This window comes from Aedes albopictus, chromosome 2 (assembly GCF_035046485.1).
Source record: "Aedes albopictus strain Foshan chromosome 2, AalbF5, whole genome shotgun sequence".
Classification (NCBI taxonomy): Eukaryota; Metazoa; Arthropoda; class Insecta; order Diptera; family Culicidae; genus Aedes; species Aedes albopictus.
Window position 1 is genome coordinate 398,521,555 of NC_085137.1, and position 288,358 is coordinate 398,809,912.

General features: G+C 40.0%; 2 protein-coding genes and 1 pseudogene across 2 annotated transcripts; 2 read left to right on the forward strand and 1 right to left on the reverse strand.

Annotated features, from left to right (window-relative positions):
• Positions 1-12,597: 12,597 nt before the first annotated feature.
• On the forward strand, positions 12,598-176,585 carry LOC109405120 (mucin-5AC-like). The gene is made up of 2 exons (XM_029879374.2): positions 12,598-15,742; positions 174,580-176,585. The coding sequence occupies exons 1-2, from the start codon at positions 15,088-15,090 to the stop codon at positions 176,562-176,564; spliced, it is 2,640 nt and encodes an 879-aa protein (XP_029735234.2). The 5' UTR covers positions 12,598-15,087; the 3' UTR covers positions 176,565-176,585.
• Positions 64,348-65,830, forward strand: LOC109402001 (small ribosomal subunit protein uS2-like; annotated as a pseudogene).
• An 87,118-nt stretch (positions 176,586-263,703) lies between the features above and the next one.
• LOC134286834 (uncharacterized) lies at positions 263,704-267,872 on the reverse strand. Its single transcript, XM_062848520.1, has 2 exons — positions 263,936-267,872; positions 263,704-263,759 (listed from the first exon to the last, which is right to left on the reverse strand). The coding sequence occupies exons 1-2, from the start codon at positions 267,870-267,872 to the stop codon at positions 263,704-263,706; spliced, it is 3,993 nt and encodes a 1,330-aa protein (XP_062704504.1).
• Positions 267,873-288,358: the final 20,486 nt, after the last annotated feature.

The following is a 288,358-nucleotide window of genomic DNA, read 5'->3' on the forward strand; positions in this document are numbered from 1 at the left end:
TTCATGGAAATAACGGCAGAATTTCTTCGAAAACGCAAACTAAACTCCAACTCTTTCACAGGCTAGAAGAACTTATGGAAAACCGGAAGGGATGCTTACTCATACGAGCGAAAACGGAATCAAAACGTAACGGACTGTAGTGAGTATGTTTATTCGAAAAGCAATGTGAAACGTAACGGAACTGAACTAATTTCAAAACTTTAACTATTTTTTTTAGCAACTTCATTCATATTGGACGGGAAATTCGTAACGGAATGGAAAAAGAGCAAACATGGCCATGTAACTAAAAGCTCTTCTCATACCTGCGCAGGTTTTTGAAGTTGCGATGCTCGATGACGGGGTGGCGTAGCTCGACGACTCGACGATGGTGACTACCTCGATGTTCGACAATGGCGACAGCAGAATGGCGGCTGCCGACGAGTCCGTGCTGCGATTTGGCGCGCAGCGTCGACAAAGGGACCCGTGTGCGGTATGGCCGAACTACCGGTGCGGAGGGAGTGGCGGCTGGACGGAAGCTTCCGATTGTTGGACGAACGAGAGGGCTTCGGCGGATGCCGAGCGATTCCCGGGATGGTCTTTCTCCGGTCAATAAAGGAGCAAACAGAGCCCAGCGACACGGCTTCGCGTACTATGCTTCCAGCTATGACCGAGCGGGGAATGCCGCTACCTCTATCTTCCTGGATACGGACCAGGTTCGAGACGTGCAATTGGCGACACGCTGCTACGAACCGGCTCTCGTTGATTCCGGCCCACGGGGTATGACGTAAGAGGGCCTTACCGTCGGTGATTGGCGGCCGACGGGAATACTTCGCTACGGAGATGATTGAGCGACTTCACTCGCGCCTCCGTTTGACTGCCTTCTGAAAGGCGGGCCTTTGCTGGGCACACGGGTCGGAAACGATGACTCACGGACGAAACTGGCGGTTCAATCCGCCTACGAAACCCCGATTCGGCGAGGGATACCGCCGAACGACGACGAAAAAACCAGCCGTACGAAAAAAGCGCTAGGCGCTACACGTCCAACAGGAACTCATGTTGTTACTCTTAAGCACTTTTATTTTAATTATCAAAAAATTACCTTTTTTCGTAGTTCAATTCCTTCGAGAAATAAATCAATTGCAGAAATCGCGAATTTGTGGACCTCGGTCCTCTAAACACGAAAGAAATCACATAGAAATACGTTTAACATCACTTATAATCTTTTTAAACTAACTCACTACTTTTACCTTAGAAATTGGAGAATAACTTTCACCAAAAACTCAACTAGACTTCAATTCACTTTAAACTGACTAAAACTCAACTAAAACTCAACTCAAACTCAAATCAAACTTGGTAGATACTTCGAATTAAATTCGCGCACTTCTGTCTTCCAGCCGATCTTGTAGCGAAATGATCGATTTGAAGCAGTCGTTGCGCTAAGAAACTGTGCCGCTTTTCAAAAGTCCCACTATTGAATAAGATGACTATTATTAAAAATCGCGCCAACATTTTCTGCATGGCGATTTTCATGCATGGCGACAAATTTGCAGTATGACTGTAATTCGCCAGAAAGTAGATACGCGCAATTCGCATTATGCTATAAAAGTTCAAATCACGAAAGCTTTTACAAACGCTACGACATACATGAGCATAAATAACAGGCATGGACCAATTTTACGAACAAATAAAATATTTCTTTATCGTCAACATTAATACAACATAAATTTAAATTACTTCTATTCTATTTATTTTATTTATTCCATTAAATTTAATTAAAAAAAAAACGCAAAACGTTACAATGTGTCGTATGTATGGGTTTGGTTCATTTTTATATTTGGTAATTTCCGGTGGGATAGCCGGATCTGATTCCATGAGTCATGGACCATGACACTACTGGTTGTCCCAATTATGGTCTGAGAATATTTTATTGCTATTTATTCACCATTACCTAATCACCGCGATTTGATATATCGCATGAATGCTTCACTTTTACTTCTAACCACTTTCGAAGCCACAGCTGAACCCGCAACACTACCGGGAATCTAATGTGGTCTGACCCTATTTTTCCATCAGGTTGTCGATAAGTCGTGATCAGTCTTGTTAGAGATCACAGTCATTTGAACCTTTTCGTCGATATTCGGCCTCCTTTGTCTCCGACATTCGCAACACAAGCAATCAAACTACTGTTCGAAACAAAAATGTCAAACGAATGCACTTCACCACGATAGCGGCTTCGGGAGACGGTTCGGCTTTTGTTATTCCTGTCTTCTTCCATAATAAGAGGTATGTTGCCCATCTGTGTGCCGTATTCAATGCAACATGCAATAATAAACTAATATTAACATTCATAATCGGAATTTGCTGAAAATCTATGCGTAAAGCTAGAATTAGACACATGTCATCGTGTCAGATGACATTGATTTGATCCTTTCTTATGTTTATTGATCTTCGTTCTACTGCTCGTGTTGTGTGTAGGTAAGAGGTAACGATAGCGCACGAATGTAACAAAGCCGACTGACACCCGACTGCGGCAACGAAATGAAGGTAGTGAAAAGTGTCGAATGTTTACAAGACTGGTCGTGATTTGATGGGTTTGGTTAAATTTTACATTTTACTACCCGGATCTGATTCCGGGTAACTACCGGCTGAACCAAATATGGCCTAACATTATTTATTGTCTTGTCAACTGCTCATCGGTTAACCAAAAACGCTGCAAATTGAAGGTGTCACATGCAGGGTTTGACAATTTCGATGGGACTCTCAGAACCAATTCCGGAACACTATCAGTTGTCTTTAGTGGGACGTAAGGCTATTTTCTAGCTAACTGTTCATCAGGTTATCACAAAAGCCACGATTTGATGTGTCACATGCCTGGCTTTGGTTTACTTTTACATTTGGCCTCTTCCGGCCACTCAAAACCGATTCCGAAACACTTGCTGGCCGTTCATTAGGTAACATAAAAAGCCGCTATTGGATGTGACGCATGTACGGGTTTGTTTCTCTTTCAGATTTAACCACTTCGGCGGGAACCCCGGAACGGGTTCCGGAACACTACTGGTTCAGATATGGTCTGAGATGGTTTTCCTGCTCATTGTCCATCAGGTCATCGAAAATGCCGTGGTTTGATGTGTCGCATGTATGGGTTTGGTTCAATTGTATATTTGGCCACTTCCAGCGGGACGCCTAGAACCGGTTCCGGAACACTACCGGTTCATATATGGTCTGAGATGGTTTTCCTGCGCATTGTCCATCAGGTCATCGAAAATGCCGTGGTTTGGTGTGTCGCATGTATGGGTTTGGTTCAATTGTATTTTTGACCACTTCCAGTGGAACGCCTAGAACCGGTTCCGGAACACTACCGGTTCAGATATGGTCTGAGATGATTTTCCTGCTCATTGTCCATCAGGTCATCTAAAATGCCGTGGTTTGATGTGTCGCTTGCATGGGTTTGGTACAATTGTATATTTGGCCACTTCCAGCGGGACGCCCAGAACCGATTTGGGAACACTACCGGTTCAGATATGGTCTGAGACTATTTTCCTGCTTACCGCTCATCAAGTTATCGAAAATGCCGTGGTTTGATGTGTCTCATGCATGGGTTTGGTTCACTTTGATATTTGCCACTTCCGGCGGGACACCCGGAACCGGTTCCGGAACACTACCGGTTCAGATATGGTCTTAGACTATTTTTCTGCTTACCGCTCATCAGGTTATCGAAAATGCCGTGGTTTGATGTGTCGCATGCATAGGTTTGATGCATTTTCATATCTGGTCCCTTCCTGGGGTACCGTTCCGGAACACCTAAATGGCCATAACTCCGGAACGGCTGGAGCAATCCGAACCATTTTCAATAGGAAACAATGGGACCAGATTCCACGTCGAATAAACCGTCGGTCATTAAAATCGGTTGAAGTTTACTGCCAAAAAGTGATGTGAGTTTTTTTGTACACACACACACATACACACACACATACATACACACATACATACACACATACAGACATCACCTCAATTCGTCGAGCTGAGTTGATTGGTATATGTGACTCGACCCTCCAAGCCTCCTATCAAAAAGTCATTTTTGGAGTGAACATATAGCCTTTCCAGTACACTTGGTGTACGAGAAAGGCAAAAATTACTGACAGCCTTGCTTCGCGTAAATTTTAGTGGCGCCAAAATCCGTTGTTTTCATTCTTGATTTTATGACTCCAAGTCATGATTACAGGAATCAGATTAGCATAACTAAGCGTCATGATATTTTATTTAGGAAAACGAGAACAAAAACAAAATTTAATTAAAATTGTTTCAACAAAATAATATAGGGTAACTAACGTATTTTTGGCAGTTTTGTTCTCCTCGTCAATGGTTTTTTAGACCTATGAGGCTCAGTTTTTTTTTTCTTTTTATTCGTGAATTTTGACTTAGGCTAATTTTTCACATGTTCAGCTCAGAGTTGGCCTCAAATCCTTCCCAACCAAGCTGAGTTATACGCCCAAATTTCAGGCAGTTTGGCCCACAAAAACCCCCCTTGACGAAGAGAACAAACCTGCCGATAATACCCTTCGTCATCCTACTTATAGAAACAGTAAAAGCGCTTCACATTACGCTTTTCACAATCACGAATCCTGGAAATGATGAATGTTACTTATTCATGACCATAATGACCACCATTGAAGTCATGATAAAGATATCAAACCAGTTCGATATAGTAGAATAAGAATATAATAGAATACATTTAGGCGATGTACAAAGTGTAAGTGCAGCCGCCAATTGGAATCGCTCACGTAGTGCCCTACTGGACAAAAGAGCTGTATAAAAAAAAAGATATCGGTAAGTTCATGACTTTTTTGGTCATGAACCTAACAACGATTTGTTTTTCGTGAATCATCGCTTTCTTTACTAGGCAAACCACAGTAGTCGACTTCAACTCGGAGAATAACAGGAGCAGGAGTTGCTTATTCCATCGGTAGATCACCCGTCTTCTGTTAATAGACTCGTGGACGAGCTCTGAAGCAGGTCCCACATTCGTGCACTACCGTTCATGCTAAGTAGATTTCTTCAGGACAGCGGTCAAAATTTCTAATTCGTACAAATCATCAGCTGCGGTCCTCCGTGGAGCAGTCTATGATGACAGGTAATCATGATCAGCTACGTCAACCGATGTTTTCCGCTAATCGACGCAGGATAATGAAGTCTTTAACTATTCAACTTCTTCTGCAGGTTTGATTTCTAGTTCTGCAGTAGTTGTCAAAATGAAATGGCCAAGCAGTTGAAACGATTGGCGTGTTTGACTAGCATTGTTGACAGAAGTGTAATATTTCGCTGACTTTGAATGGTATGTCAAGTAGCAGTGTGGTAGGAAGTAGCCGATGTGGCGGAGAAGTGTTTTGGACAGGAGGCTTTAAGAATGCGATTGCGACTGATGCCCTTGAGACTGAGGGAGGACGATACTAGACTGTAACTGAGCATTCGAATTCACGTTCATGATTTTGCTGCGTTCATGAACAGTTTGCTTCGAAATGCCCGAATGCCAACCATTTCAAACAGGGTCCGAGTTTCCGAACTGCCCATTTCCTGTCGACCGCTCGAAGTGACGACACTGTGTATGCTGGCCACCATATTGCAAATCTGACAAACTCTTGCAGTTGACACTAGAGTGTGAACTGCTGAGCTTTGAACGGAGTTTTTGCCTTTCTCGTACACCAAAGTGTACTGAAGGGCTATATTTTCACTCAAAAAACGAATTTTCGATAAAAGGCTTGGAGGGTCAAGTCACATATACCAATCAACTCAGTTCGACGAATTGAGATGATATCTGTATGTATGTGTGTGAGTATGTATGTATGTTTGTGCGCAAAAAAAGTTTACTCACTTTTAAGGCACTTCCCATTGGATTCCCATCCCATCCGGTTTTCCGGATTATAGCTTGAATTGAACCGGTATTTTACCGGTTTGCTATTAAAAATGGTCCAGACCGATCAAGGCGTTTCGGAGTTATGGCCATTTCAGTGATCTGGACCAGCACCGGTAGAACTGGCCGTATATAAAACATAATCAAGCCCCATCATGCGACACATCAAACTGCGGCGATTTGTGTAACCTTTAGCATGGTTGACGAATTCTGTGCGGAAGTCAACACTGGAGACCGGAAATTTCATGATGTCGGCCCAAATTCAAGATGGCAGCCTAATTTTGAAGATGGCGGCTCCAAATTAAAGATAACGGCTGTTTAATAGAGTTTTTGGCTCTAAATCATGCAGTATGGGTGTATTTCGTACGGGGAACTCTGGAGTCCAAAAATGGCAATCAGAATACCCAAGATGGCGGTCTAGAATCCAAAATGGCGGCTCCTTATTCAAGATGACGGCTGTTTAAATGAGTTTTAGGCACCTGTTATTACTAAAACTAACTTCACTGGCTGGATAGTCACACCCACGGTTCACTCGCGGAATAATGCGTTTCGGACTGCGGTTTTAAAACATTCGATGTTTGCACTACTGGCGGTTTATTAATTAAACAAACACGGAACGTATATAATTTTATGCCGACGCGGTCGACGTACGGGAGAAGACTGACTAATCTACATCTGCTTGCTGATCAACAGCGCGATCGGTGGCACTCAAAAGCCGAGGATCGGGGACTACCTGCACGACCTACACTGCTATCGGTCTGCGGTGCGCAACAGAGAAGCTGTTTCTGCGGTACTCATGCTCTGCTCAATCTGACTCGGTTCGATCAGTGAGTCTTATGTCGGTCTAACTATAACTAATTAATACTGTACGTAACATCACCAAAACCATGCATTATGAGTATATTCGGTATGGAGAAGATGTCCGGAATCCAAAATTGTCTACCAGAGTATCCAAGATGGCGGTCTAAAATACAAGATGGCGGCTCCAAATTCAATATGGCGGCTATTTAATGGAGTTTTAGGGCATAAAACCATGCAATTTGGGTATATTAGGTACGGGGAAGTCTGGGTTCAAGATGGCGGTTCAGAATCCAAAATGGCGGCTCCAAATTCAAAATGGCGGCTTCAAATTCATGATTGCTGCTATTTAAATGTGTTATAGGTGCCAAAACCTTGCATTATGGGTATACTGGTATATTGGTATGGAGAAGATGTCTGGCGACCAGAATATCTAACATGGCGGTCTAAAATCCAAGATATCGTCTCCAAAATCAAGGTGGTGGCTATTTAATGGAGTTTTAGGTCCCAAAATCATATATTGCATATGTGTATATTGGTATAGGGAAGATGTCTGGAGTCCAAAAATGACGAACAGAATATCCAAGATGACGGTCTAGAATCCAAGATGGCGGCTTCAAATTCAAGATGATGTCTGTTTAAAGGAGTTTTAGGCCCTGAAACCATGTAATATGGGTATATTTGGAATGGAGAAGATGTCCGGAATCCAAAAATGACAACCAGAATATCCAAAGTGACGGCCCAAAATCCAAGATGGCGGCTCATAATTTTAGAAGGTGGCAGTTTAATGGAATTTGAGGCCCCAAAACCATGCATTATGGGTATATTTGGTATGGGGAAGATGTTGGGAGTCGAAAAATTACGACTGCTGGTCTAAGATGACGTCTCATAATTCAATATGGTGACTGTTTAATGCAGTTTTGGACCCTAATATATGGTGTGGGGAAGTAGTGTTTAGTCCAAAAATGACGACCAGAATATCCAAGATTGCGAACTCAGATCCAAAATGGCGGCTCAAATTTCAAGATAGTGGCTTTTCTCAAGGGTTTGAGGCTCAAAAATTAAAAATCAAATAAACGATGAAGTGTAGAATTGGCTTAGATTAAAATACACAGGAATTAAAACTAAAAAACCCAGATTAATCCACCTAGTGGTGATAGTGCCTTTCTCGACGAATATGTACTCATGAACTGTTGGCGGGGAGAGGAACAGGGAATTCTGTCAGACACCGGGTTGTGAGCAGCACATCCAAGACGCAGCCAGGTTTGCGTTTTGTGCAGCTTTAAACTGCAAATAGTTATTTATTAATACATATATAAACCAAAAAAATCATTTTCTTACACATTCAGTGTTTCTACACAATATCACGGTTTTCTCCTCTCGCACAACAAGTTCAAGAACGTTACATATTATTTGTATGCTCTGAAGTACTAAATAGTTCACATATGAATTATTAGAAGATTCAATAGTGTTTTATAATCGCATAACTCACTATCATCTTATTCTAAGTAGAATATCAAATTCAATACATTTAAGTAGAGTAACAAATTAATTAGGCTTTAAGACACAATAGAGAATTAGGTTGCCATAGCTACTTCATACTCTCACTACATTTCGTCTACAATTAACCGCTGACAATCGTATGCAGGTGACAGCTCCCGTCATTGCTCCATCTTCTCTACCGCACGCCGTGCAGGCAGTGCTGCCAGCGGCAACATGAACTTTTCGTTGACGTTAGCCAAAATATTTCTGAATCCTGAAAACATTTTTCATAGAAAAGCAACAATTTTAATCCTTCAGCACGCGCGCTGTTGTAAAAAGTACAACACCACCACAAAACCTCGCTCGTCGTATACAACGCAAGCGCGGTGCAGTTTTGGTTGCTTTACATCAAGTTTCGAATCTTATTGATGAAACATATTCCGATGTTATGTTCAACAGAAAAACACAGCAGAAAAATATCAGACCCCTCAGTTGACTGCTTGACCACCTTAACCCTAGTCGTGTATTTGGGTCATTATGACCCCATTCCATCCACTACGGCAGCGGGGTGAGCGTCAGCTAATGCATGAAGAAGGTTAACTTTATTCACAATCACAGATAACTTTGTGATCTTCGCCAATGTTTATTTCAGTACACTTTAGGCTATATTTTATTATCATTGGTAACACGATTCATGTAAAATTTGACCTTCCTACGAGAAAAATGCAGAAAATGTAAATTTTTAATTCAAATTTCAATCGCAAGGAGAAGAGTGAGGGCTCAACCAGCCGCGACCAAATTGTGAGCAGTTATTTTAGAAGCATAAGGAGATTGAAGATTGAAAATCTGTATAAGGTGTTGATGCGATTAAATTATATAATTTCCATAAAACGTTGATCCATCCTACTATACATTTACACCGCAGGAATCTGAAATGGTGTGATTTGAAGAGATGGCTTTGGTCACGATTTTGTTCTCTTGCATATATGAAGACTTTGATCATTTCTTCACTTATAATCTTATCCAACGTGTACATGCTATCAAGAAAGCCACAATTTGATTTATCGCTTTTATTTTGTTCACTTTTATAATTCCGCTATTTGATGTGCAGCTTGCATGGGTTTTGTTAAATTTTACGTTTGACCACTTCCGGCGAGACACCTGGAACCGATTCCGGTTGTCTCAAATATGGTCTTAGACTATGTTTTTGTCAACTGTTCATCGGGTTACCTGAAAAGCCGAAAATTAATGTGATCTGAGGCTATTTTCTTGCTAACCGTTCGGCATTTTTTTTTTGAAAAAGCTGCGAATTTATGTATCGCATGCATGATTTTGGTTCACTTCTATTAAATCACTTCCAAAGGAACACCCTCAACCGATTCCGAAATACTATTACTAATTCTAGATGTGGCCTGAGACTAATTTCTTGTTGACCGTTCATCAGATTATCAATAACGCCGCTATGGTTTAGTTCCCTTCTATATTTCACCACTTCCGACGCGTTACTCGTCTCGTCACCAGTTCTGGAACACTACCGGTTTTTTCAAATATGGTCTGAGATTATTTGTGGGTCACCGTTTATCTTGTTACTGAATAAGTCATTGATATGTCGCATGTATTGGTTCTCTTCTACATTTGACCATTTCTGGCGGGACACCCGTTATCAGTTCCGTAACACACTGATATGGCTTGCGTCTATTTTGTTGCAACTGTTCATCATGTTACCTAAGAAGCCGTGATTTGAGGTATCGCATGCGATTGCGGAACACTACCGATAGTCGTTAAATAGTCTAAGCTTATTTGCTTGCTAAAGTTTATTAGGTTATAAAAAGCCATGGGTTTGGTTCAATTTAATATTTAGCCGCTTTCGGAGGGAAACCCGGAACTACTTTCGGCACAACTGAAGTCCATAATGTGCTAACTACGCTTACGCTAACTGAAGTCCATAATGTGGTCTTAGCCTACTTCCTCAATAACCGGTCATCAAGTTGTCGAAAAAGCCGTGATTTGATGTGCCGCATGCAAATTTTGTCAACTTTTATATACGGCCACTTCCGGCGGAACACCCGGAACCGGTTCTGAAACACTACCGGTTCAGATATGGTCTGAAACTGTTTTCTTGCTAACTGCTCATCAGGTTATCGAAAATGCCGCAGTTTGATGTGTCGCATGCATGGGTTTGGATCACTTTTATATTTGACCACTTCCAGCGGGACATCTGGAACCGGTTCCGATACACTACCGGTTCAGATATGGTCTGAGTCTTTTTTTATTCTAACTTTTCATTGGGTTATCAAAAAAGTCGCGCTTTGATATACATATAGCATGCATGGATTTGGTTCAATTTTATATTTGGCCACTTCCGGCGGGATATCCGGAACCGGTTCCGGAACACAACCGGTTCAGATATGGTCTGAGACTGTTTTCTTGCTAACTGTCCATCAGGTTATCGAAATTGCTGCAATTTGATTTGTCGCATGCATGGACTTGGTTCACTTTTATATTTGGCCACTTCCGGCGGGACACCCGGAACCGGTTCAGGAACACTACCGGTTCAGATATGGTCTTAGACTGTTTTCTTGCTAACTGTCCATCAGGTTATCGAAATTGCCGCAATTTGATGTGTCGTATGCATGGATTTGGTTCACTTTTATATATGGCCACTTCCGGCGGGACATCCGGAACCGGTTCCGGAACACAACCGGTTCAGATATGGTCTGAGACTGTTTTCTTGCTAACTGCTCATCAGGTTATCCAAAATGCCGCAGTTTGATGTGTCGCATGTATGTGTTTGTTACATTTTTATATATGGCCCCTTCCAAGGGTACTGGTCCGGAGCACGTAAATGGCCATAACTCCGGAACGGCTGGACCGATCCGAACCATTTTCAATAGGAAACAATGGGACCAGATTCCGCGTCGAATGAACCGTCGGTCATTAAAATCGGTTGAGGTTTACTGCCTAAAAGTGATGTGAGTTTTTTGTACACACACATACACACACACACATACACACACACACACACACACACACACACATACACACACACAGACATCACCTCAATTCGTCGAGCTGAGTTGATTGGTATATGTGACTTGACCCTCCGGGCCTTCTATCAAAAAGTCGTTTTTGGAGTGAACATATAGCCTTTCCAGTACACAAAAAAAATATGATCGGTATGATTTCTGGTGCCATGAAATGGATTTTTATTAAACGTATGAAAGTGCGAAATTCCTCAAGTTTTCACTTAAGTTTTGTTGAAATGGGATTTCGTTGGCACGAGAACGGCGTCATCACCGCTAGGTGGATTAATTAGGGTTGTTTTTATTCTATTGAATCCACTCCATGTAGAAGTAGACGAATGAATCGCGCAATGCTTTGCAGGAAGTCAAACATGGCGTCATATCGAGGGATGTTTTTGGACCCATTATGAGTCTCCCATTGGTGGAGCGTAGCGGTATCCAGAATCTGCGATAGCATGAGCACCAGAAAAATACACCAATTGTTGGTATTTTCCCCGAGCTTCTCCAACTGCTGTAGATTGACCTTCAACGTCGTTAGGTCGTCAGGTAAGACTCCGTTGTAATTACTGGAACTGAGAACAGCGTTTTCAAGTATTCATTATGTATTAGCTTATGGTTCTCATACTTTGCTTCAAAGATTACCCATGCAATTGGGTATGTTGCAGCGCTTACTTGAACTTGGTTGCAGTAGCGCGCCGTCTCCCAGATAAGCTCGCAAGTAATTAAACATGTCTATCAGCCCATATATCCGCAGTTGTAAAAGCAAGGGTATTCAACTACAAAGTGTGACGGGTTCGATTTCCGGATGATCCAGGAAGCTTCCGTAATGGACTTCCTTCGGCATAGAGTATGCAGGCACGAAGATACACACGATATACACATGCAAAATGGTCATTGGCAGATGAAGCTTTCAGTGAATATTTGTGGAAGCAGTGAAACTCTAAGCTAAGCAGGTTTCGTCCCAGTTGGATCATTACGCTACGAAAAAAAGGAGATGAAGATTTATTTATTCAGAATTATTCTATCAATCAATGATCATCAACACACAATGTCTTTGCCTTCTGGTGAAAACAGTAAGTTTCCAAGAAGCAATCAACAGTCTTCCCAGTCAAAGAATTCATCCGTCTTCCTTTTATCACCCCAACTCTGAGCATAAAATGATTGTTTCGCAGAAAAGAATCAGCTCAGCATCCATCGTCATCTCAAGAATGAACCTCCTTGAAGCATGTCGGTATGCACATTACGGAAGTATCTCCGGCATGAACCCCTGTCTAGTGTGGATGTTATCGTTCCACACTCATCACCTGCGGCAGCAGCGCATCCAGCCTCCAGTAGATCGGATTCTAGGTAGACCGTTGTTCACCCCAGAACAGTCAGTCAGTGTTGTGTTCACACACGGCTGCCACCGTCGTCATGCGCATTGTGTGTCCTCCACTGCTGAATCAATGTGGTGTGGTGGTGGCGGCCAAACAACAATAACGAACAGGCGAACGCCACCCTCGTCAACCCTCCGTCGGATTTCGGTCGGTCGGTCCTTCACTGTGTCGCTGCTGTTGGGGTGGTTTTTGCTGCAACCTGTGCGAGCATTTACCACCACTTGTTTGCTCGTCGTCGTCCTCCGTTGCGCGACTGTGTAAGGGAGTGGTAGCTGCTCGAATTTTTCCTTCGGGGGGTGTTGGGTGAGAGTCCTTTTCCCGATGGTGATGGGAGAGTGCGCGGGGTGGATGCAGATATGGTTGATGCGTTTTCTCCTAGGGGTGAGTGGCTGCTGGGTGGGAATGAGATGGCAGATGAAGGGTTCATCGAGGGTGGTTTGGCCGTCTGAACGTCATCCGATCGTCGTCACTATATGTTTTCTTTCCTCTGTGAGCGCTGTGTGCTTCCTGTTCCTCTACGTTCTCGATTTGGACCGTTTTTCCGTTCTTTCTCGTTGTAAATGCTCTTTTCCGACGCTAAGTGAGTGGGCAAAGTGTTGCGAAGTGGTGGAAAGTGAAGTTTTGTGGAGTTTGACGGTGGAAAGTCAAGAAAAGCGATTTTCCTGGGAAAGTGGGCGCATTTTCGCACTGCAATAGGAAAAATGGTTCTCCGTCCTGGGCTCGGCGTAGTGGTGGCACATTTGAGGGGTTTGTTTGTGTTGGTGTGGAAAATCGAGCAGTTCGAGTGAATGGTGAATGGAGACCTGTTCGAGCTACCAACAACTTGTTAGAGGGTTTTCGTTTTGAGAAGGATTCTACCGCACGGTGGTGTTGGTGCGGAAAACTCATCTGTAGGTGGTCGAGTGTTGAAATAGGCTATAGAGATTCGAGTTTGCAAGCATGGCCGCCGGGCCCGGTTCAGTGTTTTGTTCTATTCGGGAAGAAAACTGGTGAAAAATGGATCAAAGTTGATCCGAGAGGACCGATTGAGGTTCCTGAAGAAAAGGATTTATGTGTCGCTTGGAAGGATTGTGAAATCTGACTCCAGGTTGCCTTGAACGTCCCCCAGATACGAAGGATGAAGTGACTCATGAATTCTGAAGCTCGGTTTGTTCGTAGCTGTAAAGTGTTGTGTAATTTTGCCTTGTAACTATAGTAGGAAGCAGTTGGAAGAACAGGTCAATTGGTAGTGTGAGAGGTTGCTCTTACTGAAGGACACCTGCTGGATCCTCACCTGTTAGAGTTGGATCCCGGATAGCGGCGGCCAGTGCCATGTCAGAAACCGTCGTCTCGTCATCATCGTCGCCAGCTACCGCAGTCTCCGCAGTGAATTGGAAGGCGGACTGCAACCAACTTTCGGCTACTTGTTGCATCGAGTTGTAATTATTTCATACATACATTAGTGGATGACACTGACTGTCCGGCAAACTCTCTCGATGTGAACCGAAGCGAAAACACCTGTAATACTGTAGTAAATGAAAAGCAATTGAAGAAATCACGAAAATACAACGAAAGCAATACCCATCCTGTGAAAATGAAGAAAGATATAAAAGAGTAATCATCTATCATAGTATCTAGTGCAAGTAGTTTGGAAAGCAATTCTCCCCAGTTTTTACGCGTTACAATCGAAGATTATAGCAATAAATATTTTACACTCTGAACTTTAAAACTAGAAATAAATCAATACCGCTACAACTAAATCGAGTGGAAAGCGATATTCCCTTGTTCGTCCTGTGCAGAAAAGCAAAGTGTCTCCGAAGCACGTCGGAGGAAGTGGGGAACTCGCCCGAAACTACCCCATAACAACAAGTGTTTTACGATTGTTTTCCCTAAGCACATAAATATACACATTGACTCACCTATATTGGTCCCCTGTCGCCGTCCTGCGTCACCCTCCACAACACCTGTGACCACCACCACCACCCCCGACGGAAAACCACCACCCCCAGAAGCCGAGTCAGGAGCCGCAGTAGAACTCTCACCCACACAGCAGCGCAATACAAACATTGAAACACACCAAGGAAAAATCAACAACAACTCGAACCAGGAGACCCAGCTCGAGCTCGAGCGAAAGAGCACCAGGTCAAGCCGTCTCGCTTCGGTGCACATATGATCCACACCAAGACCAAGAGCAGCAGCACAGCCAGCAAGTGAATAGCGAATAGCTCCTCCACCCCTCGCGACTTGGTCGACGTGACGCGACGCAAGGATCCGTGAGCCCCATTAAAACATATTTCATAAATCCAACAAGTGTGTTGTTTTTCGGCGAGCGACCCCATCCCACTCCCCCCGAAAAAAAAAGAAGAAACAAACCTCCCCCGACTTTCCGGTTTTTCCTCTTTCTATCGATTTATTAGCCCTACACCTACGTGCGCTCGCGGCCAGGTAGCAACCACCTCACGCGGCCAGCACAAATAACATTATTGGGACGTCGAGGACGACGACGACGACGTGGATCAATCCAAACAGCGACCGACCCGTCATGCCTCGTTGCTACATCGTCAAGAAGCAAATAGCTGTCCCTCCGGCCCAACCACTACCACCACCACCGCCCCCAACACTATCCATTTCCACATCAGCAGCTGGCGGCGGTGGTGGGGTTATTCCCTACGGACGGCTCACTACTAATGGCCTTCCCGTCACCATCCACACCAACCACCACCAACCGCCGGTCTCCGGGCTGGGACTCGGACTCGGCAGCAACAGCAGCAACGCCAGTCAGATTACGATTATCGGGGGTGGGGGAACCGTCGGAACCAGTGCAACGGAAGTGGGTAATGTGATTGTGAAGCACACCAGCAACGGCGGCGCGGTGGTCCCAGGGGGAGTGATCTGTAGTCCCACTCCGGCGGCAGGACCCGGTAACAGCAGCAACACCGGAAATGTGATTATACTGAACAGCGTTAGTGTGATCAGCAGCAGCAACAGCAGCAGCGGAGTTGCGGGGCCACTGGGAAGTGTTATTAGTGGCCTTGGTCCAGCGGCCATCACTGGAGGAATCACCGGGAGTACGGCCACCGGTGGAGTGATACATCGAATAGTGGATGATACTGCGGGGCCTACGGGACCCACCAGCCCGACCGAGGCCTGCGTGGCGCCGATCTATTACACCAATTTGACGGGCGAGAATCAGAATGGTAAGTGGATTTAATTACTTGAAAGTGGGCGAACATGAAACAAAATGCTTTTACTTTGCAGCTGCATACCTATAAGTAATTAATGTTTACTTGCTTCAATGAGATGCAAACGACCATCCTTCTTGTAAGGAATCATAAACATTATAAAACTGATTTCATATTCTTTCGAAAGTAATACAACATAAAATTTGTACATTTCTTTCTTGTTTTATTCACCACTCACTGATTTCACGCTCGATTTTATCAGGTTTCGGAACACTTCAAAATCAACTGAGAGCTACTTACTTTTTTTTTTTTTTTTTTAATGCGACCCTCCACTCACCCCCACACCAAAAAGCTCGAGTGAGCCCCCTGGTAGTGGACGCATCTTTACTATTTTTTTTATGAAAAACAAAACTATATCAAAAAGTAATATAATTCAAGAAATATCTTATCTATAACTATAGCTTGAGCGAATGTGATAAACGAGGAACAACTACATTTGACTTGGGGATTTCCCAGTGGAACGATGTTCCTTTGAAGGGATCCCTTATAGCACAAAATTAATTAGTTGATACTTACCTGATACATGATTGGCTACAACTCACAGCGGTGAATCTAAACCGAATAAAATCGTCTCCAGTGATCTCGGTCCTGGGCCAATCGCTTCCTGTCGCCCTAAACGTCTAGGGTTCTTAGGCCCTCCTCAGCTGCAAAAAGCTAATGTGTGCGCGGCCTTCCACGGGGCTAGAAGAGGCCCGATATTGGATCCCGATGATGTCGATATCGTCGAAGGTGCATATGTGACCGCGCAACAATATTTAGTTCCGCTCCTGTCTGCTCCAGCTCTCCTTATCACTTTTGCCAGCGCTAAGTTGAACAGTTAGATCGAAAGAGTATCGCCCTGCTTCAGTCTGTTTAAGGTTACAAACGATTACGAAGTTTCATTCGCAATCAGTCTAATAAGCTTCGCCAGGAAACCGTCTTCAACTGTAATCTGTCATAAGGGCCTAAACGTAGACTCTTACTGGGAGGAGGGGTTTGGCCAGAATCTTTTCCCCATACATGTTTCGAAAATGTTGTATGAAAGTCTATGAGAGGGCTGAGGCCAAAAATGAGTCCACGTAGTTTATGGACAGCGCCTAACTCCTTTATCTTCACTGAGTAGTATTATAGTACAGATCCCTCATGAAAGCCCACCAGATATTCGACGACGAAGATCTGAGGAATCGGTCTCAGCCTATAAAACAGAATATCGGACAAAACTTTGTACGCTGAATTGAGAAGTGTAAATCATCTGTATGAAGCCATCCAACCAACTAACAGGCAGATCTACCCTTTCCCATATTTTCAATACAATACGGATTAAAAGTTGATACAACTGTTCACTACCGTGCCTGAGATACCCGGCCGGGAGTTCATCCTTCCCAGCAGCCTTGGTGTTTCTCAGTTTTCTGAAGGCTTGTCTAGCGTTGGAGGTTGCACAGTCGGTCCACTTCTATCTCTCGCTCCTCCATTCCCACCGTTCAATAATACCTAGCAGTGTTCTCTCTACCTGGCAGCCATTGTTTTATCTGTTAGCAAGTTTCCATCAAAGTCGTTGTCTTGACGGGAGAAGGCACTGTTTTTTTCGCACGCCGTTGACAGTTTCGTAAAACCTCCGCATATTATTCTGTTCCATAGTCTTCTCGGCTGATATGAACCTAAAATTTATGCTCTCGTTCTTTTTGCGGAAAACTTGTTTATCGATTTGTCTTGCTTCCCTATATCACCTCTCCAGCATCCGGCTTTTGGCAAAATTCTTCTTGTCCGTTACCCTCTTTTTTTCCTTCTAAACCATAGGGGGAAAATCTGCAAACAGACACCCTAACAACAAGGATAGGGTAGTCTTCTACTACAATAGTAAAAGCCAGGACTACTCTTTCCTCGGCCCACTTAACACATTCCTATGGTCACGATAGCATGCTGGCGCTTAGCCAGTTTCCCGAGTGGTCCTCACCACTCCCTTTATCCTCGGAAGGCGGGCAGGGTCAACCCCACCCGCGCCCAACTGCTTGGAAGACATCAAGAACAGATGCCCACGTGCAACCCCATCTGACCTGCCCGCAAAGGAAGGGTATCACTACCGTTTAGAAGGTTGCATACAGCAAGGTCTCCACCTGTCCCGGCCCTTACCGAGGACCCCTGTCCAACCGCGGGCTCGGATCCAACCCAGTAGACCAGCGCCACGACAGCACCGCTACCCGAGTAGAAGAAAAGAGCTCAATAATAGCATATTTTGATATGGAGATCAAAAAGTGATATGGGTTTGATTGACATAAGAGATAAAAGATCTAAAAATAAAATCAAAAATTTACTCCTGAAACATCATCATCACATCATATTAAGATTTTGTAAGATCTAACCAATAGCAGCGAGCTATTCGTTTGATCTTGAAATATCAAAATTTGATATTGTTCAGATGTTCCAGGAACATTTTTCAGATATTATTCTCAGATCTTTTATCTCTTATATCAATCAAACCAATATCATGTTTGAATCGTCAGTATTTTACCTCTACCAGAGTACCGGGACTTCCTCTCTGAGGCCACTCAATCGCTGTAAGGGTCGATCACGACCGCAGGGCATCGGTATGACCTACGAAGCCGACTCCGAACCCCTGGACCGCCTCTTGTACCGCATCTGAACTAGCCATTTTACGAATCCACGCACCACCTCCTCTGTAGCTCCCAGACGATATGGGTGATAGACGTTGAAACGGCGTTCCAGCCAAACTCATCCCTACACATCCTCTGGACCAAATTGTCCGGAGTTGTGTCCTCCCTGCATGTGGCAAGCATGCGGTCACGCATTGATTGTGCGAAAACGCGGGCACACGAACAAAACGTGTTCCGCCGTTTCCTCTAAACCATTGCACATTGGGCATTCGGGAGAATCTGCATACCCGAAACGGTGTAGATACTGTCGGAAACAACCATGACCTGTAAGGACCTGTGCCAGGTGGAATGTAACTTCCCCATGGCGCCTATTAATCCAACTATCTACCCTCGTTATCAACCTATGGGTCCACCTTCCTTTGGTGGAACTGCCCACGCGCGCTGCCATTTGACCATAGAAGTCATCCTGGCAGTCCTGCGTATGCCTCTTGTGCCGCGCATTTCGAAGCACTCCATGTCCTCACTTAAGAGGATGCCGATAGGCACCATACCAGTAATGACGCAGATAGCGTCGTGTGACATGATACGGTACGCGCTCGCAACCCTCAGGCACATAAGCCTGTAAGTACTTTCCAGCTTCCGTCGGAAGCATTTGGTACTTAGCGCGGTGCCCCACGCCGGGCCGCCATACCTTAGTATGGACGTAGCAACACTGGCCAGAAGCTTGCGCTTACTGGCGTACACCGCAGAGCTATTGGACATCATCCGGGACAGTGCCGCAATAGCTGTGCATAATCAACGTGACTACCGAAGGTAAGCTTATCGTCGATCATCATGCCCAAGTGTTTGACGAAGCGCTTCGACGGGATAGTGTACTCACCTACACTGATCACCACCTGCTGATCTGATTTTCGGTTGTTAACAACCGTCACCTCAGTCTTTTGGTGAGCCAGCTCCAGTTTCCTGGACCGATCGAGTGGCCGGTAGTCAACTTCACCTCCTCGATCGGTTCACCGTAGACTTCGAGCATAATGTCGTTGGCAAATCCGACAATCTTCACTCCCACTGGGTACTCTAACCTCAACACCTCGTCGTACATGATATTCCATAACCCAGGACCCAGGATGGAACCTGGTGGGACCGGTGTGTATAGGTGAAAGCACTTCCGACCCACCTCCGTGTCGTAGACTAGCAAGAGTGCATCGGCAATAGCAGACCAGCTGGCGCTATTAAACGCATTTCTTACATCCAGAGTCACTACCGCACAGAAATGAACCCCCTTTCTCTTAGGCTCGAGTTCTTTCTCGGCGGTTTTTGTAACCGACAAGATAGCGTCTACGGTGGACCTCCTCTCATCGAATCACCCGTTTCTAGGTCATCGATGAACAGTGCCTATCACATCCAACGCTGCCGTACTCATCGCTTTGTCGATAAGTACGACAGAATGTTGGGATTATCTGTTTTGTTGATCTCACTTATCCGGTCGTCGGCTACTACGAGATAGTGATCTGAGTCTATGTTGGGACCCCTAAAAGTCCTACATCAATGACATCCGAGAAGTGGTGACCATCTTTCAGCACATGGTCAATTTGGTTGAAAACTTCACCGTTTGGGTGTCTCCAGTACAGTCAATAGATGTACAGTCTGGTGAATAAAGATCCAATTCGATCGAAGCCAATTGAACTTGACATTTCAAGGGAGGAATATGAGAAGAGTATTGTATCAGTACAGATGATAAATTCGAGCTCTGACAACACGAAGTTTGTTTAAATCTTGAATTTTTCCTAGTGTTGGCAGTATATTATCCAGTTGCCAGTACTTAGGATTTTCAATTCGCCAGACTATATGTGGAGCCTTGTGGTCGTGCGGTTAGCGTCACCAAGCGTGTAACCGTACCATGCCATGGGGTGAGGGTTCGATTCCCGCTCCGAGTGATGACACTTTTCGCAAGAAATGTTTCTTCCTCGTATCCTCCGTATTACGAGCCCCAGTAATGTGTGTCGTGTCCGTTGTCTGTGTTAAGTTTCGTTCAGCCTGTACAGCCTCTGGCTGAAGACGGTGTCCGTGACTTTTTATTTATATATATAGTGACTGTAGCTTCCAGGTGTGCTTGAGAATATCCTTGCGTGCAAAGTAAATACTACTAATGGCCACCCCCTGGCAGTAGCAAAATTGACTTATCTCATGAAATTCAATATTTTCTCAAACTACATGTTCAGCGATGTTGAAAGACGCTTTCAAACTTTCCTTGCTGTAGCGGTATCGCACATTCAATAACCATTCCAATAAATGTTTCTTGCTGTTAAATATTTGCTAAAACCGATTTCGTCATCAAAAGTTCTATAAAATTTAAATTTTATGCATAAAAGTTAACTTTTTTGTAATTGTATTGCATATATCCTGAGAAAATTGCATACTTTCTTGCGTTTTCGTCGTATTTATTAACCCGGGAGAGGTCGCGTCGTGTACTGAGTACACGCACCATGAAAAATGCACGCTTTTGGTACATAGCGTGAGTGTGGCGGCGTTGCAGGTAGTCAAAGACGCGACTGCTCGAGGGTTAATCTTTAAACTTAAATAATTTTACATTTAGAAAACTTGTAGTAACTTTCGTAGTTTTTCGCAGTTGGAAAACATATTTTCAGTCTTGCAAAAGCAGTTCACTGGCTGAGCAATTTCGCCCCGAAATCAATTTTTTGAATTTTTATTTCAAATGATATTTTTTTCACAATAATACGATTTACAGGTAGAAGTTTCAACCTCGTTGACTGATGACATCCATGGTCGTACTTGTTTTGAAGCATTGAGTTTGATCATTTCGGTTAACCTTTTAAAATAAGACGGCAAAACTGTGAAAAGTGATCAATTTCACCCGAAATCACGGTAACTTTGTAAAGATTCCATTATCTTAGAATTGAGCATTTTCAGATGTTTCAGTGTAACGTTTCTGCTCTATACAAACAAAATCACAAAATTTGAAGTTCAAGATTAAAGGTAATTTGCACAGAGGGATTTTTTTTGGCCTTCCACGTAGCGAGGAAACTTGTTGTCCGAGTTGCTTAAGAACCCTTCTTTTATAGAACTATAAAGCTGAAATCTAATACTGTTTCAAACGGTAGGCTCGGTGTACCAGTTATGGCTATAGTACCTCAAATTCGCCATAGTTGATTTTCAACCTTTAATGATGCAAATCTACAAGAAAAAAAAACGTGAACAACAGATCACGATCACAAAAGATGGTTGCAATCATTCAAACTTCACAATTTGCTCAAATTATGATAGAAATAATTCATTTTCCTAAACTTTTCGGCTTCCTTGCACCCTATTTCGCCATAGTGTACCAATTATGGTAAACCCCGTAAGGAATGCATGTAAATAGTGCGAAGTGAAACTGAAATTAACAAATGTGTCCATAACTGGTACAGGGTTCCTATCATTGGCACAAGCCGTAATAAATACTAAAAGTTGTTTTGGCTCAGTTAGTTTATTTTTCCTGAAAAGTATGGAAACTACACAATCATTTGACATATTGGAAACATTCGTCGGTCTTCTTCTTATTTTTGTAGAAATAGTTTTCCTTAGGTAGTGCGATAACTGGTACAGGCACCCTAGTTGTTTTATAACTGTTATTTCTTGGAATCCATCTTTGTTATGAATGATCAAAAACAATTGTTGCCTCATTGCGTCACTAGTGGGGGCTGTCTATAAAGCATGTGTCCATTTTTCTGAACTTTGGACATCGCTGTTATGATTAGTCACTGTCGCGCTTATATCAGGAGCCGGAGGCAGACTATCCCCGTATTCTGATTTTTACTGAGTGGCATAATATTTTCCCTACTAACAAGTAATCCTTCCTGCAGCCTTTGGTGGAGACGTGCGGTAAATGCCAACTTTCACATAACTACGGTTGGTACTAATATTCCTTCTCTCTTCTAACTTGACTGGCTGACGCCGCTATTGTACCTTAAAGAGAACCTCGGAATCGTGCACAGTGAGAATAACTATGACCACTCCCAGTCATCCATTCAAATGATTCATTGTGAAACTGTCATTATTGGTTCGGGTCAATCACGGAATAGAAACCATAGTTTAAGCTAAGATAAGCTTAGGATAACTTTCCAGATTCATGCCACATGATCATTATGCAGCATTTGATGTGTCATCAGACAAATTCATTAAATTAAACGTGAAACAATTGTTTTTGGGGCTGTAGAAGTTACCAGGCGGTGTCACTTTTACTCACCTACAATTTCACTGAGGTTGTGCTCCTGAATGGAGTGAGTATCGCAACTGTTTAATGTTTAGTATTGTGTTGTTCCTTGCTGTCGATGCACCGCGAGTAACGTACGCGAATATTTGTGTATGTGCTCGAGAATAGTCGAATATGAGGCGACCACCTGACGTGGGTGATCGATTGTTTGCTTATCGTGTAAAGCGAGCAATAGCTAGACAAATTGTATATTTTGTGAAGTCATTTGTTGTAAACATTGAGCGATCACCCGACGTGGGTGTTCGATTGTTTGCTTTCTGCGTGAAGCGAACAATAGCGCGGCACTCTGATAGGCATTACAAATCAAAGATCATATTACTTATCAAAGTGAATCCTGACCCAACGATACCTCCCCTACTAACAAGAACTCCTTCCTGCAGCCTTTGGTGGAGACGTGCGGTAAACGCCAACTTTCACATAACAAAGGTTGCTACTAACATTCCTTCCCTCTCCCAACCTGACTGCAAGGACGTGGCCGGCGCCGTTATTGTACCTTTAAAGAGAGCCTCTGAAGCGTGCACAGTGAGAATTTTGACCAATCCCAGTCAATTATTCAGTTGATTCATTGTACAACTGTCATTGGTTCGGGTTAATCACGGAGTAGCAACCATAGATATGTGCAGTTAGTCTAAGCTAAGCTAAGCTAAGCCTACAATTTCACTGAGGTTGAATTCATTGAGCACTTTATAAATCAAGTCATTCGCCGAATCCACAATCCAACAACGAGAACGCTTTTCCCGCACCATTCCATGCCAATTCGAGATAAGTGACAATAACGAGCTTGCGATAAGCGCACTTGAATGGTTTAATTCAATCAACTTAACTTGCCCAAGCGGCGGTGGCGAACCGAAATGGGTACTCACTTACTTACTCACGGGGTGTTGTGTGGCTGTGGTGCGTTATCAAATTAATTTCCACGAACACGAGACGACGACGAATGGCTTGGCTACCTCCTGTACCTCCTTCTTCGTGACATTATCCAACTTCACCGCTAGCTCACGCACCGGAAATGCCAGTCAGTCAGTGGGTGGAAAAGAAAAAAATCCAGATTCTTAAGAACATTTCACCATTAAATTACTGTTCATTTATTAGGCTCCATCACTGTGCTGATGGTGAAAGCAGCAAATAATATTGTAGAAACTCCATTGTTTGTGATTAACCTTAAAGCAGATTTTGCACCTCAATAAGTGTAACTTAAAATAGATAGTGGCACGCCACCACACCCTGTTGATAGGAAAAACTATTTTGGTACTTTCTGTGCATGTTGCTGTTTTAAATGTGCAAATTTTACTATTGACTCAACTATACAGCGTGCTCCAGACTCTGATAGTTCGGGTAATGATTTTAGGAATATAGTCTTGAATATAAATCTTTAGACAGGTAAATAGAAACAATAAGGACAAGCCAGTTAGAGTCCAGAGATAGCCGCCACAATGGCCAACTTTTACACCTACTCACGATTTTGAGCGCACAATCTCATTAAACCTAGACCAGTGCCCCGTATCTTCTTATTTGAGACTTATGACAATTAATCAAGAACTAAAGTTTGCATCTTGAGATTTGTGCATTATATATTCTAGTGAAATGTTCAACTGGGATCCCAAGATGTTTGTCCTTAATTTGTGATGGTATATCAAGTTGCAATAACGACGTAGATAGAAAAAAAAACCATGAAGAATACATATCCTTATTCCTAAATGAGGACCATTTCACATTTAAGAATGACATCAACTTCTTTACGTCATCATATTTTCACTTCCACCACAATGGCTGGCATTCGCGTTTCCCGCCGCCGTTAATTAGTGCTCGTGTCACATTCAATTAACCGAATTTAGAATTGAACATGACGGTTTTATTAATTTTCTTACGTCCGTCTTCGCCCTGCTCCCCTATCGTCATCGATAGTCAGGATTTGTCAATAAAAAAAAAAGCTCTACGTTACACACGCAACACCTCGGATGAAGGTAAGCTGGCTGGTGGCATTTTAGTCTGGGTTGGGCGGCTTCAGCAGAGGTTAGAGCAACATGGGTGCATTTTTATCGTTTCAAAGTCATAAGCGGCAAAAAAGTGCCCGTCGCAAGACTCATTAGGTGGTGAATGGTAGGATTAGAAAAAAAAAAACGCTATGGCTGTGTAATGCTCGATAGAGTTAAGATTAAGCGCCAATGTCACAAACATTTTTCAACCACTACCGTTTTTTCTTCAAAAATATTCAAAAGAAAAGAAGAAAAATACATAAGTTTCTATAGTATTACTAATGTTTACTAAATGTACTAACTATTACTTGCATGCAATACATTCTTGTTGTATTACCGGCAGGCGGAATTGAACAAAATGAACGTGGCTAAACCAAAAACATCATAATCTTCTTATAGAGTTCCCCTTTCCCTGCTTAGCTATCAACTGTGCAACTCCCATTCACGGGGGGTCAAACTTCAATGAATAGGTCGTGAAAACAATGTATCTACATATAGAGCATTTCTAGCTCAACGCACGAATGCAATTTAAATGAAATGTTGTTAATGAAGATGCTTCCGTAATAGTTCGAAAGCGTATTGCATGTAGTTTGTTTTACAATATACTTATACCTCTTATGCTTCGTTTTATCCGCTATGCTAAGAATAGCGACCAAAGTAACATTTTTTTTATCAAACAGACTAGAAGAGGTACTTAGGACCCTCGTAAACCCAAAATGAAAGGTATCAGGTTTTATGTCGGTTTTAAAAACCCTTACCATCAAAATGTTACTTAGAGATCCAATTGATGAAATGCCTACTACTAAGCTTAGAGTTCCATGAGCGAGCACTGCCGCAGTTATTAACTGAGTGCTTTAGGGGCTATTGGTAGCAGGAGCTCCTCTCTGGAGCCGCCAAATGTTGGTTGCAGCAGCTCCTTTGTGGAGTCACCAAATGTTGTTGTCAGCACAATCTTCCAATTGGCAGCTCTTGCAGGTGTTGTGTTCCTCTTGCGGTTAGAGAATATCAAATACTTACTGAATCCAGCCGCACTCTTGTACACAGCTATAGCGATGATCAGGATGACGAAATCCACAGTCGTTTCAAGGTACCGTTGCGAAGGGATACGGTATAACATTCCGTGTGTGCCAACCAACAGACTAGACGGAACGCGTTACTTTTGAACACCGATACTACTCACTCAGTGTACCATAACCCGGGGTCAAATTGATCTCCCAGTCTGATCAATTTAGACCCGGAAATCAATTTGACCCCGGTTTACGGTACATAGGAGGCTCGAGGGTGAGAATAGTTAGAATCGTGTGTGATAGCATAAGGCTTTTCTAGCTTCATGCAAACGTTCTCGCATTCAGAACCTTAGCTTGCCAGAATGAGATAAAGTTTGATCGATCCAATGATTTTTGACTTCCAAGATTTTAAGTATCAACACTTTTGAAAGCTTCAATTATCCAACAATAATTGAAGCTTCAAGTGCTACAGACTGTTGAGGCATACCGAGAATGTGGATGGTCTCTCGAGTAATCAGTTTCGCTTCCGGAAAGGGAGCTCGACCGTAGGCACTATCTTGTCGGTTACAAAGACCGCCGAGATAGCTCTCTAGCGTGAAAGGGAGGGGGATTTGCTACGTTCAATAGTGCCAGTTTGTCGATGCGCTGCTATGTCTGGGGATACCAAGGTATTTGTACAAGATTTTCGGAAATTACTTCTAGAATCGAGTACTAGTTTACGACACAGAGGTGAGTTAGAAGTACTTTCATATAACCTCAGGAAAACCACATGTTGTCAAGTTGAATGATATCAAATAACACAACAATTTGCTTCCATCAAACACACCGTGCACCGTGGTGAGCGTCAGGTGAAAAGTGGATTTTATTCTTACCATCCTCCGTAACACGCCTCGCTAGAAGTACGGTCAAGCGGTTTAAATTCGGCCCAAAATCTTCATCATCCAAGCGGAAACCAGTTTGACCGGAGGGGCGTAACAACAAACGGCACGGATTTTTTTTTGCCGAGCTCGTCCAGTTGCGGTTATGGGCTGGTTGTTCCTTTCCGCCAGACTTGGCTAGAACACGACGACGAGTGATTTCAGATTGCCTTTGGGGCGCATCCTCGAAAAAAAAAAATGAAGCAAGAATATCCGAGTACCGAATGAACGGGAGTCAAGGTAAGTTGGTGGTGTTGCTGGCACGTTCTGTCGCGCCCGCGGAGGCGCAATCAAACCTTATTCTAATAAAAAGCATATCGTTGCTGCTGCTGTGCCCAAGCGGAAGGACCTAAGAAAGTTTCACCCTCGAGGGGGACGACTCAACAACGCAACGGGCCGACCAGCAGCGTGCCACCATCCACTACCACCGCCGCCATTGCGTTGCAGGAAAAGAACGGGGGCAGGGAAAGGTGAAAGGAAACGAATCTTTGTTAATTACACCTGAATAGCCGCAATTAGGGTGTTGATAAAGTTGATAAAGGTTCGCCCCACCTAACCGGGGGGCCAAACCGAACCCGGCTCAGCGTTATAACAAGCCAAAACGGAACGGTGGGCTGGGTGCTGTTATGTAGGGGATAGTGGGGTAAAAACACTTTCTTCACACATCACAACATTGATTTTTATGATTGCAGGCAGATACATTCGTGTCTAAAGAAATAAGCGATTGCAAACATACTTAGTTGTTAAGAAAACTCTCAATTGGCTTTTTAAACGATGTTGAGATAATTCCATATTCTGAATCTGCACGCCAAACTGAGCCGAAATACAAATTTTCATGAATTTCGGAGCCCGGCAACCTATTTAAAAATCAATTTGAAGTTTGTATGGGAGCGATTTGTCGAATCACCCCTCGTCGGGTTTTGTACTGGGCGGAGCTGTCAAGCAGTTGCCCAGCTGTCAAAAGGTGATTTGAATAAATCTTTTTGAAATTGATTTTAGGTATCAAAACAAAGTTCTATAATTCTGAAAAAAATCATAGAGGCTTAGAAAAAGGTGCTCTTTTGTTTAAAAATATAAAATCATTGAATTTTTCTAAATTTAAAAACCCAATTGGCTTCTTTAACGGTGTTGAGATAATTCGATATTCTGAATCTGCATGGCAAACTGAGCCGAAATCCAAATTTTCATAAATTTTGGAGTCCGGGAACCTATTTAAAAATCAATTTGAAGTTTGTATGGGAGCGATTTGTCGAATCACCCCTCGTCGCACTTTGTACTGGGCGGAGCTGTCAAACAGTTGCCCAGCTGTCAAAAGGTGATTCCAAAAAATCTTGAAATTGATTTTAGGTACCAAAACAAAGTGCTAAAAATCGGAAAAAAATCATAGTGATTCAGAACAAGGTGCTCTTTCGTATAAAATCATAAAATTAATACATTTTTCTTAATTTAAAAACCCAATTAATAACGGTAAAATCACGGGTCAAGCATAGAAGCATACTTCTTTTAATGGGGATATCTCAAGGAAAATAAGAAGATTAAAATGTTAAACCCAATTTACGATTCAAAATCTTCTAGATAAATCTGTAGATAGAGCATATTTTCTAAGAGCTTTTTTACGCAAGGCTATTTCATCTCGGGACCTTCGGCTTCACTTCTTTTTCGAAAGAAGAACTCAAAATATGTGAGTTTGTCAGGAGTGGGACTCAAACCCACGTCCTCGGTATTACGACAGAATCACTTACGTCAAAAAAATCATCTTTTCGGACGCAGAAATAGAAAAAAATCGCTCCACGAAGGCGCATTTTACACAATTTTCCCTTACATGTGCGTGATTTGGTCAACCTCCACGACGACTACTGGAGTTGGGAGTAGGAGGAGGAAATAGGGTGGAATCGTTTTTCGGCAGTTCTTTGTGGGTCACAGGAATAAACGCAGCCCAACGACGACGACGCATGGCTGGGGAGATGGCATTTTCCTGTCAGACACTACCGGAGCTTGAGGGACTACCGAATACTCTGGATTCGCTTGTGCGTGGAATGGACCGGACCGGAATCGAGATTTGCGGAACTGGATTTTTCCCGTGCGGTTGCTTGGGTTTGTTAATAAGGTAATTAAAAGTTGATCAGGAAAAGTGCTTTTGTAATGATTCGGAAGATGAGCTTGGTCTCCCGAGGGAGGGAAACCTGGAGTTGATTAAGAGGGCTCGCATACATGTGTAAGATGGGTACTCTGTTGCTCGGACACGAACTTTGATTCTCTTGTAATTGGTTTGATAAGCGGCGAACGGTTGCTGGGAGATTTTTCAAACTTGGTGTACTGAGGATGGACAGTTGAACTAAGCTAGAAGTGGATCAGTACGATTCCTGGTCCGACAGTTCAATAAATGTTTAGACTGGAATTGCAACTACACCTTAACATCTTAATGTGCCTATTGTTGGCTAAGTGAAAACTGTTCACCAAAACAATCATCATACCAAGCCTTATTATGTTTTTGTACGCTTCGTTTGATTGAAGTGATGTTCGTAAAAAATAAAAAATAAAAGCTTTTTACTCATACTTACTTGATAACGTATAGGGTTACTGCATGGAGAACTAAAACGTGTTTTTTGGGTTTATTTTACCCAAAAGTAGGTATATCGATTAAACGTTCTACTCAAAATAAGGTTAGTTATTTTCCCTTTCTCTCCCACCGATGATGTCAAAAACAAAGCGAGAGGCATCGACCCACCGGGAGTACTTTGGCCCAATAAGCCAATTTTTGATTAATGCCGTTTTTCTCTTAATTAGTAGAAAAAAAATTCACGTTTAGGTTGAATTTACCTACTCTTCAGTAGATTTTTTGGTGGAGTTAAAGGCAAATTACCTAGTGTGAATTTAATCTATTTACTCAAATTTGAATTATTGGGCCAAACTATCGGGTTGCGTCAAAAGAACTCAGATTGAAAAATAATTAGACCCGTAATTATATGTTTCGCAATTAGGGTGGCCATTTTGAAAATAGGGTGGTCCTAAAAAACGAAAATTTCCATTATTTTTTATTTTCAAACCGTCATAACCAACCGGCTGCGATGCGGCCATGTTTTTTAAGTCATCATCTGTTTCAGGTCAAACATTTGATTTAGGCGTAGTTTACGAATGATATTTTTTCGTTAACAAAAAAGTTCTTTGCATCCCCAATTGCGGCCTAATTTGAACACGTTTTTATTTATTGTAACATATTTCAGCTAAGAGAATTAGTTTTTTTCATGATTCTCCTAGTATTTTCGAAAATTTTCTTTTTTGTTGTGGAAAATATTACGCGCTTTTTAAGTGTTGGTCCAGAAAAGTGTACTGTTTACAAACTTTTGCTGTCAAAATGGGGTTCAACGCACAATGGGGGTCAGAGATGTTGGCTCGCTTTTTTACTGTGGGGTAGTATTAGGATGACAAGTGGCTGGTCATAACTTTTGCAGCAATAGACGACCGATTTACAATCTTTTTTCACGAATGAAAAAAAAATTAGTTCTAGACTTTATAAAAAAATATCGTAAAAAAAATTTAGTATTCTTTCATATGTTCAAATCGTCAAAATATCAGTTTATCATGTTTTTAACAATGTTGGACCACAACGACTATTTTTTTAACGAAAGCTTAACTATTTTTACTTAACATATCAAAAAATTAGGAATATTTTTTAAGCCGTTTTTGAGCTGCATTTTTTGGAAATTTGATGGCTTGTGCGTATGTACATACGGAATGAATTTCATTAATTATTTATTGTTTGTTAATTTAAACATATTTATATATAAACATATACATTGTTACCAGCAGTAACATTTGATTCAGTTTACCATATCGAGCGCGGGAAAATAGGGAACAATATTTGTATTAATTAGTTCGAACCAACGGTGTGTTTAAATACGGCGTTCGGTGGGTTGACATTCACAACGCAGAACAGGTGGATGAGCGACTATGATGACAGCGATTGCTAATATGAGTACCGCGCGTGGGCGGAAACAGGTAAACGCGTGGTGACCATGAGTGGGTGAGTGAGTGGGTGTCCGTATGAAGACGGGGAAGATACGGACGCCGAGCGAGAGAAGGCAGTTAGTGTGAGGCAGTTGAACGAAAGACACGTTTTGCGACCAACCAATTAGTGGCTAGTTTGCCAGTCAAAGTTTTTTTCCGATCGTGACACCGACGATCAGAGAGCCGCCTCGGAGTTCATACTCTCGCTTTTCCTGGACTTCGGAGAAACCGTAGGCGATCAAGCTCTCAACGAAGCCACAGAAGTTGTGACCGCCATTCCACTGTTACAAAGTGCGGCCACTTCATCAACAGACGGTAACCCGGCTGTCGCCGCTTCGCGACACGTTAACCCAGGCCCAGACTGCCATCGAGTGGGCCGCACTCCCGGCCTTCGGAACCATCTCGTCGAGCGCCTGCGGCGCGCTTGCCCACGAAGCCTTTTGAACGCGGACATTTTCCGTGACAGCCTCAGCCAGTACCCCTTGACCCTCGGCGTGCCGTCTGGTGATCCCAAACAGATTTTCCGCCATCCCGGCCGGTATTGTGGTCGATCTCGAGCTCCCTGGGTCGTTTTAGGAGCGGGCCATCACTGCCGTTGCCGTTTGCATCCGTCGCTCGTACCACGTGTCACCGAGTTCTACAGCAAACGCTCCCGATCACCGCAAGTATCTCCAGTAACCGCTTCGCTCACCCTCAGCGGCCGAAGAAGGGGTTTTCTGCCATTCCTGTAGGAGTTGCCGGCACCCCGGCCGGACTTGGGGCCGATTTCGGGACCCCGAAGCCCGGATCCCTTGCGACCGAACCCTTCCGTCGCCACCCTGCTCCCGCCAACTGAACCCTGCGCCGCCATCAAACCCACCGAACAATCCTTTCGGCATTGACGTAAGTTCTTTAATATATTTGTACCCACATTAAAGTTGTTAGTTCAGGTTCCTCGCGCCCGAAAACCTCCCCACGCCAGACGCCCTGAGACCTGGGACTAAAAGAGGTTTTGGAGTCCCACCCCGTAGACGGCCGCGGCTTAGACCAGCTGTCTGGGGCTTAAGCCGGTACTCTTCCAGAACCGAGCAGTCCCAGGGCCCAAAATTTGAGTCTTATACTGGCGCCCAACGTGAATATCCTAGTAGAGGATCTCAGGAGGGAAAATATATCCTCGGATATACTTTCCTTTTGTGCGTTGGGGGAGTTTTCAAGTAATTTTCAATTCCTTTAAAATAAAACCTCTCTGGTCGCATCGTTCAGCTGAAATCAGTGACAAATCCAATTTTTTCGCGGTGGTTAAAGTGCGCCACGTGGCAAAACCGATTAGTCTTTACTCTTTAACACGAGTGATAAAACAAATAGCTCATTTCCAATTGTCAGAAAATCATCACAGATAGCGTAGAATAGTTTCGGGTAAGTTCGCGATTTGAAAAGCCCGTAAAATTCTTTATTTTGTACAGCGAAAACACTTCACGTTCCACGTTTCTTAGGCATTTCATTAACAATGCCACGGTTGTCGGTTTCGGGTCCCGATTTCGGGACGCTCTACCGCAGCATGCGTGTAGACCACCTCGAGCCCGGTGAGCTCGATTACGAGCTACTTTTGCGAAATGTTGTAGTTGGCGACGACGAGTCGCGTGTGAAGCGTAGGCGCAGGCTGCGCCAGATTATGAAAGAAGAGAATGATGGACATGAGTTTATCATTCACTACGATTTAGACCCAGAAATGGACCTTAACGCGTGTAAGTTAATTTTTTCTCAACTCCTTCGAAAACTGTCGTCAGAGCCGCGAACTCAGGTAGAGGATTGCCGGTCCCGTTTGTTGCATTTGGGCCACCGCCTGGCGATTATTAAGAACCATGCAGTGGGTGAATTAAAATCCAGAAGCAGTGAGGAATTTGCGAAGGTGTTAAATTTGTTTTCGGAATACTTTTGGTCAGAACAAGAATTTTTCATGACGGGTGGAGAAGCGGGCTCAGAATCGGATGTTTTGTTAGATGAAGCGGCAGGAGGCGAGAATGTGCCAGCGCCAGCGTCGGCAACCGCGACTACGGCTACCGGGACTATACCGAAGAAATCGGACTCGTCACAATTCGTCTCAAAAACAGACTTTAACCAAGCGATGACTGACATTGGCAGTCTCATAAAAGCGTTAGCTTCTCAGGTGAGTGGATTGAAGGAAGAGATGCGCAAACAGCGCCCTCCTCCTCCAGTTCCACCAAGGCCGTCTTCGGCGCAACTAAATTCTTCAAACCCTTTTCGCAGTGATGATGTGCGTCCTAACCAATCTGGACCGGCTTCATCACAAAGTCAAAGACAAGTTGATGGGAGACAAGCACGCTGGACTACGATCCCCACTTCTTCGACCAGTGGCGGCATTTCATACCCTCCACCTGTGTCTCAGGGAGGAAATGGGAATGAGTCGTTCATACGCCGGATTGATGAATTCACATTTAGTCCGTTCGCTGTGGGTAACCACAACCAATCTCCAAATCCTCAAAACAATTTGCCTCCACGTCAACCAGTCGGTCCGACAGGTTCTTTCGTGCCAGCTGTTGCTCCGCTACGCAAAATGACTCCCGTTTCACAGTGGAAGGTCAGAAAATACTCAGGAAATGACCATGGACTAGGACTCAACGAGTTCTTGTCCCACATTGAACAACTCGCGCTTTCTGAACACGCGACTGAATTGGACCTGTTTGATTCGGCGGTGCACCTTTTTGAAGGTGCCGCTCTTAGTTGGTATACTTCGTGTAGAAATCAACGCTTGTTACAGAATTGGCCACAACTGGTACAGGAACTGCAAAACGAGTTCAGACACCCTGATCTCGACTCGGTTTTACGTACCAAGATCTACCAAACGCGCCAGCAGAAGGGGGAATCGTTTCAGCAGTATTATCTGCAAGTGAACAAGCTGTTCCAAGCAATGAGTCACCCCCTGGCCGATTCCGAAAAGCTAGAGGTTCTAAAAACCAATTTGAGGTATGATTGTCGCAAGGCACTGGTGGGTAAGAATGTTACCACACTTAGGGAGCTGTTGACGATCGGTAAAGATCTGGACGCCACAGATTTTTCCGCCTTTACCAAAGTTTTCGGGCCTCCTAAGAGGGAAACCTGTGCAATTGACTACAACAGTCGAAACGCTACGGGTAGCAAGACTTTTGTCAATCAAAATCGACAAAGAAGTTCACCAGCACTCCCGAAAAACTCAAAGCCCGAATCTAACAATTCTAAACCCGATTCTAAACCGGGGCCAACTTCAAAGCGCAACCCATTCGAAAAGGCAGGGAAGTCAGAAGGGTCACCGCCTGACCCAAAACCGGGGCCTAGTAAACCGAGTGCTCTCCTAAAATTGATTTCCAACTACTCTCCACCCGAGGAAGGGCAATGTTTCAACTGTCGAGAGTATCACAACCTCTCCGAATGCCCAATCCCCAGAAGAGTGTTTTGCAATCGGTGTGCGTTAATTGGTTTCACGACTAACAATTGCCCATACTGTTTAAAAAACGGGCTGGGGAAGCCCTAAAGTCGCTGGGCCCCCACGTAGCGCGATCGGGAGGAGCTCCAGAAACGTGGTTACCTGATCTCTATTACCTGCACAATCAGAGATCAGATGACGAAGAAGAGGAAGACGGTAGCTTACCCCAAATCCATAAAATAACCCTGAACAGTATAACTGATGATAGACCCCATGCACAACTAAAGATTTTCGATATTTCTGTCAATGCGCTCCTCGATTGCGGTAGCAACCTTACGTTTATCAACGCAGCTGTTTTCCAAAAGTTAAAGAACATACAGTTGAAGGAACCAGCTCAGGCGGTAGAACTTCGAACTGCGGACGGTTCCTCGTTAGAAATACTTGGCAAGGTCCACCTCCCATTTTCTTTCAATGGTAAGACAAGAGTGTTGCCCACCTTAGTAGCGCCTCGTCTTACTAAAGACTGTATTTGCGGGATGGATTTTTGGAGGCTGTTTCGGATTTATCCGGCCATTTCCACGATTACGCGAAACGGGACCGAAGGGGAGCCCATTTCGACAACCACTCCGCAGAGTTTGAGTGAAGCACAGCAGCAGCGACTGGAAAAATTGAAGCTGCAGTTCAAAACACCGGCTTTGAACACGCTCGACACAACGCCTCTTTGCGAACATGAAATCGTCCTTAAAGAGGAAAGCAAACTGTGTAAACCGATTCGCCTCTACCCATACCCCATAGCTCCCAAAATTCAAATGAGTTTGTTTGAGGAGATTGATCGATTACTCGAAATCGGGATAATCGAAGAGTCCAACTCCGATTGGTCACTTAACATAGTACCAATCCGAAAAGCCTCAGGGGCTATTCGGCTTTGTCTCGACGCTCGCAAGCTCAACGAGAGGACCGTGCGTGACGCCTATCCCCTTCCGCACCCTGGACGCATTCTCGGCCGCTTGCCTCGCGCCAATTACCTTTCGACCATTGATCTCACGGAGGCCTTTTTGCAGATTCCACTGGCCCGGGGATCAAGGAAGTATTGTGCGTTCAGCGTGCAAGGGAAGGGGATGTTCCAGTTCACCCGCCTTCCATTCGGTTTGATCAATAGTCCAGCCACGCTGGCCCGATTGATGAACCGAGTGTTAGGCCACGGTGTACTGGAACCGAATGTCTTCGTGTACTTAGATGACATCGTCATAGTCACGGAGACATTCGAGGAACACGTCCGGCTTCTCGAAGAGGTTGCGAGACGTCTGAGAGAGGCAAATCTCTCGATAAAACTTGAAAAGTCCCACTTTTGCCTGAGTGAAATCCCCTTCTTGGGTTATATACTTTCCTCTCAGGGTTTGAGAATCAACCCTGAGAAGATAAGGCCCATAGTAGAGTTTGAACGTCCCACGACAATCACCAAACTCCGCCGATTTCTCGGGATGTCAAATTACTATCGGAGGTTCATCCCCGAATATAGTAAGACGACCGCAGCCCTCTCAGAGCTTCTGAAGTCCGCTTCGAAGTCAGTGAGATGGACACCGGAGGCGGAGGAAGCATTTCAGGCAATAAAGGAGAAATTAATCACTTCTCCGGTGCTGTCAAGTCCCGACTTCGACCAGAACTTTATAATACACACCGACGCGAGTGATCTCGCCGTCGCCGGAGTGTTGACACAAAAGATCAATGACCAGGAGCGAGTGATCGAGTATTTTTCAAAAAAATTGACGACGCAAGAGCGCGCGTACCATGCCACCGAAAAGGAGGGGCTGGCCGCTCTACTATCAATAGAACACTTCCGAGGCTATATTGAAGGCAGCCCGTTCGTACTGGTCACTGACTCGTCCGCGTTGACTTTTATCATGCGTACGAAGTGGAAGACTTCTACGCGACTGAGTCGCTGGAGTCTTTCACTTCAAATGTACGACATGACGATTGTGCATCGGCGCGGCAAAGACAATGTCGTGCCCGATGCGCTTTCAAGAAGCGTTATGTCAATATCGGCCACTTCACCATCTTCGTGGTACACGGACCTGAAACTCTCTGTCCTAAACCGACCCGACGACTATCCCGATTTCCGAGTTGATGGAGAACAACTAAAGAAGTTTGTCTTCAACAATGATCTTTCCGATCACCGTTACGATTGGAAGGTAATTCCAAGCCCTGAATCGCGCACCGCAATATTTAAAGCATGTCACGACGATTTTATGCATGTCGGCGTGGAAAAAACCCTTGCTAAAATTCGTCAACATTACTACTGGCCCAAAATGGTGAGCCAAATACGAACCTACATTCAAAAGTGTGACGTTTGTAAAATGATCAAACCTCCAAACTCCTCTACGACACCTCCAATGGGTGACATGCGGACTCCGTCGCGACCGTGGCAAATTATCGCGATCGATTATATCGGGCCGTTACCGCGTTCTAAATCCGGCAACCAATACGTCCTGGTCGCGTTGGATCTGTTCTCGAAATGGGTACAATTACACCCATTCTCAAAAATTAGTTCAAAAACTCTTTGCACAGAGCTAACACGTCATTGGTTCCATAGGAACTCGGTTCCCGCGATACTGTTATCCGACAACGCGACTACTTTTACGTCGAAAGAGTTTAAAGCGATGCTAGATCGCTTCAAAATTAAACACTGGTTATCGTCTCGGCACCACTCTCAGGCCAACCCCGTAGAGCGGGTGAACCGGGCAATCAACACGTCTCTTCGGTCGTACGCGCGAGATAATCAACGCGAGTGGGATACGAGATTGTCCGAAATTGAAGTCGTCATAAACTCGACAGTTCACTCCTCTACGGGATTTACTCCGTTTCGTGTTGCGAGGGGAGAGGAAGTGGTTCTCGAGGGAGACGAACACAGCAACTACGAGAACGAGGACGAAACGTCGGTCGAAGCGCGCCTAGCACGGATCCGCGAAGAATCACCAAAAATGTTCCATCTAGTCCGTAGAAACCTCGAAAAAGCTCACACGGAAGCGTCGCGTACATATAATTTGCGGGTTCGTCAGCATGCGAAGCCGTTTGCGGTTGGTGATACCGTATACAAACGGAACACGAAATTATCAAATGCGCTAGAGTTTTATAATGCAAAGTTAGGCGCCCAGTTCCTACCTTGTAAAGTGGTCGCTAAGCATGGCTCGTCGTCGTATGAGCTCATCGATCAGGAGGGACGAAACATCGGCGTTTGGCCGGCGTGCTTGCTTAAGCCAGCGTAGTTCCATTTCAATAAACTGTTGCGTTCTGAGTCTCTGAATCTCAGAGCTGAAAAGTAATTAGATTTTATGATATTAGACCTTTAAATAACCTTGTCAAATTTCGACCTAAGTGGGTATCTCACCTTTAGCCTGAGAAAAGCATTTTGACCCATCCTGCTTTCCGCGGGGCATGGACGGGACCGGCACTTCCTATAGGCATCCTGAGTCACTTTGATCGGTAGATAATGGTTTTTTTGTTTAGTGAAATGGAGACGTCCAATAGTTCACACCTTTTTAAAGTCGCGCGCGCAAGTCGATCCTCTCTTGTTGAGGACTACCGGTAAACTGATCCTTTGGTTCACAGAAACGAAAAACGATTCTATAGGTCAGTAACCTTATTCACATCGTGAAACTGCACGAAAACCCGAACCTATTTGAAATAGGGGTAGACGCACAGCGTTTATGTATTTAGTCCAAACAATGCCCTGATAAAAGACGGGAAACACGAAATGTTATATTGTCTTTCTAGGAACTAGTGTTGGCGAATTAGGTCGAAAAGACCGATCTTTAGTTATGTAGCATCCGAACGTAGCGGTGAAAGATCCACCAGTTTAGTTCAAATTGTACCTTCCTACATTCAACATGTGGCTCGTCGGCGCGGCGCGGTATCATTCTCTCTGGCCCGGTTTGCGTAGTGCGTGTTGCGTGGAACGTTGAGTAGAATCCGTTGTTTGTTTAGATTAGGCTTCTTCGAACGAGCCCCAAACTGTTCGATGTTATTGTTTTGGTTGGATGACCGTTGGGGATTTTGAGTGTTATGGTAGTCCGATACGTACTCGTGATATGGAGAAAAGAACAATGCATGTTTTGTTTCGTCAGAGTTCTAGTATACGGGTGATATAATGAGTATTGTTATAATTTTGTTCACTGATTTCGGGAGAATGGTGTTTTGTTTATTATTAGTTAAGCGATAAATTTCTGATTTCTTTCAATATGTATGTATGTTGTAAATAGCTTTCTTTATCCGACCAGAGGGGGGATATGTTACCAGCAGTAACATTTGATTCAGTTTACCATATCGAGCGCGGGAAAATAGGGAACAATATTTGTATTAATTAGTTCGAACCAACGGTGTGTTTAAATACGGCGTTCGGTGGGTTGACATTCACAACGCAGAACAGGTGGATGAGCGACTATGATGACAGCGATTGCTAATATGAGTACCGCGCGTGGGCGGAAACAGGTAAACGCGTGGTGACCATGAGTGGGTGAGTGAGTGGGTGTCCGTATGAAGACGGGGAAGATACGGACGCCGAGCGAGAGAAGGCAGTTAGTGTGAGGCAGTTGAACGAAAGACACGTTTTGCGACCAACCAATTAGTGGCTAGTTTGCCAGTCAAAGTTTTTTTCCGATCGTGACACCGACGATCAGAGAGCCGCCTCGGAGTTCATACTCTCGCTTTTCCTGGACTTCGGAGAAACCGTAGGCGATCAAGCTCTCAACGAAGCCACAGAAGTTGTGACCGCCATTCCACTGTTACAAAGTGCGGCCACTTCATCAACAGACGGTAACCCGGCTGTCGCCGCTTCGCGACACGTTAACCCAGGCCCAGACTGCCATCGAGTGGGCCGCACTCCCGGCCTTCGGAACCATCTCGTCGAGCGCCTGCGGCGCGCTTGCCCACGAAGCCTTTTGAACGCGGACATTTTCCGTGACAGCCTCAGCCAGTACCCCTTGACCCTCGGCGTGCCGTCTGGTGATCCCAAACAGATTTTCCGCCATCCCGGCCGGTATTGTGGTCGATCTCGAGCTCCCTGGGTCGTTTTAGGAGCGGGCCATCACTGCCGTTGCCGTTTGCATCCGTCGCTCGTACCACGTGTCACCGAGTTCTACAGCAAACGCTCCCGATCACCGCAAGTATCTCCAGTAACCGCTTCGCTCACCCTCAGCGGCCGAAGAAGGGGTTTTCTGCCATTCCTGTAGGAGTTGCCGGCACCCCGGCCGGACTTGGGGCCGATTTCGGGACCCCGAAGCCCGGATCCCTTGCGACCGAACCCTTCCGTCGCCACCCTGCTCCCGCCAACTGAACCCTGCGCCGCCATCAAACCCACCGAACAATCCTTTCGGCATTGACGTAAGTTCTTTAATATATTTGTACCCACATTAAAGTTGTTAGTTCAGGTTCCTCGCGCCCGAAAACCTCCCCACGCCAGACGCCCTGAGACCTGGGACTAAAAGAGGTTTTGGAGTCCCACCCCGTAGACGGCCGCGGCTTAGACCAGCTGTCTGGGGCTTAAGCCGGTACTCTTCCAGAACCGAGCAGTCCCAGGGCCCAAAATTTGAGTCTTATAACATACATAAATATATTCAAATTAATATATATCTATATATATAAAAATGAATTTCTGTCTGTCTGTCTGTCTGTCTGACCGCTATGAAATCGGAAACTATTGGACCGATCGATGTGAAATTTTGTATGTGAGTACTGTCGGGGCCGGGGAAGGTTCTTAGCTTGGTGTGAGATCTCTCCGGTCTCGGAAACGGGGGGCTTCCATATAGGTAACTTTGCGGGGGACATCCCTATTGAGCTGAATGTCAAAAAACACAGTAGGCTGGCAGTACGACGTTTGCCGGGACAGCTAGTAAACAATTAATAATTAATAGAATAATAAGCTATTTTAAGGTGATGGAGGTTCATGGTCATTCCATACGTATATACGTACAAGACTTGAAATTTACAAAAAAAATGCAGCTCAAAAACGGCTTGAAGAACATTTCTATTTTTTTATACGTTAAGTAAAAAGAGTTAAGCTTTCCTTTAAAAAATATATAAAAAATATACTCGTTGTGGTCCAACATTGTAAAAAACATTAAAAAAACCCAGATTAATCCACCTAGTGGTGATAGTGCATTTCTCGTCGAATATGTACTCATGAGCTTTACGTCGACATAAGCCGATCCTGAGAAAACCTATACGCTTAATACAATTCATGTAAATTTTGACCTCCTTATGAACCAAATTGTGCACAGTAATTTTAGACGCAAAAGAAGATTGGAAAAACTTTATTCAGTGTTGATGCGATCAAATTATAATTTTCCCATCCTGCTTTATATTAACACCACAGGGATTTGAAATGGTGTGGTTTGATGAAATTACTTTGGTTACGATTTTATTCGCTTGTATATATATGAAGACTTTGACTATTTCTTCACTTTTAATCTTACCCAACGTTTACCAGGCTATCAAAAAAAGCCACGATTTTATTTATTGCTAACATTGGTTTTGTTCTCTTTGAAGTGCCGCATGCTTAGGTTTGGTTCAATTTTACGTTTGACCATTTCCGGCGGAACCGATTTCATGGCACTACTTGTTGTCCCAAATATTGTATGTGGCTATTTTCTTGTCAACTGGTTATCAGGCTTCTCAAAAAGCTGCGAATTGATGTGTTCAGTAGGGAGCATCCAGGCTCATGTGGCTCTTCAAGCAGCGGATCCTAAGCGGGCATCAGAAAGTTATCCTAACCAATACGTTTATTTCCTCACGTCTTTGGTTCATGGCGTCGTCAGTTCTCAGCATCTCTAATGCGGCAGTGGCAAAAATAACATCTCGTATCGGGAGTTTCATCTGGTCACGTTTTCCATGTCGTATAGCTTCCGGTGGAAGAAGGGGGGCTCAATCTACATCTCCCGATGCAAAAGTGTAAAGCCTTGCTGCTGAATCGGTTCCTGCAGTGCCAACAATACACTCCGTTTGCTGCATCGTTAATTCAACATATGGTCAACCCTCCAAACATCAACGGTATTCCAGCTTTGTATCCCCTATTGAAACAAGTTGCGAAGGAACTGCCATACCTTCCTGCAAACACGGTCAGGAACCCAGCTGCACCAGCAATACACGCCATCTTCCACAACTCGATAAAACCAAGAAAATCCAAATGTTCAATGGCCCAGAGTCTGGCGAAATATTCGAAGTAAAGCGTTGGAAACAGCGGAGAAATCCACCTACTATCTACTTGTCAACAGCGAAATTCCACATGGCGCCCTCTACTACAAGACAGTCCCTGTCGGCCTGTAGGCAAGACAGTCCAAAATGTAATCTGTGCCTCAACGCGGATGAAGTCCTTGAGCACAAACTGTCAACGTGTATTCGTGTGCATCATCTGTGAAACTATCTTCGTCCAAAATTGGAGATAATCTTGAATAGAAGAGTAACTTTCAAAAATTTTTCTATACCAGAATTCAAAAACACGGATTTGATTTCCCGAAACAAGGCTCTAAAAATGTTTATTGTCTATGTAAATTTTGTTTTGGATGTCAATTGTAATTTTACTGTAGAAGCTCTTGACTTTGTTTTATGTTGTAATTGTCCTCAAATGTAAAAAGAACTAAATAAATGTTGATGATTAACCTGGGCTTGTTAGGGGAATATCTGTAAATAAAAGAAAATCGGGTTAAGTACGGTTCCTTTGAATTCCACTAAGAATTTGCATCCTTTGACAGATACGTATTTCGACCTCAACTGTAAGGTCGTCTTCAGTGTCTTGTACTTGACTCGACTGAAGAGATCCATCGCATTCTACACGTCTCATACATCATAGGTAAAAATAATAGGTAGCTTAATCTAGGTAGTTTTTTTTTTTTTTTTTCTCCCGAGCATGCAAAAACTTATATCTATATTAACCTCCACCATAGAATAGGTAAAATTTCCCTCCACCACCGAATAGGTACATTTCCCACCAGCACAGGATAGGTAAACAAAGTTCATGTATCACAGGTACATTATGAGACGCACGCCATACGAGAGTGCTTAGGGGGTAATAATTTGAAAAGCCACGAACTTCCATTGCCTTGATCCTTATTCAACAGCGTGTTAGGTACCTGTTTGTATATCTCTAGACTCTCAGCAACGTTTTTAAATAAATGTGTTTATAAAAAAAATTAAGTACGTCACGCTGAAATTGGGAATTTTCGAAGCTCCCCTCCCCTCTTTGTACGGGTTTTTCCTATACTTAACCCGGGAGCGGTCGCGTCGTGTACTAAGTACACGCACCATGAAAAAAGCTCACTTGTAGTACAAAGCGTGTGCGTAGTGTCGCTGAGGGTGGCTGAACACGCGACTGCTCGAGGATTAAAATAGCTTGTCACACTTCAACAACCCCCTCTCCCCCTAGGATCGTGACGTACTTAATGGATGGCCTCATGCATGATTTTGGTTTACTTCTATATTTTACCATTTCCGGCGGGGCACTCGTTACCGGTTCTTCAACACTACCGGTTCTCCCGGTGCGTCTGAGACTTTTTGCTGACAAACTGTCAATTAGGTTATTGAAAAAGCCGTGATTTGGTGTGTCGCATGCATAGGTTCGGTTCACTTTTATATTTTACCACTTATGACGGGACACCCAAAATCGGTTCCCGGAAAGGACCTGTTGTCCCAACCAGTGTTGAAAAATTCATTTCGTCATATCTAAATTCAATCACCTACAGCTCATTTTGGAGGCTGAACCTGAGAATATGGTATATGAAAGACTTGTGCAGCTAGACCAGTTCTGCTAGAAAGTCACGAAAAAATCGCTATTTTTCGAATATTTAACGTAAATGTCACGGGCTTTCTTTGAAAAATGCCAAATGATATTCACGGTGAATATCATTTAGCATTTTTCAAAGGTGGTCCGTGACATTTACCTTAAATATTCGAAAAATATCGGTTTTTCCATGACTTTCTAGCAGAACTGGTCTAGCCGCACAAGTTTTTCATATACCATATTCTCAGGTTCAGCTTCTGAAATTAGCTGTAGGCGATTGAATTTAGATATGATGAAATGAAATTTTCAACACTGGTCCCAACACGTAGTCTGCGACTATTTTTTGCTAACCGTTCATCAGGTTATCGAAAAAGCCGCTGTTTGATGTGTCGCATGCATGGGTTTGGTTCACTATTATATTTGGGCACTTCCGGTGGGACATCCGGAACCAGTTCCGGAACACTACCGGTTCAGATATGGTCTGATACTGTTTTCCTGCTAACCGTTCATCAGGTTATCGGAAATGCCGCTGTTTGATGTGTCGCATGCATGGGTTTGGTTCTCTTTTATATTTGGCCACTTCCGTCGGGACCCCCCGGAACCGGTTCCGGAACACTACCGGTTCAGATATGGTCTGATACTGTTTTCCTGCTAACCGTTCATCAGGTTATCAGAAATGCCGCTGTTTGATGTGCCGCATGCATGGGTTCGGTTCTCTTTTATATTTGGCCACTTCCGTCGGGACCCCCCGGAACCGGTTCCGGAACACTACCGGTTCAGATATGGTCTGATACTGTTTTCTTGTTAACCTTTCATTAGGTTATCGGAAATGCTGCTGTTTGATGTGTCGCATACATGGGTTTGTTGCATTTTCATGTCTGGCCCCTCCCAAGGGTACCGGTCCGGAACACCTAAATGGCCATAACTCCGGAACGGCTGAACCGATCCGAACCATTTTCAATAGGAAACAATGGGACTATATGCCGCGTCGAATGAACCATCGGTCATTAAAATCGGTTGAGGTTTACTACCAAAAAGTGATGTGAGTTTTTTGTACACACACATACACACATACACACACACACAGACATCACCTCAATTCGTCGAGCTGAGTTGATTGGTATATGTGACTCGACCCTCCGGACCTTCTATCAAAAAGTCATTTTTGGAGTGAACATATAGCCTTTCCAGTACACTTAGTGTACGAGAAAGGCAAAACTGGAAAGGAAAAGTTCCGATTTATTTACATTTAGCTAGGCTGTGCATTAGGCCGTCCCTTATTTTGCAAAAATTAGAAATGTTATAAGTTCGTTTGTGGAAAATGATCGTTTTAGCTAAGAAATGATCGTGTCAAAATTTGAAGTCCGTATCTCAAGGCTAAGTGGTCCCTCAAGGGGCCTAAAGTTGTCAAAAATTGTATGGGACAAAAAAAACATGAAATTTTTTTCGACAAAAAAAATACGCTATTCTACTAAAACCGGTGATTTTAGGACCCAAAAGGGCCAAAAATGTGCTTAGATTTGCGATATCTCTACTCGTTTTCGAGTTATTGACAAAAAAACAACCGAAAAATCAGCAATTTTGACCATTTTTTTAGATTTCGAAGGAAACCTACCCTATTTTGTTCAATAACTCAAAAACGAGTAGAGATATCGCAATTCTAAGCACATTTTTGGCCATTTGGGGTCCTAAAATCACCGGTTTTAGTAGAATAGCATATTTTTATGTCGATAAAAATTTCATGTTTTTTTGGTCCCATACAATTTTTGACAACTTTAGGTCCCTTGAGGGACCACTTAGCCTTGAGATACGGACTTCAAATTTTGACACGATCATTTCTTAGCTAAAACGATCATTTTCCACTAACGAACTTATAACATTTCCAATTTTTGCAAAATAAGGGACGGCCTACTGTGCATGGATGAGCATTACTTCCAATTCCGTGGACAGTTCTACAAGCAGACCAAAGGTGCCCCCATGGGAAATCCCCTATCTCCATTTTTATGCGAGCTTATCATGGCAAATTAAGAAACCAAGCTAAGAAGCAAGGTTTACTTCCGGAGAAATGGTGGAGGTACGTCGACGATATTTGCAGTGTGATCAAACGGGAAGCTTTATCTAAGGTTCAAGAGGTCATCAACAATGTGCATAAGGATATCAGGTTCACTCACGAAGAAGAAAAGGAGGGAAAACTTCCACTTTTGAATCAATTAGTTAAGAGAAAAGACAGTTGATCGTTCGAATTCGAAATTTACAGGAAACCTACCAATACCATGCGTGTCATTCCCTATTCGTCGAATCACCCCTTCCAACAGAAGATGGCAGCTTTTTACCACATGGTTCACCGAATGCAGACTCTACCTCTAAGCGATGATGGGAAGAATAAGAAACTCACTGACATATTCGAAACAGCGAGAATCAACGAATACAAGGAGAGGACAATTCAGGCCATCATCGACCAAAAGGAGAGGTTGCAATATCGAGGTTCCCTAACAACTCTTACCCCTATTTCAGAATCTTTGAAGCGAGTATCAGTCCCCTTTGATCAACACATCACTAATAATTTACGTTCTAGGCTTAGAAATTTCGGGATCGATTTAGTATTTTCTAGCAGAAACAATCAGTTGAAGACTTCATTAGGCTCTACAAAGGACCCGGTTAACACCCTTAACAAGGCTGGTGTTTACAAAATCAGTTGCTCCCATTGTGATAAGGTCTAAGTTGGTCAAACAAAACGGTTTTTGGAGGTTAGATTCAGGGAACATATGGCGGAGGAAGAAAATGTGCAGATTACAACCAAAAGCAGCAAGCTAGTCGGTTGATCTTAAAATAACAAATTTTGCTATTGGTCAAAAGTCCCATGAACATTTTTTTTTGCTATTATTCTAGTAGTTTCTTATATCAATCAAACAGTTTGATCGTCAGTGTTTGATCTCTACACGGGTAGGGCAGTGGGTAGGGTAGAGGGTTAGGATAGACGTTAGGGCAACGGGTATGGTAGAGAATTCAAGTAGATGGTCGGGTAGACAGTAAGGTAGAGGGAAGGGTAGAGAATCTGAGTAGAGGATGGGATTAAGGGTAGAGTAGGGGATTAGGCTAGAGGGTAGGGTAGAGAGTAGGGTAGAGGATAAAGGTTAGGATTGACGGTAGGTTAGAGTGTTAGGATGAAAGATCAGGGTATAGGATAGGAACAGTAGAGGCTGGGTAAATGATATGGTAGCAGGTTAGGGTAGACGGTAGGATGGAGGATAGGGTAGAGGTAAGGGTAGATGGCAGGGTAGAGGGTGAGAGTAGAAGGTATGGCAGAGTGTAGGGTTATGATAGAGGGTTAGGATAGAGGGCAGGAAAGACGGTAAGGTAGAGAGTAGGATGAAGAAAGAAGATACAGTAAGATTAAATAAGATTTTCTCGAGATACCTTCAGGAATTCTTTCCGGAATTTCTTCAGGCATTCATAAGGGCACTCTTCTTGAGAATCGTCCCAGAATCCCTCCTGATGTTCCCTCTGGATTTCATGTAGGGATTGCTCCTGACGTCTGCTAAGGGGTTTCTGCAGAGATTGCTTTAGAAAATCCTAAAAGGATTGTTTTAGGTTTGTTTGGCATTTCTGCTCTGATTCCTTAACCTTTCAGGTCGCGTTCCTATTTGATCCTAAAACTGCACCGTTCTTGCGCTGTATATGTATATACAAGCATGAAAATATATAGATTTCTGCCGAGATTTCTCCACGCAATCATTTACTAGGATATTTTAGGCATTAGTGCAGAAATTCCTAATGGGGTTCCTTCAAAAATTCTTCCCGAGTATGTTTTAGGGATTTCATCAATAATTCTTTCCGGGATTTGACAGAAACTCCTGCTTAGCTTCCAGTCAGCATTCCTGCCATGATTCCTCTAAGGATTCCATCAGGTATTCTCTACAGGATTTCCTTCAGAAATAACTTCAAGGATTGCTTTAGGAAATCTTGAAAGGATTATTTCAAGAATTCTAGCCGGCATTCCTTTGAGGATTCCTCCTGCTTTTGTTTCACGGATTTTTAAAAGATTTTTGCTAAGATATTGTCGAAACTCTAATGGGAGATTCTCTCAAGGATTCCTGTCGAGCTTCCAGTCACGAGGATTTTTCCAGATACTTCTCCCAGAATTCTTGTAGGAAATCCTCTCGGAATTTCTGCCGAGATTGTTTCAAAAAATCTTCTGTGAAGCGTAATACTTTTGTAGATCCATTCCCACCATCAATTTATATATATTTATGTAGTTTATTAAGAATCTTTTATTTATTTCGACAGAGGAAGAAAGAGCATTAGAACAGAGCGCGAGTTTGAGCTAATGAGATTGCAAGAGTAAGAGAAAAATAGTGAAACAGAGAGAAATAGGCTTTTTGATACACTTGGATTTTTGTAGTGAATCATGATGTCTTCTGACAGTCATTTTTTTATTATTGTTGAATAGTTATCCTTACTTTCATTTATTATAGAGGCATTGTATGAATCAGAAGACAACGAGAGTATCAAAGTTGTGCTACAAATGAGCTTGAAAAAAATTAAATATTTTGCGTTAATCAAACATGTGCAAAATTTGGCGATGTTTTTCGTATTGTGTAATGCTTTATTCAGTTTAAATGAACATATTTAGTAAGCCCAAAATCATTTCACTGACTGATTATACTAGTTTACAGCATTTTTAATCTCGGAAGCTGATGATCAATAGAGTAGATGATAGAGTAGAATCATGCCCCGAGTTCGAAAACGCGAAGAAAAAATTTGTTTCAGCTTTCAATACAAGGCTGACGTTTTGAAATCGAATTTGGTCCTATTTTTAAGCAAAGTTGCTCCCATCATACATCTCGTTCTCCGTGCTCCGATTAAGCTGAAATCTTTAACTGTGACTTGCCAACATGCTATATTTGTAACGACCGTTGAGAAAGAATTTTAAAATTGTTTTTTTATTCTTACTCAAATAAATACAAGTCTTCATTATTGTGTGAAATTTTGCTAAAATTTAAAAAGATCGCCCCATGTACTCATCAATATCTCAACTTCCATCTATCTGATGCAAAACATGTGTTCAATTGATCGAATCATATTAATTAGCTGTTAAACCGTATCTCTTTATAAACTACTCAAAGCTAGCACTCCAAAGATCTTCATCTTATTATTAAAATAAAAAAAACGCTAATGTATTAGACATTGGTTACTTCTCTATGTAATCTACCATAACATTGAGGCATTCATAGTACTCAAATTTGCCTTTTCCACCGAAAATTTCCCGACACCCAACAAACCATGAATGCGTGGTGCAAGGTTAACAGCAATATGTTGCGCCCGCGGTCCTGCCTGCAACCCATTACACACCAATCAAACCGGACGTATTTGTTTCGTATGGCTACGTGTTTGATCAATAAATTTATAACAATTTCCCTCGTATTTATTTGTACGCCAGTTTATTTTTCTTCATTGCCCTGTTTGATTTGACTGCCTCACAACACTGTCCCCACCCACCTCCCACGGAGCTGCAACATATAAATTGTGTGAGCATACTATTTGCGAAAGCTGCTTGCTGCAGCAGTTTCGACCTCGTGCTGCAATCCGAAAAAAATGAACTTGCAGCTGACAGCTGCATTCGCGTTTGCCGAGGGCAATACCTGCTTCTGTTGCTGCTGCTGCTGCTGCTACTGATGATGATGATGATGATGAAGCCCAAACACTAGCACTCAAGCAATGCAGTTGCAGGATCGTAGCCCACGCCACGCCACAGAGCAAGCCTGGGAAGAGCAACAGTGAGTGGCAATAAACAGGCAATTGCTCCTGCCACGCTAAAAAGCTATCCGCGTGTGTTACTAGGGTGGGCCCAAAATAGGTCGAATCATTTTGCTATCACATTGCTCTTACCGAACGGCAATCCACGCACCAACGTGAACTTCTGCTAGTCAGTTCTTTTCGAAACATTCCGACATCGGTATGAACTTGCACGTACGCAGTCAGTGATGCATCATCAATGCCTCCCCATTCCCCACATTGATCTGCAGTCCGACGTGGCGCCATTTGCGCTTAAAAATTGATGTTCACCCATACCTAAGCCTTACATCAGCAGGTATCAGTAGGTCGGCACCAGAGGCACATTCTCCTCCATTTGGGAAATATGGGCAATCAAATTCCCACATTATGAAGATGCCTGTTGACCCCTAACAATTATCTCATTGGTTCGTTTTGTGAGTTGAGTTGTTCCGGTTAGAACTGAAGCAGCTAGTATGGGCGGTTATTCAAATTCAAGCTGAAGCTCAGATATTCCAGGGGATCAAGAAGTCTTCAAATTCCAGACTCGTCACTATTTTCATTCGAGGCCACCCTAGTGTGTCTCGTCGATTGCAGCGTGGGCGTCATTCTCCGCGCGTCTCTGCGGTAGTCCTGTGACTAGGTAGGTGGCGTGGCGTGAGATTGCCTGGAGGGCCCCAAAAAGGGTGAAATAAAAACAAATTTACTACTATAGGTACGACAAAGGAGCACGCTGGAAACTACCGAACCGTGACGGTTGTTGCTTTTTTTTTCTCCTCCCCGTGCGACGCTTATACCTCTCTACGACCTATTTTATGACCGTTTTTCCAATCAAACCACGGCGGCAATCGACTTGAGTAATTTGTCAAATTTTAATTAAACCGTCGCAACTTGGAGCTGAATGCATTTCAGATGACGCAAGGACGACGATGACGGGGTGCGCTGGTGGAAGCTCAGAGGATTTGACATGAGCCGGAATATATTGCCTTCCCTTGGCCCAGAGTGTCATCGTACATATTTGTCTCAATTATGAAGAGCTTGAATGTGTCTGTGTTTGTGAGTGTGCCATGGTGTACGCGCGCCCTCTTGCATCAGTTCCTTGCTCTTGTCATAAGCAAATTAACCCATCCTCCCATTCTGGTTGGCATCGGATGCGGGAGAAAATTGCATCGAAATGGGACCATTTCACTTATTGGCACCGGCATCATACATCGTCGTCGGTGACCGAAAAGGTTCCGTAGGTACTTTCAGTGCGAGGTGGTTTCGTTAGCAGAAGAAAATTCTTTTGAGATGGTGAACTAATTTAAAAATGAGAACATTTGCTACTCCTATGATTGACCACAACAACAGAGTTTGTCTCAATAATCTTGGATAATAATACTTGGATAATCTAACCTGAATTAGTCTATCTCCCATTAGAATCAAAAATATCAATCGCGGCACCCGACACATTTACATGATCGCTTACTTAGCAGGTTAATTTGAAAATCGACGAGTTAACCTCTATATCTCTTCGGTCACCTAAGGAAGAAGTTTTCGTTACTAGTTCAGGGTAAGTAGGGCAAAGAAATTGCAACAGAAATTCAAGTCTTTTCTTCATTGGGAGCACCCGCATACTCGCCGGCTAACTGAAGGACAGCGAATTCCCTAGACATCGTAGCTCTGCAGGACGAGTGTTGAACAGGCTCTATGATGCGAACGTTTACAGGTTATCATACCATCTATCATTCCGGTGGGAGCCTGAGATTTTTTTCCTCAGCGAACCATAACCACACACTTACCACCTTAGGCACCGGGAGGTGGCTGAGGTCCAGGTACACGAGTAGCTCAAGCGGAGCTTGGTGGGCGGGGGCTCAAGAGTGGGCCCTGCTGGGCCTCTTCAGAAACTACACACATCGGGATGCAACACTGTACAAGCGGCATGGCAACGCTTCCAAAATACCCAAGCCCAGGTAGAAACCCTATAAAAACTAGGGGCCAACCGAGCCAAGGGAAGGAGAACCCTTGGATCATTTTTGGGAAAAACAAGGTAAAGAGAAACGGGAAGGACAAGCCAGTCCGCAAGCGTGATAGGAGCGGTACGCTGATCTTCAGCAATGAGGGGCCAAAATCGTCTCTCACTGCTGGAAGCGGAGGTAAAAATCACAGGACACCAGGACTTGAGAGATGATGCTAGTGCTGAAGAAGAAGGTCGCCAAGAAGGGCACCTCCTACACAAGGTACGATTTCAAGAGGTACTGGGTGAGAAGTGCACGTGAGAGCCCTGTTGGTGGAGGCGACTCTCCAGTGTAAAAATCAGAACGAGATCACCGACGCAGAGGAGCTTGCAGCCGCCATCAAACAGCAGTGCAAGGTAGATGTACCAAGAGCATCGATCCGCGCGTGCGCTAAGGCCCGGTCGGCACGCAGATCGCCACGATCGAGCTCCCAGTAGGTGAAGTGAACAAGGCAATTACAGTCGACAAGATCAGAGTGGGCTGGTCAGTGTGTCGAGCCGCCAGAGGCGTGCTTCAAGTACTCCGAGCAAGAACACAAGTCATGGGCGTGTAAAGGCTTTGATAGGAGCAAATTCTGCAGCAAGTGCGGAGTAGAAAGCCACATCGTCAGGGAGTGCAACTCGGCACCAAAATGCCAGATTTGCACGGCGAATAAGGACCAAGTGATGGGCGGACCTGAATGTCCAGGCACGCGTGGAAATCGAAATATGTAGTACCTATTTAGACAATAGTGCAGTTTACACAGCTGAACCTGAACCACTACGAAGCCACACAACAGTTGCTGTGGCAGATAGTCTTTGAGTCAAGTACAGATATTATCCTACTATCGGACCCATTCCACATGCCTTCCGACAACGGGAACTGGGTAGCGGATATGGCCAAGCTAGTGGCAGCGATCTGTACAACTGGTCGATTTCCGATCCAAAAAATAACTTCCACGTCGAAGGAGGGCTTAGCAATAGCGAAGATCAACGGAGCGCATTAGTGCAGCTGTTATGCCCCCAGGTAGCTGATAAACTAGTTCAGGCCAAACATGTCTAAAGGTCCTATCTGCAGAAGAGAGGCTCTCATTGGTTTCCCTCTCTTTCATTAATATCTCAGCTGTTTATTTGAATTATGATTGTCTTCTTGCATTGAACGATGGTCAAAACAATCTTCTTTTGATTTGTACTGCAAAAATAGTTGAAAAGTGTACCATTACTTTGCAATAATGGGGTACGTTCGGTGTAGTACTAGATTTGTAGTAATGAGCTGAATTTTAGTTTGGTGAGAAGGTCAATTCTTCGTTTCTGTAATGAAATGGTGCAAAAAGCATGGGTATTATGATTCCTTGCCTAATTTGATGCTGTTTATGTTGCAATAAATGCAGAAAACAACAGCACTGATGCTCAAAGTTTTGCTCAAACAGCATCAAATTAGGAAAGGAATCATAATACCCACGTTTTTTGCACCATTTCATTGCAGAAACGGAGAATTAACCTTCTCACCATACTAAAATTCAGCTCATTACTACAAATCTAGTACTTCACCGATCTGTCCTATTGAAATAGAAAGTGAACAAAGAGAGCCTCTCAAATGCAGATAGGACCTATTGAAATGTTTGGCCTGAGTTCTCATGCTGGATTTTCTATCAAGCGCAGTAGTGGGATTGAGTCCGGTGGTCATCTGCAGAGACTTCAACATCTGTGTGGTAGCCGCTCGACTAACGCGAGAGGCTGGGCCCTACTCAAAGCTAAGGTTAGACTGAACGTGGATGTCGCGACAAAAAAACTTATGGAATGGTGCAGAATCCATCATCGATGTGACCTTCTGGAGCCTGGGTTTAATTCTAGCTCCGACTGGATGGTCAACGAAGAGCATATGCACACAGCGATCACCTGGCAATTCGATAAGGGCAGGAACACGGAGTATGACGGCCGCAGCCAAGGGCCATTGAGAGCCATCGGGGATGGCTAACCACGCGCTTTGACAAGCCGGCATTTGTGGAACGATTGCTCGTAGAGGGTAACACCGACGATCTAGCTATTGACGATCTATTCGGAACTCTGCGACGCCGCAATGCCAAGGCGATCTCTATCAAGGAATGGATGAAAACCGGAATACTGATGGTGTCCATAAACCGCAGAGCTCCGAGCATCCTGCCTCAGAGCTAGAAGGAAGATGCAAAAAGCTCGCACCGAACAAAGAAATAAAGACGCGTAAGCGAACGTGCTACGATAATTATAATCCCTGCCAGGTAGCCAACACGACCCCCTGATGCCTACAACAGAGTAGTCATGACCGAAACGGAGAGTGCCCGCTGAATACTTCCCCGAGATGTCCCCCAAGCCACGCCACGACACAAGACCATGGGCCCTCGTCCCCTACGGCCAAACTGGCCAAAGCGAGGTTGCCCCGGTGACGAACAACGAACCTATCATAAGAGCGAAATCGTTCAAGTTGAATAAGGCTCCGGGGAATCACAGAAACGACTGGTACGACGGCGAATGTGAACAGTTGAAAAACGAGAAGAATGCAGCACCGTACGAGAGCGAATGAGGCACGTTACAGACAGGCGCGGAACAGGCAGACTCAGTTTTGCTCATTATCACCATCACAACACGAAAAAGCCGCAACATCAACATTGCTCTTCTTCCTTCATCAACGCTACCGTCAGCTACAGTCGACCGTCTCTATGATGCTAACGAGCACATTCGAGACGAACGCATTGATACGGTGACTGCCGCCGCCACGCTCTTGTTTTTGCAAACCTCCTGAGCAGTCGAACGCTTCTACGCAGAGCTATGTCACTCACTGCTGGGTGACTCTCATCTGAAACGGTCAGGATCAAGGTCAATTTGTTAAGTAGGGTATGTGTGCCATCAGTAATCTCATGCTCCCATTTTCATCCTATTCGAAAACAAGCGATTACGGCACCGATTGACTCCGTTCTTTTTGTTTTCATGGGTGCTCACTTCTAACAAAAAAATACAAAAATAAGAAACAAAACAAACAGCGCTTCAATCCTTTGTTTTTTCGTGGGATGAAAATGGGAGTCACATGCTTAATAAGGGAACCAATCCCCTAGTATTGCTTGGCGCTATAAACACAAACACAGCACGCCCTATGAATATGAATGCAAGGCGTAGAACAAAAACTTGCTTCGGTGTTTTAGGGTTTATTCAAATATTACGTAACGCAAAATCTGACAATTTTAGACCCCCTCCCTCCCCCACGTAACACCTTTTGTATGGAACATTTTGGAATTTTGTATGAAGCGTAACACAGCTTTAGACCCCCTCCCTCCCCCCTTAGCGTTACGTAATATTTGAACGAACCCTTATCGTGTGGTTCGACAACAGGAGACGATCGCTGCTGTTGGATGTGGTTGACTCTGCATTGAAGGAAGGTTGGCTTGAGTGGCTTTTGCGTGAATCGATTATGTCTTGATGGACTGCGTTTGTCGTATGATGTAGCGAGTGTCGTTCGACATTAATCATCCTGAAACTGCACAACCCTGGGCAGAACTCAGTCTTCCGGATGAAGAAGTGCCAGCAGGAAGAACGAGATCACGAAGCGATGGAAGAGCTGTACCGCGTTAGGGACACACGAAAGTTCTACAGAGGCAGAGGCTTCGTGCCACAAGCCGACATGTGCCGAGATAATCACGGGAATATTCTCACGAGCGAGCGTGAGGTGATCGAGAGGTGGCAGTAGCGCGATTGTATGATAACATCGATCGAGAACAGCTATGGCAGATTATGCACGAATACGGATTCCTAGATAAACTGAAACGATTGATCAATGCGACGATGGATCGAGTCACGTGCGTAGTTCGAGTATTAGGGACACTCTCGAGTCCCTTTGACCCTCGCAGAGGGTTACGGCAAGGTGATGGTCTTTCATGCTTGCTGTTCAACATTCCTTTAAGGGGTGTAATTAAAAAAGCAAGGATAAACACGAGTGGAGCGATTTTCACAAAGTCCGTTCAGCTGCTTTATTTCGCTGATGATATCGATATTAATTGCTTGTAAATTTGAGACGATGGCGGAAACGTACATCCGACTAAAGAGTGAAGGCAGGCGAATCGGATTAGTCATTAATGTGTCGAAGACAAAGTACATGATGGTAAAGGGCTCCAGGGAGAAACAGGCTTGTTATTTGCTCTCACTTTGTGCACCGAGAGCGAAGTATGGCGATAAAAAAAATGAGTGATACGACAACACTTGCAAGTGCAAATTACGCGCACAAAGTGAAATGTCAAAACAAAAATGAGAAAGAGCGGCTCTCAAAATAGTTGGCCGCTTCTATCCGCGAGTCACTTTCATGTGCCACATTTTTGAGAAACTTTTTTTCGTCTCCACACAGTGTGGAACAGAAAGTCATGCGTGACGCCAAAGTATCTTGTTCGAGCCTCCTGTTGTTGCTAACTGCGGTGAAAAATGGAGAGCCAAAAGCGAAAAGCGGAAACCGAATTCAAGAATTGTTTTAAAAAATCAGAGGGGTGTGTGCAAGACACAACCGAATGACGTAAACTACGTAAAACAGTTTATTATGATTGATAACGGACTTCTGTTTGCTGTTTTGTCGAACAAATCATACAATTTGTTTAGACCAACTTCGAGGTTTGTGGTTTGGCTTGATCGGAAGCTACTTTAAGTTTGTAGAACTTTTGGCGGACAGCTCGGTAGGTGTATACTAGTATGGGACACGCTTGTATGGAAAAAATAAATCCTCGCTCCAGTCGACTTTTTAGATCCCATTTAGGTCCCATATGGTCTGTACAAAATTTCAGCGCAATCGGTGAAACTATAATTTAGCGCAAGCGGCTCAAAGTTTTCATATTATTTACTATGGGAAAAGTTACACTTTCAATCAAAAAATCCCAGAGGTCGCCCTTTGTCTCCTTAATTCAAATCGATCAACGTTTCTTGTAGAAAAATCATTTGTGAAACTTTTCTTCGAAGACCGCAAAACGATAGGATGCTTGTGGAAAAAGTTATTGATTTATTACCAATTAGTGATCCAACGAACGGCTTTTTGTTTTGTTTTATCAGCAGCACTGCTGTTGCCGTTGTTGCATGGGGTGGCGGGAGGCATCACCACCCCCAGAAACAGCAACAGCCAAGGCAGCAGCTACAGTGCTGCTAATAAAACAAAACAAAATGCCGTTCGTTGGATCACTAATCGGTAATAAATCAATAACTTTTTCCACAAGCATCCTATCGTTTTGCGGTCTTCGAAGAAAAGTTTCACAAATGATTTTTCTACAAGAAACGTTGATCGATTTGAATTAAGGAGACAAAGGGCGACCTCTGGGATTTTTGATTGAAAGTGTAACTTTTCCCATAGTAAATCCTATGAAAACTTTGAACCGCTTGCGCTAAATTATAGTTTCACCGATTGCGCTGAAATTTTGCACAGTTCATATGGGACCTAAATGGAATCAAAAAAGTCGACTGGAGCGAGAATTTGATGTTTGTCCCATACTAGTGTATACCATGGTTGTCTTCATTCGGTGATTTCTATTCTTCCTCCTCTTTGTTGTTTTATGAGCGATTACATTCTTAAACGTAACTCATTTCTGATTTCTATTAGCAAATTATTGAAATTTTGGGAAAAATGCATTCCTAACCTAAATTGTTCTTGAATATTAATTATTAGCCTTTTCCAGACGCCTACCCGTTTATATTACCGAATATTATAATATTTAGTAAATAATTGTATGTGATACACATTTTAAGAATTTTCGGCAAAAATTACTGGTAATTACAGATATTGAATATTTTGTAATTTTGTAATTGGTGAGATCTTATTCAAATTTGTCAACACTGGTTAACAATTTTCATTTTTAGGCAAACCAGCAAATTGTAGAAGAAATTTCACTCAGTTTTCTAATAAATTCCCATTTAATTTTAATCTTTTGCCGCCCGGGTTAGCTCCGATGAAGAATATTCTTCCCAGTTGACATGACCAACCGCTCGCTATAAGAGAAAATGCGAATGGGCCACCCCATTACTGCAACGTTTCTGGCGGTGCGTTTGCCGCGAGAATTCGGTTTTAACTCTAGCAGAAAATTCAGAATTATAGCCCTGAGAAGGGCTGTTTATATTTGATTTAGCAAAACCAAATCTGTTCAACAGTAAGGAGGGATTTCTTCCTTCGATGATGGTTCTGCATCCGATGATGAAAATTTTTCCGCGTGCTGCTGTACTCATCCACAACCGCACTGGGAGATTTCGAATGAGCCACCGCCGATGACCCGGCGTTAGCAAACTGAACTCCGCTTCCCGGCTATGCTTCTGCGTCGATGGGTCAAGCGGTTAAAATCTCTCCGATGAAAATTCCAAGTTGCTGTGTCATGCCTATCCGCTACCGCACTGGGGAAATGCGAATGAGCCACCATCGCCGGCGGTGCGTCTACTGCGCGCTCGGCAGCGGTTTCGCTGAAGTTGGTTTTAATATGTCAGCACTTACTTGTTTTCACTTTCTAGGATAATTCTGAATGAACTCTTATGCAGAAATTTAAAATTGTAGCCCTCACAAGAGCTGTTTAAATTTGATTTCGCAAAACCAAATCTGTTTCACTGTTGAAAATGCTTTGACATCCATGTGCACAACAGAACATGTGCTCTGTTGTGCACATGGATGTCAAAGCATTTTCAACAGTGTAATTTCCCACATGGCTTGGTCAGCCAAAGCAAAATCAAGAAATTGACAAATCTGTTTACTGTTGAGGATTTCTTCCTTCGCTGATGGCGCTGGATCCGATGATGAAAATTTTTCCGCGTGCTGCCGTACCCATCCGCAGCCGCACTGGGAGATTTCAAATGAGCCACCGTCGATGAAACCGGGCCTACTGTCCGGTGTGCTGGACAACCGTTCGACTCGGCGACCAAAGCAAACTGAGCTCCGCTTTCCGCCCGGCGATGCTTCTGCATCGATGGGTGAAAGAATAATGAACGAAGATGAGAAGAAGCAGTTTGCTTTTATGCTGCACAAAGGTATGGTTTCCCCTCTTGAACGTGATTGGTTAGATACGAGGGGAGTCAAAATCAATGATGCCATACAAATTTATCTGTAATCATTTATTTTTGCAGAATATTCAAAATAATTTAAAATTATAATTATTAGCCTTTTCCTGAACAGTAGACTTAGGATTAACCAATATTATAATATTTGAATATTTGAAATTCGAAAATTCTTATGGAAATTTGGCAACGCTGGTTAACAATTTTCATTTTCCAGTAAACCAGCAATTTTTTCTAAGTTGGGCAAATTTCTATTTGATGCGCGCATAAGTTTATACACAGTACATTGAATTTAGAACTGATTCGACATCAAGCGGTTAAATTCTTTCCGATGAAAATTCCCAGTTGCTGTGTCATGCCTATCCGCTACCGCACTGTGGAAATGTGCATGAGCCACCATCGCCGCTGCTACTCGGTTGCTGTTGGTGCGTCTAACGCGCACGGCAGCGCTTTCGCTGTAGTTGGTTTTAATATGTCGGCACTTACGTGTTTGCTTTCTAGGATAATTCTGAATGAACTCTTATGCAGAAATTTAAAATTTTAGCCCTCACAAGGGCTGTTTAAATTTGATTTCGCCACACCAAAATATAATCCACTTTCAGGAGGGATATTTGCCTCCGGCAAAGGTGTTGGATCCGATGTTGAAATTTCCATTCCGTTGCTGCCGGGCGCATCCGCTACCGTACTGGGAACAAGCGATTGAGCCACCACCGCCGGTGCTGCTTGGTTGCCGACGGCACGTCCAACGCGCTCGGCAGTGTGAAGCAGAATGGGAGAGCGAAAATGCTCTCTCCCGCTCCACCGCGGTCGACGCTCGGAAGAATACTAACTCAGACCGGCAGCGCTCTGCCGAGTGCCGAGTGCCGATGCGTTCCCATCGAGTAGTCGAAGAGGACTGATGGAAGATGAGAAGAAGCAGTAATCTTTTATACTGCCCGTTTCTTCCTCAAACTTGTGCTCGCACGTGATTGGCTGGATAAAAATAAAAACATGGGTTCACTATTTCCAAATTTTCAATAGTTTAAAATTGAAAATAGTAACTTTTGTGTGTTGTAGAAAATTGTTGTGCAGTTTTCCCATCGATTCGAGCTATAATCCGGAAAATCCATCGATTACTTTTTGAGTTATTAGCGTTTGAAATCTGATGCAATTTCGTGACGGTCGCAAAATTTTAGATTTTCATTTTGCACCCGGTGCCGTGGTACAGTACCGTACCTTCCCCTTAGACGTAGTTTACGTCAAAAATGATTATTCGAAGCGACACGGACAACACAGAGCGCGTAATTACTATGTGTTTGTTGTGCAATTCAGAAAAAACCTTTAAATGTGACAGTAAATTTAATTTGCGGCGGCACATTGTTAAACAACACAGAGCCAAAGCTGAAGAATTGGGATAACTCGATAACGCTCAAGAACTTGACGAAATCCCCGATGATGTGCCAAAAAAGAAAATTAAAATCGTGATTTATTTGGACCGTAATGTGTATATCACAAACATAGTGCAATGGCTGACGGAATGCAACATTCCGATGGATTTTTTTCCATCAATGCGTGCAAGCCATCCTGCACCCCCTGGAAGATGGACTTAAGCTGGGACATACCAACCGACACAATATTCTACGATATCTGGAAATTATCCACAACAAGTTGGCAGAGTTCATTTCTACCAGGCTGCGTGGAAAACTGTTTTGCATCAAGGCGGACACGGCCTCAAGGAAAAAGCGAAATGTGTTGGGCATTAACGCACAGTACATTCACCAAGGTGAAGTTGTAGTGCACAACCTCGCTATGCTGGAAACCATTGAGCGCAATACCGCCGAAAAAATCATGGAGGAAATACTGAGTGTCCTCGGCCGATTCAGCGTCGATATCAAGCAAATCTACGCCGTGACAACTGACAATGGAAGTAACTTTTTAAAAGCGACAAGACTCCTGCGCCTGAATCAGATCCAACAAGCTTCTAGTGACGACACCGCGGATTTGAACGATTTGAGTATGTTTGACAACGAAGATTCCGATGTAGAAGACGCCGTGGATGACTTGGACCATATTGTGAACGATGGACCAATTGTGTGAGTACGGTTTTAACCCTTCCATTCTTACAATTCGACCTTGTGTCTTTCATCTTTCTGTTCTTTCTGCCTTTTGTATTTTTACATTGTGTTTAAGATTCTGTAAATATTCACTTAACTTACTTTTTATAACCTGTTTTACTAATAGGTCGGATTTGGAACATGATGAAACCGAGGAACTATGGGATGACCACTTTTCCTTGGAAGACATGCAAGACGACTTGCCAGTTATCGAGGAGACTCATCAAACTGGGGTTAGGTGTGCCGCGCACACCGTGCAGCTCTCTGTATACGATGTCCTTAAATCCAAGACAATTTCAGCCTTTTTGTCAAAAACAAGAAGCCTCGTTAAAACTTTGCAACGCCAGCCGTACATAAGCTCGTTCAAGTTGGTCAAGGACGCGAAAATTCCCGTTCTCGATGGAGACACCCGTTGGGGATCATCCTACGTTATGGTGAAGTACCTGCATGATCAAAAAGATTTTATCATAAATCTTTTACCAGCTGAGCTAAAGAAAACTTTCAATCATATGTACTGGCGTCGCGTTGAAGATTTTTTGATTACCTCGAAACCAGTTTACATTCTGACCAAACGAGTTCAAGAAGAATCCCTGCTGTGTGGAACCTTCTACCTCTATTGGCAAGAATGTTGCCTTGAGCTCGCGGAATCGAAAAGCGCAATTGCACTGCAAGACCGTATGCATATGTGGTTCGACAATCCTGCGTTTCTGGCGGCTTTGTTCGTTGACCCTAGACTAAATGAATTCAACCCACCAGTTTTGACAAGCGAACAACGGGAGATGGCCATTGTAAGTTTATCCGCCCAATTATTTATTTTAAAACTTGTAGTAAAATTTTTATTTTTATTTTTTACATTTGTAGCACCATCTGTTGACTACATGGAAAGCTCTTCAATCCTTGCACAAACCACAAAATGACTCAACAGAAGCAGACCAAACTCCGTCATCATCCTCGTCATCCGTCAGTAGCTTAAGCCGCGTTCAGAAGCTGCTAAACGCCAGCAAATGCTCATCTTCATGTAGCAACATCGATATTGAAAAAAGGATTCGTCGGATTCATCTTGAAATGTCTCTGCCGTTAGATGCCGATGTGATTGACTGGTGGCAAAAACAATCTAAAAATGATAAGGACTTGTCACTGCTGGCATTAACGGTACTACAACTCCCGTGTACGCAAGTCACGGTTGAGCGCAATTTCAATGGACTTGGTCAAATATTGACCAGGTTCAGAGCAAAGACCAGTTCGAAATCATTGGAGCAATTACTCTTTGTGAAGGCCAACAAAGATTTACTCAAATCGATGTACTTGGATTACAATGTTTGAATTGTAATGGAATAAGATTCATACGTCATTTAAGTCGAAATGATTAACTGGAATGTTTGTCACTGTAACATTATTCACTACTCACTTTGTTATTCAACGAATATTATCGTAAGCAATATTGTTTAAAGTGTTAGGCTCTCAAGTATAATTAACGTAAAAGGCATCAGCCAGAATTATTCCTTCTGGAATCGCTTGTAAAAATCATATCTTAGCGATTATTGGCAAATTTGATGACTAATTATATTGTATTAAAATAGTTTAAATACCACAAAAAAGGTTGTCGAAAAGAGGTAGTTTTCGTTTATTTGTCACGGGGGCTAATCTCAATTAAAAGGATCAGCATCTATAAATTTCGTGGTGTGATCTGTTATTGGGGTCTAACTAAGATAAAACATTTTTGTTCTCAGAATTATTATAGATAATTGTTCAATTCATGAAGGTAGAAAGTTGGCTTATGCAATCATGCTAAATAAAATAATCCCAAATGAAAAGTCCTGTTTTACTTGTTTTGATGTAGCTAGCTCATATGTTTTCAGTTCTTCAAAAATATAATAATAGTCCACTGCCCCCACTCGCAAAACAGTCCCATATGAATAGAAAACCCAGCAAAGATGGGACTGTTTTGCGAGTGGCGGCAGTCTATGTTAGTGCTGAATCTATATAATCCTACTGGGCATTACAATTACTGTCACCAAACATTCAAAGGTTGCATGGATATCCAATGAAGAGTGTAATTAAATCGACTTGAATCTTCCATTAAATGCGATGGGTTATGGGATGTGGTACCATTGGCGCAGTGGTTCCAAATTGGGCACTTTGTGATATAACTCATCCGGTATAAAATTGACTGAATTATGGCGAAAGGTGCCTAAAATAGGGATATTGCCCAAATGGTCCCGCACCCTTCGTGGCAGGGCAATGGTAGCTTAATTACCACTTCATTGATGCACTAAATCCAAATCGATGAACCCTAGTCCCTTTATTGCTAGTCATTTTTTTCCTCAATCGATCAATCATAATTGACAGGCGTAGGGTAATTCATGTATTTTGGACAGGCTGATGACAACGTTGGAAAAATCGCCCCTTAGCTTCCTTAGAAAGCAATCGATTATTTCGCAAAGTTACTAATACGCTTATAATATGATTGTACTTTGCGTTCCTGGTGACAAAAACCTTAACGAAAGCATTTTAAGCTGAGAAAATCACAATTTCCAATCGCCTGTTAGAATTGCATTTTGGACACCGAATATATGTTTTGGACACCCTCAGGTATATATAATTTGGACAGGGCAATTATCTCAATGTTTAGCCATGAATACTGCTAAATCATGGAAGTAGCATAAATTAACAAATATTTTCTTACAAATAATCAAATTTCTTCGCTTAACAGGCATCTATTTTGATAACTATTACAGTTTTTGTTAAAATCGGGAAAATATCGCCAGACCCACAGAATACGCCTCCAAGCATGCAATCGCATAGCATCCCCTTGTAGTTCGGCAGATGACCAAAATATATTAACAGTAGAAACCATGCAATGTATTTTGGACACCACCTATTTTAAGCGTTCTAGATGAATGTTAAGATATTGACTGTCTAATGCTTCTTTATTGAACATTTTTCATTGCAAAAAGGCTTTTAAATTTCTTATAATTATTAATTCAACCATTTTCAGGTGAATATTGTATGTGACTATGAAGTATATGTCGTCCTGCATACCTGTGCATTTGAGGGGTTTAAGTGAAATAATTTAAATTTTCGAAAATTTTGAAGTAAATTCTTAATTGTTAAGCGTATTTTCAACGTAAGTCATCAGAATAGGGTCCATTTGATCCAATAACCGATATTGAGAAGTATCTACTTTTATTAGCTCTCCGCAATAAGGCATACATCGACGTGCATGTCCAAATTATATACATGTCCAAATTATATTTTTTACCCTAAGGCGATAAAGATCAGGTCGGCAGCTGTAAATGCTACTTCTGAGGAGTTTTATTTTCATCCTTGTTAGCGATCTACGCTGAATGGAGGTAGCTTCAAATGATTCGACGGCCCATACAAGCGGGTGTCATTTTTTGCTGTTGGTATTTGGCATCGTGGCTTCTTCCACTGGCATTGATCCGCATTTTCCGTAATCTTCTTCTTTTTCATGGTGCAACATATCTACGGGGGCAAATCCTGCTTCTGCTTGTCAGCTTCACAGTGTACGATGAGTACTTTGGTACTTTTGATTGAAAATCATTTTGCAACACCGACAGTCGTCAGCATGGTCTTGCTGGAAAACCGCGTCTTCGCTGGTTCCTCTACATTAGACCGGCCCAAAAACAAAAATGTCGAAAAATTCCACGGGGCACCCTCCAGAATCGTGCCTTTGGATGAGAAGAGCAATCTGTGAAAATTTCAGCTCAATCGGTTTAAAATTGAGCTGGCGCAAATGAGTTGAAGGTTTGTATGGGATTTTCAGTCCAAATATATGGGAAATTGGATGGCCTACAGTCTCTCACTCAGTACGCCGGTTCAACGAGTTCGATTTAGCTCAGAATTGAAAGAATGGTAGCTGATACCCTAAGGCACAATTTTGTAGAAGACCATATCATGATAAGACTTAATTTTACTTGCGGTTTCAGCTAACGAAAGCAGGATGAGGACATCTTCCCCTGTTTACTCTCGGTTGCTACATGCAGCACGTGTTTGCTGTTCGAAACTTGCGCTTTACATCATAGGCGGCTATGTTGTCCTTCATTTCAATTGCTCACGTACGTGTGCGGGTATCGAAACAATGAAGAATCACATAGCTGCCTATGATGTAGTGCGCAAGCTTCGACCGACAAACATGTGCTGCATGTAACAACCGAGAGTAAACAGGGGAAGATGTCCTCATCCTGCTTTCGTTAGCTGAAACCGCAAGTAAAATTAAGTCTTATCATGATATGGTCCTCTACAAAATTGTTCCTTAGGGTATCAACTAACATTCTTTCAATTCTGAGCTAAATCGAACTCGCTGAACCGGCGTACTGAGTGAGAGACTGTAGGCCATCCAATTTCCCATATATTTGGACTGAAAATCCCATACAAACCTTCAACTCATTTGCGCCAGCTCAGTTTTAAACCGATTGAGCTGAATCCTTCACAGATTGTTCTTCTCATCCAAAGGCACGATTCTAGAGGGTGCCCCGTGAATTTTTCCAACTTTTCTTTCTCGTCATACAAATGTGGGCCGGTCTACTCTACATGGGCCGACAAGTCTGTTCATATTCTTCGTAGTGCAATCTAGCATGCAAGGCTCCAACGCCATATGACTCCGAATATTCGTTGAGTTGGCTCAGTGAGCTTTGTATATACCATCGCATCACACACATGGTTTTCCACTGAATACAGTTGAGCGATCAGCATTCTGCAGATGAAATTCGATCTGAAATTGTGAGCAGAAGAAAATTAAATTTTCTAAAATTAAGGTGAGAGGGAGTAAAAATTCTATATTATCCATAAACTATCCATAAACTGATTCGTCCTTGGTCATTTGAGGGACTGTAGACTTTGTCTACATCAACCCGCTCTCTTCCACCAGTCTACACTGCTCCTACTCGCATAAGAGTCCCATATGAATAGGAAATCCAGTAGATATGGGACTGTTATACAGTTACCGCCTACCGTAATTTACAACAAGTACAAAGTAGGTGATTGTGTCTGTATGCAGTTTATGGATAGGCCTACTTGATTTCACTTTTCAATCTCAAAAACGAAAAAAAAAACTCAGGGCCTGTATTAATTACCTTTTGAATATCAGCACTGATTCGGCAAAAGTTGGGGTTCACTCGATATGACAATTTCGCTCATGCTTCTTCGAATACATAAAGATGTGCCACAGCTTCGTCACCGATCCGTTGACCGCTCACCAATCCGTCACCGAAGCGTCCTACTTCAACATTCCGGTCATTCGCTTCTGTAACACCGTTTCGCCGCTGCAGTTCGTCGACATTGCCATCCCGTACAACAACAAGACGCTGCACTCAACCGATCTGATGTCGTGGCTGTTGGCCCGGGAGGTGCGGCGTTTGCGCGGCAAGATCACCCACGACAAGTGGGACATCGTGCCCGATCTATTATTCTACAGCGATCCGGAGGAGGCAGAGAAGGAACAGGCCGCCCTGGAGTCTGCCCCGGTTGCCAAGGACCTCTATCCGAAGGAACCGATCGTTCTCGATGATTCCAACTGACCCGGCGCAGATTGTGCTCTGCCGGCTCCTGCTGCTGCCCCAGCTGATACAGGCCGATGACTGGATCGAAGATGAGACCCTGACCGCTGGATCGTGGGGAGGCGGCGGAAGTGTCGAAACATCTTTTACCATCACACTGCGGAAGGAAAATAAACAAGAAAAAAGAAAAAAGTTCCCGTCAAATTGTTTGGCAATATTATAGTCTACTGCGATGCGAAAAAAGACCATTCTTACATACCTGAGTTTATCGCGGTCCTGGTTCAACGGATTCAACATTCCGTTTACTATTTGGCAACGAGTGTACCTACTACGTGCAAGCGTCTTTGTCGTCCGGAAAGTACACACTGTGATCCAATTTTATTGTCGCTTCCAGTACAGAAATCACTTGCCAAGCCACGACTCCTTATCCGACCGTGGCGATATTTTATTTTCGCTTATGAATGCTGCTCACAAGCCAAAATGTTGAACAATTTCACTGCTGCAACGGCTCCCACCAAGCACTGTTTTGTTTACAAAAAAGAGCAACTTTTTTTCTTCTCTTTCATTTGTCACACCAATTCTCATAGCGCTCACAACTGGGAGCAACAGTTGACGGAGTGACAAATCAAAACATAAAAGAGAAGAACAAAACAGACAAGTTAAAAGTGCGGAGAGCGTTATTATTCTTCTCATATTTTGCTCTGAGGTGCATTCCATCCCTGGGGAGAAATCACCGCGCCCGCCATTCCGAATTTATATCGACGATGATGAAATCGAGGCGGTTGAAGAATTCGTTTTCTTGGGCTCACTAGTGACCGCCGACAACGACACCAGCAGAGAAATTCAGAGGCGCATTGTGGTAGGAAATCGTGCTTACTTTGGACTCCGCAGAACTCTACGATCGAATAAAGTTCACCGTAACATGAAGTTAACTATCTACAAAACGCTGATTAGAGCGGTCGTCCTCTATGGGCACGAAACATGGACCCTACGTGCAGAGGACCAACGCGCCCTTGGAGTTTTCGAACGGAAGGTGTTGCGTACCATCTACGGCGGAGTGCAGATGGAAGACGGGACTTGGAGAAGACGAATGAACCACGAGCTGCATCAGCTGCTGAGAGAACCAACCATCGTCCGTACCGCGAAAATCGGGAGGCTACGGTGGGCGGGTCACGTCATCAGGATGTCGGATAGCAACCCGACTAAAATGGTTCTCGAGAGTCATCCGACCGGTACAAGAAGACGTGGACCCTACGCAGAGTGCGGAACTTGAGACAAACAGCCATGGACCGAGTGGAATGGAGACGGATACTATGTATAGCAGAGGTCACCCCGGCCTTAGCCTGATCGGTAAGGTAAGTAAGGCTCCGGGTCCGGACGGTATTCCGACAGTAGCCATAAAGGCGGCCATCGCAGCTAGTCCTCCCTGACTTGTTCAGAATAGCTATGCAGATGGTATACGGCGAGTCAATAGAGGAAGTGGAGTTGACAGCAGCGCACGCTGGAGCTCGCACACCACAAAACGGTTACCACGGGCGGATGCACGAACAACTTCAAGCGCTCACTGAAGCAAGGAGTCATGATCGATGATAAGCTGAAATTTGGTAGCCACGTGGTACGAGACGGATCGCCAGAACATCGTCTATGTAGAAATGACAGAGAAAATGGGGTTCCTCCACCAAGGGTAGATGGACATACAGGCTTATACCGAGCATGTCTAAATGGGCGAGCTGGCCTCATGGCGAAGTGAACTTTCACTTCACGCTATTTATGTCGAGCTATGGGTGCTTCAGGTAAATTCGGGCATGCTAGTTTTCCAACATGACCCGGGTGCACAAACTGCGACGAGACACGCAGCACGTACTCTTCGAGTTCGAATATCCACGCTCCGTGGAGCAATGATCGAGTATGTATGCAAGAGTTATGCAGTAGAAATATCATTCCGGAAAACACTCTTGAAAATATGTTATCAAATATTATCCACGGTCTCCTGAATCGTACTTGAACTACACAGAAAATGACAGGGACAACAACAATTGTTCACTCGGAATTTATCAATCTATGTCATTACTCTCCAATTTCTACCAGCCTACATAATACCAAAATAATGGCTCATTCTTCTAAACCGGGTACCACACACTCCGAGAGTCATCCTAAAACCACCATAATGTAGAGCAGCATCAGGCGGCAAACTCGAGCAACCCGTTGCCACTGTTCCAATTTGGCTCGTCTCATCTTTACGGATTATATTTATAAATCGATGCTGATGTACATACTAATGCAGCAGGCCTCTTCTGCTCTCTGGCGGCAGCATATCCGAGGACCGAAAGCTCGCTCATAGGTGAATCTCCTCTTTGCGGAACCAAAATTGTTCCCCGCCAGTTGGCAGCTAGAACCTCCTGTTGGAAAAGTTTTGGGCTGTTAAACTTTTTGTCACGCCACAACCCGGCCGACCGACAGTTGTTTGCTACCCACCTTTCCAGAATCCGCAGGACCATGACGATGACGACGGCGACGAGGACGACCTACGGTTGAGTGGCTTGTTTGACCTTCTCGAGGGGTGGTCTGCTGGAACCGCAACGTGGAAATTGAGAGAAATGGTTAACTCGATTTATGGACCAACCCTAAGAGCTAAGCTGGGGGGGGCTTGAGGATTCGAACACAATGCATGATGTCATTTTGCGGACGATCGAGACCGGACCGAAACCGGAGGCTACCAAACTCGCAGCAGCAACAGTGTGCGACGGTACCTACAGTGCAGTGTGGTGGCACCCACTTTGGCTGAGATTCGAGAATGACTGCAACACGGTGGCATATTTCGGTTGCATATAAATGGCTATTTATAGCGACATGCCAGACTGGAAATAATCTAAAATTCATGCAGTTTTGGCTCGGAAAACGACCGGGTTGGAAGCCTTCGGTGGGAATGCCGAGCAAAAGGAGTGCGACTAGTACATGGGATAGCGCCATCTGAATCGAAACAAGAGTTTGGATAGTTTTACGCAGTTATCTTTGGACATTGCGGAACTCTGGTATCGGGAATCTGGTGGCCCATTTGAGTGTTCGATTGAAAGAATAGGTGATAGTTCAACGAAAGTGAAATGATTTCCTAAAATGACCATTATCTTGCCAAACGCTCTCTTAGGACATTTGAAAAATATGTCGTTGTCCTATTTTCCATTGACATCTTTTGTAAACTTTAAAATGTGCCCAGGCATTTTAAATAAAAGCCAATCCCGTTTATTCAAAGCTATCGATGCAGCTTTAGAGATAACGAAACACATGTCAGTATTATGGGGACTTTAATCAACGTAAAGCCGACTGACTCAAAAAAATTAACAAATTATTCTTCCAATCGTTGGTGAAAATGAAACATTGCAATTATTTTTCTTATAAAACTGCTGGTTTAGCTATCTTAATTTTCTATTCACAAATGTTCAGGAAGATTTCTGTGATACTGCTGCATGCCAACCTCTATGGAACCTCACACAACAATTGAATGCTCATTGTTTGTTCGTGAAAATTATAGACTCAACTAATGTGAGTATGAGGAAGTCTTAGAATACAGAATAAAGCAAAGTACGACAGCTTAAGACATAAACCAAATAGTATGAATTGGCAACTGTTGTTAAAGATTGAAGGATGTGTCGACAGGGTAAAAACACTAGACTTCGACCTAACCCCCCCCCCTACCCCCTATCCCGACACGTTGCATTTGAAGACTATAATTCGAACAAATATCAAATACGTAATTATCGTGGAATTGTCGATAAGGAGATCGTTCAACATAGCTCTGGTCCTCACAAGTTTCTACCTCATGCTTCCACGGGTCAAGCGATGACAAAGACCGCCAGCTAAGAGTTGTGTGCTTGGCTGGTAGTGCAGCCTAGGCACTGTTGTCCTTCTGACTTCAGCTAGATTGAGGAGTTACGACCCGAGCGTCTGTTTACCCTGGAGGTGCGGCTCAAACAGCGTGATCGACCCAGTCAGTGTTGGTTGGGACGTTAAACAGAACTGGCACGATGGCCCTCCGGCGAGACAGGAGTGTTGGCGTAGGCCCAATAAGCCACCCGTAAAAATCCCCATTGCGAATAACATAGGAGAAAATACGACTCGATACAATCGGCAAAGACCAACGCGACGAAATAAGGACTACGATTGGAAACTTGGAACATGGAATTGCAAGTCACTAGGTTTCGCAGGATGTGACAGGATAATCTAGGATAATCAAGATGCGACACTTGAAGATGGCTGGAGGGACATCCGATCCGCCATAGGTAGTACATGGGCTACAGCACTAGGCTTCGCGACTGCGAATCACAGAAACGACTGGTACGACGGCGAATGTGAACAGTTGAAAAACGAGAAGAATGCAGCATGGGCGAGAATGCTGCAACACCGCGGCGCGGAACAGGCAGAACTCAGTCTTCCGGATGAAGAAGCGCCAGCAGGAAGAACGAGATCGCGAAGCGATGGAAGAGCTGTACCGCGCTAAGGACACACGAAAGTTCTACGAGAAGCTGAACCGCTCGCGCAGAGGCTTTGTGCCACAAGCCGACATGTGCCGAGATAATTACGGGAATATTCTCACGAGCGAACGTGAGGTGGTCGACAGGTGGCGGCAGTATTACGATGAGCACCTCAATGGCGATGTTGCAAGTACCGAAGGTGGCATGGTAACAGATTTAGAAGTATGTGCACAGGACGAAAGACTTCCGGCCCCTGACCTTCAAGAGATTGAGGAGGAAGTTGGCCGGTTGAAAAACAACAAAGCCGCTGGAGCAGATCAACTACCAAGCGAGCTTCTAAAATAAGGTGGAGAAGCACTGGTGAGAGCACTACACTGGGTCATTACCAATATTTGGGAAGAGGAAGTATTACCGGAGGAATGGATGGAAGGTATCGTGTGTCCCATCTACAAAAAGGGCGACAAGTTGGATTGCGGGAACTACCGCGCGATCACACTACTGAGCGCTGCCTACAAGATACTCTCTCAAATTTTATGCCGCCGTCTATCATCGATTGCAAGAGAGCAGGCTTGACAGAAACTCCCTCGCGAGAAAATGAGGAAGCGATTTTGGCGATTTTCTGAGGAGTGAAAATAAAACTCAGAAATCACAACGCAAATCCTCAACAGTACCGAGCGCGAGCTTGCCGCGCAGCGAGGAGTTCGTCCAACACTCATAATTTCTTGTTGTGTTTCTCACGTCCACTCACACTCGAAAAGCTCTCGCGAGTTCCACTCCCATACAAAGAAAGACTCTCGAGGCGAAAATCGCACTCAAAAACCCGAAATAATCATCGACTCTTTTTTCGTTCCCCTCTTCCTCGCTCAGTTTTTATTGCCTCTCTGTTTGGGGTTCGTTCGCTCCCTCGCGACGAGGCAAAAGCAAAACACCGCTCTAGAGCATGTGGCAAAACTCTTTTGATTTCGAGGAGGATTATCAAGCCTGCAAGAGAGTTCGTGGGGCAATATCAGGCTGGATTTATGGGTGAACGCGCTACAACGGACCAGATGTTCGCCATCCGCCAGGTGTTGCAGAAATGCCGCAAATACAACGTGCCCACACATCACTTGTTCATCGATTTCAAATCGGCGTATGATACAATCGATCGAGAACAGCTATGGCAGATTATGCACGAATACGGATTCCCGGATAAACTGAAACGATTGATCAAGGCGACGATGGATCGAGTGATTTACGTAGTTCGAGTATCAGGGACCAGGGCCCTACATCGTCGAAACCAAAACATGACGCTGAAAGCGAGCGCCCATCAGCATCGGACGGACGACGACGACGGGAACATTCACAACAACATCCAAGCGCATCGCTTCATCCGTTCTTTTTGTCGCTTTCTTTGACGCAACGACGGCAGGCGGATCATTTTCACACCGACTGGGCTTCAATTGAAATTTTCAATTTGTTTAAAATGCATGTTTGCTTATTTTTTTTTATGGGAAATAGACTATTTCAGTAAATTATGCATAGCATACATTAACTTTGCACAGATTTTTCGGTTGTTACACTCATTAATTGAGTTATAACAGAGAAATTCATTCGATGTCGAACGAGCTTGCGTGAGCTTGTGAGTGCGAAACAAAGTGGCATCTGCGACGACGCAGCACCGTCGGTTCATCGGTGACGATGACAGTCGAACTGGGCGACGACGACGGCGTCTTGTTTCCATTGACGATTGAATACATTGTTTACAAACTTCATCTGAAAATTTCAATTGAAATTGAAAATGTAGGGCCCTGGTTATTAGGAAAGCGGGGATAAACACGAGTGGAACGATTTTCACGAAGTCCGTTCAGCTGCTTGGTTTCGCTGATGATATTGATATTATTGCTCGTAAATTTGAGACGATGCACTATGGGCCAGAAATCAAAATTTCGCGACAAAATTCAAAAAAGTTGTTTTTTTTTTTTAGATTAATCAATTTTTATATATGTATCATTGTTTAAGCTATGTTTGATTGTGTACCGCCTTTTTTTTATTTGTAACAAAATTGTATCGTTTTTTGTATGGAGAAACTTCTTATAAGCGAAAATTCTCGTTATCTTTAAATTGCAATTTTACAATGTTTACTCAATTGTACAGTTTGTTTGCCAATTTGTTCAAAAAGTAGAAGTATTCGACCGTATTCGACATGCAACCGATCTAGGAAGCTAGATGAGACTCTTCTTTTTCGGATGCTACCGGACTTTTTTGCAGGAATTTGCGGGAAACCAAGATATAAATCATTCGCAATTTTACAATGTTTTACGCTGTGTTTTAATAACCATCCACTCTTAGATAGACTTTTGCCATTACGATGCAATCTCTTTATAACTTGCAAAACAATACACATAGCAACATACTACTATTATTCTGGAAGGTTTCATTTCAGGTAAAACTGTGATTGTAGACGTTTAAATCAATATCACGCACTTACTCAAAGTGCAAAGTTTCGGTACATCAATTCGTGTGGTCAATTATGATTTTTAATAATCTCAATTTATGTATAGATATCATGTATGTATAGTTTTTGGTGAAAAATTGGCTGCTCAGGTGTTTTAGATTTCCGGCATTTGGCAGAATGCCACTTGGCCGAATTATGTCCAAAATAATTCAGAGACCTCTTTTCACATTCTAGCTGCCAATTTGATCATCATTAATTTTTCCTTCTTCCTTCCTCCAATCATTAACTGTTCTTTCTTATTTTACAATTCAAGGATTAGTTGGCGTTAAAACTGTCAATATTTTATCAGAGATTTTTCCTCCTTTTAATCAAAGGGGATTATTTTGAGTTATACTGACGTGGTGAACAGTGGCACGATCGTTTCTTCTTCAGCCAAACGGCACCCAGCCAATTGACGTTCGGCCAAATAGCGTTCGGCCAAGCGGCAATCAGCCAAATGACACTCGGCCAAATGACTTGGAGTCGGTATTTAAACAATAAATTGTGTTCGTTATTATGTACAAGTGGGATGGATATATTTGCGATTAGGGAAAAGATTAGATTTTCCTTATAATATTTAAAATGCCGTGTCGTTGATAGGCTCGATAGCTAAGTCGGTAAAGCACTTGTATAAGGGTCGTGACCGTGAGTTAAAATCTCACTTGAGCTATGGATTTGTTCCTAATTTCACTAATAATGTATCCATCTGTACATATGTATGTACGTTGAGTTTATTTAAAAATCTAATTTTGATTGATATGCCGAAACTTTGCACATTGAGTAAGTCTGTGGTCTTGATTTAAAAGCTTATAAATTATTATAAGTTATAATCACATTTATATTTGAAACAAACCCTTCCGGAATGAAAGTTGTTTGTTGCTTTGTATATTATTTCGCAAGCCATAAAGTCATAGCGTCGTAATGGCAAGAGTGGGTGATTATTAAAGCACAGCGTGAAATATTGTAAAATTTAAGCAAGCACTAAAACCACCCTAACTTGGCTTCCCGCAAATTCCCGCAAAAAAGTCCGGTAGCATTCGAAAAATAAGAGTATAAACTAGCATCCTAGACCGGTTGCATGTCGAATACGGTCGAATACTCTTACTTTTTTAACACATTGGCAAATAAAACGTAAAATTTGAGTAAATATTGTAAAATTTATTTTTAAACTTGAAAGCATCGCAATTTGTGCATCAAACATGCAACATATACTAAATTTACTTTTAGGAAATGTATGCGTTATATTTTTTATTCACATTTTTCACCACAAATTACATTTTTCTTAATATTGATTAAAATCGAGAATTTTCGCATATAAGAAGTTTCTTCATACAAAAAACGATACAATTTTCTTACAAATCGAAAAAAATCAATCGGTTTATATCAAACATAGTCCAAACAATCATACAAATATGAAAATTGATTGATCTTAGAAAAACAACTTTTTTGACTTTTGTCACGAAATTTTGAATTCTGGCCCATAGTGCGATGGCGGAAACGTACATCCGACTAAAGAGTGAAGCCAGACGAATCGGATTAGTCATTAATGTGTCGAAGACAAAGTACATGATGGCAAAGGGCTCTAGGGAGGGATCAGCGCGCCCGCCACCCCGAATTTATATCGACGGTGATTAAATCGAGGCGGTTGAAGAATTCGTGTACTTGGGCTCACTGGTGACCGCCGACAACGACACCAGCAGAGAAATTCAGAGGCGCATTGTGGTAGGAAATCGTGCTTACTTTGGACTCCGCAGAACTCTACGATCGAATAAAGTTCGCCGTAACACGATGTTAACCATCTACAAAACGCTGATTAGACCGGTCGTCCTCTATGGGCACGAAACATGGACCCTACGTGTAGAGGACCAACGCGCCCTTGGAGTTTTCGAACGGAAGGTGTTGCGTACCATCTACGGCGGAGTGCAGATGGAAGACGGGACTTGGAGAAGACGAATGAACCACGAGCTGCATCAGCTGCTGAGAGAACCAAACATCGTTCACACCGCGAAAATCGGGAGGCTACGATGGACGGGTCACGTCATCAGGATGTCGGATAGCAACCCGACTAAAATGGTTCTCGAGAGTCATCCGACCACTACAAGAAGACGTGGTGCGCAGCGAACTAGGTAGGTCAACCAAGTGGAGGACGAGTTGCGTACCCTACGCAGAGTTCGGAACTGGAGACAAACAGCCATGGACCGAGTGGAATGGAGACGGCTATCAAAATCGACGGTTTACCTACCATTGATTGCAACAGAAAGCAGCTCTACTAGAACAAAAATGTTTCCAATGAAAATGTATTTATTGAATTCCGTTCTCCATCTGTAATACAGTGAATACATTTTAATTACAAATATTAATGTTTTTGACGAGAAAACTGCTTTCGAAATATCAATGATGACGATGATATCATTGACGACCTGTTCATCCTTAAAAAGGCTTTTCAAATGAACTTAAAGAGCATTGTTTTCTTTTCCTCACATGTATGACAATGTATTAGCCATTTACGTTCAACACCCTAATCCATAACCTCAAATCCCTCAGATATATAGTTATGTACCACCACCCATTACAGAGAGCAGGATCCACACTAAGCTCGGTCAATTTAACCATAAATTACTCCGATATCGATGCCTTAATCATTGTCTGAAATAATGGGATCATAAAACTACTCAATTAAGATTAACCCATTCCCCGTCTCTCTGGTCCTTTGTCGTGTCCGGATGAAACACAAAGCTTTTTACAAGCACTTGTACATCCTGGATGGCAGCTGCAACGTGGCTTAGCTAGCTAGTAGCACAATCACCACCCGCCACGTCTAAGTCTAGGCTGGTGCTAGACTAGCAAGTAGCAGCAGCACGCAAAACGTTCAAATATCCCGCATCAGGTTCTAAGTAGGTATGCAAGCGTCGGCGGTGCTGGTGGCACTAGCACTGCAGACCCATCTTCGGTCGGTCGGTGGAGTTCCATTATGGAAGCAGCTCGTCAGCATCGATGATGTAGCATAAAGGTAACAATTAAACCGGATTCCGGGCCATCTCGCATCTCCATACCGGTCAGACGTTTGCCACTTGTCCATAATGCGTGCAGAGTAGGGTGCGACCCTTATTTCAAAATACATATGTCGAAAGTGAAAATTCCAGCGGGATTTCCTTGCTTAAAATTCATGAAGAAGTTCCAGGAGTTATTGTGAGAAGAGCTGAAGGTTTTTTCTTGCCTGTTGCACCCTATTGTGAGGGTGGCTCAACGACAGCGAAGCTCTGTCTACTCCGTCGTTGTGGGTATCTCTCGCCTAGCTTCCAAGCAGATTACCACCGGCACCTTAATCGTAACCATAAAGTGGTCCATCCAAATCGCTCGATGTGTTGGTCGGTCGGTCGATGGTGATGGTATGTACAGTAGTGCATGGAAAACGCGTGCTCCTACGCCTTCGCATTCAGACAAGGCGATACAGCGAATGGTCTCCAAGACGCAAGGTAAGGGAGGTGCTGCTGTCTATGGAAGACTCTGCCTTCTGGAAACAGCATGTTGCATCTCGGTGCTCGGTATTTTGTTCCTCCGTTGGTTTTCAACCGAGATTTGCTACTGTTGCAGCGCACGTACTACATACAAAGGATTGGATGCGAACAATGCACGTCTCTGGGTGCACGCAAAAAGTTTCCACTTCCACCCGACTGGGGCCACCACAGCAGATAGTACAGAAGGAAGTGCGTCCGAACATGGACCACTACACTAGGATAGGAGGAACATGGTTCGCAACAAACGTTTTGCCCCTTTGTGTACGGTTTCTTTTAATTGCTCGGTGTGTTGCACTTCTCACCACACAATCTTGCTGCGGAGTCAGCAAAAGGTTTCATCTGGTGCACAAGGCGCGATTGGCTGGGGTATTGAATGGAGGGGGTCCATTGGAGTGTCCGTACGTGGGAAAACGCTCCGGAGCTTTTATGCGATTAAATCATTAAGAGGATCTTCATGTTGCTTGTTACATCAATAGTGTCTAAATGTGTCTGCTCAAACTAGCTTGTTTTTGTTAAATTTGTATGAACCCGTTGTTAGTATAGAGATAGAAATGTCATATATGAAAGGTTAGTGTTGCTTTAAACAACTCAATGTTTTGTAAATCTACATTCAGCAAAGCTACACAGTAGATCAACAGCTTCAGTATGCTGCTGACTTGACTTGCTGTAGAATATTTCTCGATTTAACTATTTTTAACTATATTTATATTAGGTGTCTTACGTCCAGTGGATTGAAACTTTCAATGAAACAATATTATATTCCCCGGATAAGAATCTCCAGTGTTCATTAAACAATGAACAAAAATATGCATCGAAATTACCCGACAACGACCTTCTTTCCCTCTAAAGTGAAGCCCTTCCTCCAAACTTTTCCAACTCCCATATACAGACTACTCCAGTGGAACTCCGCGCGGCGATCCCCCGATAAACTCACGCACCACCCATCCCAAAAAAAAACGAAAGCATGAAAACTTGTTTTTGAATTTCTAATTGGAAAATTATTCTCCTAATATATTATTCATTTCGTGGAGTGAAAGCCAACAAGTTTCCGTACGATTTTTTTCCTCCGTCCTCTACTGGACGCTGAAACGCGACGACACTCAACAACCGTGGCTGCATTAGAACAGAACCTCTCATTTACTGCGCGCTTCGTTTGTTGCTGTCCGTTGCTTGGAATTTTGATGTTGCTGTTGTTGACGATGTGAGTTGCCTATCCACTTGTTTTGACCACACCACCACAGCGCGGACGGACATGGTGCGTGTATTCCGTGCATCAAGTGGAACCTGAAGACGATTCACCTATGGGCAGAAACAATTGTGACGTATTTGGAAAAAAAAAACTATAAGATTGAATAACAACTCAATCGCCTAATATTCGCCGACTATGTTTTGCTCGGCAGTGGCGGCGTCATCGGCGTCCATAAGGAATTGCAGCAAAAATCCTTAAAAGAATTCATGCAACCCCCAAAGGAACTGGAGGATGAATCTCCAAACGATGTTCACGAAGAATCCTCAAAGCAATCATCAAAAGAATGGCAGGAGAAATCATCGAAAGATATCCAGAAGAGTTCTCCGAAGGGTTTTGAAGTAGAATTTCCGAAGATTTGAAGGATGAATCCCCGAAGGATTTCTAAGAAAAATCTCCGAAGTGATCCCCGAAAGAATTCGAAAAGGAATTCGAAGAGAAATCCCCGAAGGTTTTCCAGGAGAAATCCCTGAAGGATTTTTAAGGGGATTCTCCGAAGGATTAGCGAGAAGAATACCCAAAGGCATTTCAAGATAAATTCCAGAAGCATTTAGAGGAAGAATCTCTGAAGGATTTTCAGAAGTGATCCCCGGAAAATTCCCATGTAGAATTTCCAGAGGATTTTCAGGAGGAAACTCTGAAGTATTTCTAGAAGGAATCCTTGAAGGGTTTCCTGGATAAATCTCAGAAAAGTTTCCAGGAGGAATCCCCGAATGAATTTCTGAAGAAATTCCTGGAGGACATCCTGGAGGATTACCTGAAAGAGATTCTGGAGGAATACTTGTAGGAACTTCGTGAGAGATTCTACAACCTGGAGTCATCCCTGAATGCTTCTGGAAAAATCTTCGTAAAAACTCCTGGAAAAATCCCTAAAGGAAGAAAAGACACGGACACGTTCAATACTTCCAGGGAGCTATTCGCTCTTTCAAGGAAGCACGACACTAGACAACGGACAAGCATGCGACTAAGTGCTTGGTGACACTAGCCGCACGACCACGAAGCCACACAAAAGGAATTTTTACGAAATCCTTGAAGGAACTCCTAGAGCAATCATAGATGGAACTGCTGGACTATTCCCTGGAGGAACTTCTTTAAGAAACTCTGAAAAAAAAATCTTGGTGAATCCCTGAATTCTCTTGGAGGTATCCTTGGATCCTGCTGTAAAAATCTCTGAAAGAAATCTGGCGAGATCTCGGAAGAAACTTTTGGAGGAATTCTAAGTGGAACCTTTGAAGAAACATCTGCACAAAACCCTGAAACTCCTGAAGGAAACCTTGAAGGAACTCATAGACTCTGAAGGAATTCCTCAAGGAACTTCAGAACGTATTCTTGGAGGAACTCCTAGAATAATCTCTAAAGAATCTCGTTGTAGGAATTCCTGACGGAACTTCTAGATCCCTCCCAGCTGTATCTTGGAAGCATCCCTGAATCCTCTTGTAAGAACATTTGATTTGACCTGTTCAAGTTCTGAGGGAACTCTTGATGGAATATCTAAGGGAACGTTTGAAGAAATCCCTGGATGAAACTTCTACAAGCATCCCCGAATTCTCCTGTAGGTACAGGAGATCCCTGAAGGAACTTCTGGAGCAAACCCTGAAAGAACTTCTATGCTTCAGAAACCCTCGAATGATTAATCCTTCGTGGAACATCTGTATGGAAACCTAAAGGAACTTGAAAAGAAACCCCCAAAAGAACTCCTGGAAAAATTTATGAAAAATCTGCATGAGGCATTTCGGAGGAATTACACGAAGAAGTCCCAAAGGAATTTCAGGAGCTTTCCAAGAAGGAAAACCAGGAGAAAATTCTGAGAGAATTCTCGGAAGAATCTTTGAAGAGGCTCCTGTGGAGGAATTCTAGAAGGAAGCTGTGTAGGAATTCCAAGAAGGACCCTTAAAAATCCAAGAGGGATCCTAGGAAGAACTCCTACAGGAACCCTTGATGGAACTCCCACACAGAAAAAAAAATGTAATTAAAATTCAGCGAGACATCAAGCACATAAAGGGAATGCTAGAGTTATTGCACTTTTACATGAGATATACTTTACCATCGTGTAAATTTCCGCCAACCATCGCGTAAACCATCATGGACTCTAACCGGTTACGCGACTTTTAGCGGAAATGTACACGAACGTAACGTAATTTTAAATGATATCTCATGTAAATATGCACTAACTCTAGCATTCTCTTTCGCTGAATTTTACATGAATATTTTTTTCTGTGCAGAGGCGTCCTTGAATTCTACAGGAACAATCTCTGAAGAAACTCCTGGAGCGATACCTGAAGGGACTCCTAGAAAGATCCCTAAAGGAACGCCAGAATAAATCTCTGATTGGAACTCTACAGCAGTTCCTGAAGGAACTCCAAGAGGAATCTGTGATGGAAATTCTGAACTATTCCCTGAAGCAATTCCTAGACTAATCTCTGAAGGACCTCGTATTAAGGATGATTCTGTGATGGATATTCTGGAGGCATCCTCGTTGGAATATGTGAGTGATCGTCTGGAAAAAAATCCTATGGACATCCCTGAATCTTTTTGGATAACCTCTGAGATATCTCTGAAAACCCTGAACAACTTCTGGAAAAAATCTCTAAAGGAGAAATCTCTGATTGGAATTTTAGTAGAATCTTTGAAGAAATTTTTGGGATTCGATGGTAGTTGCGACTGGAACTTGGTCTTGACCCTTATTTGCGGCTGTCTCAGTCATACAATTTATTGGACGTTACTAATTTATTTAACCCAACGTTTCGGGCCTTGGGTGTGACCTTTTTCAAGGGAAAAATGGTTTGGCGACTTCGTCTTTAAGGACGTTGCTGTTCTGCTTGTCGTGCGGTCATAGATTGTATGACGGAGAGCCGCAAAGAGTTAAGGATGAGTCTTTAACCTTTTGGAGCCGATTTTTTTCGCCGCTGTCAACGCAACCTCGCTGGTGTCGTACACGTTTGTTATGCTCGGTTTCATGACCCCTCCGGCTCCAAAGGGTTAAAGGAACTCCTGTAGGAGTCTCCAAAGAAACTCCTGGATTAATTCCTGAAGAAACTCCTTTAGAAAACCCTGAACATTTTCTGGAGGCATCATCGGATCCTTCCGGAAGAATCTCTGAAGATATTTCTGGAGAGATGTGATTGATGAAAAATCTAATGAAAAAACAATAGTTCCCAAGAGTTTCGCAATTGAATGGAAACCTTGAAATTCAGTCACCATTTCAAATATTCTGCCGACGGTGCCCATGTTGCCTGTAAATCAAACAAATTGACCGAATCTGTTGAAAATCAATCCCAGCTTTTCCGTGTGCCACCCTTTTGCGCAATGTTGAACAACTGGCACGACAGTTCATCATCATCTCTTTGCTCCCTTAGAGTTTCAAACAAAGTTGAGTGCTCGCCCGAAATCTTGGTTCCGGTTTGCAAACTGTCCATTGCTCCTTTCTCCCATTTTATAATATCGTTAGAAGCTGCTCTCGTCCACTTCTCAGAGCGGTCAATACTAAAAAAGGCTGCTCGGTGCGGTCAGTGTTAATCAAGGTCGATGAACGGGTATTCCATACAATAAAGATATGGCCCGTTGCTGACCGGCCGAGCATTGACGACATTTTCCTCAAACTCATGAGTTCTTTATCGCAGATGAAGAAAGATTACCAACAATTACATTTCTTAGACTGCATTTGGAATAATTATTGATCTTCAGTTTTACGTAAGGTACGCCGGGGCAAGTTAAAACGGATAGGGCAAGAAAAAACGCAAACTTTTGAAAGAGTTGTCTATACAATTTGAAAGTTTATGCTTTACCAAAAGATTGTTTGATTTGTGTTATAGCATTAGAATTGTTTATCACTGTTAGTTAACATCATGATAATCCGTTGTTTTATCTTACCTCACCCGTTTCAACTTGCCCCGGTGTACCTTATCGTGCATCCAATCGTTCTTTTCCTTTACCGGAGCTCATGTTGCTGGGCCTGATACTTACTCAACGCATACCTCAACGCCTTGATAGTGTGAGGTTCATTCAACCAATGATCTCTTAATCCTTCCTCCACTTGGACACAGGTCCTCCCTGGAGCCACCATAAGGTATTACTCGATGTTGATGGTGGGAGCGGGAGGAGGGATGCTCGAAGCAATATACTCATCTCGATTAATATACTCAGTCTACTAGCCAGCTGCCTGCTATTACATGATGGCACGAACGCTGTAATTCCTTCGATATCCGGCCAATTGCTGTATCCTGGGCATTCTTTCAGAAAAACCCTTCAGCAGATTTTTTTATCTGAATTAACAAGATTTTTTACCCTAGTTCATCTCGGGACCCACGGCAGTATTCGCCTTCCAATGGACGATCTCAAATTTATAATTCAGATTTATGTATGACGCAACTCAAGTGGGAATTCAAGTGCGGTTTTGATAAGGTTTCCAGTTGTTGAAGGATTGATTTGATTTGTACAGAATAGTTATGTGAATATTGAAAGGATTCTACTAGCAAATTAATGTAATATCTTAATAGATACATATTCAAGAATATCTCAATTCATATAATTTTTCATCAGCAATACGGAAAACAAAAATTACAGAATCGAATTAATAAGCCTTTCAGATTTTTTCCTAGCGAACTTAAAAAATAATTGAGGTTTCTAATGCACTTACAGTGTTCCTCAAACCTTCAGTCCAAGGAGTTTTTCTTAACAAATACTCAATCAATCATTATTTTACGAATTCATTTCAGTTTCTTTTAAAACAAAATCGTCCAACCACATTTGTGAAGATATTTTCATAAAATTCATGGAGGTTCCTTCTAAAAAAAAATACCAAGATGTATTTGAATCTCATAGCAGAACATCATCACAATTTACTCCAAGGATTACTTCAGGAGTTTTACTTATTTACTTATGTAAGATTTGTTCAGTTACATTTAAGAGAATCTTTTTAATTATACTCGAGATATCCTTTTCTAAATCCGGTGACAGTTCTTCCTAAAACTTCTTCATGCATATTTCTTAAAATTTCTCTAGGGATTCTACTAGAAGAGATTCCTCTTGGAATTCTGAAGGAAGAGTTTTTGGAAATTCCTCCAGGATTTGCCCAAGGAAATTACCAAAAAAAGGTTCCATCAATCATTCAAAGATTTGTGTTGAGAGTTACTCCGATGATTTCTCCATGATTTTTTCCTTGAGATTTATTCCGAAGTTACTTCGAAAATTGCAACAGAAATTTCCAACAAAAAATTTCTGATGATTAACTTGAGAATATCTGCAAAAAAAAATCCTTCACATGTTTCTGCAAGGATTCCTCCGAGAATTCTTTTTATAAGGGTTTCTGGGACTCTGGGAGTTTCTGCTATAATTCCACTAACGGTTCTTGTAACGATTTATTCTGAAAATTCATCAAATATTTGTCCAAGGATTTTACTAAAAAGTCTCTGAGGATGTGTCCAAGGATTTCTCTAGAAATTTATTCGAGGGATTTCCCCAGAAAATTCTCAAAAAGTCCTACATATTTTTTTTTGCGAAATGTATTCATCTTTCGGTTTTCGGAAATTCGGAAAGTACAGTACACCACGGCAAGATGAAACGCAAAGTTTTGAAATAGTTAGATTTCAATACAATTTGGAAATTTATCCTTGAATCAAAAACTATGTTTTATGGCAATCAAATTGTTTATCATCCTGAGAAAACATCATGTTAACCCGCTGTTTCATCTTACCTTACCCGTTTCAACTTGTCCCGGTGTACCTTACTTATAAAGGAGGAATTTTAAGAGGAATTCCCGAAAACCATTTAAAAGATGAATGCATTTATGGAAGCTTCTTCGCAAAAAATAGGTAGGACTTCTTGAGAATTTTCTGGAAAATCCCTTCAGAAGTTTTTCTGAGGACATATATTTGGAAATTTCTCGGAGAATTCGTCCATGAACTCTAAAATAATGGCCAAAATGTCCATTAAAAGTTCCTGCGCAGGTATTTTTTTAGAATTCCTCTATTTGTTCTTACAAGAAATCTTCCAAATATTTCTAGAAACGCCACCGAGGATTCCTTCAAAAATTTTGGAGTGGATTCTTTCTACATTTTGTGAGATTTTTTTCCCAAAAATTCATCCAAAAAATTTAAAAAAAATATTCGAGTAATGCTCAGTAAATTCCTTCAGGAATTTCAACCAGAATTCTTCAATAAATCCTCCAAAATGTCCATAAGAAGTTCCTGCACTGGTTGTTTTAAGAGTTCCTCCATGTGTTCTTGGAGAAAGCTGGATGTGATCGAAGTAGGAATGGGTGGTCACCCTATCATCGCCCAGGGTTCATGGCTGCACTTTGATCGAGCCATCAGCATTAACAAAAACTAAGGCGACGGAGTTCTCACCAAGAACTCCCAACGCAGCAGAAAATGTGCCCCTCAAAGAGAGCACTCGTCGGCAAGTCTTGGCCCCACAGGAAGGTCCCGGCGGACCCCACATGGCACCGAGCTGAAGGCGCATCGTCAGCTTGAAATGCGCACCGAGCGGACCGAACGGGTCCGCCTCGATCGTACGACAACCGTACAGTATCATTCTCTATCAACCAGCGCGGCTACAAAGTATCACAATGTGGCCATTTGGAAGCGAGGAAACGTTTGAACACAGCAATATCACAACGCACGATGTGATTTCTTATTCCATGGACGGCGGCTTCGTCCTAGTGGCCGTTATCGTTCTCATCGTCTGGCGGTGGCGGCGAAACATGAACCGCTTGAAATCACTGGAAGCGGCGACGAGGAGGAACCAGCTAAACGTCTAAGCGGGCGTCACCCGACGCCCGCCGAGTCAACAATTTTGGTGCACCCGGCACCAAGAAGGACGTCTCGGATCGGTGCACACGGCACCAGTGGAATTAAATAAACAATCAAACTCTGTAAAATTCAAGATAATATAATGTCAGTCTAAGTCAGAACTCCGCCGCGTCGAGTTGTGAATCAATATCACCGCCGTCAGTACTACTATATCCCAGCTGCATTGTACGGTCCTTGCGGGAGCGGGGCCAGCAGCTGTTGGACATCTTTCAAAAGCCTTCCAAATTCCTCTAGAAACTCCGCCGTGTCTTCCTTCAAAAATTTCTGCGTGAATTCTTTTGAAAGTTTGTGAGACTTTTTTCAAGAAATTTATCCAAAACTAATTTACAAAAATTCTCCGATGAAATACCTTTGAGAAACTCTCCAGACAATTCTTCGATAACTTCTCCAGAAGTTCTTCCGAGGATTCCTCCAGAAAGTTCTCCGAGGATTTCTCAAGAAATATCTACTAGGATTCCTCCATTTTTTCCCCTACATAAACTTCACAAACTCTTCCAACCAACCCTCCAGAAATTTCTTCGAGTGATCCTCCAGAAGTTTCTCTGAAGATTTGTCCAGATATTTTTCCGAGAAATCTTCTTAAAATTCTCTTTAAAACCAAACACATAATATTTACAATGGCTCCTTATATTTTTTCCACAATATAATTTTAAGATTTCTTCTGGAATTCCTTAGATGATCTCTTCATAAATTTCTCAAAGGTTTGCTCAGAGATGTTTTCAAGAGTTTTTCAGATCCTTCTCTGGGAATTACATTGATGATATATCCAGAAATTGCCAAAAAAAAAACCTTCAGAAATTTCTCGAGTATTTCTGCAGGAAATTTCTTTAGCGAATGCTCCGCAAATAATTCCTACAAAAAATACTTCAAAAATTACTCTGCGGATTCCTTCAAAAGTTCTCCTGGTATGTTTATACTTCCAACGATGACTTTACGAGTTTCCTACAATCTTCTTCAGGGATTGTAGTAGGAACAATACTATCTTCAACGTTTAATCACAAAGTAAAATCTGAAAATCTTTTTAAATGAAAGCTTTCATGGAGGGATCCAAAAATCCACGGAAAAATGCCTTTTGTAAATCCTGGAAGCCGTCTTTGAAACCTCTTAGAGTATAATCAGAGCTTGTTACTCAGTGTTTCCAAATTCCAGCGCACCCTATGCTGGTACGCGCCAAGGAAATAACTTCACTGATGCGCCTTGCCAAGAATTATTCTGGAAAACCCCATCCATTCATTATTATTTAACGATTTCTTTCTGTATTTATTGCGAGAGAAACATTTTTGCTAAAATTCATTTTATGAGTTTTGCAAGAGTTCTCCTTAGAATATCTTGAAAAGTTTCCAGGATTATCTTCATGGACACCGGCAGAGAATTCTTTGAGGATTTATCAAAAAAAAAATCTAGAAATCTAGATTCTCGCAGGGGATCTAAGAATGATTTAAGCAAAAATGTCTCTGAGTATCCCTTAAAAATACATTCCTGTCCATAGATTTCTTTAAAAATTTCGCCGAAGTTCCTCAAAAAATTCTCTTAGGATTTTTCTAAGCAATTTTCTTTAGCACTTCTTTAGGACTTTCTCAAGAAATTTATAAGAAAAAATCATCTTGAAACTGATCCACGGATTTCCTCAAAAATTTCTTCCGAAATCCCTTCTGGTATTTCTCAAGGGACTCTATATGAAATTCCTTCAAGGATGCATACTTAAGTTTTGATTTGATTTGACTTTACTAAAGAGTCTTTCAGCCCTTGGCTGGTTCGTCTCTATACTTAAGTTCATGCTTGTATTCATTCATGTATTTCTTCACACATTTCTGAAAGAATTATCCTGAAAAATTGTCAAAATATTTTGCAAGAGTTTGACTTTAAGATCTTTTCGGGTTTTTTTTTAGAAATTTCTTAAGAAATTCTGCTAGGATTTTTTTTCTGAGGTTTCCCCAGGAATTTCTCCAAGCGTTTCTTCAAAAGATTTAATTTCAGGACAATTTATTCACAACGATTCTTTCAGAAATGCTTCTAGGGTTTTCCTTTGGAAAAAAAGAAATTTTTCCAAAAAAAAATCAGAAATTACTGTTTCAGTAGAATTTTGAATGTGTGCTTTTGAATACATCTCTGGAGGAATATCCAAAGGTATCCAAGGAAAATATAAGAATGAAAAAATACCTGAGAATATCTGCAAAATTTCATTCACATGTTTCGGCAAGGATTACTCCGGAAATTATTTCTGCGATTCTTTTAAGAGTATCTCCAATTAATTCCCCAAGGGCTCTAGCAAAGATTTATTTTGAAAATTCTCCGAATATTTGCCCAAAGATTTCACCAAAAAGTCTCCGAAGATGTGTCCAAAGATTCCTCTAGAAATTTTTCCGGTGAAATCTCAAAAATCCTCCTTAACCCTTCAGAACGCGCGCCGTTGTAAAAAGTACAACACTGCCAAAAAACCTCGCTCGTCGTATACAGCGCGAGCGTGGTGCAACAACAGGCGCGCATCCTGAAAAGTATATTTTTTCAAGAATCCTCCATCAGTGACTTCATATTTCAAATACCTAGTTTCCCGGAATTCCTCTAAAAAATTCTCTTTTATAAGTCTGTCTAAAAATTCCTCCTTCCTCCTAGGATTGCTACAGAAGTTCCTCTGAGGACATATATTTGTAAATTTCTCGGAAGATTCGTCCAAGGCCTGCTCTAAAAATGTTGCCCAAAATCTCCATTAAAAGTCCTGTGCAGGTTTTTTTTTAAGAATTGCCACCGAGGGTTCCTTCAAAAAAATCCTGCATGGATTCTTTCAAAATTTAATGAGCTTTTTTCCCAGAAATCCATTTAACAAATCTTCAAAAATCAGAAATTGCTGTTTCTGTAGAATTTTGAGAGTGTACTTTTGAACACATCTCTAGAGGAATATCCAAAGGTATCCGAGGAAAATTTTTGAAGGAATCCCAGAAGGAATTCCTTAAGAACTTCAAGGAGAAATTTTTCGGGAAATCCTTGGTGGTTTTTCTAGAAAAAATTGAATTTAAGTAATAGGAAAATTCCTGGAGAAATCCTTTAATCGCATTCTTGAAGGAGCTCTGTGGGGGAATTTCTAAAAAAAAGCTGAATAGATAAGCGCCTGAAAAGATCCCTAGAAAAATTATTGAGATTTTTCCAAAAGAATTTACGTGGAAATTTATAGAATTAGATTTTGAATAAATATCTTAAGGAGCCCGTGCAGAAATTATTGGAATTATTCTCAGAGGAAATGCCGGATAAATTTTTAAAAACTTTGTGTGGACTAAAGCTGGAATATCTTTAGGAAATCCTGATGGGTTTTCTACAGAAGTTTCTGGTCATGTGGGATTTTTTAATGGAACCCATTGAACAGTTTCAGAACAAATCCCTTTTTGGACTTCCTGAAGAAATATCTGAACAAATTTCTGAAGGAATTTCATTAAAATTTTCTGAAGAACCCCTGAGAAAATTTATTAAAGAATCTGTTCCAGGTGAAGTTTCAAAAGGAACCCATAGGAATATATCAAAAGTAATTTTGGTTGAAATTAGTAAGGAAATATCAAAAAGTAAGAAATATCGAAAAGAATTTCTGGGAAAAAAAAACCCCTGTAAGAAACTTCCTGAACAAATCTACGGGGACTTTTTTAAGGAACCTCATGGAAATTTTTCTAGAACATTTTTTAGAGAAACTTCTGAAGGATCCTCTAACGAAAATTCATATAGAAATTCTTAAGGGAAATCTGTAGCGATCCTTGGAGTATATTCTAAAGAATTTTCAAAAGACACCTGTGAAAGACTTTCGGAATAGAATTCCTGGAGGGTTAATGGCATCCATGGAGAAATATCAGAAGAAATCCAGAGAAGGTTTTATAAAAAATAGTTCCAAAATTAATTTCTGGGGTAGTTTTTGGGGAAAACTTTAGAGAAAATTCTAAAACAAAAATTTATAATTGTCTAAACGAATCAATGCATTGATTGCAATGGAAGAATTCCTGAAGGCATTCATGGTAGAATTTCTTAAATATTCAATTGAAGATTTTCTGTAGGCCTCACTATAGACATTTTTGAAGAAATACCTGAAGGATGTTTATATGAAATTCTGAAGATATCCATGAAAAAAAGTTGCTTTTTTCCAAGCACGATAAGGAGTGGGAGCACAAACAAGAATTAAAATATCAGAATGGAAGTTTTTCTTTAGAGGGCGCTTTATATCGAAAAAATCAAAGAGAATCCTATACCCTGAAAAGAGAAAGACAAATATCACAAAAAGGATTATTCAAACAAGTATGTGAGAGTAAAACAATTTGAAATTTTTTTTCTTACATATATGTGGGCGCCAAACTTGTTGGCGCCCTTCCGCCTTTTACTGAAAATACTACCCTAATCGACTTCTAACCGATCGTCGTAGGTTACCATCGTCGATGACAAGCAGGCACACAAACAAAAGCGACAACCGTTCGCTGCTGAGTGGCTTTCAATGTGAATATAGATGCAAAGTGAAAATCGGGCACCCTGCTTGGGTTTCTTTAGGAATTTTTCCTAAGATTCCTCCAGAAATTGCTCCTGCCATTTTTTCCATGGATTTCTCCAAGAATCCCTCACTAATTCCTCCACAGATTTTTCCTTTCTATGATCACTCTTAAAAATCGGGAAAAACCTCCGTTTCTTTCAGAATGTTTAGCTGAGAGTCCTCCTGGGATGCGTGCAGGATTCTGATTCATACGATTCATCCCGAAATTCCTCCTTTTGAAATTTTCCCAAGAATTCCTCTGAGGATTTTTCCTAAAAAATCTCTGGGGTTTCTTTCTCCAGGATTTTCTTTAGGATTTTTTTTAAGGAATTCATCTTGAGATTTTTTCGGAGAATCGTCCAGTGATCTAGCGGTTTTCTACGTCATAGTTTCCCAAACTGTGGGTCGCGAAAAGTTTGGGAACCTATGTTCTACGTTATGTCGAGGTTACGTTATATCGCGGTATGACTGTAGTTGCATTTCGTAAAACGCTTGTCAGACGTTGATACTGTACCCTGCAATGGTTATAATACGTATTACTTCGTGTCAAACTTGTTATTTCATTTACTGCGATGGATACCAACTTGCAACAAATCGATATGAGGAGTTGTGAACAACTCAGTGATTCCATTACCTTTCCAGTAAATAAAATGTTTCAAAAACTCAAGTCGCACATCAGCCTGTCGCTTGAAGTCCGCCATTGACTGGGGACCGTGGTGAGTTGATTTTTTATAGTCTACGAATGTTTTCCTGCTCACGCAACAGCTGTGTGCGTTGTCATCGTCAACAGCAGCGTTGCGTTGGCGAGTGGTGGTGGGTGGTCGGTAGGCTATGCTGGGGGAAGAATAGACGACCATCAACTTGCGAGGAAACATTGTTTTGAAAGTCAAGTTGAACTGCAAGTGCCTTGCCAGTAGCCAGTCAGTGGCAGTGAAAAGTGAGAGTCGAGAGGTGACTCGCGATAAAATTCAAATATATTTTAATTAAAAATAAAATTTGTGCTGCCCTGCGCCGCCAAACAACATGATCATCATGAAGATTGCCCTGTTCGGGGTGGTGTGGGAGGGTAGGAATCGTTTTCCGTCGAAGGGGTGAGTGCGCCGAGGGAAGATTGGCCAGTCGAGAAGGTCCCACCACCACCAAGGACGACGCCGCGGCGCGGTCCAGAAAAGTACGTGAGTTCGTTAGCTTTCATTTTCGCTTGGCCAACGACTACGCGAGAAAGTTTGTAGCTGAGGTGGAGGTGGGTTGGCGGACGAGGATTTCGAGATAATACAAAGGGCAAAAAAGCGAGGAAAATCCCCCAGTGAGGCTTTATTTTTCGCTGCTGCTGTTGCCTGTAGAGTGGCTTCGAATTGGGCGATTTTTGGCACCATGGTAGGGGTCAGCAGGAGTAGCGAAGTGGTGGCCACCAGGGAGGGGCGAAGAACATTGTTTGGTGGAAACATGATTTAGTCCAAAAACGCTGAGTGGCTATTATTTTCTTGTGATTTTAACACAGCGTGCACTCGACCGTGCAGATGCCAAGGGATTTGGAGGTAAAAACTTAATTCTTTTTTTCTCTCTATGATTCCTCTGTACTGTGGGGAGTTGCTTTAAAATTAGAACAAAGTGGGTGAGTAGGGAGTTTCTCTTTCTTTGGGGATAGAATTGCACGATTGTGTATGGTTCGAACATGTTTACCCTACAAAAGCATTAAAGAAGTCGAAGCTAAAGCAAAGCAATAAGTAACATTTCACATTTGTATTTATTTCATTTAGTTTAAGTGTAGTTAAAATACACATTAATAAAATTAAAATAAAAATATTCCATTTAGTTACTAGTAATAAGCTTAAGCAATGGCTTACATTATAACTGGTGCCATTTATATTGTATGATATTCATATATTTATTACTCTATTATAATTCCAACCAAAAGCAACTATTCCTCGACAATTTATGGTTTTGATACACCATCAAAAATGGTCATGATATCATGCCTCATTTTGTCGTAACGCAATATTAGCGTTACGTTTTCGATAATTATTGAGGAAAAATGGCAAATTTAGTCATGGAATCAAGAATCATTCACTCTGGAACTACGAACTGAGTGCACAAGACCACCCAAGTAACAATGAATGCTGAACAGTGAGAGTATTAGCTGAGCATTGGCTGGTTAATGGTGGCAGTGGATGAATACAATGACAGCTGAATATTGGTCTGAAGTATTGCTTGTAACCTCTTTAATCAGCAATACATAGATAGCTGAATATCAAGTCGAATGGAATATTATTTATCTCTGTAACCAGCTTTGAAACGTACACCAATATATAGAATCATCATCTGTTGTTCAACCTTTAATCAAATAATTTTTGACAGCTGACCCAGTATTTCCACAAAGTCCACATAGCTTCTTCAGCCTCAATACAGCTTTAGTTCAACTTATGTTCTTGATTATTCAGATATAACAAGCATTGCTCTCGTTTTAGAGAATATGTTTACATTTGTTTGTGGTGTAGGTGATAATGTGAGTGACTACTATAACTCGGCGGTTCCGAGGAATGGGGCGTAATTCCCAGTTTTACCATAGATTAGTTTATACATTCCGAAGCGATTCTTCTGGAAATAGAAAGCCGAGAATAATAAACATATGTTAATTTTATTTTTTAAATTTTTAACCAAATTTAATTGATGACTAAGCGCATATTAAGCCTTAAATCAGCCTTTCAACGAACCACAAACCAGCTTAAGGTTGGATAAAATTACCAAACTTAGATTTTTAGGGGCTGAATAAAGATTTTTATATCTTGTGCTCAGCTTTTGTTCGAATGAAGGCTGCTTTAAAATGGTTTGTAAAACGATTATTCAGCATCAAATTGTTACCTGGGCATAAGCTTCGTGATTCTAGTGTTTGTGATTCATGATTCATTTTTTGCATATCTTCATCAGCATCACATACAACAAAAATTCAGAAGCCTCGCGGTCTTCAAGTGGGATGTAGGATAGCTAGCAGTGTCGCCATGTAATTTAAACAGTGTGAAAATAATACCTTCTTCACTCGTTCCAGCACAAAAAATGCACCTGCTTTTTTCACAGGCACTTCTGAAATGTAATAGTATTTTTCTATAGTTTCTCGTTAATTTATCGCTATAGAAAATAAACAACATTTTCATTTGTCACGAAAAACACCGCCGATCCACGCGACGTCTTGACTGAGATGAAAAATTGGCTCGAATCGAATGGACAAAAGGTCGAATGGACAGAAAGTCGAGTAGGACAAAAGGTTAAATAGACTAAAGACAAATTTAAAGACATGAAAAATTGATCACTTTTTGACAGAAAAACGACACTAAAATCCTGATAAAAATAATAGAACCAGTGATTCCAAAATTATTCAACAACTTCATAAAACAAACATTATTGAAAGATAGGATAGAAAAGATAGGATGTCCAAAAACGATAAAATATTATTCATTAAAGTTAAATGTGGACAACAATATTGCTTGAAAGAGCAGCCTATGGGTAGAAGAAGGATGAATCATTGATTGAAATATTGTCAATTGAAACTCCAATCATTACAGCGATTTAACATTCCTATGATGCTAGGTTTTTCGCACCACGATGGCGTTGTGCACGTTCACGTGCCTGTCTGGGCTGGGTCATATCGAATCCAACATTCTACTAGGGTTAATATAGCCAAACAGTCTATGAATTATGGAGGGACAAATCTTTGAGTATAATATGAGCGAACAAAATGAAATTATTTACTTATGTATATAGTGCAATTTGTAGGAACTACCTATCATTCCACGAGAGGATGATCACTAAGTAAGTAGTCAATGAATATTACTGCAGTAAAGCTAGGAAGAGCAGCTATTGAATTAAAGAAGGCAAAATTTCTGATTGAAATATAAGTACCTAAAGAGTCATAAAACTTAAAAGAACATCCCATAAATTAAAGAAGGAAAAATTCCTAAACAAAAAATCAAATTAAATTGCCATTAAATACTGCATTAACACAACTACGTCATTTATGGATGGTCTCTCTCTTAAATTCCTACAGCAGTATCTCTTGGTATTTCTTCAGGAATTTCTCTTTTGATTTCTACCATAACTTCATGCTGAAATATTCTTCAAATTAATGTTGAAATTTTCATTTCTGCTCAAACTTCTCCAGAAGTTACTCCAGATAGTTCCCCACAATTTTTTCTAGAATAGTTCCGTGAATTTCTTCAAGAATTTCATCTGGAATCCTTATAGGGATTTCTTCGAGAATTTTAGACGAAATTTCACCAATGGTTCTTCTAGGAATTACTCCAGGGTCTTTTCCATGCATTTCGTTTTGGGCTGTTCTAGGGTTTTTCTCGGAGATTACAATGAGGTTTTCTTCAGAAATTACTTATCCTATAGAGGTTTATACAGAAATTACTTACGGAATTCCTGTAGGGTTTCGTCCGATAATTTCACGGGTAATTTCTCCCGAAATCTTTTCACAAATTCCTCCAGAAACTTCATCTGGAACTTCACCAGGATTCCAGTCGGGAGTTTTAAGAGGTTTCTCTAGAGACCCTTCCACAGGAATCCGTTATAAAACCCTATAAACTTTTTTAGGGTTTGTTCAGGAACTGTGCTTACTGTTATAACAAGCGTGGTTTTGCGTTATTGGCTTAGGGGCCATCCGTAAACCACGTGGTCATTAGGGGGGTGAGGGGGGTGGGTTCTGCCAAAAGACCACGAAAAGCCATGGAGGGGGGTGGGGGGGTCTCAACCAAACCACGTGGTTTATTATTTGGTATTTTATTTTTCTTATCTGTTCCAAAAACATAAAATCAATTTGGATTTAATTCGCTTAGTTTATTTTTTCTGTCCACAGCACCAAAAATTGTGTTGTCCATTTAGAATCTGTACAAACAAACCACCTGTAGAAAAGAAATAATATCAGGAAAGGTCATTTAGCGCACTTTAAAATTCCGTTAATCGAGTGGTTGGCCACCACCACTCGGTTGTAGGACAAAAGGTCGACGGTCAAAAGGTCGGAGGATCAAAAAGTCGAAGGGTCAAAAGGTCGAAAGGTCGAAATTGAAAAAAAAATAAACTAGGACAAAAGGTCGAAAGGTCGAATTGAAAAATGGATGAAGGGTAACAATGACGATGATACAGAAGATCAAAATAACCATAAATCTTTTCTTTCCTCTTCCTTCTTACTTTACATTCTCACTGCAGCTAGGCCTGCATCTTTTCAACTTAGTGTTCTTTTAGCACTTTCGTAATTATTAATTGAAGGGCTTTCTTTGCCTGTTATTGTATGATTTTTTATATTATATGACAAGCATACACTATTCATAAGAAGTCGACAATAATTCCTGACCGGAACGGGAATCCAACCTTTAATTACAGTGGGTTTTTATAATAGTTAGCGTTTTCATAGTACTAGTTTGTTGTAGAATGCATGATTCATTTGAACAATTATTGGCGTTACTACTATTAATTTCTTTTATAGAATTTAGCCTTTTTTTCAAAGATAAGCTGTTCTTTCTAGTAATGCTTTATGGCAGTTGTTGACATTATTACTATATTTTTAAATAGAATTTTGCCTTCTTTTAAACATAGGATGTTCTTTCTAGTAGTGCTTCTTGACATTTTTTTATCTACTTACTAATAATATATTCGTTTCTAAAATGTTGTCCTTTTTGAAAAATTGGTCAGATTATGTAACAAGAATCGAAATAGTCCTTAAGAGTTTTTAAATTAGCATAGATATTACTATATGAAGCAATTAATTCAATAAATAAGTAAACTATTTCAAATCATGTCCTTATGTTGTTTTTTTTTATTTTTTTTTTGTAGTAACATATTTACAGCTATTGGCGTGACTACCATTATTTTTTCCCATATAATTTTACCTTCACTCTTTGGCGAGCGTTCGTGTGAGACAGTCGCAACTTTTCGTTCGTCCGGTTTGTCTCCAGATATTCCCAGTTCGGTAGCTAATTTCCAAAGCGCTAGTTTTCCGAGTGATCAAGTGTTTAAGTGGTTATCCCTAGTGGGACGAGTGCGGTTGGCTAGGCCACTATTTTTGCCGCAAAAGTTCAGTTAGTTTGAGAAAATTTCACGTTTTTATTGTATCACGTGGCGGATTGACCGATTATCGAGCACAGCAGTGCAGCACCCCCCGCATACCACGCCGCTCGCGCGGCCGTGATCGGGTTCTTCCAGTGAGTACCCAAGCTCATCGTCGTCGACAGCAGCAGCCCACCGAGAGAAGAGCAGAGAGCGTGACGGGCGCTCAGCAGCAGCTCGCCTCTTCCCAGTGCGGGCGATCCGATCGCTGTCGTCGTCGAGCCTGTGGCTATACAGAGTGCACAAAGATAAGTACATAAAGTTACCCTTCGTTGTTCCCCCTCTCCACTGACTCTTTGATTAGATTTAATTTGGTATATAAGCATTTTTTTTCTCACTTTTCCTGTAGCGTTATTTTTGTCCCTTGTTTTTCGATTATTCCTCGTCCCCGTGATAGTGTTAATTTTTGAGTGCCCCGTGGTGGTAGTTAGCTACCACAATGGGCGATGATGAAGATGGCGGGGGTACGTCGTACCGCATTAACGAAGCTACATTATTGGCATCGGATTGCTCGAGCCAACATGGCGATGTAAATGCTAATCCCTTTGTCTCCCTTCACCCTGACGCTTCTGCAATGGACACCATCAGTAAATCTGTTTCGACGTCCCCCCGCCTCAAGGCCTACCCTCCCGACTTTGGCGGGCCATATGTTGTTTTCTTCCGACCCAAAGGCAAACGTTTGAACACCGTTCAGATTAGCAAGGACTTGACAAAGCGGTTTTCTTCTGTTATCGCCATTGACATGGTTGGTACAGGAAAGCTTCGGGTTTCGGTTGGTGACCGAAAGCAGGCTAATGAGATTGTGGCCTATGAGCTCTTCACACTTGAATATTTCGTTTACATTCCAAGCCATCAGGTCGAGATCTCGGGGAAGGTCGCCGAGGGATCTTTGACCTGCGAAACGATCATGCAAGGCTGTGGTCGCTTCAAGAACCCTTCTCTTCCTCCTGTCCAGATACTGGACTGCCGGCAACTGCATTCGGTCTGCCAGGAGGGCGAGAAAAAGGTTTACACACCATCGGATGAGTTTTGTGTGACCTTCTCCGGATCAGCATTACCAGACCTGCTGGTGATTGGCAAACTTCGGCTACCTGTGCGGCTGTATGTACCAAAGGTTATGAACTGCACCAATTGCAAGCAGCTGGGCCACACTGCCCAGTACTGCGGCAACAAACCTCGCTGTGCAACATGCGGGGAGAGACATGTGGACGGTGCGTGTAAAACGCCGCCCAAGTGTGTTTATTGTGGCAGTGACCGTCCACATGATCTCAATGTCTGCCCGAAGTACATACAGCAAAAACAACATCAAAAACGGTCGTTGCAGCAGCGTTCAAGACGAAGCTACGCCGAGATGCTGAAGAAAGCTGCTCCGGTCGTTGAATCACGCAACATCTACTCGTCTTTGTCTCTCGATGATCAGGGCTCTGACTCTGAGGTTGGAGACGGGGTTCCCTTTGTTTTCAAAGGTGAAACGAGGAAACGGATGAGGCTCCAGAGACCAACCAAAAAACCTCGGAATCTGCCTAGCAGTGACCCCCAACCCACCGTGACAAATTCTAGGAGTGTTAAGAAAGGCACCAAACGTTCACCTCCTGGATTCAAAATCCAAGATGAACGGGACTTTCCTTCGCTCCCAGGAACATCAAAAATCCCAGATGTTCCAATTTTTTCGACTTCTCAGCCAGAGGGACAGCATTCAGAGAACCAGGAACAACCCCTTGGTGCTCCGATGTTTACGCTGTCTGGCATCGTAGACATCATTCTGAACTTCTTCAATGCTCCCGACTCAGTGAAGAACATTATTAAAGGACTTCTTCCTTGTGTGTCCCCTCTTTTGAAGCAGCTGGCTTCTAAAATGCCTCTTCTTGCGACAATCGTATCTTTCGATGGCTAATTTAACCACCGAGGTCGAAGATATGGTTTCTGTGCTACACTGGAACTGTCGTAGTATAGTACCGAAATTAGACGTTTTTAAATTTTTACTTAGCAATTTACAATGCGATGTTTTTGCGCTCTCCGAAACATGGCTGACACCTGATGTGACCCTACCTTTTACCGATTTCAATATCATCCGCCTTGATCGATCCGACTCGTATGGAGGGGTGCTTTTAGGGATCAAAAAGCAGCACTCATTTTATAGAGTCGATATACACCCGATGACAGGCATTGAAGCCGTCGCATGTGCAGTGACTATCCGGGGGAGAAGCCTAAGTTTCGCCTCCATTTATCTTCCACCGAGAACTGCGATATCTCGCAGAGATCTCGCTCACATCTGCTCGGTTATGCCTGAGCCACGGCTGCTGATGGGAGATTTTAACTCCCATGGTACAGGCTGGGGGGAACTGTACGATGATAGCCGTTCATCTTTGATATATGACCTCTGCGACGACTTCAACATGACAATTTTGAACACTGGGGAAGTTACGCGAGTGGCACCTCCAGCTAAAGATGGCAGTCCTAGAGACAGCCGATTAGACCTCTCAATCTGTTCGAGCTCACTATCGCTGGAGTGCACATGGAGGGTTATCCAGGATCCCCATGGTAGTGATCATCTGCCGATCGTTGTTTCTATTTCCAATGGCCCACAGCAGCCTCCATCTATTGACATCACCTATGACCTCACGAAACACATTGACTGGGGGAAGTACGCGGAAGCAATCATCGACGGTGTGCAATCTGTAGAAGTCCTTCCACCGCGGGAAGAGTATCAGTTTCTCTCAGAACTGATCATCGGTAGCGCGCTTCAGGCACAACGTCGGCCAGTACCAGGTCCGTCGGTTCGTAGGAAACCCCCCAATCCATGGTGGGACAGTGAGTGTACAGAAATCTATCGCGAGAAATCCGCGGCGTTTAAAGAGTTTCGTAAACGCGGTACGGTCGAAAACTTTGAGCGGTACGCTTCCCTTGAACGCAAGTTTAAGAACTTGATCAAGGCGAAGAAAAGCGGTTATTGGCGTCGCTTCGTCGAGGGCTTGTCGCGCGAGACTTCGATGAAAACTCTTTGGAACGTCGGGAGAAGAATGCGTAACGCGTCGTCGGTTAACGAGGATAGGGAAAGCTCTCCCCGGTGGATTCTCAAGTTCGCAAAAAAAGTTTGTCCAGATTCCGTACCCGTGGAGCGAATAATTCGTAACGTTTCCGAAGATAGGGATGACATGGATAGACCGTTTTCGATGGTGGAATTCTCACTTGCTCTCCTTTCATGTAACAATTCTGCTCCAGGGATGGATCGCATCAAGTTCAACTTGCTTAAAAACCTCCCCGACGTCGCTAAGAGGCGCTTGTTGAACTTGTTCAATCAGTTCCTGGATAACAACATCGTTCCGGATGATTGGAGGCAAGTGAGAGTGATAGCTATTCAAAAACCAGGGAAGCCCGCGTCGGATCATAACTCGTACCGTCCAATCGCGATGTTGTCTTGCCTACGGAAGTTGTTGGAGAAGATGATTCTCTTTCGACTGGACAAATGGGTTGAATCGAAGGGCATGTTGTCAGATACACAATTTGGTTTCCGCAGAGGCAAAGGAACGAACGACTGTCTTGCGTTACTTTCTTCAGAAATTCAGCTTGCCTTTGCTCAAAAACAGCAAATGGGCTCAGTGTTTTTGGATATTAAGGGGGCTTTTGATTCAGTTTGTGTCGATGTTCTTTCCGACAAACTCCACGAAAGTGGCCTTTCACCAATTTTAAACAACTTTTTGTATAATTTGCTGTTTGAGAAGCAGATGAGATTTGCTCATGGTGACTTGACAGTTTCACGAATTAGTTACATGGGTCTCCCCCAGGGTTCATGTCTAAGCCCCCTTCTTTACAATTTTTATGTCAGAGACATAGATGATTGTCTCATGGAAAATTGCACGTTGAGACAGCTTGCGGATGACTGTGTTGTTTCTGTGACGGGATCAATAGCAGTTGATCTGCAAGGACCATTACAGGATACTTTGGACAATTTGTCCACTTGGGCTCTCAAGCTGGGTATCGAGTTCTCTCCGGAGAAAACTGAGATGGTTGTCTTTTCTAAAAAACACAAACCGGCTAAGTTTCCGCTCGTTCTGATGGGTAAGACAATCACTCATAGCATGTCTTCTCAATATCTTGGTCTCTGGTTCGACTCTAAATGCACCTGGGGGAAGCACATTGTGTATCTGATACAAAAATGCCAAAAGCGAATCAATTTTATGCGAACTATTACCGGAACATGGTGGGGAGCACACCCGGAAGATCTGATCAGGCTGTACCAAACAACCATTCTGTCGGTTTTAGAATACGGTAGCTTCTGTTTTCAATCCGCGGCGAAAACACACTTACTGAAGATTCAACGGGTTCAGTACCGTTGCCTTCGGATCGCGTTAGGTTGCATGAACTCAACTCACACTATGAGCTTAGAGGTACTTGCTGGTGTACAGCCTCTGACAGACCGCTTTGCGGAGTTATCGTTCCGGTTCCTCATCCGATGCGAGGTTGTGAATCCATTGGTCATTGAAAACTTCGAAAAGCTGCTTGCACAGAACCCTCAAACTCGTTTTATGAGTGTGTACTACTGGTACATGACGTTGGAGGTAAGCCCATCTCCGGTTAACACCAATCGTGATAACTTCTCAGACTTCGACAGTTCCTCTGTGGATTTTGATCTGTCCATGAAGGATGAGATCACCGGAATACCAGAATCTTTTCGTTCCGTGTGTATTCCACAAATTTTTGCAAGTAAGTTCGGGCATGTTAGCGGGGACAGACAGTTCTTCACAGATGGTTCGAAAACCGATGATTCGACTGGTTTCGGTGTCTACAACGAATTTCATAGCGCCACCTTCATGCTTCAAAAGCCATGCTCGGTATACATTGCTGAGCTAGCGGCTATATACTACACCTTAGAGTACATTCGCACTCTCCCACCTGAGCACTACTTCATTTTTACCGACAGTCTAAGTTCTCTGGAGGCTGTTCGGTCAATGAAACTGATGAAGCACTCAGCGTACTTCCTGAATGGAATTCGCCAAGTCTTGAGTGCTTTGTCCAAACGCTCATACACCATCACCATAGCTTGGGTCCCTTCACATTGCTCAATTCCGGGCAATGAGAAAGCGGACTCTCTGGCTAAGGTGGGCGCTAGCGAAGGCGATATTTACGAGCGTCAAATTGCCTTCGACGAATTTTTTGCATTAGCCCGTCAGGAGACCTTGATCAGCTGGCAACAAAAATGGAGAGATGGAGAGATGGGTAGATGGTTGCACTCCATCATTCCGCAGGTATCGAAGAAGCCATGGTTCAAAGGGTTGGATTTAGGCCGCGATTTCATTCGTGTAATGTGTCGGCTGATGTCCAACCACTATTTGTTAAACGCACATACCTTCCGTATTGGGCTCTCGGAAAGCAATCTCTGTGTCTGCGGCGTGGCTTACCAGGATATCGAACATGTCGTGTGGGGATGCGATGAGCATCGTGAAGTCAGATCTGAGCTGTATGAAACTCTCCGGGTCCGAGGAAAACAACAGAAACCCGTTAGAGAAGTGTTGGCAGGCCTTGATTTGGAGTACATGGATCTTATTTACCAGTTTTTGAAACGTGTTGATGTCAGAATTTGATCTCGTACGTTCCTTGTTTTCGTTGCCCGAAATTTGGTTTTGTTGTTCGCTCCCTGTCTTTCGTTGCCCCCCTTTCCGTTTGTCCTCTTCTTGTCGTTGTCTTCCGATAAAGCCCTTTCTGTTTAGTCCCGTTACAGATCAGGACAGTCGGTCCCATCAAGGTTTTTAGTATAAGATAGCAAGTAATTTAGTATAAGTCCCTTAATTCCCTCCTTTCCAACTTTATATATTTGTTATCCCTAACCTCGAAACAGCCGCGAGTACTTCGGCTCCCAAAACTAACCTAGTATTAAGTCAGTATAAATTTAAAAAAACAACATGTAAAATCAACATAAAAAAAATGTAAAGATGATTTCGGCTCTGTTATGCCCAAGTGGCGCCCGAGCCTTCCAAATAAACGAATAAGTAAAAAAAAAAAAAAAAATTTTACCTTCTTTTAAACATAGGCTGTTCTTTCTAGTAATGCTTTTTGATAATTTTTGGCGTACTTATTAATAATATAATTTTGTATAATATTATTCCTTCTTTTAAAAATAGGTCGTTCTTTCTAGTTATACTATCACAGCGATTATTTTAAATTTGATTTTAAATATGTACAAAGAGATCTCCTACAAAGATCTACTTAAATATCAACGTTACGTTTTATCTTCTTAATAACCTCTAGTTCAATGTACTTTTTAAACATTGCATTTTTGATACTTTATACGTAATTTTTCTATTCGTTTTGACCTTTTCTTTTTATTCCATCCAAAAACTCATATTGATTATGAGTGACGCAATGCGAAAAATATTTATGGCGTAAATCATCGCGCTGCAGGTGCTTGAATAAATTTGAAATCCACTTTTCGTACCTAACGAATCCTGGCCTTTCAGTTTTATTACTAACTTCAGCCTTCGAGCCTTTGACCTTCCAACCTTCTTCCTCTCGACATTTGGCCTTGTTACTTTTTTTATTTTGGCCTTTCGACCTTTTGACCCTTTGACCTTTTGTCCTAGTTATTTTTTTGTTATTTCGACCTTTTGACCGCTTGTCATTTCGACCTTTTGTTCAAGTTATTTTTTTATTTCGACATTTTGACCCTTCGACCACAGATAAACAGACGTAACACTTCGCACATTTTTCGATTCAAATCATAGTCACGGAAACATATTCGCCCAATGCTAAAAGGACTAAGTTTGGCCGACCACCAACTAGGTGGCGGTAGTGAGCAATCGTCAAACTCGAACAAAAACTATGCGAGCGCCACGGTTGGGCAGTTGAAAAAGACCGTTAAATCGGTGTACGATGAGAATTATCAGAGTGTTACGTCTGTTTGTCTGTGCTTCGACCTTTTGTCCTTTCGACCTTTCGACTTTCGACCTTATGACCTTCGACCTTTTGACATTCGACCTTCTGTCATAGATCCCCACCACTCTAATGCTGTGTACAAAAAGTGAGATTTTTTCAACGTGTTGTACAAAATACAGATCAATGAAAAACTTCAAAGAAACTTTTTCTTTCATTTTGGATATCTTTCGCTTTTTTTCTCATGTATACTTGAAAGTTGCATAGTCCTAGCTAATTTGAGTACATGTTAATTCTACAATCTGATCATTTGTGCAGTGTTCTGAAAGGTCCAGTTTACCTAAGATTCCGCGTCACATATTTTTCTTCTAGCAGAGTTAAAATAATGTACATACAGAAATACTACACAACTATTACATAAACTAAATACTATACAATTATGTATTATGATACTACTGAACATCTCCAGCTAACGTGACTGATTCTTAAATCAGACTAAACCTTTACAGATCATTTATTTTTACATGTTCTGCTCATAAGCGTAACTAGGTCATAGCTCTAGGGGGGGCCAAGGCCATGTCGATATAGATTTTTCATACTAAAAAGATACTTTTCGCCTGAATTGCGCGATTTTTTATCCGGAATGGATTATTCTGGAGGGGGCCAGGCCTCCCCTGGCCACCCCCTATTTACGCCAATGGTTCTGCTAACGAAAGAACGAAATGACATGCAATTGTGAATATCTTCTCTTTACAGATCCCTCACTTACATTTTTGAAAAGCTGCCTCCTTCTTTGAAGCTGTCATCCTTGTAAACATTCTAGCTTGAAGTGAAATTTAAGACGTTTTTTCTTCTACAGTCTGGTTCTATGTTCTCACAGTAATTCGTCTTGTCTCTCTCAAAAATAGTGTTATTTGAACATTTTCACAGTTATTAACTGAAGTGCATTCTTTGCTTGCCCTGCATGAGTGCGTATATTGTTTAGAAATCACAATGATCTCTCTCTCTCTCTTCTTGGCGTAACGTCCTCATTGGGACAAAGCCTGTTTCTCAGCTTAGTGTTCTATGAGCACTTCCACAGTTATTAACTGAGAACTTCCTCTGCCAATGATCATTTTGCATGCGTATATCGTGTGGCAGGCACGAAGATACTCTATGCCCAAAGAAGTCAAGGAAATTTCCTTTACGAAAAGAACCTGGACCGACCGGGAATCGAACCCGTCACCCTCAGCATGATCATGCTGAATACCCGTGCGTTTACCGCCTCGGCTATATGGGCCCTCACAAATCACAATGATACACTTTGTTGTTATTTTGTTGCGGTTTGTTTTTATTGGGTTTGATAAAAAAAAAATCGCTCATAGAAAAACTACGTGGGGCCTGGGGGGGGGGGGTGGGGGGGGTGGGTGGTTAGCCTGAAACCACGCAAGACCACGGTGGGGGAGGGGGGGTCTAAAATTCAGGAAAAAAAGACTAAGTTTATATCATGGACATGCAGTAGGGGACGTTTTCGTCTCAGAACACTTTGGCAATTAAAACGGTAAGTCGGCGTAGTCCTTCCCGGGAATTCCTTCTGAAACTCGCCAGGAATTCATTCGGAAATTCTACGGGAATTCCTTCCAAGTTCCCCTGGGCTTCCATCGTAAGTGTCTCGCGCATTTCATCGGAATTTCTTCGGAAACTATTCGGCATTTTCTTCGGAAACTTCTCGAGAATTTCTTAGGATTTTTTCTGGAATTTCTTCGGATATTCCTCGAGAATTTCTTCGGAAATTCTTGAGGAATTTCTTTGAAAATTCTTCGGGAGATAATTCGGAAATTCCTCAGGAATTTCCTCGGAAATCCTTTGCGATTTATTTCGAATTATCCTCGAGATTTGTTTCAGAAAATGCTCAGGAATTTCTTTGGAAATTCCTCAAGAATATTTTCGAAGATTCTTCGAGATTTTTTTCGTAAGTTCATCGGGAATTCCTTCAGAAAATCCCCGAAAATTCATCGGGAACTTCTTCGGTAATTCTCCAGGAAATATAACGGTAATTTCCGAAGAACTCCTTGAGAAATATTCGAGGAAATCCTAGATTTTTTCAGGAGAAACTCTTTGAGGATGTTGCGAGTGGCTCTTGGATAAATTCTCTAGAAATTATTTGAGAAACATCCGAGGATCTCCTTGAGGAATCCCCGGGAAACTCATTTGGAAATATCCTTCGGAAGTTCCCGAGAATTCCTTAAGAAGTACCTCTGGAGCTCCTACGGAAGTTCCCCGAAAATTCCGTCGGCAGTTCCCTGGGAATTCCTCCAGAATTTCTTAAGAAATTCCCCGGAAATTCCACGGGAATATCTTCGAAGATTCGTCAAGATTCTTTCGAAATTTTCGTCAAAAATTTCTTCAAAAAATGCCCGAAATTTCTCCGGGAATTTTATTGGTAGTTCTCCAAAAAATACATCAGAAATTCCCCGGAAATTCCTTCGAAAATTCCCCGGGAATTCCTGAAATCCCTCCTCAGGAGTATCTTCGGAAATTTCTCAGGAATATTTTCGGAAATTCCTTGGGGATTTATCGGAAATTGTTTCCAAAATTCCACGAAAATTTTTACGGGAAGTTCCTTGGGAATCCCTTCGGAAATTTCCCAGAATTTCTCCCTCCGTGAATTTCTCTGGAAACTCCTCAGGAATATCTACGAAAACTCCTTGGGTTTTATTTGAAATTTGTTTCCGAAGCTCCACGAAAATTCTATTGGAAGTCCCTCGGAAATTCCTTTGGCAAACCCCCGGAAATTCTCCGAGAATTCCATCGATAATAACCTCGGTACTTCCCCGGAAATTTCTTTAACAAATTCCTCGGGAATCTCTTCGGATGTTCCTCGGGAGTTCCTTCGGAAATGCCTTAGGAAGTTCCAGGAATTTCTTCGGAATTTCCTTGGGAAACACTTCGGAAATTCTTCGGAAATTTCTTCAGAAAATCTTCGGGAATTTCTTCAGAAATTTTCCGGGAATTGATTCTGAAGTTCATCGAGAATTCCTTTGAGGAATTCCGTAAAAAATATCCGAGGGACTCCTGGATGAATTACCGGCGAATCACTGAAAAAAATTCCCAAGAAACTCTTGGTGGATTTCCAAAAAACTCCTGGAAGGATTCCTGAAGAAAACCCTGGATAAATACCCGAAGAATATCCGAGGAATTCTTAAAGAGTCCAGGAGGCACTCCTTGAGGAATTTGCGAAAGACTTCTGGATGAATCCCTAGGAACTATTCTTCCGCAAAATTCCTCGGGAATTTCTCTGGAATATCTTCGAATATCTTCGAAAGAGTACTCGTCGTCCCACCACCGCGCGTCGTCGGTTTGAGTGTTAGTGTGGGATTAAGTGATTTTTTCAGCGGGAAGCCGAACCGAATTAGTGGCTAGTTCCAGCCAGTATTCGTCGTCCCTCCGCCGCGCGTCATCGGTCCCAGTATTAGTGTGGAATTAAATGTGATTTTTTCAGCGGGAATCCGAACTGAGTGTGTTTTGGGAGGCAAAGTGGAAGTGCCGCTTTTTACATTCGGGTTGGCCGCGTCGTCGTCGATTTGGCTGAGCGCAGCGTCGTTTCTCGGGTGTAATCGGAGCGGTTGCGTGTTATTTCGGAGACGGAGCCAGTTAGTTGAAGATGCTGCAGTGGACACTTGGATGGATATTTATCGGTGAGCTCGTTCCATTTGAATTTTATTTTTTTTATAATAGTTAATGCTGATGTATAAAATTCACCATTATAATATAAAATTATGCTGTTTTTTGTGTATTTAATTAGCAAATTTTGGAAAGTTCGTGACGTCATGTTTCGGCGCTAGTTCCCAGAGCACTTTTTGTTGATAATAAATATTTTTATTTTATTTCATTTTTTTTTTGCACTCACATAATAATTTGAATGGTTCGTCATCTTTGGTGTCGACATTTGTAATATTTTAGTCAAAATGAATAAATGTTTTAATTCGAATAAAGGTTGCATGAATCACATCACTTACCAAAGTGAATCCAAATCATGTGACTCTCCCCTCCCCACTAACAAAAACTCCTTCCGGTGACAGTCGTGGAGAAGATGAGGTGATCTCGGTCTCTAGTAGCAACGTACGTCATACTACCATTCCTTCCCTTCCTCGATGACCGTAAGGACGTGGCCGGCGCCGTTATTGACCTAATAAAGTCTGGAATTCTCGAACTGTGCAGCGGTAGCTACTCCCAAGCTCCATTTGTTGGTTCCTTGTGCAATTTCGTTTGTTCCGGTCAATCACGGAGTAGCAACTACGAATTGTACGGTCATCTATGCTGATGCTCATGCTCATGCTCAATATCTTCGAATATCTTCGAAAATTTCTTGGGATTTTTTTGGAAATTGTTTCGGAAACTCCTCGAGATTATTTTTCGGAAGTTCCTCGTGAATTCCTTAGAAAATCCCTGGAAATTATCTGGGAACTCCATCGGTAATTTTCCGGGAATTACTTCCTCAGGAATTCCTTTGGAAGTTCCTCGAGAAATCCTTCGGAAATTCATCTTGAAATTCCGTCGGAAATTCCACAGGAATTCCTTTGGAAAATCCTGTCCTTCGGAAATTCCTCAAGAATTCTTTCGGAAATCACTCAGGAATTCCACGGGATTTTTTTTTAAAATTCCTCGGGAATTTTCTTTAAAAATTCCTCCGAAAATAATTCGGAATTTCTTCGGGAATTCCTTCGGAAATTCCTCGGGAATTCGTTCAAAAATTATTTCTCGAGAATTCCTTCGGAAATTCCTCGGGCATTCCTTCGGAAATTCATCGGAAATTCCTTGGAAAATTCCTCGAGAATTCCTCTCGAAATTCCAGGAATTACTTAAGAAAATCCCCGGAAGTTCCATTCCTTCGGAAGTATCCCGCAAATTCTTTCGGAAGTATCAGGAGAACTTCTTCAGGAATTCCTCTGGAATTTTCTACAGTGCGAGGAATAAGTATAAAGACAAAGCCGTTTTCCATACAAAATAATCATGTTTATTGATTAAAATCTCTTTTTCTAGCGTTTCGATTGTTATGGAATTTTGGTTAGAAATATAAATCATCATCCATGAAAACGTTTATATCGACTTTTCAGATACAAATAAGTATAAAGACACATTTTTATATGAAAATAGTGTCTTTATACTTATTTGAATTTGAAAAGTCGATATAAACGTTTTTGATGATGATGATTTATATTTCTAGTCAAAATTCTAGTAATTTTAAGGTTGCAGCCAAAATTCCATAAAAGTCGAATCGCTAGAAAAAGAGATTTTGATTTTGAAATATGATTATTGTATGGAAAACGGCTCTGTCTTTATACTTATTTCTATTCTTTGCTGGATATCCCATGGGATATCCTCGAAAATTCCTTTCTGGAGGAATATCCGGAGAATTCCAAGAGAAGATTTTCGGGGAATATCTGAATGGATTCCTGAGAAACTCCATGAGGAATTTCCAAAAAACTTCGGGAAGAATTCCCAAACTCCTTGAGAAATCCTAGAGGAATTTCTTTAAGAAACATCCGAGGAATCCCTTGAGGAATTCCCAGAACTTCCGCATGAATTTCAGGAGGAACTGCCGAGGAACTCCTACAAAAATTCCCGAGGAACTCCTGAAGGTATTCCCGGTGAATTCCTGAAATAATTCCCAGTGAACGCTTAGAGGAATTTCCGTGGATCACCTGGAGGAATTCCCGTGGAACTCCTGAAGGAATTTCAGAGGAACATCTGGAAGGTTTTTCGGGAAATTCCAGGGGAATTCTTGGAAGAATTTCCGGGGAACTGCTGGAGGAATTCCCGGCTAAATTCAAGTAGAATTCCCAGGGAACTCCTTTAGGAGTTTCAGGGTAACATCTGGGATCAGGGATTCCTGGAGAAATCCTGAGAAATTCTCAGAGATCTACTGGAGGAATTCTCGGGGAAGATTTCGCGGGGAGCTCTTGGAGGAATTTCCGGAGAACTGCTGAAGGAATTCCTGGGGAACTCCTGGAGCAATTCCCGGGGAACTCTCAGGGAACTACTGCAGGAATGCTTTTTTTTCTTGTCTTCTTTGTGGCTCGACGTTCTCACTGGAACTTGGCCTGCCTCTCTTCAACTTAGTGTTCTTTGAGCACTTCCACAGTTATTAATTGAAGGGCTTTCTTTGCCTGCCATTGCATGAATTTGTACATTGTGTGGCAAGGACAAAGATACACTATGCCCAGGGAGTCGAGAAAATTTTCCCGACCGGAACGGCAATTGAACCCGCCGTCTCCGGATTTGCGATCCGTAGCCATAGCCACTAGACTAACTGTAGACTTCTTAGAACCATAATAAAACCAAATAAATGGTATAAGGTTTTATGGCGGTTATCAAAACCTCTACAAGACTTACAGGTCATCAAAATGTTACTAAATGTTACAAAATGATGCTTCATAGCAAGTAGTGTTTATAATCTGCTATACATACTATGCTCAGACCACTGCTACAAAAAATAAAAAAAATAAATTAAACAAATCTTAACAAGCTGATTTACATTGCCTGATTGTAAATCACTCGGTGACATCATGAATTTTTCATGTCACAATGTATCACTTGATGAAATGCTTGTGCATATGTATTTACAAGGGATATTCAAAATAACTGGGACAGGTAAAAATTTCACTTTTCAAAAAATGTTCAACACGCTGTAACTTTTCGAAAAGAGCATCAAATATTCTACTGTAAGTTCATCAACTAGTTGTGGTCAAAATTTGGAAAAGATCGGGCCATTCTACACGAAGTTATAAAGATTCAAGAAAAAGGTATAATTATCCGATAGCCAACTTTAAGCTGTTATATCTCCGAATTCAATTAACCGAATGCAATGAAATTTTAATCATTTATGACTAATATAATGAACTTTGAAAAACAGTTGACCTAATTTGAAATTATTAATAAGAAAAAAAAGTTATGGCGATTCCATTTATTCTATGTTTTTTGTTAAATTTATCTATTCTTCATATGCATCCCATTACTTTTACAATTAAATGCCGGCTATTTGGTTGCTTTCCTTTGAAATATAAATATAATCAAGTCAATTAAAGGGAATTTAAATGAACTATAATTACTATCTCGAATTTTGAAACGATGATGAAATTTTAGATAAATTAGTGTTATATTATAAAAATATTCTAATCGTAATAATTTTCTTTCGTGTAAAGAATTTTTAGTTTAGTCAAAAGTTGTTAATAGCTCATTATTTTAGCCATAAATGATCAAAATTTCATTGCATTCGGTTCATTGAATCCGGAGATATGACAGGTCAAAGTTGGCTATCGGATAATTATACCTTTTTCTAGAACCTTTATAGCTTCGTGCCCGATCTTTTCCAAATTTTGACCACTGATACACAACTAGTTGATGAACTTACAGTAAAAATTTGAGAATATTTGATGCCCTTTTCGAAATGTTACGGCGAGTTGAACATTTTATGAAAAGTGAAAATTGTACCTGTCCCAGTTATTTTGAGTATCCCCTGTACCTTTATTCCAGTTCATATGGGCTCTTCACCTTTAATCGCCTCTTCCTCTTCCAGCAAGTACCTAAAGGAGACGCACGGTGGAAATCAAAACAAGCAATCATCGTCACCCACTTATCTTCCCTCCATTCATCTCACGCCATCGCCGGAATCGAATTTCGCAATGGCACCACCACAATCACCCAATTCTAGTGAAACAATTTCTTCCAATCAGCACGAAACTCGACTCCGGCTGCTGTGGCTGTGGTAACTTTTTTTTTGGTTCGCTCTGCTCCATCCTTTTCGTCACGCTATCATCCTTCACCAAAGCTCGGAACACAATCATCAGGTGTTGTAGGTTAGAGGAAGAATCCCTACTTACGCGGGCACGCTTCTCCCGAGGTAGGTACCAACAGAGTGAAATGCGATGCCAAGCGGTGGTGTCACTTCAACAAAGTCGTCGAAATCTCATTGCTCATCGCTTCTTCCGCCTGCTCCACCGCCCCATCCATCGACCGACCGCACTCCAAAGCGAAAACAATATCCTTTCTCTTCGGATTGAAGTACCTCTTCGAACTTGACTGCGCGACTACCCAATCCCCAACCTTACGCTTTGGGTATAGCTCGGTGGTGTTGGTTGCTCTAAGAGAGAGAGTCTTTAAAACTGCGTAAAGTGATCTCATCCCTGGTCCAATGCAGAGGAAACGTTTCTGCCATTCCATCCATCCACTTCGGCATGTCGAAACAATAAATAAAGCATCGAATGGCGGTGGCTTCTCGTAGGGTTGCCCAGCTCCTTAAGGAGGTCATTAATCTTGCTTATAAAAACATATAATCCTTTATAAACGTGTATTAAATAAATATTTATTGGAGTGGATTTACCGCTTTGCAGCAACGGCAGCCCCATCAGCCAGTCAGTGTTGCTCCTGAGGAAGCCGACTCTTGTGCGTAGACAAAGGACGACGTTGCTGCCACGCGCCTTTGCTCTGTACCCTTCCGCCACCGAGGTAAACACCGCATAGCTCGCAAGGCTCGGCTCCGATGGGAGACGGCGCGCGGTGTGGAAGGGACATCTTTCAGTGCGAAACGGGAGAAGCCATATCTATCAACTCAACAACAACGCCAAGCAACCTGAAGTGTAGCTCTCGGAGCTTCGGCGAGAGAGACAGAGGCAATTCTGGAAATTGCCATTCAATTTGTCCTCGTTGACGATGGGATTTTGTCTTGTTTGGCTGTTGTTGTCGGGTAGTGCTCGGTAAAGTGGGACAAGATCTGTTACAAAATTTAATGAGATGATACGTTGTTGAACCTTTGTTCCGTGTTTTATGATGCCAATGCCAAAGGAGTGTGTTGTGGTGTCTTAAGATTTTGAGGCTAGAGTTAGTAGTAATTATAGGAATTTAATCTATCTAAAGTTCACTAGTTTAAATCTGAAAACGACTAGGGGAGAAGCGTCAGTTTCAGCCAGTCAGGTGTTTAGGCCGTAGTGTGATTTGGTCTACGATTTAAACGGCTACGCAGTCTTGTAATTTGGGAAAACGAGGTTTATTATTTGCCCGACGTTTCGACACTGGGGTTTTGTGTCATCTTCAGGGGTAATTAATTTTTCGTTACCCCTGAAGATGACACAAAACCCCAGTGTCGAAACGTCGGGCAAATAATAAACCTCGTTTTCCCAAATTACAAGACTGCGTAGCCGTTTAAATCGTAGATTAAAACCCTCAGTCGATCCTCCAGAAGAGTGTGATTTGGTTTTTTTTATTACCGTACGGCCGAAGGGTCTCAGATTTTCATAAAACTTTTTTCACAGGCAGGGCTCATAGATATATGAATAAAAAAAATAAGAAAAAATCAAGGTCGCCAATTTTCCCGGAAAACTCAGGTGGATTTTTTTTTGTTTTCCCCTGATACTACTTACTTTGAAAAATCAACTTAAGAACGAAGCATCGTAGAAACAAAGTTTTTTTTTAAAGAAATGAAAGCAAATTTTGAAAATTTTACACGAATTTGGGCATAGTTTTTCCGGCTTTTCCACCGTTGAGAAAATTCATAAATTCTCAACGGTGGAAAATTTTGTGGAAACCTTTTTCCACTTCATATATTTTTTTTTTTATTCCTGAGCCTCGTGGAGCCTCGTAGCCGTGCGGTTAGGGTCACCAAGCTTCTAATCGCACCATGCTATGGGGTGAGGGTTCGATTCCCGCTTCGGGCGATGAAACTTTTCGTGAGAATAGTTTCTTCTCCGTATCCACTGGTGCATGCTCCGTGTGTCCCTTGTCTAGTGTTAAGTTTAATTCAGTCTGTACAGCCTCTGGCTGAAGACGGTGTCCGCGTCTTTTTTTTTTCTGAGAAAATTTGCTTTCATTTTCATTAAAAAAAAACCGGATTAATCCGCCTAGTGGTGATAGTACCTTTCTCGTCGATTATGTACTCAGGATTTTTCCGTAGACGTAAGTCGAAGTATTCCTGAATCCTGAGAATACTCTAGAACGAAACAAATTTCATTTTCTTCTTTTGTCACAGTGCTCGTTGATTCGTCAATGGGAGGTGAGAAATAATAAATGTGATTGATGACAAAATACCCATACAATGAATCGCTTAACTCATTAGATTTTTTAAGAAATTTTCTGGGGTCTCTTATTTGATTTATTTGTGCCCTTCCTTAAAATGTTGAATTCCGACCAAAATTTTCCTTGGAGAAGAGGGGGATTGGCATAGGAGAAAATCAAAATTTGTGTCAGCCTTATTCAGAAAAGCAAGAATTTTATCAAATCCATAATCGAATGGAAACTTTGGCTTATATACCGACGTTATGTTAAACGTACACACATTATTTTGTTATCTTTATTAACGAGATTTTCAGCTCAGAGCTGGTCCATCTCGGAGCGTACATATAAGCAGAGCAGGAAAATATCGAAACTCTCAGTTGACTGCTTGACCACCTTCACTAGCACTGGATGCCGATCATTATCAAGACAATTAGACAATTTTTTTCTGCACACTACAGCCTATATTTTATTAACATTGGGTATAAATGTAAAATTTGACAAAAAAATGCGAGCAAGTTCAATTTCCCATAATAAAACCCATTCAAATTTCAAACATGTTACAGAGCGCAAGGGCTCAACTGCCGTAATTCTGCAAAGTGACGTAAGCGACATTGATAGTTTTGGCCCATCTTTTGGTTATCATGCATAAAACTCTTACTCATCCTCTAAGTTTCTTTCCATAGATGATATATTACGACTAGATCTTGCATTCTAATGGAGCAGGAATACCACAGTGTTTTTTTACACCAGATATCATATATAATATACCAAAAAATATCGTAATTTTGAATGGCGCTTACGTCACTTTGCAGAATTACGGCAGTCAACCAGTTGCATCACAGTTGTGCGTATTTTAGATGCAAAAGGGGATTGATGCGATCACATTCAAATTATCCCATGCAACGTTGACCCATCCTACTGTATAATTACGCCTCAAAAATCTAAAATGGTGTGATTTGACGAGATTCCTATAGTTTTGTCAAGATTTTGTTCTTTTACGCATATAAATTGCTTGCGTTGATATTGTTCACCTTCGTAATTTCAGCGAGCATCCAATCCAGATTCTGTAACGCTGCCGGTTATCTGGTCAGAGACTATTTTCTTGCTAACCGTTTATCTGAAAACGAAACCACGGCATTTCGATTATCTGATGAACGGTAAGCAGGAAAATAGTCCCAGACTATATCTGAACCGGTAGTGTTCCGGAACCGGTTCCGGGTGTCTTGCCGAAAGTGGCCCAATATAAAAGTGAATCAAACCCATGCATGCGACACATCAAATCGCAGCTTTTTCTATAACCTGATGAACGGTAAATAGGAAAACAGTCGCATCTGAACCGGTAGTGTTGCGGAACCGGTTCCGGGTGTCCCACCGGAGGTGGCCAAATATGAAAGTGAAACAAACGGATGCATGCGACACATCTAATCACCGCTTTATCTGTAACTTGATGAATAGTAATGGGTAGTACGGAGATCGCAAGAAATTTCTTGGCTTATCTCGATGCGTGGGAAATTCAGGCAAGGAATCGCTCAAGAAATAAAAAAGTGTCGCTTTATTCCGGGTTCTAGTACGGAGCTGAAACGAAACGTCAAATCAAATGGGGCTTGCTGTGTTAAATTTCTTAACCGTTCCTGTCACGGAAAAATAATGCTCTGAGCAAAAATTACTTAAGCGATTTCGTTTGAAGTGCATACCTCCCAAAAGCAGGAAAACAGTCTCAGATCATATCTGAACAGGTAGCATCCCGGAACCGGTTCCTGATGTCCCGCCGGAAGTAGCCTAATTCATACATGCGACACTTAAAATCGTGGCCTTTTCGATAACTTGTACGATCAGCAAGAAAAAAAGCTAAGCCCACATTAAAAACTACTGATAGTGTTCCGGAATCGGTTCGAGGTGTCTCGCTGAAAGTGGCCGAATGTAAAAGAGAACCAAAAAAATATTCGCGACACATCAAATGGCTTTTAAGGTATCCTGATGAACGGTTACCAAGGAAAAAATATCTCAGATCATACTTGGGAAAACTAGTAGTGTCTCGAAACCGGTTCCCAGTGTCCCTCCGGATGTGGTCAAAATAGAAGGGAACCGAACTCCATGCATGCGCTTCATTAAATCGCGGTTTTTCGATAAGCTGATGAACGATTTTCACGAAAATCAGCTCAGATTACGTTAGAGACCACCGGTAGTGTTCCACAATCGGTTTCAGGTGTCCCGCCGGAATTGGTCAAATGTAAAAATGAACCATGTAAATTTTTCGGAACCGGTTAAGGGTGTCCCACTGGAAGTGGACATATATAAAAGTGAATCAAACCCATGCTTCCGGCACATCAAATCGCTTCTTTGTCAGTAACCTGATGCATGGATAATAAGAAAACTGGCACAGCCCACAGAAGTTACTACCGGTAGTGTTTTTAGTTCCGGGTAACCTGAGTAACATACCACATATAAATATACCGGTAGTGTTCCGGAATCATTTCCGGGGGTCAGCGGAATTACGAAAGTGAACTAAATCAATGCAAGCGATTTATATGTGTAAGAGAACCAAAAACCTAAAAAAAACTTAAGTGATCTTATCAAATCACACCATTTTAGATTCTTGAGACGTAAATTTACAGTAGGATGGGTCAACGTTGTATGGAAAAATTGAAATTTATGCGCATCAGCCCCGAACATTCTTTTAAATCTTTATTTGCGTCTGAGATTACTGCGCAAAATTTTGATGCGACTGGAGGGCGAGCTCTGTAATGTGGTTGATATTTGAATGTGATATAGCATTGGCTATTCAAAATACTACATTACAAATTTTACATGATTCTTGTAACCAATGATAATAAAATAAAGCATAAAGTGTGCATATAAAAGTTTGTCAAACTGATCTGTGAAAAAAGTTTAATCCTGGCTAGTAATTGTCATCTTGGTATGAATCAGCCTCCAGTGAAGGTGGTCAAGCAGTCAACTGAAAGGACTGGTACTTTCAGCTCTGCCCATACAATGAACAAAGGGAGTGGCGAGGACCACTCGGGAAACTGGCTAAGCGCCAGCATGTTACCGTGATGGACTCTCCAGAGCGAGTCATCGATGTTCGTTGCTGCTAGGCTACGCAGCTAACCTTGAGGGTGCGATGTGCACTAGTCCCTCTCTGAAGCAATACCTTCTTGGTGGTCCCGGAGAGACGTAGGGTTTGGCGACCATAGGAATATGTTTAGTGGGTACGAGGAGAGAGTAGTCCTGGCTTTTACTATTGTTGTAGAAAACGGCCTCAGCCCCACACTACCCTATCCTTGATGTTAGGGTGTCTGTTTGCAGATTATCCCCCTATGGTTCAGAGGAAAAAAAATACGTTGAACATAACGTCGGAATAAGTGCCCCAATTCGATGATGACCTTGATAAAATTCTTGATTTTCTAAATAAAGTATTCTCATTATTCCTAAATTCGTAGGTAGTACGGTCCCAGATCGCTCTTATGAACATTTCCTACATCTCGTCCGTTACCAAAGCACAGAGATTTGGGGCTGATCACTGACTCTAAGGCAAAATTGATTGCGCCGACGGAAAGATCATGAATACATATTCGACGAGAAAAGCACTATCACCACTAGGTGGATAAATCTGGGTTTTTTTTATTTATTTATCCATGAGCTCTGCCTGTGGAAAAAGTTTCATGAAAATCTGGGACCCTTCGGCCCAATTTGTACGATAATGAAAAAAAATGCCCACTTAACCTGTTGCGATAAGAAATACAGGTATACCTCGATTCAATGGACCCTCCATTATATAGACCCTCGATTTTATGTACTTCGATTTTATGTACGTTTTTTTAATGGTTAAGTTTTTAATATCCTATCAGTTGCAGTTTGTATTATGATATATAATGTATAATGCTTGGGTTTTCAGAATTTTGACACGCGGAGTGCTTCATATCAATAAATTGTTTTGTGGAGCACCCATGACGCCAAGGCAAACTTCATGGCATATGTACTTAGTTTTATACTGCCGTGAATCGCAAGTCAGTCCCATATGTAAAAAGTAGGCATTGAGAAAATGGACTCTGAAGTTTTCAAATTCGACTTCTATGTGGAACCTTGTGAAACTTTAAAAAATCGTCATGATTTGAAAACATCTGTGATCATCATGAAACTTTCACAAACTGTTTCAAATGTGAAAACGTTACTGAGAAAAATATAAAACTAAATAAAACAGTGTTCGGTTTTGTACTGCAGGGTACACAAGCTAATAATGGGACTGACTTGCGATTACTTTTCATTATGGGACAATCTGACTTGGTGTTGTTTTTCGTTTTTACTGAACAAACTATATATTTTTATTCATGCAGCTGAAAGATCATCCGAAGAAAGATCAAAAACTGCCATTAACTCAATTTTGCCGAAAATGCAGATGGGACTGACTTGCGATTCACGGCAGTATACATATACCTCAATCCATACTTCCCTTTCTGACTTCATTTGTCGGATGTGTGATAAATTATTGTCAATGCTAACATGGTTAAATAAGAGCTAGTTAATCAAGATTCTCCTATTTCAGCGCCCCTTCACCGGTATATTCCCTACCATGGATGAATTCCTGATGGAGGAATCTCTGAAGGCATCACTAGAGTAATTTCTAAAAAAAACTCCTGAAAGAATCCATGAAAAAACTTTTCAAAAAATCCCTGCTGAAATTTCTGAAGTAATTTTAGGAAGATGGAAGAAAACTATAAAGATATTTCCAAAAATATCGCTTAAGAAATTTCAGAAGGAATAAAAAAAATGAAGAAAAATTAATAATTTAAAATTTAATGAATTCATGAATGAGTTTTTGAAAAAAAAACAGGAATATTTCAGGAATCCATAGATAGATTTTCTGAAAAAAAATCCAGAACGAATACCAGAAGAAACCCCTAAAAACTCCTGATGGATTACCTAACAAAACCTATTGAGATATTTAAAAAAAACATGAACATTTTTAACTGAATTCCTGAGAAATTCTTAGAGGTACGCTTTGTAGAAATCTTGGAGGTGTTTTTAAGAAAATACATAGAGGAATACCCGGCGGAATTTCTGATGCAATTTCTTAGTGAGTTTCTGCAAAAATCTCAGCAAGAATACCTTCCAGCCTTTCCTTAAGAATGCATATAAGAATTTCTGAAAGAATCTGAATAAAACTTTCTAAAGAAATCCTTAGAGGATTTCCTAAGTTTTTGTTGAAAAATCCTTGGTGCGATTTCTGGAAAAGATAAATGTCTAGAAAATTTGAAGGGATGTGAAGAAATCTTGGGAATTTTCTTGATAATCTCTTGTAGAATTTCTAAAGCAACCTTTCGAGAAAATTATTTAAACAGCTTTTGAGAATAATTTTGAATGACTTCTGAATTTCTGATTCTTAATGTATCCGTGAATTCTTTTTGAAAAAAAAAACATGGAGTATTTTAGAGAAAGTTCATCGTTGGTTTTCTAGATGAATGCTTTGAAAACTTTCTGGAGGAATATCTTTGAAAAAAAAATCTGAAGAAATTCGTAGATGAATTTCTGGAACAAGCTATGCAAGACTTTTTGAAAAAAATTATGGAATATTGTCTAAAGGAATACATGCAACATTTTTGGAAGCTATCCGTGCAAAACTTTCTTAAGGAGTTTTTGGAGAAATTTTTGGAGGACATTCTAAAGTCTAGAGGAATCCCTTGAAGTTTTTGGGAAAAAAATTCTGACTGAATTTCTTAAGGATTTCCTGGATGATTTCTCAAAATACAATTACGAGGAGTTTCGAAAGCAGTCCCTGAAAGAATTTCTTTAAGAATCGCAGTGAGATAGATAGATAGAACTCAGCAAGGGTCCATGAAAGAATTAATGAAAAATCTGTGGAAGTTTTAACTTTTCTGGGCCCGTCTTGATGAGTTCAGCTGCGATACCATCCTTACCAGCTGCTTTGTTGGTTTTGTGCTGGTGAATGGAATCCTTAACTTCCCTCAGCGTGGGGGTTGATTCATTTCCGTCCTCCACTGCACTGGCGTCGTCGTTTCTTCCGTTGCCGTGGGCTCCCGTGCCTACGTTCTCCACGCCGCTGAGGTGCTGATCGAAGTGCTGCTTCCACCTTTCGATCACCTTACGTCCGATCGTCAAGAGGTCTCCGTCTTTATCCCTGCACATTTCGGCTCGCGGCACGAAGCCGTTGCGGGATGCGTTGAGCTTCTGATAGAACTTCCGTGTTTCTTGGGAACGGCACAGCAGTTCCATTTCTTCGCACTCCGCTTCTTCCAGGCGGCGCTTTTTCTCCCGAAAGAGGCGGGTCTGCTGTTTCCGCTTCTATTTATAACGTTCCACGTTCTGTCGAGTCCCTTGCTGCAGCATTACTGGCCTCGTTACGTTCTTCTCCTCCAAAACCGTTCTGCACTCTTCGTCGAACCATTCGTTCCGTCGATTCCGTTCCACGTACCCGATGGTGCTCTCGGCTGCGTCGTTGATTGCTGCTTTCACTGTACTCCAGCAATCCTCTAGAGGGGCCTCATCGAGCTCGCCCTCATCTGGCAACGCGGCTTTGAGATTCTGCGCGTATGCTGAGGCGACATCCGATTGCTTCAGTCGCTCTAGGTTGTACCGTGGCGGTACATTGTTGATGACGGAGAGTTTTGGGCGCAGTTTCAGATTCCGTCTGCTGTGGTGATCTCCAGGTGTAACGATAAGGGAGGCTGTGTTGGAAAAAAGGTGCTACGTATGGCCATATTTTTGGAGGCGGCGAAATCAATGAGTCGTAGGCCGTTTTCGTTCGTCTGCTGGTGGGCTCTGAACTTACCAATCGTCGGTCCGAATTCCTCCTCCTGGCCTACCTGGGCGTTCAAATCTCCTATGATGATCTTGACGTCGTGGCTTGGGCAGCGATCGTACTCGCGTTCGAGCTGCGCCTTAAATGCGTCCTTGTCATCATCAGTACTTCCGGAGTGTGGGCTGTGCACGTTTATTATGCTGAAGTTGAAGAATCGGCCCTTGATCCTCAACCTGCACATTCTTTCGTCGATCGGCTACCAACCGTTCACGCGTCTCTTCATGTCGCCCATCACTATAAAAGCTGTTCCCAGCTCACGTGTGTTGCCGCAACTCTGGTAGATGGTATAATTACTTCTAAACGTTCGCACCATTGATCCTGTCCAACACACCTCCTGCAGCGCTACGATTCCGAACCCGCGGCCCTTCAGTAGATCGGCGAGTATGCGGGTGCTCCCAATAAAGTTGAGAGATCGACAGTTCCACGTACCGAGTTTCCAATCGCAAGTCCTTTTTGTTCGCTGGGGTCGTTGCCGTTGGTCTCGGTTCGTATTATTCTGTTGCTGATTTTCCGTTACAATGGTTTTTACGGCTGGCTCGTAGGGCCTGATACCAACCCCCTACTTTCCGGAGGACCATTTTTTTTTCCTGTTCGGGTTTGTCACTGCGACCAGTTTTTAGATCTATTGTGACATTACCCGTATCCTTAGTGTAGTGCATGTCGCATTACTCAATTGCCATTGAGGGGCAATAAAGTATCGATTTTGATACAGTTTTTGTTTTGTTTTCCTAGAAAACAAAACAAGAGTACTGATATTGGCCATGCATCGGAAACCTAGCATCACCCTTGTTTTACTGCTAAATACTGCAGCAATATCATTCCAATAATAGAACATGTGTTCAGTAATAAGGATTCTAGTATGTTCCTTACGTACTAGCACTTTCCAGTCTTCGAAGAGTTAGTACATACATGGATCCCTAACCCAATTTGATTTCCTTTGCATTGAGTTTAGCCTCAGATGGTGAAGTTTTTAATTATATGCAAAGTAAAGTTGGTAAACTCAGTTTTATTCAAACACTGGAAGTCACCAAAACACCAGCAGAAAGGACTAAATACTAAAATTCCTTGAATTACTAAAACACATGTTCCAAAATTGAAAAATAGGACGACACTAGATTTCGGTTTGGTAGATCTAACACCGCAACGCAACCCAAAAAGGCGATCTACCCACGCTACGGGCTCCGTTAAAGATCGAGCATCTTTTAAACCCCCTCAACCATTCATCCCTCAGCACGGGGCGCCTGACACCTTGGATTGGGGTTACCTGTTTGGTGGACTTTTACCCCCGGAACAGGTGGTCCGTAGTGCTATTCTAAGCCGGCAGCTACACGGGCACCATAGGACCATAGTGCACAGTTGAGCTTAGAGTCCTTCCCTGGCACTCGGGCGTAGATTAGTCGCCCCTAACATGGGGATCAGACACTGTTGTGAGCCGCTCCTCCTGGAGAACAGACGCTCAGGTTTGCCGAAGCAAACCCCCCTTCCCTGTCAGCCTACGACCAAAGTTCCCACCGGTGTTGGGTACCCGATCTTCCCTAAGGTTGCTCATAGTTTCCGGCTGGTACCGCGTGGAGGTAGGGATAGGAGTTGCTGGGCAGAGGCTAGTGGATCACAATAGGATCTGAATTACGCAGCATACCCAGCCTTTACCGTGCCAAAGCCGAATACATGCGAAGTTGAACATTTCATTAATTTTACCAAAAATTGGCAATGGCAATATCTCGACAAGTACAGGAATAAGCAAACTAATATTCTGGGGATTACTGGTCCAAGTGGTCTACTTTCAACTACCGAATCTAAAACTCAAATTGAATAAAGTTGATTTTCGATTTTCGGCCACCTGAATCCCATTAGTTCGCTGATGGGGATATCACCTTGGACCTAGCTGGGCGTGATTCAGTATTTCTTACTCAGCCGCTGGATGCCAGAAAAGATGCTGTTTGGGCCGCACCTACTTGGTGAACAGACGCTCGGGTCGTTCCTCCTCAATCTAGCTTAAGTCAGAAGGACAACAGTGGAAGCATGAGGTAAGAACTTGTAAGGACCAGAGCTATGTTAGGCTTATCGGCTCACCGTCTTGCAGCCCACTTCTAGGTATATACAAAGTGTTTTAAAGTTGCATGTGTCATTAAGACTGCTTTACAATACATATGTGATGCTTTACAAAACCTAAAAGGGTTTTCCAAATCAATGAAAAAATTGGATCTGGTGTAATCGTTAGAACACTTGACTATCATGCCGAGGACCTGGGATCGAATCCCACTCCCGATAAACTTGCAAAATATGAGTTCTTCCTTCGGGAGGCAAATAATGCGTGGGTCCCGAGATGAACTAGCTAAATATCTCGTTAATGCAGATAAAAAAATGGAAAAAAACCTTCATAGATAATGTGTATAAGAGCAAAAAGCCTAGAAATTGTTACTAGGGGAACCGTTACAAGAGTGTCCCTTTTATGAGATGAACCAGCCTCGGGCTGAAAATCTCATAAATAAAGACATAAAAAAAAGAGTGTCCCTAATACTCGAACTACGCCCATCACTCGATCCATCGTCGTCTTGATCAATCGTATCAGTTTATCCGGGAATCCGTATTCGTGCATAATCTGCCATAGCTGTTCTCGATCGATTGTATCGTACGCCGATTTGAAATCTATGAACAAGTGATGTGTGGGCACGTTGTATTCGCGGCATGAGGAAAATCTGATCCGTTGTAACGCGTTCACCCATGAATCCAGCCTGATATTGCCCCACGAAATCTCCTGCAATCAGTAATTGACAGCGGCATGCATCACCGCAAGAATTTATTTAAATAACGTCAATTTGACCTTTGTGTAAAAAAAAATTGCCCACTTCCACCATAATATGTGTGAAAGTGATCTAGACTCAAGAAATTTGCAGTTGAATAATGTGTTTTTTATTTATTTTATTTCCAGGTAAGCAGAACGTTTTAAACTAATCGGCAAATAAGTCTTCAAGCGTAAGTATAATTGAGAATAATGTTTTGATAGGTAATTATGATATGCGGAGGTTTAATACAGTATGACCCATAAAAAATGCGAAAATCCATTTTTTTTTCTTTCTTTGGTAATTTTTGTTGCAATATTTCTTATGAATTAAGTTTTTTTTAGATAGGGCTACAATAAGGAGGTGATTGTTATACAGGATATCTCAAATAAGTGTCAAAATATTCATTGGTTACGTATATGGGATACCTAATAGTTGCCATCAATTTCTGAAAAAAATAAATATTTCCTCGAATTTTTGGAGCTTTACGAATTAAAATGAAAACTTTTAAATACATGTAAATCATGCAGAAATATGTACTCTTAAAAACGCGGCCCTTTGAAAAACTTTTTGAAAACAATATCAGATGCTTAGGAACCAAAAACTAAAAAATGTGGCATATTTCAAAACCCTTAGATAAGATAGATCCACAAATAACTTCACCCTGCATGAAAAAAAAATCAAAATAATTTCTTGCTAATGAAGACTCATAAACCTACGTTTATAATAGACACAAATACGTAGTAGTTAAAAAGAGTTTGATACTTCATACATTTGTTTTTCTGAAAATGTCCATTTGTCGCACACTCTAGTTTTCAGTAAATGTCACATAACTTATAAGATAATATTTTTTTTTTCACCTGTCTAAATCACCAACGATCGCCTGAAGACCTTGTCTAGCTATGAAAGTGCTGTTCTTGAAATAAAATTTAATTGAATGTGATTGAGAGCAATTTGACAAAAATTACAACCTTAAAAAAACACCTCTGGCGCGAGGACGTTTTTGAGATCCTTATCTTCAACATTACTTTTTTCAAAGGTTTATGATTCAAATCAGTAAATGTTCCTATGCCGTTGATAAATTAGTGTCTTGACTATATTATCCAATAGAAAAATGCAAAGTTTATCGATTGGAAGCACGTGAGCAATGTCTTCGAAAACTTTCGCATTTTTTTATGGGCCATACTGTACATGTCAATGGTGTGCAACACAAGAATGCGCCAGTGCACAGTGGTCCACGAACCAGATTTTCGAGGGAATATGCATTCAAAAACCTTCAAATGAGTTTTTAGGCAAATATGGTCTTCTACAAAGTTGTTCCTAAACATAAGGCCCTCTTTTCAATATACATGAAAATAAGGGTGGTCCATATTTTCAAAGAAATTGGTAATCAAACTTTTTTATTTGCAAGAATAACTGTATACATTCTTCGGGAAAGTTGTAGATCTATCAGTTTTGAGCAAGTTCGCTGAAGACACTTTTTATGTAGCTTTGAAATTGACCGATCTAGAAGTATTGTTCTGAGTAAGCTTAGGGTGGTTCAAGAAAATCTGGTTTTTATCTGGCCATTTATTCTTGGGCTGAAGTTTAAAGGAATATATAATGCGAGGATTTATCCGTCTTGTAGAACACAACTCGTTAGTTCTGATATAAGTGTGAGAGGCCTATAAGATCGAAATCGATATAAATTCACCCATCCAGTATCTTAGGGAATGGGGTAATCTAATAGTACAATCCAGTACATCTCTACTCTTAGTCCCCCGTCGTAAAACTTAAATGTAACGACTCAATTATCACATTTCTCATTATTTAATTTACGAGCTATACGAGCAATCATTCCGAACATTTTGAATCTTCTAATGCCGACATAAAACCCCTTTCTCTAATCCTTTCGGCAAATTTTCACCCCAATTATCAAGTGCGATAACTTCAATCCCTTCGGACAAAACCATTCAGATTAGACACGTACCATAAAGCCGAGCTCTGAAAAAAAAAATGTCTCAATAATGCCCACAGCATCCCTCCCTGGATCAGACACATTCAAATGAGAGCCACTCTCATCCTTCGCCTGTCCTGTCGCTAGCATCTGGACAGTAATCTGCATTCTCTGCGTCCAACACAGTCGTCGTCGCAATGCCATATCCCAGACGGAGACAGAGCCCTTGATAATGTTCTTTTAATTGCAATTAATGTTCGATAATAATACACTTAAAATCATACTCCTTTCACCCGGAGACGGCCACCGTGTCGTCGTACTGGGCCGGACATTCCAAACTCTCGTTACATTGGCTAGCGCTCCATAGCGCTTCCAAGAGGAACAACTCGGCAGAACCTTGGACCATGATTGGCCCAATAAATATTGAAGCAAAACGAAAATTTAATGCAAATTCGTCGAACACGGGGTGGACTCTGCTTCGGACAGACGCAGGCCTTTGGCACCTACCTGGAAAGGATTTCTCGGCTCAGTCACCCTCGACTGCTGGCTGGCTGCCTGCGTCTGTGGTCAACGATGCCGATGGTTATGATGATGATGATGCTACTGCACTCACTATAGGGGTAGTGACCGGCGGCCGCTCCGATGTGGCAGGAAAAAGGCAACAACACTAACGAGCTTAATCGAATTTGAATGAAAATTGCTGCTCCCATTATGCTGATGTGGCAGAATGTCCCCTCTTCCGTCCCGGCTGCTGCGTCACTACGTGTGCATTGGGGGGAGGAGTCGCGGATGCTGTGTCTGTGTGAGGTGGTTCATTCATAGGCGTAGGAACAGAAGAGGGGTGGGAGCTATCTTCCAAGAGTTTAACCCAGCATCAGAAACTGTCCTCACTACACTACTGCACGGATCACAATTTGCGCACTGTTAACCTGGGAGAGAAAGGTGAACTTGCCCGTCCAGTGTCCAGCCCAGACCATTCAGTGTAATCTAGAATCGTTTCCTCATTTGGAAATTGTGTTCACTTCGGTTCCGAAGACACGCATTCGTATTGGCAGCTGAACATAAACTGGTTCATACAATACCATACAGCAGCTAGGACGGCAGGCAGGCAGACCAATAAACGCCGGCTTCCGGAACTTGGCAAGGAGTACCGTCCGACGGCTACCGACGGCTGCAACAGCTAGAGCCTACACGGCTGGCTGTGTGGCACCATTTAAATAGGTAATGTGTGCAATTAAACTCTGCAGATTAAATATGAAATATTCATAAGTTAAGGATACAAACTGGCAGGATATCTTTAATTCAACACGGCATGGAACGGTGGAACCCTGCCCTGACCTTATACCATATAGGCTATGCCCGACCGACGGACATCGACGACGACGTGGACACTACAGATCTACTAAAGCCGGTCGGTGGTGCAGCTACTGCTAGCTGCTGCAGTTGCGTAATAAATTAATTTTATCGTTGCGTGTTCTTTGTCTAATATTCCAAGCACGATGATAATTGGAGATTTTGTCCACTACGCTGGTGCAGAAAATTAATATTTTGCATACAAAATTTCGCGATAGAATCAGAGGATGTTGCATCTTTTTTAGCTTTGCGTCGGTTGGATAAGAGTTCTAAGGGATATTACAAGATTGATTTGTAGGGTGCAGATCAAAATAAAAATATAATGTATGAGTAAGAGCGAAAATCTGGGATAAAGAAATACTTTTATGTACTTTAATGTTCATATGACCTGCACAAGTGGAACGATTTCTCCAGTCTTTAGGGGTTTCAGTTGCTGTATATTCAAGGCCCTTTTTTTAATCTAAATGAATTCAGTTTAAATCCTGAAGCATCAGAAAGGAGCCTCAGGAGGGATGAATTTGTGCAAAGAAGAGTCTCATTCGAGACTAGGGGTGCAAAAGGATAGTTTAGTGATCTCAAGAAGCTTAGGAGAAAGATGGGCAAATGAGGTTCTTAAAGAGGCAAAATAAAACGCCAAAAGAAATCTCAGAAAGTTTAAAGAGTGAAAATGGGCGAAATCAAGTCTAATGAAAGTTTAATGGAGATGACAAAAGGAGGTGAAAGTGGATAAAGGCTAAAGATATTCATAAGAGTGGAGTTTTGGTGAGAGGGGAAGTACCGTAATCCGGGGGGAAGTTTTTCACTTTTCCTCTATTCTTTTCAATAAAAATCAAGTACAATTCACATGACCCTAAATAAATATTTTCAAAACATGTACTGAGTGGACCTGTTCAAAGTTACGTAACCGAAATTCTCGGATCCCATAGTAATCAACTACCCCCCAGATTACGGTACACTCAACTCTTTTTTTTTTGCACGGGTGGCTTTTTAGTTATAACTCAGTCAATTTTTAATCAATTGACTTGATTTTTTGTACACAAATAATCCTAATCGTGCCTACGTGTGTACAAAATTTTCTGATAATTGGTTCAAAATTGACTGGGTTATAGAAGAACCCGACCCGTGCAAAAAAAAAAGAATCACGTGTAATGCGATTACATCTGGTGGAAATGAGGGTTTCATGAAGATTCAAGGAAACATTTCAGAAATAAAAGCAGGACTTCAGTGTGTTTCAAGAGTATTTAAGTCAGGGTAATTTCATTGAGTGTTAGAAAGGCTTTAAGGTGGATTGTCATGGTTTCAGGATGACCAGCAAAGTTTCAACAGAGTTGCACAAGTGTTTCACAAGGGTTTAGGAGTATCAGATGTTTTCAAGGGGCATCAGGAGAATTTTCAGGCTTCAGGGGTATTTAAAAAGAGGTTTCAGGAGGCTTCAGGTATGTATCTAAGGTATCGATTATGATGAATAATTGTACACAATGTTCATATTTCTGTGTAGATATTACTGCATACAAGCCTAAGTAATGATCGTTTTTTATTCGTATATCGCGTGGCAGGTAAGATGATACTCTATATGGCTGTGAAATAAAGTATTTTTGTTCCATTTCTGTGGGTAATTTAAAAACTTGTTAGCCACACTTATCTCCACTGTTTTGTTTAAGGCATAAAGTGTCGCAATTATCCCACCCCCTGTGAAAAATCTTTGGATTCATGTTTGTTATTTCCTCCCAAATCTACCCGTGGTCTTTAAAATCTTCTTAAAACGCCTCGACAAGACTCTCTATGTGCCGCTTTATTTGCCGCTGAGACCAATATTTCCTTCCTTCAATGCGTCATTATTTTAACCCTTCAACTGAAGAGCTTGCTAATATTATCCTTCTCCATATTTCACACTTGGTTCCTCTCTGGAGCCACCATCCTCTGATAAAGTCACCGTCCTCTGTTTCAATATGCAATATCGCCAGTTAAGCGACTGCCCTTCTCAGGAATCCGTTTTGTGTAGATTTGTGTGGAAATATGTGCTTGATCTTTTACTGATCCGCTCATCAGCAATGACCACGAACGTACCCTTACTGATCGGACGAACACCTCGAAACCATCATCAAAAGCCCATTTTTCTGCTTCATCAGCTACATTGTGTCATGAGCCAATCATGGGCGTAGCCAGAGGGGGGCAGGGGGGGTGTGGCCAATTCAAAGATTATCAATAATTCAGAGCTCCAGATTTTTTTAAATCAGCTATTCTAATAACACTAGTTTACAAAATAAAACAAAAGTCATGAACTTTTGCCAACGACCAAAAATTTTGGAGCACAATTTAGCGCTGATTTCGAAACCGTGCTTCAAAAAAATTAAAGTGGAGCAGTATTTGAGATTTAGCTCAATATCGAGTTTTACAACTTTTTAAAGTATGGAAATTACAAAATTCAAATATCTTGCGTTTTGTTCAACCTATTTTTTTCATAAATTAAAAGCTGAATACAATACCATTCGATCAACTGAATGCATATTTCACGTCAGATTGATGAAATTGAATATATTGGCGAGTTTTGGGGACGATCTCCTTAAATTTTGGCTCAATCAATAAAAAATAAACAATTTAAATTTTTTTTTTTGAACGATTATTTGACATATCGTATGTAGGCGAGATACAATAAAAAAATCAGCCAAATCGGAGCATTGATTACGGAGAATGATATGTGTGAAGTGAGCGACTTTGCTTAAAAATAGAACAAAACCCGATATAAAATCATCAACCTTGTATGGAAAATCGAAAAAAATATCCGCTTTACAGTAATATTTTTCCTTCACGTTTTCGAACTCAGTGCATGATTATATATCAAAAAATGATCATCAGCTTACCAAATTCAAAAATGCTGTAAACTAGTGTAATTAGGGTTTTTATTCACTCGAGAACCCGCCGGAAATTCCGCCAAGGATTTCTTCAAGAGAATCACTTCAATCTTATCATATAATTTTACCAAAAAATAAGCTTGGTTAAATGGCTAAATTTTGTGATGTTTATTCATGGAATACAAAAACAGCATGCCATTTTTTTTTTCAGATATGCTGGAACCGGATACGTTAGGGAAAAAGAAGGTCTTTGTAGAACATATGCTACTATAGAGTGCAGTTATGCGATACTACTACACGAATTTTTACTAGTATTCAATTGAAACAAACGTTATGCTAAGAGTAAAATACCTGGGATTGCTTTACGAATTCTTCCTCCAGAAATTCCTTTAGGCATTTATTCAGGAACTTCTCCAGGGATTCTTTCAGAAATTCCTTAAGGGACTTCTCCAGGTGTTTCTCCACCGTAAATTATTCCATGAGCATCTTGCAGGGTTTAGATAGTTTTTTTTAGGGTTTGTTCCACGAAATGCTTCAAGAATTCCTCCCACGATTCATTTCGATTTTTTTTAACAGAAACTTCTGCAAGGATGCATCGACAAACTCCTCCAGGATTTTTTTTCAGAGCTTTCTTCAGCGATTCCAGCATGGATTGCTCCAAAGAATTTTTCAAGAATTCCTCTATGGGTTTCACCAGACATTCCTCCTGGGATATTTGTAGAGGTTCCTCCAGTGATTGTTCCAGTGCATTTTTCAAGGATTCCTCCAGGAATTTCACCAGGGATTCCCAAAGTAATGTCAACAGAAATTCTTTCAGGTATTTCTGCAAATGTTCCTTCAGAGATTTCTTCAGTGATTTCTCCATATATTACTTCAAGAAATCCACAAGAGATTGATCCAATAATTCAATCTGGAATAATTTCAAGTATTTCAGCAGGGATATCTTCCACAAACCCTAACAAGAAATTCTACCAGAGATTAGCTTAAAATTAATCCAGGAGTTCCTAAAAACATTGTACAAAACATTATTTTGGGAGCTGATCCAAAGATTCCAACAACAATTCAACTAAAAATTATTGCAGACATCCTTTAAATTATTTTCCCACAGAAATTCTTCCATTAATTTGTTAAGAAAGCTTTCCTGGGATTTTCTAAGGAATTCCTCATGGGATTGCTTGCCGGTTTACTCAAGATTTTCCTTCAAGAATTTCTCTAGGGATTCATCCGGGAATATCTTCTGTGTTTCTTTAAGGAAAATTCCTCCGAAAATTCTCCCAAGAATACTTTTTAAAATTCCTTCAGGAGTTCTCTTTTCTTAAGGAGTTCCTCCACGAACTCTTCTTAGAATTCCTTCGGGATTTCTCCAAGGATTCCACTAGCAATTTCTTCCTGGGATTCCTCAACGAATATCTTCAGAGATTGCTTCAGGAATTATTCCAGGGATTCCTCTGGGAATGTTTGCAGGGATTCCCTAAAAATAATCCAGAGTTTCCGTCAGAAATTCCTCAAGAGATTCCACCAGAGATTCCTTCAAGAATTCTTCTGTAAATTCCTGCAGGAATATTTCTAGAGATTCCTCTGGTAATCCCAACAGTCATTATATTAGGATATCCTCCAGGGATTCCTCTATTTTTTTCAGGGCTTAACTCGGGAATTCCTTCGGTGATTCTTTCTGGAACAACTAATTTTAAAAAATCCTTCAATGATTTTCTCTGGAACTCTTCTTAGGATTCCTCCAGAAATTCCTCCTTGTATTTTGTAAGGAGCTCCGCCAGGAATTAATTCAGTACTTTCAGGAACTGTTCAGGGATTCCCTCAATAATTCCTCTTGAAATTTCTTTTGGGATTTCTTCTGGAGTTTCTTCAGGAACTCTTTTCTCCAGAATTTGTCCACAAGAGTTCCATCTGCTATTTCTTCAGGAATTATTTCTGGTATTCCATTACCAATTTCTCAAGAGATTCACCCACGAATTTCTTCAGGAATTCCTCTAGGAATTCTTGTAGGGATTTATCTAAAAATTCCTCAAGGAATTCAACTAGAGATTCCTCTAGAAATTCCGTTAGAAATACCTCTAGAGATTTCTCCAGGACGTCCTCTGGAGATTCATTCCGTAATTCCTACAGGCATTCCTCTAGGATATCCTCCAGGGATGTTTCCAAGATATCCTACAAGAAGATTTCTCCGAAGCAAACGGGCTTCCCCTACAAATTACCTCTGAAACATGCCAAATTACGCCGAAACCCCTTTACTCCTTACGCAAAGAACTCAACCGAACACGTCAATGAAGGATTTTTTCCGCCAATAGCACTGCTGACCGAGAAACTTCTTCCGCAACACCAAGCACAGACAGGCACCACACAGAATTGTGAACAAAAGTGCTTGCCTCTATGAAGAAACCGATCTTCTAAACAACTTTGCCGAAGACTTGAACTTTCTATCTTATCGGGATCGTGAGATAGGGCTGGTTGGGAATGCTAATTTTTACATACTCACCAGCGCCACCTAGCGGCAGAATTGCGAACCAAACAGCTTGTCTTTATGATGTCATCGATCTTCTGAACAACTTTGTCGAAGACTTGAGCTTCATATTTTATCGGGATCGCAAGATAGAGCAGGTTGAAAATGTTAATAAGAGAGAGAGAAAGTAGATAGAAAGGTACAAAGTATCAGAAACGGTACCTATTAGACCACCAAGCCTGTCTTTTGTGAACCATCCTTGAGCCCTGTATAAAAAGGGGCACAGATATTCAGAACCAATATTTTTTGTGTATGAGAAAATGTAATATTGGCGGTGACTATGGTTACGACGGCCAGAGAGCGTTTATAGGGGAGATCAAAGGAGCATTTCAGGGGATTCTAGGAGGTTTCAGGGAGTACCAGAACATCTCAGAGGCGTTTTAAAGGATCTCAGTGGTGTTTTAGCAGGTCAATTGGGGTTTCAGGGGGTCCAGAAGATCACAGGAGTGCCTCAGAGGCGTTTCAGAAGATTTCAGAGGCAACTAAGTGGTCTCAGGGCGTGTCATGGGAGCCTATGGGGCTACATAAAAGGGGTACCAGGAGGTCTCAATGGAGTTTTATGGAGTTTTAGGGAGCTACAGAGTCTTAGGGTTGCTACAGGGGGTCTAAGGCATTTCAGGGGGACTCCGGAATGCTTTGGGGTGCTTCAGAAGCGCTTCAATGGCTCTGAGGGAATTCCAGGATAGATCAAGAGAGGGTCTCAGGGGCATTTCAAGGGGTCAGGGGCTTTCAGGGAGCCCCAGGGGACTTCAATGAGGTCGCATAAGTGGATCTCAGTAGGATCTCAAGCAAATACAGGGAATTGCCCGTGTAGCTGCCGGCTTAGAATAGCACTACGGACCACCTGTTCCGGGGGTAAAAGTCCACCAAACAGGTAACCCCAATCCAAGGTGTCAGGCGCCCCGTGCTGAGGGATGAATGGTTGAGGGGGTTTAAAAGATGCTCGATCTTTAACGGAGCCCGTAGCGTGGGTAGATCGCCTTTTTGGGTTGCGTTGCGGTGTTAGATCTACCAAACCGAAATCTAGTGTCGTTCTATTTTTCAATTTTGGAATATGTGTTCTGATAATTATAGGCATTATAGTATTTAGTCCTTGCTACTGGTGTTGTGATGACTTCCAGTCTTTGAATAAAACTAAGTTTACCAACTTTACTTTGCATATGGTTAAAAACCTCACCATCTGAGGCCAAACTCAATGCAAAGGAAATCAAATTGGGTTAGGGATCCATGTATGTACTAACTCTTCGAAGACTGGAAAGTGCTAGTACGCAAGGAACATACTAGAATCCTTATTACTGAACACATGTTCCATTATTGGAATGGTATTGCTGCTAATGTTAAAACCCGGCTCTTTTACTGGGGAGAATTTAGCGGTAAACAAGGGTGATGCTAGGTTTCCGATGCATGGCTAATTATCAGTGCTCTTGTTTCGTTTTCTATAAGAAAGAAATTTCTAAGAAAGCAAAACAAAAACTGTATCAAAATCGATACTTTATTGCCCTTCAATGGCAATTGAGTAATGCGACATGCACTACACTAAGGATACGGGTAATGTCACAATAGATCTAAAAACTGGTCGCAGTGACAGACCCGAACAGGAATAAAAAAAAAATACAGGGAATCCTAGCAGAGGGGTACCTGGATATCGCATGTATATTTTAAGGTGTACCAGAAGATGTCAAAATTGTTTCATGAGGTCTCAGGGGGTTTCAGGGGAGTTTCAGAAAGACTCATATGATTCCAAGAGAATTCCACAGGATCCCAGGGGCTTTTCATAGGTTTCATGAGATTTCTGAAGAGTTCCAGGGGGTCTAAGGGCCGTTTCTGGGGGGTAATTTTAATATTGATTCCTTTTTGTATGTTGTGCGATAGACACTTAACACGTGAGTTCCGTAGAGTGAACAAGCCAGGGCCAGGAATAGTAAAAAAGTAGTTATCCAGGTTTATTCTGAGGGTCAGGTGAGGCAGAATCGAAATCCGTCGTAGGTCGGACCACGCAACGTATGCTGTCCAGTACAGAAAATAGTTGTTTATGTACTATCTAACATCACTTCATGTATTTTATTGACCTGTGCTCTGTAAAATCCACGGTCGAATTATTGGCAGTACCAGTTCAAGGATCCCCTTCTGCTTTTCACTTTGCTTGAAACAACATGAATATGAAATCTAAAAAAGGTACGTTTCTTTTGAACACAGATGCGTGAGCAATCTAGTCTTCCGAAATTTGATCAACTGAATTGAACATAAATACAAGAGTAGTCGAGGAACTATTTCCGAAGGCTCAGTGAAAATGAGTGTTCCAAGTACATCTGTGTTTCAGTGAGTACTAAAGGGTACCAGGATCTCAGCGAAGTAAATGGGGCTCTAGGGCGTTTCAGAGAGTTCTGGGGGGTCTCTGTTGGAACGCCATTAACTGCTCCTAAAATGCCCCTGAATCCGTAGGAGCCCTTTTCTTTTGTGCCCTTTGAAAATTTCGTGGAAACGCCCATGGCCCTATTTCAAACGCCTAGGAGCAATGTACTGACTCTGGCAAAATAGATGTTAGGCACACGAACAGTCGCGGCATTGATTGGACTTCCGAGGCTTATATTTCTAATCAGAGCACCACAGGATGCATGTGCATGAAAATGACTTGTTCAGTGCTTCACCGAGGCCGATAATTTTATCAGGTTATTCTTTGCGCCTCAGAGCTTTCCACATGTTCTCAGAACTGAGACGGTCTCTCAAAGCATTGTTGTAACCAATGAACGCCAAGTAGAAGGACTTTTGGAATGCACTGATTTACTCCACGATGATACAGAGTATTACCAATACGGTCCATGCACGGTTGTCCTATACGGTTTTCTACCCCGCCAATAAGGTCACATTTTGGAAAACATCTTAACTGAAATACCTTGCATGCTATCAGTCGAAATTGTGTGGATCAAGCCAAGTTGCTAATGAAGGACAGACATGGAGAGCAATGCATTTTTCGAAAATGCCTGGAAATCACCCTTATGAAAAGTATTTTCCGGAAGAATTTGTATACACAAATCTTTTATTTGAAGACGAGAAGTCGTCTCTATTCTATTACCAAATACGTTATAAGCTAAAAGTCAGTGTACGGTATGCAAAGCAATATTTCTAAACTAAAGTTAAAGGAGTACATACTGAAAATGCATTCACCGATTCAAATTCAAATTCCAACAAAGTCGAACCAAACAGATTGAACAATATGTCACGATCAGACAATTGCCGCAGTATGAACAAGAGAATCGTTGTAACGACCAGCAACAGTATAGTTGGAATGAAATAATTTTATCGCTTTATCACAGTGAGCACGCAAAGCTTCAGCATTTCATTCGCCAAAGTCGGTATGGTACGATTTACCATCCTCTACCGACCATCTATCCTCCTACCTACCAGACCCCTGTCAGTAGTGTAAGCGGTGCTGCAGATATGTACACCGAAAAATTGTGCATGAATCGTGCTTTCTATCGCCAAGGCAAAAATATTACTCATCGTAGCAGAAAACGTTATAGATCAGCAACTATGGTTAGCAGTCAACAATAGACCAGCCCAGTAGCAGCAGCAGCAGTAGTCAGTGGATGCGTACATCCGCCAGGGCTTCCGCTTCTATGGTCACAAGAGCTATATAGTGAGTGCTGGCAGCGACTGGGCGAAACGTCAGCGTCTCATACCCCCACCACCACCATTAGTGTTGTTGACTGCAGCAACAAACCGCACTAGGACCTCCCTCCCTGGGCCTTCAGCCCCACACCCACCTGGAGGCCCATCGCGCGCAGTCATCATCATGGAACTCATGGAACCTAGAAATCCTCTACATAGAGATAAGCGGAAGTTACATATGTCGATTCGGCAACGCTGTTCATTTTGTTTACATCAGCTGCCAACACTTGCTGCAAAGCTAGATGTTCAAACTTTGTGCGTGACTTCGTAGTGGTTCAAGTTGTTTTGTTTACATTTTCTAATTATAATAGATTTTTTTTCAAAATTTTGAGAAAAAATAGCGGAGCAATCGATGAAATCTGAAACACAGACAAACAGACGTCTCACTCTACTCACTTCTCATCGTTATTCTTTTTAACGGTTAGTTCAAATATTTTGTAGTTCGCAAATCGCTCGGTCACGGCGCTCGCATCGTTTTTGCTCCTGTTTGACGTTTGCTCACTACCGCCACCTACTGAGTGATCTGCGTAATACAGATTGGTTAGCATTGGGCGATTATGTTTCCGTGGCGATGATTTTTATCGCAATTTGTTCCAAGTGATACGTCTGTTTGTCTGTGTCTGAAATTTATTGTAAAGTGTTAAGCTAAACATATCGGCAGAACTGAAGCAAGAAGCAGCAATGAAAGTTTTTTCGAGAAGTGCAGCAACAAAAGTTTCGTCATACTTTTGAAAGCAGAATTAATTAAATTCTATCTTTTTACTAAACTTACATATACCGTCAATTTCTCGATATTAAAAATAAATAATTTTAATTTATTTACCTCGGATTGCAATACCGTTCAATCGACGCCTTCTTACGAACGATCAGCCTGTTCATTTGGCTCACACTTTGACAGTTCTCTCTGCACGATTGGCTTACAATGGCCGCCTCCGCAGATCTCTATAATGTAGGATTACTAATGGAACCCACACCGCGCACCGTACAGCTGGTGGTGGTTCAGAATATCCATAAAACAAAAGCATCCGAAATCAGAAGGAAAGATAAAAATAGCCACGTTTTGTTTTCTTATGTGTAGCATGTTGAATGCTCTCGCTCCATTCGGATCGCATTCATTCCGCTTGTTGGTAGAGTGGGAGCACACAGCCATAGGCAAACGAGCAAGCGAGTGCTCCGGGAGCTTGTTGCTGGGCTCTGCTGTAGGATCATATCTAACCGCGCAAATGGAGAGAACGGCACAAAGTGCATTGTTTACCCAATTAGTAATAGAAAGGTGCCAGATTCAGCAAATTCGGTTCTGTGCATTCTTAAGAAAACTTCTTGTAGAATCCGTTATGTTTTTTAATCTGTGGACAACATCTAATAAGATTTCTTTGAGAATTACCACCAGTCTCTAGAAAAAATCCTTGGAGAAATCCTCACAGAATTCCTGGATAAGTTTCTGTAGGAATTCCTGGTGGAATTCTTGGAACAATCCCGGAAGAATGCCGGAGGAATTCCTCTGAAGATTTTTCCAGGAATTTCCAGGGAATACTCCAAGAATTCCATCAGGAATTCTTCAGGCATTCTTCCAAGAAATTTTCCAGGCCTCCTTCCAGGGATTCCTCCTTGGATTCTTGCAGAGATTTCTCTAGGATTTTTTCAGCGATTCCTCCAAGAATTGCTTCAGGGACTCATTGGATTGCTTCTGGAATTCTTTTTGAGAATCCTCCAGAAATTCATGCCATTTCTCCAGGAATTAAACATGGAATTCCCTAAAAAATTATGTCAGCTATTCATCCAAGAACTTCTCTAGAAAATACTTCAGGGATTCCTTCAGTATTCTTTCAAGATTTTCTCTAGGAATACCTTCTGGAATTTTATCAGGACTTCTTCCAAGAAGTCTTCCAGATCTTCCTCCAGGAACAGCTGCAAGGATTCCTCCAAGAATTCCGCTAAAATTCCTCCAGGAGCTTCTGCAGGGATTTTTCCAAGAATTTCTCCAATGACTCCCCAGGGATTCCTTCAGACATTCCATCAAGGATTTCTTCAGGAATTCCTCCAGAAACTTCTCTAGAAATTCCTCCAGGAATTTCTCAGGGGATTTTTTTCAGAAATTTCTCCCAGGGTTCCTCTAGAGATTTCCCCTGAAATTTATTCAGTAATTGTTGTAAGAATTCCTCCAGAGATTCCTCCAGGAATTCCTTCAAGGATTCCTCCAGCAATTCCAGGAAAACTTCCAGGAATTCCTCCAGGCATTCCTTCAAGAATCAATCCAGGAATTTCTCCAGGAGCTCCTCCGGGAAATTTTCCAGGAATTACACCAAGAATTTCTTCAGGAGTTCCTTCAGGAATTTCTCTAGGAATTCATCCAGGAATTACTCCTGGACATCCATCAGAAATTATGTCAGAAATTTCTCTAGGATTTCTTTCAGAAAATTTTCTGGGGATTTTTTTCAGAACTTCTTTCAGGAAATTCTTCAGGAATATCTTCAGGAATTTTTCAGGGATCCCTCCAGGTATTTCTCCAGGAATTTATCCTAAAATTCCTTCATGAACTGCTTCAGGGATTCTTCCAGAGATTTCCTCACGAATGATGATGATTAACCTGGGCTTGTTAGGGGAATATCTGTAAATAAAAAGAAAATCGCGTTAAGTACTGTTCCTTTGAATTCCACTAAGAATTTGCATCCTTTGACAGATACGTATTTCGACCTCAACTGTAAGGTCGTCTTCAGTGTCTTGTACTAAACTCTTTTAGAAAATTCTCCAGGAATACCTTTAGGAATTTCTAAATGATTTCTCCAGGTTTTCTTCCAGGAACACCTCCAGAGATTCCTCCAGGGATTTCCCCAGAAATTCTTTCATCAATTCCTTCGAAGATTTCTCATGGGATTTTTTCAGAAATGGAAAAATTATAGAAAAAGAAATCTCCCAGAAGTCCTCTGGAGATTTCTCTAGAAATTCATTCAGTATTTTTTTTTCAAGAATTCCTCTAGAGATTCCTCAAACGATACCCTTGGAAATTGCTCCTGGACATCCTTCACAAATTATATCAGCATTTCTCCAGGAATTTCTCCATGAAATCATCTTGGGATTTCTTCAGAGATTCTTCCAGGTAATTCCCCAGGAAAACTTTCAGGAATTTTTCAGGGATTCCTCCAAACATTCCTCCAGAGATTCATCCATGGATTGCTTCAGGGATTCCTCCAAGGACTCCCCCACGAATATCTCCAGGGATATTCCCAGAGATTCCTCCAGAAATTCCTCGGTTCTTCCAGGAAATTTTCTTGGAATTTCTCAAGGATTTTTTTCAGAAATTTCTCCAGCAATTTCTACCAGAAATCCTCTGGAGATTTCTTCAGCAATTTTTCTAGGGGTTGCTCCAAGAATTTATCCCATGAACTTTCTCCATGAACTCCAGCTGGGTCTTATACTAGAATTTCTCCAGGAGTTACGCCCGGGATTTCTCCAAGAATTCCTTCAAGGAATTCTCCAGATATTTATCTAGGATTTCCTCATGAGATCTCTTCAGAAATTTCTCTAGGTATTCCTCCCATAATTTATATAAGAGTTCCTCCAGGTATGCTTTCAAAAATTCTTCCAGGGATTAAATTTCAGATTTCGATTTCTTTTCCAGTGGAGGTTTAGATTGTAGAATAATCTAGGTTAAATAGAAGAGCTCGATTTGTTAGGAAATGGCTACCTTATATTCGCCCTTAATATGTTTTTGAAATGCTTCCGGAAGTTTATACAGTGCTTCCTTCGTTTAATACCTAACTAACAATTATTCAAGCCTAACTTTACCAAACACCGTATGTAACATATGTAAACAAAAAAGGGATTTTCACATGAGGTGCTGAATTTCGTTGAGGACTACTTGTATCACTCACCTTTGGGGATGATTTGTGAAAAAAATACTCAGAATTTTCACGTTTTCGAAATGCTCAATGTATGAGATGCTATGGGAACAGCGAACTTCTCCTTCGATTTTCTCCGCTCGTGGATTTTGTTAGATATGGTGTTTGGTAAAGTTAGGCTTGAATTGTGAATGTTGCTGAGTTACTGTGTTGTAGATATGGACGGAAGCTTCTATGCAAGCTCTATACCAATGAATCTGGCGAACTGAATCCACATGTATATGCTGTGCGAGCAGCTTGTATGCCACCAAGTACTAGCTCTTTTCTCGGCTCCTATGTAACCAATAGCTGAATAACATCTGAAGGAGGCGCTTTTTCAGCCATTCCACAGTTGTTAAATAATAGTTATACGGCATCCCCAAATTAATCGATCAAATATAATAAGGTTATGGATAGCGGGACATGTGGAACTGGAACTATCGCTTTTAAATTTGAAGAATTGAAGTACTTGCCGCAATTTGGAGTCGAACTCCCGATCTCCGTATCCACTGGTCCCGATGATGTTTTCGGTGCCACACTGCTATACAGAAATAGCATAGAAAATTGCCCGTTTTGTTATACTCCAGACAAGGCTTTATAATTGTACCACAATAAACCTTACCCAACTTCATCTAGCTGCAAAATCTTGTGAAACGTCAAACGCAATAATGTTTACATCGAACAAGCTATGTGGTTTTGCCAACAGGTTCTTTGCCCCAGCTTCTAGCTGAAAGAATATTATTTAAACAGCTACGAAGTGCTGCTGTTTTGTGTATTCGGCAACATTACAAAACGTACTGTATAAAAGCAGTTGTTTTATTAGTTGGGACTCTCATACGATTTGCATGTCTTATAGCAACTCTTCCGGAGTTGGATTAAAGTGCAATAAAAGCAGCCCAAATAATTTCAGAACACAGAGATGAATAGCTGTAAAGTATTTGTGTAGTAGCTATATATCCCGCTTAAAGTTTGTTATGACAATAATGTTTACATCCGACAAGACGTGTTGGTATATCAACAGTTTCTTTATTACAGCTTCTAGCTGTAATGATATCGCATAACGGCCTTCAAAGCGATGCTGGTTTGTGGATTTGTCAGTATTACCAATTGTATTGTATAGGAGTGGTAGTGGGGACTCTTATTCGATTTGTTCAAGCTTTCACATCTTCCGGGAAATCTCCAGGAGTTGGAATAGAGCGCAGTAAAGGCAGCCCCAGTGATATTATAAGTAATTGATTTCTGAAAACCGAGTTTGGTAGCTGTATGGTGCTTGTTTTACAGCCGTGTATTAGCTTATGATTTATATTTGACTAGCTTCCTCTTAATTGCTGTATTGCTGGGGAAAAATGCGAAGGTATTTTTTTTAATAACCCTTCTCTATTCACGGCGGTTGATGCTTGGATTGATGAGACTAATATCCATGCAGGAAAATTTAGATGAATTTCATACGTCATAGGCCTCATGTACCATTTGAACCATCTTCCCCAATCTACCACCGCCTGGGATGCCGTCGAATGACTGGAGTGCCCGAACGAAGGCAGCATATAAAATATCTATTTAATTTAAATGGGCAAAAACATTATATTTGTAAGCATAAATCATTGCATTGTGTTGGCGCTTGATAGGCACCGAAAGGGCTACCGTAAAGTGTGATTCAAAATTGTATGAACACCTGTGCTTTGTCCTTCTTGGAAAGGTTGTAAAAGACGATATATTCTCTGTTATGTTTCAACTCATGTACTAACGTGTGAAACTAAAAAAGATTCATTTTTTAATGATTGCATATCCCTGTGTAAGTTCGATTTAAAAATACATATGCAGCTTCAAAAAAAAAACAGAACGCATTTTGAAACACAAAACTGAAACCAGCTACCAATACTATAAATATGGTGAATTTAAAGCTGGATCATCTGCTTTTGGGGCATCATGCTGATCGACCGAAGCACGAAGGACTCAAAAAGCTGTAACCAGGGCTGGCCAATGCACAAGCCGAAGCGCAGTCGAGCTAGCTGGCAATATCTGGGAGTTTCCCACATAGTTCGCTTACCCGGCACTGTGGACAACACGTCGAAGTTCGCTGGCATTGCAGCGTTCAACATATTTGAGAATGCGTAGCTCACTATGCGTCCATCTGATATCAACATGGACCGTGGAAGTGTGAATGAATTTCCGAAATGAGCTATTTTTTTTAGCTGTTCAGTATGTTATAATTTTAGTAAAAATAACCTACGTAGTTTATCATCCTGAATGTTTTGATGCACTTTGTACCTTCTATGGTTATTTGTTTGAAGTGTAATATGATGCTGCAGTAGTATGATCATAGGAAGAATCCAACAAGTCGACGCGCTTGAGTAGTGTTGCGCGCGATATTGATGCGAGAGAACCTTACCATGTAGTTCATACTTGTATGACTGTGAACGACGTGTGTAAGCGATATGGATGATGTGGATAGTTCAATGGGGTAGGGTACTACTGCTTTACCTACTCTCACCGTCGATCGACACCACCGCACACAGGATAAAGGCTGCAGCAACAGCAGTAGGTAGCTGCCAGGTTGTAATATCCCGCCATAAATACCATTGCCGAGTTGCGGTGATAAAATAACATCGCATGTACTGTACTGTACAATCACATTCTTCGACGTGAGTCCTCGTGTCGTGTCGATGTGAGACCACAGCGCTTTGCGTGCCCACCACCCACACCCGTTCTCATTTCGTGCGGCGAGTCCCAGTCAGTGGATGTGGGTGTACGTACAACAATAAGTGCTGCATTTTAGCACTTGGACAAATAATAAAGCATTATGTTATGACGGTGGAAAATGTGCGACAATGCAGTCTATTCTAGAATGGATTCGGGGGAGGACTGACAGTAGTACACATGTAGATTGGCATCATGTCGTTATAATAGGTGTTCAGATGTTCTAAAATGCGTTCAAAATTTTAAGTGACGAGTTGCAAAAAGTTGATTTTCAGCACGATTAGGATAAATACGAAGAGTGCTGAGAAATCAAGTTTTGCAACGAGTTCCTTACAACATTTTATGCAATGATTTTTTTTTTCATTTACAACTCATTTGAGTTGCATTATGTACATAATGCAACTCAAATGAGTTATTTTGCATTATGAACATATGGAACTATTCTTCATTATGCAACTCATTTCAGTTGCTTAATGAACGAGTTCGAAAAAATTGGCCGTTATGAAACCAAAATGAGTTATATAAAATAAAAATTAAGATACTGAATTGCATAATAGTTATTTATGTAACGAGTTGCAAAAAGTTGATTTTTTCAGCACGAGTCATACATTTATCCAACGAGACTTGCCGAGTTGGATAAATACGAAGAGTGCTGAAAAAATCGAGTTTTGCAATGAGTGACGCGTACTTGAGCAATTTTCTTCAATATGATTTGAACGTGGCCCGCTTCAACTTTTCTCCGGATGAAGTTCTACGCAAGCTGCGAGGGTTGGATGGCAGTAAAGGCGCTGGACCGGATCATCTACCTCCGCTGTTCATCAAGAGCTGTGCCGAATCGCTTGCAGTTCCAGCTGCTATTCTTTTCAACCGATCCGTTGCGGAAGGAATATTTCCGAATGTATGGAAAACTGCTGCTATAACGCCGATTCACAAGTCGGGTACGGTTCATGATGTGGAGAACTACCGTGGTATTTCCATTCTGAGCTGCATGCCGAAAGTTTTTGAAAGCCTAGTGCATGATTCGCTATATCCAGAAGTGAAACATGTCATTTCCGAATTCCAACATGGATTTGTTAAAAAACGTTCTACTACTAGGAATGGTACACAAATTACGTAACGCTAAAACTGGCCATTTCAGACTCCCTCCCTCCCCCTTGTAACGCTTTTTGTATGGAAACCTACAAATTTTTGTATGGGTTGTAACGCTACGCTACACTCCCCCCTCCCCCTATAGCGTTACGTAATTTGTGTACGATGCCCTACCAATTTGATGACATACGTCTCAACGTTGGTAAATACTTTGGAAAAGCGACAGCAAGTAGATGCCGTGTATGTCGACTTTACCAAAGCGTTCGACAGAGTGCCCCATTTATTGGCTGTTGATAAATTGGACAGAATGGGCTTACCAAGCTGGTTGACACGGTGGATATTGTCATATCTTACTGGACGGAGCGCTTACGTGCGCATCAGTGGAACGAACTCGGATGCTTTTGGCATTACATCCGGGGTACCCCAAGGTAGTCACTTGGGCCCTCTTCTCTTCATACTATTTATCAACGACCTTTGCGAAACCATACAATCTCCGAAACTCATGTTTGCTGATGACTTGAAATTTTTTCGCACAATTTCTTCGCTTGTGGAATGCTGTGCACTTCGTTGCACTTCGTGATTTCGTTTTGCCGCTCAAGAAGTAAAATCGGTTTCGACTACAGGATGTCAACAACTTCTATCGCCAGAGTTGATGCTGTCAGGGACCTAGGTGTGCTGTTGGATAGCAAGCTAAACTTTGCACAACACATTGCAGCAACGATTGCAAAGGCATTTGCAATTCTTGGATTCATTAAGCGGAACACAAAGTATTTCACGGATGTGTACTGTTTGAAGAGTTTGTATTGCACACTAGTGCGCAGTATACTAGAATACGGCGTGCTCGTGTGGGCGCCCTACCATGCCGTTCATAAACACCACATTGAACGTATTCAACGAAACTTTCTTCGATTCGCACTGCGTCAACTGCCGTGGAATGATCCCATTCGACTGCCACCATACGAACATCGTAGTGCTTTGATACACCTACCAACCTTGGAAAGAAGGAGGATTTTATTGCAGTGCCTCTTTGTGGTTGACATCATGCGTGACAATGTGGACTGCCCGTTACTGCTGAGCAACATACTTCTCAACGTTCCGCCCAGAAGAACCAGACGGGTTGACTTTCTTCGTAATCCCCTTCATCGTACTCTTTTCGGACAAAATAATCCATTTGCTGTTTGTTGTCGTCGTTTTAATGAAGTGTCTGTAAATTTTGATTTTAATGTGACTAAGCATATGTTTAAAAGTAGGATAAGTTCTAGTTCATAGTTTTAACTGTCTGTACGATGTAATCGAAGACTAGTAAATAAATAAATAAATAAATAAATCATGCAATAATTTTTTCATAATGCTACCCATTTGAATTGCATAATGTTTATAATGCAACTCAAATGAGTTGCATTATAAACATAATTACAACTATTTTTAATTGTGCAACTCATTTCAGTTGCATAATAAATCAGTTCGGAAAAAATGACCATTATGATTCCGAAATGAATTACATAAAATATAAATTATGTTACTGAATTACATAAAAGGTATTTTTGTAAAAAAAAGCCTTGAATTTTTTTTAGATGCCACATCAAAAAAATTTACCTATTTTCCATTTTTTTATGGAGCAATTCATATTTTATATGATGCAGTTTGATAAAAGTAATGGAGCATTTATCTATTCTCTATGGTGGAGTTTAAATTTGTTTTTTTTTTTATTTTATTAGTACATTTAAAATAAAGTATGCAACATTTTCAATTATTTATGGGGTAACATTGCACGTTTTCATGGAACATATGATCATTCTTTATGGAGTGCTTTTTTTCTGTGGAGCGTTTCTTGAGTTTTATTACCTTAAGCAGCCCTCAAGTTTTATTACCTTAACCCTCTAATACCCAATCCCGCCTTTAGACGGGGTATAGTTTGAGCATTTTTGTAATTTTTGTTTCGTGGAAAATCATTTTTTTTGTTGGCTCATATTTTGGACTGTTCTGTATATCTCAAAATGATTTTTGGTGTATTTTAAAGCGTATTTACATTTTTTAAAAATCATTGAAAAATTGATGTTTTAGTCACCTTTTAGAAGTCATTGTTTATTTTGTATTGAATCGCTACAATTAACATATTTAAAATTTTTTCCCAAATCATTCGATCCTTGTTTAATAGTTTAAGGGAATCGAATACACTCTAAAATTATTTACCTTAAAATTACACGGAAAATAAAATTTTCTGCGAAAATTTTTTGAAATAATAATATTTCAACAATAATCATAAAATCTCAAAATGTTTTCATCTCAAAAAACCCGTTTCCCAAATTGGCTTCCAGGAAAAATATCAAATTAGAAAAATCAAAAACTGAAATTCACGATATCGAGAATTAAAAAGAATCATCTTCCAAAACATGTTTAAATCATTTTAGATGACGAAAAATTATATTTAGATCAAAATCAAAAATTTGGGTATAAGAGGGTTAAGGAAATAGCAATATCTGCAAAATTTCAATTTTTATTTCAAATATCGTAGATGAAAATTCCTAATTATATTCCAAACAATTCAAAATAACATAATTTAACACAGAAAATTTTATGTTTCGCAGTAAACATCTATGATGGAACCGCTTGAGCAATTCCTAAAGGAACTGATGGAACAACTTCTGAAAGAATCCATAGATCAGCTCTTGAAGAACTCAAATTTCTAAAGTAATTCTAGGAAGATTGAACAAGTCTCTAAAGATATTTCCGAAAGAATCGCTGAAGAAATTTCAGAGGACTGACGAAAATTCAAAATGAATTCCTAAAAAACTTACTGAAAAAATCAGGAATATTTTAAGAATCCATAGATGAATATTCTGAAGAATATCCAGAAGGAATACCTGAAGAAACGCTTGGGGATACCTAACAAAATCTCTTGAGATTGTTTTGAAAAAAAAAATCCAGAAGAAATCTTCTAATGAAAATCCTGAATATTTTTTTCAATGAATTCCTGAAGGAATCCATAGAAAATCCATAGAGTTACGCTTAGTGGAAAACTCTGCGGAAGCTCTACTCCAGTTGGCATAAAGTCATTTGGCATAACGCCGTTTGGCATAACACGAAAAACAGCCTTCTTAATAAGAATGTGCATAATATTAGTTATGCCAAATGGCAATTATGCCAAATGGCCTTTATGCCAAATGGCAGTATGCCAAATTGGGTAGAACCCTCTGCAAAAATGCATGGAGCAATACCCGGCGCAATTTCTGACGAAATCTCCGTGAGAATTTCTGCAAGTATATCCGTCTCCCAGTCTTTTCATAAAAATCCTTATAAGAATCTCTGAAAGAATCTGTAGGAAAAGGTCTAAAGAAATTCTTGGGGGATTTCCTAAGACTTTCTTAAGATATCCAAGGAGTAATTTCTGGAAGAGAAACGTCTTGAAGGAATATCTAAAGGAATGTGAGAAAATCTTGGGAATTTCCTTAATAATCTCTTGTAAAAAAAGCATACCTTGGAAAAAATTTTGTAGAAAGCTTCTGAGAAAATTTTGAAGCAGTTCTGAATTTCTGAGTTTAAACGTATCCGTGAATCATCTTCTTAAATAACCCATGGAGTATTTTTGAGAAAGTTCATGGAAGGTTTTCAAGAGTTCTATCAATGCAAGATTTTTTGAAAGGAATTCTTGGAATATTTTCTAATGGAGTCCATGCTACATTTTTGGAAGCAATCCGTGCAAGACTTTCTAAAGGAGTTATTTGAGAAATTTCTGGAGAACATTTTAAGTCTAAGGGAATCCAAACAAGATTTTGTGACAGAATTTCTGACTGGATTGCTATAGGATACATAAATCCATGAGCAGTTTCCAATCTTTAGGAGATTTTTCAGGAACTCGTGAAAGATTTTTTCCATGAAAGATTTGTTGAAAAACCTGTGGAAGTTTTTTTTAAGTAATCCTTTGAGAAATTTGTAAACAAATCTCCGGAGTAAACTCTGGTGATATTTTTGAAAAACTTATTAGTCGAATTCACAATCTAAGTCATGGAAGATTTTCTGAGAGAATCCCTCAAAAAATTTGTTATTCAGATTCTCAAAAAAAATCCCTTTTTCTAATAGGGCAAATTTATGAAGAATTTTCTAAAGAAATCCCTGGAGGAATTCCTGCAGAAACTCATACACAACTTTCTTACACAACTATATGTGAAAATTCTGGAGGAATCCCTAGTGGAATTTCTGGAGAAATTGGAAGTTGCTGTGGGAATTTCTTGTGAAATCCTTGGACGAATTTTCAAAACAACTCCAGTATTTTAAAGAAACTTTTGAAGCATTTTCTGAAAAACTCTGGAATAGTTTCTGAAGGCATCGCTGGAAATTTTATCAAAGAAATTTCTGCAAAAGTTTCTCAATAAATATCTAAAGAAATTTCTGAAGGAATGTATGATCAATTTTTTGATAGAATCCCTGGAGGAATTTCTTCTCAAATGTATGGATAATTTTTGGGAAAAAGGAGGAATTTCAGAAGTTAATCTTGCAAGATGCTTCAAAAGAATCATTTGTAAAATTTGCAGAATAGAAAGAATTTCTAAAAAAATCCATGAAGAAAATTTCTGAATGAATCCATGTAAGGTTTTTTGAAAGAATCCGTGAGGGATTTTTTTGCGAATACTTCGACAAATTTCCGAAAGATTTTTTAGAAAGAATTTTAAGAAGAATTTCTGAACAAATATTTGGTAGATTTTCCAGAAGAATCTCCAATCGATTCTCCAAACGAATGCCTGAATTTATATCCAAAGGAACTTTTTGAAGGAATCCCTATGCAAATTTCTCAAAAAATCTCTGAAAAATCATGGAGAAAATGGTGAAGCAATTCATGCCAGATGTCACAAAAGAATTCTTTGGGACTCTTCTGGAGTAACAAATGGAAGATTTTCTGAAATAATCTGTAACATGATGATTTGATTTGGGATTTTTTTTTTTTTTTTTGAGACCGTCGTAATAAATTGAAAATTCTGGGTTCACTTGTTTTTAGTTAACATCGCAGAATTGCAAAAAAATGCGACCGAGCAGATAGCGCTACAAACCCACACTACTCGTACAGAAAGATCGTACTGGAAACACAGCACAACCTGTAACCGTGCTCTATCAAGCGCTTGTCACGAATCTCTAAATTTCCGAATTTACCCTTTGAGGAATTCCAGAAGGGATACCTGGAGGAATTTCTGAAGCAATTCGTTAAGGTAAATTTTTGAAACAGTTCGTAAAGAAATTCCAAAGTAAATCAATTCTCGGAGACATTTTCAAAGAAATGGGACACGTAAGCAAATAACGTTATTTTGTTTGTCCATTTCTTGAAATATTGGCTTTTGAATCAACCATACATATTTATGGAGACAACAAGCTAGCAAGAAAATTTATGCTTAGCCTTTGTAAGAAAATGTATGCTTAGAATGCCGAGCTTTTTATCGAATAGTAAGATTTTCTGTAGTTTTCATATGTTATGATACATTTTGGTATACAATTTAAAAAATAAAATCAAAATATTTGCTGCGATATTATGTAAAATCTTTTGAGAAATAATGCCTTCAGATAATGCCCAAACAAATTCCTCAGTAATGCCGTTGGAATTTCATGCTGCAATATTTTTGGAATTTTTGTTGGATATTTCTTTCGAAATTTTAGCAATTTCCTATCAGTAATTTCTTTCGAAGCTTTTTCAATATTATGTCTTGAAATTTCTTATTATTTTTGGCAAATCTTATGAAAATCATATTCAACTATTTCGGAAACTGTTGCTGCAATTCTTCTGGAAACGGCATCATCCATTTCTTTCGAAGATAATTTAGCAATTATTTCATTTGCAAATTCATCGGATATTTTTCTTTCATGAGTTTTTTAACTAACCATTTTGATAATTTATCATTTTTTCAATTCATTGCAAAGTTTTGCTTTGAATTTGCCCAACAATTCCCCTGGTAGTTTATTTGGTAATATATTTCGAAATTAATTCGCCAATAATTGCGAAATTCTTTATTTTTCGGGAACTCCTTTGTTAATCACTATGGGAATTGCTTTAACGGAGTAATTTGGAATACCTTCACCAATCCCATCAAGTAATCTTTCGGCACCTCCTTTGAAAATTCTTTAGTACATTCCTTCATTGATTCCTATGAGAATTTCTAAGACAATTATTTTGTGAGCTCTTTAATAATACAGTCTTAAGTCTCTTAAGTATACCTAAGATTGTTAGCGATTTTTGTTTTTTTTTTTTTTTGAAAACTTACAAAATATCTTGGATATATAATTACATCATCAATCCTTTTGAAAATTGTTCAGGTGTATGTATTTGAGTATTCTTTCGGCAATTTCTTTGAAGACTCTCTCATATTTCTTTTGACAATTTAGTTTCGAAATTCCTTCAGCAATTATTTGGGGATTCCTTTGGGAATACCCATACCTCTTTAATTATTTAGAAATTTGTTCTGTGATTTTATTGGATTTTTTTTTTAATTTAATTTTTTCGTCATTTCTTTAACATCGCGTTAAGTACTGTTCCTTTGAATTCTACCAAGAATTTGCATCCTTTGACAGATACGTATTTCGACCTCAACTGTAAGGTCATCTTCAGTGTCTTGTACTTGACTCGACTGAAGACACTGAAGACGACCTTACAGTTGAGATCGAAATACGTATCTGTCAAAGGATGCAAATTCTTGGTGGAATTCAAAGGAACAGTACTTAACGCGATTTTCTTTTTACTTACAGATATTCCCCTAACAAGCCCAAGTGAATCATCATCATTCTTTAACATATTCTTTCAGAATTCCTTAAGAAACTACTTTGAGTATTTTTTTTTCTGAAATTCCTAAAGAAATTTCCTCTGTGTCCCCTTTAAAATATTTTTTGAGAATTTATTTTACCAATTCTTTTGGAAATGCTTAAAGAACCCAAGTAACCACGGTGCTGAAGCCTTATTGCATGCAGATATACGGTGTATTAAGGGCAATCATTACTTTGCATGAACACTTTGCTCTAAATACACCCTATATCTGCAGGCAGTAAGGCTTCAACACCGTGGTTACTTGGGAATTCCTTCGGTAATTTTTATACAAATTCCTTGGGCAACTTCTTTGAGAAATTTCTAGGAAACAATTTGGAAATTTCTTTGGGAATTTTACAGGCAGTTTTAACGAATTTGTTTTCAAAAATGTCTTTGCAAGTTTCTTTGGAAATCAAATCAACTATACTATTGGAGGCTCGATTTTTCGGTTTCAACTATCTCTTCGAAATGGCTTTTAATAATTAACTTTACTTATTTACTGCACAACGTTTCGCCACGAGGTTAGACCAGAACGACCAATTTTATTTCTCCTGAAGAAGTGTAGCATGGTCACTTTTGTGTAAATATTATTTTAAGATTTATTCAATAAATTATATAAAATGTATATAAAATGTACATAAATTGTATATTAAATTAAATATTTTTCATGTTTTCAATGTTAATTTATTATCCGTGTTAATTTATTTTTCAATTCAATTCATTGTTTTCATTGTCAAATGTACTATATTCCAAAGTTCACTATAAATGTTTGCGATATTCAATGTCACCATTCGAAATGACATGCACCGTTAAACCCGCATACAACTTGCATGCAAGTCGCCTTCACAAGTTCAATACATACAAATAAAATCCCTGCTGCTCTATCCACTACACCACGAGACCCGAACAATCTCGAGGTTCAATGTTCAAGCCCGAACTCTCTCGATAAAAATAGATCGGGTATTTAAAAACAGAGGGAGCGATACAGATCATTCAGATGGGTATGAAAGTGAAAGAGATAGCATTTATTCGGTTCTCATTCGTGGTTGATGAGAATTGTCGTTTGAAAAGATCGTAAAATTACTTCGGTAATTTTACGTATTTCCGGCCACGAAGTCTTGGGATCCGACCTTATCTGAGGACCTACAGAACTTCTACTCGTCCATTTTGACCTGGACCGTGGAAGAGGCGAGAGTGCGTGTTCTAAGTTTAGTGTCGCGGTGTGTTTAATTTGGTAATAGTTCAAATGTGAGAAGTCTTTTAGATTGAATTAATGTTACTTTCGTTCCTTTCCGTTAGATAGCAAGTTAGTTCATTGACCTAAGCAAAAGGTTACGTGCGGTCAAGATAGTTCGTGTGTGCGTGTGTGTGAATAGAAAAAAAAGGTAATTGTGAAATTTGTTGTGTGGAGAATTTTTGTTAAACCAGTCGAACAGCCGTTCGACGGCTTTTTATTCAGGATTTCGATCTAACGATCCACGGCCGAAAGCTCGGCACACCGCACCTTTTTCGCTAAACGCGCTCTCGACCCCACGTCGCAGTGTTCAAAAGTCCCGGTTTGAGGGGAAAGCCGGAAGGGAACAACCGTTCCGACAGAGCGGCCAAACCACGTTTTTCTTTGGTGTTCGTGAAGTAGACACCGTACCCACCAAGCCACCGACGACCCCCATCGTCAGATCCGCCATCAAGCAACTTTTTCGGTGATCGCAACATTCACCACCGGAGGCGGCCGAATCCCACGTTTTCCTAAGTCGGCCATGCGGTAGCCACCACACCGACCAAGCCATCGACGACCCCCATCGTCATCGACACCGAGAAGCAACTGCGCCGGTGATCCGGTCCATTTAGCGACCGGCAGCGAGAAAGGCGCACTTTCTAAACCGCCGCACGTCGTGCGCATTTGGTGCAATCGTCGCAATACCGCCAGCGAGGATGCGCTAAGAATAGCGTGCTTCTTTACCAAGTCGTCCGTCGACCGCCACACCGTCGCTTCTTCTTTGCCGGCGGCATTCATGAGCAGCTAAAAAGGTACCGTGAGTAGAAACAAAACCAATCCTAATTAACCATGCGCATGTGTTAGAACTCCACACAACTAACCGAGCTCGGAGAAGATCGTTTTGATCGATAAATGTCGACAGAACCAAATTAGAATAGGAATCAATTAAAACCGCACACACAGTAGGGAAAGCTGTAGGAAAACGAAAAATAGCATGGAAAGGAACATGCGTTAATAAAACCTAGGTTATCAAATTGAATAAATGTTTCGTTAGTTTGTTCGTTACCTTCAAATGCTGTTTTTGTAGAATGTTAGCTTTCCCCGATGTAACAGTTTTTGGTCTTTGAGATTTCTCACGTTCGCGTCGTTCTACCTGTTTTTTGTTAATCTTTTTGTACGCCAGGATAGACTGCCTGGGAAATCAGTCTCTCCACTCACGTGTCCGAAGCTAACAGGAAAATTTGAATTGGTGAGTTCTTCCAATGATGATACTCGTGAGTGGTGTCTTTGTGAGTTGGTAGAACGACGGTTAGCATCAACCATATTTTGAGAATCGCTTAAGGCGACCTCTATAAGTGAGGTATCTCGATTAGCCATACTTTTGAGTTTTCTGTATCGTCCCTAAATCGCTATTTGGTCTCTTATAAAACAAACCCGCCCTGAGGTTGGGTTTCTTGCCGGGCAAACATAACTCGACAGACGGTCCTCTTCGGAGGTGGCGCTTAAGCCGTCTGTTTTTGGAGCCAGGGAACGAAGCAGAAGACGGGAAAACTCTTAGCCGCAATTTGCGTGCTACAGAAGACACCAACCCCGTGTCGAAACGCTGGGCAGTTAAAAAACATTATTTCATTTTTAAAAGTCTGCGTAGCCGTTCCGAAGAGAAAATTAAATAAACTTTTTCCATTTATAATTAGTTTTGCAACTCTTTTGATAATCACCCTTCTTTTTGAAATTCTTTTGCAGAACCCATCTCTTATTCCTTTGCTGCAAATTCCTCCTATAGAAAATTCCATAATTTCCAAAGAAGTTATTTAAAAATTGTCCAAAATAATGATTGGTCGAGGAAATTTATGAATGTGTGTTGCCCTAATGAACGGCCGAATTAATTTTCTGAAGAATTGCCAAAAATAATTTCCTATAAAATTCCTAACAAAATTTAGAAAAATATCCATTTGTTTTTAAAGATATTTGGAATTTACAATGAAAGAATTTTCTCAGATATTCTTAAATAAATTGCTGAAGCAATTTCCATCAAAAATGCTTAAAAAATCCCAAAGAAAATGCCAATTTTTTTTCTTTTTATTCTGAGATTTTCTGCCGCAGGCAGGTTCATCCCGGAATAGAAAATGCCGAAGAAATTTTATAGAAATTACTGTTGAAATTCTAAAGATATTTCCAAATAAATTCCTGAAGAAATTCCAAATGAACTATTAAACAAATTCTCAAAAAAAAAACTTGTCGAAGGAATTATCAGAGATATTGTCAAATCAATTAATGGATAAAAACTTTCAAAAGGGAAATACTGAAGAAATTTATGAAAGAATTCCAAAATATTTACCGAAAAAATTTCAAACATATTTCCGAAAAAAATTCCCATTGGAATTGACAAAACAATTTTAAACACATTACTGAAGAAATTTACAAAGCAATTATCAAAGGAATTCTTAAAAAAAAGTTGTCAAAGTAATAAATACATTTTCACCGAATCAATTTCAAACATATAGTCGAAAATTTTTCCAAATGCATTACCGAAGCGATTCTCCAATGTGCTATACAATTAATTCTCAAAGCAATTCTCCAATAACTCCAAAGGAATTCGCAAAACGAAAGCAATCACTTTCTCTGATTTTTCAACAACGCATTTTTTGTCAAATCCATGTCTAAACCAATGTGGAATGGTTTTAAAATATTGAAAATCGGTTCAAAATTGACCGATCCCATTGTTTGGGAGTCATGGCAGTTCTGGGAGGTCTTAAGAGTTATGAAGATACATCAGAGGACCTTTGTCACAAAGCTAATGGTTTCTTTCAATGAGGTTATGCGGTTCCGCCTTGCATGTCGTAAGGAATCCACGAAGAAAAAAGGCCGTGCAAGGAGTTCGTCGTTGATTTCTATCTGCTTCCTTTGAGGCTTGTTCTAGACCTAGACAGCGTTTATTAAGGAGTAGCTTCAAGCTTATTATGGGAGCTGTTTCGTAGCTTCTGTATACAGTCCGAACTTGATAGAACCTCGTAACCAAAACGTTTCGAATGAATTTGCCCTCAAAAATGCACCAACAAAAAACTCTCCTCTTTGTGACAATAAGCAATTAATTCGCTATCAAAGTTGAAGTAAAATAAATTTTCATAGCCATCCATAAAGACGTAATTGATCTACTCCCGACAGCAAGCTGCAGCGGCAGCAAGTACCTCCTCCTCATCGTAGCGCGGCTGACTGGTTTTAGTTTGAACAGAACGAGCGCGCTAATTACTGGTTTCACCTCGGTAGTATTTTATCGTTGGGACCTACCACAGGCAGACACGTAGCGTGGGTGAAATTTCTATGCTCCCCAAAATGGCTCAACAAGAAGGGAGTGGGGGTACAATTTTTATATCATTTAAGTGCTAATTTGAGGGTGGGCATCAGGACCTGCCTAAACGAAGCTCCATTGCCTCCCGGCAGAGTGCGACCAGCCCGAATGCCGCCGTTAAAGCATCGAATAAAATAAATTTAGCGCAAATTTCCTAATTTGCCACTTTCGTTTGAGTGTTAAGCTACCTCGTCGTTGGCGATCTCTGGTTTCGGTGGCAATTTTGTTTGAAAGCAGCATTTAATTTTTATGATAATTGTTTCATTTTTCGGTGAGGGGTCAAAGCCAATTTCCGTCGAAACGGAAATCCAGGAAGAACGTAAAGCAAATATTCCCGGGTGCAGATTGCAGCACTTTGTTTCCAGCCGACAATCGGAATTCCCTCGACATGGAGCCAATAATCGATGGCAAACGTCTTTTGTCTCCAAGTCCTAAATCATCCGGTTCGAAACGACCACTTCGCGCCGTTCAAACGAGACAAGAGAGAAACAAATTGAAAACCTATCGGAAAATTACGACAATGTGCGCTCTGGAATGGCTCATCCGTCCTTTCATCCCATACGAAATACGGAAACTATCCGACGCTGTTGATCCCAAGGCCGCAGTAAGAACATACACAGGACTCGGCGTAACAGCAGCATTGCCCCCCAATCCCAATCTGCTGATGCCGGCAAACACTGTTTAAATCAACGCCAACACCAGACTGCCACCGAACGAACCTCGCCCGACCCAGGACGACGACGACGAGGATGACAACGACGACTCCACACTACTGCAGTGCACACGGCCGCCGTCGTCGTTGCCGCCGCCGTTTGATTCATGACGCACGTACGACTACAGAGTAGAGCAGCATTCTCTAAATCCATTCTAGGGCTTCCCAGTACTCTGCAGTCTGCAGCAAGCACATTCACAGATGGGGTTATGTACGGCGGAACTACGCTAGGTTCAGCGGCCTGTAAGAAATCACGAATCACCCGCCTTCCGTGGTCCAACTCCACCCCTCTAAATACCGTTCATCGTCCATCGAAGCAACGGGCGATGAGGCGAAGTTTGCGTTCCGTTGAAAATTATCACCATTAGTGCGCGTCCTGCTATTTTTCACGTGCAGATATTCACTCGGAGCATCACTACTGCTACTGGTTGGGCAACGGAAGGAGGCGTGCGGCCACCGTAGTTGTTCGAGACGATGATGGTGAATCGTGGCATATGGCGATTGTTTCACCTCTGGATCTATTGAGTTGAATTCTACACTATAGTTGACGGTGACCCATCATATTCTGAGTTTGGATATGGCAATGGCATGCATTTCTTTGCTGCATCAATTCTATTCAACTTGTGGTGCTAAGCAAGGTTATATGGCTAATTTTTATTCAGTACCATTAAAGCGGGAGAGGTGATAGCCCAAGTAGCGTTTTTTATTCAAATAGACTAGAAGAGGTTCTTAGAATCATCCAAAACCAAAATAAAATGTATATGGTTTTATAAGGGATTCGACTGGAAAACGCGAACTACAGAGGAATAACACTTTTTAATTGAGCGTACAAAATTTTGTCCGGAATTCTGTTTAACAGGCTAAGGCCAATTAAAAAGTCTTTTGTCGGAGAATGTTAGGCCCCAGACAACCAGGAGTCACATAAGGATGCACGGAGTACATCATATGTTATGTTTTTAACTTATTGCGATCCCAGACAACCAATTTATATGTATAATGAAGCTTATGCCCATATTATACGTACTTCTATGCGGTAAAATTACATCGCATAAGATTCAGCAAAAGTGCCTTATGCGTACAAGTTTAGAAGTGCTATACGTGCTTTGGCGGAACAATAATAGCGCTATGTGACTTGAAGCCATTTCTTATGCGATGTTCATTGTAGCTCAGTAATTGTTTAAATGTACTTGATTTACCTTAACATTGCGTGTTTGACATACTATCTGGAGTTAAAAGCGACGGAGCGTGATTTCTCGTACAGTTTTAGCTATCCATCTCAGACTAACGCCACTTATTAGAGCAATAGAAAATCAGAAATACATACAAAAAAAATCAAAAATGGTTACTTTCTCACTTGCTTTCTACCCATGATGATGGCTGTTCACTTTTTTGTAGCTTTTGCGCACAGCGAACCAACAGCAGCTCTGTCAACGTCAAATCGCATTGTGTCATCATAAACGATGCTAATAAGAAAAGTCCCAAATGAAGTCGTATAATCATCGCAGTACGCAATTATGTGAACTCGAAGCATCGCACTACAACATCAGAATATCGTTTACAGTCAGGTCTTTTTTTACGCGGCACATAAGCCTGTAAGTACTTTCCAGCTTCCGTCGGTAGCATTTAGTACTTAGCGCTGTGCCCCACGCCGCGCCACCATACCTAAGTATGGACGTAGCAACACTAGCCAGAAGCTTGCGCTTACTGGCGTACACCGCAGAGCTATTAGACATCATCCGGGACAGTGCCGCAATAGCTGTAGAGGCTCTTTTACAGGCATAATCGACCGAGGGTAAGCTTATCGTCGATCATCACGCCCAAGTGTTTGACGGAGCGCTTTGACAGGATAGTGCACTCTCCTACACTGATCTCCGTCTGCTGCTCCGACTTCCGGTTGTTAACAACCGTCACCTCTGTCTTGTGGTGAGCCAGCTCCAGTTTCCTGGATCGCATCCACGCCTCCACAACCTTGATCGAGTGGTCGGTAGTCAACTTCACCTCCTCGATCGTTTCACCGTAGACTTCGAGCGTAATGTCGTCGGCAAATCCGACAATCTCCACTCCCACTGGGTACTCTAACCTCAACACCTCATCGTATATGACATTCCATAACACCGGACCCAGGATGGAACCTTGCGGGACTCCTGAGGTTATGTGGAAGCACTTCCGACCCACCTCCGTGTCGTAAACTAGTACGCGATTCGGAAAGTAGCTTTCGAGAATCTTGTATAGGTACTCCGGTATCCCCAGACGCAAGAGCGCATCGGCAATAGCAGACCAGCTGGCGCTATTAAACGCATTCCTTACATCCAGAGCCACTACCGCGCAAAAGCGAATTCCCCTCCTCTTAGGCTCGAGTGCTTTTTCGGCGGTTTTTGTATTCGACAAGATAGCGTCTACGGTGGGCCTCCCCTTCCGGAAGCCTGGGGCCTTACCTACGCGAAGGGACTTAGTTATCCCCGCAAGTTCCACATCGGTGACCCTCTCCTCATCGCCAGCCCCAGTCCCCGGCTGTCCTACGAAAGGAGGCCAAGGACTAGGATCATGACGCGGAAAAAGTCCTCCAATGATCCCCTCCAACATCTCTGGAGATTGCTCTGTAGGAGCCATCACACCTCTCGTCTTGGCCATAACGATCCTGTAGGCGTCACCCCACGGGTTCGTATTGGCCCTCTGATAGAGACCCTCAAAGCAGGCCTTTTTGCTTGCTCTTATCTCGGTCTTAAGCGCGGCTTTTGCAGCTGCGAACACCACCCGCCGTTCGTTTCGCTCTCCCTCTGATCGTGCTCGCTGCATCCGCCGCCTAGCCCGTAGACAGGCGCGGCGCAGGTCCGCAATCGCGTCGGTCCACCAGTAAGGCATCGTACACAAATTACGTAACGCTATAGGGGGAGGGGGGAGTCCAGCTTAGCGTTACTATCCATACAAAACATTGTTGGTTTTCATACAAAAAGCGTTACAAGGGGGAGAGGGGAGTCTGAAAATGCCGATTTTAGCGTTACGTAATTTGTGTACCATGCCTAAGCCGGTGGCCTCCCATTTCTAGGGTGGACTCGCCTAGGCATGGTCGAATCACACGCACGTGAGAGCACCCCTACCAGCTCGTCGCCGTCTAAACCGAATAAGCTTCGCTCACGGCGAAGCGCCTCCCTATATATCCCTTCGTCGAAGTATGATGTCTTCCACCTACGAGGGCTTGGCCTTGGCCTAGCAGCCTCTTCTTCTATCCGCTGTCTGCTGTTGTTGTAGTCGACACTGTAGCGAACCACCAGGTGGTCGCTGTGAGTGTAGCCATCATCTACTCTCCAGTTCGAACTACTTGTTAGGCCAGGACTACAAAAGGTCACGTCAATAATTGACTCCGCTCCGTTTCGACTAAAGGTATTCTTGGTACCAACATTAGCCTAGTCGACATCTAAGATGGCCAGTGTTTCTAGCAGGATCTGACCCCGCTGGTTCGTGAAACGGCCTCTCCATTTCACGGCCCAGGCATTAAAGTCACCCGCTATTACCACCGGCCTTCGCCCTGTTAGCACGGTCGTTAAGTGGTCCAGCATTTGCGTGAACTGCACGATCGGCCACCGCGGAAGCGCATAACAGCCCTGTTATGTTACAGAAGAGGACCCCGTTTACTTTGGCGACCACGAAGCCCTCATAGGTAGTAGACACCAACTCCTGGACGGGGTTATTACCCGTCATCCATATCGCCGCCATTTTTCTGGTCCCATCCGCGACCCAGTTGCCGTTGCCGGTGGGTACTCGGTATGGGTCCGGTATGATGGCGATATCCGTCTCCCACTCAGAAACCGCCTGACAAAGCAGTTGCTGAGCCGCATCACAGTGTTTCAGGTTCAGCTGCGTTACCTGCACTGTGATTTGTTGTTCACTGCGGCTTTCTTGAAGGTCGGCACCTTGGACCACCCATCGGATGTCTGTTGTTCGAGGATTCACCGGTACAGATCATGCAGATGCGCGGACGTGCAGCTTTGGGCCTTATGACCTTCAGCGCCGCATCGCCTGCACAGTTTGCGCCTGGCTGGGCCTTTGCAGTCCCACGACATGTGTCCTGGTTCCAGACACCTGAAGCAAACCTCTGGTGGCTCGTGGAATGCAGGTGACATACACACCAACCCACCTTTATGCTCCCTACTTTAACGGACTTTTTGACGTCCGCCACAGGTAGCTGAACCAAAGCTATCTGTGTCCCTGCTGGCCCTTTCCGTAGCTTAACGGCTGCGGCGGTCACCTGCACATCGCACTGTTGCCGCAGTGCCGTGACGAGCTCTTCCACTTCGGTGATCTCATCAATGTCCTTGACCTTCAGAGTCGCCCTTGTGCTCCTTCTGGCGCTTCAGCTCCAGGATCATCTTGCCCGTACGAGTACATCTAATACTGCGTACGTCGGCTCCAAGACCCTCAAGCTTGGCGTCGCTTTGCATCATCTTCAAGACGTCCGAGTACTTGGACTGTTTCGTCTTGATGACGATCGCGTCACCTTTCTCGCGCCTGGCACCTGCCCTCCTACGCCTTGGCTTGGCGTGCTGCGCTACTACCTGCGGATTCGCCTTCTTCTTCCTCTTCCGCTCTACCTTCGTCCAAGGGGGGTCCTCCCCTTGGATCGCCCTGCTCTGTGGCTGTTGAGAGCCCACTAGCGGTCGCAACCCCTTGATCCCATCGTTCCGGGACGGGCCAGCCTTTTCAGGCCCACCCTTCCCAGCTTTCCGGGAACCCTGGCTGGGATCCGACTTTCCGGCATTATTACCGACTTTCGGGGTAATGATTCGCCTGGCCTTGCGGGCACCGCCAGACAGCTCCTCGCCTGACGGTTGCCTCGCCCGCTTCTGCGCTTGCTTGCCCCGTTTGTCGCGAGCAGTCGCTTCCGCCTTATTCGGACTTCCTGCGAAGGAGAAGGCCTCCGTTTGGGTAAACTTCGGCACTTTCTCAATTGCAGGCTCCGCTGCTGCAGTGGTCAGCAACGCGAGTGCCGCGTGCTCCTGCTTGGCATCGTCGATCGACGCCCTAAGTCGAAGCAAGGCCGTTTTCAGGTCCTTGCTTATGTTCGACTTAGTGGACGCAAAGTCGATGATTTTGCCAAGCTGCTGCTCAGCCACCTCTATTGCGGACCGTCCTTTGGGTTCTCGGTTGACGGCCCTCAACAACCACGCTCCGTCCATAACCTCCACCGGCTGGCTTGCCAGGAAGTGGACGGGAGCACCCACGCTTGAGCTGCGTACGCAACTCCCAGCGCCTATCTCCTCACTTCTCCTTGTCGAAGATCTCATCATCCCGCTTCTTGCGAAGGGGCTGACTCGCAAGCGGGGGGGTGCGTCAGGCCCCAGGACTTGTCCCTGCTACCCGAAATGTGGATCAAGTTCGCCAGATTCATTGGTATAGGGCTTGCATAGAAGCTCTCGTCCATATGTAGGTACAACACAGTAACTCAGCATCAAGCCGTATTGAGGACGCTGACGTTTACATTCACAATAAATGTTAGTTGGGAAATAAGTGTTTTGATCCTAAATCCGCCGCGACTGAGTTTTTTGAAATCATAAGCAAATTTTCTCAGCATCCAAAAAAAAATACAAAATAAAAATTGTTTTCCACAAAATTTTCCACTGTTGAGGAAAATCGGTTGGAAAAGTCGGAAAACTATTTACGAAGTCCGTAAAAAAATCCCAAAAATAAATGTTTTTGGAAGGGAATTACATGAGCTATATTCTGTGAAACTTTCAAGATGTGGCTTTTTTTTCGTTCCTAAATAATAATCATTTTTGTGCAAATTAATAATCAAGACGGTCAAAAATCAACCAACATTTGGAAAATTTCCAAAAAATTAATCATTACTCAGGAACGAAAAAAACACATTTTGAGAATTTCCCAGAATATAGCTTACAGTGACTGGCACAAAAAAAAAAGATCCACCATATAGTGGTTACAGTTTCTAATGAAAACTACAAGCAAAAATGATAAAAAATACCTTTCAATGAATGCACTACATCCATTTTACATTGTTTTAGTAATCTCTGTTGAAAAATATTTGGTTTTTGAGGAACAAAGTGAATTATGAAAAGATTGGGAAAATTGCTTAAAAATTGGGTATGACAGAAAAAAAGATCCAAATAGCAATTAATTCTGAAACTTCAAAATTTCGCCAAATTTGTTTTTTTCTTGGTGTATGCTATTGTGATGTTTTTGACATATTAAATTTATTTTGACATGAGTTTTATCAATTTGAGGGTGATATAGGGCGAGTTTATTTTTAATGGCTAGTATAATGGGTAAAATTTTCCCTACAGAAACTATCTGTAAGCAAGAATGAATGCTATTAATCTACAATATAATAATAATTCAGCTGGCAGACAAACAGGGATGTATTTTTTGGGACAATTTTTATGAGTTTTGAAAATAGACATATATTAGACTTTCAATGGCGCTGCAAATCTTGTGACTAACATCTAGTGTGCTTATTTTAGAAGCGGTCCTCAAACTGTCAAATTTTCTCATTTGTTATCATAGTAACCATATTTGAAAATCAAAACACAAACGCAATCACGTCAAGGAATTTGATCTCGATCGTACGCGTGGGCGGTAGTGTTCCAAAAATGGGTTTAACGTGTGCCATCAAGAGCTGCACATCGTCCAGCCGACGAAAGACGGAAAATCATGGCTACTATGGATGAAACATCTTAATCACAGCCATTGTATGGAGGAACAGCGCCTCTAGCGTTCTATACTTGTACTTCTATTGTTTTGAATGACAAATGCAAAGAAATGCACATGTTAATCTTCACAACATTATAATCCCAAGTAACACACTTGTCACCGAAGAGTCACGGCGGCGCAGGTTTTTGTTGCGCAGAAGTCACTGTGACTTACTTCTAACAAATAAACACTTACTTGCTAGAAGTAAGTCACAGTAACTTTTGCGCAACATAAACCTGCGCCGCCGTGACTCTTCGGTGACAAGTGTGTTACTTGGGATATACCTCCAGAATGATCTAGCACAAGCAGATGGAGGTGGTCATTGCGATACACAAGCGTGAGAGAGTTTTGAGTTATCAAATAATCTTAATTCTTAGTGTCGTGAAGATTAACATGTGCATTTCTTTGCGTTAGTCACCCAAAACTCATAAAAACTGTCCAAAAAAGTATATCCCTGTATGTCTGCATGCTGAATTATTGTTATATTGTAGACTAGCTGTCCCGGCAGACGTCGTACTGCCTACCTACTCTGTTTTTTGACATCCGGTTCCATGAAGAAATGCCCCTCAAAATGGAATTTCTGATTTTCCCGTTTTTCTTGCCTTCCCTGTCACTTTTCCTAATTATTTTTTCGTACGAACACGTCGGAGCCCTGGCGGAATGCAACAGTGAACGAATCATGTCGATCTGTTGACCCGTTCCCGGGCCTATTCGTGACATACAAACACCATTCCATTTTTATTTATATAGATAGATCAATAGCATTCATCCTTGCTTACAGATAGTTTCTGTAGTTTAGGTAGAATTTGACACATTGTATTAAGGCGAAACTGGATCCATTTCCTCACTTTTTGGTTTTTGATTTTTTATAAAATAACGAAGCAATATTTTCAAAATTGGTTTTCGTGCACATGTAGAGTATTGATCAAGGTATCTCCTGATTTTTTCCAGATGGAAAATGTTTTTTTTGCAAAAGCTATTTTTAAGCAAAATTTCACAAAAAAAATGGTTTCTGCAAAAACAAAAAACATTCTTCCAGGAATTTATATGTAGCTTCCTCCAAAAATTTATTGAGGACTACTCCAGATGCTTCTCCGAGGATTGCTTCAGGAATTTCTACGGAAATTATTCTGGTGGTTCTTTCAGCTGAACATTTGGAACGATGATATAGCTGTACGTACACTATCCTGAACACGAAGCAGTATAGATCGAACTAGGGGTGACTGCGTCAAAACGAAGTACATCTCTTCGACGCTCCATAGAGGTGGAAGTTACGTTGGAAAGGTCGTAGCAAATGACTGGAGATATCACCTTACGACAGAGTACTGAATAATTGTATTGTCTCTCTAAGCATTGAAGTTGTACATGAAAGAAAATGACGATGATGATAGTTACACCGACTAAGAAGTTCCATCAGGGGGTTAAAGACTCGAAGAAAACTATTTCTGGGAGTTATTGAACATCTTTAAAGGAAGAATCAAATCATTTTTCATTGAAAAACTTCCCATAAATCTTGATCAATTTTTTATAGGGTTCCGAAGATATTTTTCCAACAGCTCCAAAAAAATCGCCATGTTATTTGCATGGAGAAAGATCGCCGTTGATCCTGATCTTTAGAGAGGAATCTAACAAAAATAACAGTAATCCTTTATATATTCAACCAGTGGTTCACAATGGGTTTAAAAAGAAACACATGGACTGAATCGCACATTGAATTTACGAAGAACCACGCATGCTTTATTCAAAGAGATCTCCAAACATTTCGCAATAAGTCCATCGAAGATCTTTATTATTCAAATACCTTCATAACATTAAAATCCCACAGAGGGCCCATATAGCCACAGCTGTGTAGGCGTGGGTATGCAGCGTGACCATTCTGAGGGTGACGCTTTCGATTCCAGGAACTTTTTGTAAAGGATATTTCCTTGACTTCCTTGCGCATGGCTTATCTTCGTACCTGCCTCACGATATACACATGCAAAATGGTCATTGGCAGAGGAAGCTCTCAGTAAATAACTATGGTACCCAAGCAACACACATGTTATATAACAGTTACGGCAGCGCAAGTTTTGGTTGTATAAAAGTTTATTTGACGTGATTCTAACATAATGTTGAAATAACGTCAAAATAACTTCTATACAGCCAAAACTTGCGCTGTCGTAACTCGTATATAACATGTGTGTTGCTTGGGTAGTGTTCATAGTACACTGAGCTGAGATGCAGGCTTTGTCCCAGTGAGTACGTGATATCAAGAAGAAGAAGAAGAACATAAAAAATATGTTTTGATCTTTAACGAACAAAAGTTCTTACCAATCATCCCTTCTGGCATAATTCCTCAGATATTCATCGTCGACTTTATTGATACATGTACCACGCCTCGTGCTCCAACAGATGTACTTCCCACAAAAACACCCCGAAATGGTACCAGTGCGAGGAAGATACGGCGTGACCACGTACAAACAAGTTGCAGATGTGTGTAGACATAAAAATCGGAGAAAACACCATTAGCACGAAATTTATGTGCACGGGAAATGAATTTATTGATTCCACTGCGCTCTGTTGCTCCTCCGACGACGACTAACAAACCAGCCAACAACCGGTCGGGTATGGGCTCTTGGCTGGTTGGTTGGGGTTGGACCTCGGTCGGTTCACAACTCCATCAACATCATCATCATCATCATCGCAAAACCGGTAGATCATTTCCGTTTGTTTTCCTTCATTTTTTCCCTGCATGTTATTTCCTGGACCTCTCCGACCCCCCATCCACCACCGCCCACAGCGGAACCGGGAATCAGCTCGCGGTTGGATGTTATTATTTGCTGAAATTATGAGCCATATAGTTATAAAATGAATGAATTTCAAGAATAAATCTGATTGAATAATCAGAATTTATGCCGAAAATATTCAAATCACAAACTGGTTGTTGGTGGGCTCGTTGCCGCGCCGGCCTGTCAAGCGTATGTGTTGCATGCCGATGGGCTTCCTGGCTCGAACACATCCACCACCGCAAACCGCCATGCCAACCAGGAACACCACTGGGGAAGGCTACAGCAATTGGTGACAGAGGTGTTCAATTTAAATGTATGAATGAAGAGAAATTTTCTAGATATCACGGAGGAACTACAAACTAGGTACCCAAGCAGCACTTGCCACATCATCCAAAATGTGGCTTTCTATGCTTTTGTCTAAAAGAGTTGCAATAAAAGCACACGCAACTTCCATGTTGTCAGTTAAGTTACATTTAAACTTCGAATATCGTTAAATTGCAGGTTTGATTCATAGGAATCACAAATAACATCGTGTTTGACATCGAGTTATGGAGGCGGAGCTTACATATTCCTCACAAGTGACAAAACAGTCATCTTTGCATTTTTGTGCTGTGTACCACACATGAAACATCTTACTCTGGTTTGTTTGTTCAGATTAGGTTCCAAATGTGTTGCGGAAAACTTGCGCGTCTTTTCATTTTGACAGTTTTCTAACTTGTGACAAAGAAGGCGCAATGAAGTAACGCGTAACTTCAGTAGCTTTTATGGTGTGTTGAGCAGCAAATCTCTCACAGAGCTTCTGGTGCAGTATGTAAGGTGAGTGGTCAATACTCCTGGTGTCCATGGTTCAAGTCTGGACGTTTTTGCCATCTTTTTTATCATTCCCCCTAGCTAAAGTTGCATAACGATTTGGAATCTGCGATTTTTGCGTTTCAAAGGAGAAGCAATTGTGTTCTGTTGTCCTTAACACGAACAGTGAATAAATTGCACTGATGTTGCTGGCACTGGCTTTGAAACAAGTCGTGTTGCTTGGGTAAACCATATTTGAATAAAAATGTATAGATTCTTCCGGTGACGGGACCTTGTGGTCTCGTAGCCTACACATATACATACTCCATGATCATCTGTGTGGGTTCAATTGGACACGACACGGTTATTCGTTTTCAATAGAATTAATAACAAAGAACTTACAAAAACATATCTAACGTATCCACTAGAAGAATGCCTGGGAACTGTGCAGGATTACAGGGGGATTTAAGGGAGCTTTTCAGAGAGTTTCAGGTTGTCTGGAAACCGTTTCGAGAAACCCTCGAGGGATTCCCGGGAGTATCAGGCGGTTTCTAAGAGAGCTCCTGATAATTTCTAAGAGATTTCAAAGCGTTTCCGTTTTTTTTCTGGGAGTTCTATAGTTTTCAGATATTCAGAATAGTTTTCAATAGTTTTTATGGGCCTTCTGGTACATCCAGAGCAAGCGTTTCAGAAGGATTTCAAAATATTTCAGTAAAGTTTAAGGGTCCTCCGGGAGTTTTTCAAGGGGTTTTAAGCCGTTGCAGTAAATTTCAAGGCGTTCCAAGGGTTTGAGGGACTTCAAGGGATAATTAATTAACTGATGATCGATGTTTGCGGCTTTAATCAGCCGAGTGGAGCTTTTACTTAACCCTCTAATACCCAAATTTTTGATTTTGATCTAAATATCATTTTTCGTCATCTAAAATCGATTTAAACATGTTTTGGAAGATGATTCTTCTTAATTCTCAATTTCGTGAATTTCAGTTTTCGATTTTTCTAATTTTTATTTTTGAACATCCCCACAGTTTTATATTTTTCCTGGAAGCCTATTTGGGGTACGGATTTTTTGAGATGAAAACATTTTGAGATTTTATGATTATTGTCAAAATATTTTTATTTTAAATTTTTTTGATAGAAAATTTTATTTTCCGTATAATTTTAAGGAAAATAATTTTAGAGTGTATTCGATTCCCTTAAACTATAAAACTAAGATAGAATGATTTGGGAAAAATTAAAAATATGTTATTTGTAGCGATTCAATACAAAATAAACAATGACTTCTAGAAGGTGACTAAAACATCAATTTTTCAATGATTTTTCAAAAATGTAAATACGCTTTAAAATACACCAAAAACTATTTTGAGATATACAAAAAAATCCTAAATATCAGCCAAAAATATAAAAATTTTGGTTTTCCACGAAACAAAAATTACAAAAATGCTCAAACTATACCCCGTCTCAAGGCGGGGTTGGGTATTAGAGGGTTAACTCCAAATGCTAGACTTTACAGATATTGGTGTGAGAAATGACAAAATGAGCTCAGTAAGAGTCGTGAGTACGAGTCTCATCGAGAAAACAAGAAACTTTTTCGCAAATTCCTCTCCAATTTGTCCATTTCTCATTCACGCTAGTATTTGTAAAGTTTGGCTTTTGGGTTTCAAGAGGTTAAAGAGGGCTTCACTGGAGTTAAAGGCAGTCTACTGGGGCCTCAGGGGGGTTTTTATGAAGAGGTTCGGCAGGCCCGTGTGCAGAAGGGGGGGGGGGGATTCGGATTAATCGTCCTCCCATTCTCCTTTTGCGCAAGGCCTTGGGTTCAAGGTGATTCCGTAGATTTCAGGGAGTTCATTAGAGTTTAAGGGAAGTCTCGGATGTCGCATGGAAGTTTTCCAAGGAGTTTCAACCTTATACCTTACAGTAAAGTAACAAATTCTTTCTGTGAAAATTTTCTGAAGAACATCTCAGACAACCAGTTATCGTATAAGATTCCATCTTATGCTAGATGATAAAGTGGAGGCCATATATGTACGTAAGAGTGGGTATGGAGAAACTTTTAATTTGATCATATCAGCCCGGAACAAATCTTTTTTAATCTGTATTAGCGGCCAAAACAACTGTGCAAAATTTGGAAGCGATTGGTTGCGTTCCCGTATTCCGCATTGTGATTGAAATTTGTATGGAAGTTAGTATGGGAAAACTTACTTTTTTGCATTTTATTTATGAGTTGAATTCTTTTGTCTAATTACGTAACGTAACTAATTACGTTAAAGTATAGCCTAGGATATGCCGTAAAACTTTGCCCCGTATTCCGCTTTGCGATTGAAATTTGTATGGAAAACGTGTTTTTTTGCATTTTTCTCCAAAATTGAAATTATTGTCTAAAACGATCTAACTAATGACGTTGAAGTATAGCCTAGGATATGCCGAAAAACTTTGCCGAAGATCGCAAAGTGATCCGACGCTTGTGAAAAAAATTATTCGCTTGGTAACTTAGGCCAAAAATTAAGATTCTATAATTGATGTTATTCCTTTACATGTTAAATGTTAAGCATCACCAGGCAATCTGTACGTTATAACTTTTTTCACAAGTGTCGGATCACTTTGCGATCTTCGGCAAAGTTTTTCGGCATATCCTAGGCTATACTTCAACGCCATTAGTTAGATCGTTTTAGACAATAATTTCAATTTAGGAGAAAAATGCAAAAAACACGTTTTCCTCTACTAAGTTCCATACAAATTTCAATCGCAAAGCGGAATACGGGGAGTCCCCGTCGGGGACGCAACCTATCGCTCCCAAATTTTGCTCAGTTGTTTTGGACGGTAAAAGGAGTCGAAAAAGCTTTGTTCCAAAAAATCGACTTTGTTGACCCAGTCTAAACTAGACGTGTGCGCCGAATATTCGGCGTAAAATCGGCGTGCATCGGCGTGGGGCTTCTCAAACAATTATGAACAAAGTAAACTACTTTCTAATGATTGGATTGCAACAAATGGACATCTAGCTATGTGCTGCTGCAGATTTTTTTTGGTTTTGTCGATGGTAGCCTTTCTGAGAAGGGATACGCCGATCGGCGTGCGGTTTTCACGCCGCCGCCGTTTGCCACGCCGACACGCCGATGCTTCCTGGATCGGCTTCAAACAACATAACAATAAACTTTTTCCACCAGTGCATGGGGGGCTTTACCTATCCCCGTTTAAAAAATATAGTATTTTTGATTCTTGTTGGCTTGGGGAGCCGCACGCCGATTCACGCCGATTTCTCATCGGCGCGGATTTATCGGAAGAATTACTGGACCAGTTCCTGAAGGAGAATTTCTTAAAAAGACTATTGGCTGAAAGTGGTGAAGAAAACATCGGAAAACCCTTCTGGAGGTTTCTAGAAAGGAAATGGTGGACTAGTTTCCCATTCTCCAGGCTCCTTAGGGAGCTCCTTGTAAAATTTCTCTAGGAGCTGATTCTCTGGATTCTTTCAGAAGCTCCTCGTAAAAAACGGTGAACAATTTTCCCAAAGGATTTATAGAAAATTCTAAGGATGGTAGAGAAATTCCCAGCAGGAAATACTGAAAGATTTTGAAGTGGAAATTGATAAAAAAAAAATCCTCAGAAAGAATGGCTAGAAAATTCCCTGACAGAAATTGCGGGAGCGGTAGTGCTAGAAATTGCCATAGAATTCTCGAAAGTTACTACTAGAGAATTCCACCGAGTATTGTTCAAGCATTTTTTTCGGGGATTCTCCCAGGAATTCCAGATAACTCCAGGATTTTCTCCGGGAATTCCCCCAGGAATTCGTCCTAGGATTCATCAAGAATATATTCGGGGATTTTACCGGAAATCCCAACCGAGGATTTCTCCAAGAATGCCTCCGGGGATTTCTCAAGAAATTCCTTCAGGGATTCCTCCGAGAATTTCATCAGGGGTTCCACCAGGAACTAATCCGAAGATTCCTCCATCTCTTGGAGTTCCTCTGGTTATTCCTCCAGCATTTTTTACGGGGATTCTCCCAGAAATTCCTCTGCGGATAGCTCCAGGAATTCTTTCGGGGATTCCTCCAGGAATTCCTACCGCAGATCACACCATGAATTCCTCCGGTTCTAGAATTATTTCGGGAATTCTTCCAAAAAATCCTCCGGGTACTCCTTCAGCTTTTTTTTCAGGAATTCTCACAAGAATTTCTCAAAAAATATCTCTAGGAATTCCTCCAGGTATTCCTTCAACAACATTCAAAGGTATTCTTCCAGGGGATAACTCCAGGAATATATTCTGGGATTTTTTCCAGGAACTCCTCTAGGGATTCCTCAAGGATTCTACCAGAAATTTCCCCGGGGATTTCTCCATAAAATTCCTATAGAGATTCCTCCAGTAATGCCTCCGGGGATTCTTCCAGAAATTCTTCCGATGAATCTTCCAGCAATTTCTCCGGGAATTCCTCAGGTTTTTTTTATTTTTTGAGATTTCTCCTGGAATTTCACCAGGGATTCCTCCAGGAATTCCAGATTTTTTACAGAAATTCCACTGGAGATTCCACCAGGCATTCCCCCAGAAATTCCTCTGGAGATTCCTCCAGGAATTCCTCCGATGATTCGTCCGACGATTATTCCTATTCCAGGAATATCACCGGGGATTCAACCAGGAATTCCTCCGTAGATTCCTCCAGAATTTCCTTCGGGAATTTCCCAGGAATTCCTTCGAGATGCCGGGATAACTGACACTAAGAAAGATTACAAGTGGTAGTCGAAATATGCGTATCTGTAAAAGGATAAATAAAAGTGGGCGAAATTAAAAGGTACAATAACTGATTACACTCATTCGAAGAGGGTATTCTGCTTACAGGTTTCGAAAATTCGGTACAAGAAAACAAATAAGTTTGAAAACAACGTGTAGCTCCTGCACAATTTTCATGAATAGCCCATTTCTACGGATGTTCCAGATACCCTAAAGGTCCATCCAATAGAGCGTTACGGAAAGAGCAGAGGGTCGAAAAATGTCGACAAATCCGGCAAATACCGTGACATTCTAGCACATTTTGTTATGAATTGACCACTTTTACGAATATTCCGGATAAACTAAAGGTTCCTATAGTAACCACTCCTATTTATAAAACAGTCGCAACATTGATTTCAACTAAAGATTGCTGGAACAAATGAGTTCGAAAAAATCGCGAAAATCTGGGACAATTTTCATGAATTGACCACTTTTACGGATGTTTCGGATACCTCAACGGCCCATCCAGTGACCACTCTGAGTTACAAACTAATGGCAACAGTGGTTCTATAATTATCGGGTAAGTCGGTCGGGAGTGGTACTGAGACTCCCCGACACAATAGCCTCAGGGTCGGCACGCTCACGTCACGGAACTCGCGGGCAGGGAACCACAACAGCACTTCACGGACAACTACGCTTTATTCGGTCTAACTGGTCTGTATTTCTGGCACTTCCTTATACTCCCTCTAATTCCCACTTCCTTAAAGCTAACCTGACCTTATCGTTGGGGGTCCCTTTGTCAGCAACACTCCACCACACCTGTCCTCCACTGCTTCCTGGATACTGTGCGCGATGGCGGCGCGCAGGCCTTCGGACAGCTTCCTGGTGCTGGCCCACACGATGGCGGCGCACGGTACTTCACACAACGCTATCAGCGATGGCGATGTCCTACGGGTTTGGCTGGTTTGGGGAGGCACTACACGGGTTCCTGAACCTCCTACGCGTCTCGGTCCTGCCGATATGGTGACGGATCGGCCTTCGGCAAGTTCTATGCCGGAATTCGCCCAGATGGTCACGGAGACGACGTAGGGAAATCGGTCGTGCACTTTCACGTCAAAACGGCGGGGTTCTGTAGCACAGAGAGGGTATTACTCACAGGTTTCAAATGTTACGGTTACTGGTATTACCTGTAGTCCACTTCTCTGGCACTTTTTCCACTTCTCAACCTTCTCCAATAACTTTTCAAACTCCAAACTTTTTAACCTTCTACAAAATCTTCCTTTTTAACTTTTAGCCTTTAAACTGTCTTGGTAGACGAACTCTGGGCAAGTGATAGCATACCGAGTCGTTGACTGCCTTGAGGTTCATGACCTCTTTCCTCGGCCATTGCCCTCTCCAGCCATCCCATTTCTCAATGGCCCCGTTACGCCACCCCTCATGGCCGCTCAATGGTTGGTAACCAGTCCATCTGGTGGTGGGTTTTCCAACTACGATGTGTAGCGTGCTGATGGTTGCTTTTAGGGTGGTGGAGCCTGGCCTTGTCCTGTCTAGCCTATCGGGAGCTTTTTAGCTGGGTGACACCTACACTAACCACGAGTATTACATTTTTACATTTCACGCATCACAAATCACCGAAGTTCTCGGTAACACTCACGACACAAAATAACCAACAGTTACAGTTCCATTCTTAGATTTCTAAAACAAATTTGTTTGGAAAATACTACGACACTATAGCACAATTTGAATGAGTTGGCCAGAAGGTTTCTCAAAGAATCCCTGGATAAATTCCTTTGAAGAATTTGTATTGCAATTGATTGCGAGTGTTTCATAAAAAAAAACAACTGCATTCATTATATGTAACTCCTTATGAAATCTCTGACAGATAGTTTAAAGGATTTTTCAACGATATTTGTGAAACATTCATAAAAAACGGTGTCCTTTCAGCCAGAGGCTGTACAAACTGAACGAAACTTAACGCTGGACCACTGGTGAACTTTGCAAAAGGATCCTTGGAAGGAAGTCTGAAAAAAATCTAAAGAAATCCTTGGAGAATTTCTGAAAAAATTAAAATAATTCTAAAAAAAACCTTTTTGAAATTTTTAAAGTAATCCTAAAAGCAATTTTAGAAGGAACTCTTGGAAGACTTTTCCAATAAACCATTGGACAACTTTCTGTAGGATTTTTTAGAAGCAATCCTACGAGAAATTGGAGAAATCCTTGTAGAAATTCCAAGAGAATTCAGTTTTCTGAAAGTGTTCTTAGTCGAACTCCTGGGGGAATCTCTCGCAAAATCTAAAGCAACCCTGAGAGGAATCGCTCATGGAATTCTTTGAAGATTTTATAAAAATAATTTATCGAATGTTTCATATAGGACTCCGTGGAACATTTCTGGAAGGAATTCCGAGAGGTTTTAAAGGAATCGAAGGAAAAATTTCTCAAAAAATCCTTGAAAGAATCAAAAAAGACTTTTAGAATTTTTGAAGAGCCTTAGAATAATTAGCCACAGAAGTCCAATGTTGCGACTGATCGTGTGACTAACATCTAGTTTGTCGCGCCCTTACAGCGTCAGTAGCGGTACTAGAAGTGTCAAATAAATTTTGTTTACCAAAACAAAAGATCCTAGTTCTAGTGTATTTCTATTCGCCTGATGAAGGATATTTTATAGAAGTCCATGCAAGATTGCTACATCATTATTATTTCGACAGAATCTTCAAAAAAATTTCTTAAGCAATCTCTGAAAAAACCTGCCGAATAATTCGTTGAAGATTTTTGGAAAGAAACGGCAAAGAAAATCTTGGAAAAAAAATCAGAAGGAAGTCTTAAAGGACACACATTACGTGTACCAGTGCATACTAGAAAAATTTCGAGAGCATATGTCTAACGATTTTCGACTTTTTTTAAGGACAGGAAAATCTAGAAGCGTCACTTGAGAAATGCCATATTTTCGAGAGAAAATGACAAAAAAAAAAACACTTTCTTTATGTGTCTGTAAAATCTAGTAAAAATTATACAAATCTATAAGGGAATCTTTGAATATATTTATAATGTATGTTCGAACGAGTCTCTAAAAGAATTTCTGAGAGTCTCTGAAAAAAGTCCAAAGGAATATCCAAAGGCCTAAATTTGTATGTCTTTAAAGGCTTCATTTTGAGAAATCCTAAACCAATCTTATGAACTATTTCGCATGAAGTTTTATCTCAGAAAAAAAAATATGAAGAAGTTTAAGAAAAGCTTGGTTTTCTGAAGAAAATAAAACTGAAGTATATTGTCAATATCTTTGGTCTGAAGGAACTGACTGAAAATATTGGCAATCGCTAAGCGCACATACTCTTTGAGGTGCATTAATTACACTAGTTTACAGCATTTTTGAACTCGGTAAGCTGATGATTGTTTTTGGTGTAGAATCATGCCCTGAGTTCTAAAACGTGAAGGAAAAATATTACAGTAGAGCGGATTTTTTTTTCGAGTTTCCATACAAGGTTGACGATTTGAAATCGATTTTTGTTCTATTTTTAAGCAAAATCGCTCACTTCACACATCTCATTCTCCGTAATCAATACTCCGATTGAGCTGAATTTTTTACTGTAACTCACCTACATATGATATGTCAAATAAACGTTGAGAAAGGATTTTTAAATTATTTTTTTCTTCTTGAAAAAAAATACATTTCTTCATATATTTTTGGAAATTTTGCTAAAATTTCAGGAGATCGTCCCCAAAACTCGCCAATATCTTGAATTTCATAAATCTGACGCAAAACCTGTATTCAGATGATCGAATGGTATTATATATATTATATATTTTAAAAAATTAAAATTGGTTGAACAAAACGCAAGATATTTGAATTTTATTAAATTCCATATTTTAAAAAGTTGTAAAACTTGATATTGAGCTAAAACTCAAAAACTGTTCTACTTTAAAATTTTTGAAGCACGGTTTCGAAATCAGCGCCAAATTATGCTTCAAAAATTTTGGTCATTGACAGAAGTTCACGACTTTCGTTTTATTTTGTAAACTAGTGTTATTGTTTCGAATACAACACTTTCAACAATTCTACAACTTTCGAAAGGCAATGCTCCGTGTGTACATAGGTTTGAGAACCCCTGCTTCGGTGTGGTAGGAAAAATAACACATCCATCGTTGAGCACCACGCGCGACCACGATTGGCTGGTGGCCACGCGCGTGTTTGGTGGCAATTTATGGTCGGCACATGAGGTCTTTGCCGGTTCAAAGGATATTTACTAGAACTAGAGAATGAGGAGACAGAAACGGGAGCTATTTTTTACGCTACTTCTATCATTCACGGATCCACGCAATCTTTTCGAGGGAGAAGACGTAGGCGAGGGCGAGAGGGCAATCACTACTGTGCTGTTGGGAGACTAGCGAAAAGCCCCGTTTGATAAATGGGAACAAATGAACCGATGAAGGCGTACAACGAGGTTCCGCCAAACTGACATTCGTGGGGCGGTTTATGGAGCTATGTGTCTTCCTGCGAAATTGAGTGCAATGGTGGAGATTGAGGAATTGGGTGATTTATGCTGCTGATCGAATGCATAAAAATTCGATTCAAGATCGCACATTTCCAAAGTTATCCCATCAATGCAGGATAAGAATTAGAAGTTCAAAAGTCTGTAGAAAAAACTTCCTCCAGAAATTGGAACTAAAGTTCTCAAGAATAGTCTCGAGCAAACCTGCTCAAGTGCTCACGGCTTTAGCAAGACACGCCGAGGATCTGGAATTGATCTCACTCTTACCAAACCCACGCAGTGTGAGTTCTTCCTTAGGAAGGGAAATATGGCGTGGGTTCTGAAATGACATTCCTATGAGCATCCTATCCTATGCAACAGTGAAGTTTTGTTTAACATAACACATATTTGGGTATACTACAAAATTCTCGCTTACCAATCTTAAATTTGCCATGGCATTGCAAACACTACAATTTATTATCCATTCAATAAAAACAAACAATGAAAGACATTAGAATAATTACCCAAGTAACAATTTAAATTCCTTTTAGATTTGTTTATTTTTATGGAAGCTTTATCATAGCATGAAGAATTCATGAAACATTTATAGTTGTTTTTATCAAGAGAAAATAATCTCCGTTCGTATGCGGTTTTTAAGTTTTCTTCAAGTTTATTTTGAAAACTCCGCATAAAACAACTTGATTCCCTAAGGCATTTGATCTTATTATAAGTTTTAAGACGTATTTGAAGTTATTTTCAACACATAACATCAACAAACTTTATTAAAAGTTTATGCTTCGTTTATTCAAGTACACTTCATCTGAGTTATTCTCCTTTAAAAACTTCTTAAAGCTTTCAATTCTTGAGCTAGAGCCACTAGTCTGGAATAAGAACTAAGCGGAGTAATAAAATCTTATTAATTCAAATAATACATTATGCAATAAATTGGCTTTTTTATGCAAATATAAACACTCAAACATTTTTGCTCACTGTTAATTTTGCCGTTTTGGTGCTCAAAAGTAATCATATCGACGAAATATTCATTTTATAGCCAATCAAAAATGCGAGTAGCTTGCTGAGGTCGTCCAACCTTCAGCCAGTTACTCACACAGGCCACAGCGCAGCTTGAATCGAAAATGAAATGGGTACTTACTGTGACTCTTCTCGTGCTTATGCTAAATAGTGTAATACCTACTAGTAATTTTTAGACATGCACTTAATAGACGAAACTATAATAGAATTGGCACTTTCTGAAGCAAAATGTACAGAAACAACTTTCTAGCTCCAAAAAGGTAAACAAACAATTGTCAAAGGCTGTTACTCTTGAATAAAACGAATAAGTTTCATTTAAGACGAACAAATCTGCCTTAAGATCATCACTAGTAAAAACAATCTTCAATAAATGCTGTTGATTTCATGCAAGGTGACTTGGTTCCATCATTGTTTTGAGGTGGTTTGGATTAAAGGTAATAACAATTGATGGCGGCTGCATGAGTTTTGTTCGCTTCGAACGGCAGCCATGTTTAGAAAGAATTGAAAAAGTGGCGTAGCCTTTTGTTTTTACAGGAAACTTATGTCTTCGTACATTAATGAATGATATTATTTTTCAGGCGCTTTGTTATTTTTGTATGTTTTGGGTGGCATATCAACGACAAAGTGGGTATGGCACGGAAAATTTTGATTCCCTGTCATGAATGATCTGTCAGGCAATTTTGATGCATTAGCCATTTCAATTTGATGAAAATTAATTCGCAGTTCAATTAACATTTCATCCATGAAACAAAACTAGTTCGCATCTGCATAATGCTGAGGTAAAAGATTTCATTTATCATGCACTATTAGCATTTTTGAGAAAGGCAGCTAAAAGATCAACACGCTTCAAGCTATTCTTGTTAAAGTTTTATGAAGTTCTTATAACCAATCATCAGTGTTAGTACATAAATACAACTAGTTTCAAAGCAGTCTTCAAAACCAGTCTTGAAGATCTCCTGAAGAGTGGGCCAGATTAGTCTTTTGGATAGTTTATACCTTTTTTATCTCGGATTTGCAGAACAAAGAGCTTTATTGCTAAGTTTTATTATTCAATCTTAGAAATTACTTCAGGATTGCCACAAAAGTATAATTGTTACTTGGGTAGTCATCAGTAAGTTCCAAGCAATACCGAGCTGTGATTTATTAATTGAAATAACTCTGTTTACAACCCTTCCTAACCATTACCAGTATCGACATCTATCTTCGTAAAGGCAACCCATCGGAAATCTTTCCCTTACATTAATTTAGCCCACTAATTTGTTGCCATCTTGGCCTATCCGTTTTTTACCGTTGTACTAATTGGATTCCGACCCGATGGCCCTAATTTTAATTACCTTTCTTTTCCGCTTCTCTTGCAGGATTCTCGATTCAGCTAAGCGATTACCGGAACGTAAAATGTGAACCAACCATCGTCGCAACCACCAACACCTCCTCCAACAGCATCAATATAAAGACCAACAACAACAATAACACCATCATCAACAGCAGCAATGGCATTAGCCACGTGAAAGCTAATTCCTCAAGACATTTAACGGTAAGTGCTTCCTCAAACCATTCCGTCGTCAACCAGTCGTCGCCTTCGGCAGCATCGACAGCAGCAACAGCAGCGGTGGCAGCAGTCTCAGCGGTACCAACGACGGTGCTAAAATCCAGCCGTAGCCATAATAATTATCCGAATAAAAGAGAACAACAGATGTTAATTTACACGCAGCCCCCATCAGATAAGAAAGCAGATAAATCACCCTCGCCTGTGACGCCCGTGGGCATCGCCAACTCATCTTCCACAGTCAGCAGCAATGGCAGTAGCAGCAGCACAACAGGTCGTCAATCGTCGTCGGCGGGCGGTTCGTTCCAGTACGATGCCACGTCGCCAATATTCCGCGATCGAAGCATCGAAGAAACGGAAGCCGCCCATGATTTATTGTCCTTATCGCAGAGCCTACCCCCGCTTCCGGCCCCGTGCGTCGTAACAATCCTTCATCCCAGCACGGAACCGACCGTGAACTTTGTCACGTCTAGCAACTCAGGCAGCAGCACAACGCAAACCCCGCAAGTCACGGACGGTCAGCCGACAGCGACGCTCGTCCAGAATGGCAGCATCATAAACATCGTCGACGGCGGAAGCTACCAGTGTCCCCCGGGATCTGGGCCGATATCGATGATTATTCCGTGCTACGAAATTACAACGACGAGTGTCCCCGTGGTGAAGACCATCACGTCGGCCGCTCCGTTAACTCCACCCACATCGGAGCACTCGTCCGACACGGAAAGCAACGGCTCTTCCCCAACCGGACCGCCGTCGGTGGTCTCATTCGTATCGTCTTCCGATCAATCCATCAAGCGGAAAAAAGCTTGTCCCTCGACGACGCTTGTCGCACAAGGCAACAAAAAAGCCAATCTCACGGTATCCGAGCCGTCGGTGTCTTCAACAACCGTCCACCACCAGCCTCAGAACAAACCGGTAGCCGCAGAACTCTACACCTACGACGACCTCATCTCCAGTGACGGTCGATCGAAGAATCGAAAGAAACCTACAACCAATCCACCTCCTCCCGCAGAAACTCCCAACACTCCATCAGACCAAAACCAACCTCCCGTAGAACCTCCAAACCCTTCTCCAACCGCCACTTCCCCAAAAGGCAAATACCGGTGCCCAGAGTGCGGCAAAACCTACGCTACATCCAGCAACCTCTCCCGTCACAAACAAACCCATAGGTCCTTAGACTCCCAGTCTGCGAAGAAATGCCAAACCTGCGGCAAAGCGTACGTCTCCATGCCGGCCTTGGCGATGCACCTGCTCACGCACAAGCTGTCGCACAGCTGCGGTGTCTGCGGTAAGCTGTTCTCCCGTCCGTGGCTCCTGCAGGGTCACCTCCGGTCCCACACCGGCGAGAAACCGTACGGCTGCGGCCACTGCGGAAAGGCCTTCGCTGATCGATCGAACCTGCGGGCGCACATGCAAACCCATTCGACCGATAAGAACTTCGAGTGCCAACGGTGCCACAAGACGTTCGCGCTCAAGTCCTACCTGAACAAACATCTGGAGTCGGCGTGCTACAAGGAGGACGACATGGTTGGGGGCCGGAAGATCTACCACAGCAGTCAGGACATAGATCGGGACGAGGCGCGGCAGAGGCAGCTGCAGCAGTTGCAGGACGAAAATAGTAGCATGACGATTGATGTGGTTACGACCACGACCAATACCTGTAGTGGGTTCGAGGGGTTGAAAAGGGGTCGCTTGTTAGGGGAACATCTGGAGGGCGATGGGCCGCGCAGCGACGACGGCGCGGATGATGAAGATGATGTCGATGAAGATGAAGTGATCGATGTGATTACGGCGTAAGGGAAGGGTTGGGGCGTGTTGGTTTAAAATGTTGAATAGTGTTAGATATGGAAACGAAGTGGTGAGATTCAGTTGGGCAGAGCACTTTTGATCGATGGAGCAGTCTCAAACTACCCTGGGTTCTTTAAATACTGACACTTTCGGTAACCACATTGATGGAATCATGAATTATGGGAAAACTAGAGAAGAATGTAGATTCTAGTGCAATCATAGGTATGGAGACGCATGGTAGATCACTATTCGGTTATGATTAGTATTGATACACAGTTGAGTCTATTCTGACGCTTTGCTATCTCTTCGATTTCTCAAAATTTGAATTCTACAAAATTCAGATATTGGATCATTAGAGAAATTGTGTAACCAAAAAATAAATCTCAGATTATGATTCAGTCTTAGAATCGTGAAAAAATAGAAATATTCTGAAACTGTTTGGGATATTCTACTTAGAGAACATGTTGGCGAAATGCGTGGCGAAGCTATGACAACTTTTTTATAATTACAAGAAACTGTTTGTAAAATATCCAGATTAAGTTTCTAGTATTCACAAGAAGACTAATTTATACCAACATCTGGATTTGAGTCTTTTTTTGGCAAAACTATTTAAAAGCCTAGGACTCCTGACAAAATTACCTTAAAATTGTTGATGCAATTACCTGATAAAAAAAACTTCCGCAATAATTTCTGAAATGTTTCTGGAAGAATCGTGGAGACTCCGTAAGTTCCTATTGACTTTTCAAGATGCGTCAATAGGCTTCGTGGATTTTTTTTACAGAATACTTCGCAGAGTTTTCTCAAAGAATCTGTGAATTGCACTGCAGGTCAGTATTGAAAATCTCAGGAGCAGAATTTCTGTGATTTTGAATAGAACTTGAGCAGGAATCTATCAATTATTTCGAAATCGGTTCACCAGGAATTCAACTGGAAACGTGATTTCACAGATTTTTTTTGCCAGAAATACATCAATGTTCTGGAGTAAAAGCTTCAAAGGATCTTTTAGGCATTTTGCCACAGATTTCTCCAGAAATCCAGACCAAAGCAAAGCAAAGATAACCGTACATATCGTAGTTGCTACACCGTGATTGACAAGAACAATCGAAGTTGCACAAAGATCCAATGAATGGTGCTTGGGACTACCTACGCACTTTCAAAGTGCACAATTTGAGAGTTCAATATTTTAAAGTCAATAACGGTGCCGGCCACGTCCTTACAGTCATCGGGAAAGGGGACGGAATGTTAGTTCGACAGCCGTTGTTACTAGAAACCATGGAATCCACAGCATCCCAACAGTTGTCTCGGGAAGGAGTATTTGTTAGTAGGGTAGGGTAAGGCGTGGATATCGGAGCCTCCTTTGGTAGGTGATTGTATTGAACTTAGAGTAAACGGAGAATAAACTTTCAAGCTTAGATAGCTATTTTCGAGTTATGTATTTTACTAAGAGTATTCTCATGTGTTACCTGTGATCGACAGCCGTTGAGGTAATTAAGCTCATTATTTAAAATCTGCTCAATGATTGTTGTGAACTGCAATCACTTTCTTCTGACATCTAACGCTTTAATATTAGGCCTGCACCAGAACTACAAGATTAATTTGCAGATTTTGCAGATATTACAGACTCCAGGAGTCATCATGAAAACGCATTGGTGAAATTATCCCAACTTCTTCTAGTATGTAAAGAAAACTAAACTCGGAATGATTTCACCCAGTTCCATGTCGTTGGATGACCGCAACCACTCTTTAACTCCTTCAATTTTCTGCAATACTGTTTGCTACCAAGTGTGCATCCATTTTTATCACTTCACGAGGAAGGACAATGTGCACCTGCCCCCAAACACGCGTCACTTTTCATTTTTTCCTTCGAACAATGCAACGCAACCGAGATTTTCATCGCAACTGTCACAAACACGCGTCACTTTTCGTTTTTCCGCCGAACAATGCAACCCGATCGAGATCCCCATCGCAACTGTTCCAAACACGCATCATTTTTCATTTTTTCCTTCGAACAATGCCACCCGATCCAGATCCCCATCGCAACTCAGAATCCAGACCATGGAAAAAGTCGATCAAAAACCAAGTCAGTGTAATAAAATCATCAATCTGGCAATGGTAGGTATATGCACCTTGGTGGCGCTTCGAAAAACGTGACAGCTCTTTTAATAAAATTTTTAATTGCGGAAAGATTTGCCAAATTTCCGAGCGTACAGTTGTGCTCATCTAGTTTCTGTTATATTTTTGGAGTTTTTTCCAAAATTTTTCATTTTTTGAATAAAAATTAAATTTTCCGAAAACCTAGAAAAATAAAAAAAATCAAATCATTTTTAACAGTTTCCAATAGACTTTCTTTAATTCTTTAAATTGTAAAAATGAAGTAAAGGAACAAGACTGATATATGCCCTTTACTGCCGTTTACCAGATTTGCAGGTATGTATAAACATACAGAAGAACTTGTAGCTAAAAGGCACAGACTACGAGAGTAAGTCTCGGCTTAAAATAAAAATAATTCGCTGTAACTTGTTGGGCACAAACGCGGCTGCATTGGCATCTAAGCCGAAAGAGAGATGGTTTGTGAAAAAGGAATGTTCATGGTATGGGCTCGGGATCAGTTTGGCTTTCTATTCCGCAGAATCATTACATGTTCTGTGGCTTAGTTGGTTAAAGCGCCGGTCCAGCGAATACGGAGTCGTGGGTTCGAATCCCACCAGAACATGATTTTTTCACAAATTCATCTCTCAATTTGTCAATTAGCAACATTTCGTGCCTTCTAACTACAAGTATTTCTGAACAAGGCAACATTGCCTTAAGTTTTTCATTTGCAAAAAAACAGTTTGTCACGGTTATTCTGAATTTTTTTAAAGGTGCCGGCAATTGCAAATAGTTTAGGAATCTCTGCGATGTCCATAGGAAAATGGGAATACTAGGATTTATTTATTTTTTTAACAGATTTCATGAGTTTCATGATTGAAAATAACCATAGTTTTTGAGACGCTTTTAGAAAAGAAAAGAAGAAAATTTTAAAAAAAAAACAACATGATAGAGTTGTGAAATTTTCAGAAAATCAAAAAATGCGTTGTAAAAATCATCAGAGCAATTTCTACTGATTACTGCAAATTAGCATAGAGAACCTCTTGAATAAATTAAAGCCATGTGTTCCTGTAATATATATGTAATAATTTCTGTAATGTCTTGCAAGATCTTCTATACATTCATATTCTGGTGCGGTTCCTGGAGGAAATTTTGATAGATTTAGCGGGCCAGATAAAATTAATTAAGGAATTTCTGACAAATGCAATCATGACAAAATGCGACATAATCCCAAAGTCCGGAATATTTTTTAACAGTACTTCTGAAATATTTAAATAAGGTATCGTTTTCCACTATAACTCAGTCAATTTTGAACCAATTGACTTGAAATGTTGTACACGGGTAGATACTATAACTATCTCACCACATTCCAAAATTTGTGTCAATTGGTTCAAATTTGACTGAGTTATAGTGGAAAACAGACGAATATAGAAGCCACCGCCCAAGTAGCGCGATTCCCTAGTTTAAAAATAATAACCACGCATTCGGAAAATATTTGTTGGTGAAAGTCTTTCTGTATGCTTTTGCAGAAGTTCTGAACAAAACTGCTTGAAAAATCTACGAGATAATACCTCTCAAAAATCTGAATAACAAGGTATATTTCAAACAAGAGTTGTTTCAGGAGTACCGTAAATTTATTTGACGGATTCTTTTTTTTTTCAGAGAAAAAAAATCTCCAGGGATTTTCCCATAGAATATTTGGTAACGTTCGCCAAAAAATACTCTACACTTTTTTACTAGGATAAACCCAATAATCAGTCGAAAACATGGCTGTGCTGTCTCAGGCGCAATCAAACCAATATATTTTCTCTGTGTCCGTTCAGATCTGAGAAAAGAAAAAAAGAAAAATAAATAAATTTCATGCCGACAAATTATGCATTTATGAAGCTTATTGAAAACCGAATGCTAATAACACTAGTTTTCCGAAGATGAAACGCCAGATAAAGGAGGCTAATAACTATTCTGTTGGATCTGAGACTGTCCAACCTGAACTTTTCAGATGTTCTGACAATCTAGTCAAGAGAAAAAATTGACGAGGAAATAAATGAAAAATCACGCCTGTAAACATTTTGAAAATTTCATCCTTTTAAATCTTAAATATTTCAAAGAAATTTTGAACTCTATTACAAATTGGATGTTTTGGATATTCAGAATGATCGTTGGTTTTCCCTCTTTATGCTTCATTTTGGGTTGATTCTTGCAAACATATCCAACAAATCATACGTGAGAAATTCTTCTCAAACTCACTCACACAATTTCGTGAAAGTTTTTTCCTGAAAATGTTCATAATGAGGTACTCCAGGGTTTTCTGAATCAAGTTTGTGCAACAATTTTGAATCACTAATCATATGTTTTGTGCCAAAAGTAGTAGAAACTTTTATATCTTTCCAAAATTGTGTGTTTTTTTTTTCTTCGGGCCATTAAATTGTTATTAAATTGATCGTATAACCTTATTTCAACTGATAAATGTACAATTTTTTTAGCATTTTTTCTCATCAGAATTTGCCAAAAAAACATGTGCTATTATTTGTACCGTGAAAGTGCTATCTAATGGTAGTATTCCTTATACTGCCCATTGAATTTGTATTCCCTTAAATTCCATTTTATAATAGAAAATATAACTTTTGTATGGGAAGTTTGTAACCCAAATGTTGAATGATTCCTTAAACTAGCTCATCCTAATGTTGGACGGTTCTCGCTAATTTTTGAACGGTTGAAGCTTTGTTCGTAATTGATGACGTATAACCCGATATAAACCTATCATTGACCTGTTTTTAGTTTGGCCACCAAACACAACATACACTCAACAGCTATCCGATGTGGGTCCAACAGTAGTCCAACATTTGATAAAATTTGACCCGACTTTGACCGACATCCGATAATTTTTCACTCTGGCTGAGTGTTTTCCGGGTTTTCCGTGTTTTGTGCCCAGCTAGTCCCAGCTAATGACAATTCATGTAAATGACAAGGGATCGCTCATTTGAAGAGATCTCTAGTGGACTGAAATCGTTTTAAACATGACTAGATGCAAAAATGGCTAAAAAGACTTGATTAGAAGCGAAAATGACAAAGGAAAAATACACCTTTGAAAGCCCCTGAAACACTCCTGGAAACCCATGAGACCCACTCAACCCCCAAGAACACTCATGAACGACCCTGAAATCCCTTGAAAACCCGTGGGTTGCTCCTGAACCTCCTGGAAAGCCTTTAAATACTCCTGGGACCCCCTTAAAACTCTGAATCCCTCTTGTTCACCTCTGGAATATCCTTGGAACGCCCTTGACACCCCATGAAATGCACGGTTAGGTAAAGTGAAAAAAATCTGGCAGTCTTACTAACATCGTAAGTTATGCCAGTGTTCAACAATTGGATCATGGATGCATAATGATCACAAATAAAATTCTGCGATCAATAGAAATATAAAATTTCAAAAGCCAAGTCCCTTACTGGATACAAAGGGACATAGAAAAAAAAGCAAAAATATTGAAAAATAAAAAAAAAAAATAAAAAATATTAGGTATACAAAAAATGTTTATTTTTCAAAAATTGTCCTGGCGAATCCTCTAAATTATGTTTTAGAAAATCTTTTTTTTTACATTTAGTCGCTTTTTGTCACTATTTGGTAATTTTTTTTTTCGAGAATTTGGTAACGCAATTAATTCCAACGTTCAGATTTTGCTACCAGCTCTGCTATATGGAAACTGGAAGAATTTTTGAAAATATCTCCTAACAATTACCTGATAATCAATTGAGGAGAATTCCCACCATAGCGGGAGAAATCTCTGAAAAATAAATTTAAACCTCACTCGTTAATACTTTTCGTGAATTTTCCAAATATGCATCCCATAGAAAATTACTGGGAATATTTCTAAAGATTTTCAGAGGAAATCAAAGCAAGATACAACACCGATTTAGTCTAGAAATATTATGTTTGATAATTAATTTTGAACTGTTTCGAAATGATCTAGCAAAAATTTCACTTAAACTCTTTGCGCTACCCCTAAATATCAACCAAAATAGCTCATTTTTTGTACAGCTCACATATTTCGAATAGTGGATCACTTTCAACATGGGAAATCATATCCCGGAGAGATTTTTTGAAATTAGTCCTACCCTAGTCTACTGATTACCGCTTCTGTTTCATTGCAGAAGGTCCAGGGTCAATTCCTGGCCCGTCTCCTTCATTCTACTTTGTATCTTTCTATTCACTTTCTCTATAATCTCCTCTCTGTATAAATACAACTTTATGTATATTCATGTGTTCATAGTCATCGCAAGAACAAGAAACGGTTGAAAAAGCCGTTTTCCTTCCTTTCAACTTTCACAACACAGTGTCAATCTATCAAATAACGTCTACGAGTTATGCAATCATGCGAACTGTGCCGCCATAGCTTCATAGTAATAATCGCACTAATCTACCACCTTACGCCTGGCACCCACGCACCAATGTGTGAACCCTCTGCCAACCCTATCCCACCAACACTCTGACATCCGCATGAGTTTGTGCAGACGCAGGGGTATATTCGGTCTGATGTGGATACAAACGATTCCCTTTTCCTACATTGGCCTGCAACCTGACGTAGCAGGCGCTATTGGGGGCTATTCATAAACCACGTAGACCAAAATTTGGCAATCTCAGACCCCCCTCCCCCTCCCCCCTCTTAGACTTTTGTCCATACAAAAATTTTGAAATTGTATGGAGCGTAGACTTTGGTCAGATCCCCCCCTCCCCCCAAAAAGTCTACGTGGTTTATGCCGCCCCTTGCCGCCTAAAAATAAAAGATTACCAACGCTCACACACTGAAGATGCCTGCTAGTCTCCGGCAGATAATAGCATTGGTTCCTTGTGTGAGTGTAACTGGTCTGGCGATACTGGAGTAGCATCAAGCTCAGCTTTAACACAACAATACAGGACTAGAACACCAATATTTGCCATAATTGTAATATTTGTATCGATATGAATGCAATGAAACACGTAGATAAATAGAGACTTAGATGAGGGATTACTGTATTATCCTGCCCAAACTTAAAGCCCAGCTGAATCTCATCCTTCGTTTACTAAATCTAGCTATAGTTTTCTCCACTTATGATCCCTTGGGAGCCAAAAATAACCATCAACCGTGACATCCTTCTCCCAGCTTCGGCAAAGCTCACGTAACGTTTCGAAATATCTTCATTACTCTGCAAAAAAAATAGAACCTCTCTTTCCGGAAACGCGAAACAGCTTTCAGCCTACGTAAGTTCAGCTTTTCTTCGCCCACATACTCTACTACTGCCACACTAAGCCATTCCGCACTCCGATATTCGATTTCTGCAGCGTTCATGCTTCCCTTTGTATCCCCTAGTTTTTTTTGCGCCATTCAGAACCCAGTTCCATCATCCCACCCGAAAGTGGTGGGTTCAATATCATTTCCCCAAATTGTTCCTCGAATAGAGGATGTCCTTCCCCATCAGTGCCGGTGGCAAATGGAAAACGTATCGAACGCATTAGGAGAGAACCTCGCCTGGTCGGAAACGTCCTAGTTCCGAAATTTCCTTCCAGCACCAGACCCGCACGGCGAAAGCGATTCGCTTGGAACCTGCGGGAAGGAAAAAACGTCCCGATGAAAAGTAATTTTAAAGAGGAAAATAAATTACTTTTAAATGATGACTCATTGTCGAAGAATATTTTTTGCCACGTCGAATCGCTCTTCCGCGTGGCACTATTTTACGCCAAACCAGTTTCCGCGAATTTCCCGGAAAACTAGAAACCGTAGCGCGCCGCTTCACCTTCCTCGAAGTATTCCAATTCCGGTGCAACGCGACCCACACCGGCGCGGCGAGGAATGTTATTAATGAACCTTTCCGTCCTAAGCCCCCACCGAAACTCAACTACTATACCTACTCAATTTCCTCGAGGCCTTCGCCCAATTTCGACTACCGCGTGTGCTCCACTCCGACGGATGACAAAAAAGGGAGATCGCATCCATATTTCCACGCGCTAGCTGGCTGCTATATTAGGAATCGCGAAGCGCGATGATTGGACAAACAAACTGGGCGACCGTCGTCGTTGCCGATGTCGCCGTCGTCCCGAACCTACTTACTTTCCCTTTGAAAGCAGGGGGAGGGGAGGCGCGACGGTCGCCTCAATTTGGTTTGAAAAATTGCGTTATTGGAAATTGATGACTCGCACCAGTGGGAAAAATTCCGCTTTCGTTCGAGATGGTGGATACGTTCCACGGTTGGGTGGTTTAGATTCAGGAAGTGATTTTCCTGTGCGTTGAAGAAGGGGGGCGGGGGGCAGTTCCTAATAGGCTAATGCCTCCCACCCAAGCCCTGATTCGTGAATGTATAATAATGGTACAAAATTTATCGTATTTTGGGGCATCGATTTTATCGATGGGCATTGAGAATCCACGTGTAAAAGATAAGTGCTCTCTTCAATACTACTGAGAACGTATTGGAAATAACTATTCTCCTCTTCTAAACCGTAATAAATTGTCATTTTTTTTGTTATATGTACGTTTATTGTCAAAATTCACAATTATTAAAATTACAAACAATCATTTAAACTACGACATAGAAATCAAAATCAAGTTCATCAGTATCGACTCTACCAAATATCAATGAAAGTCATGGCGAAATCCTTCAGCTAGATCAAATTCGTTCATTGAGAAAAAAAAACAAAAACATAACAAAAATAAAATTATTGAAAATCAATTGATCTCACCATGAAACGCCTGAAGGTATGCTACCATTTTATTGTTATTGCTCTCATGCTGAAATGGTAGGGCTTGAAAAAAAAAATCGTGCAGCACGAGTGATGTCTAGATTTTTGCCAATATAAAATTATTCAACAGCCAATGGATCGTTCTTTTTCAAATCATTTTTCGATCATTATCCCTGATCGAAGAAAGTTCTGTTGGAAATTAAGAAAAAATTTTGATAACTGAAATTTTGATAATTTCGCAAAATTTTTGGAAAGGAGTTTATCGCAGAGCTTTTTTTTCCTTTCTTGAAAATGCATTTACCTTGGGAATTTTTGAAAAATTACATAAAAACTTAAGAAATTTCAAGGAAAAAATATATCTTTAAGATTTATTCTCAACATTTAGCAAAAACTCAATCAATTTTCGTCCAAAAAGTCCTTTTTTCTGTAAAAACTCCTGCAGCGATTTTCGTTCATTCTTTTTTTTTGCAAAACAGTCACATCGGTTATAATTCTCAAGATAGTTTATAAAATTTTGTTTGGAAAAACACCTGATTTTTTTTTTCAAAAAAAATCTCTAAAAACCTGTATAAAATCTGAAAGATTTTCAGGTTTTTTCCAAAACATAAAAAAAAACAGAGAAAACCTTTTATTGCATTGGATTGTTGAAAATTGGCTTTCGATTTCACTGAGGAAAAGTTTATTCTTCGATACATAGTAGGGTGCGTGTACCAATTATGGCACTACCTAAGGAAAGCTATTTAAACAAAAATAACGAGAAGACCAACGAATGCCATCAATAAGTTAAAAGACAGCTTAGTTGCCATACTTTACAGAAAAATATAGAAACTGAGCCAAAACTACTTTTAGTATTGATTACAGCGTGTGACAATAATAGGAACCCTGTAGCAGTTATGGTTAAATTTTTTAACTTCGGTTCCTTTTCGCACTACTTGCGTGCATTCCTTATGGGGTTAGCCATAACTGGTACACTATGGCGAAAAAGGATGCAAGGAAGCCGAAATTTTAAGGAAAAGGGTTTATTTCTACCATGATTTGAGGAAAATGTGGAGTTTAAATGAATGGCGAATAATTGATACTATAGCCATAATTGGTACACTTACCCTATTTGAGAAAAACGATTTTTTTTTATACAAAAGGTGAAAACTCATCTAGCCTTTTTCGGAGCAATATCTTACCATGTTTTTTTTTTTTTTTGAATTCCACGTTTCATAGAATATTCATAATCCCATTTGATCCCAAATTTTTACAAAAAAATTATCCGGTAATCAACAATGATTGCTTTTATCTGATGCTACTAAACATTACCCGAAGGACTAATTCGGGAGATACTGTAGAAACGTCTTTTGGGGAGGAATGTTAATTACTTCAAATAATTCCATAACGCTCAACAGAGCCCGTCAAAAAATTTTACTGAATACACGATGAGTTATGTGAAATATGTTCAAAAATTCACATTCAAACATGGGAACAGCGTAATGGCAAATGAAGGGCAAATTTTACCATTAAAATAGAATGTTTGAATGGTAAAACTTGCTATTAGTTTGTTAGAAATAAGAGTTAAAATAACAAAAAATAATAACTAAGTTTCTATGGCACAACAGCTGAAGAATAACTGATTTTACCGTTGTAATAACAGAATATAGCAAAAAGAATTACAAAAGAATAACATACTTTAATATACACTGTTGAAAATGCTTTGACATCCATGTGCACAACAGAACACGTGCTCGATGAACAAATTGAGATTTGAAATTATGAAAAGAAATCCACGTACTCCGGTGAGACTCGAACTCACGACTCCCAATTCGCTAGACGGGCACAACAGACAATGTGTTAGATGTTCATCTAATCCCATCCGAAGGGGGTTTGGATTGTGAAAAGAAGAGAACCATGTGCGATTGTGGAATCGAGTTCAGTTCTAGGCCTGCTGGCGACGGAGATAGTCAAGTGACTCCGTAGCTTGAAGGAATAGAAGCGCCCGTCTAGCGAATTGGGAGTCGTGAGTTCGAGTCTCACCGGAGTACGTGGATTTCTTTTCATAATTTCAAATCTCAATTTGTTCATCGAGCACGTGTTCTGTTGTGCACATGGATGTCAAAGCATTTTCAACAGTGTAATTTCCCACATGGCTTGGTCAGCCAAAGCAAAATCAAGAAATTGACATACTTTAATATGATGATAAATTATGTTATTGTGTTGATATTGTGGCTGATAGTATTGTGATATTTTTTGTTATTATTACGTCATTTTACTATACAATAATAAGTTTTACAATGAAAGCATGTTTTGTTATTTATGTGTCATCCTTAACTATACATAAAAAACTAAAGAATTGCAAATTTAGATATGATGACAAAATATGTTATTCTTTAGTTATTGGTTTGTTATTCACCTCTACCCGGGAATCCACATACTTGCCCCGAAATTCTTCAAGTTATTCTTAAAAAATCGTGCGAGATTTTTCTTGAAAATTTCAGATACATGTTCGTCCTCCTACAGGCCTTAAATTGAAAACTTATTCACGAACTCTACCACCCAAGTAACACACTTGTCACCGAAGAGTCACGGCAGCGCAGGTTTTTGTTGCGCAGAGGTCACTGTGACTTGCTTCTAACAAATAAACACTTACTTGCTAGAAGTAAGTCATAGTGACTTCTGCGCAACAAAAACCTGCGCCGCCGTGACTCTTCGGTGACAAGTGTGTTACTTGGGCAGTCAGTAATCATTCGGTAATTTCTGTAAGAAATAAAGAAGAACTTTTCTCTCCATCTTTTTCAGTTCCATCTTATAGAGAATGTTGCTGGTAGAACTCTTTCAGTTTTCAAAAAATCAAGCTTAAAGAATTTCTGGCACCAAGAGAGCTTCGCCTAAAAATTTCAAAGTGTTAAGCCACGGGGTAAAAATCGCGTTAATGAAGATTAAAAAAAAAACTTCCATATCATGTAAAAATATTGTGAATTGTCCGGCGGCATTTTGAGAAGCCAACAACTTAACGACTTTTTCATCAAAATTTCCCAAAATTATAGCATTAAATCGTGCTCTGGTGGGATTCGAATCCATGACTTCGCATTCGCTCGTCAAGCGCCCAATCCATCTAAGCCACAGTTTGAGATTCTGCAGAATCTAAAACTTAACTGAATTTGAGCTCACACCGATTCCCGTTCTTTCTGTGGACTTTTCAATGATTCATTAGGAAATTCTTGATGAATAAAGATATCAAAACATTCGTAGAACAAAGAGTGAGTTAGATGTAGGGTATGTGAAAGTCATACAAATGTTGTGAAAGTCCAGAATTTATCAATTATTTCTGAAATTATCGTTTTTTTGGACATTTCGCCTGAAAATCGTAAATTAATTCTATTTTTATTTTTTATTTTCAAGAAACAGGCAACAAAGATTTTAACGAAGAACGCGGAAAAACGAGATGGATCTAATGATGAATTTAGCCGAAAAAACTTAGAATGACTGTTGGTAAAACACTATCAGAGCTCTTCAAGGAACTCAGTAGGAAATACTAAAAAAAAGTTTTTGTTGGAAATCTTTGAAAAGATGTCACAGACAAGTTTCAATTTGAAGGATTTTGGAAAGCGTTTGCTTAATGTTTGAAATAACGGTGTCCAGACAGATGACCGAATGTATATTTGATATTTTTTCGCTTTTTGAGCATAAGCAGTTCTTCCTAAGGACATATGTGCTTTCAGAACTCTCAATCAAAATATCGACATAGATTTGTTACTAATTTCCAGAAACGTAACTGAAAAATGTCTTGAAAAATACCCTAATTTCAGCAGGAACGTTTATTTTTTTCAGAAATTTCATTCTTTTCATAAATTTACATCAAAAGCTGTTTGAAATGTATTGAAAATTAGCAAAATGGCATATTTCCGAAGCTTGTCGTTTATCTGATTTTTGATGTTTGAGCCTTTAACTCCTTTAACGGACTTTGAAAAAGTCACAATCTTGAATTTATTGCGGGCATTTTCGATTTAAGTCCGTTATCTTGGATATTTTGGTTGTCATGAACTCCAGGTTACTTCCCCATACCAGATATACCCTTATTGAAAAGTTCTAGAGCCTCCAACTTCATTAAACAACGGCCATTTTGAATATTCCGGTCTCCATTTTTGAACTCCGAACATTTTCTACATGTCAAATATACTTATATTTTCCCATAAAGAGGAATCCTTACGCATGCATGCCTCCATTCTTATTCTGGTCGATATTTTTGAACGCCGGGCATCTTTCTAATACCAAACATAGCCATTTTGCATGGTTTAAGAGCATAAAACACCATTAAACAGCCGATATCTTGAGTTTGAAGCAGCCATCTTGGATTTAGACCGCTATCTTGGATATTCTGGTTACCAATTTGAACACCGGACATCTTCCTTGTATCAAATATACCCATATTGCATGGTTTCAGGGCCTAAAACTCCATTAAACAGCCGCCATCTTGAATATTAGGCTGCCATCTTGAATTTTGGGCCGACATCGTGGAATTTCTGGTTTCCAGTGTTGATTTCCGCACAAAATTCGTCAACCATGCTAAAGACTACAAAAATCGCCGCGATTTGATGTGTCCCATGATGGGGCTTGGTTCAGTTTTATATACTACCAGTTCTACCGGTGCTGGTCCAGATCACTTAAATGGCCATATCTCCAAAACGCCTTGACCGAACCAGACCTTTTCCAATAGCACACAATGCGGTGAAGTTCCCGTTCAATTCGTGCTATAATCCGAGAAATCGGTCAATGGGAAGTGCCTTAAAAGTGAATGAACTAATTTTGCGCACAGACATACATACACACATACAGACATCATCTCAATTCGTCGCACTGAGTTGATTGGTATATGTGGCTTGACCCTCCGAGCCTTCTATCGAAAATTCGTCTTTTGAGTGAACATATAGCCATTCAGTACACTTTGGTGTAGGAGAAAGGCGAAAAGGAATAAAAGCTATTTTAATGTTTTTACAGTGGAAATCTCGCACAACACAAGATGCTGAAAAAAAAGATGAACAATTTCAAATCGTTTTCCCAAATAAATATTTTCCCAGAAAGTTCCTAAAAAATATTTTATGATTCTTCTTCTAGATCTTTGCCAAAATAAGAATAAAATATATTAACATCCAAAGTCAATTACCAATAGGAAAAAGGGCATTGCTGGAAAATAAATCAGAGAACTAGTTAGCTACTTCCTAGGAAAAAATCATAAAGATTTTTTTTTCAAAATTTAGCAAAAATCATGTCATTTTTACAAAAAACTCCTGTTTATCTTGTAGAGAATTTTCGTTCCGTATTTTTACAAAACATGTGCCTACCACTACGCCATTTATGATCCGAAACATTGTTTCGTCAATTTTGTGAGCAGCACAAGCTTAAATGACTGTTGTTGGATGATTGCCGCTATGTGCACTTGCCACGTATTTATAGTTATCGAGAAGGTAAGAAACGTTAGTGCTATGTAAATATGCTAACGATTTCTGCAACATTTGTGTGCGTTCATGTGTGAGCTAAACAAAAACCCTCCAATAGGGAACAAGTTCAGACGTCTCACTTAAAAACATCTGAATCTTTTTAAGAAATTTAATTAAAAAAAAACATTTTAAAAAAAATCTAAAGCGATCTTCACAAATATCCACAATTTTTACAAAACTGAAAACAAAATACGCCAACAACTACATCAGTTATGCTTTAAGGAATTGTTTCGAAAATTCCTTCAGGAGAATTGGCTGGAATTCCAGGAATTTTATCGGAATATTTCACGAATTTCATCAGTGTATTTCCGGAATTTGTGTTTTGTGGCCATGTGTTTGAGGGCGTCAGTCGTTTCGTAAGCCTTGGAGTGTATGTTCGATTCCCACTCCCGTCAGTGAAAACTGATTTGTCGGTGTGTCGGGTATGTCATGTGTTGCCCGTTGTCTCGTTTTAGGTAGTGATTTTTCAGTCTATGCAACCTCTGGATGAAGACGGTGTAGTGTGTTTTAATTACCCGGGAATTTTTCGAAAAATTCGCACAAAATTCTCAAAAATGGAAATCATTTTTTTTTTAATTCTCAGAAATATCATTCAGTGAGGCATTGCTGGAAGAACTTTTCCAATTTTCGCACAAAAACGGAAGGAATTCAAGGGATTAAGAAAGCTTCCCAACAAAGAAAAACCTCAAAGCATTGAGGCAAAGCTTTTGTTGCGAAATAGGTACATGGAAAACTTTTGTAGAGGTTTTATAATTTAAAAAAAAAGTAAATTTTGGTTGTGAATTTTTAATTATTGCATGAACAAAACCTTTCATAAATTTAAAAAAATAATAATTTTATTTCCAGTATCTTATTAAATGTCAATAATTATTGACAAAATACAAATAGAACTCTTGAAGACTTTCAGTAAAAAAAACTTTTGAGAGAAATTTCAAACAGGAATTCTGGAGAATTGCAAAAACTTATATTTGCCAAATATTTTGAAGAAATTACACAGCGGAACCCCAAATCAAATTACTGGCTTAAATTTGCTTTAAATCTCTGTGAAACTGACTTGAAAACTTTATCCAAAACTTCAAGATTTGTTACCGAAATCTAACTTTTAAATCTTTTGTCGCATATTATCCAACGTGTTACATCAGAACTTATTCAAGAAATTTTTCAGGAATCTCCCAATAATTAAGGGTATTTCTTCAGAAGTTTATTGAGGAGTGTGATAAGAGCCTTCTTTTTTTATTTTTTTGGGGGATTATATAAAATTTCAATTTCATACCCAAGCAACACACATGTTATACAAAAGTTACGACAGCGCAAGTTTTGGTTGTATAGAAGTTTATTTTACGTTATTTCAACACAATGTTAGAATTACGTGAAATAAACTTCTATATAACCAAAACTTGCGCTGTGGTAACTTTATTATAACATGTGTGTTGCTTGGGTACGAATACATTCCTGTAGAATTCTCACTGCTAAACCCTTAACGCTTAAGGAATATCAACAGAAATCACTGAAAGGATTAATCTTTAGTGAAATTCATATCAGTTTTCCAAAAATTTTGATTGATAAATTACTAAATGTTTTTATTTTCATGATTTTAGGAGCCTAATTTTTTTGCAAATTCCATTTTTTCAGATTTTTTTTCGGAAAAGGACTTTAAATCCTTCAACAAGATCTATCGGAAAATTTAAAACTTAAACTTCTGGAAGCATCTTTCTATAAATAATAATAGAACTGGTGTAGCTGCTAGAGAGGTAGTTGGGAAAAACTTTGGAAAAAATTCTAAAAGACTTCGTATTGGAAATCCTGGTAAATTTCATAGAGACTTGTCAGATTGTTTTCAAGAAATCTAAATAAGGAAGTTCACATATCTTCACGATATCGTATCAGGAATTTTGTTGAAACATATTTTAGAAAAAGATTCTTAGACATTAAAAAAATCATACTAAAGTTCATTTCAAATTTACTCCGAAAGGTTCACAGTTATTGGAGCAGACCTGGTGCGGTGGTTAGAACACATGACTATCACGCCGAGGAGCTGGGATCGAATCCCACTGCCGACATACTCACAAAATATGGGTTCTTCTCTTCCTTCGGAAGGAAAGTTAAGCGTGGGTGCCGAGATGAACTAGCCTAGGGTTAAAAATCTGGTTAATACAGACAAAAAAAAGGTTCACAGTCGAATTAATTATACAATTTCTGGGAACATTCGTGTTTCCTTGAATATTATATTTCCTCTGACCACACTTCTAGCGAAAAAACAATGCGAAATGCTCAAAATTATTGCCAATGGTGTTCAGGAATGAAATTTTAGATGGCCCTCCAAAGAATTCTTTTGTGGAACTCCGAGAACGGCTTCCAGTGGAATTCCTCGAGGGGGTTCTGATAGAACTTATAAGATAATTCGGTTGGCCCAACTTATTTGATAATGTTTTGAGAAGTTCTTATAGGAATATCACTGAAATTTTTGGAGAGTTTTTAAATGAAAAATTGTGAGAAAGTTTCTGAAAGAATACCTCAGAATACAAATGATGAAACTCCAAAGCCATGAGGTTTCTACATGACACAGATCAAGTAGAATTATCTGACGGAATATGATAAGGAATCTACCAAAGAGCCTTTAAAGGCGTAACTGGATGCATTTTCTGTTTTTGTTTTGTTTCTTTTTTCTTTTCCATTGAACAACGGAGAAAATTGCCAAAGCCAGATTTTATACATATTTAGAGGAAGGATCAAGGTAGCTTCGAAAATTTTTCTTGGTGGAAAAGTAATTAATATTTTAAAAACCGGTTTTAAACAAAATTTAGAAAAAAAAGTTTTTTCTAGCAGAAAAAAAAACAGAATTTACCACAATGCTTTCAGTATATGAGTATGGAAACAGATTATAAAAATATTGCTGCGCTATTCAATAAAACATCAAAAACCAAAATGAGGGAATGTATCCAGTTTCGTCTTAAAGATTATTCTCATCAACCTATCATCTTCTTCCAATATAGTTTTGAACAAATTTACGCAATTTGATCACATTTCTACTTTAGAAATACAAGTTTCAGGATATGATTCTAAACCATTTCAAAAACAAGCAAGACTTGTAAAAGGATATCCCTAGCAAGCATCTTGGAATTGCTTTACGAATAATGTGATAATCCTAGCGTCGATCAACCCTAAGATGTACTTAGGATGTACGACTCACGATTCCTTTTTTTTAGGAACGCATACTTTGGGTGCGTCAGCTTCAAAAGGTCCATTCCAAGCAACTATTCAGAGTCCAATTAGTTTTGAAAGACCATTATAGAACCAAAATGTTTTTATTCTGGCTTTCTCAAGGACTCTCAAAATGTTAAAATTCTAAAAGTATGTCTTACGTGTTGCAGAAAACGAACTTCAGACAATGAGCAATTCGTATGTTCCTAAAAATTCAAATTCAACCCCCCATGGAATGATATATCTGTCTAGCCTCGGCCCACGAGACTGCGATTTTCACTTTTTATCCATCCACCGAAATCCTACACTCCATCATCGCATTACAATCCCGGACGTTTTTTATTTCCTCTTCCCTCGCATTTATTCTCGAAGTCACAATACCGGCAAGCCACCAGTCGCCAAAGCTCCAAAAATCCATATCCTTACACCCCATAACTGAATCCCCACGTCGTCTCCATATCCTTGACGGGGAGTGAAGCCTGAAACGCTAAGAAAAAGCTAAATAATGACACATCTCATCAATCTTCGGCTACTTCGGTTCGCTTTCTCTTTCTTTCCTGAGTGCTCTTTTTTCACCGCGGCGGGTAGCCTCGCGTGTCGCCTAGTAAAAGTTAGAAATTTCCTAGCAAAAAATCTAAAAGAACACTTGAAGATCCTAGCACTCACCAACTGACCATAACTGGCAGAGCAGAAAAAAAAACTGCCATCCGAAGGCTCAAAATAGGCCATTTCCATGGGAAAACACTTGCCACTCTGCTTCTCGCTCTCTTCTCCGGTCGGTCGGTCACCACAACTGACCGGACCTTCAAGTCATTATCAATCACCATTATCACCGACGAAAAAAAAAAGTAGGACCAAAACCAATCCACGAAAATAGGATCGTAACAAGTCCTTTGAAGCAGCAGCGAAAGGAAGAAAAAAACACCAAACCCACCCACTAGAGTTAGAAGAATCCCGCGCTTTTTTGTAGGCCCCAAAAAAAACGAGAAAAAGAGCATCATCTTCAATCATCGTCATCGCCATCATCATCGTCATCCGCAGCCATCAGCCGCTACCAGCAGCAGCCAAGTACAAAAAAGTGCTATCGCAAATGTCAATTATTTTATATACGTTTTTAATCGATTAATCGATAAGTCCGGAAGCTGGAAGCATTTTTTTTTTGAGGCGCCCCTTCAAATCAACCTCGACCCGGAAGAAACCGACGGAATGAATGAGTGAAGAAGTAGAAGAAGATGGGGGAATATAAAACTTGATGGAGAATAACACAAAAACACCGATGGGAAAAAATGTTAAAACAAATATTTAGACACCAAGATGAACACAACGAGAAGAAGAAGGAGAAGACGAGCAATAGTCCTAAGGCGCCGAAAGGAGAAGATGTTTTCCTTTTGCAAGGGCTCGACGCGCATCCTTTCACCCTCCTCCGGAGGGGGTACCAGGCTTGGTTTGCTCGTTAGAAAAAAAAATAAAAAAAAGTTGTTACTTGGTTTGATGTAAAATTACTCAAAAATGATGTAGATCTACATTTTTTATAAAATTGTAACAGGAATTTTAAAACAATTTTTAATTGTCATTCAACAGTTGTTGAATTTTGCAAACTCGCACCTACAAGATATGTAATTTTACACAAGAAAATGATAATAACTCAGAAAGCATGTAATTTTTAAGTTAAGAAAACATATGGCTACGAAGATTATCTCATAGGTGCTTGATAACTAACAAAAAAATAAACAATGAATAGAAGCATGAGATATCCACTTACCTGATCACATGTAAAATTACACAAAAAAGGTATATTGAGGGTGTTGCACTTAATTTTACATCTAAAAGAGCAAACCATGCCTGGTCCCGTGCACGACACTTATCATCATCGTCGTCGTCAGTGTTGCCCACCGTCATCCCCAAGTTATGTTCCCGACCTTCATTCATATCGTGTTGATAAGAAAGATTTGAAGACGGTTCTCGGATGAGCAGCACACTGTTAGCGGCGCGGATGGGTGGGAGGATTGCATTTGGTTCTCTAAACAAGATGTGAGAGGTGTATGTATTGTATTTAGGTACAAGTGGAAACGTAACGGTTGTAAAAAAAACGCCACTTCCATTCAAGTGGAAATGCTACTTTTTTTTCGGTCGCGTCTCCGTTTCGCACGCCAAACTCCCTAAGCCGATGAGATTCAGATCGTCTTGAAAGAAAGCATGGAGATGGAATGTTTATTAAAGAAAAATACACATACAGAGGGCAGCAGCTGATTGGAAGGCGAAGATATTAACAAACGCGTGAAAATTAATGTATGTGTAATCCGAAAAGTGTGGTTGCAGTGTTGCCAGATTATGATAATTTTCAGTATCAATTTGATTAACATACATTCGATTCAGTACTTCAAAGATTATAGAATTTTCAGTAGTACGCCTGGTGTTTATTTGTTTGAATATTTGTTTAGGTTTGCATTACTACCAGGCAATCAGACCGATACTTGTTTATCTCTGAAGTAAAAATTTTACTTAACAATTTTATCAAGCAATATATTTAACATTTTACAAAAGTGTTCGAGAAAAACGTTCAACAGAAATTGTTATCTTTAGATCTTTAATCCTTTAAAACCCATTTTTTATCTAAATACCACTTTATGACATCTAATTTCTATCTAAACATGTTTTTGATCGCTTTTCTATTCGCAATTTTGTGAATTTTGAACGTTTCTGTACTTTTATATTTTTCTCGGAAGTGTTTTGAGGATACAGATTTTTCAAGACGAAAACATTTTGAGAATCAATGATTATTGTAGAAACAATTTAATTTTAAAAAATTTTCATGGAAATTTTTATTTTCTTTTTATTTTTATTATAAATATTTTGAGAGTGTTTTCAACTCCACTAAAATCTTTAACTTTGATAGAATGATGGTTGCGATTCAGCATAAAAGAAACAATAATTTAACCAGAACATTATTTTTTTTAATAATTTAAAAAATATAAACACGCTTTGAAAGCCACCAATAACTATTTTAAGATCTTCAGAACACTCCTAAATATCAACCACGAATATAAAAATAGTGATTGCCCAGCAAAGAAAAAAAATACAAATATAGCCCGCCTGAGGGTGGGGTTCGGTATTAGAGGGTTGATTTCTCAGTGGACAAATTTTCCTATTTTCAGAATTGCCACACAGATTAGATTTTATCATCATTTGCTTAAAGCTCATGTGGTGGTCACTGAATAAAATTTAAAAAAAATCATAACTTCTGAACCAATAGCTTTAAAAAAATATTCATTTGTTGTTCGAAAGATATTGAATTGCAGTTTAAAAAAAATCATCCAGAAATCAAGAGAATTTGACAAAACATGCTGAAAAGTCAGCGATGTATATTTTTTAGATGTGATCGGCGTTAAGTCAAAGAGGACCATGTGTGTTTTTCCTAATTGCGAGAAAAACGACTCTAAAGTTGACAACTCTGTGAGTTTTGACTTTTTCAACGAATTTACGTGAAATTTCCCATAAATCTTTATGATTATTTATCAGAGCATAATTCTGAACTGAATGCGAAAAAAACGAAATTCATCTACCTTGTGGTGAAAGTGCCTTTCTCGTCAAATATATTCTCACGATCTTTCCGTCGACGTAAGCCAAATTGTTCTGAATCCTGATACTGATACTATAAGAAAAGCAATCATTGAATTGACTCAAGCATTATTGATGGCACATAGTCCGACGTTATGTTCAACGTATGAGCAGAGCTTCAGCACTTTCACTAACACTGGAGGCCGATTAATACCAAGACGTTGAAAGTATCGAGATGAAAAGATATAACTTGATATAGTTGCGCAAAAGTCACTGTGACTTACTGCGCAACCGTTACATACGCTGCCATCACTGTTTTGTAACCATGTGTGTTGCTTGGGAACACTACCAGTAGTCCCAAATACGGTCGGAAACTATTTTTTGCTAAATCTAGATACCTAAAAAGCCGCGATTTGATGTGTCGCATGCATGGGTTTGGTTCACTTTTATATTTGCTTTCTTTCGGCGGGGCAACCGGAATCGATTCCGGAATAGTACCGGTAGTTTCTGATGTTGTCTGATCTTATTTTCTTGCTAACCGTTCATCGGGTTATCGAAAAAGCCGCGATTTGATATGTCGCATGCATTGGTTCATTTCACTTTTATATTTGGCCACTTCCGACGGGATACCTGGAACCGGCTCCAGATCACTACCGGTTCCGATATGTTTTGAGAATATTTTCTTGCTTACTGCCACTATTTGATAAGTCGCATGCATAGATTTGGTTAACTTTTATACTTGGCCACCTCCGGCGGGACATCTGGAACCGGTTTCGGAACACTACCGGTTCCGATATGATCTGAGATTGTTTTCCTGCTTACTGTTCATCAGGTTATCGAAAAAACCGCGCTTTGATATGTCGCATGCATTGATTTAGCTCACTTTTATATTTGGCCACTTCCGGTGGGACACCCGGAACCGGTTCTGGAACACTACCGGCTCAGATATGGTCTGAGACTGTATTCCTATTTTGAACGGTAACATTGATTGAAAGTGCCGCAGTTTAATGTGTCGCATGCGTGGGTTGTAGCATTTTCATATCTGGCCCTTTCCTGGGTTACCGGTCCGGAACACCTAAATTGCGATAACTCCGGAACGGCTGGACCGGTTCAATAGGAAACAATGGGACCAGATTCCGCGTCGAATGAACCGTCAGTCAGTAAAATCGGATGAGGTTGACTGCCAAAAAGTGATGTGAGTATATTTTGTACACATACATACACACATACGCACACACATACACACACAGACATCACCTCAATTCGTCAAGCTGAGTTGATTGGTAATGTAAGCCCATGCACCGACGCTTCATGCACTAGGCACCCCTCCGCCTTTTGTCGAAATTGGGAAAAAAAACCCCTCCCCTGGCGCAACTTTTGTGCACGGGCCTGGGTATATGTGACTCGACCCTCCGGGGCTTCTATCAAAAAGGCATTTTTAGAGTGAATATATAGCCTTTCTAGCACACTTGGTGTACGAAAAAGGCAAAACGTTAAATTATGCTTAACCCGTTTGACCCCAGGTAAAAAAAAAGTTCAAAAAAATCGCCAACAGCTCATTTCTCAACAGAATTCAACCAAATATTGAGCACAAACTCGCACAACACTCTAGTTTAGGAAATATACGGGATCAACATTTTCTTGGGCTTTTGGACGATGTAAGGCCGATGGGTCACTGAGTCAGTCGGGCAAAAATAAGGCCAAGTTCGATTTACTTTCTTCGAAGTGAAGTTTTTCAATGGGAGTTGGCACATTCCGTTACCTAACGATAGTTGTTGTTGCTACAGGTTCGAATTTGAGATTTTCTGATAGGTTTCTTTTGAGTTCTTGAGATATTCAACATTTCTGAACTATCCAAGTCTTCATTTGCTTTTGTTGTTTTCAAATGAAATTAAACACGAGATATTATTCCCTTATTGACCCCATAGGTCATCGGAGACATCTTTAGAACATGTGTTGCCCTTGTAGTTCTATTAATACTTCCTAAATATCTCGATGGATTGTCCGAATCCGTCCTTACAAAACATGAACACTCGAAATAATCACCAAGGATTATTTTCAATTATTTTTATCGCATTTATTTGCACCAATACTTGAACATCTGTAAAATGTTTGTTACATCAACGAACAGCAGAAATTTTGGACGATCTGATTGAAGTCATGCCTTGACTACAGAGAACCGTAGACGGACTACAATTAGACCTATTTGCATGCGGAAAACAACGGTTAGCTTCAGAATCCAATACTACATCGAACAGGAGTAAGTAAAAGCCTCGACTAGATTCCTGAGTACCCGGGATGGCCTGGCAAAAGTCAGCCCTTGAGTTCATTGACCTGTAGATGAAAGGTAATTACATGTTTTAGCTGTGTGGAATCTCTGTGCACTATATAAACTCATGTTCCACCATGTGTCAATAAGTAGGTCTCTCAAAACTATTTCTAGGGAAATTTGATAAACTCATTCGCTCATGCCTCAATTCGCTCATGCCTTGACTTCTCCTACAAGGCATGAATACTCTTATTTTATCAAATTTCACTAGGAATAGTTTTTAGAGACCTGCTCATTGACACATGATGGATTATGAGTTTATGTAGTCCAAAGAGATTCCACACAGGTAAAACATGTGATTTCATTTCATTAACAGCTCAAGGCCTGACTTCAATCAAGATACCTTGAGTACTAGTCGAGGAATTCACTTACTCCTGTTCGATGTAATATTGGCTTAAAGAGCCAACCGTTGTTTTCTGTGTGCAAAAAAAATCTTGTTAATGTCCATCTACGGTTCTCTGAAGTCAAGGCATGACTTCGCTTAGGTCATCAAATTTTCCTAGGAATAGTTGTGAGAGACTTTTCCCTGACACACGATGGAATGTGAGTTTATGTAGTCAATAGAGATTCCACACAGGCAAAACATGTGATCAAATACAGCTCATAGAACTCAACTTCTATCAAGAAGTCCCGTGATTCACAGGAATATAGTCGAGGAATTTACTTACTCCTGTTCGATGTAGTATTGGTTTCTGGAGCTAACCATTGCACAATGGTCGGAAAAAGATAAAGTTCGGCCAAAACTCTTTTTATGTATTTAATCGAAGTTATAGGTTGTCTAGATATGTTATATAGTATTTTTAGTATTTAAAAAGGGATATTCATAAATTACGTAACTTCAATAATTTCAAAAACGGTAAAAATCAGTAAACCCCACATTTTTTGCGTTTTAAGTTAGAAAATCAATTTGAATTTAATTAAATGATTATCTTTCGAACAAATCCAATCAAGTTTGTTCAAAACGTGTGAAAAATGTGGGAAGATAAATTTTATTTTAGTAAAAAATGGAAAAATAACGTAAAATATATGAAAAAACATGACTTTTTTAAATAGCTCTAATTTGAAAAACTGCAAATTTCTGCAAAATATTTAAACGTTTTTATGCAGCCCTAAGCATGATGTTTAAGATGTACTATTCGAAATTGCGGAGACACGTGACGACACGAACCGTTTTTTAACTTGAAAATTACCAAAATTCCTAAGGTACAATATATGAAAATTTGAAAAGTTTCATGACATATCAATTTTGCACCATACGTGCATTCAAACAGTTCAATAACAAGCTTTCATATGCTGGATAACATAAAACATATATTCCATTCTCATAATATTATTATTTCACTTTTTTCAAAAAAATCATTTTTCAATTTTATGACTTAGGCCACTTTGGCAGTGAAAATGTCATTGAAATACAAAAGCTGGTATACTTTCAATTAAGAATCATAAAACTACAATACATTATCTTTGTTATAAGGTGAAATAAAGTTCAAAAATATCAATTTCGTTTTTTGAGAGTTTTGGCCGCCCCTTTGTATGGAGCCCGACCAATGTGCATTGTTTTCCGCGTGCAAAAAAAAACTCTCATTGTTGTCCGTATATGGTTCTCTGAAGTCAAAGCATGACTTCGCTTAGGTAATCAAACTTTACTAGGAAAAGTTGTGCGAGACCGTTTTAGTGACACATGATAGAATATGATTTTTTGTAGTGCACAGAGGTTCCATACAGGTAAAACATGTGCTCTTGTTTTCGAGGATATGTATACAATTATGTGTGGTGTAGGTGCTAAGGTGACTGGCTATAAACCAAGAGGTCTGAGTTCAATTCCTAGTTTTCCCACAGATTAATTTGTACATTCCTAAACACCTCCTGGAAATAGACGCAGCTAATGGTAAAAATAGGCTCACGATAGTGTTTTTATTGTTTTTTAATAAAAAAGTTTTTTTGAGTACATACTAAGATATAATGTTGTAAAAATGTGTTCAAAAATCTTATAAATTTTTCTTAAAGTTCTATAACTTTCAGTAAACTTATTCGATCTCGCTCAAAATTTTACCAATGCTTTAGTATATGATTCATGATTGGTAAAAATTTCAGCGTATTTGATTGATTTATGAAAATGTTATGATCATTTGAATGAAAAATTATTTTGACCAAAAAATTACTGTACGGACAATTGTTTGATACACTGTATGACTTTTACTAAAATTGCTCTAACTTCATGTAGTTAGTTTAGGCCATAGTTAGACAACTAGTTGGTCGACATACTGTGAATATTTGAGAATTTTTGATACACTTTTTGAAAAGTTACATCTAATTGAACATTTTTTGAAAAGTGAAAGTTTGGCCCGTCTTAATCATTTTGGCTATCCCCTACATGTTCTTCGGTTGGTCCTGTATTTGACATTCTGAGAGTTGTTTCATTCTGAGAGAGTTTGTATGAATATTTCTGAGAGAGTTTGTATGAATATTTGACATTCTATTTGAGAGTTCAAACGCGTTTTTTCATCCTTTTTTTTCACAATGATCTTCAAGTTTAAATCTTAAGGAATAACTTAATAATTTTATGGCTTTATCGGTCTTTTTCTACTCAGAGTTTAAGGGAGTAGAGATCAAAGTGGAAGTTTCATAACTTTTTGAAAACTTATCTGATTGCACTCGAAAGCAGCAAAGATCCTACGGAATGGAAATAAATCATGCCTAGGATTTCTGTAAATTCGATTAACGTATATTAAAAAGATGCAGCATTAAAATATAACAAAAACATGACAAAAATCACTGTACGGAGTTTGTTGGGGTAGCGCACCCAGAAATCGCCCAGTTTATGCGGGAATTTGTCTTCCGCAGCTTAAAAATCATACTTCTAGGACAAGTCAACTACATTTTTTTCGGTAAATATGTATAAAAGCATGTGTTCTTGCTATTACGGGACAAAAATTTATAAATAATGTCGTGAAATCTTTAATAAATGGTTTAATTAAAAACGACCTCAAGGTCCCCAATTTCGACCCCCTTGATCCTATTTTCGCCCACCATTGGAACCAGTTTTCGCCCACTTTAAAAACTTATTGTTTTAACATTCTTTACAGGTTTTGATGCTTAAGATAATGTAATTTATCTGCAGATGAACTAAAACATTAATGTACGACGTCAAAATGATGTATCTATTGTGTTGCCAGTTAAGAAAATACACCACAAATAGCCAGCCATGGGTACCACACGGTGTGCTGAAACACGATTATCCTTCGCGTACCCAACGTCTATTTCGGATGATTTTCGAATCTTGAAACAGCTATGAAAAAGGCATTTCCGAACCGATTTTTTTGAAGTCAATTGCATTCGCTCCAGGTTTGTCCAAATTGTCAAGGACTACCATACGGAACCGGTTCACCCATCCGTTCCGGAGTTATTCCAGATTCCGTTGGGGTCATGACCGGCCGGAAAATGACACATTAATGCATTTTACTCTGAATCTATAGTTATTTTGGAAATTTGCACATATTATACATCAGGAATGCAGAAACTATATAACTGCAAGGAACCATTGACTTGAAATGACACAATCAAGCAGTCTCATGAACCGGATATGTCCCGGGTGCCCCCAGGGATGTGGCCAAAGTGGCCATTCTAGCAACATTGTCAGAACAATTCATGCGGCACCTCAAACTTCATGATTTGTCGTAACATGTATGAAAATAGTCCTTCCATGCTCCTGAGACCCCTCGGGAACGGCCTGGCCATACCCGGAATGTTCCAGGTATCCCCTGGGATGTGACAAAAGTGGCCATTTCCACAATGTTATCAAAATCAACCGTGCGACACCTCTAACTTCATGATTTGTTGAAACCTAAAGGAAAATAGCCTTTATAGGCCCTTATGGCCACTTGGAACCGGTCTGGCCATACCCGGAATGTTCCGGATACCCTCAAGGAAGTGGTCATTTCTCAAACATAGTCAAAATCAGCCGTGCGACACCTCAAACTTCATGATTTGTCAAAACGTGAAGGAAAATAGTCCTTCTAAGTTCTTATGACCCCTCGGGAACGACCTGGCCATACCCGGAATGTTCCGGGTGCCCCAGGGATGTGAAAAAAGTGGCCATTTCCACATTGTTATCAAAATCAGCCGTGCGACACCTCTAACTTCATGATTTGTTGAAACACAAAGCAAAATAATCCTTCTGTGCCCTTATGGTCCCTTGGGACCGGTCTGGACATACCCGGAATGTTCCGGATGCCCTCAGGAAAGTGGTCATTTCACAAGCATTGTCAAAATCAGCCTTGTGACACCTCAAACTTCATGATTTTTCGATACATGAAGGATAACAGTCCATTTAGGTTCCCATGATTCCTTAGAGTCGTTTTGGCCAGACTCGAAATATTCCAGATGCCCCATGGAAAGTGGTCAAAATGCTCATTTCCACAACGTTGATCAAAACAACCGTGCCACACCTCAAACTTAATGATTTGTCGAAACATGAAGGAAAATAGCTATTCTAGGCTCCCAAGGTCCCTTGGAAACAACCTCGCCGCACCGGATATGTCCCAGATGGCCCCCGGAAGGATGTGGAAACTGATAGTGTGATACCTCGAACTTCACGATTTGTCAAAACATAAAAGAACATAGTGAGTCTTGATCCCTTGATTGTTTGAAATTTTCTGTATGCCCCGTGAGGAAATAGTCGAGGATAACATTACCTTAGGTATTAGGGCCTGTCCATAAACTCCATAGACTTGGAGGGGGGACGTGGGGGGTCTGGTCAAAGTCTACGGTCCATACAAATTTCGAAAATTTTGTATGGACGAAAGTCTACGATGGGGAGGGGGATCTGAGATTGCCAAAATCGAGTCTACGTAGTTTATGGACAGCGCCTTACCACAACGTGTCGAAATCAATCTTGCGACATCTCAAAGTGCATGATGCTATGAGAATAATCATCCTGAAGACCTTAGACTATTTGGTGCTTAGACTATCGACGCCAAAGCCGAATGTGGTTCTGGTTTGTAATAAGTTGAAAGGTGGTGTCGCATGTAATTGCAGAATCGAATGCATATTTTCTGTTCACAGAAACCAACCCTAATTACTACCGCAACGATAAAACCAGAAAACGTAAATTTCTGGACTGGCTTGTAAAGGAGTTGGCCCTTGAACACGCAAAACAACAATAAAAACCTTTCGGTTTGTCAAGCAATGTAATCGATAAAATTTCCACTTATCTGAAAAATTTTGAGGAAATGTATGGTAACTATCTTCCGTCGACAAAGACATTTTTATGTGTTCGAGTAACGATAATTTGTCCACAGATAACAGACGTTTATGCTTATATTGGCAATGTGTGTGAAAATGCTCAACAGCCATTTTGTATGTAACGAGCAGCTGAAACTCATGTGGCAATCATTTAGAGATGGCGCAGTGATCAATAGTCAGTGATCGCTTTCAAGATTGCACGCACTACGCAATTTTACATTCAAGATTGTATTCGGTCTTGAATGAAACTGGATCCCAAGGGGCCATAAGGGCCTAGAATGACTTTTTTATGCTTAAACATCATGCAGTTGGAGGTGTGGCATGGTTGATTTTGACAATGTTGTGGAAATTGCCACTTTTGTCACATTCCTGGGGGAACCCGGAACATTCTGGGTATGGCCAGGTCGTTCCCGAGGGGTCACAAGAGCCTAGAAGGAACCTCCATGTTTGGACAAATCATGAAGTTTGAGGTGTCGCACGATTGATTTCACCAACTGTGGAAATGGCCATTTTGAACACTTTCCTGGAGGCATCCGGAACATACCGGTGTAGCCAGAACCACTTTAAGGAGTCATGGGAACCTAAATGGACTGTTATCCTTCATGTTTCGAAAAATCATGAGGTTTGAGGTGTCACACGGCTGATTTTGACAATGTTTGAGAAATGACCACATTCCTGAAGGCATCCGGAACATTCCGGGTATGGCCAGACCGGTCCCAAGGGACCATAAAGGGCCTAGAAGGATTGTTTTCCTTTATGTTTCAACAAATCATGAAGTTAGAGGTGTCGCACGGCTGATTTTGAAAACAATGTGGAAATGGCCACTTTTGTCATATCCCTGGGGCACCCGGAACATTCCGGGTATGGCCAGGTCGTTCCCGAGGGGTCATAAGAGCTTAGAAAGACTATTTTCCTTCACGTTTTGACAAATCATGAAGTTTGAGGTGTCGCACGAATGATTTGACCAACGTTGCGGAAATGGCCAATTTGACCACTCTCCTGAAGACATCCAGAATATTTTGGGTATGGTCAGAACCACTCTAAGGGCTCATGGGAGCCTAAAAGAACTATTATTCTTCATGTTTCGACAAATCATGAAGTTTGAGGTGTCACACGGCTGATTTTGACTATGTTTGAGAAATGACCACTTCCCTGAGGGCATCCGGAACATTCCGGGTATGGCCAGACCGGTCCCAAGTGGCCATAAGGGCCTAGAAGGGCTATTTTCCTTTAGGTTTCAACAAATCATGAAGTTAGAGGTGTCGCACGGTTGATTTTGATAACATTGTGGAAATGGCCACTTTGGTCACATCCCAGGGGGCACCCGGAACATTCCGGGTATGGCCAGGCCGTTCCCGAGGGGTCTCAGGAGCATGGAAGGACTATTTTCCTTCATGTTACGACAAATCATGAAGTTTGAGGTACCGCATGAATGGTTCTGACAATGTTGCTAGAATGGCCACTTTGGCCACATCCCTGGGGGCACCCGGGACATATTCGGCTCATCAAACTGCTTGATTGTGTCATTTCAAGTCAATGGTTCCTTGCAGTTATATAGTTTCTGCATTCCTGGCGTATAATATGTGCAAATTTCCAAAATAACTATAGATTCAGAGTAAAATGCATTAATGTGTCATTTTCCGGCCGGTCATGACCCCAACGGAATCTGGAATAACTCCGGAACGGATGGGTGAACCGGTTCCGTATGGTAGTCCTTGACAATTTGGACAAACCTGGAGCGAATGCAATTGACTTCAAAAAAATCGGTTCGGAAATGCCTTTTTCGTAGCTGATTCAAGATTCGAAAATCATCCGAAATAGACGTTGGGTACGCGAAGGTTATTATCGAAGTTGCATGAACCTAAAATATTTTTTCGTTATATGTTAGCCTCAAGCGCGTAGAAAAAGATTCTGGGGGGTAGAAAATCTTTCATCGGGGAAAATTGAAATAAAATGGATTTTAGTATTCTACCATTTTTTTCCATATAAAGCTAGTGTTACGCAAAAACAGTTAAGTCAAACTCCTCTTTGAAAGACACCTTTCCAATAAATAATTTGAACATCCATAGAGTGAAACAAATGTGTAGAACATTTTACAACAAATTATAAGTTGTTTAAGACGTTCGTTCTATGTGACCAGCCCACTAGAGTCTGCCAAATTAAATATATCAGATATATGAATAGCGCAAAAAATCAATGCCCTTTACGTGAAGGTTCTGCCTCTTATCTGTTGTTGAATTTTACTTACAACAAACTGTTAATGCATCATCCTTAAGTATAGACGTGATATATTCAATGCAAGTTCGATAACAATCGAATGTGTTTTAGCACAAAAAAATCAAAATAACAAATATTAAACAAACAAGAAATACCACGAATCGGCTCATGTAGGCTGTAATCCATGCTGTAATTGGTGCTTGCTGATGGAAGATTTAGGAACGGATGAGATCTAAGACAACGTCGGCGTATGCTGTTGTGCATCATACCTAGAATAGCGGGGCAATCAATGTTGCCTTGAAGAAGATCTCCAACAAATTAAACTTTAACCACATTGCGTCTCGCACTGAAAGGTCCAAATTAATAAGTTGACAGTAGCTTTTACAGTTTGTCAATGGTAGCGGATTCAACCACCTGAGATGACGTAGCGAAAAACGAATATATTTACGCTGTACTCTTCATTGGCGGAGCCAGCATTTTCTTTTTTCTTACTCACTCTCCTAAACATACACGAGAAAGAGTAAGATAGAAGAGGAGGCAGCTTGCCCCTCTTTCATCTCGCTCTTTCGCTTGCATGTTTGGGAGAGTGAGTAAGAAAAAAGAAAAAGCTGGCTCCGCTAATGGTACTCTTTCAATGCGGCGAATTTCATTGTTGTAATAAGAAGTCCAGACAACAACCAAGAATTCCAAGATAGGGCGCTCTATTGAACAATATAGCGACTTCAAGTTGTAGATGTCCTTAAACTTCTTGGCGAGGGCAAGGCAAAAGAGGTAGCCAAGCTGCGACGATGCCTTGACCATGACATAAGTGACACGGTCTTTTAATGGCAGTTTTGTGTCGAACAGAGCTCCGAGATCTTTGACTGTCAATTCGCGCTTTAATTTAACACCTTCCAAAGCATAGTCAAAGTAGAAAATAGACTTTGCGGCTGAATGATATGACAGAGCATTTCGATATATTTAGTGATATCCGATTTGACGAGCGCCATGCAGCAAAGGTTTTAAGCTGTTGCTGCAGAAAAGCTGCATCGGGACGCTTCTTAATCGTCAAATATAACTGCATGTCGTGAGCATATGAAAATTTCATGCGTTTAAGGATAATGTTAACGTCATTCATATACAGCTGGGGAAGAAACGATCCAAGATGACTGCCTTTCAGAACGCTGCTTTTTGGATTCGACTGTGATAGATTTTAGCTTGAAAATGGCTAAATACGGCTATTTAATTTTGTCCGACGTTTCGGTCTCATTTAGGACCTTCTTCAGGGACTGTAAAATTAGTTATTTATTTCATTAACGGTTTTTTACATTTTAATTATTATAACAATTTTTACCAATTATTGCCGATTTTTCGTCCAGTGTTATTTTATCGAACAATGATTGTCGGACGGATGGAGAACGCTGGACCATACTGTGAATGGTGAAGAGACGTCACCAATTTCCACAGACATACTGCTTCTGGTTGAATGGGATTGAAGCCATGAGGAGCTCCTTTTTCATACGCAGTTTATCGAATTTGACCAGTTTGATTTTATGATTCATTTTATCAAAGGTGGCTGAAATTTATGCTTGCAACAATTGTAAGATAATAACAGGTCAAACATAAATTTAATCATTTAAAATTAAACACAATTACAGAAAACAATTTCATGTTTTGAAATTGCCATGAAAAAATAAATAAAAATAAAACAAGGACGCGCAAATGGCAAGGATGATTACAGGCAGTTTCAGGGCACGCAATAATTTAATTTTATTACTAAGAGAACATAAAATTTCTCTTTTTAGAGCTGCCACATAAAAGTAGGTATATGTTAATATAATTCACATCACAACAAATAAAAGAACATTGACGCTGTCCTGGAGTAGCATTTAGAAGTCAGGCTTCTGGTATCGATGACTCATAATCAAATATTATAATTAGTTTCATCAGAAAAAAAAACTAACGTTGCCATTTAGAAGGGAAATTAGGCCGTTGGCATCGACAGGAACTACGGGTAATGTCTGAAAATTCACAAGTCATGTCTATGCTTTAGGACGATGTATTGCCATTGTCAGAGTTTGTATGAGTAAAATTCAACAAGAGATAAGAGGCAGAACCTTCACGTAGAGGGCACTGAATTTATGTGCTTTTCTGATATATTAAATTTGGCAGACTCTAGTGGGCTGGTCACATAGAACGTACGTCTTAAACAATTTATAATTCGTTGTAAAATGTTCTACATTTGTTTCACTCTATGGAGGTTCAAATTATTTATTGGAAAGGTGCCTTTCAAAGAGGAGTTTGACTTAACTGTTTTTGCGAAACACTAGCTTTATATGGAAAAAATGGTAGAATACTAAAATCCATTTAATTTCAATTTTCCCCGATGAAAGATTTTCTACCACCCAGAATCTTTTTCTACACGCTTAAGGCTAACTTATAACGAAAAAATATTTTGGGTTCATGCAACTTCGATAATAATCGTGTTTCAGCACACCGTGACCATGGGTTCCCACATGATAGAATTACTTCTATTTCCGTTAATTTTCCATCTTTTGTTTATATCATTTTTGGCCTTATTTGATTTGAAATTTGTTCTCCATTAAACAATTATCATAATGAACCGGTGCAGCATTTTTTTTTTCAAAAATAGGACACAATCGAGTACTAGATCAGAAGTAGTCTGAATTTTGAGTTGTAGCATTCTCCATTTATTGCCTCTTACACAACACAGTGACCTGGTTTCATATTATTTGGCCGAATGTCATTTAGCCGAACGTCATTTGGCCAAAAGGGTAATTTGGCCGATTGCCGTTTGGCCGAATGCCTTTTGGCCGAAAAGGGAATGATGAACTTGAGTGATCATGTCACTGTTTTCACTATTAATGACTCTAAAAAACAGAAAAGAAGGAAAAATCTGACAAAAATATTTACAATTTCAGCGCCTACTAATCCCTTAAATTGCAAAACTAAAACATCGAAGTAAACGCTTGACATTTCCCATGTTTTGTCAATGTTGCGACCGTTTTTGGCCTGCTGGGTTATGCGTGCGGAAAAGTTTGCACACTTGGCAAAGCGTGTACTGAAGGCTTAAGAAGAATGATCCAAAGGAGGAAATATTTCTGATCATCATATTGGACACATTTTACGCGTTACGTTTTGAGCGAGAATCAAACTTTTGTTTCAGAAATTGTTATGTTGTTAAATGCATGATAACCAGCGCATCAAGCGATCAGATTTGAATATTACAAGCTTCAATTTGTGCTTTCTTATTAGGAATTGGGTCTTTTTACTTCAGATGAAACAAAGAAACACATGGTAGCGGGACTCTATCGCAAAAAATAACAAATTTTGGATGAACGCCAAGAATTTTGCTACCTTCTCGAAACAGTTTACATTACAAACGAGTTTGCATCTACATATAGCTCAACAATACTTGGGTACTATAACATATTGCCACAATCTGATATGGTTTGCCTAAATTGTAATTTATGGTCGTCAGCATATGATTTTACATTGTTCAACAATAAACATCATGAGAAAAACTAACCTTGTTTGGACTTTATGTCAATTGGTATTTTTCTATGCGGGATTGCTTAACAATATATCCCTTCCCCTCTTAGATTTCTATCCAATCCACCTTCTTATCAAAATACTTACCAGATAAACGATTTTGAACTAGAATAAAGCAAGTTTAGGCCTTCGCACCGCTTTCATAAAAATAACAGCTTTTCGGTAAAATTCGCCCAAGAGGGTCGAAAACTGGCTCAGCGGGTATGAGAAGTACAGTATATGAAGATTCGCCCAGGGCGAATTATGGATCAGCGTCTTAATTCAAGTACCAGTTTTCGCCATCTGATTTAAATGGAATTTCGCGAATTTAATCACAAAATTTCCGTTTAAAAGAGCTTTTAAAATATAATGAAATTGATATTCAACGTTATAAACGAAAATATATCGATAAACACTTTCAATATATACATTTATGCCTATTTTCATGTATGGCATATCTAGTGATTTAACATATGCTGAGGGCTTGGTCTAGCATGGTTTGTCAAGGCATACGATTTACGAATCAATTTCAGAATGTGATGCTACAATTTTAGGTTTTTGATTAAGAATAATGTAAAACTATGTATTGTCATTAGAATTAATCATTCAAAAACAGATTTAATGTATTTAAAATTAAAAAGATCCAGTACGTGGGCGAAAACTGGGGTGTGGGCGATTTCTGGGTGCGCTACCCTGTTTGTTTTGAACTTCAGTCCCATAGAGAATATGCTGCTACTCATGTAAATTTATTTTAAAATCTGCATTTATGATTCACATTGAATTTTTTTTGTTGGAATGTTATAGGATGATATATTTTTAGTAGCTGAAAGTTAGTTATGTTGTATTGAAACTCACGTAAGCAAAAATGCATCTAAAAAAATCAAGATTTCCTGAAGGGGTTATTTTATATTTCTTAGTGGTTTCCATGCAATAGCTTCAAGTCATATGTTAATGTTTCCATAAAAAAAGTTGACGAACTTTTTGAATGAATTTCAGATTATTCAGATATTCAGAAGGTGTTTTTGGTGGCATTTTGTTGAAATTTTTTGCATAATGCCCGGAAGTTTTTGGAAAACAGTTTCATGGAGAAGTCAAGTGAAAAGTAATCCAAATTTATCGGAAATTTTTTAAAAACCCTTTTGAATTTTGAATGTTACCTTTTTTGGGCTAGCCATATCCAATATTACTTTATTCGATGAACAAAACGATGCGATACGAATGCAAAATCACAAGTTATAGGATCAGAACATTTAATCTATTTTAATATCGTCTTGGTTCAACAGGTGGTAGTTTTTCATGTGTTTGTTCAATCCTAGTGATAACAATGTTTTCTGAGCATGATCAGTTGAACAGTAAAAACACGTAAAAAGTAAATCCCATAATAGCTCAAGTAATCTGATCTTGAAATAGTCTATCACAAGGGTTTTCAGATCGTGCACCGCGGTGCACTTGATGCACCGCAAAGCTTTGCCAAGTGCACCGCGATATTTGCAAAGTTCTAACATTACTTTAACTAAAAATAACTTTTTATATCAATCAAATCAAATCAAATGAGGGAAGTCCTCAGAAATTGGAGTACTCATTGAAGGGTACCTGTTCCAAAAAAATCGCAAAAAAAAACACTATGATTCTAGGAATCAACTGTTATTAAAAGGAGTTAATAAAGGGCTCTTCAATGTATTTATCAAAAAAATAAGTTTACTGGCGAGATAATCGTGTTAAAACCTTATTTTTTTGAATCGATCAAAAATCGTACAGAAATCGACAATGTATCTTCAAGAACTTTGCTTAAATTTTGAAATCCATCTAGTATTTCTGCAGTTTCACGACATCGGAACTACTTTCCGATTCAATAATAGTTTTACTGAAAATTTTTCTATGATGTTGAAAATAATTTGTTCTGAAAATTTGGAAGGACTCTACCAAAAATCTTGAAAGTAATGCGCAAAAGTTAAAAATTAGAATTTCACAAAGATTTCGCATTGACTTTGCTCTTCAAAAATCTCATAATAGTCTTGAGAATCATAAACCTTTCCATCAAAAGTTAAGCAATCAACACAGTTTAAACTCAACTCTGCATATGGCTCTCATTTTGCCATTTATTTGCCAAAAAACTAACTAGAATCCGTGTAAAATGGCATTAGGTATTTTAGAGAATCTTGTTCAAAAATCATTTCATTCATAGAAAGTTTCAAGAGCTTGTAACTAATTCACATAAGTCAGTGACACAATAATATAGGACTGGAAAAATATTTTAAATACAAAGTGTTTGAACTAAAAAATACAACAGAGTTTTGGACAACTAAAAATTGGATTTTTTTTATAAAAAGGAACAGGTGCACCACGAAGTTATTTATTTCCAAAAAGTGCACCACGTGACAAAAGTTCTGAAAACCCCTGGTCTACCATATTGAATGGCGTGAAAATAAACAACTTGATAATAAATAGATAAACTTGATATAAACTATTTGGCAACACTGCAAATTCAAAAACGCATATTCGACAATAGTAATCAAAATATCATAAAATGGAAAGTTCTTCTACAACTGCAACAACGAAATATGAACCGCTGTAAGTGCGTTTTTCTTTAATACATCCAATGTCAACTGTGTTAATTGACAAACAAAATTTTTCGGTTGACAAACAAAGGGGTTCGGTTCCCTAATTAAGTATTTTTATCCCACTTACAACAAAGGGGCTAAAGGCCTGTTTGTATAGTTATTTTTATTTTTGTATTTTTCTTTTGTCAAAAGTGAACACGTAAGTAAACAAAAATATCGGCATCAATCGGCGGAAAAAGATGAATTCGGGAGCCTAAGATTTCCAATGGCTCTGTGACCCTACTAGTCAATAATGGAGAAAAAGCAAAGATCGTAGAACTGAAATCGTAAAGCATTCTACGATTTCACATGTGAAAAAGAAACCAAAAAGAGATAAACATCAAAATCGAAAGCTATTTTTATAATGCCATTTTTCTCAGTTTCTTATACAGTAGAATTTAGCGCGGTAGTATTTAAAAAATACATTATTGAAAAAAAACAAGCAATTGCAATTCAGCTACCAAGTAGAACCAAAAGCAACTAAACGTAAAAGCAATATACATTCCGCATTATCCCCGAAAAAAAAGCATTCCTAGAAAATTCCCCAACTTATGCAGTAGAATCTAAGAATGATAGTGCAATACACCATACGTAGAGAGACACAATGGGGTCGGCTGGTGATTATAATACCATTTCGATCAAAAGTCGCGCACCACTTTTAGCCGCTCTAAGAAAATGTAGGTCGTTTTGCGGTGCATCAAAACAGGAACAAAAAAGCTCCACCAACATCAGATAAAGCCCAGCTGGGAGAGAGAACCCAAACCCCCGTGACAAGTAAGGATAATTAATAACCCATTACACAGCCACGACCGACCGACCGGGTAGTTCGTAACATTTTGGGCGCCAAAGTTCGGCACTTGAAACTGTTCCAAACAAGCACACTCGTCTCACCCACCCCGCCCCCCTAAAAGTCAAACCAACAAAAAAGCAACAACTTTCAAGTGTACCACCAACACAATTCAGTTTCAATACGAAAAAGGCTGAAGACTATCAGCATCATCAACAGCAGCAGCCAAGCCGGTGAACCACATGAACGACTAATGTGTTTTTCGATCGTTGAAAAATGAGCGTTCACTCTAATTTTCTATAATTTGCAGTGCTCGAAAGAGTACATCTCTAAAGCCAAGTAAAATGAAACGAATTCAAGAAATTCAAGAGTAAGCTTCGTTTAATTGTGAACAATCAATTTTATGTACATGTGCATTCATTTAACTTCCAAACTATTCGCTTTATATTTGTTTTTTTTTTATTCCTTTTTTTATTTTTCGTTTTTTTTTCTTTTTTTATCTTTTTTTTCTAGCCAAAGTAATTTGTCATTTTTGTAGATCATACTCCACACTTCATGTAGAAAGTACAACAAAGATTTACCTTGTTAACTATAGTTGGAGTTGCCGCATGCCTCACTTTTTATTTATTTATTTTTTTATATTTTATATTTCACTTTGTTTAGAAAACTGAAAAAATATGTATTAATGAACTGCAATACGTAAATATAACTGTACATTCTAAGTATTCTATAGTCGCATCTAAAAATCTGCCCCACACGCAAAAACTACATACATGAGAGGCTGCAAGAAAGGGGGTCGAACCGAACCGAATTTATGTGACACTTGCAGCAGAAGCATCAGAATCAGCACCAGGGTGGTAGAGATGGTTAAGATAAATGGTCACTCAAGTGGTTCCGGTCAATGCTGGCTAGCTAGATGGCTGGCTAGCTAGATGGCTGGCTAGCTGTTCTGATGAACGATGATGTTGATTGACACCGTCAGAATAATGAGAGGGGAGGGGTGAGGGTTGCAGAAGAAGAGTGAGAAATGACATAAAAATTGAGGACCTGGATGCCAGGAAAAAAGTGGGCCAAACTGTTGGCCTGTATGAGAAAGGAAGAAAAAGGACGCCAGGCAGATGACATGTGACGAGAGTCATTATCCCACGTGAGCAATATGAAGTGTACACAAAATGGCAAAAACCAAGCAACGAAATTAGTTGATGATAGAAACTGTTTGATTTTATGAAAAAAAACCTAAAAAGATAACTACTATCGTATTCAGTTTGTTTGTTCGGATGTTTAACAATTGTAAATCTTTGTACCAGAAAATGGTGAAGCGAAGTGGAAAACGGAAGAAGAATCTAGAATGAAACGTGATTGAAAGCCAGTGAACTGTACTAAGTAGATCTATCTAGCACCATGTATCGTAGAAGTACTCCAAGATGATTCCAGTAAGCAATACTCCTATACCTAGAACAACTTCAAAACTAACTTATAACACTCCTAGAGTAAATCTAGTCTTAAAATCTAAGATTTTATTAGGTTCCGAAGCGCGTAATGGTTACTTTCTTCTAGCGATACGAAGATATTGCAGTTTGCCAATATGCTATTTCTAATACTACTACTACAACTAATACCAGAAATATCGAAGATATTATGATTAGTGCGTTTAGCAGTGAGCTGCCGGAAACCCAGTCAATATACAACATATAAGGTTGCGATTCGTACCATTCTCTCTAGTCAATTTGGTTGCATGTTGGTTGTAAGTTGGGTGGCAAGAGCCAGGATTAAAACATTCAAGAGATTCATCCTGCGGTCAATTCTGTTCGAGGTAAGTGCAATATATTTTCTCTATGTTATCAAATGTTTGCTCTAGTACTTGATATATGATCGATTTCACCATAACCAAGTTACACATAACTATAAAAACAATCACGTATAAAATTGATGCTGCCTCTAACCATACTAAACCAAAAATCTAGAACACCAAATCCGAATTAAATGAAGATTTGGTATTAAGGTAAACCTGGATGCATTGTCACATTTTATTTTTATTTTTTATTACATGATGGAGAAAATTTTTAAAAATCATACACATTAGGAAAAAATATCAAGGTATCTTGTATTTTACTTTTCTGTTGGGAAATGTTAACATATCTGGAAAAACACTTAAATATCGGGAAGGCACAAAATGTTGCAAATAGACAAATTAAGGCAAAACTTGATCCATTTCCTCATTTTTTGGTTTTTGATTTTGTTTATTAAATAACGAAGCAATATTTTCAATATCGGTTTTCATACACATGTAGAGTATGGATCAAGGTATCTCCTGATATTTTTTCGTGGTGGAAAATGTTTTTCGTTTTTGCAGAAACCATTTTTGAACAAAATTTCACAAAAAAATGGTTTCTGCAAAAATGGAAAACATTTTCCACCTCAAAAAAAAATCAGAAGATACCTTGATCCATACTCTACATGTGTATGAACACCGATTTTGAAAATATTGCTTCGTAATTTAATAAAAAAAAACAAAAACCAAAAACATGAGGAAATGCTTCCAGTTTCGCCTTAAGAGATGAAATTTGTGAAAAAAAAATCGCGTTCTGGTAGGATTTAAATCCACGACTCCGTTTTCGCTAGACCGGTGCATTATCCAACTAATCTACAGAACAGGTAATGATTCTGTTTTCCAGACTGTTATCTGTTGACCAGATTTTTGAAATATTGCTCCGTTATTTAATAAAAAAAATCAAAATCCAGTTTTACCTTAAGATAAAATATTTAAAATAAAATGTATAATCTAACACCTACAGTCAACTCTTCGTATCTCTATTTTCTGAAACAATATGGTAATGCATGACTTAGAATCCTAGGAAAATAAGAATATCACAATCATATAGTTTACTGTATTTTTTTTTATTTTTTACATTTAGTGCAGTCGGTTCTCCTATAGCATGGTGGTACCATCGTTACGCTTACCGATATTTCCCGGGTGACTTACATCGAGTTTAGCTGATTATTAATTGTTGTTTGAGATTCACAATAAACTATTTGGCTGTTAAAAATCAACTGACTTGGCTGAAAGACAGCTGAGAAATTACTGTGGCCGCAAATTGGGAGGTACCGTGTTGTAGGATACTTGTTTGTATCTTATTTCAGTATACATAGATATTGGAAATAACAACTTTAATTCGAATTTCGAACAAATATAATTTCGAAAATCAATGAACTTCTTAATGTTAATTTAATTTCAATTCAATTCACAATTTCTGTCTAAGATTAAAAACAAAATTTTAAAAATACTCCAACCTAACGTTCCTCTAGGGATATATTTCGGAATTCCTTTTAAGATTCATTCAGGAATTATTTCAGCAGGTTCCCTTCCAGAAATTCCTTCAAAAGTTTTTTTTCTTTCTGAATTCTTTCAGCGGAAGTGAGTTACTAAATCCACCAGTGGGAACTCTTCTTCGGTAACCTATTTCACACACAAAAAAATCTAGAATTGGTTAATATATCCTTAAAGAATTTTCCGGAAATTTCCACAAGCGTTACTCCGTAAATTCTTCTGGGAGGGCTTCTAGGAATCCCTCCAGGAGTTTCCCTAGGAATGTCCTTACCTGCAAGAATTCCGTGAGGTACATCCAAAGATGATTCTTAGAAACTCCTGGATGATTTCCCAGAAAAAATCCCAAATGTCCTGTAGGATTTTCTGGAAAAACTGCCGAAACAATAATAAAGGAACTGGCACTACTTTTTGAAAATCCTCCTTCAGGAAATCTCATTGAGGCTTCTGAAGGAATTTCAGGAACAACTCCTAAAAACTTCTGGTAAAGTTAATGGCGGTACTCTTGGAGAAGAACCACTTGGAAAAAAATTCTCGTAAGTAATTACTGAAAAATATCTCAATGAAACTTTCTAGGAAATTCTGCGAGAAAATCTGAAAGGAATTCCTGAAAGTTAAAAAGTAATTCCTTTGAAAATATCTCCATGAATTTTTCATGGGTCTTCTCCAGAAGATTCTCAAGAAATTTATCTTGAATCCAGTCTACGAGTTTTTCTGAAATTCCTGCAGGGATTCTTGAGGAACTTGCTTTAACGATTGCTAGGAAGTTTGTGCAAGTATTCCTTCTAGCATTTCTTCAAACATTTGTGAAGGAATTCCTCCAGGAATATTAATTCAATTTCCTTCAGAAGTTCTTCTTCAAAAGTTCTTCAAAATATATCCTAGAAATCAGGAATTTCTTCATGGGATTCTCCAGGATTTCCTTCAAAGGAATCTCAAGAGATTGCCTAGGTTTTATTCAGAGCTTTCTTCTGGAATTCCTTCTGAAATTTTCTTATGATGCCTTAGATTTTTTGCAAAGATTCTCTCAGCAACTCCTGCAGAATTGCTTCAGAATCTATCCTGTGGCATATTCGGAAATTTTCGTGTTGATGCTTCAGAAATTTCTACCAAGATTCTCTACGTAAATCTTGTAGAAGTGGTCAAGAATTTATCCCTTGGCGTTTTTTAAGAAATCTTCAAGAAATTCTTCTATGAATATTTGTAGTTCTTCAGTTCTTCCATGAATTATTTTTTTAAAAATCTACAAAAAATCATTTATTTTTAAGAAATTTCTTCAGTGGTTCTCTAAAGTATTCCTCCAGGACTTCCTCCAAAGATTTCTCTTGGAAAAGGATCGTAGAATTTTTTTTAAGAATTCCTCAAAATTTAATGTGTCTTAAGAAATTTTCCTGTGGATTTCTCCTCCAAAAGCTAATTAAGCATTTTTTTTTCTTGGAATCACTTTCAGAGTACTTCCACAAGTTTTTCATGTTTTTTTTAAAGAAGGTTCTTAAGAAGTTCCTTCAGAAATCCAGGAATTCCCCCAGAGAAAACTTCAGAAATTACTTCACTAACATTTGTCCACGTATCCCTCCAGAAAAAAAAATCAAGAATTTCTCCCACGAATCTCCAAAGATATTACCAAGAGTTTTATGGGATTCCTTCAAACAATCCTCCAAGAATATCTTTGGAAATTCTTTCAGTGGTTCTTTAAAAAAATCCATCAGTAATGTCTTGTGCAGTTTCTGGAAGAACTTCTTAGAAATACCTAGAACAATTCCAGCAGAAATCTCTAAAGGAATCTCGGGAGCAAATTTAAAAAAAATCCTGCTGGGAATCTGTGCAAGAATCCCTGAAGGAGTTTCTCGAGGAACCTTGGAAGAACGTCCAAAGGAATCTGCAGGTTTTTTGAAGAATTCTCACAGCGATCAAAAAAAAACTCAACAAAAAAAACCTTTGAAGGAATCCTTTACTGAAAATTTGTTAATTTTGAATAAATCCCTGAAGATATGTTAAAAGTAATCCGGACAGGAGTTCTTGAAATGAATTATGAATTATGAATTCATATAGCAGGATTCCATCCAAATTTTTCTATTTTCTTCAGGAATTCTTTTAGCGGGACTGAGATAAAGTTCCATCAGTGGAAATTCTTCCTCGCTTTTCTGTTACAATAAAAAATCAAGAATTGGTCAAGATTTTCCAAATATTTTCCGGGAATTCACACAAGAGTTGCTCCAGGAACTCCTTTGGAAGGTCTTCCATGAAAATCCATCCATGAGATTCCCCAGGAATGTCTATACCTGCAAGAATTCCATGAAGAGCTTCTTAAGATATTCCTTAGGAACTCCTGAAGGAATTTCCGGAAAAAAAATCCCAAATGTCCTGTGGGATTTTTTGGAAAAACTTCCGAAACAATAATGAAGGAACTAGCGCATGTTTAAAAGGGCCTCCTTCAGGAAATCCTATTAGGGCTTTTGAAGGAATTTGTGGAACACCTCCTGAAAACTTTCGGTAAAGTTAATGGCGGTACTCTTGGAGAAATACTTGGAGGCAAATTCTCGTTGGTAGTTACCTACCAGTAGTTACCTAAAAATATCTAAATGAAGCTTTCTAAGAAATTCTGCAAGGAAATCTGAAAAGAATTCCTGAAAGGTTCCTATATATTTGTTTGAAAATATCTGCATGATTTTTTCTTGGGTCTTCTCCGGAAGTTTCTCAAGAAATATCTCGAAAGATTTATCTTGAATCCAGTAGTGTACGTGTTTTTTTTTCTGAAACTCCTACAGGGATTCTTACGGAAATTGCTTCAATGATTGGTAAGATGTTTATGCAAGTATTCCTTCATGCATTTCTTCAAACATTTCTTAAAGAACTCCTCCAGAAATATTACCTTCAGGAGTTTTTCTCTTGAATTTCTATAGGATATATTTGAGAACTTAGGAATTTCTTTATGGGTTCCTCCAGGAATCCCTCCAAAGGTATCTCAAGAGATTTTATAGGATTTATTCAGAGTTTCTTCTGGAGTAAATTTTCCTGATGATGCCTCAACAATTTCTGCAAAGATTCTCTAAGCAAATCCTGCAGAATTGCTCCAGAATCTATCCAGTGGCTATTTCGAAAATTTTCCTGATGATGCTTCAAAAATTTCTACAAAAATTCTCTAAGTAATTCTTGCAGAATTGCTCCAGAGTATATACCGTGGCATTTTTCAATGAATTTTCAAGAAATTCTTCTATGAATATGTGCAGTTCTCCAGTTCTTCGAGGAATGTTTCAAAATTTTCTTTAAAAAAATCATTTATTTTTCAGAATATTTTTCAGTGGTTCCCTAAAGTGTTCCTCCAGAATATTCGATTGTCTCGTCAGACCTTCCTCCAGAGATTTCTCTTGAAAAGGGATTGGATAACCAATTATTCTAGAAATCCTCCAAACTCAATGTTCCTTCAGAAAATCCTCTGTGGATTTCTCCTTCAAAAGTTTTTCAAGCTTTTTTTTTTTGTAATTACTTTCATAGTACTTCTACAAGTTTATCTTGATGTTTTATTAGAAATAAAGGAGGTGTCTTAAGAAAGTTCCTGCAGTCAGGTATTCTCCAAGGCATTCATCCAGGAATTTCTCCAGAGATAACTTAAGAAATTGCTTCAGTAATTTCCATCCAGAAAATTTTCAGGAATATATTCCACGAATCTCCAAAGTCATTACCAAACATTTTTAAAGGATTCCTTCAAACAATCCTCCAAGGATTTCTTGGAAAATTCTTTCAGTGATTCTTTTAAGAATTCCATGTTTTGTGCAGTTTCTGGAAGAACTTCTGAAAAAATACCAAAATTATTTCTGCAGACATCTCTGAAGAATCTGTGCAAGAATCCCTGAAGGTATTTCACACCAGTTAAAAAAAAAATTCAACGAAATAACCTTTGAAGAAAGCTTTCAATGCCTTAATTCAGCAGCAGCAGTAGACTGCTTGGTAACTAGGTATGTGGAGTGCGAGAGTAAATCTCAGTCATATAAAAACAATTCGCTCTTACTTGTAGTTATTGCCCGACTAGAGAATTGTAACAAAAATATAACATAATTATAACAAATCATGATATTTGTAACTTATTATGATATAATCATGTTCAACATCCTTGGTGTTTTCAAAAGACAGTAACTCAAATATATCACATTACGTTATAGATGTGGTTTGATAACTCGTACTGCAATTTAGTTTTGATTTACGAAATTGTATCAAATTTTGATACAAACTAGTAGTTCCAAAGCAAAAATTCTTATCACATTTTGTTATAATTTTGATATGATTATAACAAAATAGGTTACTATCTTGAATAGACCAGCGTAGTTTTTGTTTCAATTTTAGTTATTTTAACATCATCCTGCATCTAGTTTATAACATAACAAGTTATAGAAAAATATGATTACATCATATCACAATATGAACTTGATAAAATTTTCTATTCGGGTGGGCACTAACACCCCAACTAACAATTTTGCTGTACAAGAGTGGAACAAACGATTCCTAGAAAAACTTTAGCTTAAGGCGAAACTGGAAGCGTTTTCTCATTTTTTTCGGTTTTTGATTTTTTATTAAATAACGAAGCAATATTTTCAAAATCGGTTTTCGTGCACATGTAGAGTATGGATCAAGGTATCTTCTGATTTTTTTTGAGGTGGAAAATGTTTTCCATTTTTTGAGAAACCATTTTTTTTGTGAAATTTTGTTCAAAAATGGATTCTGCAAAAAAAAAAAAGCCGAGATGAACCAGCATAGGGTTAAAAATATCGTTAATACAGACAAAAAAAAAAGGTTTCTGCAAAAACGAAAAACAATTTCCACTACAAAAAAAAATCAGAAGATACCTTGATCCATACTCTACATGTGTACGGAAACCGATTTTGAAAATATTGCTTCGTTATTTAATAAAAAATCAAAAACCAAAAAGTGAGGACATGCTTCCAGTTTCGCCTTAAGAAACAGTTTTTCGACTAGTTCTGTTTCTTGGGACGGGTGTATTATGAATTGACATCTAAGCCGTAAAAGAGATAGTTTGTGATAAAAGGAGTGTTCATGGTGTTCGGGTTCAGTATGAATTGCTATTTCGCAGAATCGTTACCTGTTCTGTTGCTTAGTTGGTTAAAGCGCCGGTCGCGGGTTCGAATCCCACCAGAACGCGATTTTCTTCATAAAATCATCTCTCAATTTGTCAATAAGCAACATTCTGTGCCTGCTATAGTTACAAGTTTTCCCAGTTTGTTGGGATATAATATAAAATACCCCAAAGACAGCTCACCCAATACCCTGATCGAGTTGATTCGAATTGGGTTTGAGATTGTTCTCTGAACGGAGAATCGAATTGATACCAACAGTAATGAAAAAATAACCATTTGCGAGTCAATCTTCGCTAATTTGTTTTTTTTTTTATATATCGGCTGGAAAGGTGAATCCTCGCAATAAAAGTACCTACATTTATCAAACCGTGTATAAAAAAAATCCAATATTTCAGGATATGTGTTTAAAATTAAAAAAAAAAGAATACCTCAAATTCATTACGAAAATGAAATCCAATAACATTTAATTTACTTTCCAAACATAACATTCATAAATTTCGTTATATGAATCAGTTTATCGGAACAATTTTTTCAAAATATTAACCCTCTAATACCCAAATTTTTGATTTTGATCTAAATATCATTTTTCGTCATCTAAAATCGATTTAAACATGTTTTGGAAGATGATTCTTTTTAATTCTCGATTTCGTGAATTTCAGTTTTTGATTTTTCTAATTTTTATTTTTGAACATGCCCACACTTTTATATTTTTCCTGGAAGCCAATTTGGGGAACGGATTTTTTGAGATGAAAACATTTTGAGATTTTATGATTATTGTTAAAATATTGTTATTTTAAGTTTTTTTCACAGAAAATTTTATTTCCCGTGTAATTTTAAGGAAAACAATTTTAGAGTGTATTCGATCCCCTTAAACTATTAAACAAGGATAGATTGATTTGGGAAAAATTTAAAATATGTTAATTGTAGCGATTCAATACAAAATAAACAATGACTTCTAAAAGGTGACTAAAACATCAATTTTTCAATGATTTTTAAAAAATGTGAATACGCTTTAAAATACACCAAAAACCATTTTGAGATACACAGAACAGTCCTAAATATCAGCGAAAAATATAAAAAAAATGAATTTCCACGAAACAAAAATTACAAAAATGCTCAAACTATACCCCGTCTAAAGGCGGGATTGGGTATTAGAGGGTTAATATACTTTAAAAAATATTACAGTGGTTTTTGACTGGTAGATTCTGATAGTCGGAGTTTTCGGCTTTCAGTCTTGAGATTTCAAACGGTAGTTTGTTAACTGGCCGACGTTTCGGCTGTATTTGGCAGCCTTGAAATTGAAATTCTCAATTTTATTTGACGTAGAAAAAATACGTTGAAACGATTTTAGCCAAGTTGCTACCGACACTACACTACAGTTCAGTCTAATTACATTGACGATGATCTTTATCAGGATCAGGAATTAAATTTTTCTATGTGTGCCAAAGCTTTCTTTCCACCACCGTGACATAAATTCGTATAATTTTTTCCAACAAAAAACCCACCCCGACCGCCATCAGTTTCCGCCTCGTTGTGTTTTATTGTCATTGCTTTACTGCTTCGGTGAATGGCGACACCGAAGACCCCTTGCAACGACAACGCCGACGACGACGGCTGAGCAATTCAGTCTCACTTTTTAATGAGCCTCTCCCAGAGTCATCAAAATTGAAATTAAGAAGCAAAAGGCCATCGAAATTCCCTCCCCAAACCACTCGCGAACCGCAAAACAATTGTTATTGTTCGTTGGGCGGGCGCGCTCTTTCGCTGTTGGCAGCCACCCCGCCACGACGCGACGTCAAGTACCTACCTCGTCGCACAAGAAACGGTCATTCCGCGCGCGCTGTACCAGAAGGGGGTGAGAGCTGATTCAGAATTCAACCGAAAGTGGCAAAACGCTGCTACCGCATCACACTCAGCCGCGGGCTTCGAGCAATTCGGCGTTTTTTTACCCATTGCTAGAAACAATCGCGCACAATAGAGCAATTGCCGGTTCCGCCAATGTGCAACAGCCGAAAAACGACGACGACGACGTCGCCGCCCCATCCCGGACAGGAACGGGGCCATTCTGCATAGCTTTTGACTATAGGTCCTAGCCGGGAGGAGGGCGTAAAAAGTGTTAGTGAAGTGGCAGCGCCGCCACTACTAGCCAGAAGCCCGCGCCACTTCGGTCCGATTCGAATAACACCGGGCGAGGGTAGCGCAGTAGTGGCATTTTCCTCAAATTCAATTAAAAATAATTACATAATTTCTCTCTTTCACGAGCAACAGACTGTGGAGGCGAAATTGCAATTTTATAATGAAGAGCGAGGAATGGCATCCCTCGGATTGCACCGCACCTCGGTGGCAGGGAAAAGTTTAAGGCAGTTGGTTAGAGGGCGGGGAGTGAGCTCAAACCAGCAGAGAAGTATTTTTCTATCTTTTCCGGTTTCCGATGGGTTGAGGAAAAAGCAACAATCAAGGAGAGACAAGTGCATCTCTTTAGAATTCTTTGGGAATGTTCTCGAAGAAAGGGAATGTTGTTCCAGGAGCAGCTCAGGAAAACTTTAGCATAACAATTGAAACTCATAAAGTATGGGAAGAGAACGCCTTCGAAGAACAAACAAAGCCACACCAGTCGTTGACAACATCCATCGCCAATTTTTGATGAAAATAATTCATGCTTTCTGCCAGATCTGCATATCTAAGAAAATAGTTTCAAGCATTTTGGAAGAACCATTTCTAGCCTCTTTGTAGAATACTTTCAAACATTTGATAAAGCTTCTAAATAGAAATGAGCTTTCTAAGCTTCTTGGATGAAACCTTTTAAGCTTCCCATGTTTTTTAAGACACCATGCGAGCTTTTGGAAAGTAGCTTTGCGTGCTTCTGGAATGAATCTTTCCCAACATCTCGAAATAAGCTGCACACTTCTTGGAAAAAAACCTCTCCAAGCTTTCCTAGAGAAGCTTTTCAAGTTTCTCTAATGAAGCTTTCCAAGCCATCCTAATGAAGCTTTCAAAGCTTCCTTAACCCTAAAAGGGGTCCATTGGACCCCAGGCGCCTTTCAGAGCTCGTTTTTGATGGAACACACTCAGCGAGGTGACGAAACTGAGGCCATGAAGGTATCTCTTTTAGGGTTAAAGAAGCTTTCCAAGCTTCCCTAAAGAAGCTTTCCAAGCTTCTCTAAAGTAGCATTTCAAACTTCTAGGAAGAAGCTCTCCAATCTTTTATGGACAAGCTCTTCAAGCTTTCAGACAGTAGCTATCCAAGCTTTTAAAAAGAAGCTCGCCAGACTTACAAGTTTCTCGGCAGAATCTTTTAGTGCTTCGTTCAAGAAGCTTACCAAGCTTCTATGATATAGCTCTCTAGGGTTTCAGATACACTGAAACCTCCAAGGCTTTTGGAGTACTCAAGATTACAGATAGTTTATGGCAAAAAAACAGATTAAAAGTTAAGGGATGTTTACGGAGTGTTTAAGAGTTAAAAGTTTAAGAGTATCCGAGAACTCCCTGGAGTTACGGCCATCTGATCGTAATCAGTGATCTGTTGGTGCATCATGAATGAAATTTATGCTTACACAACCTCATGTTGCTATGTGTTGTCAAGTGATGAGTTCGTTGTAAATTTGAGGATCTCCAAGAACTTCCTTCAGTATAGGTCATCGGATCTACTAACGTTGCAACGTAGGTGTCTATTTCTACGAGCTTCATGACTAAGGTTGATACTCACAAAACCTCAGGTAGATATGATCTATCAAGTGGTGACTTCGATCATTCTTTAAGGTTCTCCAAGAACTCCCTTGAGTATAGGTGATCGAATCTACAAGGGCTACTAGTTGTATCTGAGAGCATTAAGAATGAGGTTTATACGAGCCTTTTAATCCCCCTCAAATTCCCCGGGAACCTCCTGAAATGCCCTTAAATGCATTGTAACGCCTTCAACTCTTTGAAATGCCTCTGAAACTCCTTTAAAACCTCCGTGAAAGTCACCTGAGAGTCCCATGAAACCACCATGAAACTCACCTGAGAGTTTCTAAAGCCCCATAAAACCTCACTGAAACCTCCTGAAACGCCTTGAAACGTCTCTGAAACACAAATGAAAACCAAGTGAAACGCACCTGAAAGCCTCTGAAGCCCCCTAAAATACCTCTGAAACCTCCTGAAGCGCCCTGAAACGCCTTGAAACGCTTTGGAACGCCTGTGAATCACCGTAAAATTCTCCTAAGAGCATATGAAGCCCCCAAAAAGCCCGGTGAAACCTTCTGAAACGCCCTTAAACCCTGGAAATGCCTCTGAGGTTAGTGACCAAAATGGGAAATTTTTTAATTAACTTTTCAGAAAACTAGCCTATTACACAAGTTTACAAAATAAAACGAAAGTCGTGAACTTCTGTCAACGACCAAAATTTTTGAAGCACAATTTAGCGCTGATTTCGAAACCGACTTCCAAAAAATTTTAAGTAGAACAGTTTTTGAGTTTTTGCTCAATATCGAGCTTTACAACTTTTCAAAATATGCAATTTACTTTAATTCAAATATACTGCGTTTTGTTCAATCAATTTTAAATCTTTTTCCATAAATTAAAAGCTGAAAACAATACCATTCGATCATCTGAATACAGGTTTTGCGTCAGATTGATGAAATTCAAGATATTGGCGAGTTTTAGGGACGATCTCCTTAAATTTTAGCAAAATTCCCAAAAATTCTTGAAGAAATGTATTTTTTTCAATAAGAAAAAAACAATTTAAAAATTCTTTCTCGACGTTTATTTGACATATCATATGTAGGCGAGTTACAGTAAAAATTTCAGCTCAATCGGAGCAATGATTACGGAGAATGAGATATTTGAAGTGAGCGACTTTGCTTAACAATAGAACAAAATTCGATTTCAAAGCATCAACCTTGTATGGAAAGTCGAAAAAATTTCCGCTCTACTGTAATTTTTTTCTTTCGCGTTTTCGAACTCAGGGCATGATTCTACACTAAAAAAGATCATCAGCTTACCGAGTTCAAAAATGCTGTAAACTAGTGTTATAGATCATGGAACGTTGAAACATAGATTGGTTAATGTCAAATGGACGAAAATGAGGTTTGAAGTTGAAAAACACTTTCGCATTTTTTCCTGCCGCATACTGTAGGGAGAAAATCTTCACATTCCTGGAGAGAAGCTCTTCAAACTTCTAGGTATAAGCACTCCAAGCTTCTAGAATGAAGTTCTACAAGCTTCTATTGAAAAAAATCTCAGGAGTAAGCTTTCTAGCTCCTAGGAAGAGCTATTCAAGCTTCTAGAGAAACTTTTTGAGCTTACAAGAAGAAGCTTCTAGGGATAAGCTCTCCAAGCTTCATGGGAGAAGATTTCCATGTTATTTGGAAATGATTTCCAAAGCTTCTAGGACTAAGTTCCTCAAGTTTCCAGAATTAAGCTTTTCAAGTTTCCAGAATGACGCTTTAAAGCTTCACCAGATAATTTTCTCAAGTTTCTAGGGAGAAACTCTCCAAGAATCCAAAAAGAAGCTTTAAGCGGTCTTCTCACTTTACCGGGCCGGGACCGTGCCGGGCCCCGGCCGTGCCCCGGTCATCGATTTCTTTCTAACGATATCTATGGCGTGCTTCTCATTAGCCCGGCCGGGGCCCGACCGAGCCCCGGCACGGTGTGATGTGAAACACGCCATAGTAATCGCATGTAAGAAATCGATGACCGGGGCACGGCCGGGACCCGAAACGGTCCCGGCCCGTTGTAATGGGAATAGCCCTTTATGCGTTTATAGGAATTTTTTTTGAAAGCTTCTTTCTAAAAAAAGCTCTTCAATGCTTCCAGTAAGAAGCTTGCCAAGCTACTAGGGAAAGACTATTTGAGCTTTTATGGATAAGCTTTCAAAGCTTCTTGGAAGAATCTCTTCTCGGAAAAAGCTTTTAAGCTTCTTGAGATAAGCTTTAAGCTTTTAAGGAACAGCTCTTCAAGCTTCAAGAAAGAAATACCGATGCTTATAGAAAGAAGCTCTCCATGTATCTAGGAAAAAGCTCTCCGATCTTCTAACAAGAAGCTCCCCAAGGTTTATGAAAAAAGCTGTACAAGTTTCTAAGGAGTGTATCGTAAAGTAGTTGAAAATGTTTACAATAGCCTCAAAAATAGTTTAATACAACTTTTTAGTTATTTTATTTTTGGAGATACTGTATAAATCCTTGAAAAAAGAAATGGCCTTTACGATTTTTAAAAATGTTCTTTTAACTGGGTTTTTAACCTAGATTACTGAACACATGTTTTAAAATTTTTGCACCCTATCTAAAAAATTGTAATTGCGAAAAAAGTTCGATAGTGTTCGAAAATGATTAACTTTTTTGTGCAAATATAATAAGCTCCAGAATCCTCATGATATAGGCAAATTATTTTTTTCAAGAAAAATCTCCACTGCATTTAAGCGCAATTCTTAAAAATGAAAAAAGGCCTTTTTTGAGGAACCCCTTTTTTTATGCTCCTCCAAATCATGTTTACGCAAATAAAAAATACATAAAATGAAAAATTCGCATTTTTTTTAAATAGGGTTTATTTTTTAATTTATGGGCGAGTACGTTAGAGCATAATTTATAACCTTTTAAGATATTAAAAGCAGAACTTCAAAGTTTGACCAAAAAATAGACGTTTTTTGGAGTGGACCATTTTGTAAATATAGGAGTTTTTTCTATCGAAAATATGAATTTTGAAAGTCGGTGTTGAATGATATGTTAACTGTTAACAAGCATCAATATTTTCCAGATTTTTCATCGTACAATTTTTATTCGCTACAGATTTTTGAAGTGTTGAAAAATCTCAACAAAATTGCATTTTGTGCAGATTTTTATTTTGTGAGGTGTATTCATTTAACCATATTTTCAATAATGCTAAACATTTTCCAAATTTTTCCAAGCTGTTCTAAACTTAACTATATTGTGAAGATTTCATAGAAGAACCGAAATGAAAAGACCAACACAGCTTCGAGATAGAGCATCCTGAACATTTTCAACTACTTTCCGATACACTCCTTAGGAAAAAAAAACTCTTTAGGCTGCCACGGAAAAGCACCCCTAGCTTCAAGAAAAAAGTTCTGCAAGTTCTCCCTGCTTCTATGGAGAAGCTCTCGATTCTTCCAGGAATAAGGTCCCCAAGGTTCTAGGGACAAGCTTTCCAATATTTTAGGAGAAGCACTCCAAGCTTTTAAAGAGAAACTCTCTTATCTTCTAGGGAGAAGTTCTTCACATTTCTTGAAAGAACTTCTTCAAGTTTCTTGGAATAACCTCTCCAAGCTTCTAGGGAGAAGCTTTCCAAGATTCTAGGAAACAGCTTTCCAAGCTTCAAGGAAAGAATTCTCTTCTAGGGAGAAAATTTCCTAAGATTCTGTGAAATAGCTACCCAAGATTCCAGTAATAAATTCTCTTTAAGCTTCTAGGGAGAAGCGCCACAAGTTTTTGGTAGAAGCTCTCTAAGCTTCTTAGAAGAAGCTTCATAGAAGAAACTTTCCAGTTATTTGAAGAATAGATCTTCAAACTTTTGGAGGAATGCTTTCCAATCTTCTAGGAAAAAAGTTCCACAGCTTTCGGAAAGAAACTCTCAATGCTTCTAGAGAGAAGCTATACATGCTTCTAGGAAGAAACACTCCAAGTAAATATCTAGGCTCTCAAAGCTTCTAGGGCTTCAAGCTTCTACAGAGAAGCTCCGCAAGCTTTTAAGGAAAAGACCTTGAATCACCTTGAAGCTTTTCACGTTTTTTTGGGGAAGCTCTTCAAGCTTCTCGGTTTAAGTTCTCTAAATGCTTCTGGAAAGAAGCTTTTTAAGCTTTTAGAGAGAAGCTCTTAAGCTTATAGAGAGAAGCTCTCCAAGCTTCTAAAGAGAAGCTCATCAAGCTTCTCGGTACATGCTCTCTCAAAGCTTCTAGACAGACGCTCTCTAGTCTTTAAGGAGAAACCTTATAATACTCCTGGAAAAAAGCTCTACTACCACCTAGAAAGTTCTTGAAACTTCTAGGAACAGACTCTTCTTACTTTTAGAGGAAGCTCTATAGGCATAGACTCCCTCCCGGGTAGAGGAAAAGAGCTAAATAATAGCACTTTTTGATATGGAGATCAAAAAGTGATATTGGTTTGATTGATATAAGAGATAAAAGATCTAAAAATAATATCACAAATTTACTCCTGGAACATCATCATCAATCATATTTAGATTTTGTAAGATCTAACCAATAGCAGCGAGCTATTCGTTTGATCTTGAAATTTCAAATTTTGATATTGTTCAGATGTTCCAGGATTATTTTTTAGATATTATTTTCAGATCTTTTATCTCTTATATCAATCAAACCTATATCACTTTTTGATCGTCAGTATTTCACCTCTACTCGGGCTGAGATTCTTGGGAGAAGCTTTCTAAGCTTCTAGAAAATGAGCTTTCCAAGCTTCTAGAAAAATGCTCTATAAGCTTCTAAAAAAAAGAAAGGACTTTAAAAACCTTCAGGAAGAAGCTTATCAAGCCCCTAGCTCTCAATTATGCTTCTAGAGATAATCTCTAAAAGCTTCTAGGGAGAAGCTTTCCAAGCATCTATGGAGAAGGTATCCATTCTTTTAGAGAGAAGCTCTCAATATTTATAGGGAGAAGCTCTCAATGGTTCTAGGAAGAATATCTAATAGCTTCTAAGGAGAAAAACCTGGAGAAAACTCTTCCAGCTTCTAGGGAGAAGCTTTCCAAGGTTCTAGGAAGAAGCCCTTCACTTTTCTCTGGAGAAGCTCTCCATGCAGAATAGATCTTCATGCTTTTTGAGAAATGCTCTCCAAACTGCTAGGAAACAGTTACACAGCTTTTAGAAAGAAACTCTCAATGCTTCTAGGGAGAAGCTCTCCATGCTTCTAGGAAGAAACATTCCTAGCATCTAGGCAGAAGCTCTCAACGCTTCTAGGGAGAACCCCTTCAAGCTTCTACAGAGAAACTCTGCATGCTTTTAGGGAAAAGACCTTGAGGCATCTAGAAGCCCTACGCGAGTTTTTTTTGGGAGAAGCTCTTCAAACTTCTCGGTTTAAGCTCTCTGAAAGCTTCTAGAAAGAAGCTCTTTACGCTGCTAGAGAGAAGCTCTTTAAGCTTCTAGAGAGAAGCTCTCCAAGCTTCGAGAAAGCAGCTCACCAAAGCTTCTCGATACAAGCTCTCTCAAAGCTTCTAGACAGAAGCTCTTCTAGCTTCTAGGGAGAAGCTCTCCAACCTTTAGGAAGGAAACCTTATGCTATTCCTGAAAAAAGCTCTACTATCACCTAGAAAGAATTTCTTCAAACTTCCAAGAATAAGCGCTTCTTGCTTCTAGAGGAAGCTCCAAAAGCTCCTAGGAATAGACTCTCTGTGATTCTAGACTTTCCAAGCTTCTAGAAAATAAGCTATCTAAGCATGTGGAGCCTCGTAGCCGTGCAGTTAGGGTCACCAAGCTTTTAATCGCACCATGCCGTGGCGTCTTTTTTTTAACCTTCAGAAATAAGGTTATCAAACCTCTAGCTCTCAAATATGCTTTTAGTGGCTAGGGAGAAGCTCTCCAAGCATCTATGGAGAAGATATCCATTCTTCTAGGGAGAAGCTCTCAATGATTCTAGGGAGAAGCTCTCAATGGTTCTAGGGAGAAAAAACTGGGGAAAATTCTTCAAGCTTCTAGGGAGAAGCTTTCCAAGCTTCTAGGAAGAAGCCCTTCACTTTTCTTGGGTGAAGCTCTCCATGCAAGAATAGATCTTCATGTAATTTGAGAAATGTATTCCAAACTTCTAGGAAAAAGTTACACAGCTTCTAAAAAGAAACTCTCAATGCTTCTAGGAAGAAAGGGGCTGTCCATAAACCACGTGGTCAAAAGGGGGGGGGGGGGGGGGGGTTCGGCCAATGACCATTTTGTATGGACAAATTAAAAATTTTGTATGGACAAATGACCACGCGGGGGGGGCTGGGGGGGTTGAAAAGTCCCGAAAAAATGACCACGTGGTTTATGGACAGCCCCAAACACTTCAAGCTTCTAGAGAGAAGTTCTTCAAGCCTCTAAAGAGAAGCTCACCAAGCTTCTCGGTATAAGCTCTCCAATCTTGTAGGGGATCCTTATAATATTCCTGGAAGAAACTCTACTATCACATAGAAAGAAGTTCTTGAAACTTCTAGGAATAAAGAAGAGCTTAAGCTCTAGAAGCTCCTAGGTATAGACTCTCTGAGATTCTAGGGAGAAGCTTTCCAAGCTTCTAGAAAATAAGCACTCGAAGCTTCTTGGCAGAAGCTTACCAAGGCTTTAAGCAGAAGCCCCTCTTCTTGGGAGAAGCTATTCATTTCATACTTTTTAGAATAGGCGATACAATTTTCAAGACAAAAGTTCTCCAAGCTTCTGGGGAGAGTTTTCCAAGATTCTAGCGACAAGCTCTTCAAGCTCAGTGAAACCGTCTTTCCAAATATCAAGAACGTTGCTTTCCTACATGTTTTCAAGCTTCGAGGGAAGAAGCTTTCTACGGTTCTTGGAAGAATCTATACATGCTTTTTGGAAAATTTTGTTTTACTATTTTACAGTTATGCGATTTTTTTTTTAGTAGACTGTATGGTTATTGCTCATCAACAAATGATTCAAAAATTTTCCTTTGCTTTAATTTCTAACCGTATAAAGATGGCCTCATTTCCACTACAAACTACCACCCATCTTCACCCGTGTTTCAATTATTCGCCTACACACGGAAGAGCACTTGTGTCCGTTTTTAATTGGATTAAAAACAATAATATTTTTTGTTTTCTCATTAAATTAGTACCCCGGCTGTTGTGCTGTGTGCCAGCCAGCGCGGAAGCAGGATGCCCTGAGGAATCATTTCCCTGTTCCTGTTGCTTTTGCTGACAAGGAAGGACCGCGGTGCCGGCAGCACAGCAGCGGCCACTTGTTCCTCACAACAAGGAAAATGCATCGCCGCCCGCTGAACAATGCAGCCTGGTCGGGCCGGGCGCGTCTTCCATGAATACAATGGGTCGCGAGAAACTGTAGTTTGGCATCAAAGAAAGACGGGAAGAACAGGGATACCCTTGGTTCCGCTTTTAGACGGTGGTATTGCGACGGAGCCTGCACCGAGACGGAACGAGGAAAATAGTATTCTTTTGTTCGCACCAAGTTCCGCTATTTGCTGCTAGCCCAGCCAGAGAGCAACAAGAAACAAGTGTTGCTGGAAAATGGGGTCGCCCCGGCAGTTTGTGGCCCCTCCATGAGCTACTCGAGAGGTGGTTGTGGGGATGTGGAAACCCACAAGCTAGCCAACTTTGAACCCATTCTCCGTGGGCGGTTGCTTGTTTGAGCCGGCGCCAATGCGAAGTGCACCAAAGCACAACAAGTGACCTCTTCTTTTTTGAGGTTTTTGCATTTTGAGATGTTTGTGGGATGGTTTTTGACTGTTGCGTCTTTTCGGATATTCTTAAGCATTCCACCTAGTGCTTGTTAATTCATTCGTGAATTATATTTACATATTCGCTTCGATAGTTGGGATGAAGCTACTTCAAAATAAGATTCAATGGAATAGCAAACAAAGCAAAGCAAAGTAAGATTACCGTACACATCGTGGTTGCTACTCCGTGATTGACCAGAACAATCGAAGTTGCACAGAGATCCAATGAATGGTGATTGGGACTAGCAACACACTCTCAATGTTCACAATTCGAGAGTTCAATATTTTAAAGTCAATAACGGCGCCGGCCACGTCCTTACGGTCATCAGGAAAGGGAAGGAATGTTAGTTCGACAACAGTTGTTACTAGAAACCTTGGAATCCACAGCATCCCCACAGTTACCTCGGGAAGGAGTACTTGTTAGTAGGGTAGGCAAAGGTGTGTATCTTGGAGCCACCTTTGGTAGGTGATATGATCCACTAGTTATATGAAAATACACGACACGGTCTTCATCCCGATTATAATTTATTTGGTCGCGATAGTAAGGGTAATGCACATACGTCAACGATCGTTCTATATTAAACGCGTCAACGCATTGATCGTTTACTCAACCGTGAAAACCGACTTTTCCATGATAGTTATCGCGCGCTTCTGATTTCGCATTCAAGATTCGCGCCCCATCTCCCTGCCGAAAAAACCGACCGACTCACGGAAATAGTCGCGCGTTTCCCACAGTGTTGAACTTTCTTCTAACATTTTTATCGCTTCAATATTAGGCCAGTACCAGAGCTACAAGAATAATTTGCAGATATTATAGACTCCAGGGGTCCTCATGAAAATGCATTGGCGAAATTACCCCAACTTCTTCTAGTATGTAGGGAAACTGGGGAGACTTGATCCCTTTTTCTTAATTTACCTGAAACTTCAAGAAAAAACGCAAAACTAGATCCGATTTCCGTACAAAATGGCAGGTAAACATCTATTACAAGTTAATACACAACAGAAGGCCTTTAAATTATTGTTAAAGTTTTCAAAACTGTGTTTTTATGGAGGTATGTCTTATGATATATTTTTCAAAAATGGGTGACACTTGATCCCCGTTCGAGCACATGGTTTATTTAAAGGGAAAATAATTCCAGAGTCTTCCTATTCATTTTCTTTTCGAGTTTTCTTGTTTTCGATGAATATGGAGTGTTTGAAATCGTAAGATTTCCTTAAATTTTTAAGGGTATGCCGGATTTTCAAAATGGGGAGACTTGATCCCCCTTTTCTTGGTTTGTACTAAAGTTATAATTATCTGACACATTTTATCGTTGAATATACTAGAATTCCAAGTAAATAGAGGCTTCCGAATATAATTTTATTTTTCACATGTATAATGTGTGTGTAATCCTCGAGGGATCAAGTCTCCCCATGTCACTGTTGTGTATACTAAGCTGAATTAATAAAAATATGTTAACAACAGCCTTATTTGGATAAATAAGTTTAAAAGTATTTTATTTAAACTATGTGCTGTGAAATATTGACACGATTTGGTTCAATTTTTACAAAGTTATTGAGAATTTTTGGAATCGCCTAAAAGATTTCTGAAGTACTGAAAACAAACCATCAGCCGTTAAAAAAGTAATGCAATGTACAATCAAAATCACTTGTAGAAAAACATAATCGTTTGTCCAGGAGTAGTTTTGGAATAAATATGCTAGAAGAAAAATGTTTTTGATTCCGAGCAAATATGGGGGGAACAAGTCTCCCCAGGGATCAAATCTCCTCAGTCTCCCCTAAAGAAAAAAAAAACTCGGAATGATCTCACCCAGTTCCATGTCGTCGGATGACCGCAACCACTCCTTGACTCCTTCAATTTTCTGCAATACTGTTTACTACCAAGTGTGCATTCATTTTTATCACTTCACGAGGAAGGACAATGTTTACCTGCCCCAAACACGCGTCATTTTTCAGTTTTTTCTTTGAACAATGCAACGCGACCGAGATCCCCATCGCAACTGCCCCAAACACGCGTTTTTATCACTTTTTCCTTCGAACAATGCCACCCGATCGCGATCCTCATCGCAACTCGGAATTCGTGGAAGAATGTCTGGAGAAACACATAAACTTCTATTTGCTGTGACATCCATGCACACAACAGATCCGTGAATCATTTTCTAATAAAAATCCTTGGAGTATTTTTGAGAAAAGTTTATGGAAGGGATTCTAGATGAATGCTTTGAATAATTTATGGAGGGATCTCCATGAAAAAATTGAAGAAATTCGTTGAGAATTTCTTTAGGAATCCCTGGAGGATTTTTTCAGAAACTTGTGAAAGATTTTTTAAATGAATCCTAGAATGGATATCAGCAAGGGTTCATGAAAGTATTATCGAAAAACCTATGAAATTTTTTTCAAAGTAATCCTTGAAGAAATATGTAAAGAAATCTCTGGAGCTACATTTGGATAGTCTCTGGAGGAATTTCTAAAAAAAAAAATGCCAGGAATGAATGAATGAATCCGTGGAAGATCGTTTGAGAACATGCTTAAGGAATTTTCGAAAGATTCTTTGGAAAAAAAAATCTGGAAGAAAGTCCCGAAAAAGTAGTACTAAATCTCTGAGGAATTTGCTAAAGAAATTCCTGGATGAATTTCTACAGAAACTCTTACACAACTTTCTTACACAACTCTTAGCGAAACTTCTGGAGTAACTCCTAGTGGAATTTTTGGAGAAATTGGAAGTCGCTGTGGGAATTTCTGGTGAAATCCTTGGAAGCATTTCTAAGGTAACCCCAATACAAACTTTTGAAGGAACTTTTGAAACAATTTCTGGAAAACTCTGGAATATTTTATTAAGGCGAAACTGGAAGCATTTCCTCATTTTTTTTGGTTTTTGATTTTTAATAAAATAACGAAGCAATATTTTCAAAATCGGTTTTCGTACACATGCAGAGTATGATTCAAGATATCTCCTGAATTTTTCCCTGGTGGAAAAAGTTTTTCGTTTTTGCAGAAACCATTTTTTTGTGCAATTTTGTTTAAAAATGGTTTCTGAAAAAACAAAAACTTTTTCCACCAGGGAAAAATTCAGGAGGTACCTTGATCCATACTCTTCATGTGTACGAAAACCGATTTTGAAAACATTGCTTCGTTATTTTATTAAAAATAAAAATCCAAAAAGTGAGGAAATGGATCCAGTTTCGCCTTAAGGCATCGCAGAATGTTTTATCAAAGGAATCGTTGGAGATATTTCTGAACAAATGTCTAAAGAAAGTTCTGAAGGAATAATAATAAAGTTAAAAATTCTGGGTTAACTTACTTTTATTGCACATCGCAGAATTGCATCAAAAGGTGATCGAGCCACACTACCGAAAGAAAGAAATGCTTGTCACGAATATCTAAATTTCCGCAAGAATTCCTTGAGAAATTTTGTAAGGAATCTCTGGAGAGATTTCTGTACCAATTCGTGAAGGAAAATTTGTGTAGCTATTCGTAAAAGAATTCCAGGTTAAATCCTCGAAGACATTTTCAAATGACTCACTGAATGAATTTCTGTACATTTTTGAATTTTTTGGGACATTTATGCAAATATCGTTATTGTTTATATTCATTGCTCAAAATGTTGACTTTTGAATCAACCATTCATATTTTTGGAGACAAAAGATTTGAATCGTAACAAATAGCGATATACTAGTTTATTCGTTATTTAGCGAAAATTACTAATATATGCCAAATACTCCGAGCGGCACAGTGCGCAAAAACGTGCTTACCATAACGATTGCAAATTAATGATCTGAAATGCGACGTTTAAAACGAAATTGCAAGAAAACGATAAAAGATAGGAGTTTGATGTCAAAGAACGAAATGTACAGGGGATGGCCAAAATGTTTGGGATAGGCAACTTTTTTTTCTCTCACAAAAAAGTTCAACAAGCTGTAACTTTTCATACAGCGCATCAAAAAATCTCAAATTTTTACTGTTTGTCAACCTATTATGTGTGCATCATTGGTACAAATTTGGGCTCGATTGATTAATATTTCGCAAAGTTAGAACCGTTTGGGTAAAACACTATTTTTCAAACAACCCATTTTTGAGGTGTCATATCTCGGAAACCAGTAAACCGAATTAAATTAAATTTTGAACGTACACTAACAATATGTAAATGCTTCACAAACTATTAAAACATAGGTACTTTTTAAATGTTGGAAAAAGTTATCATGGATTGACACTTTTTGGATTTGTCTAAAAAAAATATGATTTTTTTACATCAATGTCAATAAATTTTACTGTTGATATCCAAAGATTTTCCACTTCTGTTCTCAAGTTATCTCTAATCAGATATATTAGAGCCTATTTAGATTGAAGGAAGAACGCATTTAGTAATTTTTGTGTGGTATTGTAAATTTGACTTATTTTCCTCTATATGGGTAAAAATTTCAACCCGGTATAACTTAATTCGCCGTGAGAAAATATTACATTTTATAACGTCGTATTAAATATCAATATATTGTTGATAAACGTTATAAAATTCATTCAATTCGGTTCACTGGTTTCCGAGATATGACACCTCAAAAATTAGTTGTCTAAATAATAGTGTTTTACCCAAACGGTTCCAACTTCGCGAAAAATTAATCAATCGAGCCCAAATTTGTACCAATGATGCACACATAATAGGTTGACAAACAGTCAAAATTTGAGATTTTTTGATGCACTCTATGAAAAGTTACAGCATGTTGAATTTTTTTGTGGGAGAAAAAAAGTTGCCTATCCCAAACATTCTGGCCATCCCCTGTAGAGTGGAGCAGGGGCCACAACTTCGCCAAAGAAAGAATTTTAAATTATTACGCATTTTTTAAAGATAATTAACAAAAACAAATTAAAACACACAACTTTTAAGTTATTTGCTTTAGAAAACTTAGTTATTTAACTAATTCAATCGGTTCAAAGATGCCATTTGATAGAAAATTCAATAATCTTTCGAATAAGGGTAAAAAACTGCGATAAGTTTGACCATTTTAAAGTTATAGCCAGTTAAGGCAATAAGAGTCAAAAACATGGGGAGTTCAATAACTACGTAACGGTTGAGATTTGACCATATGCGTAGAACAATTTTTTTCACCATTTATGGTCCTCTATCACCCTTTAAAAAGTTTGCACTCAGGAACCTAACACCCTGTGTGTTTTGATATATTTTGGTACACAATTTAAAAAAATATATAAAATAATTTGCTAAGAATTCATGTAAAATTCATTTGACATTTCGAAAATTGAAATGTCGATTGAATTGAGGTATACCTGTATAATCAGTTTTATATGTGTCGTTAAGGACATATATGAGCGAAACCAAAGATAGCCGTCACAAATACCGAAAGCACGGATCTCGTCATCTGAACAACAAATAGAGCTAAAAAAGCAATGAGTAGCCTTGCTCACTCGTGGTAAACATTGAGAAGTATTTTCGTTTTCGGGTATTGACGAGAGGATGACGAGAACGGTGCTCTCGAAAATGCGAGTCAAAAATGCACTTGGACGCGCTCCCATTTCACCTTAATAATTTAGCCTCATAACTCTTTACTTTATGCGTAGAAAAAAAACAAGAAATCCTCCAAAACTAACCATGGTCACGATACTGTTTACTTTTTTGCGTTAAAAACCGCACTCTCGGAAAGGATGCTTCTAAATCTAGTCCCATTCATGTTACTTCCCGCATCAATATCGGTATGGAGTTGAAAATTTAGAAAAAAAAATTGCTGAAGCAATCGAATGTCTATTAGGTACTCATTTATCTCGATAACTCGATTGCACCTTCCAAGATAGTAGTAAGCATGGAAAAGTGTATTGCTTTATCAATTTAGAACTAACTTAAGGACAAACGACTTGAAATCCTGCTTCAACAGCGCATCAGAACTTCATACGCACAAATCTCAAAAAACAAGCTTCAAACAACAGTGCATTTTATTATTGTGTTCTTGCTCACTTGTAATAAGCTTGAAATACGAAGACTAGGTGCGTTGATTTTGTTTACGAAGAGATTTGTGCACTCGAAATCGTGAGTAGGTGCCAAAGTCAGCCATTGTGGCGGCCATTTTGGGATTCTAACAAGTCTGTCCTTAATGCAATCTGCCCTTTATTGACAAGTTACGATAGTTCTACATGTATGAATAAATTACGAAACCCAATTCAAGCTCCCGAATCCATTGGCTCTGACGGCAGCAAAAATGCACTCACTCCAATGGGAAATTCCATTTGTATCTGTCATCGTGTGCGTGAAGAAGTATAAACAAACGTGTTTTGTCTCGTTTTTTCTCACGTTTGCCATACGACTCCCGCCAGGCGGCAGCACTGCGGCGCTGTCAAGGCCTATAAAGGTAAAATATTTACTCTACCATTTTATCCAACGCAATTCAAATCCAATCCAATCCAAATAAAACCCTTCTTGGTGTGTGGACAAATACATACACACACTCACCGTTGAATCAACAGTTTTCATCGCCACCGGATCGACCGATATTGGATGATATTTAGATTACGCGTTATAGGCTTAACGCACCATCAAAAATTCAAATTGTCGAAAGCGATTGCAAAATGCAAAAGAGAAGAACTATTCACCAACAACACAGCTATTTTTCCGCACTTCATCCGATGATGACCGGAGAATTCAAATACGGCGGCGGGAGCGGGCAGCAATGGAATGCGAAATACCTTCCTCCACTGGCACAGTAGTTGTTCGATCCTCATCTACCAGCTGGTGGCCATCGACCAGCATCGACCGCCACGCCGGTTGACCGGTGGTTCCGGCTTAAAATTGGTTTCGAGTAATTTCAGAACACTCGAATAGTTGTGCTGCGCTCTTCAATTGGTTTCATCACAGTGCCGCTGCTCCCCCGGTTGGGACAAAATTAATGATTTTCGCTATATATACGGATGCAACAGCTTATCGGGGTTGATCCTGTATTTGGTCATTGGACCCTAACCTTGCGCTGGCTGGTGGAGAGAAGTACTATGGGGTCATAAAAACGGGTGAATAATTCACCTAGCAGTTCTAAAGGATAAGGCTGTAAATCAAATTTACATGTTTCATAGCATGTGTATCCTGCATCACAGAAGTTTACACGTTTCTCTCAAATTGTGTTTCAGTAAAGCAATTTGAACAGAAAAGTGACAATTGGAAAGCGCTACTATGGATGCAATTTGGAACTTTTTTACTTTTTCCCTGTCCAGTACCAGTCAGTGAGTGCACCGTCCTAGTTGTTTTCATTCAATCCGAATTAGTACGCGCGTTGGAGTGATATTGGCGCCCAACCGACACCGACAGAGTAGTTTGCATTTTTCCGCGCCATTTTATTTAGATTTTATTCGTAGATACCGGGAACGACAGATTGAAGTTTTTGTGCGATTTTTGCGGAAAATAGAACCAATCGAGCGGCATCGGATGAGCGGATTGGGAATTGAATGACGCATGTATGACGGATGGAAACGCATGTCGCACAAAACGATGAAGAATGGGAATGCAGAACTTTTCCCTAGAACTATACATCATGTTCCAAAGTTGCACAAATTGAAATATTCAAACGTGGATGGTTTATTGGCAACTATCATCGATAATTTATTGCTCCTTCCACCGAACTCATCCCGATTGCTGCCACATCACTCAGATCATCCAAAACTTGGTGGTACGGTGGTACTACACCGCAACTGAACCCATCAATAGTGGTGGTGGTGGTGGTAGCCCATGTAAAACGGAATGTAAATTGTGGCTTCGGACCTCTAGTGTGTAGTACGAAGTGGCGGAATCAAACTAAAACTGATGGCAAAACGCTGCTGCTCTACCACCATCAGTGACTGACTGAAATTGAATAATCATTTTATCGGAAACATTATCTTCATTCAATTTCCGAGTGGGATTCGGGTCTAGTTGCTGCTAACATCGTTTCACTGCGCCAGAGATAGAGGCAGAAAGCATCAATCGGTTGAAGGAATGTTTTGGAGCGTTAATATAATAATAGGATATGAAATGCACTCCTGTACATGTTCGATTTTAACTTAAGTTACATTGAATACATAGAAATCTGTAAAGGAATACTTGAAAGAATTCCTGAAGAAATTCAAGCTAAATTCCTGTAGAAATCAATGGAGGATTTTCTGAATGAATTCCACGAGGAGTACCTGAAGAATCTCCTTATAAAACCCCAGGTGGAATATCTAACAGACCCTATTGATACATTATTTAAAAGAATAGCGGGAGAAATCCCAATACATGCTACCAAACAAAAACAGGACAGTTACAGTTAGACGAAACATAAGACCAAGAACGACCAAATTAGTTTCCCCCTGAAGAAGACACCAACACCGTGTCGAAACGTCGGGAAAGTAGAAAACATCGTTTGTTAACTCAAGACTGAGTAGCCGATTTTGACTGATATTTGAAACGACCAAAAAAACAGAACTTGTTGAATAACAGCAAACAGAAGCTAAAGTTTGCTTAAGAGTGGTTTGTTCCACTCTTGTACAGCAAAAATGTTTGTTGGGGATACAATCGAGCCTCCAGCAGAATAATCTATATGTATTTCTGTATGGGTTTCTGACGATTTTCAGGAATACCTTATTGAATTCCTGAAAAAAAAATCGAAATCCCTTCCAAAGAAGTACTTAAATATATTTCAGGAAAAGATTATGGAGTCTGGAGGAATATCCCTGGATTGTTGTTAAAGGAACACCTTCAAGGTTTGGTAAAAGAGTCTTTGGATAAATTTCTTTGATTATCTGGAGAATTTTTAAAAGAAATCTCAGGCGAAATTTGCGGAAAAATGCTAAGAGAAATTTTAATAGGAATCCTGAGAATATTTATGAAAGAAATCTCTTGAATTCAGTTTAAAAGGAGTCCGTGGAAGATTTCCCAAATGAATCACACAAGGAATCCAGGAAATTCCTGGAGAAAATTACCGAATAAAGGTCAGAAAGATTTTGAAATAGAACCCATGAAGGAATATCTGAAGGAATCCTTGGAATGTTTTCGGAGAGAATCCCTGGTGGAAATTCTTAAGAAAACCATGAAAGCTTTTCTGGTGGACTTGTTTGAGAAATTTCCGGAAGAACCTTCAAATTGATTTTTTTCTGGAGGAATTTACACAGGAATTTCAGGATGAAATGCTGAAGCAATTAATCCATTCGGAATTTTCTAAGATTTTATTAACAGCTGTCTCTTATATTTGGGTTCTTTTCGGTGTATCAGTCTTTTCGTAAAATCAACAACAGCACCAGTCGTGATTAAGGCGAAACAGGAAGGATTTCCTCACTTTTTGGTTTTCGATTTTTTATTTAATAACGAAGCAATATTTTCAAAATCGGTTTTCGTGCACATGTAGAGTATGGATCAAGGTATCTTCCGATTTTTTTTTTTTTGTAGTGGAAAATGTTTTTCGTTTTTGCAGAAACCATTTTTGAACAAAACTTCACGAAAAAATGGTTTCTGCAAAAATGGAAAACATTTTCCACCTCAAAAAAATTCAGAAGATACCTTGGTTCATACCTTACATGTGCACGAAAACCGATTTTGAAAATATTGCTTCGTTATTTAATAAAAAATCAAAAACCGAAAAAATGAAAAAATGCTTCCAGTTTCGCCTTAATGCAATTAGTAACACCTTATGAAACTTCTAAAAGAAACCCATAAGAAGTCTCCGGAAGAAACTCTTGAGGAATTTCTAAAGCAATATCAAATACTCTAGAAGAGTCTAGGGAAGATTTTTTGAATGAATTCATTGAATAATTTCTTGGAGAAATTTTGGGGAATTTCTTCCAGAAATTTTCAAAGAAATCCCTGGATACATTTCTGAAAAAAAAAATACCCGGGAAAATTTTTTAAAGAAATATAAAAAAATATTCTGTAAAATGTCCAAAGTAATTCATGGATGCATTATTCAAAGAACCCCTGAAAAAAAATAGCGAAGAAGGTGCTGAAGCAATCTATGCCAGATGCTCTAACATATTTTTTGTTGAACTTTTGGAGGAATCCAATGCAAAACTTCAGGAAGAAATTCCCAATGAAATCCCAGGTGGAATACCTAACAGAACCTCTTGGTTAGAAGAATTCCTGGAGAAATCTCAATACATATTAGGCGGATTTCTACGGCAGGGTTCCATAAGAAATCTCTGTATGAATATCTGTACGAATTTCTGACGGTTTTCGTAAAGCAATACGTAAAAATTCTAGGGTCTGAAGGAATCTCTGGAGAAATTTCCTCTTTGAAGGTTTTGTGAAAAAATACCTGAATGAATGTCTTAAAGATTCCCTGGAGAATTTTTCAAAAGAAATCTTCGGCTAATTTTTTGAAATAATTCTAAGAAAAATTTCTATACATAAAAATTCCTAAAGTATTTCTGAAAGAACTTCTTAATTTTTTTTTAAAGGAATCCGAGGAAAATTTTCCTAATGAATTCCAGAAGGAATCCATGAAGAAAGTGTCGAAGAAAACTATGGAGGATTTTCTGAAGGGATCTTTGGAGAAAGTTCTGGAGAAATTTTGCAGAAGCAATAATTCATTCGGAATTTCCTAAGGATGTATTTTTTAATTTTATTTTCACGTAATCCTTTATTCTTGGATTTTTTCGGCGTATCAGTCTTCTCGTAAAATCAACAGCAGGACCAGTCTTGATTAATGCAATTATCCTATATATCCCATATGAAATTTCTTAAAGAAACTTTCGAGGAATTTCTACAGCAATATCAAATACTCCAAATGAGTCCTTGATTTTTTTTAGATAATTCGTTTAGGGATTTCTTGTCCAAAACGAAACCCTCGCGAAATATCTTTAAAAAAATCTGGAGAGCCCCGGGAAGAATTTATAAAGAAATCTCTGAAGAATTTATTTTGTATTTTTTTTTTTTAATATGATCCTAGAAAAATGTCTGCAGTGATTCCAGGACGAACTATTCAAAGTACCCCTGAAAAAAGAAAAAAAAATGCAAGGCGATCTTACATAATTATTTGTAAAACTTCTAGAGAAACCCCAAATGGAAGTTAATAAAACAAGCCATTGAATATTTCCTAGAAGAATCCCTCGTAAAATTCCTGAAAACAAAACCCAAGAGGAGTTTGTTAAGAAATACCTAAAGCAAAACCTGAAGAAAATTTCAAAACAAATCTATAGATGATTTTTGAGAGAATTCGTTGAGGAATTCCTGGAATAACTTCTTGAGGGTACTTTAGGGAAATTTCCAAGAAATACTCTGGATAAATTACTGAAAAAGTTTGGGAGATTTCTGAAAACCATCCGGGATTTTTGATGAAATCTCTAATGGATTTTCTACAGAATTCCTTGGAGATATGTCCGAATAAATATATTTTTTTATCTGTATTAACGAGATTTTTAGCCCTGGGCTAGTTCATTTAACTTCTGAAAGATTTTCATCGTTAATAAAACGATTTTTAACCCGGAACTAATTCATCTCGGGACCCACGTTTGACTTCCCTTCCGAAGGAAAAACTCACATTTTGTGAGTTTGTCATGAGTGGGATCCACTCCCAGGTCATCGGCGTGATAATCACATTTTTTTTAATCATAAAATCAGGTTCACCTCACATTTCTGAATAAATGTCAGGATTTTTTTTTTAATATTTAATAAAAATCTGAACAAATCCTCGCAAGAGTTTTTTAAAGATGTGTTTGTGAAAGTTCTGATGGATTCCTTGGAGGAACTTCTAAAGCAATTCAATTTATGGATAAGTTTTGAAAAGATTTTCTGTAGAAAAAAAAAACAATACAATCTCTGATTTTCGATAAGAATGCCTGGAGAAAATTCTAGACGAATTTCAGATGGAATCATTGCAGGAATTTCGCAAGCCAACCCTAAAAAATCTCAACAATATTCGAAAAATGTTTCGAAACAATCCGTAAAGGAAATCGTGGAAGAACTCAAGGAGAAAATTCAAGGACGAACTGCTCAGTAAATTTCTGAAAGGATTTCTGAAACCCCCCTAGAAGCATTTCTGATGGCGACCCTGGGACAAGATTTAAACAAATATCTGGAGGAATTTCTGAAGAAATTGAATAAGGCAGTTATGAAGCAATTCACGTATTATTTTCTAAAATAATTCTTCGTGATATTCCTGAAACAGCAGGGACGCTGTATTTTTGAAGGAATCCATTGAGATACTTCTAATTCAACTTCTGAAGGAATCTCCAAAGGGTTTTCTATAGGAATCCCTGGAGAAATGTCAGAATTAATATCGAGATGTATTTTGGATTAAATCATTGCAAGAATTTCTCGAGCAAACCTTAAAGTAAAATTCCGAAAAATCCATGGAAGATTTTTTGCAACAATCCGTAAAAAAATTCACGAAAAAACCATGGAAAAACTTTTCAAAAATCTCTGGAAGTACTTCTGGATGAATTATTAAAAGCATTTCAGAAAAAAAATCCTAGCGGAGCAGAATTTTTAAAGGATTAAAGAACCCCTCGGAAAATTTCTAAAGGATCTCTGAAAGAAATTTCTTCAGAAATTCTTGGAGCAATTTCTAAGGCAGTATCAAGGAAAACATTCTAAATTAAACCTAAGATGATTTTTGAGAAAAAAAAAACCATTGAGAATTTCCTGGGAGAATTTCTGAAGTAATCCATGGAGAAATTTGCAAAGAAATTGGAGAAATTTCTGGAAAACAATTGGAAAATTTTCTGAAAGGCCCCAAGAACAATTCCTGAATTAATCTCTGAAGCCAGTACCCACATTTATTTTTTTATGAATTTTTATCCCAGCACGCTTGGACATGGAAAGATTTAGAATACATGGACTTATTTCAGCTACGTAGCAGGCCAGAATCGGTTCCGGTAGAGACCTACGCGGCCGCGTAAATGAAAACTTTATACAAAACAAATTTCATCGTCTTATTTTTGCATGATTCGTCGAGAAATGGTGAGACTTTTTTTACGCTTTTTTATTTAATTTTGAACTGAGTTTTTTTTACGCGGTACGTATCCCCACAAAAAAAACCTGACTGTATTGTTAAGTTCTCGATGGAAAACTATGTAACTTTTGATCTCATTAAAACCCATTCCAAATTTCTTTAAAGAACGTGAGCTTCAAACATTTTTATAAATATTGTGCGCCAAAGAAACTTCTTAAAGTTAATCAACTTTTTTAACTTCGTTCAAAAATCGTCATCTTAGTAAAGGTTAGCCCTTCAAGCTTTTCTAAAGACATGATGACCATGCGTTTTGGTAACGAATGATCAGCCTGGTCTTGAACATCCTATTTTTGTAACCAAATTAGTTGAACTTTTCCACTAATCATTTCTGAAAGTTTTGTAATTCCCACAGAAATCTAAGATTTTCATAAAATTCTGTGAAATCACTATAAATTATCCAGAATTTTCAAAGTATTGCAACAGTTTCACTGTTCTTTGTTGAATTATTTTGAATTAGCAGCTTGCTTATTTATGTAGAAGTTTTTGTTATATTTGTTTAGTTAGTACCATATATAAATGTGACATTTGAAATCTAACAAATATTTATGAAATAAGCATTTTTTTTTTATTTTAAGAAAAACGTTTTGAGAAACTAAAAGTAATCCGGATTTTGAGAAAACATGGTGTTGCTAATTCTTCACAATTTTACATATAAATTTTTGAACTGTAAGTTCTAAAATAACAAAAATTCCCTGTGAAAATATGTAGGTGCGCCACGAAATTTTCGAAAATTTAAAAAGGCGTCTCGATAGCAAAATGATTGGAAACCTCTGTTCTATAGGATTCCCAGGAGAAAATTCCAGATGAATTTCATATGGAACCTTCGTAGGAATTTCTCAAGCGAAACCTAAAAACATCCAATCGATATTCGGTAGATTTTTCGTCACAATATGTAAAGGGATTCCTGGAAGAACCCAAGGAGAAACTTTCAAAGGAATCCCTGGAAGAAGTACCGTAAACTGGGGTGTAGTTGATCAGTGGGGTGAACATGATCAATCAATTACCCGCGAATATGGGCTTTCAAGGAAGTTACCATTCCATTTTAATTTAACGCCACTGGCATGCAAATGGTTAAAATATAATTGTTGCTACCTTGAAAGTCTATATCCATGGATAATTGGGTGATCAGGTTCACCCCACTGATCAACTACACCCCAGTTTACGGTACTGTAAATTTTGGGAAGAATTTCTGAAAAAAGCTCCTAGAAGAAATTCTGATGGAATCTTTGAACAATATTTTTAAAAGAAACCCTGGAGAACGATTTAAAGAAATATGAATCTAGAGGAATTTCTTTTTTTTCATTTTTATTTATGTGTATTTCAACTTAGATGCTAATTCTACACTAGAGGAATTTCTGAAGGAATTACTGGTCAAATTTAATTAGGGATTTCTGAAACAATTCATGTAATTCTTTAACATAATTCTTCTTGAAATTCCTTGTATTCCCAGCTGCGTTTTTCAAGAAATCCCGTGAGAAGCTTCCAAAGCAATTCAGTGTTCGAAGGAACTTTTTGAAGATTTTCCGACAAAATAGATTTTCTGAAGAATCTCTGAGGGAATTTCAATATTAGTCCCTAGAAAAATTTCAGAACAAATATCTAGAAGAATTTCAGATGGAATCATTGCAGGAATTCCTCAAGCAAGCCCTAAATAAATTTTCCAAATTATGCTTGAAAGTTTTTTTTTTCGACAATTCGTAAAGAAATTTATGGATTAAACCATGGAAAAAATTTCGAAAATAAGTGTAGACTTAGCTTTTAGTTAAAATACACACTAATAAAAACAAAAAAAAAACTTTCGAAAAATGTGTGGAACTAATTCTAAATGAATTATTGAAAGCATTTTTGAAAAAAAAAAAAAAGTCTATCAAAACATCTAAAGGAACCTATAAACGATGTTCTAAACCCAACGGAAAGACTTGAATAAATATCCATAGAAACTTCTGAAGAAATTACTGGTCTAATTTCTGATGAAATTCAATTAGATATTTTTGGAACAATTCACGGCAGATTTTCTAAAATAATTCTTCGTGAAATTTCTGAAAATTTCTGCGTATTTTTTAAAGCAATCCCTGGAAGATTTTCTAAAGCAATTCCAAAACATTTTCAAGTGAATCTTTAAATGGTTTTAAAACAAATCCATAAAAAAATTTCTTAGGGAATTTCTAAAGGAATTGTTGGACAAATTTTCGAAGGAATTCCTAATTTAAAAAGGAATTTCAACAAGGAGATCTCCTTTGAATAAATTAAGAAAAAAAAAATCTCTGAAATATTTTCCTAATGGGTTCATGGAGAAAGTTCTTAATACAGGAATTTCTGAAATTATCCCTGTACGAAATTCATAGAAATCTGTAAAAATTTGCGAATGAATTCCTGAAAGATTATTTAAAAGATTCTCCGAAAAAAATTTTGGTGGAATTCCAGAAGAATCTTCCGAAGGAAATTTTGGAAATTTTTCTATAAACGAAGCCCCGAATAAAAAAAAAAGACAATTAACAGCGTCTGCAGCCAGAGGCTGCACAAGCTGAAAATTACGAACACCAAACAACGGAACACCCAGTAGCCCAGTAGAGAATTTACACGAAGACACGAAGGCCATACAGGTAAGGGGACTCTAGGAGGAATCTCTGAAGCATTATCTAAAGGAATCTTTGGAAAAATTGCTGAAAATATATCAAGAGACATTTTTGAAGAAAAACCATTGATCCAGGAAGAACCCCAGGAAGAATTTCCACTACAGTTTTCTTACATTTTATATCGAAAAGAATATTCTTCTTACAAATGCTGAAAAGGCACACCGCTGAGTTTCTTATATCCTTGAGAGAACAAGTAAAACAAGAAGTATAAAAAAAAGTTAATAATCACATAATCTACCTAGTAACCTGGTGTTATAGAGGTGTTCTGAGGCATTTGTCTCTGGATCATAGATTATTGCATTAAATTTTCACAATAACAAAATAACATGAAACGAGCTCACCATTTCATATACACCCATCTATTATTCCCTGACTGCACTGGCTGGAAGAGGATTGAGAACCATTGGCGAAAGAAAAAGGAATTATGTACGTTGTACAACACTCTCACGAATGAGTGACGGCGACTGAGCTAGCCTACAAGAATAATTAACGAAAACCCCATTTCGGGTGTAAATGTTAATTTTAGAAATACTTAATTTTAATTTCCTTTCCGAAGGAAGAACTTACATATTTTTAGTATTCCAGGTCCTCCAATTAGGACTTTGAATGTGACATTTAATCATAATTCCAACTGATCATAATAAAATTAATGATTTAATATTCGTCCATATATCTTAGAGGTGTGCAGAGTTGACTGTTGTTTGTAAAGATTGGTAAGTGTGGTAAAGATGTTTTATTATTTAGATTATGTTGCAAAGATGTTTGTTTAACTTTGTGTTGTTTGTTTCAGTGTTTTGAGGAATCGATCATATGCATTTACTAGGTAGACGTAAACCTAAAAACATTGTTTTAAACTAAAAACTCAATTATCGACGTCAATTGGATTCTATAGATTCCTGGTGTTATAAAAAAAAACTGTCACTCCCACTTCGCCACATGCAACCTATTTCTAGTCATTCACTTTTCAGTAGCAAGTAGTAGTGCTTTAAGCTCTCTTCATCCTAATCTATACAATTCGAGAAGAACAATTAAGTAGAACTATATTACATTATGGTTAGGATCGAGCGAAAGAACAACATATCATACAAGACAATATTAAATTTAATTCTTAAGTTCAAAGTAAACGTAGATGAAAATGGAAATAAGAACTACGCACTTAACTCAACCAATAATACTCTCTAGCGCTCTTTCTCCCATATTTAGTGCTGCCCCCACTGCGCTCTGCCTGCTAGCATCCGTCATCGTCAGAGGTCAAGCAATCAACCTAACAAGCTCGGTGTTCAAAACTTTTCACCAAAAAAACAACTTTCAATAGCACTCCCTACCATCACAGAAACAGCTTCTGAATCTCCTGCAAATTAGCCACCAGCACAGTGCATTTAGTCGTTCTGAATCGCATTGGAGACCCCTCGAGAGGTATATGTATGTAAGTCAGGAAGTGAACCAACCATCAACCATCAGCGACCAGCAATTTACAACCATAAGGTAATAGTTTTACGAAACTTTTCAATTGGTTCCACCACTCAGAGAGCCTCAGCAGAAGCTACTGCATGGTGGATGCAGGAGCTGCAAAAACCAGCGTCATGACACGATCCTTCTCATCGTCTACATGCATGCACTCACTTACTCATCTGCAGTGACGGACTGATGTGCTGATTGTGTTGACCCTCCTCCTTGAAGAAAAGCAAAACCGGACGGGTGAGTACCTACCCTGATGCTGCCAGCACAAATGTTTTCAAGTGATCACGCAAACAAAAGTTTTCCTTTTCCCCAACCCATCGCATCGCATCGTCCGAAGCCTCGGGAAAATCTTGCCGTTTTTTTTACGTGCGCTGTTGCTTTCTTACTGGAACTCCACCCCTTGACATCCTCTAGATGTGTATGATGTCCAAATTATTAAATTGTTACAAACTGGCCCGGGCACGGAGTGCCCCCAGGCGTCTGCTCTCGACTCGAGTCTCGAGTCGAGGTGAAAGTTTTAGGTACCTCTACTACTACACTCCAAAAGTGCGGCGGAGCTAACACACCGGACCCGGGCTCGCCAAGTCCCGAAAATGTTTTCGAGTGTGCTTAACATAAATCAAAGCTTGTCGTTTGCCTCTGTACAACCCACAGAGAGAAAGGGACCCTTTTCCGGGTAGTGGGTTGGGAAGGAACAATGCGGCGTTCGATGGAGAACCGAAGAGGAAGAGAGCTCTTTTGGAGGGATTGAAACAACGACGACGAAGCTTGACCGATAGATTATGGTAAAATTTCTCTACATTAGCAGCTTTCGGCTGCACTACCAAGCATGCATTTCTCCTTGATAAGCTGTTGTAAAATTACGAAATTCAATTATCACACTCTCATTTGCGTATGGTGGGGAGATGCGGAACGAGATATGTACCAGAAGGTTCGATAGGTTCGGCAGTGGCGTGCTGAAGGTTGATCCAGCAGGACTTTTCGGAATATCTGTTGTACATCGATCAACCCTGTTGAATAATTGCTAGCAAACACCAGTATTTATTTCTTCCACTTTTTTTTCCAGAAACAGCCCCTGATTTCCTAAAAACTGTTTCACTCATTTCGTTGAGATTGATCTAAGAAGCCTCTTAGTGTTACGATTTCACCTGATGTTTTTGCTGAGGTTGTTCAAGGACTCCTACACAAATTTTGGTAAAGTTTTAATGCAGTAATTGCTTCAGAAATTTCTCTAAAAAGTGCAGCTGATCCCACTCTAGTCGCTTTCCAAAAAAAAAACAGTGATTAGGCTTAATTTTTCCTGAGGTTTCCGCAAGAATTTCTTGCAGAGTTTTCTGCAGCCATTGCTCCACGAATTTCTCCAGGTATGGAGATTCTCCCAGGAGTTGCTGCAGAACTCGCACCGGGGATTTCTCCAGATTTTTTTAAAAGAAATGGCTTTTGGAATTCTCAAAAGATTTTTTTTCTGGGATTCCTACAAAAACTGCTTCTCTCGGGTCATGCAAAAATTGCTGCAGAATTACTCTGCGCAGTGTCAAAATTTAGGTTATCATCGAACTTTCATGTACCTTGGACATACCTTCGAAAATGGTTAGTGTTATAGTTTTAAACCGAAAAACTCGAAAATGTTTTATCGGCAAAAATGCCTTTACACATTTTGTATGGCACGAATTTGAGCTTTTGGTATGTAAAATAGCTAAAAATTTGCTTGTTTTTACTAAACAAATTTCCCCGATGGTACAATTGCAAACTTTCCATTTATAAATTATTGAAAAATTTGCTGACGTTCGAGAAAAATCCGATAGTAAGTTCGATAATAATCGAAATATTGACACCGTGTAGGAATTCCTTCAATACTTTATCCGTATGATGTGGTTTAATACGATCTTGATGTTCATGGATCGATTCCAGTATAATTCCAAGATTTCTTGTAAGCATTTCACCAACATTATATCAGTGGTTTAAGCTCTCCTATTTCTTCAAGAATTTTCTCAGAGTATTCTCCAGCACTCTTAAAGTATCTGCTTCATAAATTTCTCCAACAAATGGAGGTCGAGAGTTCCACCAGAAGTTGTTCCAGAGAATTCTTTAGGAAGCGCTTCAGCAGAGTTTCTCTCGCAGATTATATCAATGATTTATCTATTGTTTTTTTTATGGACTGCTCCAGAAATCCAGAGAGTGCTCCAAGAACTGCTTCTTCCAGGATATTATTTTTTCAAAAATTGCTGCAGAGACTCCAAGTCATAGTAATTGATCCAAGAATCACTCCAGGGATTTATACCAAACTATTTTGGTGATTACTTTTTAAATTACTCCATAAGATTTTTCAGGGAATCCCAGAAGTTTTTGCTGAGGTTAACACAAGGATTTCTACAGAAATCCACTGAGAATTCCGGCAGAAATTGCTCCAAAACTCATTGTAGGAATTAAAAAAAATGGGTGATTTCTTTTAGAATCCTCTCAATGGATTTTTCAAAGCATTCTTTCAGTCTTTCTCCAAACACGTCTCCTGGGGTCCCCATGGGTAATACTCGATGAAAGTCTAAGATTTCAAATGTTTCTTGATTATTCGCTAGAATATGATAAAAAAGGATGGGAACCACTTTGATTGGATTAAATTAATGTACCTCATGTTTGCCAAGAAGCTGACAAGGTCACAAAAATGACGATTTTGTAACATGTATAAAACTTCACGTTTCTATGAGTAACGGAAAGCAACCTTTCATTCGAAGTTGAAAAAACGACATCTATCTTGGATTTAGACAACAATTTGCATTTTATCCTTAAATCGCGATTTAAGCTGTGTTCGCAGCCACCGATTTCCATTCTGAACTCACTGGGGGCATTCATTTAGTACGTCACGCAAAATTTGGGAATTTTCGAACCCCCTTCCTTTCCCCCCTTCGTACGGGTTTTTCGTATACCCAATACATTGCTTGTCACATTTTCCGAAACCCCCCCTCCCCCCTATGAGCGTGACGTACTTTATGGATGCCCCCCTATTAGACAGTTGAAAGTGTAAGCTTTTCAGAACATCATCTAAAATTCCATTAGGAACTCCAGAAAATTCATCTGTTCGGGAGTTTCTTAAGAAATTCCTGAAGAAATTTCACAAAGAATTCCGTTCTTGGTTCCGTTAGGATCTCCTACGGAATTGCTTTTGAAGATTTGTCAAAAAAAAAACTTCCACAGCACTACATAAGAATTCCTTCAGAGATTGCTCCTGTCATTCTTTATGAGACCAGTGCTTAACGTTGAACAATTCGTCATTGAAATCATCCTCATCACCAAACATTTTGAAAGCAGTTATTTCGTTCAAAACAAAAGTCTTTGTCATGAAAATATATTCACTGTACTCCACATGAGGAATAGAATGCAGTGAATATATGTTCATGGTCGATGTTTTTATTTACAGTGAGAAAACTGCTTTTTATTTTCCGAAAAATGATGACGGATACTTGAGCCTTAACTTGATACTGAGGCAATTTAAAGAATTTCAAATAAAAAACGAAAGACTTTGTTTCAAGGTGAATTCTTGAAGATCAATTGTAAGGCTCTGAGCCATGTGTGAATTGGTTCAGAAGTTTGTGTAGAGTTTCTTGCAGATATTCTATTAAACATTTCTGTAACTATAACAGTTTCAAAGTGACATGTTGATGATCAGTTACCCAGACAACCAGTAATCGTATAAGATGTTGCATAAGATGATAAAGTGGAGGCCATATGCGTGCATGCCTCCGTTTAGGCGCATGTAAAATGTACGCATATCGCCTCCACTTTACCATCTTATGCAGCAACTAATACGATCACTGGTTGACTGGGTAGTCTTATAGAGTTTAAGAACCGTCCTAACACCTTTTATTTTGTTTTTATGATGCTTCTAAGAAAATCTTCTTGCCCATTTGACATAAAATGTTACTTGGACCCTCACAGATTCCTCTCCCTCTTTCCGAACTCATTTAAATATTTTGTAAGGAAATCTACAGAGATTCTACAGTGTTCCAATGGATTTTCATGTTTTATTTAAGGACTTTTTTTGAGACGTTATTTCAGGAGTTTCATTGAATAACTCCTGCAGAGATTCCTTCAGTGTTATTTCAATGAATTCTTCATGAATTTTATGCGTGAATTTATGCAGGCGTTTTCTTATGGGTTTCTTCGAATATTCTTTCATAAATTTCTGCGGGTGTTGTCGAAAAAAAATCCTGCGGGTACTTCACAAGGAATTCCGTTAGAAATTCTTTCGGGAGTTCTTTTAAAGAAACCTCTAAAAAAGTTCTAATGAAGTTCTCAAAAACTTCCTGTTAAAGCTCTTTGTAAAATTCTGCCGGTTGACTTCTTCAATAACACTAGTTTGCAAAATGAAACAAAAGACATGAACAAATGTTGTCCCTTTTCAAACTACCCTGAACACGCCTGTGCCTGTGACCATTCCTACTACTTTGATCTGAAAGGTTCTGCTGTCTGCTTCCAGAGCATAAGTTCAAATAACAAAGTTTCAACTTACATTATAGAACTCCGAGTCCTGCATCCTTCCACATGGACCCCGCACATCCAACCTATTCAACTAATACCTAGATGACAGCAAGTGAGCTCCATTCGAGCTCCGTCAATGAAACTGCCCCAACAAAGTTCACTCGTCGACCGGCGTCGTACCAACAAATCTCATTCGAACAAGCATCGATGACCAAACGTAAGCTTTGATGATGGTGCAATGCATCCCACCTACCATTGCATTGGAAAAAGCATACCTACCCCCAACAATCGGGGTCGAACCATGTCGATAAACTCCGCCAAGCGGAAAGACGGACAGCTCGGTCTGTTGATCAACCAGCAGCCCATTGCTGCTGCTGATTAGCACCCACACGCTTGTAATGCTGACCAGCAGCAAATGTCACAATCACACTAAATAGTACTGGCTGATTGGGACAGGGTGAAGTTTTCCTAGAGGGCAAAAAGACATCCATGCAATGGCAGAAGTCTGTTTATAAACCACGTAGACCAAATTTTGGACTTTTCAGACCCCCCCTACCCCCTCGAAGACTATTGTTCATAAACAAATTTGAAAATTTGTATGGAACGTGGACTTTGGCTAGACCACCCCCCTCCCCCCAAAAAGTTCTCGTGGTTTATGAATAGCCCCTCTGATATGGTGGACTTTCTCGCAGTAGTGGCCACTTGTTTGCCGTAATTGATTTATTTATTGCATTTTCGAACTTGAATAATTGATTTATATTCTGCTCGTTGGGGTACGGGTCTCGCCGCATATGTACAACAATCGGTAGTTGTTATGTACAGCATGAGGCGATCAAAATCAAGAATACTTGGGGAGCTGCATTAATTGTTTCTACAGTACACGTTTGTTCACCGATGGTTAACATAATTCCGTCACCTTGAAAACATTGGAGCATGGATATAATTGAACTTTGAAGGACCTGAAATCTTTTAACTCTGACAGGGATTAGGATTTTCTTCAGTGCTTGGGAATCCAACCTGAATCTACAAGAGAAACCCTTGAGATCTCAGGTGAAACTCTGGTAGAATTCTCAAAAGTAGTCCCTGCAGCAACCGGAATGGCAACCGAGAGAAACTGGAGAAAAATACCAGTAAAAGCTCCTGTAGAAATCTGACGAGCTATGGATAAAATCCTGGAAAGAGTCCCGGAAACCCTAAAGAAATTTCAGAAGTAATGCAAAGCAAAGTCTCACCAGGAACTTCAGGAGAAATTCCGAAAGAAACTTTAGGAAAAATACCAGTACAGATACTTTGAAGAATCGCGGAACTAACATTGGTGGACATTACGAGTGGAATTCTGTGTTGGATCTCTAGAATTTCTGTAGAAGAAATCCTAAAACGATTAAACGATACTTCTACAGAAAATCTACAAATCCACAAAAGATTTCTCATAGTATTTTCCCGGATTTTTAACGGAATTCTTCGTGAGGTCCCACCATCATTCCTTTCAAGATTCTCTTAGAATTTCTCAAAATAAATTTACAATAATTTGCTCCGTAGGAAATCTCAGGAGCAGTTCCGAGCAAAGTCTCACGAGCAATTTTAGGAGAAATTCTAGGATAAACTTTTAGGGAAATCCCACACCTTGAGGAAACCTGGGTGAAATCCTGAAAAATTTCTGTAAGAGAAATCGTGAAACGGTCACAGGAGAAATCCTAAGAGTAACCCGAGTAGAAATGCCTACTGGAACTCCTATCGAAGTTCCGGGCTTAACACAACGGTACCTACCACAGGAACCGATAGAGAGAATACATGCCTCGAGAATCTCTGGGATAAAATCCGTGAAAATCTGGAAGTAGTGTAGAACACTGGAAGGAATCATGAAAACCCTCTAAGAAGTCCCGGGGAAACTAATAGAGGAACCCTAGAGATCCCAGATGAAATTCTGGTAGAAATCTGAAGAGTAATCCTAGAAAAAATCCCTGCAGTAACTGCTGCCTAAATTTCGCTATAAACTTCGAGATAGCAACCGAGAGAACCTCACGGAAAAAACTTCTGTATTAATCTATGACGAACTCTAGAAAAAACCTGAAAAAAGTCCAGAAACTCCTAAAGAAATCTCAGAAGCAATTCCGAGCAAAAGTTTCACGAGAAGCTGTAGGAAACATCCCAGTACAGACACTTTGAGGAATTCTGAAACTTACTTCGGTGAACAACATGAGTGGGATTCTGGGTGGAATCCCGAGAATTCCTGTAAAAGAAATCCTAAAATGATCACCTGAGAAATCCCCGTCGGAACTCTCAAGAGTAACCCGGAAATTCCTACTGGAAACCCTGAGGGTATTTCAGGATAAACATAAGGAGTCCTACCACGTGAGTCTCTAGGGTAAACACCACGAGAAACTCAGGAGTAAAATCCTCCATAACCTGGAAGCAGTCCAGGGAGGACCACTGGAAGGAAATTTTCCCTACGTTTCCCTAAAGTTTTAAATTTTTTCCCTACGTTTCAACTTGGAGATACTGTAGAAGCAGGAATTATTATTGTGTTGATTACATGTTTAAATAGTTCACTTACATTCTGGCTATTCGTTTTTCGTTGGGGTGACATAGAACTATCGGTGTCTGAACTATTAAACATTTTAATTCCCCAAGCAAACAGTACCGAAATTAGTAGCTCTATAGATCGCAACAGTCGAACTCTCTTTAACCTTATACGAGAACTTCTGGGAATGATGGCGGCACCAAACCTTGATATAAATCCAATGATCGTCGTCACAAGATGGATTCCGCGAAGAACTCTGGGAACAATGTTAGGAAAGCTCCTGGAAGATCCAAAGAGGAACTGCTGCATGAAACCCCTTAAAAGCCTTTAGTAGAATTATATGTAGAAGTAATTTGCTTCAGGAATCAAAAAGGAATCTCTCAAAAAATTAAGGAGGAATCCTGGAACGAATGATTCCAAGAGGTGGAATCCAAGGAGAAACCACATGACACATTCCGGGAGAAATTCCAAGTGAAATCAGTGGAGTAATTTCAAAATAACGGAATCTCTGAAAAATACTTCTTGATGATTTTTACTATTTCTAGATTTGCCTATTTTACCTGAAGTTTGTTACTTCTGAGCGAGTATTTTGTAGATTCATATGATATTTTTTCAACACCACATAAACTGACTCTAATCTAGTTTTTCTAATTTGAAATATTTGCAAAATTATAAAAGATTTGCCAGAAATTTTGAGAGATTGTGCATATAGTTGTAGAATCTGTTATTATGTACCATAGTCTGAAAAATCTTCTGAAGTTTTTAATGTACACAGAAAAAAATATGTAATTAAAATTCAGCGAGAAATCATGCACATAAAGGGAATGCTAGAGTTAGTACACTTTAACATGAGATATAATGTAAAGTTACAGTACGATCGTGTAAATTTCCGCCAACCATCGCGTAAACCATCATGTACTCCAACCGGTTACGCGACTATTAGCGGAAATTTACACGACCGTAACGTAATTTTACATGATATCTCATGTAAATATGCACTAACTCTAGCATTCCCTTTATGTGCATGATTTTTCGCTGAATTTTACATGAATATTTTTTTCTGTATACACAGGAAAACCTGAAATTATCGGAGCATCATATTTCGCCGCATAAAAATCGTGGAATAATTTGAGAATGATGGCGTCAATCAGGGAATCGCCTTATCACCAGGATTTTCGTTGCAAAACATGTATTGGAACTTATAAGTCCTTGTTTAGGTTCAATGTTTTTTTTCTCAATTTTAGAGATTTCTTGAGCAAATTTTGTCACCGAAACTAATTATGTAAGAAAAATAATAATTAGTCATGTTAGACTAATATGAATAAGAGCATGTTAATTGAATTGATGGAGACATTGCCTGTGATTCTTGGAGAAATATCTTGCAACATTTTAAAAAAAGATTTTGGCTGGATATAAAGTACAGTCAATAGAGTTCTTGAAAGCTAGTTGTCTATTTCTAAGGGATCTTGAGAAACTTCGAAATCAATCTCTGAAATGATATTCGAAAAGATATCGGATTCTTGGAAGCTTTCCTAGAGGAGGCATGCCTTGAGGGGCTTTCTGTCTGCACTGCCAGAGAACGTTCTTTCTTATGGTAATTTGAAGTACGATTAGTAACAAAAGTATCGAATTAATTCTAAAGAAACTCCTTCTTGATGTTAGAATTCAGTTATTCCAAAATAATATCTGGTAAAACTGGTAAATAATATTCTTGAAAAACTTTTGGTGAATCAACTTAGGAAATGTTTATAGTAGTACCCAGGGATATTTTGACGACATTCTGGGTGTGAATATTTAATTAGGTTTTTTTATCTGGTTAATAATTTAAAAAAATACGAAAATCCTGAGGAAAATTCAAAAAGACTTTCTAACGGACTTCCTCCACATTGAGCAGGAAATTTTGGAAAAACCTGATGAGGTAGATGTTCAAAAGAAACCCAAACGGTCTTCCTGAAAAAAACATAACCAGATTTTTTTCAAAACATCAGGAAGCATTTCTGATGGAATTCATAAAAAATTCTAATGAATTTCCTGAGCAAATATTATTAAAGAAGTATCAACGGGGCCCTTAAAGTAAGACTTGAATGTTCACATCGGCATATTTGTAGGTTTTTGTAGAAGTATTTCTAAGCGAATCCGTGAAATTTATAGGTTATTTATGGCGGCTACTTCTGGAGAAAAATAATCCGTTCTAAAGACATTGTAGGTGAAATTATTATGATAGCTTCTTGCTTTCTGAAGATTTTAATGACTAAAACAACGTAGGAACAACTCATAAAACATTTTTGTAAAAAAAACCTATTAATTTTCGGTTTAGATTCTGCAATAATACAGAAAGTAAAAATTAGGAATACTTGGGCTCAACTCTCAATATAAATGGTAAAATTGCTATATGCTAGAAGCTTGCTTTTGGGAAAAAAAACATTTATAAATATCGCTAGGAAAAAAACTAAGAAGCTTCTTCCATAAATAAACAAACGGTCATAAATCTTTTTTTTCAGAATTTTCGCGAAAAAAATCCATCCCAGTTTCTATAAATTCCGTTCTTCATGATTCTGCTAAAAACGATCCATGTTAAAGAGCTGTCAGTTCTATTCTATATCGATTCTGTATCAGAAAACTTTATTTTTGTAAAGGGGTACAATGAACATGGATAAAACTAAAAATGTTTATCTTTCTGGTTGAAATCGAGAATTTTCAACCTTTTCATTAATTATTGTATTTTTGTCAGAATTGTGGAAACTAATCTTCAAAAATATTCAGGATTGCTGTAGTTTGCGTGAGTTTTAAGCTTTGAATACGTTGTCAAAGTTTCACCCAATTCCAGCACTATACAGATGTTACGTGTGTCCGCAACCAACAAGGAGAAGACGATGTTTCTGGTTTTTTAATACGTTTGTATTTGATCGCATAAAAATTCCCTGCAAATATAGACGTTATGTTAGTTGGTTTACAATGTGTGTGTTTACCCCGTTTTCTTACATTTAGTATTTCTTCTCCTTCTTTCTTCACCTTTCCTCAATTCGCGTTTAGATAATAATCCACTCAAATGTGCTAATTATGGAGATAAACACATTTATGATATAATCATTATTGGATTTAGAAATTTATGAATCCTTACCAGGCAATAACGTGTATTGTTAGAAACCTGCCGACAGAAGCCACCAGCTACTGTCTGGATAGCTTCGTGTGAGTATAGTCTGTGGTAGGATTTAGTTTAAATTAGAACATATTTCAATTCAACAGCATGTTCCTTACCTTATTTATATAGAATAACAAATTATAATAATAAATATTTGTTCAATAGCGATCTTAATCTAGGATAATTAACGAATTCATTTGTTCGATATCAACAATTCACCGACTCATTTTACCTAGCTAAACCACGTTCTCCAGTCTCACAATCGTTTTTCTACTGTCAGAGCTACTGACAACTACCTACTTCTGCACAGGGCGGATCGATCGAGTCGGCGCACATAACAGTCCCCTCCGCAGTACTTGGAAGGTCTTCCTGAAGAGTACTCTGTCTAACGCCGACGTCGAGCACTGCCACCTTGACAGCAGGACGTTCATATATCCCAGAAGCAGTTTGAATAGTTGCGCGCCTTACTTGTCCGTCTTTGGAACGAGTAGTAGAAATTACCTTCCCTTTTGGCCAAACATTCCTTGGGAGTTGAGGATCCGCAATAACAACAATGTCACCTTCTTCTATTGGCTTTGCAGGTTCAAACCATTTGGACCTTCTGGTAATGCAAGGGAGGTAATCAGATAGCCAATGTTTCCAGAAAAAGTTGGCCATAGATTGTGACAATTCCCAGGATTGTTTTAAGGCCAAAGCAGTATCATCACAATTCGTCGCAGGCTTCAATCCACTAGTAGAACCTACTAAAAAATGGTTTGGTGTGAGGACAAACGCTAGCTCGTCATCAACCGGCACGTGTGTTAACGGTCTTGAATTTATGATATTTTCAATTTCGACGAGAGCACTGTTGAGAACTTCATCGGTTGGAAGTCTTGGTAACTTCATCTGATGTAGATTTCGCTTAACCGTCTGCACTAACCGCTCCCACGCTCCTCCCATATGTGGGGATCCTGGTGGAATAAAATTCCATGTGATATTGGCGTTGAAGAATTCGGATGCCAGCTGATCTTGATCGATATTTCCTAATACGGCGTGTTGCTCTTTAGCAGCTCCCTTGAAATTTGTTCCGCAATCACTGAAGATTTCCAGTGGAGTTCCTCTTCTTGACATGAAGCGTCTAAGTGCCATTACGCATGAAGCAGTGTTGAGGGTATGAGCGATTTCTATATGAACCGCACGTACAGTTAAGCAAGTTATAAGAACACCCCATCGTTTTTCTGATCGGCGTCCTACCAGCACAGTTAACGGGCCAAAATAATCTATTCCGATGTAGGAAAACGGTCTGGTAAAAGCGGCAAGCCTTGCGACAGGTAAATCGGCCATTTGGGGAGGTATCGGTTTGGCACGATCTATTTTGCATCGTTGACATTTCGATCGTATATTACGGAAGCATGCGTTGAGACGAGAAATGTAGTAATGGAGGCGTATCTTATTAATGGCAGATGTGTGATTTATGTGATTATACTGTGCGTGATAATGCTGCATTATGAGACGAGTAGTCGGGTGTTCCGGTGGAAGAATTACAGGATTCTTGGTTTGAGGATCAGCATATTCGCATGCTTGAATCCTGGTTCGGCTTCTCATGACCCCGACACTGTCAATAAAGGGTGAAACTCTGAAGATTCTGCTATTTTTCGGAACCTTAATGGGAGTTTCTTCAGATTGATTGCGTAGCAGCGAATATTCATCGGCGTAACACTCCATCTGAGCTTCTCGGTACAGTAAATTCTCTGCTTCAGCAATCTCCAGCTGCCGAAAGGGTCCTGTTGCTTTGACTTGTTTGCAGATCTTGCTACGCATGTTCCTAATGAATCGATTCACAAAAGCTGCCACTCGTTTTGCGCGTTCCCATGTTGAGTATCTCTCCGTTGAAATGACCTTTTCGTTGTTTACATGATGAGAGAGTTGATGAGGGCGCAGCTCGAGTTGAATCGGTACGATGGAGAAAGGAACTTGCGGCCACTCTTGTTCTGGTTTCCCCAAGAATCCAGGACCTATGAACCATCGGCTATTTGTGGATAAATCTGGTATGCGATCCCATTTTGTTCCATCGTCTGCCACGTTTTGCTTCGATGGGACGTATCGCCAACTGGTTACATCCGATGTCTCCAAGATTTCGCCTATCCTGCAGCCGACGTACTGACTGTAACGCCTATGATCTGAGTTTAACCAGCACAGCAAATTACGCGAGTCCGTCCAAAAATATCGTTTAGATACGGTGATGCTGAGAGCTTCCGATACACTGTTGGACAGCCGCACACCCAGTACCGCTGCTTGTAATTCACATCTCGGTGTAGACAAAAACTTAAGCGGAGCGACACGTGTCTTTGCACAAACTAGCGAACATTCAACATGTCCCATTTCTTCAAAACGTAGAAAGACTACTGCTGCAAACCCGTTTTCTCCACCATCGACAAAGGTATGCATCTGAATTATGGTGCTAGGGTTTGTGGAAGTTTGTGTTCGAAAGCACCGTGGGATCCTGACTTCCTCGAGCTGCGGTAGTACCTTTAACCAGGTTAACCATTTTTGAAAAAGCGTGTCTGGAATTGGTTCGTCCCATTGCACAGCTGCTCGCCACACGTCTTGTAATAGTACCTTCAGGTACATCAACACATGCGCTATGAAACCTAATGGATCATAAATCAGCATCAACATGCGTAGAAGCTCACGTTTCGTTGGAATGCGCTGACCCGACAACAGTTCCGGGTTGTGTCGATTAGATAGCTTGAATGTGAAAAAATCAGACGTCGTGCACCACCAAAGACCCAGCACTTTTTCCGTCGCCATTTCGCTGCCAAGATCCAAGCTCATTCCGTTCTCGTGCCTTCTTTCGTTCATAACGCTTAACACCTTCTCCGAGTTGGACTTCCAATTCCGCATCTCAAAGCCGCCGTTTTTATGAACTGTCTTCACGTCGCACGCCAAACGTACAGCTTCATCCTCAGATTCGATGCTGGTCAACATGTCGTCCACGTAATGCCAACGGATGATAGCATTTGCCGCTGCCGGATAAACCTCCTGATGCTCTAGCGCGTTAAGGTTTTTAACATACTGAGCGCACGATGGAGAGCACGCCGTTCCGAATGGCATAACGTTTGTTACATACACACTAGGATGAGGATCGGCAGGGTTTGTTCGAAAGAAAAATCGCAGACATTGACGATCCTGCGGTATCAGCTCCAGTTGTAAAAACATTTCACGCAGATCGCCACAGATTCCTACTTTGAACTGCCGAAATTGGACCAACACCGAAGTAAGCGAGGTTAATTGGTCTGGACCTTTCAGAAGCATCGCGTTTAGCGATATGCCATGGGAAGTGGCCGCTGCATCCCAGACCACACGTATTTTACCCGGTTTATTGGGATTAGACACGGGAAAAATAGGTAAATACCAAATACGATTTTGCGGTTCTTCGAGTTCTGACGTTGAGAGTTTACGAATATATCCTTTGATTTCATATTCCGTAAGTTTTGCCCGTAGTGCTTCTGCAAGTTGCTGGTCCTTTTGCAAACGGCGTTCCAGACATTCCGTTCGTTTCAACGCCATCGCACGGCTTTCTGGAAGTCTCACGTCATCGTACTTCCAAAGTAGTCCGGTCATGAATCTTTCTCCTCTCCTTCGTGTTAATGATTGCAACATACTTTGCGCTCGTGCGTCATTTACCGAGATGAGTTGTTTGTCCATCTTCACGACCCCCATGCTATCAAGCGAGAAATACTCCTTTACTAATTGATGTAGATCTTCTTCCGTCTGACAGTCACAACGACCAGTATGCACGATGTGACAGTTCACATAACTATAGGCTGGCTTGACTCCGCTACAGCTTCCGTAGGCAATCCATCCCAGTCGAGTCTTCACCGCAACTGGTTGATTTGGTGCCCCTTCTCGACCTTTTAGCGCGTGACCTAGGCTTGCGTGATCCAATCCAATCAAAATTTTTGGTTTTGCCAAACTGTAGCTTTCAATCGGCAATCCCTTCAAATATGGATACTTCTCGCGCATTTGATCCATCAAGAGAGTTTGCCTTGGTAAGTTCAGCTCCCGCACTGTACGAACCTCGGATAACGGGAATTTCTCACTTGGTTTACCGGCACCGGATATCTCCAAGTCGACGCAACGCGATCTATCCTCGTACCGCCGTGTATTTCCCGTCCATTTCAAACAAAGTGGTCGAGTTGTGCTATGCATTTCAAGCTGGTCTATCAAATCATCTTCCATTAAGGTCAACTCTGATCCGTCGTCCAAGAAAGCAAAAGTTTCAATTTGCTTGTTCTTTCCATGCAGGGTTACCGGGATGATCCTGAACAACGTATCACTGGTTTGTATTTGGTGAACGTTACAGCTCTGCACGTTGTCGCGATCCGATGGTTGAGCAACATGACCTGATGATGGATTCTGCTGCCTTTTCTCTGTGTGCAGCAATGGGTGGTGTTTGTAAGAGCACCCATTCACACCACAAACCTTTTGCTGCCGACAGGACCCATAGTGACTTCGCAGGCATTTCCGGCATAAACGTAGCTCTCGAACGGCCGCCCATTTTGAATCACTGGTGAATTCCGTGAATCTCCCACATTTAGCAACGGAAATGCAGCTCCCTTTACAAACGATGCACACGCTGGGGTTGTTTTCTTCATCCGACTCATGTTGATTAATACCCCCGGCATCCGGTGAATGTGGTGAATCCGAATGGATATTGAGGAATCTGTCATCCTTTCTTACACGGGTTTTTACAGTTACCTCCGGCATCATTACGTTGCTGGCATCTTCAGCTATTGAATAAAGCCAATGGCCAAAGTCCGAGAGCTTCGGAGTTGGAGTATCACGGGAAAATTTGGACCAATCCAACTTCAAACTTGATGGTAGTTTGTCAATCAACTCATAACGAAGCGAAGCATTGTATATGTATTCATTCAAGTTACAAGCTTCTATGGTCGCGCACAGGTTCTCAACCGATAATGCAAAATTCACTACGGTTTCCAATCTTTCCAAGTTTGGCGGGGGCATTGCTCGTATCTTCCTGATAATTGCGTGGATAATGGCCTCAGGTTTACCGTAGAGCATCTTCAACGTAGATATAACGCCAACCACATTCGACGGGTGTAACAACCGACAGCGAACTGCTTCCAATGCGCGACCTTTCAGGCATTTCCTAAGCCGCAACATATTTTCCTCATTTGTGAAACCACACATTTGTGATGAGGAATTGAACATAGAGTAAAAAAGTGGCCAATCCTCTATGTTCCCACTAAAATCTGGCAGGTCTTTCGGCACAGCCTGACGAGCAGCCAGCTGGCTACGGTTTAGTGTACCAAAGGCTTCGTTTTCGTAATCAATTGCTGATTGACGCTGCATCTGTAGATGAGTATGCTCATTCGGAGTCGAACGCTGCCTAGGAAAAAACCTTGGAGGTTGGTTTACGTATACCGAATTTGTCCGACGTACTTCATATTCCTCATGTTGGTTTCGCTGGCGCTCTACGTCTTCTAAATCTCTGAGATTTTCGGCAGTGAGTCGCGAGTCACGTATTGCACGTTGATCTTGACGACGTGGGTCAGATGGAACTGACTGAGCGCCGTATGCTCTACCTACGGGAAAACGATGACGTGATGGCGGTATCTCATCTGCCCCTCGCTCCAAAGGAATGGCACCTTGCTGCTGTACTAAACGACCTGATTCAACTCCCCGCATACGATCGGCGTGATCGTGCCTGCTTGAATCTAGCGGCTCCTTCTGATTCTGATTCACTTCATCTATCCAAAGCTTAATTTTCGTGGTGAACTTGCTTACTTCACTTTGCTCGTCGTCGACCTGACTAGCACTGTCCATCAGTAGCTCGTACTTAGAGTTCAAGAAGTCACGTTCTATTTCCACCTCCTTTTGGATTTGCTTTAACTTTAACATTTTTGCTTCCTCGAGTTTTCGAAGCTCCAATTCCAAATTGCGCTGCCTTGAAAGCTTCGACCCCTGCGACCCAACAAGGGTAGGTGGTTTTGTTCCCAACGCTCCAGCTACGTCCATGCATCCGCTCGTTCTTGACACCGCCACACTTGCTGATTTTGATGTCTTCTCATAAGGAAGTTTACTTTCGTCCAGATTCGATCTGATTCTGGCTCCGCTAGGATTCGGAAGCTTCAACCTTTGCATTTCGGCCGCCAGTGGTGATAACATTGATGCATCCGACATCACATTTGCAGGCTGACTCAAGAGATGTAGCTCCCGCTCTGCGCTATCCTGCTCCTTCCTTACTAGGTGATTGTTTGAAGGTTCATGGACTGCCGGGTCAACCGGATCCTTCGCTTGCTCACATTTATTACAGATCCAATCCCTTTCGGCAATTCCACCTGACACATCAACGCACCGAAAGTGAAACCAGGTGTCGCAGTCGTCACACTGTACCATGTTATCTTCATCTACATCCGCGCACAAACCACAGTGAGTAATCGCCACTGACTTCTTGTATGCACCCTTCGATTTACCTTTGGAGGTCTTATTGGACTTTTTCGTGCGATCCGACCTGCCTGTACTCACGGTTTCACGATTCGCATCACGCTCATCTTCACTGTTATCTGCGGTGACGATGGGTTGCACTGCATCATTCGACGACATCGTGGGCGAATAAATGGAATTTTTATATTGTTACGTGTGTCCGCAACCAACAAGGAGAAGACGATGTTTCTGGTTTTTTAATACGTTTGTATTTGATCGCATAAAAATTCCCTGCAAATATAGACGTTATGTTAGTTGGTTTACAATGTGTGTGTTTACCCCGTTTTCTTACATTTAGTATTTCTTCTCCTTCTTTCTTCACCTTTCCTCAATTCGCGTTTAGATAATAATCCACTCAAATGTGCTAATTATGGAGATAAACACATTTATGATATAATCATTATTGGATTTAGAAATTTATGAATCCTTACCAGGCAATAACGTGTATTGTTAGAAACCTGCCGACAGAAGCCACCAGCTACTGTCTGGATAGCTTCGTGTGAGTATAGTCTGTGGTAGGATTTAGTTTAAATTAGAACATATTTCAATTCAACAGCATGTTCCTTACCTTATTTATATAGAATAACAAATTATAATAATAAATATTTGTTCAATAGCGATCTTAATCTAGGATAATTAACGAATTCATTTGTTCGATATCAACAATTCACCGACTCATTTTACCTAGCTAAACCACGTTCTCCAGTCTCACAATCGTTTTTCTACTGTCAGAGCTACTGACAACTACCTACTTCTGCACAGGGCGGATCGATCGAGTCGGCGCACATAACAACAGATGTACTGGATACCGTTTTATTAATTTAAAAAAATGAAAAGAGAAGTTAACCTAGAATTTTTTCAAACATTGTGTCAATAATGTTGAAGTTCAAAGTCAGTTGCCACATGGATTTTCAAGATAATTATTACAACAAACCAACAGGCTGCTGAATAAATGTTATTTTTGTTTCCTCTTTGAAACAAGAAGTAATTAATGGCTGAACTTAACTATCCTGGATAGGTACTAATTGAAAAAAATCCTCATATTGACAAACCGCGTGCATTGACCGAGCAAACTCCTGGCAGGATCTCCCAATGCACAGCACCACTATTCCACAGACCCTTGAGCACTAGTCCTTCAAGATCAACCCTTGCAACGCACGTCGTTCCTCATCGATTGTTATACTATACCTACATAGACCAGTTGCATTATTAATCCCCTCTAGCATTGTTTTACTCCTCCTCCTCCTTTACTTCCATCATCCGTTTCCACATCTTTGAAGCTAGGATGCATCTAGGAATATATCACATCGCTTCCCATAGAGGTACTCGCTCCCAAGACGATTGCAGCATCGATGATGATGACGATGGTGTGTTTCTCATCACCTTGGCCTGCTTAATCTGATCCGTTTTCTCACACTACAGTAGGGTGTCCTCTAAGACGCTGCCATTCATGCACCCATCAACCGACAATGGCTGATGAGTGGATGCGTGGATGGCTACGTTCACCAGAAGTCTCGACTGTCTTTGTAGGAGGAACTCTCATGATTGGAGAAAGCTCGACGTGTGAGGAAAGGATGCAACGTAAAAAGCTCCTTCCTCAGAGCACTACTGGATCTTTGCAGCTCCCGAGGGGTGAAACTGCAACAGTGGCACTGCCAGTGTATGATTCAGAGCCATGGAGAATGTACCACTTGCTTGAGTGTTCTTCCGTAAGAACAACACACTTTTGTACCCCGAGTAGTAGAGGTAGCAACCCACCCACCGTACGAGGGTACGAACAAGTTACCAACCACTTCGATGATGTGGGGGAAAATGTGTTTCAGGACAGGAGTATGTACTTTTTCCCATCGTTCCAACGTCTTCCGGGATAAAGACGATGATGATGATGGTGGTACATATAAAACCAGGAACCATCCATGAAGTACGCCCGGTTTTTAGAAAAAGGTGGGAAAATATGGCTCTGTTACAATTCTTAAATGTAAAAACATTACAAAGAAAATCAGGGGTGCAAAGGTACCCACCTATACAGTGGAGTGCGTAATTTAAGGGCAGTGCCTGTGTAAACACACACCAATATAAACGAAAGGATAGATAGTGATGATGTTCGATCGTAAGTGCATAAATCTTTCCAAGACACACTTCGAGAAACAGCTGCCCGAGTTGCAGTGAGAATCCATTGATGCCATTGAATGGTTCAATGCTTTTGGCAAAGGCTCAAACCTCTCAAACAAAATGAGTGTGTTTTGCAGTTTGGAGGCCCCTGGGACGCCCGTATGCCTCTATGTACGCCATGTCTTTGAATTCAGAGCTGAAGAGAGAAGCATAGGATGTGCCAATATAATAGGGTAGAAACTTACATCGTCAATGTACTATTTCCCGTCATATCAGATATTCTAACTCACCTTTGCCAATGACTCATTACATGGAAGCAAAACTGTTCTCCATCACCATTCATTTTTCAGTTCGCCAGATTCACTTATGCCTGGTTTAGACTGTTCAATTGGATTTCACTGCTGCAAAATGCAGCAAAAGTTGCTCAATAGACCACCTCACGGCGAAAATTTATCTTTTTCACTCCTTAGGAAAATTTGATAACAACGGGACCAACAAATTTTACAGGTGCTGGTTCTATTGTTTTCCAATTTCCAATAAGAGAGAAAGAGAGATATTTTGGCCTGACGTCACCGTGCATTAGAGTATTATTGTAATTATTTGCGTTTACCAATCGGTAAATTGTAAACATACTGTTGTTTTAGTAATAATATGATGAATTCTGTACTTTATCATACGAGTTATCCTTGTTTGGGACACGTATGTATATGTTGTAACATGATTTTTTTTTATCTGTATTAACGAGATTTTTAGCCCTAGGCTAGTTCATCTCGGGACCCACACTTTACTTCCCTTCCGAAGGAAGAACTCACATTTTGCGAGTTTGTCGGGAGTGAGATTCGATCCCAGATCCTCGGCGTGATAGTCAAATGTTCTTACCATCACACCAGGTTCGCTCCGCGTTGTAACATGATGTGCTTTCTGCATATTAGGGAAATCTCACGATAGTCATACCTTAACCCATTTCGGAATGAACCAGTATGAGTATCTCCCATATAAAATTGCGTGTCAGTGTAAGCATCTCCATTAGTAAATTGGAGAAAAAACTTGCCTCTCCAAGCTCGTAGACTATTTAACAGAACAACACTTTTTCTTCATTGTTTCTACTCTTCGATTTTAAGCTTAGTCTACATGTAAAAACACAAAAAGGAAAAAATGCGTCGGATAAAACTTTTTTGTAAAATTTATATGGCTAGTTAGTCTTGTAGAGGTTTTGAGAACCGCCATAAAACCTCATACCTTTTATTTTGGTTTTAGATGGTTCTTATAACCTATTCTAGTCTATTTGACCAAAAACTGTGACATGGGATGTAGGTTTTATGATGTACAGGAGCTACAGTTATGTGTTAGAATTACATAACTTCTCCATGCTAAAATTACTTAATAACGACTCGCGTGCAACCTAAAACCTGTGCTACCGTGACTTCTTTGTGGCATATGTGCTGCTTGGGTTTTGTTTATGTTGTGTTAAGCTTTTGAGGCAACTCTCTTAAATAACGCAAATAAAAGTGTGTTTGTACACATTGAAGTACAGTGTACAACTAATGACTCAATCATTAAAATATTTACACAACAATGATGGAAATAGTAAGCCAGTAAAAGTTATTGAAACTGTTTTACTTATTTATCGACCGTATTCAAATTCAAGTTTATTATTTTATGGCTTTATCGGTCATTTTCTACTCAGAGTGTAAAGGAGTAGAGATCAAAGTGGATAATGAAATGATAGATATGATAGTATTCGCTAGGTTGCGACCAAGTGTGAAAATTTATAGAAGGTGAAATTAGGCATGAAGGCCGTGTATTGAACGAATACATCGAACGCGTGAAGCTTCTGCCGTACGACCTGAACTTTCAACAGATCGGCTTGGTTGGTAGTTCATACCACCTTACCAAGACTGGCAAAAGTTTCAGGCACCCGATTGCCTATGCATTGTTCTGTTTTCAATCCTGGCTCTATCGATCAGTAGCTTTTGTGGAATTTACACTTCGAAAAATATTCAATCTCACCAGTAATACTATAAGACAGCGTTTCTTAAATTATAGGTGGCGACCCACAGGTGGATCGCGGTCTAATTTTTAATGGGTCGTGAAAGTTTGGTCGATATTGCTTAAAATTACGATATTTAAGCTCAATTTCAATGCTTTTTTTTTTGAAATTTACGAATTAGAATTGAGATTTTTTCAAAAAATAAAGTTTCTATTTACTTTTATCCAAACTTGCGTTTTAGTCTCATTTATACATTATTATTGAATATTAAAGCTACTATGTCCATCCGTTCTAAAATCGATTTTGAAACAACAAGTTTATCAATAAAAGGCACAAGATTCTGAGATGTTCTATTAATTGAGATTTTTTAGCATTTTTGAATTTATTTACACTCTGGAAATAGTGCCAAGTTTGCAGTTAGAAGCGAAAATCAAACAAAAAAATACCTATATTTTTCAAAAAACTACCGGACGTTTGATATTCTCCACTGAATTCGAAAAAAAATTGATGAATCTACCGAAATCAGCACCTTTACAGAAATCACTACTGCTGAGTAAAGGGCTTCAAAGAAATACTTGCAAATGGTGATATTATTCACAAAATTGATGTTTATCAACTCGTCGTAAAAAAGCTGTAGCCTTTTCCGTCCAATCCTAGTGATTTGTTTTAAAATTTATGCACGAAAAAAGCAGGATGCAAAGTTCAATTTGAAAGAAAATTCTTAAAGTTCAGCGGAAGCGTAAAATTGCCAGTATATTGCAAACTTTGAAACATTTTTAGGTTTTCTTTAGCTTAAAATGTGTGACAGAATCTCTTATAAAGGAGGACTTCTGATCTATTGCATTGAGTCGGACAATTTGAATTTGTGTGAAATACTTGCCAATTTATCATTAATTAAGGCAGAGAATTCACTGGAACTGATCATTTGGGCATTTGAAAAGATAAAAGTTCTGTCAATTGAATTAAATAAGCATCTAAAAAATAAGTGTTTCGTAACGAAGTCTTATCATAACCTTTTGGTAGACATTTTTCCATTCTATTAGACTTATACAACAATTTCCTAAAATGACGTATGCGTGCTGGCGAGTCGCTAAATTCCATTAAAATTTAAAATGGGTCGCATGCTGAAAAAGTTTGAGAACCTCTGCTATACAAATTTACATGATTGCATGAGTTTTTGGAAAAGTCAATAAAAAAATGAATACATTAAAAAAAAACTAAAAAGCACTTCAAAAAATTCGTAATAAATAACTTTGGATGAACATCTGCTGAAATTTCAGTAAAAAATGATAATATAGTAAACAGGAAAATTGTATTTTCCGTGTATATTTAAGGAAAATAATTTAAGGGTATACGCAATTACTCTTTTACTATGAAAGAATGATTAAGGGAAATTTGATAATATATTCATGCCGATGCAAAAATTTGGTTTAATTTTAATCCCCTTCAAAAAAACCAAAATATTGAAGGGGCAAAAAAACATGGTGACCAATGGCTCCATTTTCTATAGAAAAAATGTTTTCAAGCCACAATTTTTCGATAAATGAAATTTTTTTTTTCAAAAATGGTTATAACTTTTGATTTTTCAATTCTTTTTTTTTTTGTTGCCTATTTATGTTTGCCCTCTTCCCCCCGTACACGATGAGAGGTCTCGGACATAATAGAAAAAAAATATTTGCATCAGCCCAATTGTTGACCAGTAGAACCATCACAAAACCAAAGTAAAACGTGTATGATTTTATTACGGTTCTAAGAAGTTCTGCAAGACTTTTAGGTCATCAAAATGTAACTTGGACAGTCAATTTTCTGACGATTTTTCAAAACGAATTAAAGAATGACATAAAAAACATTTCTGCAAAAACCACTGTTCGATTTGCCGATATAAATTGTGGAACATTGCCGCAGAAGCATCGATGAACATTTAAAGATAAACTCGTGAGCGCATTGAAATGGTTTTTTTTCGTTGTTAAACCCTAAGGCAAAACTGGATCCATTTCCTCATTTTTGGTTAATGATTTTTTATAGAATAACGATGGAGTTTTTTCGGAAAAACTTCGGCTTGCAGTTTAACAAATTGCGCTGATTAATTACATATCATCGCCGACGTTTCGGTCCGGCTATTGGACCATCTTCAGGGCTTGTATATCGAGCCCTGAAGATGGTCCAATAGCCGGACCGAAACGTCGGCGATGATATGTAATTAATGAACGCAATTTGTTAGACTGCAAGCCGAAATTTTTCCGAAAAAACAACCATACAGTCGAAACTTGTAACGAAGGAGTATTTTCAAAATCGGTTTGTGCACATATAGAGTATGGATCAAGGTATCCAGATTTTCTTTTTCTTAGTGCAAAATGTTTACCGTTTTTGCAAAAACCATTTTTGAGCAAAATTTCATAAAAAATGGTTTCCGCAAAAATGGAAACCACGAAAAAAGATTCAGAGGATGCCTTGATCCATCTTCTACATGTGTACGAAAACAGATTTTGAAAATATTGCTTCGTTATTTAATAAAAAATCAAATACCAAAAAAAAATAGAAAATGCTTCCAGTTTCGCCTTAATTAGGATTCTCGTAAGAACCCTAAGACACATTCCACGCGTTACGTTTTACGCGAGAAGCAAACTTTGCTTCTAAAAATTGTTATTTCATTAAATACATGCTAACCAACCTATCAAACGATCAGATTTGAATAGAAGATTCAATTTATGCTTTCAAATTGGGAATTGGACCTTTTTACTTCGAAAGAAATCAAGAAATACAGCGTAACGGGACACCATCGCAAAAATAATGATAAATTTTGTCTGAACGCCAACAAATTTGATACTTTCTCGAAACAATTTTCAAAGCTTCGAGTACTGTAAGGAGAATATAAGTAATATTCTTCATTTTGGTGCAAAAAGAATAAAAATTTACAGCAAAAGTCCTAATACATAGTCCAGTATCCAGTTCACTCCTCTGAATGAACTAAGGTATTTCTTCTGGAAATAATGAAGACCCTATGCAATTCCTAAAAAAACTTCTATATAAATTCTGCCAGAGCTGCTGTTTTTTTACAAACCCAAATATTTTAAAAAGATTTTTTTTTATTATAAAAATTCATAAAGGAAAAAAAATAAAAAAACAAAAAAAATCCATTCAATATGTTGAAAGTAATTTTACTTATCAAACATTTTCAGCTGTACCACATTTTCATTTTTATTTAGAACTAGCTGAATAATAATTTCTTAAGCTAAAGTTTGTTTAAGAGTAGTTTGTTCCACTCTTGTGCAGCAAAAATATTAGTTGGGGTGTCTAAAACACTTATGATTTGCGGAGCTGGTTAAAACTCCTCCTGGGAGTCCAACAAATCTATTTTAATATCTGCCAGGAATTCACCAGATAACTCGTTTGGCAATTTCCAACGAAGAGCACAGGAAGTTCGTCAATGAATTATCTGATAAAAAGTCTAGAAATGCCCATTTATATTTTTTAGAGATCTGGACAATTCCAGCTATTTCTTGCCTAAACGTATTGAGAATTTCAGATTTCTGCTCAGAGAACTTTATGAGAAACGTCTCTAAAGATTCATAAAGACTTTTAGATAATGAGAAATTTTAGGTTATTAATGAAAATATTTCAAATGTTTTTGAATTACTAACAATATTGTATGGTAGACAACAAAATATTGGGATGAAATTTGGAAAATTGATTTAAACATGAAAGGTAGAATCACCACAATTTATGAAATTGTTCATCTCGTGTAACTTTTTTATAATTTTTCCCAAAAAATCTAACTCTTGATAAACCGCAGCTTTGGCGGCTATTTACTTCAACTGAGACGAACAGAAGAAACTGTTCACTCCTTGAAGTGTGAAATCTAATACACTTTACCGCCGCACAGTCAGCCACGTTCCGACAGCCAGCTGAATAGATGATTAGCCATTTTGAGCCTTGGGGGATTTATTAGCTAACACTAACTAACCTACATACACATATCCGACGTGTTTCTCGTAAGCTGAGCTGTTGCATCTGGTGGAGCAACACACACCGTTCGATAAACTAACGACGAACTAGAAGCGCCTCCGGTATTATTATTGTTGCAACAGGCAACAGCTACGAACATGGCGAAACTTCTCATGCAACACCTAGTAACAATAGGAAACTTTTCCTCAATCGATTCGCTTGATTACTGACGCCGATGATGCTGGCTAGGTAAGTGCTACGTGTGGAGGATAAGGTAAGTTCTAACCTCTCCTGAAATACTCAGTAGCTTTATTTAAGTAACACTCGTAGCAATTTCAACTTAGTAGTTTCATTCAATTACTCTATTGTAACGTTAGAAATCGAGGAAAAATCCAAAAAAGGAAAACATTCACAAAACCGTCGAGTTTATTGCATACAACGATTATTAGCAGCTAAGCGCAATTTAAGGTCAATAGAGATGAACTTTAGCAAACTGATATGAATACACACAAAAACTATATTTATATACTTCTAAGCATTGCCGTACACTAAAAAAAAAAGAAAGAAAGCATTCTAGTCATAGAAGAAGGCTGAGGGAGCAAGTTGAAAGAATCCATTTCACAGTAGGCGTTGGAATAGTTTTAAGAAAAAAAATTGAGTGATAGTTTTTAATAATTATACATGCAATCGAAGAAGGCGATTCAAAAACAATGTAAAGCAATTGTAGGAAGGTAGCGTGCAAACTTACACAAGTGTTACTATTGTTTGGCAATTTAGATTTGGTGATTCAGTAAGTTTTTGCCACGGCATCGCATCATTCCGTAGATCAAAACGTAAAACGACAAAAAAGTCAGAATTCAGCTCTCGCTTCACATTCCACAGAAGGAAGCAAAATATAACTCACCTAAATAACGACAGTAATGAAAAAAGGAACAGAAAAACTGCATAAGCGATTAAGTTGAAACGGAACCCAAAGTCCGGCGGAAGAGCCGAAGGACATAATTAGGATTTTAACTGACCTGTTCCGTCGTTGTCCTTCTCGCCATCATCATCATCAATTCATTCAATGGAAAAAAACGACAGAAAAAAAAGTAAAACTCGCCAAAAGGGGGCGAATTAAATATTCAATTAGCAAACAAAGCTTTTCGGTAGAGCGTTTTAGAAGAAGAAAAAAACACAAACACAATAAAAGCAATGTAGCAGCAACGCGTCAAATTAACGGAAACCGACGAGAAATGGGGCAACAAAAGGCAATTTCAAGCAAATTATAATCAAATTCAGTAGACCAACGAGCAGTTTGCGGTAGAATAAGCAAGTGATGGAAAAGTATGTCCACTCTGTAAGCCAATGTAAAGGCGTTCGTACGCCCAAGGTAAGCCATATTTACAGCATCAGCAGCAGCAACAGCCACATTTTAGAAGATAGGAAACTACAATGATTGATTGCAAAGGAGAACAACAAGCAACTGTAACAAATTTCAAAACAGTTTATACATTAAATAGGCCTTTTTGATAATTTTTCAATATATTTACATTTGCAAGCCAGGGGGAAGGGACGATAGGCGACGATTTATTACACGTAGGGGTTTGGCAAACAATGCAAAAGTTGAATAAAAGTGATTAAAAAAAGTATATTAAACGAAATACACATTGTAAAGTAGAATGCTTAAAACCAATAAAAAAACAGAAATGCCCAAGCAATATGACAGTACTTATAAAAGTTTAGATGAACAACACGAAACCAGCAAGCAATTTGGATATCCTAAGACCCCATTGAGAAAATGCTAAAGAAAAAAAAACATAAACGAATGAGTTACAATTAGTTATTCCTAAAAATATTTATTCCGATATTGATTTGGAACCTTGGAAAAAAAGCAATTAGCAATTGGTAGCGAGAGTCAGTGCTGAAATTATATATATAGAAATATACACTGAAGATATTGTATAGCAGTAACACGGTTATATTATATTTACTTAAATTTAAAATGAACAATTATAGAATGCAGAAAATTAAACAAAACAAAACATCATATTAAGTAGGATCTAGGGCAAAGCAAGTCGGTGAAGCCGACGAAGAGCAGTACTTAGTGATTAAAGCCTCGGAAAGCAATAAAAAGCATATTTTTTAGAACCGTCAACCAAAGGGGTTTCATTTTGAAGAACAAAAAGAATTTCAAACTTGATGGCATAGAATATCTAAAGAAGAATTTGCGGCAATACGAGCAATACGTTTCCGAAAAAGTGGGCTGTGTTAATCAGTTTCCCTCCCGCTGCGCTTTGATCCTCTACTTTGAAATAACGATTCTAAAACCAGCAGCTACAAAGGTAAGTACCTCTTCAGTAATGAATCAGACTTTATAAAACACACAAAAAGGTATTAACAGAGGTAACAGACAAAAGGTATATTTACACAGATTTCATTTATTTCGTTAACATCAAATTCATGATAATACTGAATCAACAATTTGCCGCCATAATACTCGATTTGCAGCTGCAGCTCTCCAACGTCGGTCACGCCCAACACTCGCCAGATCACGCTCCACCTGGTCCGCCCATCGTGCACTCTGCGCTCCACGTCTTCTTGTATCAACCGCCCAGCCAACCACATATCGTAAATCATTGTGTGGAAAAATAGTATATTTTCATATATTGAATCAGAATTGTATAATAATATGTACATTTGTTGACAATGATTGCGTAAAATCGCATTTCATGCCAAATTAAATTTCAATCGTGGAAATCGTCGCTTCACATCGTATATGAATCTGCTAAATCGAGCTTGCTACCTAAAGGTATGATGAAAATCGGTAAAATCGTATACAACTATAACAATGTTGTATATTGATCGTTTGCGTCACACTTGCCTCGTATACGAAGTGAATGAAATCGTAGAAATCGTATATTCATTTTCACAGTCGCATATGATTGTTACTGCACTTTTAATAGTCGAATCTTAATCTCGGAAATCGTAAATGGTTTTGTTTACATATGTGTATGATGGAGAAAAAAATGGTATTCATCACAAATTTGTATTTTTGTTGTTGTTGACCCATTCCAACCATGGTAGCAATAATTTCAACCAAATATATAGGTTTTCATACTAGCAGATGACTTACAATAAGTGATGTATAGATTCCAACAACGATGTGAATTCCGGGCCTCTTGCACGGCACCACTTTTGGTGCCACTCAATGCACAACAACAACGCTCCCACCACAAGTCTCGCACCGTATCATGCTAATTTGTATTCGTTTCATGCCATTCACTTTGAACTCTCTATTTTCAACTTGGCAATTTAGCCAATAGAGATAACGCGCAGTTCTCAATCTAGATAAGGACCTAAGTTCGATTCCCACTGAACACCATTTGGTTTTTTTGTATTTGAAAATCTTGAGTCGTATATTGGTACTCTCAATCGTAATAAGATCATGCATAATCGTATATTTAAACGGATAAAATCGGTATAATCGTAGAAATTTTTCGAGAAATCGTAAATTATGTTGGATGGAATCACAGTAATCGTATATATGTTTCGATACGGCCTCCACTTTAGTATGTATATGCCTGTGTCGTGCATTGAATGCGATTTCTTTGGTGCTATATATATGTGACTATTTCAGTTGCCTTCTCGATATAGCAACCAAATTGCTGGCTGGGCAAATGGTTAGCAAACACCAACTTTGCAGGGTTGTTGTCCGGCATTCTTGCAACATGCTCTGCCCATCGTATCCTTCCGGCTTTGGCCACCTTCTGGATGCTGAGTTCGCCGTAGAGTGCAGCGAGCTCGTGATTCATCCTTCTCCGCCACACACCGTTCTCCTGCACGCCGCTGAAGATCGACCTTAGCACCTGTCGCTCGAAAACTCCGAATGCTTGCAGGTCCTCCTCGAGCATCGTCCATGTCTCGTGTGCCTAGAGAACCACCGGTCTTATTAACCCTCTAATACCCAACCCCGCCTTTAAACGGGGTATAGTTTGAGCATTTTTGTAATTTTTGTTTCGTGGAAAATCAAAATTTTTATATTTTTGGCTAATGTTAAGGACTGTTTTGTATATCTCAAAATGGTTTTTGGTGTATTTTAAATGCGCTTTACATTTTTTAAAAATCATATAAAAATTGATGTTTTAGTCACCTTCTAGAAGTCATTGTTTATTTTGTATTGAATCGCTACAATTAACATATTTTAAATTTTTCCCAAATCATTCTATCGTAGTTTTATAGTTTAGGGGAATCGAAAACACTCTAAAATTATTTTCCTTAAAATTACACGGAAAATAAATTTTTCTATGAAAAAAATTCAAAATAAAAAATATTTCAACAATAATCATAAAATCTCAAAATGTTTTCATCTCAAAAAATCCGTACCCCAAATAGGCTTCCAGGAAAAATATAAAACTGTGGGGATGTTCAAAAATTAAAATTAGAAAAATCAAAAACTGAAATTCATGAAATTGAGAATTAAAAAGAATCACCTTCCAAAACATGTTTAAATCGATTTTAGATGACGAAAAATGATATAAAGATCAAAATTAAAAATTTGGGTATTAGACGGTTAACGTCTTGTACATGGTACATTTGGTGCGGGGGTGAATCTTTTTTGACCGCAGTTTCTTCTGGAGCCCATAGTAGGCACGGCTTCCACTGATGATGTGCCTTCGTATTTCACGGCTCACATTATTGTCAGCCGTTAGTAAGGAACCGAGGTTCCGAATTCTTCTACCACCTCTAAAGTATCCCCGTCTATCGTAACATTGCTGCCAAGGCTTGTCCTGTCTCGCTCAGTCCCACCTACCAGCATGTACTTTGTCTTAGCCGCATTCACCACCAGTTCGACCTTTGCTGCTTCGCGTTTCAGGCGGGTGTACAGCTCTGCCACCGTTCCAAATGTTCTAGCAATAATATCCATGTCATCCGCAAAACAGACAAATTGGCCGGATTTCGTGAAGATCGTTCCCCGGCTCGTCGCATAACACCTTCCAGGGCGATGTTGAATAGTAGGCAGGAAAGTCCATCACCTTGTCGTAGTCCCCGTCGAGATTCGAATGAACTGGATAGTTCACCCGAAATCCTTACGCTGTTCTGCACACCGTCCATCGTTGCTCTTATCAGTCTGGTGAGCTTCCCGGGAAAGCTGTTCCCAACCCTGATTTTCCATAGCTCTGTGCGGTCGATACTGTCGTATGCCGCTTTGAAGTCGATGAACAGGTGGTGCGTTGGGACCTGGTATTCACGGCATTTCTGGAGGATTTGCCGTACGGTGAAGATCTGGTCCGTTGTCGACCTGCCGTCGATGAAACCGGCTTGGTAACTTCCCACGAACTCATTTACTTTAGGTGAAAGACGGAAGATGACCTGGGATAGCACTTTGTTGGCGGCATTCAAAATGGTGATCGCTCGAAAGTTCTCACACATTAACTTGTCGCCTTTCTTGTGGATGGGACAGATTATCCCTTCCTTCCACTCTTCCGGCAGCTGTTCGGTTTCCCAGATCTTGACTACTAACTGGTGCAGACAGGTGGCCAACTTTTCCGGGCCCATCTTGATGAGCTCTGCTCCGATACCGTCCTTACCAATCGCTTTGTTGTTTTTGAGCTAGTGGATGGCATCCTTAACTTCCCTCAGCGTGGGAGTTGGTTCGTTCCCGTCCTCTGCTGCACCTACATAGTCATTTCCTCCGCTGCCTTGGTCCTCCGTGCCTACATTCTCTTCGCCATTCAGGTGCTCGTCGCAGTGCTGCTTCCACCTTTCGATCACCTCACGTTTGTCCGTCAGGAGGCTCCCGTCCTTATCCCTGCAGATTTCGGCTTGCGGCACGTAGCCTTTGCGGGATGCGTTGAGCTTCTGGTAGAACTTACGTGTTTCTTGTGAACGGCACAGCAGTTCCATTTCCTCGCACTCCGCTTCTTCCAGGCAGCGCTTTTTCTTCCGGAAGAGACGGGTCTGCTGCTTCCGCTTCTGTTTGTATCGCTCCACATTCTGTCGGGTTCCATGCTGTAGTATTACCGCCCGCGCTGCATCCTTCTCCTCCAGAACCGCTCTGCACTCCTCGTCGAACCAATCGTTTCGTCGACTCCGTTCTACGTACCCGATAGTGCTCTCGGCTGCGTTGTTGATGGCTGCTTTCACTGTACTCCAGCAGTCCTCTAGAGGGGCCACATCGAGCACACCCTCGTCCGGCAACGCTGCCTCGAGATTCTGCGCGTATGCGGTGGCGACATCCGGTTGCTTCAGTCGCTCTAGATCGTACCGGGGCGGCCGCCGGTACTGTACATTGTTAATAACGGAGAGTTTTGGGCGCAGTTTAACCATCACCAGGTAGTGATCAGAGTCGAAATTAGCGCCACGATAGGTCCTGACGTCGATAATGTCTAATATAACGTCGATAATGATTTGAGATTCCGTCTGCTGTGGTGATCTCCAGGTGTAACGATAAGGGAGGCTGTGTTGGAAGAAGGTGCTACGTTTGGCCATATTTTTGGAGGCGGCGAAATCAATGAGTCGTAGGCCGTTTTCGTTCGTCTGCTGGTGGGCGCTGAACTTACCAATCGTCGGTCTGAATTCCTCCTCCTGGCCTACCTGAGCGTGTAGATCCCCTATGACGGTTTTGACGTCGTGGTTTGGGCAGCGGTCGTACTCGCGTTCGAGCTGCGCGTTAAATGCGTCTTTGTCATCATCAGTGCTTCCGGAGTGAGGGCTGTGCACGTTTATTATGCTAATGTTGAAGAATCGGCCCTTGATCCTCAACCTGCACATTCTTTCGTCGATGGGCCACCAACCGATCACGCGCCTCTGCATGTCGCCCATCACTATAAAAGCTGTTCCCAGCTCACGTGTGTTGCCGCAACTCTGGTAGATGGTATGATTACCTCTAAACGTTTGCACCATAGATCCTATCCAACACACCTCCTGCAGCGCTACGATTCCGAACCCTGCGGTCCTTCAGTATATCGGCGAGAATGCGGGTGCTCCCGATGCTGGAATGGACGAAAAAGTGAAAGTCGCCGCGTTTGATGGCTCCGGCTTCCACAACTGGAAGTTCCGGATGGAGACCATCCTCGACACGTTCGAGCTTCTTGACTGTGTTCACCGGGAGATCGCGGAGATAGAGGAATTGCGTGAGGAGGCCACCGATTCCGCGGAACAAAAACGAGAAAAGAATAAGAAGACGGTGGAACGGCGTATCGCGGAAAAGAAGTGCAAAGCAATGATTATTCAGGCCATCGCTGATAATCAACTAGAGCTCGTCAAGGATTGTGTAACTCCGAAGCGAATCTGGGAAACACTGAGAGCGGTTTTCGAACGTCGTGGTGTTGCCGGTCAACTGTTCATCCGGAAGCAGCTGCTAACGTTGAAGTACGTAGAGGGGGGCAGTGATGGTTTGTCGGAGCACCTGCTAGTGTTCGATAAATTGATTCGCGAATTAAAGGAAAGTGGTGCTGTGATGGAAGATGTCTCGCGTTCTATTTTCATTGTAATTTAGAAACAGGCATCGACGGAGCTAGCCTCGCTATGGCCTGCGTGGCCATGGTGGACTAACTCCAACAGGTTATGGGCCCAGGAACGTGTTCCACAGCACGTATCGACCGGGAGAAGGATCGGCCGCATAAGCCGCGGAGTCGCAGCACGGGATCCTTGGGCGGATGGATTGGCTGCAACGGAGGACAGGATCCATGGGAATGTTGGCGATACGGGTCAACTGGATGACTGCTGGCTGGTCACCGGACGGAGCTCGAGGATTGTTGGATCGGATGCAGCTCGGTGGTCGCATCTGGACGAAGAGGTTGGCGATAGGAGGAGTGATCCGGAGGACAACATGAAGGTGGAGCTCGGAGATGGACCTGGTCGGAGCTCGGAACTGGTGTAGAGCTGGTGCAAGCGTCGGAGTTGGGCCACTTGCCAAGCGTTGGAGTGAGGAGGAGCTTCGAGCCAGGAGGAGGTAATCGTGTTTGAAAGGTTGCGACGCTAAGGAGGAGTGTTGGAAGTTAGGTAGCGTTGAACGCTCGGATAGCGTCGAACCTTTAGGTACGGGTTTGGAGTGTTGGAGCGAGGTAGATTTGTTGGCGTAGGTATGTTGTTATTAAAGAAGTTAGTCAAATTGTATATACCTGGAATGAATAAAGAGTGTGACGGTTGCTGATTGAGGTATCAGTCGGCAGCCGTCTAGTTTGATGGAAGATGTCTCGCGTTCTATTTTCATTGTAATTTAGAAACAGGCATCGACGGAGCTAGCCTCGCTATGGCCTGCGTGGCCATGGTGGACTAATTCCAACAGTTTAGAGATCTGTAGTTCCACGTACCGAGCTTTCAATCGCAAGTCCCTTTTCGTCGCTGTGGTCGTCCCCATTGGTAATGGTTCGCATTCTTCTCTTGTTGATTTTCCGGTGCTAGTCTTTTTTACGGCTGGCTCGCAGGGCCTGACACCAACCCACTAACCCAGGGAGCTGGGCTTACCTTCCCGGAAGCTACGGGTTCTGCATTCTGCATCCTCCAACTACAGTGCTAATAGCTAGGCTTCGCCGGGGGTAGTGTTTTTAATGGGCGCCCAGGAGATAATATTTTACCTGAGCTTCCACCCCCATATTTACAAAGATATTTATAGTAATTTCACGGTTTAAAATTTCTGATAAGGTTTATTCTGCTTTGATTGATTGAGCTATTTTACTCTTCAAATGAGCTGAATCAGTATTGTACCTTTAAATTCCGCTGAGAAAGATTATAGGTGGTAGTTGAAATACGCGTATCTGTCAAAGGATAAGCATTAGAGGGCACAATTGAATGGTACAACTTTTTTTTTTGTCTCGAGAGCAAACTTATATGTCTCTGACAGATTTTGGGCTGCTGAATCCGAATCCGGGCTCAGATTTGCTCCAGCACGTCACAATTTTGAGCTACAACTCAATTTATAGGGCAAAATATGCGATTTTGGACTTTTTTGACTCATGCAAAATATTTCGATTTACCAAATCAATACCATAAAAAAAAAATCATGAAAATCGGTTGAGTATTGGCGCAGATTATGTCCATACAATAAAATGTGATTTTGGAAACTTTTGGCATCCATTTTAAAAATTATTCAGGCTAAAACTTTGTTGTTGGCTCATCAAAACTTCTAAAAATTTGACTATAATTTCTCCAAGTAAAACATAAGTGGTTAAAATTTCATCGTAATCGGCTCAGTACTTTTTTTAACAATGCAAACAAAAAACGTAATTTTTCAAATTTTGGGCACTTTATAACATTTTCAAATTAGTGTGCACTATTTTGATTGTAAAACTGGCAACACAGTCGCGATTTTTATAAAACTTTGACAGTGTAAAATTGATGTGTTAAACTGTTTTCTTCGAAAAAATTACACACCGGAATTCACTCCCTACTGTCTGATAAGTTTGTTTTTTTTTTTAGTTTTATACACAAGAATGATACCATGTATTGTGGATTTAAGGCTAAGTAGCCGTTCTAAAGTAGCCGTTTTCACATTAAAGTTAACTTAATTGTCAAAAATTGAATGTCATTGAGTAGCTGGCAACAAGGAATCGTGCATTTACTAAAAAAGCCACACTGAAGCGACCGGTGGAATACAAGTAGCCGGTAAATCCACAATAACACTTGACCCTCTAATACTTACCCGACCCCGCCTTTAGACGGGATATAGTTTGAGCCCAGACAAACAGACGTATCACATGGAACAATGTGCGATTAAAATCATCGTAACAAAAGTATAATCGCCCAATGCTTATTACGCTACGTAGATGGCGGTAGTGAGCAAACGTCAAACAAGAGCAAAAACGATGCAAGCGCCACGATCGAGAGATTTGCGAACTACAGAATATTTGAATAGTCCGTTAAAAAGGGAAACAATGGGAATTGAATAGAGTGAGACGTCTGTTTGTCTGTGGTTTGAGCATTTTTTTAAATTTTTGTTATCAAATTTTTTATATTTTTGGATGATGTTTAGGACTGTTCTGTATATCTCAAAATGGTTTTGGGTGTCTTTTAAAGCGTATTTACATTAAAAAAAACATGAAAATTGATATTTCAGAAGTTATTGATTATTCTGTATTGAATCGCTACAATTAACATTTATTCCCCAAATCATTCTATCGTAGTGAAATAGTTTGAAAGAGTCAAATACACTTTATTTTTTATTCCAGAAAATTACACGGAAATAACATTTGCCATAAAAAAAAAATAAAATAAAAATATTTCAACAATAATCATAAAATCTCAAAATGTTTTCGTCTCAAAAAATCCTCATCCCGAACAGGCATCCATGAAAAATATAAAAGAGTGGAGATACTCAAAAATAAAAATTGGAAAAATCAAAAACCGAAATTCACAAAATCTATAATTGAAAACAATCATCTTCCAAAACATGTTTCAATCCCTTTTAGATTGTGAAAAATGATATTTAGATCAAAACCAAAAATTTGGGTGTTACAGGGTAAAAATTAGTTGAACATACTAAGTCAGATTTTTGTTGTAGTAAACACAAAAATCATAGTATTTAGAAGTCTTTCTCAAGTCAAGTAATTAATATTAAATACTAGCTGTACCGGCAAACGTCGTTCTGCCTGACTACTGTGTTTTTTGACATGCAGCTCTGTAGAAAAATGCCCCGCAAAAGGGAATTTCAAACTTTCTTGTTTTCGGTGCGTTCCCGGTCGATTTCCCAATTATTGTTTCGTCTTCGGGGCCCTGCACGAATAAAACATTAGAAGAATGGTGCAGATCCGTTGGCCCGTTCCCGAGCCTATTCGTGACATACAAACACCTTTTCATTTTTATTTATATAGAAGAAGAAATATTTTCAAAATCAGTCTCCGCACACAAAAAAAAATATTCAAAAATTGTTTCTGTAAAACTGATAAACATTTTCATCCAGGAAAACAAAATAAAAAAAAACTTGATCATACCTCTAACTATTAAAAGGCCGGCTCCAGAGGAACGTTATCCTCCATTTGGAGCATTTGTGCCATAATTCCCCTAACTACATATATATGAAAACCGATTTTTGGTATTTTGATATTTTTTCATAAACGAAGTACACCAAAACCTCCATTTAGGTAACGAGTCGGGACTGCCTAAATAGAATTTTTACCTAAATGGATTCATTACCTAAATGGATTCAGTTTATTACCTAAATGGAGTACAAGGTTGTAAAGAAGTTTAAGAAGGGAGAGTTACTAGAAGATTTAAAGGAAGTCATGTGGAGTTTCAGATGGCTTTCAAGGAGTTTCAGGAGGGGATGGGTTTCAGGAGGAGAGGGGCTTCAGGGGCGTTTTCAGGGGTTTTGGAGGGTCTTAGATCAGAATTGTCATTCAAATGACTAGCTGGACTCGAAACATGAAAAACCCTGCACAATTCCGCCAGACTGAAGAATGTTTGAATGTCGGGTCAAAGTCGGGTCAATTTTTATCGAATGTTGGCCCATTGTTGGACCAACATCGAACAACTGTTGTGTCTATGTTGGGTTTGGTTGCCAAAATAAAAACAGATGAATGATAGGTTGATGTCGGGTTTGACGTCATCAATGCTGGAGCTGATATCAATTGAATGATGAAAGGATGGTTGCTTATCTCAATTTCAGCTGGAAATGACGCTGGATACTGACACTTTTCAACACTGCATGAAAGGGGGGGGGGGTGTTTAGGGGGTTTATCTCAACATTGCATCCCCCTCCCCTCCCCCATATCCCCTTAACATCACTCACTACTTCTTTCCCGTAAGCGAACCTTATACCTAATCTTAAGTACTCCAACTGATCTGAACACAACCAAATTCCATTTAGGTAACGTTACCTAAATGGAGGGACCTAAATAGATTTTACCTAAAATTTCAAAGAAATACTCCATTTATTTTAAGAAAATCAAAATACAAAAAAATGAGGACCAGTATCACTTTAAGTAAAACAGGGAAAAGAATTACCAGAGAAAATAGGCACAAAACAAGCAACAAAGAAAGCGCGGCGATTACTCTTTATCTCAACTGGGAACAGATAATGACATGATTTCGAAAGATTTGGTTGGAGACAAAACGGAAGCTGAATTTACTTTGAGCGTACTTTACAACTCAAGTGACTAGATGATCAGAGCTCCAACGCGGGACATTAATTTGAAAAGATGCATAGTGAGGTGAAATCATGATCTTTTTTTTTCGTTAACGAATACGTAGCGATTTTTTTTTGTTCGTAGAATACGAAGCACTTATTTCTTCTACCAAACATATCTTTCTGCGTTGTGAGCTTCGCAGAAGTGGGACAAACTCATAAACATTTTTCTACAGTCTTCAAAAGTAACTGAAATACTGGGCTTGGACAGATTTTAACTTCGGGCAACGATTTCCCTCCAGATTTTTCATCTGACTGTGCGTAGTGAGCACTTATATAGTAATAAAAGTAGTTTTCTACCCTGAAGTTTGAACTTGAGACAGTTTTGTCTACTACTTCTGTAATTGTACTCTTGTCACTCTTTATTTTCTTCACCGAACTGTACAATGATGCTGCTTGACTGTGCATATAAATCAACCAAATATTTGATTTTTTTTTTCTTCAAAAATATAA

Coding starts and splice junctions, on each gene's coding strand:
- LOC109405120 (XM_029879374.2), top strand. CDS start 15,088: ATGCCTCGTTGCTACATCGTCAAGAAGCAAATAGCTGTCCCTCCGGCC. Junction 15,743..174,579: donor GACGGGCGAGAATCAGAATG/GTAAGTGGATTT, acceptor CTTCTCTTGCAG/GATTCTCGATTCAGCTAAGC.
- LOC134286834 (XM_062848520.1), bottom strand. CDS start 267,872: ATGTCGTCGAATGATGCAGTGCAACCCATCGTCACCGCAGATAACAGT. Junction 263,760..263,935: donor TCAGCGCATTCCAACGAAAC/GTGAGCTTCTAC, acceptor GTACTACCGCAG/CTCGAGGAAGTCAGGATCCC.